At 38.5% G+C, this 288358-nt stretch overlaps 6 protein-coding genes and 1 pseudogene across 25 annotated transcripts; 4 read left to right on the forward strand and 3 right to left on the reverse strand.

The window, feature by feature from the left end:
- Positions 1–1050: 1050 nt before the first annotated feature.
- Positions 1051–40942, reverse strand: MAP3K7CL (MAP3K7 C-terminal like). Its single transcript, XM_027101604.1, has 5 exons — positions 40545–40942; positions 38433–38541; positions 25004–25065; positions 14272–14387; positions 1051–2207 (listed from the first exon to the last, which is right to left on the reverse strand). The coding sequence occupies exons 2-5, from the start codon at positions 38500–38502 to the stop codon at positions 2027–2029; spliced, it is 429 nt and encodes a 142-aa protein (XP_026957405.1). The 5' UTR covers positions 38503–38541; positions 40545–40942; the 3' UTR covers positions 1051–2026.
- A 98-nt stretch (positions 40943–41040) lies between these two features.
- Positions 41041–44029, forward strand: LOC113623938 (60S ribosomal protein L12 pseudogene; annotated as a pseudogene).
- A 51410-nt stretch (positions 44030–95439) lies between these two features.
- CCT8 (chaperonin containing TCP1 subunit 8) lies at positions 95440–109832 on the forward strand. The gene is made up of 15 exons (XM_027101689.1): positions 95440–95704; positions 98096–98186; positions 98918–98997; positions 100447–100596; positions 101064–101244; positions 101357–101418; positions 102317–102454; positions 103613–103791; positions 104511–104577; positions 104655–104742; positions 104832–104947; positions 105725–105796; positions 105877–106041; positions 106358–106477; positions 109601–109832. Exons 1-15 carry the CDS (start codon positions 95645–95647, stop codon positions 109676–109678), a joined length of 1647 nt encoding a protein of 548 aa, XP_026957490.1. The 5' UTR covers positions 95440–95644; the 3' UTR covers positions 109679–109832.
- A 1144-nt stretch (positions 109833–110976) lies between these two features.
- Positions 110977–141172, reverse strand: USP16 (ubiquitin specific peptidase 16). Of its 9 annotated transcripts, none has more exons than XM_027101654.1 (18): positions 141045–141172; positions 137907–138021; positions 132398–132576; positions 129159–129262; positions 128291–128394; positions 127211–127395; positions 126550–126645; positions 125835–125965; positions 125437–125524; positions 124310–124388; positions 122867–122958; positions 122458–122514; positions 121362–121538; positions 118516–119176; positions 116784–116878; positions 115523–115609; positions 111525–111681; positions 110977–111408 (listed from the first exon to the last, which is right to left on the reverse strand). In XM_027101654.1, the coding sequence occupies exons 2-18, from the start codon at positions 137923–137925 to the stop codon at positions 111284–111286; spliced, it is 2436 nt and encodes an 811-aa protein (XP_026957455.1). In that variant the 5' UTR covers positions 137926–138021; positions 141045–141172; the 3' UTR covers positions 110977–111283. The 9 variants fall into 9 exon arrangements, with proteins under 9 accessions (XP_026957455.1, XP_026957445.1, XP_026957427.1 ...); XM_027101644.1 differs by having other exon boundaries at positions 127211–127398; XM_027101626.1 differs by lacking the exon at positions 137907–138021 and adding an exon at positions 134231–134332 and having other exon boundaries at positions 127211–127398; positions 141045–141163.
- Positions 141173–141342: 170 nt separating this feature from the next.
- On the forward strand, positions 141343–152632 carry RWDD2B (RWD domain containing 2B). 8 transcript variants are annotated; one of them, XM_027101717.1, is made up of 7 exons: positions 141343–141473; positions 145836–146010; positions 147516–148253; positions 150746–150972; positions 151087–151154; positions 151280–151642; positions 152214–152632. In XM_027101717.1, the coding sequence occupies exons 4-7, from the start codon at positions 150766–150768 to the stop codon at positions 152458–152460; spliced, it is 885 nt and encodes a 294-aa protein (XP_026957518.1). In that variant the 5' UTR covers positions 141343–141473; positions 145836–146010; positions 147516–148253; positions 150746–150765; the 3' UTR covers positions 152461–152632. The 8 variants fall into 8 exon arrangements, with proteins under 8 accessions (XP_026957518.1, XP_026957554.1, XP_026957545.1 ...); XM_027101753.1 differs by having other exon boundaries at positions 148072–148253; XM_027101744.1 differs by lacking the exon at positions 147516–148253 and adding an exon at positions 149431–149515.
- Positions 152633–160707: 8075 nt separating this feature from the next.
- LTN1 (listerin E3 ubiquitin protein ligase 1) lies at positions 160708–226529 on the forward strand. 5 transcript variants are annotated; one of them, XM_027101784.1, is made up of 30 exons: positions 160708–160754; positions 166963–167166; positions 167688–167786; positions 168293–168523; positions 170907–170959; positions 171664–171844; positions 186956–187129; positions 188129–188319; positions 189052–189187; positions 190033–190842; positions 191361–191402; positions 193944–194133; positions 194660–194899; positions 195720–195873; positions 196883–197027; positions 197490–197676; positions 199530–199689; positions 200626–200730; positions 205613–205755; positions 209571–209706; positions 209907–210051; positions 210967–211180; positions 211660–211897; positions 212231–212305; positions 215278–215464; positions 218934–219105; positions 219962–220182; positions 221891–222085; positions 223358–223525; positions 224123–226529. In XM_027101784.1, the coding sequence occupies exons 2-30, from the start codon at positions 167119–167121 to the stop codon at positions 224183–224185; spliced, it is 5103 nt and encodes a 1700-aa protein (XP_026957585.1). In that variant the 5' UTR covers positions 160708–160754; positions 166963–167118; the 3' UTR covers positions 224186–226529. The 5 variants fall into 5 exon arrangements, with proteins under 5 accessions (XP_026957585.1, XP_026957578.1, XP_026957594.1 ...); XM_027101777.1 differs by lacking the exon at positions 160708–160754 and adding an exon at positions 161799–161905; XM_027101793.1 differs by lacking the exons at positions 160708–160754; positions 168293–168523 and adding an exon at positions 161799–161905.
- Positions 226530–255269: 28740 nt separating this feature from the next.
- Positions 255270–269550, reverse strand: HEMK2 (HemK methyltransferase 2, ETF1 glutamine and histone H4 lysine). Its single transcript, XM_027101817.1, has 6 exons — positions 269405–269550; positions 267112–267198; positions 265051–265141; positions 261273–261356; positions 256667–256808; positions 255270–255600 (listed from the first exon to the last, which is right to left on the reverse strand). The coding sequence occupies exons 1-6, from the start codon at positions 269536–269538 to the stop codon at positions 255494–255496; spliced, it is 645 nt and encodes a 214-aa protein (XP_026957618.1). The 5' UTR covers positions 269539–269550; the 3' UTR covers positions 255270–255493.
- Positions 269551–288358: the final 18808 nt, after the last annotated feature.

Below are 288358 nucleotides of genomic sequence, written 5' to 3' on the forward strand. Positions count from 1 at the left end.
CAGTGTCTCCTTGACATAATAACAGAGTGTTCAAATATTTTGACCTTGTAAAATTATTTTCATTCTAGTAGAGCAGAGAGATTTTGCAACTATATTTCCATGCCCTCCCCTCCCATTTTCTATAAGGTGCCATGACTGCTTGAATTCTGTAAATACATGTAACCCTCTTCAGATGGGCAGTGATCAACAACTAATCGTTGTATTTAAAGCTAGGTAACTTACCCTTCATCCTTCCATTCCATTGGCCTTAGATTTATATAAATTTAGTCAACAAGTCCTTCTTTATATTAGTATATATAAGCCTTGGGGTTCTTTTAAAAAGAAGGCGCTACCAGGATAATAGGGACTTTCACCTTTAGTTAAATGTTAAAGCAGCTGAAAGGTGAATAGGCTCACATAACATTCAAACGTTGAGAGCTATTGAAAAGCTTCATTTTACAAATGAGGAGACTGAGGTTAAGGATGCTAAGGACCTTATGGACACACACCACATGACAAGAAACCCATGGCCCTGCATCATGTTTCCGCTTGGCATTTGCCCAGCTGCCCAGTGATTAGTCTAACCCAAGGTGCATCAACCTCTGTGCCATTGGCATATTGGGCCAAACAATTCTTCTCTGTTGTGATGCTGTCCTGCGTATTGCAGGATGTCTAGCAGCATCCCCAGCCTCTACTCTCCAGATGCCAGTAGCACCCACCCCCTCATCCTTGTCGTGACAACAAAAATATCTCTAGACTTTGCCAAATGTCCCTTGAGGGTAAAATCACCCCCAGTTGATAACAACCAGTCTATCCCAGGCCATCTTATTGCTTTAATCAGCTATTCTCTTTTATGTTTTCTGGGCAAATACTTTAAGACACTAATGACCATATTCAGTATAGAGCTCTGAGTTATTTATATGAGAAACCACAGTCTTACAAGAAAAGGGACTTCACCGCTTTTTTGGCACTTCCAAATACAACTAAGAACAAATTCTGACTAGGGTTAACCCATCCCAACTTTTAGCATAAATTGAGGTTAAGAAAGAGACAAAATACAGACTGAGGGTTTTGATCTATGTTTAATGAAAAAGAAGTTACAGGAATAGAAATGGACATAAAACAAAGAGATCAATTTGGAAAACTATGGTGATAGATAGAACAAGGGAAAAAATCATTTTAATCTTAAATTTACTCATATATTCTTATTAATCATTGATCCAAAACATCTCCTTAAATCCAAAACAGAGTAATAGTTAGAATTTTACTGTTCAAATTACTGGGCTGTTTTCATGGGAACTCACCAAGGTAATGTCCAAACAATACTTTTCCATTTCTCCCAGAACACACACAAGCAAAGGCAGAGATGTTTACCACGAGGTAACGTAGCATGGAGAAAATACAGCCTTATCAGCTTTTTATTACAACAGCAAGTTAGCACTGGCAAATGTGCTTCTGGCACAAACATGCTTTCCGCTAATATTTTCATGAGAAAGCTTTTATGATGTGCAACCATTTATTCTTAGTACAATCAATCATTGAGGGATTAAACCTAACTCTGGTGAACATAAATATATTTGGAGAAGTTTCTGACAGTTCAGATTAGAGCACCGTAGAAATATTGAAGATGTGAAATTTTAAAATACACAGATAAGAAACTGCAGTGAGCATCTTACTAGTTTGTTTCATGGCTGAATTCTGTTCATGATTCTTAGTAGAATCAGTCAATGTTCTATTTCTATCATTTTCTACCCAGATCTACAGTATGATCGTATCTTGCTAAATAAGAAAAAAAAATATCTTTGGAAACGAATTATGATCTCTGAAAACATCTGGTAATAGGTTTGTTTCAATTACCTTCTTTAAAATAAAATAACCCTTCTCTCAAACTATATCAGGCAAGCATTAAACTTGTTAGTATAGACGTTGGCCATGTGGGTAATAAGGAGAAGCAATAGATTTTACTCACTATCCCTTTAAAATAAAAATCTTTTGGCCAGTGCATAGCAGCCACCAACCTCTTATGCTCACATTGAATAATTTCAAGTTAGGACGAGCCCTGTCTCTTCTGATACTGTATTCTAAGTTTCTCCAGTTGTTCTATACATTGGGACTGGGCCAGCTTCAATGTCCGATTCTCCTCCGTCAGTGCCTCAAATTCCCGAGCCAGCTGAGCGGCATCCAGCTTCTCCTTTTCTGCCTGATCCAGCTTGGCAATGAGCTCCTTTCTGAAGATTCAGGGGGGCAGGTGAGGAAGAAGCATAAAACATAATGCAAACAGATTGAATTATACAGCAACAGCATAACGGAAGTCGAATATGTCATTCTACTCTTCCAAATTTTACCCATCTCTGCTTGCCTCCTTACTTTTATTTTTCCAACTTCACAAATGTTAGATGCCTTTATTTTATTCCAGCACCTTGTCTAGATATATCCAAAATATTAAACATATACCAGCACAGATACAGAGAACAAATGTATGGATACCAAGGGGGAAGTGGGGAATCAGATGAATAGGGAGATGGGGATTGACATATATCCACTATTGATACTATGTAGAAAATAGATAACTAATGAGAACCTACTGTACAGCACAGGGAACTCTACTCAATGCTCTGTGGTGACCTAAATGGGAAGGAAATCTAAAAAAGAGGGGATATAAATACACATAAAGCTGATTCACTTTGCTGTACAGTGGAAATTAACAAAGCATTGTAAAGCAAATATACTCCAATTAAAAATAAATAAATAAATAGAAATAAAATAAAATAAACATATACCAGCAAAAGCTCAATAAGTCCTTTGACAGTCAAAAGGGGTGATCTTTTAAAGAGTACAACAAATTATAAAAAATTATGACTATTTTGTAGGAAAAAAGCAGAAAAATTTGTTTATAATTTAAGATGCTATTGTCTTACAGGTAGGTGAATCATAGTTTGTCCCTTACCTAAGTTTTGTCCTTCAAATTCAGTTATTATCTTCTTTTGTTTTCTATTTCTGAGTTTAACAAATCTTTACTAGGCAAAGTAACAAATCTTTATGAAGAAATTCCAGTTGCCTCCTGCAGATATTATTTTCCATGTCTTTCCCTAGCCCTTATATATATCTTGTCGCCCTAACTAACAAAGCAATATCTCTATGTTTGGTGCTGTCCTGACTCCTGAATTTAGGAAGCAAGCTAAGGTTATTGGAGGGAACTTGTAGTGATAACGCCTAAAACAATAAATATTTGTAAATAATTCATTGATGTAAATACACATAATAAGGAACTAAAGATTTGCAGTCTATATTTAGATTTAATAAACATGACAACCCAAAACAGGTCCATTCCCCTTATATGTGTCAGTTAATCCTAAACTAGACTTAACTGAATTTTCCTTTGCCTCAACATAAGGGTATGTCATATTTCTTTCTCCTCTGTATGCAAAAGTGCAGAGACCTGGAAGACCACTTGAACCAAGTGATTAAACTTGACATCATTAGTAATGAGACCAATAGATGCCCCATGCATCACAAAAGACACAACATCTTTTCTGTGGTATTCCTGGCAAAAAATGCACACATCAGACAACCTCAAATTGAGGGAAATGTTACAAAAGCATTTGAAGCCTGTATGCTTCAAAATGTTAAAACTGCTTCATATTTAGAAAAACTAAAGAGAAATGGCAATGAAATGCAATGTGCAATTCTGGATTGGAAAGAAAAAAGCTGTGAAGGACATTATTGGGAAAGTGATGCAATTTAAATATGGCCTGTGAATTAGATAATACTACTGAATCAATGCTAAATTTCTTAATTTTAATTATTGTATTGATGTCAAGTGAGAGAATGTCCTTGTTCTTAGAAAATACTCCCTGAAGTATTTAGGGCAATGGAGCATGATATATATATATATATATATATATATATATATACACACACACACATATATATAATTGTATATGTGCATGTGATACAGATAGATGGATAGACACCCCATCTCTCTAAGAGAGAAAGAGAGAGAGAGCCCCAGTAGTATGTAGCTTTGGGAGAGGGAGAATAAAGCACAACTGGGGAAATTCTTCATAATTAATGAATGCAGTAAAGGAAGTATGAGGGTTCTTTTTACCATTTTTGTAACTTTTCTGTAAATTTGAAACTATCACACAGTTGCCCCAGGAAAAGGATAAAAAGCAAATCAGAATAGAAGTTCTAGTATTTTCTTCCTGCATTCAACAGACTGCTTTGTGTACCCAATTTGGTGACCACTGAGCAAAACCAGGCACCGGAAAGAAAGTGCCCAACAGGGACAAAGGGAAGATAATCTGGAACATTCATATGCATATACACAAGGTTCCTTTGGGCTCTTATTGATCTTTGAATCTTCCATAGTATTTGGAATACAAAAGCTCCCAGAGATAAATTAGAAGTTTGGGATTAACATATACACACTACTATATATAAAATAGTTAAACAACAAGGACCTACTGTATGGCACAGGGAACTATACTCAATATCTTGTAATAACCTATAATGGAAAAGAATCTGTAAAAGAATTTATATATATATATATATATATATATATATATATATATATATATATATATTTGTATAAAACTGGATCACTTTGCCATACACCTGAAACTAACACAACCTTGTAAATTAACTATACTTCAATTTTTTTAAATGGTTTAAAGAAAGAATATAGGGAATTCCCTGGTGGTCCAGTGGTTAGGCCTCCGCTCTTCCACTGCAGGGGGCATGGGTCTGATCCCTGGTCAGGTTCAGTGCGGCCAAAGGGGGAAAAAAAAAGAATATAAAGTCTCCCAATAAATACTTATTGAATAAATATAATTGAAGAGTAAGGTACCTCAGAGACAACATATATTTTAAAGATGAGGAAACAGAAACTCAAAGTGCTTAATATAATTGGAAAAAGTCACACACCTAATAAGAAGCAGCCATGAATCGAACCTGTCCTTCTGATTAAATGCTTAAGGTTCTTTGCCTCTAAACATAGTTTAAGCAATAAATGTCAATAATTAAATATTAGTAAAGTTTCTTACGTAACTATCTTAAAGAAATTGATTAGTAAAATTTATGTAAGTAAAAAGAGACATGCCTCTAAATCCCTCACCCATCAGATCATCTACCCCTGTTCTTTTCTTCCTTTCAAATTAACTGTGTCACACAAATAATGGCTACTGTCCAGGCTCCATATCTGACCTCATTTAAAATTCCTGAGGATATCTGTTATTAGTTTTGACTAACAGGGAAAATAAATCACAGATTTTACAACTGAAAGGAATGGTCATGATTGTCTAATCCAATTTTCTTGCATTGGAGAAAGTCAATAATAATTTCTTCCTTACTGGAATCAAGAAGACTCAACTGATAGGTTTCTAAATTAATTTCATGTATTTGATAAGCAGTTACACATCTATTTAATGAATACTGTCAAAACGTCTGTTGCCTCCTGTCCAAGACCTATTTATATAGAAAAATTGGTGCTCATTCATTAGCAATTCATAATTAAACCCCAGCACATCAACCTACAAAGATAATCTTATAAATAGATGATCTGGGGAGCAAGTCAATATGTACAATTGGCTAGAATGTGGTCCTGCCTTTGATTTCTTGTTTATCATTTCCCTTCAGTGTAATGTGATAAAGGTGTAGAAGATCATCATTACAGGAATCTTATTTATACCATAGTTTTCCAGATGATGTACCTCAACAGTGAAAAGGTCATAACCTTGGGTCCACCATAGATCATCTGCTGGCCCCATCCTAAGCCACATGCCTGGATAAGTTTTTATTTGCTAAAACAAGTGGGGGAAGGGGAAATCCAAGTGAGTCGGTAAAGAGAACTAAAACTTTCTGCAAACTAATTTCAAAATTAAGGAGATTCTTTATGTTGTAGGAGGTTGGGAAATGGATTCATCATTAGTACAAGTATTTCTCTGTTTCTGGAAAGATCAGAACTCTTGGAACTTTCTAAGTTAACTAAAGACTTTTATTTGGAAAAGACAAAATCCTAGGCAGTTTAGTCCCCAGGAGCTAAAGCGTTTTGAATAATAATGTAACAAAGGGTCTTCCCTGGTGGCACAGTGGTTAAAAATGCACCTGCCAATGCAGGGGACATGAGTTCAAGCCCTGGTCCAGGAAGATCCCACATGCCGCAGAGCAACCAAGCCTGTGCGCCACAACTACTGAGCCCGTGCTCTAGAGCCGCGAGCCACTACTACTGAAACCCACGCACCTACAGCCCGTGCTCCTCAACAAGAGAAGCCACCGCAATGAGAAGCCCGCGCACCACAATGAAGAGTAGCCCCTGCTCGCCACAACTAGAGAACACCTGCGTGCAGCAATGAAGACCCAATGCAGCCAAAAATAAATAAAATTAAATTAATTAATTTAAAAAAATAATAGTGTAATAAAATACTATCTTCATCATAGGAGAATTTTAGCTTAAATTGTGATTTAGACTGTACTGTTAGTGGTTCTTGAAAGATGTGTGTTCTAGCACCAACATTTATACACAGGAGAGGAGTAGATGCTTCAAGATGACATAAAGGATGTGAAAGTTCACCTTCATCTTATGCAGGTGAAGGAACAATAAATGGTATTGAAATGGAATTTCCAAAACACAGTCTAGACTTTGGTATTGAAGCCCTACAAATGAATGATGCAGGAAGAATAAATTTACCCTATCTTCTGGGAGCCAAAGGGCAACACCTTACCTTTGCAGGAAGAAGTAAGATTTGCTCTAGAGTTTCTCAGCCTTGGCACAATTGATCTTTTGGGCCAACTCTTTGTTGTTGGTGGCTGTCCCAGACATTGGCATTATAGAAGGTTTAGCAGTATCCTTGGCCTCTACTCCCCAGAAGTCAGTAGCACCTCCCCTCACCCCACATCATCACAACCAAAAATGTCTCTAGACATCGCCAATGTCCTAGGGGTAGGAGGCTGAGGAATCAGTCTAGTTAAAAACCCCTACTCTATAGGAAATGGAGATTTCCACTATCAATCACCCGAAAAAGAGTTAAATTCTGGGTTAGGAATAACGGGAAAGGCAAAATGTTTTCCTCGTTCTGTTTTTTGTTTGTTTCCTTATTTTAATTAACTAAGTAATTTTATTAAAGTATAGCTGCTGTACAATATTATATAAGTTACAGGTGTACAATACAGTGATTCACAAATTTTAAAGGTTATACTCCATTTATAGTTATTATAAAATATTGGCTATATTCCCTGTGTTGTACAATATATCTTTGTAGCTTATTTTATACCTAATAGTTTGTAGCTCTTACGTGCCTACCTCTATACTGCCCCTCCCCTTTCCCACTCCTCACTAGTAACCACTAGTTTATTCTCTATATATGCTAGTCTGCTTCTTTTTTGTTATATTCTCTAGTTTGTTGTATTTTTTTAAATTTCACATATAAGTGATATCATCAGTATTTGTCTTTCTCTTAGACATAGACTTAAAATAACTATGATTAATATATTCAAGAAATAGAAGAACAGATGATATATTTCAATAGAAGACTGGAGTCTACCAAAAATATCAACAGAATACATTAATTGAAAAATTAGATGAATTCCAAGTAAAATCTAGAGTTTGTTAATAGTAATATATCAATGTCAGTTTCTTAGTTTCGACAAATGTACCATGGTAATGTAACATGCTAACGACTGGGGAAACTGGCTGAGGGAAAAATGTTTCCTCATTCTGCTCCCCTAAAGATTGAAGTTTCTTTCCTTAGCAAGAGAGACAAAATTAAAGGCACTCTCACTGAAGAGAGGTAAATATTCTGTCCCTTTTAATGTGGTTCCAGGCAGAGAGGATTAGGTGGAGAGATACCTGGGAATGAGATTCCAGTTAAAAGACTGGACTGCCTATAATTAGGTATAAAAGGCCCAAATCATTATGACTGGGGCATAAATGGAAAGTGTAATCTCACAGTCTAATGAAATCTGGTATATTGGGATTTCATATAAAACTAAATCCTCAAACAAAAGGATCCCCTTGTCCACACGGGGAGGGGGAAGGGTAAGCTGGGATGAAGTGAGAGAGTGGCATGGACATATATACACTACCAAATAAAATAGATAGCTAGTGGGAAGCAGCCGCATAGCACAGAGAGATCAGCTCGGTGCTTTGTGACCACCTAGAGGGGTGGGATAGGGAGGGTGGGAGGGAGACACAGAGGGAAGAGATATGGAGATATATGTATATGTATAGCTGATTCACTTTGTTATAAAGCAGAAACTAATACACCATTGTAAAGCAATTATACTCCAATAAAGATGTTAAAAAATAAAAAGAATCCCCTTGTCCACACCTCTGCCTCTGAGTGAAGAGCCAAGACAGTTCTTTGGTCCTTCTACTCATTCACTTGACAAGTATTTGTTGAAATCCTATTGCAAACCAAACCAATTCTCAATAGACTGTTAGTCTCGGGGAGTGTATCTCCACTGTTGGAAAATGAACTCAAAACCTATAAATTATACAGAAGGCATCTTATCCATATTAGACATCTTAGGAATGAGGATAGAACTTTCCACACATTACTACATATCCTGCAAACACTTGTGGAGAAATACCTCAATTTATTGTTTCTTTATGACAGTAGAAACCTGCTTTCTGAGGGCTGTGTAAAGATTTAAGAAAAATGTGCCTGGAATAAAAAAGTGAGGTTTGGTTTTCAATGTTTTCTAACTGCGGTATCGTTTTGCAAAGAAAATTGTACCCTGAAGTGAAGCAAATAAAACACATAAAATTGAACTTCCCCTGTTTGGCCCTTGTACAGTACCCTGCCCTCCCATCACCCTCACCATCCCCAATCTCTGAGAGGTTTCCTAGAACCCATTTTAAAAGCCTCTGCCTTCAGGAATGCCCATAAAGAAATAAATGTTTCTGATTAATAATAAAAACCTCTTGTTGGAAATTTCAGGATAAAGTAAATACCATGACTAAAAACAAATCAGAATGAGGCTATTTCTAGACTATGCCTTTACAAATTACTTATGCTCCCTTTTCCCCCATCCTGATATGTTCCCCTCGATGAGATGTTGCTCCCTCAATCATCATTTTGTGTATCTTAAAAAAGGCATGAAAATACAGGTCTTATACTGATTGTGGTACTCTCATATGAAAACAGTTTTCTAATGTTTTGCAACTAAAATTATATACAACATTTTTAACTCAATAATAAAAAGACAAATAACTCAACTTAAAAATGGACAAAGGACCTGAATGGACATTTCTCTAAGAAGTCATAGAAATGCCAAAAAGCACATGAAAAGGTGCTCAACATTTTTAGCTATCAGGGAAGTGTAAATGAAAACCAGAAAGAAACATCATTTTACACCCACTAGTGTAGCTATAATCAAAAAGACATAATAGGTGTTGGCAAAATGTGGAGAAATTGGAAACTTCATACATTTCTGTTGGGAATATAAAACGGTGCAGCCACTTTAGGAACAGTCTGGCAGCTCCTCAGAAGGTTACACATTGGGTTATCATATGACTCAGTAATTCTACTCTTAGGTACACACCCAAGTGAATTGAAAAGATACATCCACACAAACACTTATACATAAATGTTTGTAGCAGCATTATTCATAATAGCCAAAAGTACAGACAACCCAACTGTCCATCAACTGACAAATGGCTAACTAAAATGTGATATAACCATATAACAGAACATTATTTGACAATAAAAAGGAATGAAGTACAGTCATACCTCATTTTATTGCACTTTGTTTTATTGTGCTGCACAGATATTGTGTTTTTTTACAAATTGAAGGTTTTTGGCAACCCTGCAATGAGCAAGTCTTTGGCACCATTTTTCCAACAGCATTTGCTCATTTCATGTGTCTGTGTCACATTTTAGTAATTCTTGCAATATTTCAAACTTCTTCATTATTATTATATTTGTAATGGTGATCTGTGATCAGTGATCTTTGATTTTATTATTGGAAAAAGACCATGATTCGTTGAAGGCTCAAATGATGATTAGCATTTTTTAGCAATAAAGTGTTTTTTAATTAAAGTTTGTATGGTTTTTTTTAGACATAATGCTATCGCACACTTAATAGATTACAGTATAGTGTAAACATAACTTTTGTATTCACTGGGAAACCAAAAAATGTGTGTGACTCTCTGTTGTAATACTCGCTCTATTGTAGTGGTCTGGAACCAAACCTGCAGTACCTCTGAGGTCTGCCTGCACTGATGCATGCCACAGCAAGGATGAACCCGGAAAATATTATGCTAAGTGAAAGAAGCCAGTCACAAAAGACCACATACTGCATGATTCCATTTATCTCAAATATCCAGAATAGGCAAATACATAGAGACAGAAAGTAGACTAGTGGTTGCCAGTGGCCGGCGGGAGGGAATGGGGAGTGACCACTCAGGGGTACAAGGTTTGTTTCTGGGGCGATGAAAATGTTCTAAAATCGTGATGGTGGTTTCACAGCTCTGTGAGTCTACTGAAAACCACTGAATTATTTTTTAAGCCCCTGAATTATTTCTTTTAAGTTATATAACATTTTTCAACCTGACTTTTCTAAGATTTTATCTTTTTCTGACAGTCTAAGTCAATCTTTTAAACACCGGAACACCTCGCACAATTTTTCATATATAAGGCAGAGAGTGGTCTCTCCTCTGAACAAGTTAAAACACAAAGCAAGTTTTACTAATGGTAAATCTATTTGTAGAACTAATTATAGTTTAACCATATATTTTTTAAACTGCCAGACAATTCAGTGATAAATATCAAATGCCATAAAATATCTGTACCTCACTTCCATGAGTTTCCATCACATACACAAAACCTATATGTGTTCTATAAAAATGCTTAGAATATTTATTGAAAAAAGTATGTATACATTTTATGTTACTATATAAGCAATTATATAAAAAATACCTATTCACATCCAAAAGGCCTAGAAAAAATAGACAAAAATGATAGTAGGAGTTCTGTAAAGATGTCAGAATTCTTGGTAAATTTTTAAAGCTTTCAATAAAATTGTCTTTTTTTTTCAGTTAAGAAGAGAGAAATTTCCAGTGAAAGTAAGAACAAGCTTTTTGCATATCACTGGTCAATAAGCCAGAAGCTATTCTTTAAATTAAATTCATCCCATGCTGAATTTGTAATCCCAGAAAATGTTTGACTGTCATTATCCACCCAACAGACATGATTTAAAACAATAGTTATAATCAACTCTTCTCCCCTCCCCTCTGCGAAGTCTCCCAAACTAGGTCCAGGGAGACCCCCTCTGGAGATGAGAGAGAAGTTCAGCTTAACCTGTGCCCACATGGCTCCAATATTCAAAAACTCTCTTTTAAAATACCTGATTTAGTGACTCTCTGTGTGTCCAGCGTATGCTAGCCAATCACTGGAAGCAACATAATCAGCCACACTTTATTAAATGATGGGGAAGAAATTCTCATCCAAATCATCAAAAAAATGGAGAGTGAATTTACTTGGGTCAAATCCATTTGGCCCAATTTATCTTGTTTGAACACAAAGACTGTTCAGGAAAATACCTGTTGTAAGATGAATTTCTGCTTCAGTAAAGTGTTGATGAAAACACGGATCACCCATAACCCTTGGAGGACCAAGTTCATTTATTTATAGATATAAAATATCACCCTACTTTGAATTTTAACAATTTATCTTAGCAATTCTTTATTGCTGATATTGACTCTATATTTTAAATACAGACAATACAAATTACAAATTTAAAAAATGCATACATGGAGGATATAACAGTTTCCTATCATCAGCTACTGTAAATCACCCCTATTCGTATTTTACCCTACGTGCAGCTCCCTATTCAGTGATTACGATCCAAAGAGATGTTAAAGGTTATCCAGGTCTGCAGAGAACTATACATAGTCAGAAAGGACAGAAACTTCAGTGGATAGCTATTGATAACACTAGCCCACAAAAAGTGCCCAAAGAATCATTCCAGTGAATTTTCCTTCATCCAGGAAAAGCACTGATCACTGTGGGGTGGTTGGGCTAGGGATACAGGCTAAGCTCTTTTCAAGGATAGCATTTGGACAGGTGAAGAGGAAGGAGGGAGACTATACTGAGAGCCTGGTGTGAGCAAGGGCACCGAGGGGGACAAAGTGAATAGGTCAACATAGCTGAAGACCAAGGATGAGCTAGAACATTCTGCAGAGGTACTAAGGCCCAAGGTAGATCTTTCAATCCAGGCCAAGCACTGGGTGCCCTTCTCTAGCAATAAGAAACCATAGGCAGGGAAAGCAGTTATAATATTACATTGATCAAGATTTGAAGTAACAAGTCCTGATCCCAAATGGCAGAAGTGGGAATGAAGAAAAGGAACTTGAGAGACTTTATAAAAGAGAAAGGAAAAAAAAAATCAAAGAATTTGGTCTTTGTCTCTTATCTAGTCAATTACTAGGAAGAAAAGAAAAAAAAAAGACAACATCATGGTTTCAAGAAAACTCCAAAGTTCAAAGAGGTTTAGGGAGGAAGTAAGATTAGTTTTGCAGCAACAGCAGGAATATGTTTTAATAAAAGAGCAGATGAATCACTCTCATATTGTTATCCTATTGTGTTTTTTAATGCAATATACAAAAATATAAACTTACAAAATATATAATTTAGTGGGTAAGTCTTGCATTGCCCCCACCCAAAAAAGCTACACATGGGGTTAATTTAAATAACACTGTACTTCCAGCCTAAAGCGTTTACAAATAAATACATAATTACCTGGGGCTTTTTTTCCTGTCACAACACCACAGTTCTCACACACACACACACACACACACACACACACACGTACACCCACTGGAAGATACCTTTATAGGCTACTGAATATACAAGTCCTCCTTTAAATTAATCACTGGTCACATTATTAGTAAGCTTCCTCTGTTCCTTTATGAAACTGTTTTTAGGGCTCATATTGTGTGTAAATGGACAATCTAAGCATTCCGACCAATTTATGAAAACTCTTAGACCAAAAAGAAAGTCTCAGACATACAAAGGAAAAGTTGTACTACTGATTTCCTCATAAGCATCCTTCAATGCCCTATAACCAAAAGTCCAGGTAAGACTTTATGTTTGAAGCAAGGAAGTAAGAAAATAACATGCTAACTGTGGTCTTACAGTGAATGTAGAAGTCTGACCCTAAAACCCATGCTGCTCCCTAGCATATTATACTGTGCAACCACTATTCTGGGGAGTCTCCAAAGAGTCCCACGAATTTCATAAATCTCTCAAAACAAAATATATTTCATCTATATTCATTTAAAAAGTAAGTTTTATATAAATACAAAGTATAAATACTGATATAAATATGGAGTGATACCATGTATCACTCCAGTAAGAAGAAGGGAAGAAGCAGAAACTTACAGACTCACAGTATGTTTGGATTATGTGTCACTCATTCAACAAAAATTTATTCAGTATCTACATGCCATGCACTGTGCTAGGCTTCAGAAATATGATGGTGAGAGACACCTGACTATCCTCCCTTTTATGACACTTACCACTTGGCAGGAGATGCAAATATTCATCAAAAGATCTCCCTAATAAATGTGTAAGTACAAACCGACCAGCGCTATGATGCTTTGAAAGTATGAAGGAATGGGGATCACTGGGTAGACATCAGCAGAATTTAGTGCAATCAAAAGGAGAATTCTGAAGCATAAAGTTATGAGTAAGTAAAGTGATAGTGCTTTAATTAATAGAACTGCCTAATTCCCTATAGCAGAACTGTAATGGTAATAGAAGCTATCAAGATAAAAACTTACTGGACTATTGGGCTATAAAATGTAGTTAGGCAACTAATCCTTTTACATTATTCCAAAGAGCCATCACAGTGACTTCTTTGCTTCATGTGGGTACTCCACCATTCAAGCATTAATTAAAATTCACCCCAAGACAAAGTGCTCTGGGGCCTTTGGGCACATTCACATGGAACATAATGTGGCTCTAGGTGGTATTTTGGCATCTTTAATTTCCTGAACTAAAGAATGCTTATTAAAAAATTAAATTTGAGTAGGAAGCACTCCTGTGGTTCCCCTCACTACTCTGTAAAGCCTTTCATCTAGCGCCGTTCCATCTGGATCATTTCTAGAATCAAACATGACATGCGTGTAACCTCTGAACTACAAATGTCAGTTCTCCTCCCTGTATGTCTCCCTCCCTCTTGCTCCCATGCTCAGCCTTTTCCTCCCCTGCCACTCCCAATCCATGACCCCTGGTCCATGACCAGCAGTCAGGATTCAGGGCTGAGGGTGCTCAGGGGGACAGTACTTACTTTCTTTCCTCAAGCAGGGCGATTTCCTTTTTAACTTCACGGTATTCTTCTGCTATCTGGCAGTGCTGTTTGAACACCTGCATGGATTCCATGGAGTCATGACAAGGCGGCAGAGGCTTCACAAACAACAACAAGAAGAAATCAGTCCATTTCCTTGTAGCAGAATAAATTACCAACCATCGTGCTCTACTGATGTTCTTTAGAAGGAGAGTTTTTGCATGAGAATAGCACTGTCAACCCTCATTGGACAGAGTTCAGCTGATTCTACTTGACTGCAAATAGAGAAGTGGTCTGATCCTCCCCACATGTATCTTTCTGTGTCATTCCAGGGCATTCTCAGGCCCAAGCCAGAGCCATAAGACCCATTACAGATCAGTTACCTGCCATGTGCTGGAGGAAAAATAAGTCCCCTAATAATTCTGTACTTTTCCCCAGAAATCTTAGACTCTGCTTTAGAGAATTAGTGATGGGGAAATAGTTCAGTCATCTGTTTCAATCCCCCCTTGTTTTCTGTTCCTGTAGTTCTATCAAATCTTGTAGAGTGGAGGAGCCCTACAAGAAAGGAATCCAATGAACTTATTCATAAAACAAAAATAGTCACAGATATAGAAAACAAACTTATAGTTACAAAGGGAGAATGGGGGGTGGGTAAATTGGGAGATTGGGATTGAGATATACACACTACTATATATAAAATAGATAACTGGGCTTCCCTGGTGGCTCAGTGACTGAGAGTCCACCTGCCGATGCAGGGGACACAGGTTCGTGCCCCGGTCCAGGAAGATCCCACATGGCGCGGAGCGGCTGGGCCCGTGAGCCATGGCCGCTGAGCCTGCGCGTCCGGAGCCTGTGCTCCGCAACAGGAGAGGCCACAGCAGTGAGAGGCCCGCGTACCGCAAAAAAAAAAAAAAAACGATAACTAATAAGGACCTACTGTATAGCACAGGGAGCTCTACTCAATACTCTGTAATGACCTATATGGGAAAAGAATCTAAAAAAGAGTGGATATATTTGTAGTATAACTGATTCACTTTGCTGGACACCTGAAACTAACAAAACATTGTAAATCAACTATACTCCAATAAAAATTATTTTTAAAAAATGAAAGGAATCCAAACTGAAAAAATGATGCTGGCCTGGAAATAATGCTTGCAAGAATTAACAAAGCATATGAAAGACCAAACCCCAAATAAAACGATGCTTATAAAGCGTGTGGCCAAAGAGAACAAGGCTTCCTGTCTTTGCTTCTCTCCCATCCATGAGGGAAACAGAGGCCAGCATTCAAGCCTTTCTAACCGAAATATGTTGAAAATCTTCTTTCCAGAAATTATTTTTAAAGAACTAGCTTTCCCTGAGTTTGTAATCCTTAGTTCTAATTAGTGGCACATTATTTCTTTTTTTAAAACATCTTTATTGGAGTATAATTGCTTTACAATGGTGTGTTAGTTTCTGCTCTATAGTGGCACATTATTAAAAGCATTATTTAGAGAAATATTAGCTAATAGTCTTTTAATGAGTGTTTTAATCACATTTTTCAATTATTTATAGAAAAATGTTATATAATATCTGAGAAATATGACTTAATTGTTAAATAGGCTCTTCTGTCTAATCCTCTCTTCCCAATAGTCTTTATATGTAAACTATGTGTCTGATTAGGTCATAGTCTCACTAATTTTATATTAATTAATTTATACTAATGAATTTCTTACTACTTGCTCCTCTCACTATATATTCTTCCAGGACACAGATTTCTTTGGGTGTCATATTTAGTGACCTCACCCAGGATGCAAAAGAAATTCTAGAAAGTTCTACAAAATTCTATAAAATCTGATTGATAAGTAAGATGACCCTTCCTATTTATCATGAAGCCTCTGAGTAGAGATTTTCTAAAGGAAATAAAATTTGAAATAGACTTGGATGAAATTAACCTTTATGTGGAACATCTGTTGTGTTCTAATCCATGGAAATTCATCTAATAATTATATTATGTAGCATCTTTCCCTACTGCCCCATGAACATATTCACAGCATAAACTGAGCCTGTTGGAGCCATTATCTCTTTCTATAGTGAAATAAATTAAAAAGTAGTGCCCGGGAGTATTACAGTACAACTCACCGCAGGAGATAAAGGCATTGCCAAAGGCATTCAGAACTCCTGAGTCCTCCAATCCTAGAAATCACCACCCCCTCATCAATTTTCACCTGTTACACTGGCAAATGACCAGGTATAATAGTAAGGGGAATGAAAGCAATTTACTCTGGGCACCCTCACCAAGCTGCTATTAAACCACCTGTGCCCTGTTAAAGGACTTGCATACTGATAAGCCCCAAGACTCAACGTATCCTATTTCCTGTCCTCATGAACACTCATAAGCTACACCCAGTTCAGCCCATAACTTGCCACATGGAGGTACCTGAACCACGAATTCAGCATAGTTACCTATGCGACAGCCAGAAGATTTTAGGAGTCTGTGTTTGCATGCCTAAGAGGATACAGATGAGAGCAGCCATGGAAAGGGAGAAATACCCTTTGCTGCTATAATTTAAAAGAAAAACTGAAAATTACAGATAATAATTTTCTTAAAAAGAGAGAGTTCTCTTTTCCCCCTTGGCTTGCCAACCTGCAATGCTTTTTACTAAGGGGGAAATGTTTTTCATGACTTCTTTTTTCATTGGCACTATTTAATTGTGGGAAATTTGAAGATGTTTTTATGTACAGGTAACATGATCATGCTAAGGGGACATTAGGATATAGAGTATTTCAGGATATATTCAGTATCCTCCTATGTTCTCAGCAGGAAGATCATGCTATACGTCACAATATTTTCAAGATTGCCCACAATTAAGAAGTAGTGCCAATTTTTAAAAAAGCCGAAAATAGTGTTCAGTGTTTCAGGGAGTAAAAGGATGCCAGGTGTCACTTCAGTTTCCGGCTCCTAAAAGCTCTGTCTATACCCAGCCTGACATGTAACTCAGCAGCAGTACATACATGTTCTTCCAATTTGTATGAAAGCATTAAAGAACAAAATTAATTATTTTTTAAGCAAGAAGGGAAGTTATATTGCACAACACACCACAACACTGTAAAATTATCTCATTAGTTGCCAGGGGCTGGCGGTGGAGGGGAGGTGAGTAAATGAGGAATTATTATTTAATGGGTATAGAGTTTCAGTTTTGCAAGATGAAAATGTTCTGGAGATTGGTTGCACAAAAATACGAATAAGAAAACAAACAATATGAATATACTTACCACTGCTGAACTGTACACTTAAAATTAAGAAGAGAACATTTGTGTTATGTGTTCTTACCACAATAAAAAAAAAAGTTTAATGCAAAAATAAGTATCATTAGATCCTTCTGCTGCCCCCAGCCCATCTTCTAAGCATTGCTACCAGGATTCCCTATCTGAGACTCACTTCATTCACACCCTACCTTTCTCTCCTTCCCAAATTTCTCCCCAGGAAACTTAAAATTTCTCACCCCTTTATAATTCGGAGCCATGTACCACTAAACCCAAACATTGCTGGACAAATCAAAGTGCCCTCTGGTCAGCAGGACCCACTGTTCTTAGAAAGCCATTTGACATCATTGGATGTTTACTCCAGTTCAGGAAACTCATCAAAGAATTTTTTAAGCACATATTGTTCTCATCCCAACAGGAATTTACCTGATATAAAAAGTAGAACTACAGAGTAATGAAATGTATTGTCCTGCATGACATAGAACACTCTCATTGTTTCATGATATAATGTGGGTTTGTGTGTAGCATCATAAGGTCCTCACTGAGAGTGACTCTCTCTTACCTTCTTATAAGCCCTGAAAACAGGAGAAAATATATGACCAACAGGGTTCACTAAATAAAGTGTTTACCCGAGGAAATAGATTCCTAAAATTCAAGCACAAGAATCAGGTTTCCAATTTAAAAATGGAACTACTAGTAGGCTTACATCATGTGACATTTAAAACACTGGCACCCATGAATTAATCAACTGTACATGGATTTAAGATACTATTTAACATGTGTTCACATTAAAAATAATAATAATAACGTAAAAGAATGCCTGTGATAACCCAGATGAAAACAGCTATTAACATCTTGGAATAAAAATTAACACAGTTTTAAAAAAATTTTTTTAAGTATAGTTGATTTACAATATTTTATTAGTTTCAGATACGTAAAGCAAAGTGGTTTGGTTGGTTGCATATATATATATATATATATATATACACACATATATTCTTTTTTAGATTCTTTTCCATTATAGCTTATTAAAGATATTGAATATATTTCCCTGTGCTATACAGTAAATCCTTGTTTATCTAAAAAACTTTTTATTTCAGTTCTCATTGCTTGATTTTGACTATTTCATCCAAGAGATTTTCATACTTATAATCCTGTGCTGGGAATGGGCAAGCAATAAATAAACTCCATGTTGATAGTGAATTTCTTTTCTCTTCAGGAAGAGAAAGTTTCCTTGTTAGTTTCTCCACAATTACCCTACATCCTCCCATGGTTTGTATGCATTTATCACACGCTCTTGCTTAAAGAATGAATATTGAATTTCAAAGAAAAGGAAGCCAAAGATATTTCATGTGAAAATGAAAAGGTAAAAGTATTCTTCAGGCACTAGGGGACAAACTCTGTAGGGTCACAGAAACAACTTTTCCGGTCCACTCGATGCCATGGTATCTGGTCTACTCACAACCCAGCCAGTTCTAAGAAGGTTAAATTAAGACCTTCCCTTAACAGTGTCTCAAGCCAACTTTGAAACACATTTTCCCAAGACACAGATTGGGGTTTGGATGAGGTCAGAGCCCAGGAGGAGGCACTTCCTCCACACCCCCTTTCCTCTATCCCCCCTTATCCTGCTACTGCCTGAGGATGGAGCTTGCAAGGGCTTTAAATTACATGGCAGTGTGAGAGAGCCGCTACTATCTCTGGTATCCACCCCAGTCATCTGGACCAATTTAACAAGATGAAGTAAGAGAGAAACCACAGGCTCCTGTTCCAAGAATGCAGGCTTGAGCCACACCATCCCATCCACCGGTTTATAGCAAGCTCCTCCCGAAATGGACTCTGTCCTCTGGAAGGAGCCCCGTGGGAAAAGACCCAGCCAAGCATCTCTCCGCAAGAGGCAAAGCCAGCTTAAGCGTTTCCGTTTTCTACTTGGCTTCTTCAAATACTACTGGCCCCATCCACTTCAAAAATGTAAGAATTTAATTTTCCTCTCCCAGCTTCCCACACAGAAGATATATTTAGGAAGCTAAATATTCTACAGTTGCTGAGCAGACTGTATTTGTATTTATTCCTTGATTCTCAGTGTTATCTTTATTTTGGAGGCAGAATGGGGGTGACTGGCTTAAATTCATGTTGCATTTTAATGTCCCCAAATTAACAAGCATAATTTGCTAAAACTAAATGGAAAAACACAGACAGGACTAATTGCAATATTTGAAAACTCTGTTATCAAGAACTGTAAATATTTTTAAAATATTTTAAGAATTGACATTTCTATACTATCTACATTATGGTCAAAGTCAGTACTAGTACTAATTATACTACATACCTTATACATTATATAATATTGGAATGAAGGATATTTAAGTCATTTCTATCGATGTAGGCAATATTAAGGGGAGCAAGAACTCGAGCGCCCCAAACGCTTCTAACAATGCATATTCTAATGAACTGGGCTTCTCAAAAAAAAAAAAAAAATTAAAGGGATCAAATTAAGCTCCAAGATATCTATATATGTTTTCTGTGTGGTCCCAGCAGCCAGAAAAACGACTGTAAGATACTTTTCAACGTGTGCCTCAGAGAGAAAATGGCAGACATTTTTTCAGTGTTTTCTCTGGATGTTCAAGACTAGTGCAGTAGAATCTTAGAATGCTAAGACTCCTCCATTTTCTACCATTTTTGTTTCCCAGATAGCAAGTGATACACTGATGCAAGACCTAAAGGAAGTTTCTGGAGTGACTGCTCGGACAACAAGATACTATAGTACACAACCAAAGCTACGAAATTGTTTATTTGTGGAGGTGACATCAGTTTCTGGACTTACCAAACTCTGTCTGAGAAAAAAGCAAGTTCAATGTGTACCACGGAGACACCTGTTACTGTCTTCTCAGATTAGATGGGAGTACTTTAGGAGGGATTGAAGCTATTGCTCAATTTGGTTTGAAAAAAGAGTCGTATTGTTTTCCAAGTACCTTAGCTTAAAGAAGAGGGCATCAGCATCTCTGTTCCTAACCCAAGAATCCAAAGAGATGTTTCTCTCATTTCATTTTACACATATAAAGATACTAGTGCTTAAATATTTCATTCAATAAACAATTTCACTAGGGAAGGAAATTGACATTAATTGAGCAATTATTTTGCCAAGCACCATGCTCGATCTGTTCATTACCACATTTAATTCACACAACGATGTGAGATATTATGTCCACTCTGCAGGTCAGAAAAGTGAGGTTTACAGAAAGTAAATAACATGCCCAAATCACAAAACTAGTAGGTGCGGAGCTGAGGTCCAAATTCATGCCAGCCTAATGCCAGTGCCTATGCCCCAGTCACTGTCACTCCCATTAGATTTATTACAATCTAGTTATCAGCATGTCCTCCACCTGATTACAAATAAAACATATTCTTTCCGAGGCAACAAAGACCACAAAGCTTAGCTTTGGATCATCTATAGGTCAAACCACAACCTCCCAAACATTACAATGTGGTTAAATTTTAAGACAAATTTGGTTCTGACCCAGACCTTGAGACTATTAAAGGATTGTGCTATCCTTCAGAAAAGGGAGGGAGGTCCATCATTACCTCTTCTTCAAATAGAAGGAAACGGAGGCCTAAAGAAAAGTAGTGATTTTTCATTCATTCTTACAAATGGACATAGAATTGAACCTCCTTTCTTTTGACTGTATGGTCTAAACTAGCTCTACCCAAACATGGCCCCTAATGGACATGAAGGATTTAGAAGCCAAGTTCCAGGAAAGGAATCCGCACAAAATAGAACCAACCTACCACCTGCCCCTGGGCGGAGGCCTATAAGGAGAGGTTCATTTTAACACCTACCTTAGCCCAAGGTCTCTTGCCCAACATTTTGCCTTAATAGAGACATCGAGAAAAATGTTTGTCACTGCTATTCTTGCCCAAGGCTTTTTTTGGCTTCTGTGAAAATAGAAGCCCCACGAATTACATGCTTAAACATGTCCACATTCTTGGCAAAGCAACCGAAAACTCTGGGGGGGTCAAAGTGGTGATAGCGTATCTACCAAACAGATACTTTATAGCTGCATTTTATAAACTATGAAAGAACGTGTAACGGATATCAGGAAGCCAGAATAGATTTTACTAGGTTGTTCTATAACCACATTATGGCAACTTCGCAAGCCAGAAACCAAAAGCCCTCCACCTATCAACATAATTTAAGCAGGCCATAGGTTCCACCAAAGCTGTAAGGAAATGAAGGCTACCTAGATTCAGAATCAGGGATCTAGTCTGAATTAGCAAATTTATGTAGACCAAACTTTGACCTCATATTTCTCATCCCTAAAGTGGAGACATAATAGTTAGCTTACACAATTGTTGCGGGGATCAAATGAGGTCATTTGTGGGGAAACCCCCCTTGCCTAGCGGTACTCAATATGCATGGGTAGGATTTAAATCTGAGGGTATTCAGAGAGGAAGGCCAGCAATAATCAACTGGCATCAATTATTTTTCACTGGGCACATTTCTAAGGCTCTAGCAGAGATAAGTAAGAGTCAGTTCATCCTCAAGCAAATAGTAACAACCACAAGGCACTTCATATGCCTTTGTAACCTAACTTTTATTTTTCTGTAGAGGATTATGATGGTTGGTTAAATCCCAAGAGTCATTATTATGTGATAAAAGCACACTGGATTGACTGTAAAGACAGCCTGCTCCATGGAATGGATTGTTCCTTTCATACATAAAGCATCTTCATTGCTTTCAATAGAGACTTCCTGCTGCAGAATGTCTTAAATTTATATGCTTATGCTAAGCATGGAAACAAGAGTCTGCTTTTAGATGTAGCTTTCTGTGTTATCTTTCCCCTCTCAATCCCCTCCATCTTATATTTTAGTTACTCACACCCTGGAGTGTAGAATAAAGGTAACTGACAACAGCCCTAGACAGAGGCAACCCTAACCAAATGGCTTGGCCACTGGTAAATGTTTATAACAAACTCAATCATATCGTTCAACCAGAAAAACAAGCCCTTACTGAAATGCTGTTAGTTATAGTGCTGGGAAGGTCCTCTCTGTTCATGAAGAGACAAAGCAATACCATATTGTAGGGTGGGGAAGTTGGGGGTATCATAACCCCTGAGTCTGAAATCAGCTTCTCAACTGACTAATTCATTAAGGATCAATGAAGATGAAATAGTCTCATTAGATTAAAATAATTAAGTAGACTTAATTTCTAATATATGTCAAATGGAATTAAAGCTATAAAATTCAAAGGGATCTTGCAATGCTTTAACAGAAAAATTATCTGGATAATTGCCAGAGGTGCCATGAATCCTGGGAAGAATGATCCATGAGCCAGGGAAGACCATTAATGTTCCCAAAGGAAAAAAACTGTCAGCACAAGAAAGTAGAATTAATGATCCATAATAGTGGTGGGGGAATATGAATCTAAACATGCTTTCCCTCTTTTATTTGCAAAACGCATTAACTCCTTATTTTCAGCTGACTCCTAAGATAATAAAATAGCTTTTGGTGACAGTAAAATAAAGGGGAAAAACTGTGACTGGGAAAAAAATATAGTTATTATTTTGCAATCCCAACTACACCATGAGCAGCACACATACAGCCCATCAGTGAGGACAGAACCCAAGCAAGGAAGGTTGTACGTCATGTAAGCACACCAGACGGAAAAGCAGAGGAACAGCTGAGTTGTCCTCCATGGTGAGAAGAAGAGAGGTTGGGGGATATGGTTAGACAGCAGGAACCAGAGAGCCGGGCTGAAGACCCTGCATGGGGGACAGGAGAGGAAGGAGATACAATGGCTGATAGCTGCAGAGGAAATTTTACAGGAGAACAGAGCTGTCTTTTGACAGCTGCAAGGTCATTAGTATAACCTCCTGAACAGTCTTCAGAAATCTCTACATTACTGATATTGCTCTGTTGGCAGGCTTTCTGTCGGAGGGCTGTGACGATGCCCAGGCCTGCACAGAGATGAGACAAGAGCTCCTCCAAGAGGTCTGGTCACAACTGAGTTGTATTGGATAGATCTTCAGGGGGCCACCCCAGCAGTGAAACACCAGCTCTTCAGACCCAACCTAGTTGCTTCCAGGTTTTAATTCAGTGCACTGGGCACAGAGACAAGAACTGGAGCCAAAAAAAAAGGATTCTATCTTAGGTTGCATAAGGGCTCATTCTTGGTTCTTCCCACCTCTGTCAAGGGCTGTTCTGGTCCAGGGGCCCCAAACTCAAATGAATTCAGGACGCCAAGCACACCCACACATGGGAAATGCTACCAAGTGTAAGACAAGAAGAAACATCAGTTGGGAACTGGAGGTGGCACACCCCTCCTAAAGGCTTTCAGAATCAGTATTTAGAGAAAAAAGTGGTGACTAAGCAAACATCTGTGCACAGGATTCAAAACCCCTATTAGACTGGTCTAAATGTGACAGCAAAGTGAAGTACTCAGGTGAACATTTGACCCAAGGCCAGTATCCAGGTATTTTAAGCAGAGCCTCTTCCTAAAGCCATCTTTCTGGGATCACCATATATCACCTAAAGAAAATGAAAGGGTCATAAATTATCTTCTTTCAAATAATTCTGGTGTATTAAAATTAGATATCTTTGATAGGTCATCCATAGACTACACATACAAAATATTTTTCTCATAGGTCAAACCAGACAGGATTCAGAAGGCTTAACTTAAAATAATTACCTTCTACTACAAATTGTCAGAGAACTGGGGAGAGGGTGAGCATGGAGTAGAGAAAGGAAGATTATTCTGAAGTCTCGCCACACATGACAAGTGTCCCTTGTAGTTTATCACTAAATCACTAATCCAAAATGGGCCAAAACTACAATAGCCCAGAAACGTCCATAGCTAAGGAGAGCAGGGACCAGCCCTGTCCCCAGGCTCCAAAACTCCTTAAAAGTAGGAGCTTACACCCTAAGTTCTTTTTTTTTTAATTAATTAATTAAATATTGGCTGCATTGGGTCTTCGTTGCTGCATGAGGCCTTTTCTCTCTAGTTGTGGTGAGCAGGGGCTACTCTTCGTTGCAGTGTGCAGGCTTCTCATTGCGGTGGCTTCTCTTGTTGCGGAGCATGGGCTCTAGGCGTGCAGGCTTCAGTAGTTGTGGCACATGGGCTCAGTAGTTGTGGCTCGTGGGCTCTAGAGTGCATGCTCAGTAGTTGTGACACACAGGCTTGGCTGCTCCGCAGCATGTGGGATCTTCCTAGACCAGGGCTTGAACCCATGTCCCCTGCATTGGCAGGCGGATTCTTAACCACTGTGCCACCAGGGAAGTCCCCTAAGTTCTTGCTATTCTCATGCTATAGCCACATAAACAGACAGGGGCATTACCTGAGGGCTTCATGACCTTGAAACCCTAGAAATGCAAACCTTGATGACGTGAAATGTCCCCCACTCTGTCTCCAGGTCAATCTTTCTCAATTAGACCACTTTTCCACTCACTGTATTTTGTGAAACTAAGGAGGAAAGAGTAAAGACTGCAGAAAAATCCTTACCTGTAGCTGCTGGTCTAATTCTGGAAAGACCAGAGGAATGGCGTCTTCAGGAGTTGTATCATCTAAAACATGAAAATAAAGAGATTCTTCACTATTAGAGGCCTTTCTCTCAGGAGAGTTTTCTTGCTGTTACCATCTTTGGACTTGCACCATCAGTATACATCAGTTAGGGACGGAAAGAATGCAGAGGCAATTTGGCTCATTTTTTGGTACAAACAGAAGCACAGAAGGCGTAGTTGGTTTGACCAAAATTTTGCAAACAAGTATCAGAATCCTCAAATGTTCAGTCTAGTAGTTCTCCAATTAAAAAGTACTGCTTATCTTTCAATACTCCTACGTTAGCCAAAACCAAAAAATATGATATTCAGGAAAGTGCTTTATTTAACCAGGTAATAATGAGGTGACCAGAACAACCTCACTGGGACAGAAGAACGTGTTAGTGAAAAAAAGTGTTAGTTCTGCTCTGAAAGACTCCAAGGGTGGCAAGCTTTGATGGGTTTGCCCTCTGCTCTTACCACAAACCACCACTGACAGGCAGTTGACCAGAGCTTCCTCTGGGTTACAGTGGGTGACAGGCAGTAACCTGATCAGGGCGTTTCTTCCCAATGCACCAGGCAGCAATCCCAACCCGAGGCCTATACACTGTCCTGATGCGGGAGAGCCCGCAACTCTGTCCTCAGCTGCCTTCATCTGGCTGACTGGCAACAGGCAGGTGTTGCTGGATCAAAAGAGGTGGTTCACAGAAGCATCAGAGGAAACCTGAGAGAAGTTTATCCGAATCTCTTCAAGAACATACTTCTGCTATCCTTGCCATAGCCATAAGGCTCACCTCCTTAGACTAAAAAGATGTTGAGAATCGTACCATTCAATTATTTGGCAAGGAGGAGAGTTTTTCTACTGCAGAATTTCTAATGGAATTCATGACAATTGAATTCATATGGTAAGAAAAGGTAAGAAACTAGCTTAAGAAATAAGGTGAGTGGAGACAACTCTATTCCCCTTCTACCTCTTCATGTTCAGAAGTAACCACTATCCTGATTTTAGAGGTTATCATGTATATGTATGTATTTATATTTTTATTATGTATGTATACACCCACAAACTATATAGGTAATATAGTATTACTATGCATGGGTGATTTTAAACTATAAATTGAATCACATTGTAGATATTCTTCTAAAATTTGTTCTTTTTTTTTGATTAACATTATGTGTTTGAGATTGAACTAAATAAACTTAGTTTTAGTTTGTTCATTTAACTGATATACAGTATTCACTCATTCATTTATTATTTGAATGTGTTTGTCCATTTTCCTATTGGTGAATATTGAGTTCCAATTTTTAGTAATAATAAATAATGCTGCAATAAAAAAAAAAGAAAAGGAAGAAAAGCTGTGCATACAGTCAGAATAAAGTGCTTCTCAAGAATAATATGATCTTGAAGTAGAGCATTTTGACCCTCACTAGGAAGTTTAAAGAGTTATGGGATCTAGAGCAGTGAGTAGCTATTGGTGTTTATTCCATTATTTTCTACAGATAAAGATAGAAGTGTAGCAGTTCAGGTTGGAGTTTAACTAAGTAATTTTAGCACTAATAAAGACTGTCCTTGGAAGTTTAAAAAAAAAAAAAGAACATACTGCTGACCTAGCCCTGGTACTAGAGGACAGCCCTCTTGTCAGCAGAACCTCTGTATCTGGCTCTGTGGGTCCACTGGCCATAGATTTCCAATCCTCTCCTTGTTGACAACAACAGGTACCACAGGTATGACTATGAGACTATGATGAAATACAGGCTACATGAATAATTTCAATACCAAATCTATTTTAAATTATAAGAAAGAAAGATCATGCTTTTTATGTTCTCACTACTATAAACAAATTTATTTATAAAAACTGTTGAAGTCCTCTTTGAACGAGAAGAAGTAATACAGGCCATGCACAACGCAGAAGTAAGCATCCTCTCCCTACTCACTGACAGTACTATCCATAATAAAACACAGCACACGAGGAGCTCCTGGCTTCTAAGAGACTACGTTTCTTCGAAGGCACCGAAGATAATCACCAGAAATATCATTCAAACAAGGACAGTATTCACCTCTTCCAAACATCTTAAGGGTCTTTGCTATAATTTAGTCAAGAGTAGTGTAATAATACTCCCACTTGAGTGGCTTCAGACAATGGCAATGGGACACCAACTGTGAATCCATTTGTTCCTGTACCTGCCAGACAATGGATGCCCCCAGGTTCACCGACGTTATGTAGCTGCAGAGAGCAAGTAGCAACAGGGAAATCTTCCCAAGACTCTCGCTGCAGGTTGAAGTGCCATCTCACAAGGAAACAAGGAGAGTCAATCCCTTGGCCCTTGGAATGCTTTCTTCTACTCGGAGGTGACAACTTCTGCCAAATACTGTGGCTTTTTCAATCCACCCCATCATTTGCAAAGAATTGCACCAAAAAAACAGAAAAATTTTTTTAAAAAGACAGAAATAACCATTTGTTTCTACTGACCCTTTGGAGATAGCCTTTATTATAAAACCTATAGTTTGTATATAAAATGGACTTTGGTCTAAGGTGCATTTCAATTTACTTGAATAAAATATCAACAACCCAAACATCATGATTATTTCCACTCATTGAGTTCAAGGCTGGAACAACTTGGTACGGGTAAATGGGAACATATTATACTTTGGCACCCCAACCTTAATAGTCACAGATGAGCAGCCACTTTTTAGAAGGAGAAACCACTTCTACAAAGTACAGAGCAGATAGTACATTCTAGAATTCTAAAGGACAGCCAGGAATGGAACTCAAGTCTTCCTGGGACTTAATCCACCTTGTTCCCCATGAAGTCACGCTCCTTCCTGCTTAATTATAAAAAATTTAAAATAAAAAGGAAAAGAGTTATTCATTTGCATTACTATAGTAAATAGCAAATATCTGGTATGACCCAGAATTAATAAAGCCCATTATAAAAATCTGTCATTATTGATAGTCACACCATGTAAAGGCATACATATGGGACCAAGCTGATAATTTTGCAGATAAGTAAAGGCTTAAGATTAGATTCCTCGAGTTGGAAAAAATAAAAGTCTAATTGATTGACATAGAAATAAACATATAATAAATATTTTAGAAAGACAAAATAAAAGCAAGAGTTTTGTTAAAGTTGATTTAATCCAAGCAGGAAATGGCATTGGAAACAAGAAAACCAAAGACAGATGTAAGGAGATGACTGAGTTTGAAAGCCAGTCCGGTATTTCACTGCTTGATGCCATCTGGTTTAGCTGGCATCCCTGCCAGCCAGAAATTTCAGGGCTTGCAAAGCTGCTTACAAAGCTGCTCCAAGTTGATGTGTGGTGTGTTTACTTTTAAACAGTGGCTGCCTTCTTTGACTGGTTTTAAAAATAGGCAAATATTCTAAAAGCAGAATGATGAATCACAGGATTGGGCCAAAAAGAAAGAAGGAAAATGACTTAGGCAGACTAGTAGCACAGCTGTTCCACAAACATTTGGCCAAATCGTTGTAAAACATTTTGACAGTGATATCAGATCGGAGTTCCTAAGAGCAGTTAAGTTTGTTTTGACAATTCCAGAAGCACAAAGTAAATTGTACAGTAGCTATGCAAGACACCCCCTTGGAAAATTTGGCTTTTTTTAAAAAAGGAGAGCAGTTGCTAGATATGTTTATAATGTGATAAAAAATCAGAATGCAAGTACTTTTTTGTTAAAATTTATTTATCAATCAAATATTTATTAAATGCCTATTACATTCAAGGCAGGGACTGAGGTTCTATGCCAAACCGGCAAATCACTTTACCACACTTTTTAATGCATTAAGAAAATAATTCATAGGCTTCCTTTCCAAAATGACACTGTGGGCTTGATGGACCAAGAAAAATGTATCCTCAGGAATTTGTTAAAGGACGAAAGATAAAGGAAAGAATGAAAGAGGAATTTTTTTTTTTTTTAATAAGCAGATGTTCACTGCTTGTTTTGCAAACACAATGTGACTAAGTCAATGGTACTTAATATAGAACTTTCTGATTGGTATCCCAACCATTATGACATACCATAGTACATTTTATGATGGGCTTGTCTCAGTGTCTATTTAGCAGCTGTTGGGTTGCTTTGGTGGTTATCCTGCTTCAGGTTTCCTTAAATTGTCTGCTTTGTGCTTCTCTATGAATCAGATAAGGGAGGCCCATTGGGTCTGTAATCCAAATCCTCACTGTTATTTAGTAATTATGCAGCCAGAGCTCTACAGCTGGAAGGAACTGCTGGTCATCTGGTCCCAGTCTCTCAGAGCAGAGCTGAGGACAAGGGCCCCGCGAAAGGAAGAGTCTCGTAAGACTAAGGGGTGTCTCCCCGCCCAGGGCTCTTCTCATGCTGCCCTGTGCTTCTTCACCTTCTGCTTCATGGGTTCCCGTGCACTTGTATTTCATGAGCCAGTAAAATTTTCCCCCAAACATTGGGAATCATGCCCTTAGACTGTCCAAATTTTTATTCAGCTAGTGAAGATTCCAAAACAACGACCACGTATCTTTAACATCTCTTTATGACAGAGAACATTTTAACACCAAAATTATAAGACAAATATAATCTGAGAATGCAAGTGTATCCATCATAATGGATAAATTCAGCTTTATAGACAAACACACACACACAACCTCACGGTGCTGTCCTTATTTCTTTTGTTTTACATCAGAGAGGAAAACTTCATCAGAACCAGACCAGGTCTGTGAACCAGTATTTGAGAACAACTGCCCTAGACAACATCTTGACTGGACTTTGGAGTCAACTCTCTCCCCATCCCACCGTGCCCTCCATCCTAAATATTGTACAACTGGGTCTGTGCTGGGAAACTCTAAATCCTTGATAGAATGAGTGTCGGTTTCCACACAGAGAAGAAGACCTCGGGAGAGGGAGAAGTCACGCTCAGAGAACATCCCCAAACCTCACTCCACTCCCCAACCAGGAACTTCGAGAGGCAGCTGGCCCAGAATCCATTCAACCCGTCTACGCTTCCGGCAGTCAAAGCCGGCTTCGTGGGAATGCACCTGCGCAGTCGCAGGAGCTCTTCGCAGGCGGGCCTGCGCTTGGTTTAATGATCCGGGTACACTGTCTTGAAATTTTTAATAATTTTTGAAGAGCCCCAGAATGTTTGCACTGTGCCTTTACACATTATGGTCCTGCCTCCAGGACAACCCCTGAGTGCTGGTCTCCTGGAGACTGTCCAGGGCACCAGGGGCAAACTGACACTTAAGAGGCAAGTGAGTTGGGCAGTGGCTACACTGCAGAGGCTCATGAAAAACCTTTCCTGGTAACTGTTTGCCTGTGAAGGCTCCTAACCACTAAGGACACAGCAGGTTGGTGCCATTTGGTAGGATGGATAAACCTGCCTTTGAATCTCTGGGTTGACCACTATTTTTTTTTTTTTTTTCTTTTTGCGGTACGCGGGCCTCTCACTGTTGTGGCCCCTCCCGTTGTGGAGCACAGGCTCCAGACGCGCAGGCTCAGCAGCCATGGCTCACGGGCCCAGCCGCTCCGCGGCATGTGGGATCCTCCCGGACCGGGGCACGAACCCGTGTCCCCTGCATCGGCAGGCGGACTCTCAACCACTGCGCCACCAGGGAAGCCCTGGGTTGACCACTTTTTAATTGGTGAATGTGGACAATCAACATAATCTCTTTGAGACTCAGTTTTCTCCTCTGCAAAATGGACGTCACATTCTCTGTCTCAGAAACTTATTAGTAAAGGAATGCATATGTCAACCATTTCGCCTAAAGCCTGGCACCTAGGAAATAATCAGTAGTAACAATGAATGCTTAATATAATCGAGTTTAAATTTCTTTTCACCATAAACTCAATCAAGTGGTAATGGGGAGGCAAGACGTGTGTGTGTGTGTGTGTGTGTGTGTGTGTGTGTGTGTGCCCTCATGCGCATATGTATGTGTTTAATGATGGGGGTTAAGGGTATCTTCATCATCCAAATAATCCAAAGAGAACAGCTAGAGTCAAGATCACTGACGCTAATTACTGAGTTTTCCCCAGGCCAAGTTAAAGGAGATTTCCCTGGTGTGGCCATAACCTCAGCTCTCTTCATTTAAGTCTGAATTTTAAAAGTGTTTCTCTTTTACTTCCTTATCAAAGCACTTTCTGTATAAAATATTGTAAAAAAAATTTTTTTAACTTACACATGAAAAGTCTTTGAGTACTTTCCCTTTAAATCTAAATCAAGATTCACATTTTATTATTAGAAATAAAATAAGTGACATAAGTTTGCAAATCACATTACCAATACATCAAAAAAACTATTTTAAACTTTCTGGATACCTTGGTTCTTGTTAGAGCATCATATCATTTTGAAACACATCAAAAGCTTTTTTAACCTTTGCTTTTTGCTTGTTAAACATTAGAGATGCGAATCTAATACACATTGAATTTTCAGGGCCCATAAACTTAAAACTATAGCTATGGATATGGATAAAGGTAGAGCTTTCGTATGATACCTAGCAGATTGTCAATTGTTTATAATTAATAAAAGTCACCATGTTACCTTAACCAGTACCTAAAACGATCAGGCAAACAAGATCATACATCAAATAGACTGAATGATATTTCTCTGCATGGAGAGACCTGATTCAGTTTAAAGACAGATTTTTTGTTTCTTTGAAACACTCATCTAGTCACTATTATTGTAGCTATAATTTTGTGAATCTTATTGATTTATCCTTTTGTAAGAATATTTTGACTTACTCAGCTTAAAAACATACTCCCTCACCCAGAAACATCTGCTTCAAGATGAACTCGTTGGAAGTATATTTATTTGTCAGACACCACTAAATAAAATTTACCTCTCCCTTTCTTCTTTCCTACTCTATGAAAACATATCAGAACTAACTTTCCTCCATCATTTCCCAGGATCATTGGGGAAGCTATTTGCTGACAGGAACAATCATTCTTTTCTCTTATTACTTGGATCCTGCCTCCAAATGGGCAATAAAGTAAAAACAGCCCCAAGAGCCTGGCTTTGAATCCCTTCCCATTATTTATTAACTGCTTGATTAGAGGCAAGTTATTTAACCTCCCTTAGCCAATGTTTCCACATCTGTAAAATGGGTATAATAACATCTTCCTGCAGAGTTATCACCTATACTAAATTGATGAGATAGTACAAGTAAAAGCACCTAGGGACTCCATAAGCATTCATTTCCTTTTTGACCTTTCTTTACAGCCTTAAGCAAACGATTCCAACCAATAAATCCAGTTGTATCTCAAAGAATCTTCACCCGATACCAGAATAACAAACTCAAAGGGGTTATAGATACTGTATTATTGATTTTATAGTATTTGATAATTAAGTTCTACTGTGGTTCTCAACTCTGTAAAGGATGTAACTATAGAAGACCCCCCCCCCCCACTCCCACCCCACTCTTGAGTGGTTTTCAACTTATTGTTATCAGTACATGCTGAGGCAGCCCTCAAGGTAGGGTCAGAGTTGGGACAGAATGCCACCTGGGAGAGTTCAAAGAGGCTCACCCAGCCCATGTCCCCAAATGCCATCCTTACCAAGTTGGCTGGTAGAATTCCAGGGGGAACTTTATCCCTAGACCTCCTACTGATACACAAAAATACACCCTGAGAGAGATAAAAAGGTAAACCTCGACACTTATTGCTTAGCGTGAATGAGGTTTTCCAGAGTCTTTCCCAAAAGCAAGGATTGAGACTGCGAAGAGAAGAGAGTACAGAAACGTTTGGGCCCTGAAGAGGGAGAGAGAAATAACACCAAAAGGTACCACAGGGAGGAAGAAGTTGAAGGAAGGGGACAATGACAAGAGACATTTCACCTGCATCACAATTTTGCTGAGAGCCAGTTTTGCACATGTATGCAAAAAGACATTCACACGATACCCAGTTAAACTAGATTCAAGGATAGCTATTTCAGCTATTCCACATAGTTCCCACTGCCACACAAAACACCAGATGTGTGAGGACAAAATAGTATTACTTAAGCAGAGTGGGTCTTTAGTTTTTTTAAACTAAAGGTCTTATGATTAATTCATGCCCAGATATGAAAAATTCTAATAGCTTGAAAAAAAAATTTTTTAACAAATTGTTTAAAGCTACCAGCTAAGGCTGATACCACTATCCTTGATTCTAAATAACAACCAAAAATTTTTTTTTAAAAATCCAAGGTCTAGATTTACACAAGAATGTGCCAGATTTTGGCTCTGCTGAAGATAAAGAAAATTCTCAAGTAATTAACATCAAATCCTCACGTCTGTCTAACTCTAAATTCTCTCTAATTGGAGAAGGGCCAGTGAGTCTCTAATAACCCAAGAAGTGGGATTCCTATTTCTCTTCTGCACATTTTCTATTGAGAAAAGTAACTTCATGAAGGTCCCAATTTAGAAAGTCAACTCTTTGGAATTCCCAGTTTGGAGGTAATACCAGTCATATCATAGTTTATTAAAGACAAGCATTGCTGGGAATTTCCTGGCGGTCCAGTGGTTAGGGACTCCATGCTTTCACTGCCAAGAACCCGGGTTTGATCCCTCGTTGGGGAACTAAGATCCCAAAATATCGCAAGCCTCTCGGTGCAGCCAAAAAAATTAATTAATTAAATAAAATATATTCTTAAAAAAAAGAAAGACAGGAGTTGCTGCCTCTGGGAGGTATGGCTAGCTAAGTGTTACTTAAGGATGGGTTCTAATGGTAGGCTAGAAATGGTGATTGTATTTTAGAAGGCTTTTTTTCCCTCTAACAACTTGCTTCCTTTATTTAAGCCCCTAGAGGTCCCCAGTCTTTCTGAAAACTTGTGGCTCATTCTGCTACCAATGATCAATGATCAATTCCCCATCTCCCAGGTCAGTCTGTCACCAAGTCCTTTCAACCCTTCCTTCCAAATGTACTCTGAATTCAATCATCCCATTCCATTCTCTAATCCAGGCTTTCATCACTTTGTCTGTGTACCATGATAAAAAGCCCCTTGCATTCTCTCATCTCCCCACATTCTAGACTATCTCAATTGAACACTCATCATTTTCATCATATTACTCCCTTGCTCAAGGACTCTTGAAACTCTATTGCTTCTGATCAAATCCAAACTCTTTCACTGAACTTTTAAGATTGACTTGGTAACTCTAGTCTACTGCTATCTAAAATACACATTCTACCTAAGACTCCAGCACAATGCCCAGCTCAGAGAGGGGCCAAGTAAATGGCAGGAACTCTTCCACAGTTCAGACCTCTGTTCCAGCTGAAGAGAGTTTTAGTATTTCCTGAACAAATCGTGCTCTTCCTGACTTAGGATTTGCTCACACTTTCTCTTTGAAGGGAAAAGGAAGAAGAATTGTTAGAAGATGTGTAGCTTCCTTTTCTTATATGTGGTATCCAGAAATGGCACCTTTCCTACACTACCCACCTTCAAGCCCAGGATGACTATTACATCTTCCAAGAAGCTGTTCCCATCTGCTCTGGGGGACAGATTTTTCCCCACAGGAGAGATCATATTGTACTTCTCTTTGCACATATCACCAGCCTTTGGCAGAATGCTAGAAATATAGAAACTAAGTAAAGCTCAGCTAACTGCTAAGAGCAGAAGGAGAGGTACCCACAATCCAGCAACTGGATAATTACTCCCTAAATAATTACAGCTCAGTTATACCATAAACCCTACCTTGACAAGAAGTAGAAGTGTGAGATGTAGGTGAAACACAAAGCTGCTTCATGCTTTATACTTTCCTTTATTTTCCAGAATCAGTCATCATAAACACAGGGCCTAACTGAGTCCTTAATTTATGTCAAGTGCTATGCTACATGTTTTATCTATATAGTGTCATTTAATTCTCACAAGAACTCTGTGAGTTATTACTATACACATCTTATGAGAAACTGAAGTTCAGCAAAGTTGAGTGACTTACCCAAGATCATACAAACAGTGATGGAAATGGATCTAGAAACCACAGCTCACTGATTTCAAAGCCGTATTCCCTTAACCTCTACACTAAATTGTCTCAGATAAATATGCAAAAAAATAAAAAAAAAAAAAGAAAAGAAACGGTCCTAACATGACCAGAGGAATAAGCACTGTATTAGGCTCATAAGAAATGAACAAGTCAACGTTCACAGGCAAAGACATCTCCTTTTATCATGGACTCTGCTTACTCCTCAAGAATAAATTCAATAATAAGGAATTACTCCCTAAAAGTTTACCTTAGTTTTCCCATTTATTGTAAAAGTCTAGGATTTTTCCTTTCTTTTCCCCCTAAGTGTGTGGTCTATGGACCACATGCACTGGAATTCAAAAGGCATGCATAGTGTGTATGATGGCAAGTGTTGCTTGGTGTGACACTCCACACACTCCTTATTCGAGAATTCAGAGGGAGTGTCCCCAGATATCTGCAAGGCATCTTTCTGTGCACTTGTAAGCTCAGGTGCATGGGAAAATACAGATTGCTGGGCTTCAGTCCGAGCCTACTGCAGGAGGAGTGGGGCCATGGAACATATGTTTTTGATAAGTGCTCTCTGGTGATTATTTTAAGAAAGATGGAGAAACACAGAACCCCAGCTCCTGTCTTGGATTCTCTAGTTAGGTGCCCTTTCGAGAGATATGGGGACACACTGATCATTTTACAAAATTTAGTTTTAGAAGGTTCTTCATAAGGCTTCATGAGCATCTTTCTGTAGAACTGGAAGTCAGGAATTAACTTGAAATAAATGACAACCCTTATTTGAAGCTACTGTATCAAAAACTGTGAATTTCAGAAGTGGGCATTCTTGGGACATTTGAAAGAGACTGGAACAAACCAATCGAAAATGACTGATGAAAAACATGCAGGAATTCCCAGTCAGGGGCCAAGAGGGTTCAAAGGATGGTGGCAAATTAATTACAAGTTGTACATCTTGTACTTCAAGGAAGAGTCTTTCATGTAGCCCAAAGAGAAGATCCACCTCTCCATGGTTCTTTTCTGTACATAAGTTAAATTTTGTTAAAATGAATATGAGGGACCAATGTGTTTATTTGTGTTGCCCAAAATTATGATATAATAATATTGTTTGAAATAAACAAGCTTTATATACTAGATTTTTTCTGTAACACTGTTGATTGCGACAGGACTTGTCCTGCTCATGTGGGACACGAGCACAGGGAAGAAAATTGTACATCTTCTTTCTCCCTTGGGATTTTGTGTTTACATGTGTCTGTCTTGAGAGCTAGCCACTCAAGCACTGATTATTCCTCAAAATCTTGTATTTATGAAATGCGTAAAAACAGAAGGAGCGGGCTTCCCTGGTGGCGCAGTGGTTGGGAGACTGCCTGCCGATGCAGGGAGCACGGGTTTGTGCTCCGGTTCGGGAAGATCCCACATGCCGCGGAGTGGCTGGGCCCGTGGGCCATGGCCGCTGAGCCTGCGCATCTAGAGCCTGTGCTCTGCAACGGGAGAGGCCACAGCAGTGAGAGGCCCACGTACCGCAAAAAAAAAAAAAGAAGGAGCTTTTCTTTTTTGTTTTGTTTTTAATTATTGACTTTATTTTTTAGTGCAGTTTTAGGTTTACAGATAAATTGAGCAGAAAGTACAGAAAGTTCTTACATACTCTCTTTCCCTACAAACATAGCTTCCTTTTCTTCCTAGAGATGCATGATGGGATAATGAAGAGTTCAGACAGTCCAGTCTAGGGACCTGAGTTTAAATCATAACTCAGTTACTCACTAACAGTGGGGTCTCTGGACCTTGATCTCTGTCTCTGCAAATTGGAAATAGTAATGCCTACACTGCATGGTTATTTTAAAGATCAGAAATAATATAAGTGAAGATCTAATGCAAAGACAAATGCAATTAGTGGTAGTTGTCATTTCTTAGTTGAGACAGATTGGTTTGCCTTTTGGGAGGTTTCCCCTTCATCATTGTCTTGCAAGGCAACCTTGATTGGGAATATAATATAACAGCGGCCATGGGAAGAGTGTTGGAAGAACAGATGATGAAGAGTCAAGGCTTCACCTCTTCCTACTCTAGAACGAATTCTCCACTGGGGGCTGCATAGTCCAGGAACCCCAGGGCAGAGGTGTCACCACCATAATCACTTGGTATAGTAAAGTCTAAATGGGTTGTGTAGTGTCAGACTTCACAGAGCCCAGATCCTTACTTTGCATTATTTGGGGGAGGAACCTGTCCCTTTTCAATCATTACTTTTTAAAGCGTTCCTTCCTACAGGAGCATTGTAGGAGGGAAGGAAGGAAGGAAGGAAGGAAGCAAGGGAGGGAGGGAGGGAGAGAGGGAAGGAGGGAAGGAAGGAAGGAGGGAATCAATGCTCAGAAGATGCAAGGTTTAAATGATAATGTTGTTTAAGCGTATGACTATGTGATTTTAACAGATGACATTAGACTGAAAGCAAAAGATGACACCAGTGGAAGAGATCCAAGCCTTCCCTTCCTCACTGCTGTGACCTCACACCACCTGAGGTCCCCTGTCAAAGACGGTGGAACTGAGTATGTGTGTTAAGAGGTCATTGAAGGAAGCCATGACAAAGGGCTCTATGTATGGCAGCCTCACCTCAGACCATACTATTTCAAGAAGGTCTGCCTCACCTGTCTCATTCATCACTCCCGCTGAAGTCTGTTTATTAGCCGGAAGTGTGGGAGCACCAGTGAGAAACCAGCATTTGGAACTTAGGCTTCAGGAAATGCTGCTGGAACCGGGACAGTGATATTTTTATATTACCTAGCCAACTGCCAGCTCTTAATAAACATTTCCTCGTGCAGTTTTAACAATGACATAATTTGTTCTCATTAGAAATTGTTATAGCTCCATGAATTTTATAATAAAAGAAAACTAAAATGGAAAAAGTAAAAAAATAAGAAGAGGGACTTCCCTGGTGGTCCAGTGGGTAAGACTCCGTGCTCCCAACGCAGGGGCCCCAGGTTTGATCCCTGGTGGGGGACCTAGATCCCGCATGCATGCTGCAACTAAGAAGTCCACATGCTGCAACTAAAAATCCTCATGCCACAAGGAAGGTCCCGAGTGCTGCAACTAAGACCCAGCACAGCCTAAATACATATAAATAAATACTTTTTAAAAAAAGAAGAAGAAGAAATGTGCTCAAACGACCAAAGGTTTGGAGATGGAAGCGTCACCAGAGGCATTTCTGGAAGCCACTCTCCAACGATGCATGATGAAGAATCACTCTCCCCATCATTGGCTCATGCCAGGCATGCATTTTTATTTTTTTGGCCACACAGCCTGCAGGATCTTAGTTCCCCGACCAGGGATCGAACCCGTGCCCCCTGCAGTGGAAGCTCGGACTCCTAACCACTGGACCACCAGGCAAGTCCCCAGGCATGCATTTTTAAATGCCCTTTGTGGAACTAGAAAAAATGATGGTAAGAAGGCGGCAGGCTGAGGAGGCAACACTTTCCCTCAAAGCAGAGCATACCTGAGGCATTATCGAGGCTGAAGGCAATGCGTACTGGCTTATCTGCAGGTACCCTGGCTGTGCTGATCATGTGGGCACCTGAGCCTTGGCCTTCCTCCTGGTCTTCCAGCTGTAATGACAAGAAAGAGCCATTGTCACTTTACCCAACATTACCCCTCGAATACTCAGAGGCCTTTGGAACTTAGAGGGGAAAGTTAGTAAGCACTGCTTTCTTATTTTAAAGATATTCCTAGCTCCTAGCTTGCTTTCCCTACACCTGTCCCATTTATAATTCTTTTTCTGGCTTATAAAAACATTTGCTTTGGAAATACATCTAGAACAAAATATAAAAGATGGGGCAAAATCTCCACCCACCTCACTTTTTTAGTATCCCTTACACTGACCAGTCCAACCCTGGCCCTTTGAGGTCTTATATAGTATTTTATTTTTAATTGAGGGGGATAAAGAAGTCTTAATAAGGCAACAGACATCTTTTCACACTCAAAAGCCTAAATTGGATCTGAATTATTGATCTGGGAGTGGTAACAAATACCTATCATGGAATTATTTCAAGAATACCAAAGACTATTTTAAAATATCCCCCAGTTATATTATGAATAGTATGCGCTTTAAATATCTGATTAACTACCTATTAATCTACCAAACATTTCTAAGGTTGTGTGATATGAGCAAAAGACACATCCTAAAAACATCCTATTCATGATCTACATCACCTACTAATTTATCATTTAATAAACTAAGATAGAATGAATGGAAAAGCATGCTACAGATAATATGGGTTGGGGTGGGTGAAAATACATGAAAATTTCTTTGTATAATAATTTAACCAAGATATTTGATAATTTTTGTTCAATGGGTCTGGGAAAAGATATAATTATAAACACAAGATATCTTTGTCATTTAAATCCATATATTTAACTTTTCTATTTTTAGTCATGCTTTCCCCTAAGCCTTCTACTTTCCTTCTCATGGAGACAGTAAACCAAAAACTCTGAATGATGTTTTAAAGAAAATGTCTCTAAAAATGGCAAAATATAAATCATCTCTTTAACCATCCTTAGCGAGATTCTGGGAACTGCTTTAGCAGGACATTTTCTCACAGCAAGGTTTCTGATTCTTTCCCATAACTTTTCTCTATCTAAAAATAGTGTCTAGAACACTGAATTTTGTTTTTACAATTATTTATAGAGCCAAAGCGAATGCATATATACATATAATATATATATTTAGACATACATACATATGGAATCATCTTATCACCAGTATATGAAAAAAGAACATGCTTATATTAAACACCTAGTATAGCTTTGGAGAAAAACCAGCAACTGTTCATCACCCAGTTAGAATCATATTTGACCCATTCATTGAACACTACAAGTAGCAATGAACCATAAAGCACTCCAAGTCATGTCATTCTAAGTTAGAAAAGAAGTATTAATGTGAAACATTCGACTCAAGAAAAGGGTAATATAAAATCACTGTTACTTGACTCAAAATTTGTTTTATCTTAGCTCTGACATACATTTCTGTGTAGTCTCGTCTGCTTAGAATCAACCATCTTGTTAGCCACCTGTTCCTAGGGAATAGAACAGACTGTCTCAAATTTAACAAAACAGACAATAAAAAACCCCTTAAAGTTGTAGCCAAAAGAAAAAAATCTTATTGTTACGCCCTGTACCATCACCAAACCATTTTATCATAACATCTAAGGATGAAAAGCTTCACTCCTCTTTTGGCTAAATCTCCCAATGCTCTCCTGCACCAAGAAATAAACCAGAAGAGGTGGAAGTTTGCCTCCTGGGATTTTGTAAATAGATCTCTGGCAGTGTTTCCAGCCACGATAAATGGAATTGATCAACACAGCTAATTAGAGTCCCTCCCCTCCACACAACAGAGAACATCTGTCCGCCTCCCAAAGGATGGCGGCGGCAAAGTTGGGTGGATTTTGAGTTCCACACGGTGTCAGCCACAAGAGCCCCTGAACCAACTTGCCTTTTCATCACACCGCCTGGGGAAATGGGCCACTGATTCCTCCTCTCGGCGGTAGCAGAGCTTTGGTTAAGTTGCTGGTGCTCTGAGCATTTAGTTGGGTTTTCACACCTGTCGCCTTACCTCACTTAGTTGAGTGTCTGCACTTGTGTAATCGAGGGCCAGCCACTGCCTTGGCCGGTCGTTGCCTTTGTGGAGTACAGACCTAGTGGCAGAGCAGGCTGCACCTGCCGCATAGCAGCCGCTGACAATCTGAGGAGCAGTGACAGCTGGGAGGGCGGCTCGCTGCTACCTGCTGTCCCCCAGACTCCGGCGTCCCACGGGGCCTCCCTGTTGCACTTCCCTCCACGACCCCACTCTCTTTTCCTTGTCTCTCCAACAGCCAGGATGTTGTCATGCTTCTAGAAAAAGCAAGAGCAAAAGAAATCCCTCCTCCTGTCAGAGGCATTGATAAACAGCAAGTCGTGGAGAGTCCAAATGTTTTAATTCATTAGTCCTGGCAAACCTAAAATACAAACAGACTTGCTTCACAAGACAGGAATGTCTTCAGCGTGACCCAATCGGTGTCTGTGTCTATTCCAGCAAACTGGCAAAGATAGCATGACTCCAGTCAGCAAAAATGTCGGCCGCTCCAGTCAGCTCCCCGGGACCCAGCCAACTTGGACAGGCCACAAGCCGACTCTCAGATGATGGCAGCGATGATTCGGCTTAAGAACGTGAGGTCTGAGGTTGAGCTGCTGTTGGGCTTGATGACTTGATCCCATCTACGATGCAACCGACCGCAAACTGAGTCAATGGTAAACAGGAAGGGAAAGTTCAAACTGTTCAAACTTTTTAATAGCTATCAACCTGAAGATGGGTAGAACTTTAAAAGAGTTGGATGTTGATGTTGAGGTTAAATAATTAAAGATAAACAAGTATCCAGAGAATACACAGACTGGGAGAAAATCTTTGCAAACTATATACCAGGTAAAGGATGGCTATCCAAGATATAAACAGAACTCTTAAAACTCAACAGTAGGAAAACAACCCAATTTAAAAATGGGCAGGGCTCCCCTGGTGGTGCAGTGGTTGGGAGTCCGCCTGCCGATGCAGGGGACATGGGTTCGTGCCCCGGTCCGGGAGGATCCCGCGTGCCGTGGAGCGCCTGGGCCCGTGGGCCATGGCCGCTAAGCCTGCATGTCCGGAGCCTGTGCTCCGCAATGGGAGAGGCCACAGCGGTGAGAGGCCCACGTACCGCAAAAAAAAAAAAAATGGGCAAAAGATATGAACAGACACCTCACAAAAGAAGATATAGAGATGGCAAATAATCATATGAAAAAATGCTGAACACCATACGTCATGAGGAAATTGCAAATTAAAACAACATTGATATTCCACTACATCCCTCTTAGAATGGCCAAAATCCAAAACACTAACAACACCAAATACTGGTGAGGGTGAAAAATGGTGTGGCCACTTTGGAAGACAGTTTGGCAGCTTCCTACAAAACTAAATATGTACTTACCATTATGATCCAGCCATCACACTCCTTGGTATTTACCCAAAGGAACTAAAACTTATGTCCACACAAAGACTTACACACAGATGTTTATAGCAGCTTTATTCATGATTGCCAAAACTTGGAGGCAAACAAGAGGTCCTTTCATAGGTGAATGGATAAACAAACTGTAGTACATCCAGACAATGAAATATTATTCAATAATAAAAAGAAATGAGCTATCAAGCCATAAAACACATGGAGGAAACTTACATGTATATTACTAAGTGAAAGAAGCCAATGTGAAAAGGCTACATATTGCATGATTCCAACTATACAACATTCTGGAAAAGGCACCATTATGGAGACAGGAAAAAGATCAGTAGTTGCCAGAGGTTTAAAGAGAGGGAGAGAGAGATGAATAGGGAGCATAGGATTTTTAGGGCAGTGAAACTATTCTGTGTGACACTATAATGGTGAATATATGTCATATGTTTGTCAAAACCCATAAAATGTACAACACCAAGAGTTATAAACTACAGACTTTAGTTAATAAGACTGTGTCTATATTGACTCATCAATTGTAACAAATGTACCACGCTAACGCAAGATGTTAATAATTGGGGAAATAGGGGAGGAGAAGTGGGGGGGAGGGAATAGAAGGGAACTCTGTGCTTTTCACTCATTTTTTTTTTCTGTAAACCTTAAACTGCTCAAACAATGTTAAATAAGTAAAATGATTTAGCAGGTTTCCTTGGTCTAATGAATAAAAGGTTAATTTGTTATGCTATCCACAGTAATAAGGGGCATAGATTCAGATGATTAAAAACATTCACATATAAACCTATTTGCATTTCTAACTGCAAATCTTTCCAGGAATTATTATTACTGTTTGATGGTATTTTATGGATAATAATATCATCTTACGTATTGCATTAAAATTGATTAAAAAGACTCTTGTTTTAATAAATTTATTTATTTTTATTTATTTATTTTTGGCTGTGTTGGGTCTTCATTGCTGAGCACAGGCTTTCTGTAGTTGCGGCGAGCGGGAGCTACTCTTCGTTGGGGTGCCCAGGCTTCTCATTGTGGTGGCTTCTCTTGTTGTGGAGCATGGGCTCTAGGTGCACGGGCTTCAGTAGTTGTGGCTTGTGGGCTCAGTTGCTCCGTGGCATGTGGAATCTTCCTGGACCAGGGCTCAAACCTGTGTCTGCTGCATTGGCAGAAGGATTCTTAACCACTGCACCACCAGGGAAGCCCCAGAAAGAGTCTTATTCAAAAGAGTTTATCTTCATCTTCCCAATAATCCTATGAAATAAACATGGCCAATACTGTCAGCCCTATTTAACAGATGAGGAAACTGAGACTCAAACAATTTAAGTAAAAGGTTCAAGGATAAATGATCATTATGGAATAATGACCCAGATAAGATCCAGGTTTTCCAATTTTTAGTTCATGCTATTTCCACTATACCAGGATGCACTGTGTATGAAATATCAAATTGAGTTGTTTCATTATCGATGTCTGACACTCAACTTTTGGAGTGAAGGAGACAAAGTTATAACTTTCTTCATGATCTGTTAGCATCCAGGTTCATCCGACACCAGCTATCTTTACCGTGACACCTAAATTCAACCTCAAGGAAACCGAAGTTGTGGATCTTGTGTGTGCTGGTGGGGAAGTGGATACCAATTCTGCACTGGCTCCCAAATCAGCCCATGGGTGTGACTTCAGAAAAGCTGGTGGTGACAAGGACATTGCCAAGGAAATCCATAACTGGAAGCATCTGGATTCCAGTGAAACTGACCCTTCAGAATGGAAAGGCCCAGAATGAGGTAGCACCTTCCTCCTCTGCCCTGATCATAAAAGCCCTTGGCGAACCAACCAGAGATAGAACACGACAGTTATATATTAAATACAATGGAAATATCACCTCTTATGATATTGTCAAAAGCACCTGACAGATGCAGCATAGATCTTTATCCAGAGGATTCTCCAGCACCTTTACAGCAATCCTGGGGACCATCCATTGTGTGGGCTGCAATGTCAGTGGCTGCATCCTCATGACATCAACAGTGGTATGGTGATGCCAGTTGGTAAAGAGATACAAAGGAAAAGATGTCATTAAAGGATAATATGACAACAACAACAAGAAAGAAACAAAAAGAATACAACTAAATAGTCTAAATGTGCTCTGTCCAAGCCTGATCACATAAATTCAAGGCTTTAATAATAATATTCACCAGTTCTTCTGTTCCCATGGGAGCAGTGATGTATTTCTTGGCTCTTTATCTAAACACTTCCAAGAGGATAACAAATCTGAAACTCAAGTGAAATCCCTTCCCACAAATGTAACCCAAAATAACTACATGGTATTTTAAGAATTCAATAGAATTATACTAATTCAATCCAGAAAGGACAGTATGTGTACATCAAAATATTAACAGATTAACAGTATGTCTCTGGATAGAAGCAATATGTAAACTTTTTATTTTCTCCTTTTCAACAGTAAATGGATTTTTACTGTTACATGGAAAGTTATTTTTAATGGAATTCAAGGAGCTTTTCAAATGATGAATCCTTGACTTGCTTCTGAATTATGGTCTATAATACACACAGCAGCTCATGGTACAGACTGTTATCACAATTAATGTGATCTCAATTTCTTGGTACAATTCAATAAGCATCTTGGGAAGACTTGGTATGTGCCAGTCTAGCATTTCCCAAATTTGCCTCATTGTGGGTTCATGCCTTTTAAAAATACCTATTCCCAGGCTCTGCCATGGGGGTGACTCAGTAGGGCTGGGGTAGGTCCAGGGTTTTATAAATTTAAACAAGAAGTGCTAATATTTGTGTACAGCATTTAAAGAATGGTTTAGAAGACATTTTCATCAATACTTTAAAGTTAGCTCTCCACTGCTGCGTGATGTAGGTAGCCTATAATCTCCAAAAGAAATGTTTCACCATGGTGAAGTAATGAGTTTTCCCTTATAACCGTCAGTTTTTATAAAAAAAAAAAAAAAACAGTTTTTATAAAAAAAAAACAGCAGTTTTTTTTCTGTAAAGGATCAGATACTAAATGTTTTACACTGAATGAGCTCTTACAATCTCTCTCAGAATTACTCATCTCTGCCATTGTAGCACAAAAGCAGCCACAGACAAGATGTATTTGAATGGAGGTGCTCCAACTTTATTTACAAAAATGGGAAACAAATGGACATGTCTGTGTTCCAATAAAACTTTATTTACAGAAACAGACAGCATCCTGGATTTGGCCCACAGCCATAGTTTACCAGCTCCTATCTCACCTCACCACAGTCTGAAGCTCCAGTGGACATACCTCTCCCAGAGGGGCAGGGCAGAGTCTCCTTGGAGAAAATTAACTTTTCATTTTTGCCGCTCTCAGTTGCCTCTCTTCTATTCATCCCTCCCAACTCCATCCCCACAGAAAAACTCTTACATGTCAGACTTTCCTTCACAACAGCCCCAAAGTTCTTCCTTTCTTTCTTTTAACATCTTTATTGGAGTATAATTGCTTTACAATGGTGTGTTAGTTTCCGCTGTATAACAAAGTGAATCAGCTATACATATACATATATCCCCATATCTCCTCCCTCTTGCATCTTCCTCCCTCCCACCCTCCCTATCCCACCCCTCTAGGTGGTCACAAAGCACCGAGCTGATCTTCCTGTGCTTTGCAGCTGCTTCCCACTAGCTATTTTACATTTGGTAGTGTATATATGTCCATGCCTCTCTCTCACTTCGTCCCAGCTTACCCTTCCCCCACTGTGTCCTCAAGTCCATTCTCTACATCTGTGTCTTTATTCCTGTCCTGCCCCTAGGTTCATGAGAACCATTTTTTTAGATTCCATATATGTGCATTGGCATCTGGTACTTGTTTTTCTCTTTCTGACTTACCTCACTCTGTATGACAGACCCTAAGTCCACCCACCTCATTAGAAATAACTCAATTTCATTGTTTTTATGGCTGGGTAATATTCCATTGTATATATGTGTCACATCTTCTTTATCCATTCATCTGTCGATGGACACTTAGGCTGCTTCCAGGTCCTGGCTATTGTAAATAGAGCTGCAATGAACATTGTGGTACATGTCTCTTTTTGAATTGTGGTTTTCCCAAAGTTCTTTCTTAACCCTGCTGTTCTATAAAGCACAGATACATCTGTTTGAAACAAACACAGGGGAATAAATACTTAAATAAGCAAATAAGTACAAGGATTTAGCATGTTTCCTTGGTCTAATGAGGGGAAGGCAAACTTTTATGAGATGCACCACAATAAAGCTGTAGAGATTCAGTCGATGAGATGCTTCCCTTTGTTCACGGGACTGCAAGTGAAGGGCGGGAAAGCATTGTGAGGACCTGTTGTGTGCTGTGAGATGGTCTCATGCCACTGTTCTTTTGAGTGGTCTCTTCCTCTCCTCCTGACCCCAGTCAGGCCTCAGCTAAGATTTCCCACGGTCCCAAAGAAGTCTCTTTGCAATTCTTACTTCCAGTGGTGTTGCCATTCCTTCCCAAACCTCCTTGTCAGGGTAATACAGTGAAAGATCACAAAGCGAGGACTGAAGCTCCAAAGCAAAAACAAGGTAGCCCTCCTCCAAGAACTTCTGATCATACACTACCACAGCCTTTCATTTTAAAGGTGACTGGGAGCCACTTTCGTAGTCCAAGTTCGCTTCAGCCTTAAGATAGCAGAGTGACCAACTTTCTATCATTTTTGCCCTAAAGCTCAAGAGAGGTGTGAGTAGGATTAGAACCTTTAAACCACTCGAAGAGTTCTATTTCTAAGTAAAGTACTTACAACAATGCCAGAAAGACAATAAGCACTATGTAAGTAGAAATTATGAATTCATGGGGGCAAAAAACATAGGGAAAACCACACCCAACAGTATTAGAAGAGTTAGAAGATCTAGGTTTGAATTATGATTCTGCCTTCAAAAGCTGTGTGAGTTTAGAACAGACACTTTACATCTCTGGGACCTGTTTTTTCATCTATACCAGCGGTCTGCAAACTTTTGCTGTAAAGGGCCAGAGGGTAAATATTTTAGACTTAGGAAGCGGTACAATCTCTGTGGCATTTCCAGTGGACCCTCCATATCTCCGGGTTCCACATACGTGGATTCAGATGCAGAACAAGGAGATATAGAACCCGTGGATACAGATGCTGTACCACACTATTTTATAGAAGGGACTAAAGCATCCATGGATTTGGGTATGGGGGGGCTGGTCCTAGAACCAATCCACTGCTGAGGGATAAGACTATACTCATCTCTGCCATTTCTATTGTGGAAAGCAGCAATAGACAATATATAAATGGATGGATGGATGCCAATAAAACTTCATTTACAAAAATAGTAAATAAATGGGCACATCTGTATTCCAGTAAAATTGTATTTATAGACACTGAAATTAGAATTTCACACAATTCCCAAATGTCACCAAATATTATTCTCTTATTAATATTTGTCAATGGTTTAAAAATTTAAAAAGCATTTTTAGCTCATGGACCACACCAAAAGAGATAGTGGGCCAGATCTGAACCAAGGTCCATAGTTTTCAGACCCTTAACCTATAGAATTAGCCAACAAGCAAGCAAAGGAAAAGTTAAGGTTTCCCAAATTGGAATAATATAGTGTGTGTGTGTGTGTGTGTGTGTGTAGCCATTGTTTTGCCTTTTAACCTTATGTAGAATTTGTATGGTTTTATATTATAAGCATATCATATATAGTTGATTAGATTTGACTCACATGTTCCTATTTCTAAAATAACTTAGACATCAGGCTCTTGGAGAGACAATGAAATTTCCTTTAATATTGTTGACTATGAGAAATCATATTTATCTTATATATCAACATTTGCATCTTTCCCAAGAATACAATCTGGAAGGATTACTAAAACCAAGTTTTATAACTTGTCACTATAGTACAGATAGATTTAGCTTATTGTTTTCATGTTATCCTAAGGAAAACATAAACTTATTATTTGTAAAATTCCCATCGTGCACCCCAACAGGCGAGACCACTCCCGTCTTTAACACAACCAAAAACACTGTCATACCAAACAACAACTACCACAGTCATAACTCTCCCCAACATCATCGAATATCCAAACAACATTCAAACCTCCAGTTTTCTCACAAATGTCTTAAATTATTTTTTTGGGTTACCGTTTTTGTTTTTAGTATTTTTTTTTTGCTTTTAATTAATTTTTATTGGAGTATAGTTGCTTTACAATGTTGTCTTAGTTTCTACTGTACAGCAAAATGAATCAGCTATATGTATACATGTATCCCCTGTTTTTTGGATTTCCTTACCATTTAGGTCAATCAAGGCCCAAACAAGTTTCAAATATATAATTGATTCCTACTATTCTTACATTTTTAAAAATCTATAGGCACCACCTCCAACTAAGTTTTTGGAAATTTATTTGTTTTAAAAACCATAGAGTTTCCCACAATTGCACCCCCATCATGTCATTTAACATGCCTCTCTGTCCTCTAGATTACCTGTAAATTGACAATGAGATCCAGAAACTTGATCAGGTTCAAGCCTGATTTTTTTTTTTTTTTTTATTGTTTTTTTTTTGGCAGGACAACTTCATAGGCAGTGAATAATATTCTTAAAAGAAAACAGGGGACTTCTCTGGTGGCACAGTCGAGAATCCCCTTGCCAATGAAGGGGACACGGGTTCGAGCCCTGGTCCGGGAAGATCCCACAGGCTGCGGAGCAACTAAGCCCGTGCGCCACAACTACTGAGCCTGCGCTCTAGAACCAGTGAGCCACAATTACTGAAGCCCGCACACCTAGAGCCCGTGCTCCACAATAAGAGAAGCCACCGCAATGAGAAAACCGTGCACCACAACGAAGAGTAGCCCCCACTGGCTGCAGCTAGAGAAAGCCCGCGCACAGCGATGAAGACCTTAGGTGATTTTGATAATAATGTTATTTAAGTAAGAACAGCATAAAACTATGTGTAACCTTCTTACAAAACTTTTATAAAACCAAATTTATAAGGCTCTTATAAAACCAAGTTTACAAATTGAATACAAATAAAGCACCAAAGCTAAAATAGAATTTGACCACATTAATGTAACATGACAGAATGCTTTCCTGAAAATAAGCAAGTACACACAGTTTGAACATAGGACTCCTCGAGTGCTGATACATTAGGGCTCCTCCTCTCCACCCTGACATGGGCATGATGACTGGTTCCTTGTGGGACTTTTCTTCTGTGACCTGCTTTGAAACCCATGTTTGAGTGGTACCCATGACATTCTTGGCCTTCATACAACAAGCACACGTTTAAGGAAAGTGCTGAACACCTGGGGTCTGTAAACGTTGGCCTCCTTTATTGTACCACATGTATTTATTGTACCTTTATTGTACCACATGTACCACAACTGCTTCATTTGTACCATATTAACGCATGAACACAAGCCTGTTAAAATCAAAAGGCCTAAAGCGATGTATCCCAAATGCCTTTCTGACATTTCTCAAATGAGCTTCAACTTTAAGGTCACATTTTTACTAAAATTATTAAGGAAACTCATTGAACTATTTCTAAAAATCCCAAATACTGAGCTGCATGATCCATTAAATATGGTGGCTTTCTGCCCCTTTAGTGTAGGTCTTTACTTCAAAAACCTTCTGTGCAAGAGAGGACCAAATGCCAGGCAAACCTCCCGTGTGAATGAGAGGAAAGAAAAAAGTTTTAGATCTGATTTAGGATTCTTTTAGTTGCAAGAGTCAAAAGCCAATTCAACACTGGCTTGAATAACAAAGAGTATTTACAGGCTCACATCACTAGGAAATCCGGAAGGCTTCTTGTTTCAGAAATGGATTTATTCAAAGGCAAAAAGACATCAGGAATCGGTCTTTCTCCACCTCCTGGGTCAGCTTTCTCCTATGTTAACTTCGTTCTCAGATGGAGTGTCCCCATGAGGTAACTACCAGCTGCCTAAACTTACATACCCCCAGCTCAAAAGCCCAACAGAAGGAGAATATCATTTCCCTCAGAACACTTGGTTAGAATAGTCACTGGTCAAGCTTGAGTGCCATGTCCATTGCTGTGGAAAAGGAGTAGAGCACTTGGACAGTGTCATGAGTAGAGAGAGAATAATTCTCCAAATTGATAAATTAATGTTGGGCATATGAAAAAGAGAGAGACAGAGAGAGAGAGAGAGAGAGGGAGGGAGGGAGGGGGGAAGAAAAGAGGGAAAGAAGGAGGGAGGGAAGAAAAGAAAAGGCCACTTAAAAATCCTATGCCCCAGGACATGGAACCAACCTAAATGTCCATCGACAGATGAATGGATAAACAAGATGTGGCACATATATACAATGGAATATTACTCAGCCATAAAAAGAAACAAAATTGAGTTATTTGTAGTGAGGTGAATGGACCTAGAGAGTCTGTCATACAGAGTGAAGTAAGTCAAAAAGAGAAAAATAAATACTGTATGCTAACGCATATATATGGAATCTAAAAAAAAAAATGGTACTGATGAATCGAGTTGTAGGGCAGGAATAAAGAGGTAGACACAGAAAATGGACTTGAGGACATGGGCTGGGAGGGTGAAGCTGGGGCAAAGTGAGAGTAGCATCAACATATATACACTACCGAATGTAAAATAGTTGGCTTGTGGGAAGAAGCAGCATAGCACAGGGAGATGGGACCAGTGCTTTGCGATGACCTAGAGGGGTGGGATAGGGAGGGTGGGAGGGAGGCTCAAGAGGGAGGGGATATGGGGACATGTGTATGCATATGGCTGATTTGCCTTGTTGTGCAACAGAAACTAACACAGTATTGTGAAGCAATTATACTCCAATAAAGATCTATTAAAAAAAATCCTAGGGCTTCCCTGGTGGCGCAGTGGTTGAGAGTCCGCCTGCTGATGCAGGGGACGTGGGTTCGAGCCCCGGCCCGGGAGGATCCCACATGCCGCAGAGCAGCTGGGCCCGTGAGCCATGGCCGCTGAGGCTGTGCGTCCGGAGCCTGTGCTCCGCAACGGGAGAGGCCACAACAGTGAGAGGCCCGAGTACCGCAAGAAAAAAAAAAAAAATCCTATGCTAATATCCTCATAAGTAGGATGTGTCTGTGTCCCATGAAAATATTCTAGCTCCAAGATGATGATTAAAAATGACCTTGATGGGGCCAGACACTCAGCTAAGCTCTTTTCATACATATGATACCATTTAATTCTGAAAACATCCCTTTAAAATAGCTACTGTCATTCCTGTTTTATAGAAGAACAAACTGAGATTCAGAAAGTTTTAGTAATCTCTCCAGAGTTCCAGAGCTAATAAAGCATTGGAGCCAATTTGTTTGCCAAAATAAATCTCTTCATCTACAAACCAAAATCTGTTTAAAGCATACGGCTAAAATTGCTTTTGTAAGAGATACCTTTTCCTATTGCCAGACTGGGAGTCTCAAAAAGCAATGAGGTGCAAAGTCTCAGGAAATACAAAGAGATTTGTTTATTTTAGTAATTTAATACCGGTAGGTACAAATCTGATCATCTCATCCAATGAATAAGACCATGAGTTATTCCTTGTGCAAGGAATTAATATGAAGTCCATATAATTAGCAATCAGAAAAACACAGAATATTAGAATAGAATAGGATCTTAATCTACCTCCTTCTTGAGGAAACAGGCCCAGCAAAACTGTTATGCCTTTGAACTGGAGAACAAAAAGGAAAGAGATTAGTGCTAAAAGTTTATGCCTGTTGCAGCAGCATCATTCTCCGTTTTTTAGCTTAATTTATACAGAAGTACAGTAATACTATCCAAATAATACCTTTGAAAGCAGAATGAGACTCTGAGAAGGCAGGGATTTATAACATTTAGATTTTGAAAGAAAGGTAGAAGTGAGGTAGGAAAAATTCCTAATCTCACCAATCCTTCTCAAACAGGACTTCCTCTCCATCATCTCTGCATGCAGAATTGGCAACCAAATGGGGTGAATTCTTCCTCAAAGATCTTCACAACATCCACGTGATGGCTTCATCACTAAACTACCTTGACTCTCTTCTAGATCATTCTCCCCACAGCCACCACTGTTTACCTTTCTTTAAAAAGAGAGGACTGGGTCAATATCATTCTCTGTGGAAAGCATCTCTTGAGCAGAGGCAGCTTTCAGGGACCCTCACTCACACAGACCACTTCCAAAGCCCTGGGTGGGACCCTTACAATGGGTTCATATGGTCATATGTCTTTGTAAACTTTGCAAAAGTAAGATATTTTCATTGCATGGGTTAAGACTTTTGTCTCTTACCATTCCAACTTCCCCTCTGTCACACTTCCACACCCGCAATGGGTGAAAATGGAGAAGGTGTGAGAATTTGGCTAAATGGAAGTTGAGTTGGGGATACATTAATGTCCATATATTTATGTGGTTCTCTATCTCAATATAGAGTGTGTTGCTGGCCAAGCCAGTGTAGAAATCCCTACCAAAATTACCCCACTGCCCACTGTGCCAACTCACACAGCATGACAGCACAAAGGTTCAGGGCCATCAGTCAGCTCAACAGTATTAATGTGTCCTAGAGGGCATTGGTGATTTCACTATAGTTTGAACCCTTTCCCCACTTTGAGTAACCTCTGTTGTCTCCCCACACCCCCCTTATAGGCTGGTTGTGGGGAGACAACAGAGGTTACCCAAAGGGCACAGTCACTTTTAGGTATGACACGATTCCTGAATAGTGTCACAAAGACCAATAGCGTGGTGAGTTGCAACAATCACCTAAATGAGAAGCTGCTGGTAGGGAAACATTTTATCGTTGAGGCAGTGGTATTTAATTCATCAAATCACTAACTCAAACTTTTCCATTCGATGATCAGTTTAGATGTACTCCATGTTTTCAGAGGTAGGGTCAAAAGCAAAACAACACAGAAGTGCAGTGGGTGGGGAGTGGGATGTGGTTTAGCAATTCATCTATTTGTGGGAAAAGTCACAAAGACAGAAGAAAGAGGAGTCTAGATCCATAAATGGCATCAAACTGGTTTAGTAATCTTTTCATCTTGGTTCTGTCTCTAACTCATTTAGCCCCATCGAGATTGTCACTTCATGTCTCTGGACAACAGTTTCTCATCTGGAAGCAAAAGATTTAAAACTGATGCTCTGAAATTCTTTACAGTTCTAAACGCTTTCATTTTAGGAGGTGGAACAGCCCCTAATTGAAAAAGGAATTATCCTCAGAATTCTTTCCCTAGTTTTGATTTAGTAAAGAGTCAAATGGTTTGTAATAAACCAAAAATACATTTACAGCAATTGTCCAGAAAAGAACAGAATGAAGATAATCCTTCTTCCTTTTCCTGTTGAAGCCGGTTACCAACACCACCCCCAATTTTACTGCTAAACTCCCTTAGTCATCAGATATTTCATACCCGAGCAAAATCCATTTAGTCCCTGATTATACTGTGAACCCCGAGGACTTCCAGAAGAGTGACACGGAAGAGATCATGTTTTGTTCATCAAAACATTTTTCAAATTAAACCATCACATCCTAAAATAGTGGATTAGAATCACCCAGCAGGACTTCTTCCTGAAAGCATGCAAATGCACACTCCTAGTTTAGAAGTGGAGTGTCAATTACTTGTGCAGATACAAAAATGACTAATAGCTAAGGCCTAATAAGACACCTGTCAATTTCCCTTTTTTTAGCTTAGCTACTTTCAATTCATAGGAGTTGCTCAACACAAACATTTTGCTGACAGTTCTGTATGTGCTTGAGCAGTAATAGCATTCAAATTAAAATGGAGTTTCAGTTATTTCCATCCCCTTCTTAAAAATACATTTTAAGAATTACAGTACTAACCACAAATGAATGGCTGGCCAGCCTCTCAAATGAGTTGCAGAAATAGCATTGTTAAGTCCATCAGAGAGGGGCAGTTTCCCATCATTGCTCCAGCTAAAGGAGAATGAAGATTTCCTATAAGAGTCTACAAATAGAAACTGACATTTTCTTGGAACAGAAAAATCCCAGTGAACGACAGGAGATCACCTCCTTATGAGACTTAAGAATACATTAAATATAAGAAATCTATCAATAGTTAGGACAGAGTTCACAAATGCTTTTGCGATAAAATGAGAGCTTGCATTATTAACCAACAAAATGCCTTCCTTAAGGTGAGCATAACCAAGATAAGAATCAAAGTGGTACTTCACAGACTGCCAAATTAATCCAAACAATTCACATTAGACAAGTCTGTACTACAGGGCTCTGTATGGTCTGAGTTCCACACAAATGGCAGAAAAACACTCCTGAACATGAAAAAAGTGTCTTACTTTAAAAAGCCCGCTAGACTAACTATAACCAATTCACACTTTGAATGGTCAAATTATTTATATATTCAAAATCTTAAAGAACTCTCTTCAGAGTCTAATTAGCATGCCTTTAGAATTCTATTTCCAAATTTAGATTCTGAAATTCACAATGAAGAAGATATTCCCTTTTTACCAAGAAAAAGTAAATGAAGATAAATAAGAATATCGACAGAATAGTAATTTTTACTCCGTTTAACTTGTTTTTTTTTTCTTTCTTTTCTTTTTTTTTGCGGTACACGGGCCGCTCACTGTTGTGGCCTCTCCCGTTGCGGAGCACAGGCTCCAGACGCGCAGGCTCAGTGGCCATGGCTCACGGGCCCAGCCGCTCTGCGGCATGTGGGATCTTCCCGGACCAGGGCACGAACCCGTGTCCCCTGCATTGGCAGGCGGACTCTCAAACAATGCGCCACCAGGGAAGCCCTCGTTTAAGTTTTTAAACTAAGATTTTAAGAAAATTTTATCTGCCATTGATCTGTTTATAATAATTTTCTTGAAGGGCACATTAAGAACAAAAAGTAGAGTAATTTCAACTAGGCCTTTCCACTGTGTCTACATGGGCAGTAAGAAAGAAGAATTAGGGCACATGTAAGATTATTACTAATGTTAGAACTAGAAGATTTCTTTTATTTTAAAAAAATTCTTTTAACATCTTTATTGGAGTATAATTGCTTTACAATGGTGTGTTAGTTTCTGCTGTATAACAAAGTGATTCAGCTAAACATAAACATATATCCCCATATCTCCTCCCTCTTGCAACTCCCTCCCACCCTTCCTATTCCATCCCTCTAGATGGTCACAAAGCACTGAGCTGATCTCCCTGTGCTATGTGGCTGTTTCCCACGAGCTATCCATTATATATTTGGTAGTGTATATTTGTCCATGCCACTCTCTCACTTTGTCCCAGCTTACCCTTCCCCCTCCCCATGTCCTCAAGTCCATTTTCTACAACTGCATCTTTATTCCTGTCTTACCTCTAGGATCTTCAGAACCACTTTTTTTTTTTTTTAGATCCCATATATATTTGTTAGCGTACAGTATTAGCTTTTCTCTTTCGGACTTACTTCACTCTGTATGACAGACTCTAGGTCCATCCACCTCACTACAAATAACTCTATTTCATTTCTTTTTATGGCTAAGTAATATTCCATTGTATATATGTGCCACATCTTCTTTATCCATTCATCTCTCAATGGACACTTAAGTTGCTTCCATGTCCTGGCTATTATAAATAGAGCTGCAGTGAACATTGCAGTACATGATTTTATGGTTTTCTCAGGATATATGCCCAGTAGTGGGATTGCTGGGTCATATGGTAGTTCTATTTTTAGTTTTCTAAGGAATTTCCATACTGTTCTCCATAGTGGCTGTATCAATTTACATTCCCACCAACAGTGCAAGGTTCCCTTTTCTCCACATCCTTTCCAGCATTCATTGTTTGTAGATTTTTTGGTGATGGCCATTCTGACTGGTGTGCGGTGATACCTTATTGTAGATTTGATTTGCATTTCTTTAATGATTAGTGATGTTGAGCATTCTTTCATGCGTTTGTGGGAATCTGTATATCTTATTTGGAGAAATGTCTGTTTAGATCTTCTGCCCATTTTTGGATTGGGTTGTTTGTTTTTTTAATATTGAGCTGCTTGAGCTGCCTGTATATTTTGGAGATTAATCCTTTCTCCATTGCTTCATTTGCAAATACTTTCTCCCGTTCTAAGGGTTGTCTTTTCGTCTTGTTTATGGTTTCCTTTACTGTGCAAAAGGTTTTAAGTTTCATTAGGTCATATTTGTTTACTTTTGTGTTTATTTCCATTTCTCTAGGAGATGGGTCAAAAAGGATCTTGCTGTGATTTATGTCATAGAGTGTTCTGCCTGTGTTTTCCTCTAAGAGTTTTATAGTGTCTGGCCTTACATTTAGGTCTTTAATCCATTTTGAGTTTATTTCTGTGTATGGTGTTAGGGAGTGTTCTAATTTCATTCTTTAACATGTAGCTGTCCAGTTTTCTCAGCATCACTTATAGAAGAGGCTGTCCTTTCTCCATTGTATATTCTTGCTTCCTTTATCAAAGATAAGGTGACCATGTGTGTGTGGGTTTATCTCTGTGCTTTCTATCCTGTTCCATTGATCTATATTTGTTTTTTGTCCAAGTACCATACTGTCTTGATTACTGTATCTTTGTAGCATAGTCTGAAGTCTAGGACCCTGATTCCTCCAGCTCTGTTTTTCTTTCTCAAGATTGCTTTGGCTAGTGGGGTTTTTTTGTGTTTCCATACAAATTGTGCAATTTTTTGTTCTAGTTCTGTGAAAAATGCCATTGGTAGTTTGACAGGGATTGTATTGAATCTGTAGATTGCTTTGGGCAGTATAGCCATTTTCACAATGTTGATTCTTCCAATCCAAGACCATGGTATATCTCTCCATCTGTTTGTATCACCTTTAATTTCTTCCATCAGTGTCTTATAGTTTTCTGCATACAGGTCTTTTGACTCCTTAGATAGATTTATTCCTAGGAATTTTATTCTTTTTGTTGCAATGGTAAATGGGAGTGTTTCCTAAATTTCTCTTTCAGATTTTTTGTTGTTAATGCATAAGAATGCAAGAGATTTCTGTGCATTAATTTTATATCCTGCTATTTTACCAAATTCATTGACTAGCTCTAGTAGTTTTCTGGTAGAATCTTTGGGATTCTCTATGTAGAGTATCACATAATCTGCAAACAGTGACAATTTTACTTCTTCTTTTCGGATTTGGATTCCTTTTATTTCTTTTTCTTTTCTGATTGCTGTGGCTAAAACTTCCAAAACTATGTTGAATAAGAGTGGTGAGAGTGAGCAACCTTGTCTTGTTCCTGATCTTAGTGGAAATGGCTTCAGTGTTTCACCATTGAGAATGATGTTGGCTGTGGGTTTGTCATATATGGCCTTTATTATGTTGAGGTAAGTTCCCTCTATGCATACTTTCTGAAGGGTTTTATCATAAATGGGTGTTGAATTTTGTCAAAAGCTTTTTCTGCATCGATTGAGATGATCATATGGTTTTTCTCCTTCAATTTGTTAATATGGTGTATCACATTGACTGATTTGCGTATATTGAAGAATCCTTGCATTCCTAGGATAAACCCCACTTGATCGTGGTGTATGAACTTTTTAATGTGCTGTTGGATTCTGTTTGCTAGTATTTTGTTGAGGAGTTTTGCATCTATGTTCATCAGTGATATTGGTCTGTAGTTTTCTTTTTTTGTGACATCTTTGTCTGGTTTTTGTATCAGGGTGATGGTGGTCTCATAGAACGCATTGGGGAATGTTCCTCCCTCTGCTATATTTTGGAAGAGTTTGAGAAGGATAGGTTTTTTTTTAAGATTTTTTTCCTGTAATTGATATCTAGTCTTATAGCATTGTGGCCGGAAAAGATACTTGATACAATTTCAACTTTCTTAAATTTACCGAGGCTTGATTTGTGATTCAAGATATGATCTATCCTGGAGAATGTTCCATGAACACTTGAGAAGAATGTGTATTTTGTTGTTTTTGGATAGAATGTCCTACAAATATCAATTAAGTCCATCTTGTTTAATGTATCATTTAAAGCTTGTGTTTCCTTATTTATTTTCATTTTAGTCCATTGGTGAAAGTGGGGTGTTAAAGTCCCCTCTTATGACTGTGTTACTGTTGATTTCCCCTTTTATGGCTGTTAGCCTTTGCCTTAAGTATTGAGGTGCCCCTATGTTGGGTGCATAAATATTTACAATGTTTATATCTTCTTCTTGGATTGATCCCTTGAACATTATGTAATGTCATTTTTTGCCTCTTATAATAGTCTTTATTTTAAAGTCTATTTTGTCTGATGTGAGAATTGCTACTCCAGCTTTTTTTGAGTTCCATTTGCATGGAATATCTTTTTCCATCTCTTCACTTTCAGTCTGTATGTGTCCCTAGGTCTGAAGTGGGTCTCTTGTAGATAGCATATATATAGGTCTTGTTTTTGTATCCATTCAGCCAGTCTATGTCTTTTGGTTGGAGCATTTAATCCATTTACATTTAAGGTAATTATCAATATATGTTTTCCTATTACCATTTTCTTAATTGTTTTGGGTTTGTTTTTGTCGGTTTTTTCCTTCTCTTGTGTTTCCTGCCTAGAGAAGTTCCTTTAGGATTTGCTGTAAGGCTGGTTTGGTGGTGCTGAATTCTCTTAACTTCTGCTTGTCTGTAAAGGTTTTAATTTCTCCATCATATCTGAATGAGATCCTCGCTGGGTAGACTAATCTTTGTTGCAGGGTTTTTCTCTTTCATCACTTTAAATATGTCCTGCCTCTCCTTTCTGGCTTGCAGAGTTTCTACTGAAAGATAAGCTGTTAACCTTATGGGGATTCCCTTGTATGTTATTTGTTGCTTTTCCCTTGCTGCCTTTAATATTTTTTCTTTGTATTTAATTTTTGATAGTTTGATTAATATATGCCTTGGCATGTTTCTCCTTGAATTTTCTCTTTGTGCTTCCTGGACTTAATTGACTATTTCCTTTCCCATATTAGGGAAGTTTTCAACTATAATCTCTTCAAATATTTTCTCAGTCCCTTTCTTTGTCTATTCTTCTTCTGGGACCCCTATAATTCGAATGTTGGTGTGTTTAATTTTGTCTCAGAGGTCTCTGAGACTGTCCTCAATTCTTTTCATTCTTTTTTCTTTCTTCTGCTCTGCAGTAGTTATTTCCACTATTTTATCTTCCAGATCACTTATCTGTTCTTATGCCTCAGTTATTCTGCTATTGATTCCTTCTAGAGAATTTTAAATTTCATTTATTGTCTTGTATCATCTTTACTATCATTCCTCTGAATTTTTTTCAGGTAGACCACCTATTTCCTCTTCATTTGTTTGGTCTGGTGGGTTTTTACCTTGCTCTTTCATCTGCTGCATATTTCTCTGTCTTCTCATTTTGCTTAACTTACTGTGTTTGGGGTCTCCTTTTTGCAGGCTGCAGGTTCATAGTTCCCATTGTTTTTGGTGTCTTTCCCCAGTGGGTAAAGTTGGCTCAGTGGGTTGTGTAGGCTTCCTGTTGGAGGGGACCAGTGCCTGTGTTCTTGAGGATGAGGCTGGATCCTGTCCCTCTGTTGAGCAGATCTGCATTTCGTGGTATGTTTCAGATGTGTGTGAACTTATTATGATTTTTTAGGCAGCCTGTCTGCTAATGGGTGGGGTTGTGTTCCTGTCTTGCTAGTTGTTTGGCATAGGGTGTCCAGCACTGTAGCTTGCTGGTCATTGATTGGAGCTGTGTCTTAGCCTTGAGATGGAGATCTCTGTGACAGCTTTTGCCATTTGATATTACGTGGGGCTGAGAGGTCTCTGGTGGACCAATGTCCTAAACTTGGCTCTCCCACCTCAGAGGTTCAGGTCTGACACCCAGCTGGAGCACCAAGACTCTGTCAGCCACGCAGCTAGTCTTCTAAAGCCAGGCCGCCAGCAGCAGCCTGACCAATGGAATATTCAAATTGAAAATGTTGCCTTAGCACTAGGTGCTAGAGGAGATCTCCATCGTTCCATACCAGAAATAAAGAAGGAAGGACAGCTCCCTTATATGTTCTAAAGATTTCTGACCAAGGCAAAAATCAATTCAATGGGAGGAAGGAAAGCCTTTTCAACAAATAGCGGAGAAATAATTGGCTATTCATAAGGAGAATCTTGATCTTTACCTCCAAGCTTGGGTTTTTATGAATCTGAAGTGGCTCCTCCACTGTCTCTTTCCCTTTCTGCCAACTGAAGCAGAAAACTCTGAGGCTTTAGAACAGAGCAGTACTCCTCAACATTGTCGAGGTCATCAAAAATGAGGAAAGTATGAGAAATTGTCACATCCAAGAGGAGCCTATTGAGACATGAAGACTAAATGTAATACTGTATCCTTGGCTTCCCGCGGCCTCCCAGGCCCACGTCCCCGGCAAGAATTGGCTCCCCAGCCCGAGGTTTCCAGGTACCTGGAAGGGGGAGGGGGCAAGGCGGCAACAACTGGGCGGGTAAGGGCGAAACGCGCACCCAGGAGCACCAAGACTCTGAGAGGCGGCGAGCCCGGGCCAGGCCGCCATGCAATTGGAAGATTTCTTTTAGATCGCCTAAATTACCCCCTGGTTTAACCCATGAGAAAACTCATCCATAATTTATATTTATATTTTTAAAATAATTTATACTCACAACTTTTGTTCATATTTTAATGACAAGATCCCAATGTCATTTCCTTGACTCTTCTAAATTCTTATGGCATAATGAGGTAAGAATCTCATGGCTTGTCCAATGACAGAGTTAGAATAGCTTGGGGTCTATTCTAGAGTTCTGCAGCACTGTCAATAAAGAACAAATACCAAATAAATTTAAAAAACTCATGAGCTACATATTGTCACTTTCTACCACTGTGCATGGAACATTAAAAGCATTCAGAAATACTGATTGAAGGACTGAACTTCACTGAAGAAAGCATGGAGTATATGTAAATAAACTAGGCAGGGAGCCATAGCACAGACCCTGCTAAGCCTCACTTTACCACCAACTCACTGTTTCCCTGAGCTGGTAACAAGCTCTTCGGTTCCCAGATCAACCCACTGCCATTTTTTAGATTTAACTAATATTTACATAGATTGCATATGTGCCAGACACTACTCTAAGGACTTTAAACACAATAATTCATTTAATCCTCACAACAGTCCTAAGAGCAGGGCCAGCTCCCTGGGAAGCAACACCAGGCCTCATGCTCCAAAGGACCCCACACTTGGTTTAATGCTCTGTTCCCACCATCCTGAAATTGGATCAATGGGCACAGCATTTTCATAACACTGGAATTTGAACAAGGGGCTCTGCAAGTTATATAACCAGTCCTGTCTAGAGGATTAACACTATTCTCACTCCCATTTTATAGATCCGGAAACTGAGACAAAGAGAGGTTAAGTAACTTGCCAGAGGTCAAAAAGCTAGTCATCACTGGAGCCAGGATTCATACCCTACATGCCTCTGAACTCAGGGGGGAGACATCGGAAGCCATTATGCTCAGTTCCCTGCTAGTTCTACAATTCCAACTAAAGTGATTTACTAAAAGGAATGTTGATTTCACTCTCTCCTCCTTCAGTCAATGCTTTTTATAGATGCAGAATTGCAGTGGATAAAGAAAAAGAGATGCTGCATTCACAAAAAAGCCTAATTTGAAAAAAGAACTGCTTAGCTAAATGAAAGGTGAGAGGGTTTTAAATGGCCATGGCAGGGACTTAGCTATTTAAATGACCAGCTAAACAGGATACCTTTTGGCTATTTCAAGCTCTGATCCCTAAATTAGAGCTTTTAGGAGTGGGATCCAGAGCCCTACATGGGGAAGACCAAGTTAGCTGAGAATGGCGATGCCACAGCAGGGGTGGGTCAGATCAAAGGAAACACTCTGCGCTTCCTTTTATAGAGGTGAAAACAGCCTAACTGCCCTGTGGTCCAATGGACAAACATAAATAAAAGGCTTGCATCAGCTAAGGATCAAATACTAAAGAAAAGAGTCAAGACTGCCTGAGGGCTCCGAGTCAAAGAGTCAAAGGTCAAGTAACCCGTTGAGAGAAGCATTTGCATCCTTCGGCTTTCAGAGTTTCCTGCCTGACCCTTTCCATCTTCATCTTCTATCTAAGGGAACTGTGGGTGTTTTGCTTTGACTAAAATCTATGAGCTCAAGGGAATGGACTGCAGACATTCCTCATGAGTCCAGGGCCTGATCCATATCACGTAAGCTCTGAAAGTTATCATCATCATCATCATCATTTGCTAATGTTTAGCTTTCTATCTGCATTCTGCTTCTGGTTTTTTTAAATCAAAATAAAAATATTTTGTTTTATTAATTGTAAAACTAACTTCCAAATATAGTTCACTAAAAAAAAGCCACCCAAGTTTTTAAGTAAAAAATAATTAATTTAGTGTAAAAAAAAAAAGCCCCCCAAGTCGTAAAAAAAGCCCCCCAGAGTTGGACAAGAATGATATCTCCAAGGAGAACCACTGAAGCTGCTATCCTATGTTCCCTCTCAGGGCTTTTTTTTTTTTTTTTTTTGTGGTACGTGGGCCTCTCACTGTTGTGGCTTCTCCCGTTGCGGAGCACAGACTCTGGACGCGCAGGATCAGTGGCCATGGCTCATGGGCCCAGCCGCTGCTTGGCATGTGGGATTTTCCGAACCGGGGCACGTACCCGTGTCCCCTGCGTCGGCAAGCGGACTCGCAACCACTACGCCACGAGTGATGCCCGGAAGCTGCTATCCTAAACCGAGTATACTCCTCATTGCCAAATGCCCTTGCCCAGTGTGGACTAGAACCGTGTGAGCAACACTGAACAGACCCAGAAATTGATGGTGTAGTCTTATAAGAAACGAATGGTTTTGAAGAACCTTAGCATTCTCTGATAAACCATATTAAATAAATAAATCCAATCATGTTATTTTCTGATTGGATTCGGTAAAGGCAATGGAATCCCATAGTTCTTAGACTAGTTTATGATTTTCTGCTTAATTGATATGAGCCTCTATGACTTTTTTTTTTTAAATAAATTTATTTATTTATTTTTGGCTGTGTTGGGTCTTCGTTGCTGTGCACGGGCTTTCTCTAGTTGTGGCGAGTGGGAGCTACTCTTCGTTGCTGTGTGTGGGCTTCTCACTGCGGTAGCTTCTGTTGTTGCAGAGCATGGGCTCTAGGCGCACGGGCTTCAGTAGTTGTGGCACATGGGCTCAGTGGTTGTGGCTCGTGGCTCTAGGGCACAGAGCCTCTATGACTTTTAATATTTAGTCAATTAACCAACAGCAGTGTCCTTTAGGAGGTCTCCCAGCCCGTCTCCCTGCTTAGAACTACCAGGGACCAGGTAAGGATTCCGGAAGTGTCTTCCCCAACCTCAAATCCATTCTTCATTTGTTTTTTGTGAGACAACCTGTCCCTCCAATCTGGCCTAGAATTCCTTTTAGTGGCATCATTGCTCTGTGTGCAACCAAAATCAGAAACACTGACCCTCAAAGAGCAGAGCTGAAGACACACCTGTGAAGGCTGTGGCTAGTAGCAGACAAGCATGGGAGAATGGTTGTCTGATCTTGACCCCTGAACCCAGGAACCATCTGCAACCACACATCTTACTATCTACATTAACATCACTCTACTATTCCAGGAAACTTGGAAGATGAAGTTGCAAATAACTTGAGCATTTCAGGAGCCTCCTCAAAAAATTCATTTATCCAAGCACTAGACCTTTCACTGGTCCTCTTCAGAGCAAATATCCCCTTCTCAGAGCAACAGTTTCCTTAACCAGGTTTATCAGATGAATGTTTATGCTTCCTGACTGTTTTCACAACTCTCTTTATGTTTCCCAAGTCTCAGTTACTATATTACAAACTTTGCCCAAGCCCAGTCAACCCCTGCCGCATGGAAAGACCCACTTTACCCCAGACCCCCTAAATACCCCACCTTTACCATCTTACCCCCAGGAAGCTTCTTAGACTCTGCTTTGCTTTATCCACATTTTTGGAGGCTCCTTTCAGGGAGTCAGTCATCAATATTCCCTTCCCTTCCACTACCAACTCCAACCCGTTTTTCTCCCCCGCTCACACGATGCCGAGGAATAAGCAACCCAAGGAAAGCCTTGGGCTCTGTGGGGGGTTGCAGAGGAGAGAAGTGGTGCAGGGCTTTCTTCCTGTGGGTTGGAAGAGGACTTGGCAATCAGAGCTGGAGAACCCAGCTTGGCCTGCAGGGATCTATGGACCCCAGGGAGACCGTCTCCCTGGCCCTCGAGAGATGAGCTAAGCACTCACAGATCACAAAGCTGGGAAAGCATGAGACAGAAGGAATCGAGACTGTCCCAGGTGTCTCAGCAATGGGCCAGTGGTCTGCCTGCATTTATTCTGCTTTCCTAGGAGGCTTGGCTGCTGCCATTTGGAGACCTCCACAAGCAGAACTACGCCACAGCGGGTAATGAAGAAAAACTGACACACGTAAGAGGCTTAGTGGTCAGAGAAAGAGAGAGCAATCAATTGGATTGTTCCGATTTAGCACAGGCCAGGAGAAATAGAGGTGGAGGAGAATGCCTAGGGAAAAGAAATGAAAAAAGTCCCAAATCAGGTTCAAAAACAATCTGAAGCTAAAAATGATCATTTCCAGCTGACATTTCATGAGATGAGTTGGAGGAAAAGAAAGCCATGTTGAGATTCAAAATAGTGGTATAAAATATCTAATGGAATAAAAATCTTAAAGCACAAAGCAAAAACATAAATAGGTGGAAATCATGAAAGAAAAATAAAGAATTTGGAGAGAAAATGGCTACAATCCAAGAATTCTATAATCAAATATCCTGCCAGTAAAAACAATAACAGAGGTTCCAAGACACAGAGGGAGATAAAAAGAGGAAAAACAAATGAGTAATAAACTATGAATATATACATACATACATACATAATATAGATAGGTCAATATAAGCACTAAAACATTATATATATGTATCTGTATATATATATATATATATATATACACACACACACACACACGTAGTTACATACGTATATATCTTGATAACATATATGTAAATGAACAATGATTTAATATCTAAGAATGAGTTAAAAGTATTAATAAGTTAACATTGGGCTTCCCTGGTGGCACAGTGGTTAAGAATCCACCTGCCAATGCAGGGAATATGGGTTTGAGTCCATGTCTGGGAAGATCCCACATGCCACAGAGCCACCAAGCCCGTGTGCTGCAACTACTGAAGCCTGTGCTCCTAGAGCCCATGCTCTGCAACAAGAGAAGCCACCGCAATGAGAAGCCTGTGCACCTCAGCAAAGAGTAGCCCCCGCTTGCTGAAACCAGAGAAAAGCCCGTGGGCAGCAACAAAGACCCAGCACAGCCAAAAATAAATAAATAAATAAAATAAATTTATTTTAAAATATAGGTTAACATTTACTTAACTATGAAAGAGGTGCTGTTTTAAGTTCTTGTCACACAGTAACTAAACATTTGCAAAGTCCCTTATGAGGACAGCACTAGTATCACCCCCACTTCACCAAGGAAGAAACTGAGGCACAGAGTGATTAAGTTTACTTAACTTGTGACTTTTACCACAGTCACAAAACAAGGAAGGGGCAGAACCAGGATTCAAACCCAGGCTCCGGATCCCAATGTTTTTAAACACAACAACCCTGCATCATTCTCAAAAAGGGACACTTGAAGAAATATATGTCAAGGAGAAATTCTAACAGGAGTGTAAAATCAAAAGTTCTCAACTATTTCACCCCAAAGTAGTGGAGTTGAGAATTAAAGCTGGGAGGTAGGGAGGATTTACAGTAAAACTTCCAGAGGTCTCATTTGCTGGGAGGGAAGGTGGAAGGAAGAGTAAAATATTCCGGAGGAGTCGGCTAATCAAGATGGGAGGGATGTATGGTAAAGTATAAAGAACAACTTGATAAGAGAAATAAGTGATATCTTGTTTCCAGCAATGGTAAAGAAGTACATATATAATTATGAGGACCACATAGAGAAGATACAATGGAAAAGTATAGTCATTATCAAAGAAAAAGGAATGAATTGCAATATGATCAGGTCTAACAAAGAAACAAAAAAGAAAAAAATAGAAATCTAAAATAAATAAAAAATATAAAATTAGGTGTGGAATAAATAGAATGCCTCGATCATTAAACTACAAAGCAGAGATTGTCAGATTGGGTTAAAAAAGAAATCCTAGCTGTATACTAATTATAAGAAAGACACACAAAGCAAAGTGATTAAGAAAGGTTTGCCTCTATAAGGATAGAGGATTGCATCTAATTTCAATTCTTCCAAAACTACAGCAAAAGGTCTTGTAATGAATGAGCACAGAACCTTAAGGAGATGGAGAATTGGAGAGGCAGCAACACAAAGTTTGGGTTTGGAAGTATCCAGATGTGAGAAAAACAGATGGCTTGGCTCACCGGAAGTGGTAAGCCATCAGCAGAGAAGGTCAGGAACCAACTTGAGGACTTTCCTGTTGGCACAGTGGTTAAGAATCCAGTCGCTGGGGCTTCCCTGGTGGCGCAGTGGTTGAGAGTCTGCCTGCTAATGCAGGGGACACGGGTTCGAGCCCTGGTCTGGGAGGATCCCACATGCCACGGAGCAACTAGGCCCGTGAGCCACAACTGCTGAGCCTGCGCGTCTGGAGCCTGTGCTCCGCAGCAAGAGAGGCCGCGATAAGTGAGAGGCCCGCGCACCGCGATGAAGAGTAGCCCCTGCTTGCCACAACTAGAGAAAGCCCTCGCACAGAAATGAAGACCCAGCACAGCCAAAATAAATAAATTAATTTAAAAAAAGAAAAGAAAAAGAAAGAAACTCATTCAAACAACACCCATTAATGATAAAAAAAAAAAAAAAAAAAAGAATCCAGTTGCCAATGGACGGGGTTGCCAATGGACGGGATATAGGTTCGAGCCCTGGTCCAGGAAGATCCCACGGAGCAACTAAGCCCGTGCGCCACAACTACTGAAGCCCGCATGCCTAGAGCCGGTGCTCTGTAACAATCACAGCAAGAGAAGCCACCCCAGTGAGAAGCCCGTACACCGCAACAAAGAGTAGCCCCCGCTCACCGCAACCAGAGAAAGCCCGCGCGCAGCAACGAAGACCCAACGCAGCCAAAAATAAATAAATTTATTTTTAAAAAAAGAACCAACTTGATACAATGCAGAATCCTCCAAAGGCTCAGGAATTGGTGGCAGCAGGTACCTCTGGAAGTGGGGACAAAGCAAGAAACTAAGATAAGAGGATGTGTTGAAATCTGCTTGAGACACAGGCAGGCCCTGAAGTCCCTTTTCTACTCCACACTCCTATCCCGCCCCCCCCCCCACCACCAGTGGAAGAGTGGGGCTTTGTTCTCTGGAGAAGGGGGAAGAGAGGCTGTGTGGGTGCACGAACTGGAAACGGAGGGATTAAGTCAAAGTACACAGTGTTCCTGCCCTTCTCAACTTCCACAATGCTGATGAGCCCTTGCTCTCCAGACAGGCAGGAGACTGGAAGAGTCTTCTCAGGGGAACCTGACGGGCCCAAGAAGACAGATCTAAAGATACTGATATAGGAGGAGGGAGAGTTCCCAACAAATTCCACAGCTAGATCACCTCCAGCCTGCCAGCCTGAGAGTGCACTCGGAGCTGCCCTCCAGGATTTCAGCTCCCCACTTTTAAACAGGGGCAGACCACGGAGGATTACCAGATACCTGAGGAACATCTCTAATGTGGAAGACAAAGACCAAATATGGATATGTACAACTGATACACTTTGCTGTACAGCAGAAACTAATGCAACATTGTAAATCAACTATACTCTAAAAAAAAAAAAAAAAATCCCACAAAGAAGGCATCTTGGAAGAAACAGAGACTGATGAGTGATGAGAGAGGAAAAAATACTTTAAAATATACATATATATATATACACACACACACACATTCAGGTTATATTTATAGAGAGAGAATATTCTCTCTATATATAAATTCAGATTTAAAAGAAGATAATCCATCCATGAAACAAAATGGATAGCGTAAAAAAAGAAACATTCAGAGAAGGAAAAGAAGTTCTTTGAAATTAAGAACATGAAAGTAGAAATGAAAAAACTATGTAGAAAGGGTAGAATAGAAAGTTTAAGGCCTACCAGCAAATAGAGGAAAAAGACACAGAGAAGAAAAATGAAAAGCAGAGGTGGGGGACATAAGAAAATCTGAGAACTAGTGCCACCAACTTTGAATAAAGGAGTTTCAGAAGGTGAAAAAGTAGAAAATGTACCTCAAAATTAATGACTTTAGTTAAAATTTGTAATTAATATGGGTGATTGAAGTATATAATTGCAGAGAAATATGAATATATGTTCATATAATGAATGTGGTTTTTTATGAAGGAAAAACTAGATTAATTTTGTATTTAAAGTAAAATGTCTCATCCCATAATTTAATGGAAGGTAGCAAAAGAAAAAAAAAACTTGAATGGATACAAGTTGTAGAAGGTTTGAAGTAAAGTAAAAATATGCTCAAATTTACTGAGTCAAGGAAATGCAAATTAAATGCACAATACAATACCACTCTATACATCACTGGACTGATAACCTCTGAAAACAGATAACATCTCTTGTTAGCAGGTTACAAGGAAAACACACAGTTATGCATTGACAGATTAATGTCTTCTTGGAGAGCAGTCTGACAACATCAATTAAAATTTAATTCTCCATACCCTTTGGCCCAGAAACCTCACTCCTGGGAGTCTGAATTATAAAATCGGAAAGCTGCAGTACAGAGGATTTATGTGAAAGATAGCTTATTGGACCACAGCACATGATGGCAAAAATAGAAACAAAGTGAATGCCCATCAGTAACAGAACGGTAGATTCACTCATATTATTTTTATATGAGGGAATGGTCTATAGCCATTTGAAAGAATGGATCCAAGCCATGGAAACTGGCTTGGAGGGACCAGTACCTGGAGCTGTTGAGTGAAAAGCATGTATAGTATGATTGCTTTGTATAAAATACATGCATAGAGATATGTGGGCTTCTGCATGTATATATTTGAGTAGGACCATGTGAGGTTGGAGGAAAATGTGAAAGGACACTTGTTAACATGGATTGGGAGAAGTGGGTAATGTGGGGATACTAGTGAGGGGGAGAGGGGAAACCAAGCAAAAAAGAAAAGAAATTCACTTAAAAACAGAAGCAAACTTTGATCACCTTTATACATTTATGCACAGGTGTATACATTTTTTTAATTTATAGGGGAAAAAACTGCTTTATTTTCAAGAAAGGGAGAGACTGATTCGATAAGATGAATTCACTGTCACTTTGTGAAGCACAGAGAATCTCATGATTTGACATCCTGACTTGGTAAGTTTCGATTGTGAGGGCAAAGGTTGAGGATTTGGTTTAAGTGTCATGTCTCAGATGACATTTTAATATTGGGATCTAGAGGATTCCCTGGGCATTGTGCAGAAGAGGAATTATGAATAACAGAAGAGGTGTAGAAAAGACAAGGAGAAAACTAAAGCTGAAGGAGTTTACCATTTTGCAGAGGGCCAGCTCGAGGCACAACCGTTTATAAAATTGGCTCTTCAACAACAGGAGCTGTTGAGGGTCCACTGTGCAGGTCCACTTATACGCAGGTTTTTCTCAATAGTAAACACTACATTAGTATATATGATCCGTGGTTTGTTGAATTTGCAGATGCAGGACCTCAGATACAGAGAAATCTCAGATACAGAGGGCCAACAGCGAACTTTCAACTGTGCAGAGGGTTGACCACCCTAACTCCGGCATTGTTCAAGGGCCAACTGTATAAATTGCAGTTTATCCGCAAATTCAGGGTACTATCACTTATAAACACACATGATTACTATACTAATTCTGTGTGTCAAGGAAAATTGCGTTATTTAAGTTAGATATGCAATTTGTAAATCAGGAAATGGATTTCAGTAAAGTGAGAGTCTTATGGAATCACCAGTCAAAATCCATTCCTAAATTTATGTCTACACCCATTGACCAAGAGAGAACAATTGGTAAGACCTTTGACCAAGGTCTCACACATATGAAAACCTTTACACCTCCTGGCCAAACATTTTTTTAAATTTGTAAGATTTCTCTAATTTCAAGGGAAAATAGACTTAGCCTACCTTTCTATTACTAATCAAAATTAAATTAATTACTAGAGGAAATAGTAATAATGACATTAATTAAATGGGTGTAAAATAAGCATTACTCAAATGTGCACTGTCATTGTGTGTAACGGGATTTCTTCTTTCTTGGAATTCACAGCACTTAATACTCATCCAGACCCCTTCCTAGGTCCACAGAGCTTTCTCTAGGAAAGGTCTAGAGCAAAAGAGGTTAGAAAAGAGGAGGGAATAAGCATCCTCTCCCAGTCCCAGTGGTGGTTGTAATTTGGAGATGGGATGACAGATGAAGCTTCTCGGATGGGGTCCATGGAGGGTAAGAATGTCAGCCTCGAAGGAAGATACAAACTAGCAGCACAGGAATATAATTCTTCAATGAAGAAAGGGAAGTTCTTGGACTCTTGAGCTACACTTCTGGAATCAGAAAATGGTTTGGGCCAGCCTACATTGAATTCAGATTCATCTTGAACTTTGGGACTTACCTAAGTATCTTTTCATGTTTCATTTTGACTAAATTTCACACAATTTGAGTCAATTAAACACTGCAGTATTATTTCAGACTGTTTTGTTTGACCTCCAAAACATTCTATGGTTTGTTTACTGAGGCAGTAAGATGAATTAATACAACCACTATCACAGGTGTTTTACTTTACAGTTTACAAAATGTCTTCTCATTCTTTCTCTTGTTTACAGTTTACAAAATGTCTTCTCATTCTTTCTCTTGTTGGCACTCTCAATGGGCCTGTGAGATGGCACTAATAAAGCTGGGATAATTATCGTTATGTTAATTTGACAAATGGGAATACTGGGACTTAGAGGGGAAAGTGACTTGCCCAAGCATACCCAGGTGCTGGAAGGTTGACTGCCATTCAAATTCAGGTCTTCTAAGATTACATGCAGTATTGGTATAAGTACAGGGAATGTGTATTTTTGTATGTTACTGATGTGGCTGCCAATTGCTACAATGTTTCTGGAGGACAATTTGGCAATAGGTATCAACATCCTTAAAATGGGTGTCTAGGGAATTCCCTGGTGGTCCAGTGGTTAGGACTCTGAGCTTTCACTGCGGGGGCCTGGGTTCCATCCCTGGTCAGGGAACTAAGATCCTGAAAGTCATGCAGCAAGGCCAAAAAAAAAAAAAATTGGTGTCTTAACTAGAGCTGTCATAACAAAATACCATAGACTGAGGGGCTTAAACAACAGAAATTCAGTGTTGTTGGGAAAAACACATTATATTTCTGAACTTCATATCCAAAAGGAGAGATAATAGCAGTACATACTGCTTAGAGTTGTTATGAATATTATGAAGCTCTAGTACAGTACCTGGCAAGTCATAGTTTCCTTATCAGATATTTTCACTAGCCATTAACAGAACACTCAACAAAAATGGTTTAATCAATGGACATTTATTCTCTCAAATAACAAGAAGTCCAGAAACAGGATTAGTTAGTTTAGCATCTCAGTAAAGTCAAGGCTTTTTATTAGCTTTGCTGCTGTTTTTAATAACTTTATTTCTTCATGGCCTCAAGATGGCTGCTGCAGCTCTATAGCCCACATCCCCACATGACAACTTCCAAAGTTAGGTGGTGAGGGAGGAAAATCCTCCCCAGAAGCCCTCAGCAGATTTCCCCAGAATTGGGTCACACACCTACCCTAAATCCTAGTGCAAAATCCTGCTCAAAGCTGGGGCATCAGACTAGAGGGGAACTAGTGGGAGGGGTGATTCGATTACAAACAAGTCTTACAATTCTGGACTCTCCACCATAGGTCATGCTTCAGAGCTGCCTCTTGTAGTTGTGCAGACTGTGATCAGTACAAGGGCCCTAGACCAAAAGAAGTGGATAGGGACCAAAACCCAGCTCAGCTCTGCTCTCTAAGCCATGACCCCACTGCTGAGCTCCTTCTACCTGAAGAAGGGAGCATCTTCTTCTTCAGAAGGGCCACCTTTTGGTGCTCACAAAGAAAGCTTAGGCTTGCTAAGCCCTGGACCACCCACAGGAAAGTGCTTCTTTCTAATACTAGTGGAGATTCCATATGGGCTACCTGTAGCCCTGTCTGGCTTGATCCTAGAGACTGGGGACTGGCATGTGCCTACCAATGGGAAGACAGAGAGATTCAAGGGACCCCAGTGGTGGGAAGAAAAGGTCAGGAGGCAGGCAAGGACTGTCTAGAGCCTACTTTCAGAGAGCTACCTTCAGCAATATTTTAAGGAAAAAAATTTCTTTCTGTGCTACCATAAAACAGAAACTCCCTCCATGTAGCCTCCTTCCTCCAACAAAGCTAGAGTGCAGGGCCATATGCCTTCCAGCCAAGGGGTAACTCTGGACAGGACACACCCTCAGTCCTAGGCAGCATGGGTAGGTGGTTTAAAGCACTCTTGAACGTCACCACCCCTATTCCTCCGCTGGCCCATCTGCACTGAACTTCCAGAATAAGATCTATGAAAAGAATGTCCCTGTCAGGGAATTTCTTATAGCTTTCCTGAGTGTACCATGTGTTTTTGTGCCCCTGTACCTCTATATGTGATGTTTATCCCCATGGCCTGGAATCTCCCCCTACCCCACTTCTCCAGGTAAACAATTACTTGCTCCTTCCTTAAGGATTCAACTTGAATGTCCTTTAGCTCATTAATCAGATTTCACTGGGATTATGAGTTTACGGGTATGACTCAGCAACCAAGCAGGCCCTCCTCCCCGCCAAAGACCTCATCCTTATCATTTCAACTTTCAGCTCAGAGCACAAGAAGCTCCATGGATTGAGCCAGGATCAGAATGAAGGGCAGCACCTGACCTGTTGAAGGTTAATAAATTAGCATGGTGCGGGGGGAGGGGTGGAAGAGAAGCTACAAACCACCTACAGGAGGATTGAGAAGGATCAGAGAGAAAGGCCTCTTAAACCTAAAATCCTCCAGGGCAAGCTCTACCTCCAGTGTTGGGATCCTAGAGGCAAAGCAGAAGATCAGGATTGGCCCAGAAGTTAATCAGACTCTAATCCCACTGGACCTGGATACCTGGGTGGAAATCAAACGGCTACAGGTTAGCTTCTTCCCTCCCCCTCTGAACACATTTTTCTCAGTGTGACAAATCATACCTGGGGCTCTCTAGGGCCCTGTGCATGGCACTTCAATGGGACCCAGTGTTTGACTAAGGAGAGCTGGTTATTCACAAAAGCTATCGAATAACTATTGAATGTATCTGATCGGGGCAAAGCTAGGCCCATGTGCCCCCAGAGGATGGCCAGTGAGTCTCCAAGGCATGAAAAAAGACTGCAGGAAGGATATGGTTTAGAAGACAATACAGGCAGAAAGAGAATCTCCACCTCAGTTAATGAGGATGAACCGGAGTTCATAGCAGTCGTACTTTGGGGGTGATGCTTCCTGGAGGGCTGTAATTAGAGACGGCCACACACACATTCTGTCATGCAGGCAGGTCAACAAATACACAGCCCTTTCCTGTGTGTGATTCCAAATACTGCCGGCCCGGGACAGTGTCAGGTTTCTACACAGGACTTTTCTAATCCAGACAAGCTTTCCCTTTGAGCAAAGGAGGTTCTCAAATTAGCATATGTGGGTAAGTCTGGTCAGCGCAGAGTGGAAAACAGCAAAGCTCGCCTCCATGTGGAGAATTTGCTTATGGGTCAGTCTGCGGTGCCGTTGGAAACGCAATGACTACTGTGAGCTTCCCAACTCACGCTTCTTATGACGGGGTGGGGAATAGTGAACACATTTAAGGGGGTGCAAAGGGGTTTTTCTACTGGGACAGCAATAGTTTAAATGTAAACCATAGCTCTGGTTGAGAGGAGACGTGGAGAATGTTTCTGAAAGTAGAACAGAAGGAAACTTGACAGGAAAAAAAGTTTTGGTTTTTTTTTAATTGAGATGTAATTGACATATAACATGATATTAGTTTCAGGTAGACAACATGATTCGATATTAGTATATGTTTTGGAATGGTTACCACAGTAAGTCTAATTAACATCCATCACCACACACAGTTACAATTTTGTGTGTATAAGGAGAACCTTTAAGACCCACTCGCTTACCAACTTTCAAATATACAGCACAGTATTATTAACTACAGTCACTATGATGTACATTACATCCCCAGGACTTCTTTCTTTTTTTTTAAATTTATTTATTTTATTTATTATTTTTGGCTGCATTGCGTCTTCGTTGCTGTGGTGGGCTTTCTCTAGTTGCGGTGAACAGGGGCTACTCTTGGTTGTGGTGCATGGGCTTCTCATTGCGGCGGCTTCTCTTGTTGTGGAGCACGGGCTCTAGGCACACGGGCTTCTGTAGTTGTGGCACGTGGGCTCAGTAGTTGTGGCTCACAGGCTTAGTTGCTCCACGGCACGTGGGATCTTCCTGGACCAGAGCTCGAACCCATGTCCCCTGCATTGGCAGGCGGATTCTTAACCACTGTGCCACCAGGGAAGCCCCCCAGGACTTATTTCTTTTGTAACTGGAAGTTTGTACCTTTGACCACCTTCACCCATTTCACCCACCCCTCTCCTTCTGCCTCTGGCAACCACCAATCTGTTCCCTGTATCTATGAACTCAATTGTTTTTTTGTTTTTTGTTTTTCGTTTTAGATTCCACATATAAGTGAGATCATACAGTATTTGTCTTTCTCTGTCTGACTTAGTTCATTTAGCATAATGCCCTTAAGGTCCATCCATGTTGTCACAAATGGCAAGATTTCTTTTTTTTCTATGGCTGAATAATATTCCATTATATGTATCACATTTTCTTTATCCATTCACCCATCAATGAACACCTAGGTTGTTTCTATGTCTTGACTATTGTAAATAATGCTGCAATGAACTTGGAGGTACAGATATCTTTTTGAATGAGTGTTTTCATTTCCTTCTAATAAATACCCAGAGTGGAATTATCTGTTGTTTTTACAGGATCATTTGACTTGATGTTGACACTCACCCTCTGAGTAGCATGGCCTTGGGGGATACAAGGTCTGAGACTGGTTTGCGGGGGGAAATGTGTAACAAGAAGGAAAAAAAAATGTAAACAGCATCATGGCAAGAGTTTGTGCTGATGGGAACGCTCCACATAAATTAGAACCGCTGCATGGCCAGACGGTTGGAAACCTGGGAAGGATGAGGACCTGTGTAATACAGAGGAATTTGGCAAAGGGGCCTAAGAGAGACATACAGAAATATCCTCTGATATTCATGTATCATATGACCCCTGGAACTCAGGGTTTCTTACTGGGAAAACAAGCAAGAGATGTCTTTTGTAAGAGAAAGAGCCACAGAGCTGTTTTGAGTTAAAATCCAACCCAAGACATGAAGTCCAAGACCACTGAGTCTTGGGAATCTCCATTGTTTAAGAAGCTGATGCAGACAGCTTCCCGTACATCCCAACGTTGCCACTCAGAGGATAAAATGAGGGTGAAGTCTGTTTCTTAGGAGAAAACAAAGAGCCTCCTACTCTGACCAACTGCTGTGTTGCAGTCTCTTCACAGCAACAGCAAAGATCCCCCAGCAACAACAAAGATAGTAAAAGTAATAAGACTTACTCTTGCTGTGGCATGCATACTCTGAACACAGTGATGTGACAGATGGAACACGTAGTCCAACGCAGAGAAAGAGGTGGCATAGTGTCAAAGAGGGACGCCATGACTGACAGTGTGATAGTTGTGGTTGTACTTACATATATTGAGATGTTTTACTTTATTATGCTCCATTATCATTTTTACTGGCTTTCTGTGTGTATGTTGTTTTTAATCTCTCAACTTCTTTTTGTATGCTTTCAAAAATTCTAGTATACCTCAAACCCAGAAAAGTGGAGAGCCACTGCTTTAAACCCTAGGATGATGTCAGGGAGAGAACCCTTTCAGTATAAGTCATGTCAAAACTCTGCTGGTCACTTTGGCATATTTGGAAGTTAAAGGAATAGAGACCTTCAGCTCTAATCTGATCAAGAGACTGGTGTTCTCAACTAAAGATGCAAAGTCCAGATAAATAAAGATATACAGTAGATAAAGATACAAAGAGTCCCTCTCTTCCTCAAAAGAAAGAAGCTCAATAACAAATCTCCTTTAGGGTTTAACAACGTTTGGCAAGTCAGTCTCATTGGAAGCTTGTGGACTTTGCTGTCTGATCATTCACTCATTTCTTCAACAGCTCTGCCACTTACCAGCCAGGTAAACACACACAAGTTATTTGCCTTCTCTGAACCTTAACATCCACCTTTGCAAGAAGAAAGAAATATCTCCCTCATGTATTATTGTAAAGATTAAAGAAGATAGTTTACTTAAAAGAACAGCGCACAGTGGTGCAAATAATGGTAATTCAATAAATGTTCAATTTCCTTCTTTTGCATTCCTTTTTTTAAAAAAAAATTACATTTGATCTTTTTTTTTTTTTTTTTTTTTTTTTGCCGTACGCGGGCCTCTCACTGTTGTGGGCTCTCCCGTTGCGGAGCACAGGCTCCGGACGCGTAGGCTCAGTGGCCATGGCTCACAGGCCCAGCCGCTCGGCGGCATGTGGGATCTTCCTGGACCGGGGCATGAACCCGTGTCCCCTGCATCGGCAGGCGGACTCTCAACCACTGCACCACGAGGGAAGCCCAGCCCTGATCTATTTTTAAAAAATCACCCTGCTGGTCTATGGTGACCACATATAAATGGAATGAATGGAAACCAGGTGAGTTCAGGAGGCAACAGCAGTTGTGCAAATGGGAGTTAATAATGATTTGGACTCAGAGGACAGCAGCAGAAGAGGAGAGAAGGGACTTCCCTGGTGGTCCAGTGGTTAAGAATCTGCCTTCCAGTGCAGGGGACATGGGTTCAATCCCTGGTTGGGGAACTACGATCCCACATGCCGCAGGGCAACTAAGCCTGCACGCTGCAACTACTGAGCGCGTGTGATCTGGAGCTCACGTGCCACAATGAAGACCCAGTGCAGCTAAAAGAAAACTTTTTTAATTAAAAAAAAAAGGAGCGAAGAGGTTAGATCTGGGAGTGTGTTTTAAGGTGGAGCTGACAGAACTTACTTTGGGGCACGAAGAGAGAGAAAAATCCCTTTTAAAATTTGTATTTGGCTTATTTCATCCCAAAGAAAGGGAACTTGACCCATTGATGGTGTCGAGATTAGTGTTGTCCAGTAGAACTTTCCATGAAGATAGGAATGTTCTTTACAGGTGTTGTCCAATATGTTAGACAGTAGCCACATATGCCTATTAAGCACTTGAAGTGTGTCTAATGTGACTAAGGAACTGAATTTTTGATATTATTTAATATTACTTAATTTAAATTTATATAGTTACCATATTGGACAGCACAAATCTAGGTAATAGACCCACTAGATTATGTTTTCCTCCATAATCCCTTCAAGTTACACAGACACAATTTACAGAACCTACAATTTGTTTTCGTATACATTTTTATGATCTTATCTAATCTTAACTGCTTGACCAGTTTCTGTTGACTGAGCTAAAACCTGAAAAACACTAACAAGACTCTTCTGCTTATGGGACTTCCTTGGTGGTGCAGTGGTTAAGAATCCGCCTGCCAATGCAGGGTACATGGGTTTGATCCCTGGTCTGGGAGGACCCCACGTGCCATAGAGCAACTAAGCCAGTGCACCACAACTACTGAAGCCCACGCGCCTAGAGCCCGTGCTCCACAACAAGAGAAGTCACCGCAATGAGAAGCCCACGCACCACAATGAAGAGTAGCCCCCGCTCACTGCAACTAGAGAAAGCCCGGGCGCAGGAACGAAGACCCAACACAGCCAAAAATAAATAAATAAAATAAATAAATTTTTAAAAAAAGACAATTCTGCTTCTATTAATCCCAATATTATAACATTAATGGGTAATCCATTTTGACATCATCATATAAATTATATCCTTGCATGTTTTAATTAAGTTGGAATATTGCTCCCCTGCCTAATTCATGTGAACTCAGTTGCTGTGGTAACTACATATCATGTGGTTGACCATATGCCTATAGGAGAAATGATTAATTTCAAAACGATGCAGAAGGAAGGCTATGACCTAAACAAATGGGTAATAAATCTGACTGTTTTCTAGCCTAAGAACTGGAGTTGTCATCAAACCACAGGTACTTAGCGAACATCTCAAGGTCAACGTAAGGGGATTGCAGTGGTGTTATTAAAATTGAAAGCAAATTTTAATTTTGTTCTATCTCATATTTTGTGTGCAATAGTAATATTTTCAATTTATTTGAAAATCTTTTCTTTTTCTTTTCTTCCTTTCTCTTCTTTTCCCATTCTCCTTAGGTGAGCTCCAAATATCTGCTGGCTACAATACAGTTCAACAATGTATTCAAAACTAAACTTTTCATCTAAGCTACCTTTAGGGAAAAGTTCAAGGTCTTATTGTGGTATGTATACTCCCTCCATATTCCTACTAGATATTTCTAGTGAATATCTTTTGATTCCGTCTGCTCAGCCTCCCCTTGTCCTTTTTTTCTAGATAAAAGCAACTCTTTTCTCCCTAAGGTAATATCCCTTCCCCACTACCTGTGCTTTTGGTGGACAGACAATCACAGTAAGCCTTCCATCCCCAGCCACAGTCATTGGTTAGAATGGCATATGTTGCAAATAGAGTTCTTATCTGGGATTTTATACATATTCTGGAAGAAAGAAGACCTCCCTTTCCTTTTTAGTAGCTAAACTGGGATGCTGTAAACCTTGAGCTGCCTCTAATCATGCCCTGCCATTTCCCATCCATATGAAGGACATGCCTCTGAAATGGAGGAGAGTAAGACTAACACACAGAGGAAAGTAAAGTAAGAGAGCAAAGAAACAGACCTGATGGTCTCATTTCACTGCCCTTGAGGCCAGCTCCACTCATGGACTTCAACCAGCCAACAATTTCCCTTTTATACTTCAACTCCTTAAGTTGGGCTTCTACTGCCTGTAACCAAATGAGTCCTGAATATAGTACCTGTCCAGATTCATAAGAATTCACACTTTCCTCCACTCTCCAGGCTCCAGCCATACTCAAACATTCTGTTTGAGTTTCCATACTAAAAATTATAAGCTCCTCAAATGCACCTGGGTTGAGCACCACTGTTCTAAAATCACCTCATTTTTTAATATTAGAAACAGCTGATACCACTGAGTGGCATCACTGTAATTGTTTTGTATGTCTGTGTATTTATGGTAATTCTCTTAATGAAATCATTACTTCCTTGAAACTTTAGTCTTGCCCCTCAAAGTGTGGTCCCTGGACCAGCAGAATTGACATCACTTTGGAGCTTTGCAGAAATGCAGAATCTCAAGCCCCACCTCAGACCTACTGAGTTAGAAACTGCATTTTAATAAGATCCCCAGGTAATATCAATGTACAGCCAAGGTTGAGAATTGCTTCTCTGGAGTAGGCAGTGACACCACATATTTTTACTATAACATTTGTATTGACAGCACATGGGTTGAGGGGAGACTACAGGTAAAGGAAAATACTTAATACTTACCGTTGAACAATCAGGTTTCAAGGGGGTCGATTAGGACGATGAGTCAAACTGAGAGTAACAATCAAGGCTTTATTCACTTACTATGACAGTGCAAGTAAGAGGCAAAAGAGAAAAGCTTCAGCTCCCCTCTGTTCCATTTTCCACCAGGAAACAACACAGGTGAGGCTCATACGACATGCAGGACAGTCAGAGAAATCAACTCACAAGCAAAAGAAGCCCTAAACCAAAGGCTCCTCCCTCTTTATGGACCCCATAAGCTGGAGAAAGGGGGAAGGGGAAAGGCTAGGAATGGAAAGGTGAGTCGAGGGGAGAAGTGTCTTAGCCAAGACCCTCAGTAAAGAGGCAGTAGAATGGAGGCACCTGGGCTAGGAAGGCAGCTATGTCTATGATCATGGAGAGGTGGGGGGACCTGAGTCCTTGCATGCAACTCCCTCCAGAAAACTGTAATGCACCAAGTCTGGAGTGGGGAGGGCAGCTTCCCTCCATGAGGCCTGCCAAGCAAAGCTTTGTAATTGCTTCTAGTCACACAGAGATCACACAGGGATTTGGACCTGAAGCCAGACTCCTCCACTAGCTGGTACAAATTTTGTACCTTTTAACAAGTAAAAACACTAGCTTACTTGGTAGGCTCAGCAAAGCAGCCTCTGAAATCAACCAGTGCATATTGATAGAATCATCTCCAGCAGTGGTTCTCAGGGTGTGGTTCCTGGACCAGAGACATCATCATCACCTGGGAACATCTTAGAAATGCAAATCCTTGGACCCCACCCTGGACCCTCTGAATCAGAAAATGTAGGGATAGAGTCCAGCAATTTGTGTTGTAACGAGCTTCCCAGGTGACACTGATAGATGCTAAAGTTTGAGAAGCAATGCTCTAAAGGAGGGTTTCTCAAACAGATAATTCTTTGTTGTGGGAGCTAACCTGTGCATTGTAGGATACGTTTAGATGAGTCTCAGGCCTCTACCTACTAAACTTCTACACCATCTCCCTAAAGTGACACTCTAAAATATCTCCAGACATTGCTAGATATCCCCTGGGATACAAAATTGCCCCCAGTTGAGAACCACTGCCCTAGAGTGATAACTATGACCTGGACTGGTCCAAGTCTACATCATGACATATAAACAATCATGTCCACAACATATATGTATTCACATGTTCACAGATACATGAAAATGTGACATAAACTAAGGTTTGAATAGTTTGTACTTTACAAAGCACTTTCATATGTGTCATTTGTTCTTCATATTAATCCTATGAGGAAGGTAATTATCATCAGTCTCATATTACTGGTAAGGAAACTGAAACTCATAGAGGTTACTCGGTGTGCCCAAGGTCATTGCCTGCTAAGTGGCAGAGCTGGAACTTAAACCCAGATCATCCTTTTTCATAAAGATAAAGAGAATTATCTAATTAAACAGGTTACGGATGGGATATTTCTAGCCTTGAATAATATCGTCACTCTTGGAACAAATTCAATATTAGCTGAGAAGTAATAGTTGGAGGAATACTTAAATATACTGTTTAATATGAAAAATGTGTTGTATATCCAAGATTAGAGGAAGCCTATTTATACATGTTGGCATGAACTATTACTTGGAAACAAAATCTTTATGAGAGCTATCATGAGCCTTTGGCAAGATGTTGGGGAGATCTGTACTCAAATCAGAGAAGAAAAAAAAATAGCACAATTAACAAATTCAGGAATAGTCTTTCTCCTCTAGACCACAGCCCCTGATGAGAAAGTGAAAGAGAATCAGAATCATTGACTGAATGAGAGAGAAGGAGGATGCCCAGAACACCAGAGAGCCATCCACCTGCCGCGACCCAGGTCCCAGCAGGATGAAGTGCTGATGGCCAGCGTCAGGCTCCCAGGGAGCAGGGTGCGAAAAGCCTGCAATGCCCACAACTTCCAGAGAGTGGACACGATACTCCTGCAGAGGTGAGCTGGGGATTTCCACGGCACAGTTATAGACTTTGGCTTCTGAGGGAGCATCCAATCGTCAGCAGCCAGCTCTCTGACCTTTGGACGGTCCTCCGACATGGCCAAACTTGTCGCAGAGCATAAAACTGAAATGCTAAATAAAGACCAAGGCCAAATCAAAGTCATGATGAAACAAATGACCCCAAACAAATCTTTTGATGTCAGTTCTGTTTTGCCCTGAGAAGAATTTGAAACCTCTTGCCTCATTTTTAGAGAGGACTGTTAATGGTCCTATAAACTGGAGTCCAAATCTGGAAACATTTCTAATCAGAGGAAAGAGCGCTGGGCTTGGAATCAGAAGGCCTGGGTTCTAGACCTGAATATTCAAAGGAGAAACTACTCAGCCTCCCTCAGCCTCAGGTTTGGTTTTGTGTGTGTGTGTGTGTGTGTTTTCTATAAAACAGAAAGGTGTGATTACAGGAACTTTAGGATTACTTCCATTTGCAGAATTCTACTCTTTACTGACATCCTAAACTTGCAGTTAATATACTCACAACTTGGGAAAATACCATGCATAAAGTTAAAGAAGCTGGGATTTAGAGCCCTGCAGACCCAGCATGAAAGCTTTCCTCTGCTGTGTTCTAGCTGAGTCACATTGGACAATTCCCTAGCCCTTCCCCTCCTCAGTTTCCTCATCTTTAAAATAGAAGTGATAATAATAGTAACTAACCCAAAGGGCTATTGTGACAATTAAATGGAATCATCTGGGTAAATAATTAGCACACAGTCCTCGGCATATAGGAAATACACAGTAGATTGTAATTATTATCACGTATTTGAAAACAAAGTCAGAAAAATAAAATTGAAAGTTTTGAGTCAAATCTACACCTCCTATTGTGCTAGAGAGAATTAGAGCCACTTAAAAATTAACATTCTATTAAAAGATCTCAAAACTGGTAGATGACAGTCTCTCAAAGCAATGCAGGTCATTTGTCATGTTTCCTTCATGATCCAAATTAGTAGATAATTAGACCTAAAGAGTCCCTGCACATGCACACATAGCATCATTTTGTAATACCCTGATTTCTGCCAGTTTAGGTAGAGATGGGGAAATGATGAAAGAAAGGGGGGAGGTGTAGAGCTGACTGTCCAGTACTGTAGCCATTGGTCACATGTAATTATTGAGCACTTGAAAGTGACAGGCCAAGTTGAGTTGTGCCGTTAAGTTGTACCATAAAATACACATCGGATTTCAAAGACTCAGTACCAAGAAAACCCCGTAAAATTTCTTATTAATATTTTTATTTTGGCTATACATTAAAATGATGAAAACTAGATACACTGGAGTAAATAAAATATATTTAAAATTAATTTCACCTGTTTCATTTTACTTTTCTAATGTGACTACGATAAACTTAAATTACACGTGCAGATTGCATTATATCTCTATTGGACAACGTTGGTATAGAAAGAAAGGAAGAATACAAACACACACACACAGATTGAGGAAAAAAGGAATCTTCAAGAATGTAGCAAACTGAAAAAAACATCAGTTCATGAAGGAGGATACAGGCTTGATAATCCTAGCTCCACTAAAGAAAGGAAGGCATCAAGATTAGATTTTATTATTAGCAAAAAAAGCTGAAAGAGACTGCATCCCCTATGCCTTTTACATATTCCGTTTTGTAACATTTGGAAGAGGAAAGAAAAGAGAGGTTACAGGTCCTTCAGCTCTTTTCACTGGATAACAGTTTTTGATCTCATAAAAACAGCTTGTTCCCTTTTGGGAAGTGGTTGGAAAGACTTAAATTAAGGAAAGAGCACCCTCTGCTGGCTACTTAGTAACATTTTAAGAGAAAAATAGGCACGGAGGGGTCTCTAAAAATAATACAGAATAAACGAATGAATAAGTTACATTTCACATTGTTGAACTTACAGCTTTCACCATGAATGCCGTGATATGGAAATTAGGGCAAGGAAACAGGTTTAATAATGTGAAAACTATTATTAGGCCATGTCCAACTCTTTCTTTTTTTCTTCCCTCCAACTGTCTTTTTCTTCCTTCCTTCCTTCGGTCTTTCCCTCCCTCCTCCCTTCCATCTTTTTTTTTCTTTCACCCTTTGAATAGCTCAGACCCTTTTTGTAAGTCCCTTTTTGTAAATCCTATGTAAAGACAGAAAGTATGAGGTTTCACCTTAGAAATCTATGCTGCTTATTTCAATACGATTTCTTTATGAGGTTAATACTTTGTTCCTGTGTCTAAGACCAACCTGGCAGACAAGGTCAAGAAATTATAAGACCACTTAGGACTTCCCTGGTGGTCCAGTGGTTAAGACTCCATGCCCCCAATGCAGGGGACCCGGGTTCAATCCCTGGTCAGGGAACTAGATCCTGCATGCCGCAACTAAGACCCGGCGCAACCAAATAAATAGTTTAAAAAAAAAAAGAAATTATAAGACCACAAACATTCACCAGCTACAAACTTAATGGTGTCAAGTGCAGAATGACAAGCAGCCATCAACTTAGGAAAGGGTTATCTTCCCAGAGGCAGTTTATATGCTGGTTGTTTAGAATTAGACATCTTTTTCTCATTTGTTCCTGGGCCAGTTTGCAAATATACAAATACACATTAACCTAGAATGTATTTGAGACAGACTACTAATAACACCATTATTTCTACTCTCTCAAAATAATATACAACAGTATTTTTATGGCAAAATACCCATAAAAGTCCCAACGTGGGATCTAAGGAGCCCATCCTACTTTCCCCAAGCAGTATGAGCAGCCGTCCACAGCTTCTTCATTTAGGGAGGAGAGGTATCTCTGGGAGACATACGCCCAATACTCCAATATCTTGTTAGTTCCCTCTGCACCAGCACCAGTTTCTTGTTGGTACTCTCTGTTGCAAAAAAAGGTAGCTAACTCACTGGGACAGTTGCACCCCAAGATTCCAAGCTGAAGAACAAGGAAACAAAGGAAAGTTCACATCATCATGAGATCAGAGAAAGCAGGACCACAAAAGGTGGACTGTCCCTACCTTCCTCAACACACACACACACACACACACACACACACACACACACACACATACACACATGCTTTCCTCTGTGTCACCAAAACTCATTTCCTAAGTTGATCAACAGTAGGCTAAGATTGCCTGTAATGATAATAATAACTGGGCTTCAGCAGCCTCAAGAAATATAGCGTTAGTGTTATGGAATACATTTCCTATTAGCATTTATATTATTTGCAGCATAATTTATTTTAAAACTAATTTAATTCCTTTTAACCTATCAAATAAAACTAGCATGCTTAAATTAAACTTTGCAGGGTGTGAAATAACTTAAGGAGAGCTTATGACAGGGCACTTACAGGAACCCAGAAATTACATTTATTCCTCACACATAATTCAAAACAAATTATTTTCAATGACACAAATGTAATGCAAGCCTGCAAACTTGTGTGCTTTTTGTCAAAAATGGATTACATATTTTAAAATAAACACTTGCAGAAAAACATAACAAAAAGTGACAGTATTTGTTATTTGCTGTTTATGCTTATGCTTAAACTTCTTAATCATATTTAGAACAGCCTAAATTGTGTGTCTATTTAAGCTTCACTTTTCTTTTTTTTTTTTTTTTTTTTGCGGTACGCGGCCTCTCGCTGCTGTGGCCTCTCCCGTTGCGGAGCACAGGCTCCAGAAGCACAGGCTCAGCGGCCATGGCTCACAGGCCCAGCCGCTCCGCGGCATGTGGGATCTTCACGGACCGGGACACGAACCCGTGTCCCCTGCATTGGCAGACGGACTCTCAACCACTGCGCCACCTGGGAAGCCCCAAGCTTCACTTTTCATAGTTAAACTGCTGAAGAAGGTAAAAGCATCTATGTTGATCAAAAGTATTAGAACAAAATTGAAATATATTTCCAGCTCTGCTCTTTCCTGAGTGCATAGTCTTGAAATTCAGCACTTTTGAGAAATATGGGCACTATTTAATGCATAGTGGTTCAATAAAGTGGTTCAATAAGTTAACTAATTAACTTAGTTAGCAGATTACAACACAACCAGAATCCCTCTCCTGGGCATCTAAGTTTAGTTTTCAGCTATTACCTCTACATGAGTCCAGGTTTGATGTAAAGAGATCTCTTAATCAGTGTCTTAAAGCATGGTGGTTAAGAAAATGAGCTTCGGGATTAAGCCTGAATAAATACTGCATAAGCCTTTAGAAGCTGGGTGGCTTAAAATAGGTAACCTCTCTGTGCTTCAGCTTCCTGATCCAAACATTGGGGTTCATTGATTTATTGATTGAATACCTTCTGTGTGCCAAGCACTGTTCTAAGAGCTGGAAACATAAAAACAAAGAACATGTTTGGTCCAAATTCTCAGGAAGATTACATGCCCGAGAATGTAATTCTTACATTACATTGGTAGAGATAGTTTTAATTAAGCAACATGAAAATTTTCAGGGACCATTAGGTGTTACAATGAAAATAAAACAGAGTGATGTGAAGGAGGTATAGAGGAGATGCTTTAGATTGGAGTTGTCAAGGAAACCCTTTCTGGGAGGTAAGATTTAATCTGGGACCTGAATGACAAGTGGAGTCATCCATGCTTAGGTCTAGGAGAAGAGACGTCCAGGTGGAGGGAACAGCTGGTAGAAAAGCCCTAAGGAGGGAAGGAGTTCGCATGTTCCAAGAACAAAACAGGCCTATGTGTCTGTGGCAGAGTGAGTGAAAAAGAAGCAGGACGGGGCTTCCCTGGTGGCGCAGTGGTTGGGAGTCCGTCTGCCGATGCAGGGGACACAGGTTTGTGCCCTGGTCCGGGAGGATCCCACATGCCGCGGATCAGCTGGACCCGTGAGCCATGGCCGCTGAGCCTGCACATCCGGAGCCTGCGCTCTGCAGCGGGAGAGGCCACAACGGTGAGAGGCCCGCGTACCGCAAAAAAACAAAAAAAGAAGAAGAAGAAGCAGGACAAGCAGTAGATGGGGACCAATCACGCTGGGCCTTAGAAGCCCTGGTGTAAACCGTGGTTTTTATTTTAAGTCCAATGTGAAGTCATTAGAGGCTTTCCATCAGGCTGGCTGTGAAGATTAAACGAGACAAAGACAACAAACATGAAGGGCTCAGTACAAGGAACGCATGGCACAGAGTAAACACGCAACAAGAGGTGACCTCACCATCATCACCCTTAAACCCTGACATATAATATTGGGAGGTCCAAAATATTCATTCTTATAAAATTCAGAGTCAAGATATAGGAAGATTAATGTAGCAAGAACAGGGCTCAAGCAGGGGATAGGACTCAATTGCCAATCACCGTAAAGCCAAATTCTCATCACTGTGGGGCGTGTTTTACTGTACTATCTTTCTTGTCATCATTATCATCAACCAAACTGAAGTCAAATCTTAGGCCAGCACTCTCCACCATTCTTGATTTTTGCCATCTGCCTATGGCAAAAGGAATTTGAAGGAGCAATCCCAAACACAGTGGTCACTATGAAATGGCACAAACATTTCTTAATGTCTCCTACCACCTCATCGGGTAAGTGGAATTTCTATTTCCCAGGCTTGGTGAGAATTCTTCCACCCACTTCCCAAAGCAGGTGGGCAGCAAACACTAGGCTGGGAATTTTCAGAAATCCATCTCAAGTTGGAACTCACATGGGTGCGTCAAGGATTTTTTTCCTGGCCACACTTGATCCTCTGCGCCTTCTGTTTCTGTGAGAACACCATATAAAGCAATCCTTACTCCGTGGATCACTCTGTTTACTAAATCATGGTTTATTTTTTCCTCAGGATATCACATGCTATTCTAGAGTCAGTTTTCAAAAGGTCTTACATGGCTTGGCTCAAAATTGGTTTTGTATTAAGGGAAAGAACCAGTCCCAGAGTTTCAATCAGCACATCAACAAATAGGCGACTGACCTGCCCCAGATTGCCCAGAGGTTGCCAACAGCAGCAGTTGACTCAGAGACTTCCAAGGTTCATTTCCCTCTGCTACTTTTCTACATTTTCCTTACCCTATTTCTGATGAAATACAGTTGTCAGTCTTATAGGAAGAGGTTGGAGAAGGGCATGGGGTAAAATCTGTCACCACATCCCACATAACTACTGAATACAAGTATCTGAAATGTTCAGTTACCTTGCAAGGAAGCGATTTAACTACCTGAGGTGTCTTTCACAGAGAGTGATAAAGAGTTATGATTCTGCATCAAAACCATCACGACATTGCTTCGAACAACACACTAACCATGTCACTAGCACTCAATTAATGTTAAATATAATGGCCTTTCAGTCGTAAATAATATCGGAGGAATGAGTTGTTTTTATAAATGAATTTTCCAGACAACTGAAGCTCCCCCATCAAGAACCAAAAGATGTTCAAATTTTGCCATCATTTTTGATAGAACTTAAATATGTTTCACATATTCAATGACCACTTAAACAAGGTGCAAGCGTCATTATTTATTTTGCTTACTTATAGCCAATGATCACCTTAAATGCAAAACACTGATACACACAGTGGCTTCTCTTAACAACACCGATTACGTTGCTCTAGTTCTTCAAGTCTCCTTTAAGTATTTCAGGCCCTTTTTCTGTCTGGCTATTATCTGTTGGTCTGACTGTTCTTAGGTTGTGCTTTCTCACACCTGTTCCCATTTGCTCTATCTGAGAAATCAGATGATAAAGTTTATGGGAATGAGCTGCATTATTTCGCAATTCTCAGTCCAAAGGCCCCAGGTAAGGGCCTAAGAGTCATTCCATATTTCAAATAAGGAGAAAGTGCATGGGCTTGGAGACAGGTATTTTCCTTGCTAATTTTTTTTCCTTTTTCCTTTATAATTTTTTGCAAAGTTTGAGAGTCATCTTGAGATAAGTGATTGCGTATTTTCACATTTTCTAAATTTTGCTAATGTTTTTTTCCTTTTTCCTTTGTAATTTTTTGCAAAGTTTGAGAGTCATCGTGAGATAAGTGATTGCATATTTTCACATTTTCTAAATTTTGCCTTGTATTTTCTAATACATATTGCCTTGTAGCTCTTCTTTCTAAATAAATTTTCTTATTCATCTCAGGAAGTTAATTTCTAACTGTTGTTCGACTGTTTTCCTAAGTTGTCAAAAGCCCTGTTATGATGATGTATGGGGATAAAAAGATCTCTTGGAAGGGATTTTTGGTAGCCATTCCCCTCTTTCTTCATCAGGATTCCTGATGTGGCTTGACTTTCACCTCAGCAGTGCAGTTTGGAACAGAGTCAGAAAAGTGAATATCTGTTAAGGAACAGAAAACAGCTCAGTCAGATAGCAATGAGAAAACATAATTGCTCTAGCCAACCATTACATAAATAGACACGAAGATCCTTCTTAATTTTATTCCCCTGAGACTAATGACTGACCCTATTGAAAATCCTAGTAGAAATCATTGTAACAAAAATAGCCAAAACATTAAGAATAGGACAAGTGAGAATGACAATGGCTGATAAACATTTGAACCATCAAGCATCCTTGCTAATCCAACCACAAAAATAAGTACTAGCTCATGGGCTAAATAACTAAAAGAAATCGGGGACCATCTTACCTGAATCAGTTAATGTGTGTACCTTAAGGAAAAAATTTCTACAACAATCTTTGATTCCCCTTACTGTTTTTAATGGAATCAATGTATAGTAATATAATAAGGTCTCAGACTTTTTTTTTTTTTTTTTTTTTTGCCGTACGCGGGCCTCTCACTGTTGTGGCCTCTCCCGTTACAGAGCACAGGCTCCGGACGCGCAGGCTCAGCGGCCATGGCTCACAAGCCCAGCCACTTTGCGCACATGGATCCTCCCGGATCGGGGCACGAACCCGTGTCTCCTGCATCGGCAGGCGGACTCCCAACCACTGCGCCACCAGGGAAGCCCTCAGACTTGTTTTATACTTTGGTTTTGTGTTACTTTCAGTGTGATTGTGTTTCTAGCAAAAATGTAAACTCCTCGGTTTAAATTAGTAAGAAAAGAAAGAATGAAAGAGAGAGAAAGAAGGAGAGAAAGGGAGAGAGAGAGAAAGGAAGGAAGGAAGGAAGGAAGGAAGGAAAAGAGAGGGAGGGAGGGAAGGAGGATGGAAGGGAGGGAGGGAGGGGAAAGGTCACTCTACAGAAAAGCTTCTAACCCCTTTAATTATCCCCAAACCATCTGTAAATCCATAAATTAGCACTTAAAAAATATATTTATACCCCATCTCATTCCATAAAGGATTTGATGTGACTTATAAAACAAATAAAATTGATTAAAAAATTTTTTAAGTTGAGATGGTCTGGGCAAAATAAGAAAGAAGAAGCAAGAAAATAAAACAAACTAGTGAGTAGTACACAGAAATGTCACACCATAGTCATATAGGTGGTAGAGCTGGGCTACATATTGGCTCAAAGTTTCTAGTAATTTAAGAGAGAAACAAAGAAGTTGTAAGATTCATAGAGATCACAAAATAAAAACAATGGTTGGATGGTAAGTTTTCCCCACAGGTCATATAAAAAGGATACTGTGTAACAAAATGTTTGACATCCACAAAAACAGGCCTAGAGTAAAGATAAGAGTCCCTTACCTCTGGCCATTCCTTCAATATTCCTTGTTATAAGACAATGGTAAGGTATCAAAGTGCGTTTTTTCAAACTCAGTTCTCCAAAGAACTAGAATGTTAATGCTCTGGCTTGATCCAAGGGCAAAATTTATTATCTAAATGAGAGTGCATGGAATTTAGGGAATTTCCCTCAAATGTTAATTTTTGCAGTTAGGCTTTTGATAAGAACTTGATAAGAGATGGTTAAAAGTTATATTCTCAAACTAGAATCCAGGGTGCAGATATTCTGTAAAGTCGAGAAAGTTGAGGAACTAACTGAGGCAAACACCTAAATATCTTTAGAAAGTACCAATTTGTGCCTTCCCAAAATTTCTTCATTTATTTCAAAATACAAATAAAAGGAAAAGTAAGACACCAAAGCTCTACAATGCAAAGAATGACCACACTGATTTTTAGCCTGAATCTTTTCAATATAGATATTACCAGCCATTCACTGTGGCTCAAGGATTAAAAAAAGAAAATCTCAGTAGCACACCAAAAGAAAATTTTAATTTAAGTAATGTTGCTTTCTAGTGAATCCTACAAGGTAAATTGGTTCTGATATTTTCCTAAGATAACTTTCTGAGTGGAATTGTTGAATACAAAGAAAATCAATATTGGAAAACTTGCAAAAAGGATAGTTGGGGTTGAATAGCTATGGTAGATTGACTGCACTATTGTCCTCAATTTTCATGCTCCTTGTGCCTGCACTCTTTGATACGGCCCTCCTACACTGACTCTGGGCTTGGCCTTATGACCTACTTTGGCCAACGGGATAGTAGCAAATTTGACAAGGTACTTGCACATTTCTGCTTGCTTTCTTGGAACCCTCATTTCCATCAGCACCAGTCGAGGTAGCCTGCTGAAGCATGAGGATTGTCCCAGTTGAGGCCTCCTAACCTACCAATGCTCAGTCCACCTGCCAGCTGACTGCAGATACATAAGCAATCCCCACCTAATACAGCAATATCTGGTCCAGATCAGCCAAAGTGTCCAACCAGTCCTAGGTTTGTGAGGAATAATTAGTGGCTGTTGCTTTAAGCCACTAAGTTGTGGAGTGGTTTGTTTTTGCTAACTGATACAGCAGTTGCTAACAGCTACAGTGCCTGAATTTAAGCTAATCATTTAGGTAATGGAAAAGAGAATCAAGAGCTGGTAAAGTCATTTCTAGAGCTTGATGATATTAGCAGATAATATGTATTACTTTTACTCTCAGGGGGAGTAGGGAGGGATTCAACTGGCTTATCTAAAAGTAATACTGAATCTTAAGAAACAAGTAAAAGGAAAGGGGGTAGTCAAAAATCTCTATTTTACTCATCTTGAAATAATTACTTTTCAGGAGACTGTCCTTCCAAACCCAGATCTTTGCACTGGTGTTAAAGATGTAAATTCTACATAAGAATCAGGACTAAAAGCTCAATATTACACAGTTTAGGCTACACCTGGTTCCTAACCACAGAGTCAAATACTGAGTAAAGAGCAATAAAAGCTATAAACAATCTTATCTTGTTCTTGAAAATTTCTGCATAAAACATACAGAAAGGAAAAAGTAGTTTACTGTGGAATAGCCTTGTCAATATCTTGCTCCTTGCTTAAAATACTAGCTTGAGAAATCCGGTTTGCAATTTGTCATGGGAAACTGGCTAAAATGTAAAAAGAAAAAAAAAAAAAAAAAAAAAAAAGTGATCTGATAAAGCCATAATTCAGATAATAAATAATCTATTTTTTCCAGAAGGGGGGAAGGTGGGGAGTGATATGCTATACTTTGATCCATTAGAACAAAGTTAGAAAGGCTAGTTACTAGCAGACCATAAACAATTTTAATAACAGAAAATCTTCACTGGGTAGCATATTTAATTTAACCTTTTTAATCAGTAAGACTATGAAAAGAAATGTTTTCTGCATGTACTAGAGAGAAGCAATTTATTTCAAATTATAAACGTGAGAAAAAGGGTGGTCTCTCATATCACTTGATATTGGGCCTTCTTCAGTCTTCCTCGATATTGAGCCTTCCTCAATCTTCCTCATCAGGTTCATCTCAAAATCTTTTCTGACTCTCAGTTCTGGGCCAGCCAAAAAGAATTGATTTTTAAAAACCATTTTTTTTTTTTAAATCAAGAGTAAAAATTAGTTTTGGCAAGATCCTGAATGACTTCTGAATTTCATCTCACATGTTAGCTCACAAGCCTGGCCGTGACTGTTTTTAGCTTCCTAACAATCATAAACACAGGAATTGTCTCAATCAGCATCCCGTGTAGGAAACAGAAACCACTCTAGGTTTTAGAAGCAGAAAGGGTTTTCATACAAGGAATCAGATGCTTCAGAAATCTACCATGGGGGCTTCCCTGGTGGTGCAGTGGTTGAGAATCTGCCTGCTAATGCAGGGGACACGGGTTCAAGCCCTGGTCTGGGAGGATCCCACATGCCGCGGAGCAACTAGGCCTGTGAGCCACAACTACTGAGTCTGCGCGTCTGGAGCCTGTGCTCTGCAATAAGAGAGGCCGCGATAATGAGAGGCCCACGCACCGCGATGAAGAGTGGCCCCCGCTTGCCACAACTAGAGAAAGCCCTCACACAGAAATGAAGACCCAACACAGCAAAAATAAATTAATTAATTAATAAACTCCTACCCCCAACATCTTCTAAGAAAAACAAAAAAATCTACCATGGATGGATGGAGAAACAAGTTCTCAGGTGGGCCTCCAAGAATAAACCCCAGATGTCACAGAACTGACCCACCTTGGGAGCCATACTTTCTGTATGATCAGAAAGGTGGGAATGAGGAATCACCACTGGACAGCCTGAGATCAAGAACACACCACCACAGCTGTGATGCAGAGAGCAGGAAGACAGGATAAGAAGTCTTCGCTATCACCACAGCTGCCCCTCCACACAGAGTAACTACTGGAATAGTAATGCCAAAACAGCATCCTCTCATAATTCTGCTTGCTGGAAGAACTACCAGAGCAGCTTGAAAATAGACTTTGTCTCCCTACCACCTTCAAACCCTCACATGAAGGTATCTTACTGGTGGAGACTTATTTCTATCCTGAACCATAACAGCAAGGGAACCTGGGAAATAATTTCAGCTCTCTGGCCTCTGCAATACAGGACTGCACAAGTGTGCCAGTCTAGCACATCCATCAGAGGAACTAAGGCAGTAACTTCTAATTTTACTAAAAGAGGGACTGATAAACACAGTTTTAGTTTATCGACAATCCATTCATAACAGCTGAAGGGAAACTTCTCTCTGAAGTCCTCTACGAGATTTCATCAACCTTCAGAGATCTAAGGCATCACTAATAGAATTTAAATGCACTGTCTCACTCCATTTTACCTTTCTCATCCCCATAACCTAACCAGCTCAATCATGGCCAGGCACCAATAGTCACTGGGACAACTAAGCCAACATTTAAAGTGAGGGGGAAATGATCACTTTCATCCTGTCCAAGATCTCCATTCTCAGAATGGTAATAACCAGGGAGTAATTAACTAACTATACAGTTCATTACTTTTTACTTTGCCCTGATCCAGAAAGCTTTAGGAGAGCTACTAACTACAGCATAGCCTTGGACAGACTGACTAGACTACTGATGAAACTCTGAATGTTGGCCACGTGTACAGCTCATTTTCATACAAAACAGCCACAAAGCATTCCTTACACTAAGGTCACAGATGATCCTGGCCCCCTGGTCAACATTAAGTGCACCAGGAATTCTTGCTTCATGCAAGGCAGCCATAGAGATTTGTAGTATCCTTGATGAGAATTTGACAGGACCTGGGGGCTTTTCGTTAGATGGCAATAAATTGAATGAACCAGATTTTTTTCTTGGTATGTTTAAGTATGAAACACACTGAGGCCAACCTGAAGGGGGTCAGGAAACTAAGAGACACAGAGAAAAGGATGCCAGCCAAAGCTAAGATGTAGAAAGAAGAAAAAGCAGTTGAAAGAGGTAAAGAGAATCAGGTGCCACCTTGGTGGAAGCCATAGAAACAGAGATAAACTAAGGCCAAGAGGGCAAAGATACATGTGCTGAAAGCAGGGACCAGAACTTAGTCCTTGAAGCCACACTGAGGATTTGTGTTTATTTTCTATTCTGGGTGAGGAATATTTGACCTACTATTTGGAGCCAGTGGAAATTTTGCCCTTGATGTTTTGATTCTGTAATTATGAATACACCATCTAACCCAAATAATACAAAATAAATGAATTTTTATCTAAAAAGCAGTCTTCTTAGCAATTAAATCAATTTAATTCTTGATAAATTAACATACAGATTTCCATTTCCTTTTTAATTTACTAAAATTAAGATCCATTTTTTATTATAAATTTTCAATGGAAACTCGATTCATCAATAGTTTTATCCTCAAGTTATCTTCAATGGTCCTTATCAAGACTTGAGACAATCATTTTTATTAAAATTTCATCAAGTGTCATCTTTAATCCCTTTCAGTTTTTGTTGTTATTGTTGTTGGTTATATTTATAAGCAATGCTCTCTTTGAGTTAGATGAATGAGTTTTTATTTATTTCTTAGCTAATCCATGAGAAAATCTTGTATTGTCCCTTTGAGAATCACTGATCTCTTGTAATGTTTCCCAACAGGTGGTTCACATACCACTTGCTTTGAGGTGGCAAAAGTATTTTTTAATAATTATGTATTTTAAGTGCTCATTAGAATGTTATAATACATTTGACACGTGATAATTCCTTAAGACACATTAAATCTGTCCCAAGTTAAGGAAAATAAGTCATTTGCAAGTGTCCAATCAAAGAACAAAAGACAAGTCAAACGTTCTGCTCAAGTTTTCCATATTTTCTACAAGGAGAGTGGATTACTTTCACCGTGTGAAATTATTCTTTAACGTATTCTATTACCATTCAATTCTTTTGAAATCAGTCACGTGCTGATGTGGGATGACATAGAGGTCAGGTTTCAAAGGATTCTGGAAGAGTAAAAGGGAGTTATATTTCCAAGGAAAAGCAGGAAAGAGGAAGGTAGTTGGTTAACAACGTGCATTTTGCAGTCAATCTGATCTGGGTAGGAATCCTAGCTTTAACATTACTAGCGCTGTGATCTTGTACAAATTACCGTTTGTAAATTGCAAATTCCCCTTCTACCAAATGTAAATAATAATTAACTCGTAAGATTGACCATTAGCTAAGATACCGCACATAAAACAAGTAACAGAGCCTGGCACATAGGAGTACTCAGTATACAGTTATCCTTACAGATTTTAATTATCACCTTCAAGTCCCCAGAGCTGCTACAGCACCCAAGTCAGAGCACACGCTCAACGAATAGATTTTGGGGATGAAGGCAGGTGCTCTGCCTTTAAAAAAAAAGGGGGAGGCGGCGCACACCTGCACCGATGTTATGCGAGGGTCTGCAAGATTACAAGTAAGGTAATCTTGGAAGGTGTGGCTTCCAGGTCAGAACCACCGGAATTCAAACGTCCAGGGCACCGAGCCTAGCCAAAGGGAAAAATCGCCAGCGTGCCACAACGGCCCGGCTGGCTGCGCGTGCGTCGGCCGGAAGACAGATGGCGCGCTCCGCGACCCGCCCGATCGATCGACCATATCGAGGATCGTCAAGACAGTTCTGACTGCTCGAAGTGCTCCTTCTCGCGAGGCTTCAGTCCAGGCGGTTGGGGGAAGGGGCGGACCCGGCTGGAGAGAGAGGAGGAGCGTGAAGCCGCCGCACGCTGCGTTCCCAGGAGGCTGTGCGCGCTCCTTACTTCCTCCGGGATAGTCTGAGCGGGCGCGTGAACTGCTTCCTGCGTAGTGGTCATGGCTCTCCACGTCCCCAAGGCCCCGGGCTTTGCCCAGATGCTCAAGGAGGGAGCGAAGGTAAGGAAAGGAGGAAGGAGGAGTGAGGTGGGAGAGTCGGCGTAGGGCAGCGGCGGCCGCGGCGAAGGAGAAGGGTGTACTAACGGGCCGGGCGTGCTCCCCCGACACTGCGGTCGGAGGGAGAGAAGATTCCAGAAAGGGAGGTGTTCTCGGGAGGGCTCTGCCGCGGAGGCCCGCGGGCATTTTGGTTCTTTACGGACGCGGGAAGGGTCGAGCGGGCAGAGACGGCGAGTGGGGGACGAGGCCGCAGACACCGTGTTCTGTACTTGGTTGTCGGACAGATGTAAGGCCGCTCCTGCATTTTATCTCCATCCGTAAAACGGGGGTGATGAGTCTCTCTTTTAGAAGGCGGCACAGGTGAAACAACGTAGGTGAAATTGCTTTGGGAACTGCGAAGCTGATTGCCACAGTTCGGGGAGTGGGTGGTGCGGTTAAGAGAGGGACAAAGGCCTGTCTTGGCAACTTTTTTCTAAATGAGAAATAGCAGGCTCCCCATTTAGTTCGCAGAAGCAGTGCGTTATAGTAGGATAAACAGTGGTTACAATGCGAATGGATTCTGGTCGCAACTTAGGTTAGCTAGCTTGATGTAAAACTTAATCCTCTGGGTCTTGCTTTTCTCATTATTAAATTGAGCAGATTGGACAAAAAGGGTTGTAACGATCACAGTTGTAACCCACAAGGTAAGTGACACCCTGGCCTAAATAAAACTGCTTTGTTTTATGGCGAGATCTTGGACGTAATTTCAGAAGCTTAGTTTTTTAAAAATATCTTAAAGCACTACTGATAAATGTGTCTCTTGTGTTCAAATGGTAGTGTTCCTTTATTTGTCCCCCATATTTTCTGTGCTTAGTTAAAGGTATGTAGATAGTGTGGTTCCATTTATGGTAACAGGTTTAGGGAACTAGGTTCTTGTTGGCATGATGCACTTTTGGGATGTTGTGAATATAGTAAATATCAAGGTTTAATGTAAATATTGGTGAAAGAGCTTCGCTGAAAATGACATTGCTCACTTTTTTAAAAGGCTGAAGAACGTCCATGGTTTTTATTTTTCTGAGGCAGAAATAATAAATGGCCAAATGAACAAAAGGATAATTTCAAATAATGATAAAGGAAATAAAATCTGCCTCTAAAAAAAAAATTAAAAAGGAAGGGTTGGGGTAAATAGAACAATTAAGATGTTCAGGAAAGAACTCTCAGCTCTGTGCTTAGTGGCGAAGATTAAAGGCAGAAGTGTTCCAGGCTGAGGGACCAGTGAGTACAAAGGCCCTGAGGATGGAATGAGTGTCACCTGCTAAAAGAAAGCAAGAAAGGTAATAGGGCTGAAGCTTACCAACGGAACGGTAAGAGATGAATTGAGAAGAGTTGTAGGCAAGGGTTAGAATGTGCCTACACATTTATCCCTGACAGGGGCTTTACATTTTTTCCTAAGTGATGGGAAGTCATTAAAGGGTTTGACAGGATCTAATTTATGATCAGAGATGACTGTTCCTCAGAGAATGGGGATGGGGGAAAAACAATGTAAGGCAGGAGATCTTTAGAACAGTATTGTCTGTCTGCTGTGATGGAAGTGTTCTATATCAGGACTGTCCAGTATGGTACCCACTAGTCACAAGTAGCTACTGGGCACTTGAGTTGTGCCTAGTGCAATTGAGGGACTGAATTTTTAATTAATTACTTAAAATTTAAATAGCCACTTGCGGAAAGTGGCTACTCTCTTGGGCAAAGCAGCTCTAGAAAAATGTTCACATGAACAGTAGGCTCTTGAAATTTATCTGAGACCACAGGTAAATTCTAAGTCTAAAAGAAGTCCAGTGTAAAACTTGAGAATTTTAGTACTGTGCCCAATTCAGTAGTTTTCAATGTGTGCATGTTGGAATTATATTGCAGTTCAAATGAGCATTCAAAATCTGTATGCTTTGGTTCCTAAAAATTTATGAGGCAGATATGTTAATTCCCAGTGAACATAGAACTGCTGGATTTACAATGCTCAGGTTTTAACACAATAAATATTCATGACCACATTTCAACTTTTAGAAAGTACTGATAAACTCTGAAAAGGTATTTTTATCTGCAAGAGCTCATTTGCTTTCTCTAATCAATCTTAGCACTCTTCCCTGCACTTTTCACTACATTTTTAAAAAATTACAGGTTTTATGTTTTGATGTGTAAGTAGGTGCCTGTGGTCCCTAAAAATGTCTTGCTTTATTCATTCAACTCGTGGACAAATCTATGGATCATTTGTGAATACCAGGCATCATACTTTACATATATAAATCTTGCTTGATAGTTTTAACAATCCTCTGAAACAGGTACTATTATATTACCCCATTTTACAGATGAAGAAATTATTGAGATTCACTGTCCTGCCTAATCAGAAGTTTTTTTTGACAGCATTTTTCAGGGTTGGAAGAGGCTGTGTACAGGAACATACAGGCTTGCAAGGAGCTTGCCCAGACAACTCGTACAGCATATGGACCAAATGGTAATTTCTAAATTCATGTTTTAAAAGATACAGTACTGTAATAGAATTTTGTGCACTAGCTTTTTCAAACTTGTTCTGAGGATATTATATGTAAATTGAGAGTTTTCGCCATAATATAGTATGGCATTGAAATTTATTTCATAGCTCAGTGACACCAGTACAGTGTTTCTAATCTTTAGTCAGCAATTCATATCTTTTTAGAAAAGTTGGAATCCAAATGTTACGTTTTGTCCTATTGAGAGGATAGAAAAGTTATAGTGCTTTCACCATTGAGGCAGTACCTAGTGTTCACGGTTGTAGATGTGGAACAGATCTTTTACATAGAGCGACATTATAATTTAAGGGAGAAAAATTCTCTCTTGTCTCCTACCATCGACTGAATTAATTGATACAGATTTATGGAATAAGCAAAAAAATAAGTGTACTTTTAAATAGATTATTTTAGTCTTTGTACATGTTAATATGCTGTGTTGATTGAATAAAAATATGACAAAATTGGCATCCTCGCTAATAAACATTATCAGAGATTAAAAAGGAAAGAGTACAGGTGTGCAGTCAGGCAAAGCCATAGGGCTATGAGATAACCTTAAAGAATAGATAATATGTTTTGAGTTCTTACAAAGTTATTTTTAGGAATGGATATAAATTTATATTTCTTGACTAGATTTTCCCAGTATTTGGAGAAGGGTTTGAGTAATAATGGATTTCTTTTTCTAATTGTTATTTTTGAGGAATGAACAAAATGATTATCAACCACCTGGAGAAGTTGTTTGTGACAAATGATGCAGCAACTGTTTTAAGAGAGCTAGAAGTAAGTTATTTCTTTAAAAAAGCCAAGAAATGTTTTGGTGACATCAAAAATTCAGTATATTTTAATGTAAAAGAACCTTTATTTCAAATTGAATAATAAGGGATTTTTTTATTCCCAACTGGAAAATTCATTATACAGATTTTCCTAATTATAAAGAGTCCTCTTTATGTTTAACATCTTAGCAACTCAAATTTTAAATCTCCTAAATTATTAATTTATGGAATGATTGGTTGTGATAAAAAATATATTTGCTCATAATCATATCAAATTGAATATGTTGTCTTGTTCTGTAGAGTGTAACACTGAAGTGAATTATTCCATAATGTAGAAACATCTGATACTTGAAAATAGTGGTGTGTTTTTTTTTTAATTGTCTTTGTGAAGATAAAACAATCAGTTTGTGGAATTTTGCTTTGTTCACCTGCAGTTTTGATGTTATAGAATCTGTAGAATAGATACTGCCAGCCGAGGTATGAGGACAGCCTGGCACCTGAACACATAGAGCACCATTCCTCAGCCAGCTGCTAATTGAAGCATATGTTCAATCTCAGGGAATTTTCTTGAACTTAGCTCTTAAAGCACCAGAGCTTAATGCTTTTAGACAGAACTCCATAGATAAGTTAACATTTCTTCAACTTCTTAAATAACAGTATAGTCTTGAAGTAATAATATTGAACAAAACAAATTTAATTCCACAAGATATTTATAGAGGGGCTTATTGTGAATGTGAATGTTGTACTCTGTGATGTTCTCAGGAGTTCAAGTGTGACGGGGATACTGTCCTCATAATAAACTATAATGTCAGCTTTTTAGTTTTCTCAGTGCTATCAGCTGTTACTCTGATTATTTCTTAGAAAGCATGTAAATCCTAAGAAACGATCACTTAAAATTTTGATATGCTGTTTTTAAGAAATGTTTTATATTCCCCTCCTTTTAAACCATAATTGATAACCCCTTACAAAAAGAATACATAAAAATTGAGACTTGTGATGAAGTTAAATGACATCTATTTTAGCACTTCTGAAGCCTTTTTTAAAAGTGCCTTAGGTTTAGTGGTTGGAATTACTTTGTTTTTTAATTTAGTGAATATATAATAAAGTTATGAACCTTATGTATGCAGGTGTACATACTGGGTGACTGACCATTAAAAGAAAGTGCCTGTGAAGTTATTGTCATTTATGGTGATGCATTCGTGTTCATAGGCCTAGGTGGACTTGGATTGTCTTCTTGTGACTACACTATAAGTAGTGTGTAGCAGTGTGATCACATGAGTTACCTGTCTGACAGGTAACTGTTACTTGTCAGACAGTTACCTGTCTGTCTGACAGGTATCACCCATAGGGAGATTGGAGTCTATTAATTTAAGAAGAAATGGAAATGAACAATTTTATTTTGCTTTAAGGATCAAATGTTTTAGCTTGATATTCAAATTCAAACCCCTTCTGTCAGGTACAGCATCCTGCTGCAAAAATGATTGTAATGGCCTCTCACATGCAAGAGCAAGAGGTTGGAGATGGCACAAACTTTGTTCTGGTTTTTGCTGGAGCTCTTCTAGAATTAGCTGAAGAGCTTCTGAGACTCGGCCTGTCAGTTTCAGAGGTGAGTGTTCATTTTATAATCTACCCCTGTTTCATATTTGCTTATGTATATATACCTACTAAATAAAAGTCATTAGTAATAGCTGATTTTGAGCAGTTTTCTCTGTGCCAGGCATTGTAGTACATATGCTTCACATGCAGTATCTCATTCTATCCTTACAAGAACCCTATGAGTGGGGCCTATTAGAAGTAATCCTGTTTTGTTTCAGATAAGGAAAGTGAGCCTTAAGTTAGAAAAACCTTGCGCAAGTAGCTAGTGATGGCAGTTAGGATTCAAATTTGGGCTCTCACCAAAGCCTGCACCCTTAAATAGTAGGCTGTGCCGTGAATGTTATTCTGGAAGTGTGCTTTGTTTTTTTCTATTGAAAATAAAGATTGGTATTCATTGGGTTACCAAAATAAGCTACCTTATTAAGTCATGTCAAAATTACATCTTTTGAAGAAACATTTTTGCTTTTTACATTTAAGGTCATAGAAGGTTATGAAATAGCCTGCAAAAAAGCCCATGAGATTCTTCCTGACTTGGTGTGTTGTTCTGCAAAAAATCTTCGGGATGTTGATGAAGTGTCATCTCTACTTCATACCTCCATAATGAGTAAACAATATGGTAATGAAGCATTTCTGGCCAAACTTATTGCTCAGGCATGTGGTGAGTAAATATCAGTAAATGAAAAGATCCAAAATTAAAATGTCTTAATGTGATTAAGATATTTTCTCTGTTGTCCCAACATATCTTTTGATATGTCTCGTTTTCTTAACAGTATCTATTTTTCCTGACTCTGGCCACTTCAATGTTGATAATATCAGAGTTTGTAAGATTCTGGTAAGTTTAGAAAATGCATTAATGTTATCTAGATAGATCAGATTTTTTTTTGCAAAAAAAAAATTTCTGTTAATCTAAATTTTATCTTGTGGGTTTTAGGCACTTAGGACTTCCTGCCTTTGTTGTAGCATTTGGATATTGCTAGATTGTAATACACCACTTGTTAAATTTAAAAGGATATCAACATATTATCTTCTTAAGTCATTTTTCCATGATAGCTGGAAGGTTGAGAATAGTGCATAAACAAAATATTATTTGCAATCTTGATATATGCTGACTTATAAAAATGAGCTTAGAAGGCAATTTTGAATGAGGTTCAAGTTTTTCTGTTGCTCTATAATAATAAAATTCATACTTTTAATATTTAAAGAGTATGTATTTGATAAAAATATGGTGCTTGATGCAGTAAAACCTATAACTGTAGTGATTTTACACATGTGATTGTTAATGTAGCTGAGTTTAGCTTACATTAGTACATGTGTTAGCTGTAAATGTGTGTGTATTAATATACGTGCTGGGTGTTTTCTGACTTTATCCATGCACTGCCTTCCCCTTCGCCATTACATGGTAAGCTTGTGAAATCAGAAACTTGGCTTTGATCCCTATTCTGCCTGGTACATTGGTACAGAGTGAGTGAATGGCTTAGAGCAGTTGTTCTTTGATTCTTCCCAGTACACTGAAGGACCCCCGTCCATAACAGTGGCTCGTTGCCACAGTGATTCCTGCATTGAGCAGACTGGTATGCTTTATGTCCACCACCCTACTCATCCCCAGGAGTCACTGCCTTTGTATATTATATTATTTAGAAATGAATATTTTTGGTGCATGCAGAATCAACAAATTAGCCCTGATGTTATTTTCATGAAATCACTGGTGATTTTGATATCCAACTCCTTAGGGCTCTGGTATCCATTCCTCTTCAGTATTGCATGGCATGGTTTTTAAGAAGGAAACTGAAGGTGATGTAACATCTGTCAAAGATGCAAAAATAGCAGTGTACTCTTGTCCTTTTGATGGAATGATAACAGAAACTAAGGTATGTAGATTTCAGAACCTTAAAGGTAAAAATTTGCGGTTATCCTTTCAGATAGTTTTAATGATTCTAAAATTTTGAGGTAGAGTTTCCTCTTAATCCAGTGAATACTGCATAATTATTGAAAATTGCCGGGTCATGTTTATTTTTTAATCAGACTTATATTTGAATATCTAATTCAAATACTAAGTACAAAACTTGGAACATTAGATGATGACAGTATTGTTTATATTCTAATAAACAGCTCTTGACTTCTAGTAGAACTTACACAATTCAGCAGGTTAAATGTTCAGTGAAGAAAATGAGTGTGTGCTGTTCATTAAAATTTTTTTAATAACAAATTTATTTTTATTTTTGGCTGTGTTGGGTCTTCATTGCCGCGTGCGGCCTTTCTCTACTTGCGGCGAGCGGGGGCTACTCTTCATTGTGGTGCACAGGCCTCTCATTGCGGTGGCTTCCCTCGTTGCGGAGCATGGGCTCTAGGTGCGTGGGCTCAGTAGTTGCGGCTCCCGGGCTCTAGAGCGCAGGCTCAGTAGTTGTGGTTCACGGGCTTAGTTGCTCCTTGGCATGTGGGATCTTCCCGGACCAGGGCTTGAACCCATGTCCCCTGCATTGGCAGGCGGATTCTTAACCCTTGCGCCACCAGGGAAGTCCCTGAAGTTTGTTTTTAAAAACACATGTTAAGAAGTTTGAAGCATATGTTTATAGGTCACTGTTGATTGCATCCCTAGAATTCTTGAAATCTGAGTTGTGGACGGTTTTTGAAGTTTTGCAGGGGTGGGGTGGGGTGGGGCTGGTCACTTAGTCCACGTTTTAGAAAAAGTTTGAGAACGACAACATTCTTTTGGTTGACATTCATCAGAAGACAGATGTCAGGATACCTGTCTAACGTCTAAAAAAGTACAGTGTATTTCTCCAGTTTTTCCATCAAAGTGCCTGTCAAAGAGCAAATGCATCAGTGTTGGGGGCAGGGGCATTGGTCTAGGAACAAGCTGAATTTGTTAATTTCATACAAATTTTGTATTCTGCTTCATGTTTATGTTTATCTTCATATTTTTCTCCCAAATCTTTAAATTATTTCTTCAATAAAGTGTTATTCTGTGACTTTGAACAGCAACGTGGTGAAATGGTTTTAAAGAAAATCCTTACTTATTTTGCTAGGGAACGGTATTGATAAAGACTGCTGAAGAATTGATGAATTTTAGTAAGGGAGAAGAAAACCTCATGGATACGCAAGTCAGAGCTATTGCTGGTAGTGGTGCAAATGTCGTCGTAACAGGTGGCAAAGTGGCAGACATGGCTCTTCATTATGCAAACAAATACAATATCATGTTGGTGAGGTAAGAGGGGACTGCATTCTATTAACCTGGATTGTAAGTGGCTTTGAGTGGTGAAACACCAAGCAGATAAATTCAACACAACATGAAGACTTAAAAGGGGGAAAGTATGAGGTATTAGATTGCATGGCAAGAGGACTTAACTTGATCTAGGGGAACAGGAAGCAGATCTGAGAAAACTTACCTTTAGGCCGAGAGCTGAAGGACCAGTTAGCAGATGTTAATTGAAGAGGGAGAGGGAGGAGCTTAAGAGACCAGACACAGACCTGGTACACACTGCCAGCTGGAGCGTGGGGTCAGGAACATAGCTTTAAATTTATGAACACGTTTGTGGCTTACACTAGACAGTTCACCCACCCGTTCGCACCTCTCCGAGCACATAATATAACGTGCAGAGTAAATCACTCTTCTCCTCACGGAACGTGCAGTTGCCCAAAGTAAAGCAAAAGTTTTCTGTGTACCAGGGCTTCCTTAGTATTTCAGAACTATGAACCCTTGACATCCTAAGGAGACTGGAACTCTCCCAGTTCTAGAATAATGCCCTAAACACCTGTGACTGGATTGCACAGTGCAGTCCAGACCCATTCTGAGCTTGAACCTTCAGGGTCAAAAGAAGGTGACCTGAGGCCCAATGTACAGTTTCCTGTTTAATCTCTTGTGTTTTACTTTGGTATCTCATGGAATTAAAACTTCTGTTAAGGTCTTTGTTTTGTTTTTTAAAGGCTGAACTCAAAATGGGATCTCAGAAGATTATGTAAAACAGTTGGTGCTACAGCTCTTCCTAGATTGGTATGTATTTTGGACAATATTAAAAGAGAGTTGAACCTATTTGAATTATTCTTATTACAAGAGTCATTTTTTCGCAGACTCCTCCTGTCCTTGAAGAAATGGGACATTGTGACAGTGTTTACCTCTCAGAGGTTGGAGATACGCAGGTGGTGGTTTTTAAGCATGGTAAGTAGTAGTGGTAAACTATATGTATGTGAAGTGTGGGGAGTTCATTTGCTTTTACTAATCCCCAAATATATTTAATTTATTGACAGAAAAGGAAGATGGTGCCATTTCTACCATAGTGCTTCGAGGCTCTACAGACAATCTGATGGATGATATAGAGAGGGCAGTAGATGATGGTGTTAATACTTTCAAAGTTCTCACAAGGGTCAGTATCAGCATTCATCTTAATTTAGTATTTGTAAATCCTCAAAAACACAGTTGGCAGACATTCTGAGAACTTGAAAATGAATGGCTTGTGTAAAGCAAAGCACCTTCCTCCTTAAGGCTCCACTTAAGTATTTGTTGCTGATGAATTTTCTAAAATGAAATGAAAAGGAGTAAATAGCAAATCAAGGCTTCTTTTTTTTTTTTTTTCCTGCGGTACACGGGCCTTTCACTGTTGTGGCCTCTCCTGCCGCGGAGCACAGGCTTCAGACGCGCAGGCCCAGCGGCCACGGCCCACAGGCCCAGCTGCTCCGCGGCATGCAGGATCCTCCCGGACTGGGGCGTGAACCCGCGTCCCCTGCATCGGCAGGGGGACTCAACCACTGTGCCACCAGGGAAGCCCAAGACTTTTTTTTTTTATATATAACTGTTTTAAAGAGATTGGTTTATGGTGGTTTTCAATTATAATATACCTTCAGTTGCTTCAGCACTATTCTTAGTGCTATATCTGGAAATACAGATAACCACATAGTGATGTTCCCATTCTTAACTTTGGTCCTTTTTCGTATACCAGACACTATGGTGCAGTAAGGTAGTTGGTTCAAATCACGCCATTTTTATGACATTCATAATTGGAATTTGAATTTTATAAAACTTTTAATTGAATCTGATTAAAACCTCTAGTCTGGTAGAGTACTGGAATCTGAAAAGATTTAAAAAACTGGAAATTGCTTCTTGGTGACTTCTGTTGTTTTTTTGTTTAAACTACGTATTATAGGATAAACGTCTTGTACCTGGAGGTGGAGCAACAGAAATTGAGTTAGCCAAACAGATCACATCGTATGGAGAGGTATATGGCTTTCTATGTACAAACTGACTTTGTTGTCATTGTTCGAATAAAGTTGAGTAATAAGCACATTTTTGTTTTAGACATGTCCTGGACTTGAACAGTATGCCATTAAGAAGTTTGCTGAGGCATTTGAAGCTATTCCCCGGGCACTGGCGGAAAACTCTGGAGTTAAGGGCAATGAAGTAATCTCTAAACTTTATGCAGTACATCAAGAAGGAAATAAGAATGTTGGATTAGATATTGAGGTATTTGAAAAAAACACTATGAACTTGTTTTATTTTATGAATGCACAACCTAAAAATAGACATATTAAGTTTAAAAGGAAAATCAGAAAATGTTCTGATTTGTGAACAAATGATTTTCATAACAGTTAGCTTTTTCATAGTTTATCTGATAGAGAATTTAGTATTTTATTAAAATTTGTTTTATAGTGTAGATGAGGTAGTACTTTTTCCTAGCTACTTATTCTAGTTTTATTTAAGTAGCCATGTTTCTATTGAGTACAGTTATTTTCACATAAACATTTAAAGTGAAAGAATAAAAATAGTTTTGTGTTGACAGGCTGAAGTTCCTGCTGTAAAGGACATGTTGGAAGCTGGTGTTCTAGATACTTACCTGGGAAAATACTGGGCTATCAAACTGGCTACTAATGCTGCTGTCACTGTACTTAGAGTGGATCAGGTGAGTGAGAAGTGAAATTTTGATCTTTAAAAATACTAATTTTTATGTAGTTGGAAGTATATTTTCATGGAACTAGAATATAGCACAGTTCTCATTCTATTCAAAGTACCCCCCCAAAAAAAATTGTTTTAATTCTATTACAGTTTTAAATTGTTTTGAATGTATTTCAGCTAATTTAAAATGAAGATTTTGCCAGTGAAAGAATCCTTTGCCATTTGGGAACTGGAGTGGGTAAAATCTGATACAGATTCATAGTTTTCAAGACTTTTTAGACTAAGAACGCCTTTGTACACATAATCTAGAGAGGAAATTTAAGATGGAATATGGAAGGGCCATAAAGATCTGAGGCGGATATTGCAGACTACAGTATTCCCTCCCTTATATGCAGTTTTACTTTCTGTGGTTTCAGTTTACCCACAAGTCACCTGCAATCCTAGAATATAAGAAAGAAAATCCTAGAAATAAGTAATTCATAAATTTTAAATTGTGTGCCATTATAAGTATACTATGTGATGAAATCTCACACTGTCCTGGTCCAGGACATGAATCATCTCTTCGTCCAGCATATCCACACTGTGTGCACTGTCTGTTAGCCATTTCGATTATCAGGTCAACATATTTTACTTACTGGTCCCAAAGTGCAAGAGTAGTGATGCTACCAATCAGATATTCTCTTATTGTGCCTAATTTATATATTTTATCATAGGTATGTATGTATGGGAAAAAGCACAGATATAGGGTTCATTACTATGCTCAGTTTCAGGCATCCACTGGGATTCTTGGAAGGCATCTAAGGGGGAACTACTGTATCACCTTCAAGGAAGTGTGGAGATGATAGGACCTGGCATTTAAATTTTTTTCTTCTGTGACAGATTATGTCTTGGGGTACTAAGATCTTAAGGTATAAAAAATCATAGTATTTCTGCCAATATTTTTGAGGAATTACGGCAGAGAAGAAAAGTGGTGAAGACTACTTTGGATTCACAGATAAACCAGAATTCATAGTTTTTCAAAAAGGTGTTTTCTAAACTTAATGAAATGTATTTTCCTACAAAATTCTAGAAGTGATTATTAACCAATAAATAATTTTTAAATACTGAGTAGAAAATTTTAATTGCTAGGGGCACAGTATAAGTCCATTAAATGAAAATCATGCCAAATTAATAGAAGCAAGTTTTAGGTAGAAATGGAAAGGAAATTAGACTTATTCTCAGATCGGTTGGTTGTAATTATAGCAAAACAAATTTCACTTCGGTAAAGGAAGAACTTTTTCTTAGGTAAGATGACCAAAAATGGAACCTGGAGATCCAGTTTCAACACACTGAAAATAATCAGACTGGATATCTATGTACTGGATTTATTAATAGTGTATTTTTATATCAGTGCCTCATAGTTTTTAGTGGAAGAATATGTTTTTGGAGTTTTTAAACAAGGATAATGTTTAAATGCCTTAAGGAAATGTTTGTTCTATAAGTTAACATGTGGCTAAGAATAAAAAGGAGGACCAAAAGTATAAGGGGACAGGAGAAGCTAAGTAGACTGAAGCATGAGGTAAGCAGAAATTCTAATAGTAGAAGTTCCTAAGGAACTTTTTGAATGTCAGTGTCCAAGCAAGACAGTAATGTTAATAACACAAGTAAGTGCCTTGCTCACACAGGTACTTCTGAATTTCGGTTTTAAACTGGGAAGGCTGTGTTTTGTTTTACCCTAGGGGAGGATGTTCATTGTTATGTGCCCTTAGCACTCTGTACATGAAATATGTATCTGAAGAACCCATCCAACTGTCTAATGAACACTCTTCAATATAGTTGTACCTATTTTGCATAGTACATATTCTGGAAAAGGACTTGTAAATCAAGTTTTAAGCATTGGAAAATGTAGTAGGGCTGGATTAATCTTGTTCAAGTGTTTATTTCACTAGTTCTCAAATTGCCTCCTAGTCAATAGCATCAACATCACTGAAGAACTTAATAAAAATACAAATTCCCAGACCCACTGAGTGAAACTCTGGAAAGAATCAGTCTGTTTTAAATAAGCCCTTCAGGTGATTGTGATGCCCACTAAAGTTTGAGAACTGTTTTTAGGTACTTTTTTCTTAAACTATACTTGGGTTCTAAAATTATACTTACTGCCTTTAATTCAATCTGAATTTATCCTCATTTGGTAAAATGTTCCTCCAAGAATTTCAGGTTAGGTTGTTTTATGAAAGCAGCTTCTGAAAAGGGGTGGGAAATCTATTGAAGGTGAAGATATTTTACGGTTTGTGTTGCATGAGACTCAAGCCAAACCCCTTGATGTTATACAGAAAGATCTCTTAATTATAAATTTGGGAAGCAGTGAATACTGTATCCAATTTTGAGATTTAGAATGTATATCAGAGTTTTACAGTTCTACTGTGGGAAAAGCCAACTGACTTTAACTTCTCCCAAATTTATTTGAGCCCAAAGCTACCACGCACCCCCAACACCTTTTTTTTTTTTTGCCCAAACATAAATCCTTTAAACATGCTATATGATTATACTTGGAAAATGCTGGATTAGTGCATTCTAGATAAATGAGGCTTCTAGCATGTTTCCAGGCAACTAGGTGCTTGGATTTTTTCGTTTATGAACACACATTTCCTGTATTTGAATGGCTCTCATTTATAGGTACTAGAAAATGTCATTGTTGAATTTTATATATATTTTACGTATTGACCACTTTAGATTATAATGGCAAAACTGGCAGGTGGACCTAAAGCTTCTAAACCACAAGGAAATTGGGATAAAGATGGTTGGCAAGACGAATCTCATATATAAATAGCAAATCAGGTGCCAAACTGACTGATTTATGCCAGTGATGCATGCAGATATTTTTCACATTCCGAGCATTGGGTTGTTGAAGTGCATGTCTTAGAATGCCCCTCGCTAATGTGTGTGAATTTTGTTGCTATTAATGTCCACAAAAGCGGAAAACTCACCTGCTGGACAATAACAATATGCTAGTGTTTCATATGCAGTGTAATAACAGATTGCTCATTGGTGATGATTGCCTAATAATGAAGCAGGGTAATAGAGAAATATTCTTTCTCTTCACTCTGGAGCTTGAGTTTATAAGTATACTCGTGTGGATTTTGTTTTGCAGATCATCATGGCAAAACCAGCCGGTGGGCCCAAGCCTCCAAGTGGGAAGAAAGACTGGGATGATGACCAAAATGACTGAATGGCTAGATTTTTACTGTAGGTGAAGGCTGTGTTTGTAGTAGTACTCTAGGAATTGCCTGATGTTTTCATATTCTCCTAAATTAAGAAGTGTTTTGTGTTATCTTGTATTCTCGGCTGGATGATACAATAAACATGTTGTTACTATCAAAGCCTCTTTGTCTGAGGACCACTGTTCTTGGATCTGGATGACCTGTTTTGTCTCAACCTTGTTAATGAAATGAACTGTGGCACTTGAGGCAAGTCACCTAAGTTATGTGGGGCCTGTTGGCAATATAAATCTGGCCTGCTGCCTGTTTTTATACATAAGTTTTATTGGAACACAGCCATGATCAGGTATATTTATATATTGCCTATGGCTGCTTTTTACAAGGGAATGGCAGAGTTGCATAGCTGTGACAGAGACCAAGTGGCCTTCAAGGCCTAACACATTTAGGCCTTGACATTTACTTAGGCCTAAGACATTTTCTACCTATAGGAAGTCTGTCAGTCCCTGGACTAGATGTATTTTTTCACAGCTCTGAAAATCCCTAAGACTGAGGTGACTTGTTTCAGTAACATTAAATGATGTGTTAAATAGCTGACTTAAAATACATATATTCTGGTAGCAAAGAACAAAGATACTTGTGATGCAGCTGAAAACATGCCTCCTGACATATAAATGAAGCAAGTCAGTTTTTATACAGTGGAGTTTTGAAAAAAGCAAAGACCATAGTAAAAAGTTAATTTAACTTATTTTACAGAACATGTGCTACTGTATGTTTTGGTTATATAAGGTCTTTGAGTAACATTTTGAAATTTTATACTGTTTTTGGTATTTCAAAGGAATTTGGATGCAGTATGGCTGACTAGGTCTTAGGTAAACTCATCAAGGAATTCCTAATAGAGAACCTTACAGGAAGTTTAGACAGGTTTGGTATTCTTAAGGCTCTTAAGGTTGTTTGCAACTTGGAAACAGTGGCTGGCTTGGGTAAAAAAAAAAGGAATTTATTAGGACAGTTCACAGACTTTCTGGCCAGAGGCTGGCATTAAGGGGATTTCAATGAATGTCTTCCTTGGGTCGATTAACAATTGCACAGAACAAGTGCAGAGTTCAGCTTACACCCCAGCTTATGCACACTGCATGGCATCAGAAGCATTATATATGTTACCACCAAGGTCAAATACCTATGCTTATAAAATTAACACTTTTTTGCTTTAACGAACACACTTGAAGTTTCAGTCTGAAACTTCTTCTTCTAAATGTTTTCTAGTAGTGTATGTCAGTACAACTTAAAATCTTCTAAGTAATAAAACAAGTTTTGGGGGTAATTCATTTTATTGATGTGTTGCAAACCACCACCCAGACGTATTAATAAGCACAGAGGACTTAAGTAATTCAGAATCCTTTCCAGAAACTGGAAGCAGGAATAAAAACCACTGTGACAATACAAAACCACTGTAAATTTTTAGGTATTTTCCCTTCAGTATTTCAATAAACATGATTTCTTCTGGCATGTATTTAATTTTAAGTTAACATGACTTACAGTTAGTCTTTACTTTTTTATTACTACAGCCATTATAAAAGCCATAAACATGTTTCCAGAGAAAGCACTTTTTGAAATTGTTACAGTATTCTCTCATAAAATAGGAGGTAAGCCTGTGAATTTAGTACTTTAGTTGTAGGCACAGCTTGCACATGTGTGTCGCTGATGTGAAACCACTGTCCTTTGGTTGAGTCCATTTCAAAATCTGTCAGGAGGAAATGTAAAATTAAATATATAAATGGAAAGATTCAAGTTCATCCTTTTTTGGTTTTGCCATAAATATCTGCTGAATACCAGAATTCTGTAAGACCTCTTTCTTACCCTGTAGAATATCACCGTGGAGAACAAGATTACAGAGATGACTGTTTGCAGATCTTGCCTTGGCATAGGCAGTGTAATGCCCCGACCTCATGGTACCACTGTGTTCAACGACTCCATATAAGGAATATAGTACCGTTGTATTTTCTTCAGCAACATTCTTTAAAAATGAACAGGAATCAAAAGTTAGTTCTAGTCCCATTTATACAGATGCCATCAACAAGACAATTTTCAACTATGCAGAGGGTCTCTAACCTTCGAGAATGCAGAAGTCCTGAGTCTGAAATGAACTATTATTTTCTCCCTACCTTTTCTCAGCCTACTGAGTGGTAGCACGCTTATGTTTTTAGTAGAAAGTTGCCATTGCTCTTGCCCTGCTGGAAGAACCATAAACCAGGGTCTACCTGCTATAATCACAGTTTCCTGGCCCAGATACTTAAATAACTGAACTTGCCAAAGCTTCTTTAGGAGTCTGGGATCAGATAATACCTCAACAACTCATCATCCTATTTCCAGCCCAAAATGTACGCCTTTAACAGCAAGAGGATAGCATTTAGGTCACACCCAAGACCACCCCTTAACATTTTCAAATACCCCCTGCAGATTTGGTGAGAAGGACATGTGACCTCTCAGAAGCTCACATTCCCCATCTAACATGGAGGCTGCTTATTTTAAGATCACATGTGCTGTAGGGCTGGTCAGCAACAGGGGACAGGTGTTCCAGCTGGGGGCCACTCGCAGACAACTACCCCACTTGCGTTCTCTTGTAAAAAGTCTTCCTGAACAAGCATCACTGCCCTTCAACAGTACTGGCACTACACTCTCTAATCTTTGCCTCCCTATTTGCTAAAGAACTCTTATTACATCACCCCAAATCCTGTCAGCTTCCTCAGGGATTTCAGTGGCCAATGAACCTCACAGAATTTTCCCTGCCATTCCATTTTAACCAACCACAGCCAGGACTACATTCTGGAGTTGGTCATCACTCAGAACCCTTTAACTTCAAAAATCTTACTAATTTTCTAGTCTCAGTCTACAATTACATTCTTCCAACTCTCACCTCACCTATACTAGTCAACCTAACAGGATCCTCCAACCCTCGTTTTCTCCTGGCCTATGAGGCCTCTTTTGGCCTCATTCCCAAAAAAAGCCTCTTCACTTCTCAAAATGTAATGGAACAGCAACATCACATTACCTGAGAGCTTACTGGAAGGCAGAGTCTCAGACCCCGCCTCACACCTACTGATTTCCATGTGATTCACATGCACATGTCATTCTTACAGACAACCTCTCAACACCCACCACATCCAGCTCATCACATAACCCAGCTCTGAATTCCACGACGCACCTTCCCCGACCCCATACACAGACAGCTGCCATTGCTAGGAAACAATTCTGTAACCATGCAGCCTCGAAAATTCATGATTTTCTACCTCACCAGGTCCTCGATGTGGCTGTATAATTTATGTGTCCTCAGCTGCCTCTTCCATGGATGTCCTTCACAGCAACTAGACCAAACTTCCACCGCTCGCCTGTAGCCTCTCCTTAAGAGGTGACCTCACCTCCCACTTCAGGAAAACTGAGACACCACCCACCCAGCTGCATGTTGCCCGCTCTCAGGAATGTGAAGTCTCCTCTCCCTTTGGTTCAGAGATTCTCCAACTTCGTGTCCTTATCCCAGCCTTTCTGGTCTTCTCCAGGATCTTTGCTCAGTTATCTCTCTTTTCTGTATCTTTTACTTCTAGATTTTCCTCTTTGCCTACAAACCTAATTAAGTCTCCTAGTATTAAAAAAAAAAATCTTCATTGATGCACCACGTTTCCTTTTCAGCAAAAGCTCTAATGTATCTATATGCTCTATCTCCAATATTCTCATTCATTTCTCAACCTACTGAAGTTACCAACACTTCTTAAAAAATTTACCATGACCTCTATACTGTCTAACAGGTTCTAGTTTTTTTCTCTGATATTCTGACACTGAGGCCACTTAATCCTTTCCTTGAAACCTGAACACAGGACAATGGCATTTTAGGCAAAAGATGGATTCCTGATGACCCTGTATTCAAAACTAATCCAACCAGAGCTATTTCTATTTACAGGCATATCTCATTTTATTGTACTTTGCTTTATTGTGCTTCACAAAGACTGCGTTTTTTTATAAATTGAAGGTCTGCGGCAATCCTGCACTGAGCAAGTCTATCGGTGCCAATTTTTTTAATAGCATTTGCTCACCTGGTGTCTCGGTGTCACAGATAATTCTCAAAATATTTCAAACCCTCCATCAGCAAAAAGCTTACAACTCACTGAAGGCTGAGATGATGGTTAGCATTTTTTAGCAATATTTTTTAACTAAGATATGCACACTGTTTTTTTAGACACAATGCTATTACACAGTTAACAGGTTGCAGTACAGTGTAAGCATAGCTTTTATATGCACTAAACCAAGAAATTCGTGTGACTTGCTTTATTGCAATATTTGCTTTATTGTGGTCTGGAACGGAAGCCAAAATATCTGAAGTATGCATATACCAGCAAAAGTGGCCCTGGCCTATGGTAGTAACATAAAAAGAATGACAATTCACTTAAGTATTTAAAATCTGGATAAAGAACAACAGTATAGCTTCTTTTATTCTCCAAATTCTTCAACATGGAGATTCGCTGATATCCTCGGTGGTGTCTTCTTCCACCTACACCTCTTACACTCCGATGCTCGCCAGAGTTTTGTCATTAAGCATCTCTTCTTTCTCCTTGTTTACACAAGAGATCCTATCCTCTCATAGTTTTAACCACCACCTATTTATTGATTTCCGAATCCTTATCTCCAGCCCTAACCCCTCTATTCTGGCCCTCAGACGTGTACATCCAAATGTTTTCTAAACATAGCCACATGAATATCTCAAAACTATCTGAAACTCAATGTTTCCAAAACTGAACTTATTATTATTCCTTTCTCCGCCTCCCAACCTGCTCTTCTTCCTGTGTTTCTTACCTCAATTTATGGCACTCCCAACTGCACAGACACTCAAATCAGGCCCTGGGAATCATACTCAACTCCTTCTGTAGCACCCTCAGCATCCATTTAAAGGCCTCTGCCTCATCTTCCAGAGGAAAGAGATCAAAAGTCTTAATTTTACCTCCTGAAATATTCCTTCAATCTCCCCATCTCCAGCCCTAGTTTAGGCTGTCATCATCTACTGACAATTAACTCAACAGCCTCCTAACTTCCCTGCCTCTACTCTTGTCCTCCTAAAATCCAGCCTCCATTGCTTCAGCAAGTAACCTATGTAATATACAGACCTGGCTGTGTCACCCTGTTGCTTTAAGTTCTTCAGTGGCTCCCCACCGCATACCTAATAAAGCCCAAGTTTCTCATCACGATAATCTTCCAAAACCTCATTCCTCTCTCACTTCTCTGGCTTCATCTCCTAACATTCCCAGACCTTGTACTGTAAGCTCTAGACCTGCTTATACAGACAGTCCCCGGCACCCACCGTGCCACTTTACATGCCCTGCCTTTGCTCCTGCTGTCCCCTCTGCCTGGAAAACGTGCTTCCTCTTGATTCATTATACTAAGTCTTACTCCTTGAAGTAGCAGTTGAGGCAGAGCCTCTGAGGCAGAGCCTCCAGAGCCTTCCCTGAACCACCAACATGCTGGGTTAAGTGCATATCACCCCTGCTCTGTGTATACCAATCCTATCACTCAACCATATTAAACTGAGATTATCCATTAATATATCTGCTCATCTTTAGTTATATGCCCTCAGCTCCCAAGACGTCTGCCACAATAATGGGGGTTCAAAAAAATGTTGAACCGAAATAACCACCTAATGTTCAACATGATTCATCACAGATCTTGACATTAGAAAGGTACAAAGATCAAAGACCCAGTCTACTCAGTAGTTCCTATCAACTTCATATATATGTGAGTTGCTGTTGGATTATTTGGTAATAAGCTATGATTTCCCTTTAAAGGATTTTCCCAAAAAGGCAAGTTCCACCTACCTTACATTTAAGGGTACAAAAAGGAGCCAAATCTAAGATTTCTGGAAATTTTATGTGTCTGTTAACTTTGCGTAGGTTAAAACCAGCCTATAAAAGAAGGATAATACATTAAGTTCTCTTCCTGGAAAAGCTGTACATGTTATGTAAAAACTATAGTCCCACCCCAATGCCCAGAAGAACACTAACATCTAGCCCTAGTTCAATCTGCTTAGAAGACTCTATCCCCCTGACTACTAATTGATTTCCAGTTGATTTGTTTTTGCTAAGTGCAACAGACACACACACACACACACACACACACACACACACACAGAGTCCAACACGTTGAGATACCTGCTCCTATAAGAAAACTCTCAATGTTTCTGCTTTAAGCATCTGGAAAAGCCAGATTAGACAACAGGTTTTGAGTGCTTAAAACTCAGCAATAGCAGGAACTTCCCTGGTGGTCCAGTGGTTAAGAATCTGCCTTCTAATGCAGGAGACGCAGGTTCCACTCCTGGTCGGGGAACTAAGATCCCATAAGCCATGGGGCAACTAAGTCCGCATGCCACAACTACAGGGCCCATGTGCCACAACTAAGACCCGAATCAGTCAAAAATAAAACAAATAAAAAATAAACATTAAAAAAAACCCAACTCGGCAACAGCAGAATACTCTTCTGTGAAGCATACACTTTCAGCCTCACTTTCTAACCAAGCTTGGTGAACTGTTCATAGAGACCCACCCAATTAGTCAAACTCATACAGAAGAGAAAACACTACAAAGGTACTTTGGGACTCGAACTGAATTTACAACTTGTACTGCTCATAGGAAAAAGTCTTCCAGAAAAGATGGAGTCACCAAAATGATGAAAAGCCAAGGTACCAATCAATGCCTTTTTATCAAGGGTCAGTAAAAATAAGATACCACACAGATCACTAAATTTCCCAAGTGTGAGATATAACTAGTAAACTGGTCTTCTTTCTCTAACCTGAAAATAAGATTAAAGTAAAATGCTAATATATCTAAAAAGAGCAACATGAGTTCTAGTAAAACTGAGGCGTGATTGTGCCTAAATTTCTCTTCCACCTTGACATGCATCTTCATCAAACCCCTTTTGTGTGGTAACATAAACATATGTATTATTTTACTTTCCTACTTCTTTGAAGTTAGAATTAAGAAATAACAGAAAGCCAAAAAATATAGTAATATGTTGAGACAATAACAAATAAAGCAGGTGTCACATATTTAAAACAAATTTTAGGTAACGAACAAGGGGTACCTGCTGAAATCTCTTTAAGTGAAGAGTGAGAACAGGAGGAGCAAGGGAAATTAGCATCTGCTTCTTAGCATTGGTGTAAACGTGTTTCTTCTCACCTACAGAAAGAAAGCAATTTTAGCAGTGTGAGGATCATTTTAGACCTCTATATAGCATTCACATCTGCTATAAATCATTCCAGGGGCTTCCCTGGTGGCGCAGTGGTTGAGAGTCTGCCTGCCGATGCAGGGGACACAGGTTCGTGCCCCGGTCTGGGAGGATCCCACATGCCACGGAGCGGCTGGGCCCGTGAGCCACGGCTGCTGAGCCTGCACGTCCGGAGCCTGTGCTCCGCAACAGGAGAGGCCACAGCAGTGAGAGGCCCGCGTACAGCAAAAAAAAAAAAAAAAAATCATTCCAAACATCTAAAGCAAGGATCAGTACGCTTTCTGGAAAGAACCAAATAATAAATATTTTAGGCTTTTTGGACCAAGAGGCAAAATCAAGGATATTTTGTACGCATTAATACACAAATTTTATAGAATTCAAACTATAATAAAATAATTGAGTATGATTGCAATCTACTGAAAAGAAGAATGGAATCATTTTTGGAGAGGTAACAATTAGGGTTCAAAGTTCATGTTTTCTACTATAAAATCATTTTCAAATGTTCATCTGTAAAAAATATTTTTAGCTCGGAGATCACACAAAAACAAGAAGCAGGCCAAATTTAGCCTGCAAACCACAGTTCACTTACACCGGCTCTAAAGCAAACAGAAATGCTATAAAATCAACATGATTTACTTTTTGTATCAACAAGTAAATAAATAAAAAGCTAGACTTTCTAAATGTTTCAGCAATTCTAGTAAGAATCCTTAGGAATCTATGATGCCTCCCTATCCCACTTACCCAAGATCAAAAAAAAAAACAAGGTGGGGGCAAGGGTAGGAGGGGGATTATTAATATCTTTCTGTTCTGTATTTGAAGAAGATGGTAAGAAAGCACTGTCCTCCCAGTACCTTGCACTGGGCACGTCACTTCAGCACGCTGAAGAATTAAAGTGTGGTTTTCTGGATGCAAGAGAGATGAGGCTCATCACAAATGACAGGAAACTGAGGATACAAAGAAACAGCCCCTATCTGTTAAGGAGCCTGCTGTGATAACATCTCACTGGGATGATTTCCCTACAGGGAGTGGTATCAGAGATCAAACTGCCCCACTTTAACTGCTGCTGGGATGCCACAGAGTACTAGCCACATCAACAAAGTTCTGCTTATCCATCCTTCTATTAAAATATTTACACAGGGGGCTTCCCTGGTGGCGCAGTGGTTGGGAATCTGCCTGCTAATGCAGGGGACACGGGTTCGAGCCCTGTTCTGGGAGGATCCCACATGCCACGGAGCAACTAGGCCCGTGAGCCATAACTACTGAGCCTGTGCATCTGGAGCCTGTGCTCCGCAACGAGAGGCCGTGATAGTGAGAGGCAGGCGCACTGTGATGAAGAGTGGCCCCCGCTTGCCACAACTAGAGAAAGCCCTCGCACAGAAACGAAGACCCAACACAGCAAAAATAAATTAATAAACTCCTACCCCCAACATCTTCTAAAAAAAAAAAAAATTTACACAGTATTTTGGGAAAAGGGAACTTATTGACACCATCCAAACCCTGATACAATTAAAACAGTAGTACTCTACTGATACAGTGCAAAATGTACCCCTAAACATTAATTTTACTTTCTGTGAAAAAATCTGAATACCTTTTATATTTGCCTTTGGTCCACTATATTGTCTCCGTGTGCACACTTCACAAAGCAGTTTATTAGCATCTCGAAGTTTCTCATTTCGGGTGAACTGATATAAACAATGTTGGATTGAACATTCATCAGTACTGAAAGCTTCCCTGTTTGCAAGAGTACAGAAAGCAGTTTCTGGATCTTCGTTTACAACCTCATATACTTTCGTCCCGGGAGTATGATCGTCATTCAGAATCTCTAAATTTATTTCGTCAGGTTGAAGAGCAGCATTCAAGTTAAGGTTCTTAAATCCACTGGAAATGTCCACTTCTCCATTGCTCCCTTCCTTCATGTAGGCACCATTTAAATTCCTAGTACATTCAGCAGGAGATGCCAAAACCTTCAGATCATTATCCATGTTGACATTTTTCATATCTACTTCCTCTGTGGATTTTTGATTGTCAGTTACACTTTCTATCATTTTTTCATGGCCATTCAAATCTTTCTGATTAACACAATATTCTTTATGTATAACTTCCTCTTGTGAAATATGGTTGGATTTAATATCCACTTCTCGCTGAAGTGACATTTCAACTTCACATTCATTACCTTCAGGATGGTCAATGGCATAGACATCATTTAAATGAAGAACCTTTCCTTGAATTTTTTGTTGCCTTCGTTGGTTCTGTGTAAAAAGTACAAAACATTAAAAAAAAAACAACGAGAGAGAGGAAGAGAAAAAGCGTACACGTATCACATCAGGTTTTCCTGTTTATCAATCAAAAATAAATAAGTTAATAAGGAAGAGTTCACTCCCAGAATTCCAACCCTAAAAGTTCCTTTACTATCAGGGGTCAAATAAATTATAGAGAAAAGTTCTTTGGGGCTTCCCTGGTGGTGCAACGGTTAAGAATCTACTTGCCAATGCAGGGGACACAGGTTCGAGCCCTGGTCCGGGAAGATCGCACATGCCGCGGAGCAACTAAGCCCGCGTACCACAACTACTGAGCCTGTGCTCTAGAGCCCGCAAGCCACAATTACTGAGCCCACATGCCACAACTACTGAAGCCTACATGCCTAGAGCCTGCGCTCTGCAACGAGAAGTCACCACCACAATGAAAAGCCCGTGCACCGCAATGAAGAGTAGCCTAGCCCCCGCTCGTTGCAACTAGAGAAAGCCCATGTACAGCAAGGAAGACCCAATGTAGCCAAAAATAAATAAATTTAATAAATAAATTTAAAAGAAAAGTTCTTTGATTGAAAGCAGGGATAAAACATCACCAATCATCAAAAAATTGTCACATGGGGGCAAATAAAAATGTGCAAGACATGGTCTCTGATCTAGACAGAGCAGTAAGGCTGTTGAACCCAAGTAGCCATGTATTAAAGCAGGGGGCGAGTGTCTACACACACACCAGGAAGGGATATATCCATGTGAGTTATAATAAAAATAATAAAATAAAAATAAACTGAAAACACAAGGATGTATAAAAACAAACCAAAAATTCAAGGATGGGCAGAGGGATGGAGGAAAACATTCCAGGAAACAAATGGCCCAAAACTAGAGAAGCAAGGAAGCCACATATACAGAGGACAATAAAATACTCTACCCACTTAAAACACGTTCTTTGCCATTTGCTGCCTATGTCCAAGTGCGGGGCAGGGGAGTTGCATTTTATCCAGATTTCTGTTACTGGAATGCCTAAAGACTCAAGGGGTTAGCATTTTGAGTTGTCACTAAAAGGATAGTCCCTGTGAGGCTAATTCGTAATACCAGAAAGCTGAAGGACAGCACATAGGGCTCTGGACAAAAAAATTTTCTGATATGCTTCAGTTAAAAATAGTACACATGAAAGAAAAATGGGGTAAGGATATAAGCAAATACTTCAAAGGAAAGGAAATACAAACAGCCCTTAAACATAAAAACATGCTTAACTTCACTTACATTAAAATAAATAGAAAATAAAACTGCACTGAGATACTATTTTCCATCTATCAGACTGGCAGAAATCTAAAAGTTTAATATTCTGCTGTCAAGGATAAGGAGAAACAGCAAGTCTCATATGTTGCTGGTGAGACTATAAATTGGTACAACTTTTGTGGAGGGCAATTAATTTATCAAACCACAAATACAATCCCTCTTCTCAAAATATGCCCAATCAATGACATATGTATAGGGTGATTCACAGCAGCACTGGCCATCATAGCAAAAGACTATAGGTGTTCGTATACCTAAATCAAAAGAGAAATGGTTACATGAACTATAGTACATCTATTATACTATATTTAGTAGTATGTTTACTACTAAAATAGAATACCATACAGCTGTTAAAAAAGGAATCTTTGTGTCCTGAAATGTAAAGATCTCCAACAATCTAAGCAGAAACAAACAAAAAGCAAGGTCCAGAACACTGTGCATAATTTTTAAAAGGAGTGAAAAACAAGACTACATATTTGTATTGTACTTGATCATATTTTCCAAAAAAACCTAGAGGACACGTAAGAAACTAATGAAAGTAGTATCTATGTCACACAAGGAGGGAGATTTTTTATTGTACACATTTGTATTATATATTTAAAATTTTTTGAATGTCAATGTATTAGCAACTCAAAAAATTATTGAAAATGAACTAAAGTTTTTTTAAAGTTGTCACAAGTAATGCAGAATTTTTTTTAAAAAGCACATCTTCTTCACATATACTCAGAGAAACTTCACTGCAGAGAATACTAAATGAGCTAATTCTGTAATTGCCCAATGAAAGTGCTGTATATAAAATAACAGACATGTCTACCAATGTCACTCAGACTTTAAACTCAATAGTTCAAAAAATTAAAATGAGAAAAGTATGGTTTTCCTCCTAATTACCCACCTTGGCTTGCTTTTTGGCTTGCTTCTTTGCTTTTTTCTGTAAGTGCTTACTTGTTCCTGAAAGAATATCATTTCTCTCCTTTATGTAACTGTCATTATCTTTTTCTTCCTCACTTTCTTTATCTTCATCATCCATGGTCTTTTTCAGATTTTTATCATTTATACTTTTCTTACCACTCTTAAAATATGGAGAGAATATGGGCCAAAAATAAAACTTTACTATTGTTGGTGAAGAGATTTCATGTTACCTAAATAGTTTTCTACTCCTATTTTACACCAGATTTATTTTTCACAATGTTTGGAAACATGTCCAGGACAAAATTCATTCATCTCAAACACCAGAAAGCAATCTTCACATACTGAGAAAACAAGCAAACAAACAAGTAAAACAGTAAAAAAGGCAACTTAACATATGAGTGTAATAGAAAGGAATTTAATGAGTTGTATTAGACACATGCTGTATCATGCTGTAATTACGTCTATTTCTAAATGCACTCTCTGTTGGTAAGTGATTTACATGTCCCACTACAGGTATTCCTTTTCATTCTTTTCTTTCTTTGAATGCAAATGACAGTTTTAAAGAAAGAAAAAACAGAGCAAGTTTAGTAAGACTTTAATCACTAAGTAACAGTGATTTAAAGGGACCCCCAATTCATATTAAGTTGAATAACGATTTATCCAATACTCATAATATGTTCTCTTTTTCCTATGACTACTTGATAGGAACTAAATTAATATGGCTTAAAACTGAGATACTCTCTTAACATTTATAAACTTAAGTCTATAAGGGATATGTGGCTAATCTTAAATAATGAAAATAAATAGTAATTTATATGAAGTAAATATTTCCTGATATGTAAACTAATCAAGTTAATTATCTATAAATAATTCCAGACACACTCTTTAAATATATATATATATATTTATCCCATTCTCTTTTCAAATCTTTAAAATTCTTCTGTCTCATATACACTAAGAAAAATTTCTCCATGCTTGGCCTAGTAATGTACAGCTTGGAAAAGGTAGCAAGCCCTCCCCCATAAATCTAGCTCAGGAAAGAAAAAAATCTACTTAAATAAAATAAATGTAAGTCTTACCTGATCGTCTAAAACCGGTAGAGACAAATCAAGGAACGATTCATGAACCAAGGAGACCTTAACCAACCAAAAAAGAAAACGTAAAAAGGAGGAAAAGATTCATTTTAAACATTATATAGTAAAATCATGGGGGGGTGCTAAATTTTAAAATAAAGGCTTAGGAAAATGAAATGAAAAATTACACAGTGTTGAGGACTCTGGATTAGGGGAAATCAATTAAAATATTAAATAACTTCTTCCTGATATAAGGAGTGCTCATAGTTCCAGGAAAAAACTATGCATACTTGGACAGTTCAAAAAGAATATCTTATAAAACTAACTAGACATTTCTGTTTTTGAAAGAAACAATTGATAAACTGTACATTATTAATATCAATGCATAAATCCAGTCTGCACTACATCTACTTACAGTTCTGCATTCATCACACATGATTGTACTAGTTAGTTCACCACCAAATACTCGGTCCACAAAACTTGGTACTGATTTTTTCTTTTCATAATCTATAAGGGGAAAAAGTCTATCAATTATCCTAATATAATTAATGAAATAAATCAAAACTACTTACCAATCTAACTCTAAAATTTAATTTTAATTTCCTATCCTATTGACTTTTCTCTATTCATAATTACCACAATTTTATTTTTATGCTACAGTCAGCAGCGTATACTCCACTTCTAAGCATAACACATTTTAACATAATCACATCTTGTGAAAAAGAAAAAAAAAGTTCTTATCCAAGATCTAGTCAGTGGAAAATAAATTTTGCGAGTCAATGAGACTTTCTGTATATCAGTATCTTACCTAATAAAACAAGCAGATCGAGCTACACACAGAATGCTATTTTAGCTCGCTTCTAGCTCTAACATTCTAACACCGGCAGCAAGTTTGGGAGTAACTTGCTTTGTGAACTCCACTTAAAACAAAAACAAAAAGCCCTCAGGAGAGTATTTCAGACAAAATCCTCCTTTTATTTTTCTATGTTCCCAGAAATAACCTTGATAAGTTTAGCATAAGGTGACATAATTTAACTACCTAGTAGTTCAACTTTCTAATCACATGAAATGTGTAGGCCTTATTCAAATGACAGGTGTCATTTATACAGAAACACATTTTATGACAGACAGTGCAAACAGGCTTGATTCCCTCTCTGTTGCTGGCCAGGCCAGCACCAAGGGCACCAAGGAGGTAAACAGTTGCTATGTGTTGATTCTGAACTGTGCTTTACAATACAGTAGTTGCTAGTCATTGGGGCCACCTACATTTAAATTAGTTAGAATTAAATGAAAATAAAATTTAGCTCCTCAGTTGCACCAGTCACATTTCAAGGGTCACATAATAAGAAAAAAGTTATCTCCATGATTAATAAACGAGCTGACAACTCTCAAAGACAATCACTGCTAATTAAAGTCTAAGCTTTTGAGGGAATTCCCTGGTGGTCCAGTGGTTAGGATGAGGCGCTTTCACTGCCAGGGCCCGGGTTCAATCCCTAGTCAGAGAACTAGCTGTTCCGACTAAGATCCCACAAGCCATACGGTGCAGCCAAATAAATAAAGTCTAACTTTTTGAAAAATAAAATTGTGATGTCATCTTAGCTCTATGTTTATAAATATTACCATAATATTGCATAAAAAGAATACACCAGAAGTTAAATTTTTCTAAAGTATTTACCTTTGGAGTATTGAATAATTGTTTTAAGTCAACGAAGATAAAGAGAAATTATAATAACTGTGGATAATATAAATAATATAAATTATTAATAACTGTGGATTTGAAATACATGTGTTAGCAATCTTGTCCTAAAGTACAGAGGAATTCAACTATAGTGCTTTAGTTCAAAAATTCAGACATTACCTTTAACTTTATTTTTTAGCTCTTCATCCAATTTTTCAGTAGAATTACCAAATGCTTTAAGAATTCCTTTACTCACTCTCTAAAAGTAATAAAATAGATATATATACCATTAAATTTTATAGTTATTTTCCTTAAAAAGTATGTAATCAAGTCAAGAAAGTGATCAAGAATTAATTAGCTCTCCAAACTTACTGAATAAAACTTAATATTTCTAAAATCACATTTTCAAAATTAATTCCAGGAGCTAAAAAGAATTATACTTAAAAAAACAATCAGTAACCCCTGAGCAAAGGCACCATCTTATCATTTCAAGATTTTAACCTACTCAAACCAAAGCTTTTCAGAACATGCCCACCTCCTTTGAAAAGACCACTGAAATACCATGTCCTAGAAGCAGAGTGGATAATGAGAGCTACAGGGACAAACTCCAGTGCTCAAAGTCTAGCTCCATCACTACTGGATGACCCTGAACCAGGCACTGAACTTCTCTATACTCTAGTTTCATAATCTATGAAGTGAGAAAATGACTCACAGAATGGTTGTGAGGACTGAGTAAGGTAATGCTTACAAAATACTGAGAACAGTGCTTGACAAAAAATAAGAGCAACATAAATATTAGTTGTTATCACTGTGTTATTACTATTATTAATTATATCCACATCCCCCCAAATTACTTTATATCCTGGTAATTAACAAAAAAATTAAAATACAAATGTTCCCTGATTCTTACAAAATAAAAATACTTCTTAGATTCAAAAAGCAGTGTTAAATCACACTCAGAATGAAGAGTAAGGGTGCGCTGCAACTGGGAATCGTTTGGGGGACACACATTTTCCAGTACCTTATAGCTCTCCTGGTATAGGCTAGTACAATAGAACCCTTAAAGAACAATAACGCTGTAAACATCAAGCAAAGTAGAGCATTATGAAAAGGAGACTCATTTCTAATTCCCTTCATTCATTCTAATAATTAAAATATACTGGTTGAAAAGGCTGGTGAAGAAAAAAAAAATTTTTAATATAATGGCCTCAACTAGTTTTCACTGCTCTAATAACTCTTAAGACATCAAATGACAAAGAAGTTAATGAAGATCAGATTATAAAATACACTGGTCAAAATATGCTAACTTGATGTTCTTCTGCTCTCATTCCATCCAATAAATAGCGAAGCAGCTCCTGGCTGTCTTGCTGCTGATAGCCTTTAAATCGCACTGCTCTACAGAAAAAAGAAAAAGAAAGAAAAAAGAAAAACAATGGTGAGTCTACTAAAAGGAAACTATTTTTTTATAAAATCTCAGGATCATATCCCAAATCTTGGAGTGTTCACTAGTTTCTCAAAAGTTTGTTTAGTCCAACAACATCCTTAGTAGATTTAATTTTCATACAAAGTACGTATTTTTTAATCCAAATGAAATAAACCATGCTTTAATATATCTACTGAATTAACTCTAAAGCTAATAATTTTTTCATATTATTTCCCAGCATCCTACTGATGCACTGAAAGCACAATCAAAACAGATACTCACTTTTTACAGACCTGAGAAAAGAGTTCTCTAGGTGTCACGATTCCCTTTTTGGTCTCTTGCATCTCATTAAGAAACTGGCTCATGGCTAAAGTAAGAGGGCCTGGAGGCTCAAGGTTTATTTCTAAGGGTTCCTGAATATGGGAATAAAAATTACTTTTTTCAGTCAAATTTTGGAATCATTTATTTTATCAAAATGTAACTAGTCAACCTTTATTCCTATGTTCCTGACAGAGCTGTCCCAATTAAATTCTCAAAATGTACATCAAAAGATGGAGAAGGCTTCTGGTCATAGACTTTGATAAAGAATTCAGTTCTACTGTTTTAGATTATCAGGAACTTACTACCTAGGAACTGAAAGAGCCAAAGCAAAATGTAAATAATAAAAATGGATAAGGTAAAATTCATTTGGCTCTATAGCATTTAAGTCACCTGAAAAGATGTCAAAAATAAGAATGCATGCCTAGGGCTTCACAAACATCAACAGCATTCCCAAGAAAGAAGCCAAACACTCAGCACAGCAGTACATGGCATACATAGAGCAAATAAATGTAAAGGCCCCTTATAAATTTCCAATAGCCTGAAAATCCTTAACTTGGTAGCTTAAAACCAAATAAACAAAAGAGGTGAAAATGAGCATCAATTCTTAAAAATAATTTAAAATGCTGCTATTCAGAGAGGAAAAGTACTGAATAAAAGAAAATTTTAAAGTACGTACTGTTAATGCCAAATCAGGTGGTTCAATTTTTACAATTGTTCCAGACATTTTTACTTCTTTTAGTAGTTCTCTAAGCACAGGTGTTTGTGACAAATTCTGGAATGTAGTATGGAAAAGAAAGGGAAAATTATTTAAAGGCAAACCAATTCATTCAAATGTTTTTTAAGTGCCTATTCTACCAAAACAGAAAATCATTATCAACACTGCAATTTTTATTGCGACTGTCAAACAAAAAGTAACTTCATGCTCTTCCCCCCCACTCTAATTGGTTCATAAATACTTCAGTTCTGAGCTGCTTCATCACCTCAGAAGGTCATTCTCCCAACCACCCAATATGAAGTAGCTACCCTACCACCACCACTACTTACCACTACGTGCAACTAGGCGTTTGTTTCTGTACTTGGTTCTCCTGTTTCCCCCACCCAAGTGAAAGTTCTTTGAGGGCAAGGGCCATGTTTGTTTTGAGCCCTATTGCACCCCAGTGCTTAGCACAGTGTTTTACTGTCATGCAAAGTAAACATTCCCTTGAGTTTTTTTTTGAAAACATAGAAATAAACTACTTACAAGGGAAAAGCTCAAGCCTACAAGTAGCAAATAAGCAAAAACACCCTATGAGGAAAACACTAGATTTCCTTAAAGGGGGAAAAATTAATATTGGCACCTGCATAACTGCATTGAAGAAACATGTATTTCCCAAATTACTGAGTCCTTTCACAGTTATTTGGGAAGTAGAATTCATGGAAGGATTTTCTTTAGCCACGTTTTCCTTTTTTTCTCTCTCTTGTTCATTTTTACTCTCCTTTTCTAGTTTTTTATTTTCAAGTTCAATATTACCACTATCTTTTGCTGCTTTAAAAAAAAAAGAAGAAGAAAAGACTTATTAGCAAAATGTATAACACAGCCATACCAAATGCAAAGTTATACTGGGGACCAGAATTTGTGAATTTTACCTAATAACATGATTTGCCACCTGTTTGATTTTAAATGTTTTCTTACAAATATAAGTAAATTACCATCAAGAGAAAAAAACCAATAAACAAAAAATATTCAGAACTGATGTAAGCATTACTTTGACAAATGAAACCAAACAGTATATGCTTCAATATAAATCCCTTTTTAATGCACAAATGTTTTCTACAAATGAGCATATATTACCCTGTGAAATCAGAGTATAAAGCAATCAAATAAAGAATGTGGACATGAAATAAATTTTTAAATGAAGTCTGAGGGTCAAAAACCAATCCTGAAGTTAGGAACAAACAATTCTGGCTCCACAAAAGATACCACTGTGACAGTAAAAATGTAAACAAGCTTTTAAAGCAAATGATGAAAGCCAACCCAATTAATTTAATTATGTATGAAAAAAACCTGAGAAGTATCTGGCCTTTTGAAGGAGTTACAGGCACTTTACTTTCACATCATCCAAACAAATGTAACAAAATAAATTCATTATAAGGCAGGTCTCCCTTAAGCCCCTGTGCCAGGGTATGGGAATAGGGTGTTACTGCCCATTACTTAGTCCAGACTCTACATCACATTTGACTATTGTTTCTCAGATTCCCTTCTAACTCCTTATAATTATCTATATTCTCACTGTTTTACATTCTTAACCAAAAATAGTTTGAAATCAATCATAATTAATGTTATTCAGCTATATGTAATGCTATGGTATGTTAAACTAAATATCAGCAGATTATATAAATCAACATTACAGTATATATTAAGAAACAAATGATTTTACCTGATTTTGGAGCTGTAATACCGGCTTGTTTTCTAACATAATCAACCACCTGACCCAATCGGTTTGAATTACAATACTGGACCTCATCATCACATAGGTAACACCTGTGTCCCAAAAGATCCCAGAGAAGAAAAGTAACAAACTGACAACCACAGAAGGGCACTAATTTTAATTCATGGAACCCAAAGTGTGTAACCCTCAAATTATTCTACTAAAGAAACTGAAAATTCTGTTTTGAAGGAGACTATACATATTAACTCTGGTTTACTGTTAAATAAGGTTAGCCTGAATTATAGCTACATATAAATACTGTGAAAATACTCCAAATATTTTACTGAAATGGCTATTTATAACATTAAAGTGAAAGTTTTTTCTAATATTTCAAATCACAGACCTACATCATCAAAATTAACAAATTTTACAACTGACAAATGTTCAGTGAACACTGCTATGTAAATGGTTTTTAAAGATGTAAAATTTTATTTTAATGAGGTTAAAAGAAATACCAGCCTGACATTTTCATGCAAATTCATTGCCAAAATTTACTATATTCTCAGTTTATCTGGAATTTGTTCTTAGTGTCCCAATTTTTAAACTAAAAACAATCTACCATACACTTTGTAATATCACAAGAAAGAAAAACAAGTGTGAAAATTCCTATGTCTTTTCCATGCTATAATTTTTGTGTTTGTACAATACTAAGCAAAAGCTTCTCATAACATCACATTCTCTAGCCTTCTGAAAGTGATGGTATTTAAACAAATACTACAAAAATTTTAACCTTCTTGCTCTTTAAACATTTCAAACACCTCCATTCTCCAACATTTCAAATGATTTCCAGCAAATGGGCACAGGAGTTGAAACTCACCATACACTCCAGTTGTCCAAACTAAGAACCAGACAATGAGGTTCAGATCTCGGAGTCATATAGTGCTTCAAGGCATGCTGCTCCTGAGAATTTCTGCCGCAGCCCTAGAGAATCATAATCATAAACCTCAAAGCCACAAAAATTCACCAGGAGAGAATTCATAATCTACAATGAATAAGGAAGTGGGTCAAGAAATTCTGCCATTCTTATAATATTGAAAATAAAACTTTAGACTCTAGAGAGTCCAGATTTTGTTAAAACTTAAATATGAATAGGCAGCTGAGGACATTTAAGGAAGAAGGTATTTATAAACCCAAGCACTAGAAGGACTCTTCCACTCCAACTTGTCATTTCCAGTCCCAACTAAACCATGCTAATGTAGTCATTCACTAGTTCTAGTTTAGACTCCTTAACATCTTCCTAAGTATTTTCCTAACTTCAACCTTTCTTCATATACATATTTTTTTAGTTTAATATTCCTAAAACAAAGCTCTGTTCATATACTCAATTCAAAAGTGATGAATTGCTCTTAAACTCCTACTCACCAAACCTGATACCCTCTGATCCCAATCCACCTTTTCAGGATTATCCCCCATAATCTCCTATTTGAATATCATCTACCAGCTAAAACCACAGCCCTTCCACAATACAATTTTGTTCACATTATTCCATTTGCCTTGAAATTCTTTACTGTTACTGCCACTGATCAAATCCCACCCAGTCTTCAGGATCTTGCTCAAAGGTCACTTCCTCTCAGAAGCCTGTGCTTATCCTTCAAGATAAGAAAACACTATATTCTTCCTCTAAACACACTCCTACAAAACATGGTATAAATTCCTGGTGGCATTCCTTATTTTCTACCTTATATTAAAGTTGTTAATGTTGATATCCTTCCTCCCCTGGAGTGTAAATCCTGAAGGCATGAAAAACAGAATTAACCTATTACCAAGAACCTAGCAAAGTGAAGGAGGTCAATAAGCATTAATTGAACAAGTAAATGGGAGATTTTCACCTACATCTGCATAGGCATATTCATAAAAGAACACGACCATATTGTGTGTCTCCAGGTGATTAAATCACAGCTAAGAAATACATCTTCACTGTGTATCTATCTGAACCAGGCTTCCAACTCTCTTGGATAGCACTACAATAAGTGGTCCTGTTTCTATTGTAGCTACTAAAAATATCCTTCAGAGGGGAAATATTTATCAATGGCTTCTAATCCTTCAACTATGATATCAAACCTACTGACTCAATTTATCCTGCTCAACATTTAAATCTAAAATAAACTAACATTTGATATTAATTTTGAAAATTTTAACACCATTTGAGATTATCTGAAACTTAAACATGACATGAGTTATCATAAGACAACAGGTGAGAATCCCTTGCTAACAGTGCAAAAGATAACTCTACTGGGATAAAAGTTAACAGTTAATACTGACATTGTCTTACCCTTAGGAATTAAAAAGATAGCAAAATAGATAAAATTTATAATAAGAAATGTATTGTGGAAAATTTGAAGTAGTAAAATATATTCACCCTCATCATATGTATCTAACAGGTTAAATGAAAACTTTTCAAATATAAATAAACAATAAATATGTTCTTTACTAGCATATAAAATTTTTTTAACTGTCTGACCACAATAAGGTACCACCTATCAGAATGTTTAAAATAAAAAACTGTGACAATACTAAATGCTGACAAGGATGTGGAGAAAGTGGATCACACATGCTACTGGTAGGGATATAAAATGGTACAGCCATTCTGGAAAAGTCTGGGAGTTTCTTAAAAACTAAACATTTAAGGGGATTTCCCTGGTGGTCCAGTGGTTGGGACTCTGCACTTCCACTGCGGGGGGTATGGGTTCAGTCCCTGGTCCGGGAACTAGGATCACATGCTACGTGGGGCAGCCAAAAAAAACCAAAAAACTAAACATTTAATTATCATATCACCCAGCAATTGCACTCTTGGACATTGTCCCCAGAGAAATGCAATCTTAAGTTCACGCAAAAACATGTACACAAATGTTCATAGCAGCTTTATTCATAATCACCAGAAAAGTGAGATAAGCCCCAATGTCCTTCAACAGGTGAACAGTTAAGGTGTGGTACGCCCATACCATGTAATACCACTCAGCAATAAAAAAGAACTATTGATACACACAACTTGGGTAAACCCTCAGGTGATTAGGCTAAGTGAAAAAAGCCAATCCTAAAATGTTGTATATTACATGATTCCATTTATATAACATTTTTAAAATGACAAAATTTTAGAAACAGAGAACAGACTAGTGGTTGCGAGGGACTGGGGGGAGGGATGGCAGTAGAGAAGTGAGTATGATTTTAGAAACGCAACACGAGGTCCATGTAATGTTGGAACTATTCAATACCTTGACTGTGGTGGTGGATACACGAAACTACATAGGTGACAAACTGTACAGAACTTAATACACACATACTCACATGCACAACACACATATACCCACACAAACGAAGAGAAGTAAAACTGGGGAGACCTGATTAAGACTGATGGATTGCATCAATGTTAGTATCCTGGTTGTGATATTATACTATAGTTTTATAAAATGTTACCACTGCCCAGTAGTCCAGTTTCCTAACATATAAACTTACCACCACTAAGGCTGACTAAGAGGCTCTCCTGACCTCTAGTACCAAGGTAATACCTGTGAGCTGTTCTGCAACCCAGATACCACCCAACCCCAAGGTATTCATTCCCCCAGCAGCCAGAAATGTGGCCTGGTGACAGCTCACAGCTCAGTCCGTCGACCCCCAAGAATTATCCTCAGTGGAAGGAAGCCACCTTGCCCAAGGTTAGTTCCCCTCCCCAAGGTCAGCCCATATCCAATGGCTGGTCTATGTACAAGTATAAAGGCCTGGCCTCTTGCCTCAATTCAGGACCTCTCTGAAGCCAGAGTTCACTGTGGGATCAGCTGAGACCCCGTAGCACTCCCTCTTTGCTCTCCCTCTGCCTAAACTTGCTTCCCTCACTGTTTTCCTTGGGTGGTACCTGAGAACACCCCCCAATAAACCACCTACACACAAATCTCACTCTCAGAATCTGTTCCCCAGGGAACATGACCTATGCCAGCTAGCATTCTGGTCACCCATACTGTACTTTTAGGTAATATCTTCTAAAAGAAGTTCATACTTATATAAATTTGTAAGTTCATACTTAAATAATAAAATTCCATATCAATCAAAATCTAAGCATACCTGATGGCCACATTTAAGACACAGCCAAACTGAAGAATTTTCTTCCGTTTCTTCTTCAGATTTATCTTTTACTTTATTGTCTGTCTTACAATCTTGGCAAATGTTCCATTCCACATTCACTAAAGCCTTTTTCAAATTACCTTGTTCCAATCCTTTTCTAATGTGTCTGCACATAGGTTCTATTAAAACAAATAATAAAGGAGTACGTGAGGTAAATATGTCTTTCTTCAGTTAATCTCAAAACTTACACTTGATTTGAACTTCAAAAATGAATTTATAAACAAATTTTTAGATAACCTGAAAAGTTAAATTTTTGTTTGATATTTGATTATAAGACGATTACGTAAGAAAGGGATGTTATACAAATTTTGAAGTCCTTGGTATAACTACCGCCACCCCAAATCACTTCAATTTATTTATCACATCTATTATTCTCTTTATTTTAAAAGGTTTGTAGAGAAAGTGCCTCATTCAGTCAACAATACAACTACTGCACACCTGGCACTGTGACAGATGCCACGGAACCTAAAAAGTGACCAACTCACAGCTCTTTCTTTAAGCAGCACACATTCTGGCAGGAGAAGCAAATAAATAAATAAATGTACAAGAATCTCTGAAACATGCTATAGCAGCACAAGAAGGTTGATGTCAACGAAAGTTTCACAGGGGAGGTAATGTCTGTATAATCTTGGAAGATATTTACAGTAACAAAAACTCATATTAATTAAGCACTTAACTATGAGTGTGACACTGTGCTACATTATCTCATTTAATCCACACAACCACCCCAGAAGGAAGACTCTACTATCCCCAATGACTGATAAGAAACCTCAAAGTTAGTGCCCAAGGTCACATAACTACTTAACAGCTATGCCAGAATTTGGATTCAAGTCTTTCTTATTTCACGCTCATACTTTAAACTATGACCTCATGGAGTAAAGAACAATCTGAAAAGGCCACATCTCATGAACAAAGGGATGGCGGTGTAAAATGTAAAAGTGCATGCTGTCTCCTGAGAATGGCAGTCACGCATGTTTAAAAACGAGCAGCTGGACCTGAAACTGAAAACCCCCGCTGGGGCTAGATCACTAACAGGCTTCACAAGCCACTCTAAAGGGCTTCAGTTCTTTGAGGGCCCCTGGAGGTTTAGAAACTCATCAAGTGACACAATTAGCTTTATGTCCAATGAATGTGCACCAAGAGAATGTAAATGCAAGTGAGATCATATGAAAAACTACTAAATCCCAGTAAGTCATCAAAAAAACACAGACTGGAAAAAGAAAATACTCTTTTTCAACTAGCAAATCAGGAAAAGATTTTTACAAATGATACTAACCTGTGTCAATAAAGGTTCAGAGAAATGGGCACTGTGTTATGCTGCAAGGGGGCCTGTAAATTAGTAAAACATTTCTGAAGGGCAATTTGGCAATAGATCCAAAAGAGCCTTGAACACGTTTACACCACTTAATTCAGCAATTCTAATTCTAGGATCTGTACCAAGAAGAAGATAACCAGATGTGCACAGTTTTAGCTACAAAAATGTTTACTATGACTCTATTCATAACACTGAAAAGTTAAAGATTTATCTACATTTGTAACAGTAGGGGATTACCTAAATAAATTATGAAATGTGCAACCATGGTCTTTTACATCAATGGAATAAACATCACGCCATTAAAAATGTTGTGCTATTAAATGACATGTCTATACAAAGATTAAGTTAAAATGCAAATTACAGAATAATGTACACTTTGATCCCATTTTTGCATATTAAAATAGATGTCCATTTAGGGATACAAACAGTACTTTAAAGATTTAGTTTGTGAAATATACCTAAAGATTCAGAAGAATCATCAATTGGAACAGTTTTTCCCTTTGTCCGTTTCTTTCCCATGTTGGCACTTTATGGATTACTTACTGACACAAAATAACAATCTAGAAAACAAGATAAAGTTAGCTTGACAAAAAAAAGTATGTTTTACAGTTCTCTTGGAGACAGTAACATAACTAAACCACATAATTTTGTGTGTCTATTAAGTTACAAAAACCATTCACATGTATCATCCAGTTTTCAGTAAGAACCCTGAAGTAGGGTATTACCTCTGTTTTTCATAGCCTAGGAATCTGATTCTTAGTAAGGTTAAAAGGTTTTCAATAAATGTAAAGGTCAGGAGAGAACCTACACCTTCTTACACAGATCTTGAAAAGTCTCAGTCCCTTATATTATTAGGAATTCAACTTCTCACTAGATAAATGTGGAATGGTGGTGGCACTTTGAAACAAGATAATTTCTCGTCCTTCAAAGCCATCTTTCTTAGCTCCTGCAGGGAATGCAATTTGATTGATATTTCTCAAAGAAAATTAAAAATAATTCTGAAAACAATCTCCTAGAGGGAGTTAGAAAATTCACAAAATAATTCAAAGCCAAATATAAAAAGTGACACACGGTTCTGCATTTTTCCACACCAGGATTTCCTACGGATGTTAGCTGAAAATCGATTACATCTGCATTCTCAACCATTTACATTATATTCTTGACAAAATCAGTTTGGACTATTATGATAAATCTAGTTCATATCAAATCACCTCCTTAGTCAACAATTAAAAATTAGAAAACATGAAAAATACTGAAAGTACATACATGTCTACCTAATAGCGGTTTTGAAAAGTATATTTTACATACATTAGAATAACTTAGTGTCAAAATCACTTAACTGACTAAAATAATTATTTTACCTGGGATGCTTATTAAAATTCTGATTGCATAAATGGAAAGTAGGACCTGGGACATACGTTTTTAAAACACTTGCCAATTAATTGATACTTAGCTGTCATCGTGCTCTGGCTTAGAGTATTAGAAGTATTCCTCCTTTAGCTCTTAATGGGTTAGGGTAACTAAAGGTAATTCCAAAAGGTTTGTATGAAGAATGAGTGGCAAATTAAATAACTGTTAACCTTTTCAAAGATAATATAAAACATAACAAAGTTTCATGTTTACAAAATAAATTAACTACTAACAAAAGAACACAACTATATGGGTATATATAAAATGAGCGTATATTTTATGTAATTTTCTCACCCCAAGATAATATTTAACATAATTTCTCTTATCTAGAATTGCAGATTTTAGGGGAAAAAAACAGCATCCAAGTTCTTGCCTCCAATCCAACTCCCTCTAATCTGTGCTGCATGCCAGTACCAGACATATCTTCCAATAATGCCATTTTCCTCATATCACCCTCTTTTTTTTTTTTTTTTTTTTGCGGGGTACGCGGGCCTCTCACTGTTGTGGCCTCTCCCCTTGCGGAGCACAGGCTCCGGACGCGCAGGCTCAGTGGCCATGGCTCACGGGCCTAACCTCTCCGCGGCATGTGGGATCTTCCCAGACCGGGGCACGAACCTGTGTCCCTGTGTCCCATGCATCGGCAGGTGGACTCTCAACCACTTTGCCACCAGGGAAGCCCCATCATATCACCCTGTTGATTCAAAGTATTTAACAGTTTTTCAACCCACCCTCCTATGCTGTGCACTCATGGTCCCTTATAAATTGTTCCCACCGCTGTGGTAATCCTTACTCTCATTACTTCTCAACAAAGAACCACTAATGTTTGATCATATAGTGCTTCTGATCTTCAAAACCTTTTCATAAGTATTATCTCATTTGATTTTCACAAAACCCTTTAAATGGAGCATTTCGCTAAAGAAGGAAACTCAAGCAAAACGATGAAAGATCACAGGGTGGCAGAGATGGAACTAAAACGCCGATATTTTGGTTCCAACACAGAATCAAGCCAGTCTCTTCAGTATCCTTCACTCCAAAACACCCTGCCCCTACCTCTAAGCCTTTGATCTCCAGATAGTTCTCTCCATCTATCCAAATCTTCCCAATTTCTCCAAGATTTCCACTTCAATGGAGACTTAGGCAACCATTCTACTCTAAATGAACCACTCAACTCTACTTCCCCAGCTAGTGTGCACTATTCATCTTGTACCCTAATCAGATACATAAATGGGCTGCTTCTTAAATCTTTAACCTGGACATGTGTTATTTCCCTATCTGGAATCTAAAGTTCTAGAAGCAAGAAATGGTTTTCAGTGTTACTTCTGAATCGCCTATAGCATTTAGCATAGTGTTAGTACATAGTAGGTCAAGAAATACTTCTTGCATTGAAATAGAAAAAGATAATAGTACCTGAGGAATTAAGGATGATTATAAGGTGCAAAGGTAGGTACATAAGAATGAAGCACACAAGTTCCAGTGAAAAAGAGAAAGGTAAAGAATGAAGAAATCTGCAGTAATGAAGACAGCACTAGCAAATCTGGTTTGAGGACTGCAGTAGCCCAGACTCCAAAGTAAAACTTGAAAGACGAACTGTAATTGCTGCAGGCAGAGGACAGTAAGGGGGTTGCTTCAATGATGTGGAAAAGCTCCAATAAATTATTTTTAATTTATTTTATTTATTTTTATTTTTTGGCTGTGTTGGGTATTCATTGCTGTGTGCGGGCTTTCTCTAGTTGTGGCGAGCGGGGACTACTTTCCGTGTGGTGCGTGGGCTTCTCATTGCAGTGGCTTCTCTTGTTGCGGAGCACGGGCTCTAGGCGCGCGGGCTTCAGTAGTTATGGCACGTGGGCTCAGTAGTTGTGGCTCGCGGGCTCTAGAGCGCGGGCTCTAGAGCGCAGGCTCAGTAGCTGTGGTGCACCGGCTTAGTTGCTCCGCGGCATGTGGGATCTTCCCGGACCAGGGCTCGAACCCACGTCCCCTGCATTGGCAGGCGGATTCTTAACCACTGCGCCACCAGGGAAGCCCCTCCAATAAATTTTTGACAACTATAAAGGGCATCTAATGAGTCGTGAGAAGAGAGTACTGTGAGTACCATCAGCTATAATACATCAATAAATCTATACAATTTTTCAGACGAGTCTTCAGATAAGCGTTACTTTTTGCAGGACTCCACACAAAATTTAAATCAGAGCTGGTTTTGCCGGCTCTCATATTATCCAGTTCCCTTCCCTCTCCGCCCTCCCAGTCTTCCCTCGGTTCCATTAAAAATGCAAACGTCTGGAAAACTTTGCAAGACTAGAACACGGCTTTCAAGTTTTGCGTACATTTATCCTACCCTGGGAGCACTGAATTGGTTAGGTGACAGATGCTGCCTATCCTACTAACCACCACACGGACGCGGCAGCCAACTCAGCCCCAACCCATAAGGTGCCCCTAGCCGCGCGGCGCTCGCCACACCTCCCTTTCCCTTCCAACTGCTCCGCACCCACTGGGGAACCTCGGGGTCCACCGGGTCGAGGAGGGCGCCAGCACCAACAACTCATTGGTCAGCTCCTGGAACGGACAGGACATGAGGCCAATGAGAACGCGGTACCGGGCCGAGGCCAGGGAACGTGCTTAAGGACGAGGGCCTTCAAGAGGAGAACGAAGTCGGGCAGGAAATTCGGACTCCCGGCGCGCAGGAAGTCGTGCGAGCGGTGACTGCGAGGCAGTGGGAGCAGAACTCACCCACGGCGACAGCGCCCATAACTGCATCCCTTAATGGGCCCTCGGGCTGGGCAGCCTGCTCCGTCTTCCTCCGGGTGACGAATTGAGAGCGACAGAGCGGAAGCCAGCGTGACCCCTAGAAAGCAACAACTTCCGTTACGCAGCATTATGGGAAGTGGCTTTGGCCCCAGGGTCCGGCGGCACTGACGACAGTTAATCAGCGCCTGCGCGGGGCTCACACCGGAAGTCTGAACGCGGCAGCCCCTGGAAGCTTGGCTGTCAATGAGTATTTCCCGCTCGCGTGTGACTCTGGGGTTATTGAAATACTTCTAAAGTATGGGTACCAGGTGGTGGTGGTCAGCCCTTTGGAGTCTCCTGGATAGATACCTTACTCAAACACATCGCATCTGAAGGCTGGCTAAGAGGGGACATTTAAAGTTCACGCTTTTTTCCCTAATTCTGTCCAGTCGACTTCTAAAGTTGAATATGTAAATAGTCTTGAACTAACCTTGCCGACACAGGGTAAAATTTACAAATATTTACTGTTTACTCGTTAGAAATAGGTAAGTGCCAAGCCCTCTGTAAAGTGAAATAAACATAGGCCTCATCGCCCTGGACTATAGTCTTATGCAGAAGACACAATAATTGCTAGGAAAAAAAGATGCAGGTGGCAATAGAAAAGCAGGCAAGGGATATAAACAGGTAATTCACAATAAAAGAGCATGATATGAAGAAATATTCATCCTTATTAGTAATCTGATAAAACTAGGTTAAAGTGGCATCCTAGGTACTTCCCTGGTGGCGCAGTGGCTAAGTATACGCCTGCCAATACAGGGGACACGGGTTCGATCCCTGGTCTGGGAGGATCCCACATGCCGCGGAGCAACTAAGCCCATGAGCCACAACTACTAAGCCTGCGCTCTAGAACCTGTGAACCACAACTACTGAAGCCCGCGTACCTAGAGCCCGGGCTCCACAACAAGAGAAGCCACCGCAATGAGAAGCCCAAGCACTGAAACGAAAAGTAGCCCCTGCTCGTTGCAACTAGAGAAAGCCTGTGCGCAGCAAGAAGACCCAACACAGCCAAAATAAATAAGTAAATAAATAAATAAAAAGAAAGTGGCATCCTAATCTGTCCAATCGGCCAGAGTAACGGTGGTTAAATTTGGGGGGAAACTGGCTCTCCTGCTCTTTACTGCTATAAGTTTTCTTCATTCAGCACATAGGCTTTTTTTTTTTTTTCTATCCTAAAACAGGCTTAGGGCCATTGTACCACCTGCTTCCTCTTCCTAGAATGCTGTTCCGTTTTGATCTTATTCTAATTTTGTTCACACTTTAAAAGTCACTTCCTCACAAAGAAATTGGCTGCACAATCTAGGAAACATAGCTACCCGATCACTCACATCACCTTATTTTACTTCTCTACCCAGCAATTATCACTATCTGGTATTTTTCTTTCATAGTTACCTACATTACCTCCTCCCCCAGCCTATCCCCTTGCCTCCATAGATACACAGAAACAAGGAGATATAAGCTCTTTGAGAAATGGGACATCTTTGTCTTGTTCATAGCTGTATCTCTAATACCTGGAAGTGTTTGGAACACAGTGCTTAATAAATACTGAAGAAATATAGTCATGAGAAATGCTTGTACAAGAATGTTCATAGCAGCCTTATTCATAATAGTTTAAAAACTGCAAACAGCCCACATTTCCATCAAAAGAGGAATGGAAGAACTGGTATAGTCACAGTGGACTACAGCAGTCACTGTGGTATAGTCACAGTGGAATACAACTAAGCAAAAAAAAGAAATTACTGATACACACAAAAACATGGATGAATCTTTATACTGAAAGAAGCCTTACACAAATGTACCTACTGTATAATTCCATCCATATGAAGTTTTGGAACAGACAAAACTAATTGTGGTGGGAGAAAAAATCAGAGTAGTGGTTGCCTCTTGGGTTGGGTGGGGACTGACTGGGAAGGAGCATTTAGGAACTTTCTGGGGTGCTGGTAATGTTCTATATCTCAATAGGATTTGAGTTACAAAGGTGTTTGCGTTTGTCAAAACTCAGCAAATATACATTTAAGATGTTCATTTCATTTTTACTTCAAAAGAAAAAACTGATAGGGATAGAGTAGGATAATCAAATAGCTCAGAAATCCCATTAGGGGATTGCAGATAAAGAGGGAACTTTAGGGGGCTTTGGGAGACCACAGTAAGTTAATGATCACTCAAGAATGCAGGTTTGCCTAACCACAAAACCATACAACAGAAGTATGAGGCATGCCTCAAAACAATAAAACAATGGTAGCATGAGACTCACATCCTGCCCAGTGAGCTCAGTAAGTTAATGACTCCTAGGACATGCTCTCTGCACACATAAAAAACAATAATTTATGGAAAGGTGACACTTCAAAGTGAAAGACCCTCATTGTACTGAGACCTAAAATAATTTTCCATAGTGCCATAACAGTCCCGGCTTGACCATGTAGGGACAAGAAAACCTCCCCTGCCCAACCTGGAGGAGGAGCTGATGATGGAAACATGACATCTACTCAAGAATGAGGAAGAAGGTGGTCTTTTTCCCCTCCCCATTTTTCCTTTGATTATAAAAATGTAACCCACGAAGTACTCGGGGCAGCACAACGCTCGCCTGCCCGCCTGTAAGCCTCACAAGCGTCCTATTCTAATAAGTCACTTCTTATCCATCACTTTGCCTCTGGCTGAATTCTTTCTGCCCTGAAACATAAAGGAGCAGAGCTCCTGGGAGCGCCCCCCCCCCAAAAAAAAAGAAAACGCCACCTAGCAGTTTCAGTAGTACCTGACATCAATGGATATCAGTTTACAAACCTCATTTATAAGATTTCTACAATGAATATGTAACATAAAGGAAAAAGTGCATTGTGTATATTTAGTTCGTGAAGAAAAACATTTTTAATTACTCTCGTGTTGGAGTCGCGTTCAAACTGTCCTTTTATTAGCCGGGACAAGTTTCTGTGCATGCACAGGGTCCTTCCTAAGGTCGCCAAGGCCAGCATCCACGCTCAACTGTTCCTATTGCCTTGCTACTCAGCGTCCTTCAGGGACCAAGAGGATCGTTACTGCTCGGGAAGACCTTAGGAATGCAGAAAGTGGGACCCCACCACTACCTACCGAATCCCGAGCTGCATTATATACCAAGATCCCCGAAAGATTCCGCTGCAAGTTCAAATTTGAAGAGCGTTATTTTAAAGGACCATTTCCTGACTCAGGAAACTTGCCGGCTATGCTTCTCACTGACAGTGGCAGCAGCTGGGAAACGCCAATCCGGGAGAACAAAAACTCCGCGACCGAGAAGAAGGAGGCTGGGCCCAGGAATCCCACCGGTCTCTGCTCGGGCTTCCGGGAAGAGCGGGCCTACAAGTGCGCATGCGCCAGCCCCGGAGGAGTCGGTCTCGCTCTCCCAGGCTGCCGGGCCAGAGCGGTTCGTAGACTTCCGGTTGCCTAGCCCTAGAATTTTGAGGCTCCCTCCGCATGCGAATTGAGCTGTCCGTACAGCCAGGACACTCGGGGTTACAGCACCGAGGGGGTCCATGGCTCGAGGTGAGTCCCTGTCCACTGGTGCTCAGCGGGATTGGAGGGGTCCCTCGCCGCAGCGGCCCCTTCCACGTCCCGGGAAGTTGGCTACCTGGTGGCACCCCCTTCCCACGACCTTCTCACCGCTCATTGGTTAGAGCTAGCTTCGGGGTTTCATGGCCCCGCCCACCCTCCCCGCACCACCCCGCTACCCTCGCCCTTCCCCTCACCCCCGACCCCGGCCTGGTCAGTCGTTAGGGGCGAGGATGCCTGCGTATCTGGCTTCGGTAGTGGCCCTGGCAACTTTCTGAGACGGTTAGGACTCGGGCAGCGAGACGCGCTCCTCCCTTAAAAAAAAAAAAAACTTGGTGGGGGGGTGAAAAGGATTCCGCTCAGGAAACTCAAGGTTCATTCTGCGTTCTTACAACATTCATTAAAATCTCGAGTCAGAAACTTCTCATAAGGGTGTTTCTGGGACTGAAATCTCATCTACGAAAATAATTTGACAAATCACTTATTGTGACATCACTCGCGTAGTTGTCCACCCGTAGGTCTATTAGTCCCAAACTTTACTGGTTCCATTTCATCTTCCAGACCTCTAAACTCAATGAGGCCTCCTCCCAAATTCACTCACTCCCTGACTGAGTAAACAAACGTGCCTTTAAATAAATGTCGATTACTCCCCAAATTATATCTTCAGCCAGATCTCATAAGTGTACATCTAACTGCCTGCTGGACATCTCTGCTTATAGGTGTCCTGATCGGCACTTCATTACCTAGTATGTCTAAAACCAAACTTCAGATTTCCATCATCTTCCGCATCTAAGTAAATGGCAGATCCATTCTTCCAGTTTCTTAAAGCCTTCGAGTTATTCTTACATATCACATATAATTCTAAGTAAATGGCAGATCCATTCTTCCAGTTTCTTAAAGCCTTCGAGTTATTCTTACATATCACATATAATTCATCAATAATCCTATTGGTTCTATACGAAATCTATGTCCAGAACATGAACAGTTGCTTACCACCTCCATCGCCATACCTTAATCCAAGCCACTATCCCCTCTCCTCCTATCATTGTAGTGCCTACCTGGTCACCCTGCTTCCATCATTGTTCCCCTACCCTCTTCCCAGCAGTGAGTGCGGGCCTCTTCATAAGTAAGTCAGACCCCTCCAGTGGCCTTCCATATCAGTCAGGATAAAATCCCAAATCCTAGCCATCCCTATGAGTTCCAACATGAACTGCCCCATATTTCCTTTCTAACCTTGTGTCCTTATAAAACCCTGCCCCTGGCTCATTCGGCCCCAGCCGCCTGGTGTAGCACCATCCTCTTTCATGGACTTTGGACATGCTGTTCCTTTTGCCTGGAAAACTTTTTGCCCAGTTAAACACATGGCTTTCTTCTTCAGTGCCTTCAGGTCTCTTCCCTGTAGTCACCTTAGCAGAGAGGCTGTCCCTGACCACCCCGTGTAAAATTCAACCACCCACCCTGCAACTTGAGCCTTATCTTCTTTATCTTCTTCATAACCGTTATTCACTGGACATACATATATGTGTGGGTTTTGTTGTCATGGTCTTCTCCCACTAGATTAAATCTCTGAGAGCGGAGTTTTTTTTGTTACGTTTATCCATTGTTATAGTCTTAGTGCTTGACACACAATAGGTGCTCAGGAAACATTTGTTGGGCTTCCTGGTGGCGCAGTGGTTGAGAATCTGCCTGCTAATGCAGGGGACACGGGTTCGAGCCCTGGTCTGGGAGGATCCCACATGCCGCGGAGCAACTGGGCCCGTGAGCCATGGCCACTGAGCCTGCGCGTCTGGAGCCTGTGCTCCGCAACGGGAGAGGCCACAACAGTGAGAGGCCCGTGTACCACACACACACACACACACACACACACACACACACACACACACACAAATATATATATACAAAGTCTCTAGAGAGTAAAGCAAACATTATATTTAATGGAGGGAGGCATGTGCAGTTCTAACTGTGTAGAGAAGAGCAAATATCATTAGGTCTGGAAAAAATGTTTGGGGGTCAGATAGGTTGGGATACTATGCATACTAAACCCTCTTGTTAGAAATTCATGGTGCATATTGGCATCTAACAATAAAGACTCTGAGAAATCACACACAAAAAGTGTGCCATATAATTTATTGTCCTAGACTTCTCTGGTGATCCAGTGGTTAACACTCCATGCTTCCAATGCAGGAGGCACGGATTCAGTCCCTGGCTGGGGAAGTTCCACATGCAGTGAGGTGTGGCCAAAAAAAAAAAGAGTTTATTGTACAAATGGGGTCACTTTTGTCTAGGATAAATACTAAACCAGTCAGGACAAGAAGATGACCCATGGTCACCCTAGAGAAACCTATTGAGCTTTGTGTCATTTAGCATTTCAAGAACTTATTTAAGAACACAATGCTTTATGTATTTTTTTTCCCCAGCATGGCATTGACACCCTGGTAAGGCATTTTAAGGACATGAGTTGAAAACCACTGGGATTGGGAATGATTAGGTGGTGTTGGCATTGGTTTATACTCTGATCTGTGGAGACTGCCTATAGTATACAAGGCATTATTTTCATATTTTCCTGATTCGTGTCCAGTTAATCCTAATGAAGTCAACACCCCACCACATTAATCATTCCCATAATCTTTGGTGTTTTTGACAGGACCCACTGCAGCTACTGACCTGACACCTCTGAGTAGTTTGCATTTCTTTTTAAGTGGAAGAACTTTTTTTGCTCTTTAAAAGTACCATAGAGTGAACTAGCTAAATTGTTGGCCAAATACCATTTTCTGATGTTAAAGAAATGACCCAACTATATTGGATGAAATAAAGAAGACTTGAATAAATAGACGTGTTCTTAGAGGGCTTATAATGGATCATGCAAGACACCCTTTGGGAAGTGGATCCGCTCTCAATACGCTGGCATTTTGTGATACTGTGTCTTTGAAACTAACAGCCAGATGGTGAACTGGGATAAATTCACTCTGTTACTGACCAGGGTTCTTGGCTTCCTTAATCAATAGAAATTGATAAGAGGCCAGACAAGAAATTCAGGCAGGGCTTTATTGGAACCCCTGCTGCAGCAGGAGGGAGTGAAAACAAGTAACAAGTTCCCTTGCTCACTCCGGGGGCAGGGGGAGCTGTTTCCTTATATGGGGTGAGGATAGGGGTGGGTCCAGGGGTCGGGTGGTCTGCCTATCCCCTTGGTGGTGCTGTGTGGCTTTTTGGTCTTTTTGTATGTTGTTCATAATTTGCCCCAGTTGCGCCTGCATGTAGTCAAATTTTTAGTCCCTTATAGTTTCTTTGTATTTTTTTGCTCGAGGAGACATTTGTCCGCCTGCAGGCACTGCAGCAAAAGGTCCCAGGTCCCAGCCTGTCTCAACTCTATTGGGTAGCTGTCAGGGTTGTTAGCCAGTATGCCTTTCCCCCCATCCGCCGGGAACCTAACACACCTCCACCCCATTCTCCCAGACCACAACACTGTTGCCCAATCACCGATTATGTGACCTTTTCCCTAATAGATAGTTGGCGCCCTCTTGCTTGTTTCAGTATACTTCTATCAGACACTGCATACAATCAGTATAATGACAATGTGGAGTGTGAATTGATGGTTGATGGAGAGATTAGAGGCGGAGGCCAGGTAAGAAGAGTCATGGTTCTGGAAGGAAATAGATGCACACTCAACTTTGAAACTGAATAGGCTGTTTCATAAAGGGGCTATTTACAGAGGTGTGGCCACGTTTAAAGGAACCATGACTATCCCTTGGCTGAAAGTTCTGCTGGAGCTAAAGAAGAAGGGCTGCCTGCAGAAGCTTGGTCATAGAGGGTCACAGCCATTGTCAGAATACCACCAAAGCAAGGAAGGAGTAGTGAGGAAATACCCTAGCCTCTTTCTCCTCCCATCCTCCCACTTCCTGTCGGAGCATTGGCTGAACCCAACCACAAGGAAGGCAGAAGACTTGGGTGCTATAGGCTATAGAGGTCAGCTATCCAGAGTCCAGGGCAGGGAAAAGAAGGGCCAAGAATGGATTTAGAGGATAATCAGAAAGTAATCAGCCCAAGAAGAAATATTCCAAACGATGTGTCCCTGAATTAGACCTTGGTAGTTGAGCTTGTGAAGAAGGGACAGGTTCCGGCCTATGCTGTTTTTCTTGTGCTTTCCTGCCTTGCACACCTGTTCTCTCTCCCCACTGTGCCTCCTCCTCCCTTGTCTTACCCTTCCTTCAAGGCTCAACCCATATCTTGCTGCCTTCCTCAAATCTTTCCTGATGACCTATTTCATTGATTATGCTCTTATCTTAATCCTCGTGATAATACCTATACTGGTCATTAAGCACTTGGCCTTTTTACCTTCATTGTTCTATATTTTATTAGATATAAGTCCTGATCTTTGAACTAAATAGAAAGTTCCAAGAAGGAGTGAAGGATGAAGCTCTACATATAGTAGCTGCTTGATAAACCTTTACCAAAGATTAAAAGGAATTCCATGAAGACACCAGTAGCTGAAATAATGGTGTTTGATTTCACGGAGTAAATTCTCATTGAGAAGGTAAGCCATGTTTTCCTGTGCAACAGTGGGATTGAGCTCTTCTTTTCCATTCGGAAGAGTAACCTTATTTTTTTTCTGGTGAATTTAGAAGTACTACGTGCTAATCATAAAACGTCAAACAATATAGAAGCACACAAATTAAAAAGTGAAAATCCTTCTCTTCTTCCCTCTACCCACATTTAGCCAACTGTTAATAGTTTGGTGAATTCTCTTTGTGATTTTTTTTCAAGTATGTGTGATGGTATAAGAATGAATAGTAATATCATTATTTATTGATTAAGATTATTTATATTGCTCTACAATCTACTATTTTAGGTAACCATATAAAATGAACATCAGTGTTAATATCCATTTTTAATATTATCTCATAATATTCTACTGTTTGAATATACAGGCATACCTCATTTTATTGCACTTTGCAGATACTGTGATTTTTACAAATTGAAGGTTTGTGGCAACCGTTGAGCACATCTATTGGTGCCATTTTTCCAACAGCATTTGCTCACTTTGTGTCTCTCTGTCATCTTTAGATTGGTATCCAGAAATCCAAGGGTACCAACCAGAAAAAAAAAAAAGAAAAATTTAAGCCCTAACAAAAACCTGCTGTATCTAATAAGGTATCAAGAAAAGTACAGTCTAGCAAGACAGAAAACATTTAAATAATAAATACTGTATACCAGGCAAATCCCACAAAAACACTGTGGCCTCTCCCCTACTAACACCAGCAAAGGGAGCCTAGATTCCATCTTCACTGAGCTGTAATAAGCACCTAATGCCCACCCCTTGTCAGAAAGGTGCCAAAAATGTCTGAGTTGGGACCCAGGACTTTCCTCCCTGCTAGGCAGTAACAAGGACTGCACTACAGTGTCAGTGTCAGCCCCATGTCAGGTCCATGTCAGACCACATGAAGAGTTTGTATGTCTGCGTGATGCAGCAATAACAAGGGACCCTCTTTTATCCCCTTCTGGGGTGTTGTCAGAGAGGTCTAGTGGAAAGTCAGAGCTCTCAACACCACCTACCATTAACAAAGCCACCCCTAACCCTGGTGTTAGTGGAGGCCACCTGGGGAGCAATAATGAGGCACTCCTATCACTCCCAACCAGGGAGGTATCCTTAGAGGTCTACAGTGGCACTAGAACTCCCATCCTCACCCAGCAGTAATGAAGAACTCTCTCCACTCCCTGCTTACCTTAGATGTCAATAAAAGCTGAGTAGGGAACCTGGATTTCTATCACACTTGGTAGTAATGAAGCAGCACCCACCTCTTCCCCTCCTGAAGCAGTATCAGATAAAGCATGCTAAATTGGAAGATTTAAATAATATCCAGAGTCTCTTAATACCCCATATGTCCAAGTTTCAATCAAAATCGCTCATCATACCAAGGACAATGACAATCTCAAACTAAATGAAAAAAGAAAATCAATAGATGCCAATACTAGAATGACAGAGATGGGAGAATTATCTGACAAAGATTTTAAAACCCCTATCATAAAAATTTTCAACAGGCAATTACAAACACACTTGAAGCAAATGAAAAAAATAGAGTCTCAGTAGAGAAACAGAAGACAGAAAGAAGAACTAAAAAGAAATGTTAGAAATGAAAAATATAACAACCAAAATTAAAAACACGGTAGATAGAATCAACACCAGAAGGAAAGGAGCAAAGGAAAGAATCAGCAAACTGGAAGTTACAACAAAAATTACCCAATCTGAATAACAGAGAGAAAATAGACCAAAAATAAATAGAGTTTTAGGGACATGTGAGACTATAACAAAAGATCTGACATTCATGTCATCCGAGAAGGAGAGGAGAAAGAGGACAGAACTGAAAATGTACTTGAAGAAATAATGGCTGAAAATTCCCCAAATTTGTCAAAAGGTATAAACAGATTCAAGAGACCAGATTAATGTCAAGCAAGATGAACCCAAAGAAATCCACATTAAGACACATCATAGTCAAAGTTCCGAAAACTAAAAGAAAGATATCTTGAAAGCAGCAAGAGCAAAATGAACCTTAGCTATAAGGGTAAACAATTCAAATAACAGAGGATTTTTCATCAGAAACTATGGAGACCAGAAGGAAGAGGCATAATACTGTTCAAATGCTGAAAGTAAAGAACTATCATCCCAGAATACTTATATCCAGTGAAAATATGCTTCAGGAATGAAGGAGAAATCAAGACATTCTATGATAAAGGAAAACTAAGAGAATTTGTAAGACTTACCCTAAAAGAATGGCTAAAGTAAGTTTTCTAAACAGAAAAGAAACAATAAAGGAATTATGGAGGAAATATCATGACTGAGCAAAAATATAAATGAATAAAATGGATTTTCCTTGAGTTTTCTACATCATATTTGATGGCTGAATCAAAAATTATTACACTGTTGTTCTAAATATATGTAGAAGAAAAATTTAAGATCACTATATTATTATTTTTTTAACATCTTTATTGGGGTATAATTGCTTTACAATGGTGTGTTAGTTTCTGCTTTATAACAAAGTGAATCAGTCATACATATACATATGTTCCCATATCTCCCTCTTGCGTCTCCCTCCCTCCCTAAGATCACTATATTATTAACGGAGGAAGGTAAAAATAAAAGTGACATAAGTTTTCTGTATGTTACTGACACTGGTAAAATATGATACCAGTAGACTGTTATAATTTGTATATACATATGTGTGTAATTATATATATATATAATATTATATATATATAATTTAGAGTAACCACTAAAAAAGCTATAAAAAGAAATACATGCAAAAACATTATAGATTAACCAAAATGGAATTGCAAAATATTTTCAAAAAGGCAGGAAAAAACCCCCAAAGAAATAGAAAACAAAATGGTTGACTTAAGACATAACATATTAATATTGCATTAAATGTAAATGTCTAAATACTATAATTAAAAGATAGAGATTGCCACACACATACACACAGAGTTATCTCATCCAAAATGTCAATAGTGCCAATATTAAGAGATGCTGAACTGAGTCTAATTAAAGTCTAGACCCTAGATTTTCAACAAATTCATGTTTTCTACTGCATACACACTGCTGCTTTCCAAGGTAGCTGGTGTTGACAGTACTGAGCCTTTCTGAAGTTCTGCAGCTCCCTTCCCCACCTGACCAAGTTAACAGAGGGAAGAAAGCTGAAATCTGTCAGTTATAATTCATTCACCCCTTTCCATCTTCCAGAATTTTGTTGACAGCTTTTATCTATTATTTCCTCTCCCTTTGTCTTTAAGAATCTGTTCCTTTACTCTAGTTTAAATGGGGGAAAAATAGAGAAAGAGAAATAAATACCTGTGCTCAGCCTTCGTGTTTTATTAGAAAGCCCCACAATTTTTCTTGCAAATGAAATTAAAATCAATTTATGAAATTCTAAAAAATTTTTTTAAATCATATTTTAATTAGCAGATTGGTAACCTTTATAACCTTGGAGTGGGGAAGACTTTTCTAACAAAGATTCAAAGTCCAGAATCTGTAAAAGAAAAGGCTGGTGAGTTTGCATCCTTAAAAATAAAAACTCATGAATGGCACACACAGACACAAAACACCATAAAAAGACTATGTATTAAGAATTTTTTTAAAGGAGGGGACTGTGTAAAAATTTTAAACTTCCATGTAGCAACTTTCTGGAAGGCAACTTGGCAATATCTACCAAAATTTTTAAATGCTGTATCAACCAGCCACCTGTACAAACTGATTCTTGAATATACAGTATTCACAGTTCAACATGCAATATATATAAACTACCATTATAGAAGTATTCATAATAGAAAAAATCTGGAAGCAACCCAAGTGCCCATCAGTAGATAACAAACGCAATAAATTATGACATATCTACATGATTCAGTATGACAGTCAACCACTAGAAAGAATGAGATAAAACAATATGTGCTGACAGTGAATAGATCTGCAAAATATATTTGGGGGGAAGAGGGATAGGAAGTAAGGAAAAAAGATGTGCATATATGATCCCCGTAGATACATTTTAATTATATATTTAATTTATTTACACATACCAACATGTGTTTTCCATATATGTATAATGCCTAAAATGTTTTCTGTTTCTGAAACACCTAAAACTCTGCCTTGGATCGGGGACTTGGACAGATAGGGGAAGCAGTCACCAGCAGCAAACTGTATCTTCATTTCATAACCTTTCTCTGCCATTTGAATTTTATAATCTTGTACTTTTTTTTTAATGTTAACATGGGTTACTTGAGCTGTGGGATAATTAGCCTTTATTCTCCCTTTTTCACATTCTTCTACTTTTTAAAAAACTAACTAATATTAAGAAGGAAAAATTAACCGTCCACATAACTAACTCTCTTCCTTATTCTTTTCATTCTAATTTTCCAAGGTAACCAGTCAGAGCCTCTGTCCTTGTTATATCATTGATATGGTGTTTGACTACATAATTAGTTTACTTCAATGTAATTGCTCATTGTGGCAGCTCAAGATGCCACATCAACTATCTAGAAACAGAGGAATTTGGTGCCTGCTTATTATTAGAGTTTTATGGCTCTCATTGGATTGTCCTGTTCTTTGGGTCCTTAGTATATTACATCTGAAAGTAGAATAGCCAGAAGGTATTCTGATTAACTTTCATATTTTATGAAGAAATCAAATTTTCAATAAGTTTCCATATTCAGTAAGTACCCATATTGAGTTCTCCCAAGATTGTATAATACTTGTAAATGTCTCTATTATCCTATCTTCCTAGAACCCTACAGATATCCAAAAATGATTGAGATTGAACAGGCAGAGGCCCAGCTCTCTGAGTTAGACCTGCTAGCCAGTATGTTCCCCGGTGTGAATGAGCTCATAGTGAATGACCAGCTGGCTTTAGCAGAACTAAAAGATTGTATTGAAAAGAGGACAATGGAAGGACGATCTTCAAAAGTTTACTTTACTATCACTATGAACCTGGACATATCTGAGGAAGCAGTGGTAATTCAGTTTTACTTTTGGAAGCATGTTTCATGTTTACTTTTGAAACATGTCTCAACTTAAAACAGCCCTTACGGCATTTTTTTTTCTCTCTCTTTTTTTGTTTTTTATCAGGTGATGTTTTCTCTGGCCTGTGTTCTTCCCTTTAAATACCCTGCAGTTCTGCCTGAAATTACTGTCAGGTATGTTACAGAAACTGGCCAATTCTAGAGGTCAAAACTAATCTGAGAATAAAAGCAATTCTCAAGTTTGTTTTCTGTTCCAAGAAAATTGATTTAATTTTTTAATCCCATATCTTTTCCATTAGATCAGTATTATTAAGTAGATCCCAGCAGGCACAGCTGAATACAGATCTGACCACATACCTACAAAAGAATTGTCTTGGAGATGTCTGTATATTGAATGCCACAGAGTGGGTTAGAGAACACGCTTCTGACTATGTCAGCAAAGACAACACACCTTCCCCTGTTCCAGGAAGTACAGTCCAGCCAGTTGACCTCATTCTCACAAGACTCTGGATCTACAGCCATCACATCTACAACAAATGCAAAAGAAAGAACATTCTAGAGTGGGCAAAGGAGCTTTCCCTATCTGGGTTTAGCATGCCTGGGAAACCTGGTATTGTTTGTGTGGAAGGCCCACAAAGTGCCTGTGAAGAATTCTGGTCAAGGTTGGCTTTCACAACTTTTGTATGCCTTGTCAATAATTTTAGTACTAAGCACGATACTAGAGATGTGGAAATCAGTATGTATGGGGACTCAGTCTAAAACAGCACTCACATATGATCAGCATCACTCCCTTCACCTGATACAGGGCGCAAAGAAGATGCTCTGTAGATAGATGTTAAATCGAGCCCCTGCCCAAGATGGTGTCTACTGTTCTCTCCATGTCTATGGATCTGATTCTCCCCTCATCTTAGTGATGCTGTAAATTGTGAACCCTGTGAAACAAGGGGGTTTCTAATCTTCTCATTTCTGAGAAGTCCCTTTGGGAGGTCGAGATTCAGCAATTTCCACATTTCTAAAATGCTAATACAAGGCAGTGATAATGGCAATAAGTGAGTTTGGGGGTGGGATTATAACCAGAATCATATTTGATTAAAATAAAATCCATGTGAGATAAAAGTAGATTTCTTTACTTCTAGGAAAAGGCACTGAGAAATCTGTTTCATAACTTCTATTTTCAGTGCCTTAGAATACACAACACATTTTCAAAATTTCTACTCTGAAAATTTCTTTCAGACTCAGAAAATTAAACTGGAAGAGAATTTTAATTCGCCATCGAGAAGACATTGCTTTTGATGGTACAAATGAGGAAATGGAAAGACAAAGAAAATTTTCAGTTTTTGAAGAAAAAGTATTCAGTGTTAATGGAGCCAGAGGAAACCACATGGACTTTGGTCAACTGTATCAGTTTTTAAATGCCAAAGGATGTGGGGATGTTTTCCAGATGCTCTTTGGTGTGGAAGGACAAGGAGCAGAAGAGTAGTTGAAAGTGTTTTGCTACTGTTGGTCTTTTGACTTTCTCCCCGACTCTTTCTTGAAAGATTAAGTAATTTCCCTTTAGTCCCATTCTAAAATGTTAAGGGGGAGAAAAAGAGGAAAAGTAGTATAGCTGAAATGCATCTGTTAAAAATATTCATGATTGAATGCGGAACTGAGTTTGGTTTTTTTGGTTTGTTTGTTTGTTTTGTGGTACGCGGGCTTCTCACTGTTGTGGCCTCTCCTGTTGCGGAGCACAGGCTCCGGACGCGCAGGCTCAGCGGCCATGGCTCACGGGCCCAGCTGCTCCACGGCATGTGGGATCTTCCTGGACCAGGGCACGAACCCGTGTCCCCTGCATTGGCAGGCGGACTCTCAACCACTGCACCACCAGGGAAGCCCAGAACTGAGTTTTAAATTATAATCTTAAAATTGTTTATAGACATGTCTTGACATATAAACTACCTATTTTGAAAGAGAAGTTAATTATATTTGAGGACGATAGAGTTGGTGTTAACTTGCCACTTATTCCCAATCCCCTTCCCCTTTATCTGCCTCCACTAAGAACCTGGGAAAGCTTAATGCTCACTCTCTCCAGGCTCTCTTGCAGCTGGTGGGGGGGCCAGGGAACCTTTGGGAAAACTTTTGCTTCCCTGATTAAAATGATAGATGCAGCTAGGGCACCTCTTCCCTCTCCTTCTGTCCGAAATACCAGAGTGATGGCTGGAGCTGCAGTAGTCCTTTCAACCACGAGGGAAGGAAGGGCCAAAAGAGCCACAGAGATGCCAGTCCTCAAGCTGTTAAACTACTGATCGGACACTAGCCGCTGCCTATCTCTAGACAGCTTATTATGAAATAAAACCAGTTTATTTATATTTCTGTGTCTGTTACTAGCAGTTAAAAGCGAGTTTGCCAAATAGATTTTTTTCAAAGCATTAGTTTTGCATCTGCCCCAGGCACTTGATACAAAGATTAGTGAAATTTTTCTTAAACGGAGTTTTCAGTTCATCTCTATTTTTGTATACTCATGCTCTGCCTCTGCTCCTTGGCTCACCTCACAGAAGGCTTTGAAGCACGAGCAGAGCTCAGACTTTTTAATAGGCCTCAACTATTCATCAAACTGGTAATTTAAAGCATTCGTTTTTGGAAAATTGGATTTTGACAAATTTTTCTCTCTGGAAGTGGCTTTCTGTAAATTTATTTTCAGCAAATTGACTTAGAGTCAAATAAACACACTATCTGGATTTTTTTTTTTTTTTTTTTTTGGCGGTACACGGGCCTCTCACTGCTGTGGCCCCTCCCGTTGCAGAGCACAGGCTCCGGACGCGCAGGCTCAGCGGCCATGGCTCACAGGCCCAGCCGCTCCGCGGCATGTGGGATCTTCCCGGACCGGGGCACGAACCCGTGTCCCCTGCATCGGCAGGCGGACTCTCAACCACTGCGCCACCAGGGAAGCCCCACTATCTGGATTTTGAGGCCCTCCATAAATCAGTTTCCAAAGTGTTTATTAAATATTTACTAATTGCTAGCACTCAGCTTGGTACTGTGTGTTGGGTATTCCTTGAAAAGTCAGACTTGGATAGAGGAGTGGGCGTGGGGGACATAATGCATTGTTTATCTTAGTAAAAAGTTGGAGGCAATGTACCGTGCCCATCACTAAGTGAATTAGTAAATACATTATGCTACATACTATCCAAGTAAAAATCAAAAGTAATAAAGCGGAACTAACAAGGCAATGTGGATAGATCTTAAATATAAACACAAATAAGAATCCGAGTGGTATTCATAGCACAGTGCCTATATTGGCTGCATATCTCACGGTGCCTCCTCAGATTCCCTCCATGCTGCCCACCTCCCCAGTGCCCTGTCAGTTGGCCTGGAAATACTAGTCCTTCCTCTGCTGCCACCACACAGCCAGCTGGACCAGCTGGACGTTTAGTTTCTGACTCCCTCCAGCCACTTCCAGATTTGGGTGAAATACCCCACAGCGCGTGAGACTGCCATCCCTAGAGGCCACCAAAGGGGCCAAATGATGCACATGTTACTTTCAGTAGGACTAAATTGCTATAATTTTTTTAGTCTTTATACATTATTTTAATTAAAAACACAATGTTATGTGTAAATATATAGATCTCAAGTATAATATAAAAACATAGACTACAATAATGTAGCATTATAAGTTTTCTTCCCAGACAGACCTGTCAAATTTAGACATTGGACTATCAACACAGTGACCAAGAAAAGTACAGATTTCCCAACCTCATGATTAATAAATTTTTTTGGAGAGTGGATGGAAGTATTAGAAAACAGCAAATTAGATGGTCCTGCCTACATTATATAATGTAAGAGACACAATAAAAGCTGTAAGAAACTATAGTTAAATGTTAGAGGCAACATGGCTTTCTTAGACTTTTACCAATGATTATGTACTTCATATACAGACATCCTTAAATGTAAAATTGTTCAGTATGTATCTTTATTCCACAGTGACAGTTTGTCATGTATTAATCTGAAAAATATCTTGAACTGGAATCATCTATAAAGAAATAATGACAAACCTTTAAAAGAAACTTAGTCCCAAATCAAATCATGTTTAAAAATTAAAAGATCTATAGAAAGCAAGAGTGGAGGCAGGAAACATTGGCTACATGTCCATTTTTTATTTGTAAAAGTAATTCCTGTACAAACAATAGTATTATTGAGTCGAGTAAAACAAAACAAAATTTAAACATTCTAAAATTAATCCCACAAGCCCAAGTGTTCAGTTTGGAGTAACAAAGTCAAAGCCAGTCCTACCATCTGCACATTAATTTGATAAACTGCATTAAAACAACAAAAATACCACATCTGCTGTGGTGCACAACGGATGATTACTTTCGGCACTTGTATAAAAATAACTGTGACACCGTTTTGTTTTTGGTTTTGGTTTTAGCTGTGTATCAGGGAAACCCAACATAACGTATCATTCGTGAAATTCCATTAAAGCTACAAGGCAGCCAAGAGTTAAAGGCATATAAGGGCAGGTGCACATACATAACTTGCCAGTCCGCTGCCCCCCAAAACAATTATTACAACTACATAGTACAAACTGGGCCCACAAAAATTCTGCAAAAGGGGGTACAAGGAGCATGTGCTTCCACTTAAGCACAATCTGGCAATCTGATCCCACCGCGTCGAGGAAGGATGGAGGCCTTAATGACCTTTGCGGACCACTTCGAAGAACAGGGCCTGGCGAGGCAAGATTCCGGCTCATAATGAAAGGCAGGTGCCTGGCTACCTACGGAAACCGGGGTCCTGAGCGGCTCCCAAGAGCGCTGGGCCTTAACGGACACCACGGCCTTCTCCTACAACCCCGCACCTCCCCCGTGCAGGACCGCCGCACATGCAGCTACAGAACGCAGCTGGGAGGGGCCCTAGGACTCTTCACGCATGCGCCCCGCCTTCGTCGGCGCGCCCCAGAAGCACTAGCCCGTGAGGGTGGGAGACGTGGTGAGCGCAGGTAGCGTAACCGCAGCTGGGACAGCTGGATTCGGGTCTGGTGAAAGGATTCTGACCCTGGCTTGAGTCCTGCGCTTGTCTTTCGGACGGGGTTCCTGCAACCGTGCCAGTTGCAGCCCTGGCACTGAGATACGGTTTTTGTTGGGTGGTTGTTGTTGTTGTTGTTTTTTAATACTTATCTTTTACTCTCTTGGGATTTCCCGGATGTTGCTAACAGCTGGGATGATTGGAGGAATGATGCTCTCTGGGACCTGAGTGGCACCTTCGAGGTTCAGGGTGTCCCCCGATTTTAACCAGAGAATTACTGAAATGAAGGATTAATTTTTTTAATATTAAAAATATATATATTTGGTTTTAAACTGATATATTTTTTTGAAAGAAATTTAAGTAGTTTCAGAGAAGTTTAAATGACATGTGTTCTCAACACTATTGTCTTCCTGAGATAGTTTGAGGTTCTAATTTATGATTCTTTAAATAACACTAAGTTTAACCCAAAATGCAAATGATAGGAAAAAGTGATTTTTTTCATAAAGAAAATTCTTAAGTTCATTGGCCTAAAGTTCTTATTTTACCTGAGTTCTTTTTTAAAAATTTATTTTTTGAAGTATAGTTGATTTACAATGTTGTGTTAACTTCTACTTTACAGCAAAGTGATTCAGTTATACATATACATACATTCTTGGAAAAAGTAATTTTTGATACACCATCACTTTTGTTCTTAAAATATTTTCAAATTATCTATTTTCAAATAGTTCCTAAATAATAATTTGCTTTGGATGATTGAATATAGGCATTTTGCTCATACCGTATGGAGGCTTAATTCCGCCCCCCTCCCCAGGGTGTTTGGCATTTTGGATTTTGTAAACTTGTTCTCTTGCTTTTCCCCACCCCCCAAAATATATGTAAATAAGTGTAAGCAATATATTTTTACTAGAAAAGATGACCATTGTAGAAAATGTACAAATAACTGGATGTAAAACTCACCCATAATCTCCTGCCTAAGAAGACAAATTTTCGTTTTATGTTTTATTTTTTAGTATATTACTTTTGCATATATGTGTATGTCATCTTCCTTTTTTAAACAAGTCATACTGTACATGCTGCTTTGTATCTACCTTTAATTAAACAATAGGTTGTAAACATTTCCATTATATTAAATATTTTCAAGACTGTCTTGTATTCGGTTGTCTGAGTGTACCGTAATTGATTTCAGCAGTTCACTGTTTTGGTCGTGAGATCGTAACATTTTTGGTTTGGTTTGGTTTGGTTTAGTTTAGTTTCAAAAACAAAGCTGCTCTGACCGTCCATTATTATCCCTTCAAGCTAGATTTCTAGAAGTGGAAATTCACTCTTAAACTCTGGATTTGTCTTGCCGATTGCACTTGTGAAAGGTTGAGAAATGAACATTGCAAGACCTCTAAAATTTACTTTGCCCTAGATTTTTACCAACACTGATTATTATTTTGCCAGTTTAATAGATTGAAAAATCTACATTGGTTTATGTTATTTCAGTTGACTTTTAGAATGGGCTAATACTTTTTACACGTGTACTGGTCAATTATATTTCCTCCGTGGTGAATTGCCTGTTTATGCCTTATTTATACCTAAATGAGAAGCCTTAAAATATTTATTTGTAAGAACTTTTTTTTAACAGTAAGCATATTAACACCTAGTTAATGTTGCAGATGTTTCCCATGTTTGTCTATTTGTTTTTTCTGACATAGAAAAAAAAACCTTTCAAATTAATGTTACTGAAATGTATCAATCATTTTCTTTATGGTTTTCTGTCTTTGGAGCATTGACTGGGAATGCTTTCCCTACTCCAGGATAATTTTAAAATATGTCTATATAACCTTATAACATTTTTTGTTTTAAAAAATCTTATTGTGAAGTAGATATGTAACATTCATACTATTTATCTTACTATGAATATTTACCTTATACAAAAAGGTAAAAAGAAGTAAAAAGTGAATAGTCATAATCTTACCAACTAGTTTAAGAAAACTTTACCGACAAGTAAAACTTTACCACTCTACTACACAAGTGTGGTTGAAATCCTCTTGTGTACTTCTGCTGATTACAGTTCTGTTCCTTAGCAGTATTAACCCCACCCTAAAGTATTTATCATTCCCATATATTTCTTTTTTTAAATTAATTAATTAATTTAATTTTTGGCTGCGTTGGGTCTTCATTGCAGTGCATGGGCTTCCCATTGTGGTGGCTTCTTTTGTTGCAGAGCACAGGCTCTAGGCACGTGGGCTTCAGTAGTTGTGACACACAGGCTCAGTAGTTGTGGCTCACGGGCTCTAGATCGCAGTCTCAGTAGTTGTGGCGCAGGGGCTTAGGTGCTCCGCGGCATATGGGATCTTCCTGGACCAGGGCTCGAACCCGTGTCCTCTGCATTGGCAGGCGGATTCTTAACGACTACGCCACCAGGGAAGTCCCCCCATATATTTCTTTGTACTTTAATGACGTGTGTGTGTATCCCTGTACCACATCTTATGGCTTCATTTTTAACATTCAGTCATCAGCAATTCATTTTAGAGTGCTGCATGAAGTAGGTACTAAAGTTATTTTCTCAGAAGGTAAGCAGTTGTTCCAATGATATTTGCTGGATAATCCATATTCTTCAGACATTTGAGATGCCACTTTTATCAGAGCCTGAATGTGGGTTCTGGATTTGCCATTCTATTTCAGCTTATTCCTAACAACACTGTTAGGATTGTTATGGCAATATCTTGAGTTTTGAAGTTTAGAAGGACAAATCATTGCTATGCCTGCTTTTCAAAATATCTTTAGCTATTCTTTCATGTTATTCTTTCATGTGAACTTTTGAGATAGTTTTGTGATATCTGAAAACAAAATCTTACTGAGAATTCTTTTGGGAGTACATAAGTTACAAACTTAACTTTCAAGATTTGACATCTCAGCTATTGTAATTTCCCATCCTCTCTCTAGTTATAACTCTTTAAATTTTTGTAGCTTTTTCCCTCTACGTACTGCACATATATATTGTTTAATTTTTATGTATTTTGGATTTTATAATTATCTTTAATTAGGTCTTTTATTTTAGAACTTGTTTATTATTTTATAACATCAAAATTGATGTTACAATCAGATAGGACAGACTTCTCTCTTCATTGTTTACCAAAAATATCCTTTTGATTCTCCTTTTATTCTTCCAGATAAACTTTTAAATCATGTGTCCAAAGTTCATTAAGACTTTGGTTTACATTAGAGTTATGGATATTTTGATTAGAATTGACATAACATTACCACTTTGGTAGGCACTGTTTAGAGTACTCTGGTTTACGAGGGTCTCATCTTCAAAAGAGACAACCACTGGGAACTGTTACGTAACGGAGACTATTTTCGAATGCCCAAACCAATTATAAAATGGTGTTCTAAGGGGCTTCCCTGGTGGCGCAGTGGTTGAGACTCCGCCTGCCGATGCAGGGGACACGGGTTCGTGCCCCGGTCTAGGAAGATCCCACATGCCGTGGAGCAGCTGGGCCCGTGAGCCATGGCCGCTGAGTCTGCGCGTCCGGAGCCTGTGCTCCGCAACGGGAGAGGCCACAACAGTGAGAGGCCCGCGTACCGCAAAAAAAAAAAAAAAAAAAAAATTACATAATAAATACATGAATATATTCTCCTTGTATAAAATAAAATCTTACAGGGAAGGCTTAATTTCCTTTGACTATAATTCTTAACCCTAATCTCTTTTCTTGCCACCTCTTTCCCCTAAGGATTAACTTCAATTATCAGATTGGTATGATCCTTGCAGCCTTTTTTTCTGTGTATTTACATAATATATATGTATCCATATAATACTGTTTTATAAATTTTTTAGACACAAATGGTATTATGCTGTACATATTACTCTATTTGCTTTCAATTTAAGAATGTCTTAGAATTCTTCCCATGTACGTACAGATAAACCTCTTAACTGCTGCCTAATAGTCCATAGAATAGATATAATTTACTTAGCCATTCCCCCAATGGATAGACACTAGGTTGTTTTCAATTATCTTGCTATTATAGTGTTTTAGGGAACATCCTGCAGCATGTCTCTGTATGTTTTTTTTAATCAGGGTCCAGTCAGGAAAACAGAAACTTCACCACTTATTTAAAGAGAAAAAAATTTAATATGGGAGATTGGTTAAAAACGAGTATAAAAGCAAAAGGAGAATCCTGAGGTAACAGAGGTGATTACTGCACAGCAGTTACTATCACTAGGGCTAGTAAAGGAAAGAAGGAAAGAAGAGGTTGGGGTAATTCGAATTTAGAAGTTTGGAGGAGGGCCTGGAAAAGCTGGGGCTCAGTTCAAGCCTCTGAAGAGAGGGTGGTGCCTGGCTGTAGTTGCTCTCCGGAGCTCAAAGAAGGTACTCCGTGATGCTGGGCCTCTGACTTCTGAGAAGGGGGCACCACTGGCCGTCTTAAGAGCTCAAAGGAGAGGGCCCATGGAGCTAGGACTCATACTTCGGAGGGGAAAGGTCCTGCCTGGCTGCTGCTGGTACCCCTGAGGTGTGCAATTAGGTTGACTCTGGTGGTCGAAAAAAAAGATGGAGACGGAAAACAACTGCTGCCTATACCAATTGCTGCTACCAGGGCAAAGAGCTGCTGCTGAGATGATGCTAGCAGTATGGAGAAAGTCGCTTCTTCCTCTTCTCTTTCCGTCTCCTTCTAGTCCATTGTCCCCCGCCCCCCCCCCCCCCCCACGTTGAAGGAACCTAACAGGAAGACGGCTGACTAAAGGAGAAATAGTCTGCAGAGCCTCCGTGTCATGGAGTCGATTATAATAGGGTGAGTGTGTGCGCATGAGATAATAACCAGCAACATGTGCTTATGTTTCTGTGCTGTGATTCTGAGGAGCAAAATCACTAACTACAAAACCTGTAAACTTCAAATTTTAAGAGAGACTACCACACTACCCTCTTTTCGAAAAGCTGCACTAACACTTTTGATATGGGGGGAAAAAACGCGGGGGGGGGCGGATTTAGAGAATATTGCCTAGAGCACTACTTTGCAAATTTTAACAAAACCTGGGAACATTGTTAAAAATGCAAAATCTGATTTAATAGTCCCAAAGTGGGCCTGACAGTCTGCATTTCTAAGAAACACCCAGGTGATACCGATAATTGCTTTTTTGGGGGGCGGGGGCTGCGTTAGGTTTTAGTTGCGGCACGCGGGATCTTCCTTGAGACGTGCGGGATCTTTTCGTTGCGGCACGCGGGGTCATCTCCAGTTGTGGCCTGCGGGTTTTCTCTCTAGTTGTGGCTCGCCAGCTCCAGGGCGCGTGGGCTCTGTGCTTTGTGGCACGCTGCCTCTCTCGAGCTCAGCGAGCTCAGTAGTGTGGCACGAGGGCTTGGCTGCCCTCTGGCATGTGGGAATCTTAGTTCCCCGATTACGGATGGAATCCTCGCCCTGTGCACTGGAAGGCGGATTCTTTACCACTGGACCACCAGGGAAGTCCCGATAATTGCATTTTAAAAAGTCTAACATTGTCCCATCTTCCTTCAGCCACTACTGTGTCATTCTATTGCTACCCTTGTATGAAAACACCTCCCTTATGGCCCATGCCGATTTCCTACCCGCTAAGCAGGGAACAAATCTTTGCTGCAGGAAAGGGAAGAAGCAGGATTTAGCGCTATGCTTGGCTTCCTATTGGGCAGGGGTCACGTCAACTCAGATGGGCGTGGCTCCAAGTGCGACATATCCCGCCACGGATGGCCAGGGACGCGGCAGAAGGCGGGAGCGGAAGTGGGGCGGCATGTGGGCGGGTGGGTGACGGAAGGGGAGGGCCAGGGGAAGGCGTTCCTATGGGCCCTTTTCCGGTGCAAGGGGCCGGAAGTTGTGGCCCGGCCGTGTCAACTGGGGGGCTGAGGTTCGAGAGTGCCGCTGAGACCGCGACCATGGGCGGGAAGAACAAGCAGAGGACCAAGGGGAACCTGAGGGTGAGTGCGGGGTGGCCCAGCCAACCTAGGAGTCCTCGCCTCGCAGTGGCTGGCTCCGCCCGGCGCAGGGCCGGAGGATGTGTGCAGCGCGGCAGTGGGGAGGCGTGTGTTTGCGTGTCGAGTGTGACCTCTCTGTTGTGTGTGCGTCCCCGCGGGCGGGGTGGATTATCTCTGAGCAGATTGGGGAGTCGTAAGAGAAAAGATGTTCCGTGCCAGAGCTGTCCCCACCCGAGCACATCCCCCCCGCCCAACATTTTCATTAAGAATTGGTTCCGTATCGGCTTCAAGAGGAAGGTTATCTGCCCAGGGTGGCAGGGGTGAACAAGGGAATTGGGTGGGAAGCAGTTAAGGTGAGCCTGGTGTGCAGGGTGTCTCGGATCGTGTCGCTCCTTCGCTCATAAACCTGCTGTGGCTGCCCACATTCCTCGGGGTAAAGGCTAAAGCCGTTACGACGATACATACACGGTGCATGGTCTGCTGCGGCCCCTTTCCACCTCCGACCCCATCTTCAACTCCCTCCGCCTCGCTCACTCCATCTGGCCACGCTTATCTCTTCACCGAAACTTGACCTTGCCTGGCAGGCTCCCCGACGCTCTTTTGTTAGGTGCCTCCAAATTTTGCCCGAGATATCTCAGTGAGGTCTCCGGTGATCACCCTATTTTAAGTTGTAGCCCTCCACCCCGCTCCCTTTTCTCCTTTCCTGCTTTATTTTCTTCCGTTGCATTTATGACTTCTAACATATTAGTTGACTGTCCCGCTTCATTTACTGTCTTGCTTCACTAGGATATTAGTATAGGATATAAGTATCATGAAGGCAGGCGTTTTTATCTGCTGCTGTTATCCTCGGAGCCTGGAACAAGGATTAGCATATAGTAGAAGTTCACTAAATACTTGTTTAAACCCCAGAGTGGACTAAACCTACAAGATTGGGGATGCCGTAATGATATTTTTTATAGTACTAGGTTTATTATGGCACAGTCTAATTTTATGAGGATGCTTTTTTCCTGTTTGTGAAACAATTCTTGTGATTCCAGTACCACATTTTCTTAGATCTGTCACTTAATTTGTTTTGGAGGTTAATAATAGTAACAGTGATAATAGTAACTTACCTTAGTACTCTCCTAAATGCTTTACTTGCATCCTCATTTAACTTTAAAAAATGTTCTCAATGTTTACTTTTGAAATATTCCAAATATTAGCAACAACTCATAATTCTTTACCTAGAATTACCAATTGTTAATCTTTGGTCACTTTTGCTTTTTCTTTCTAAATATATGTATTTTGCTGAACCGTATGAGAAGTAGTTGCAGAAATCATGACCCTTAACTTCTAAATACTTCAGCATGTATATTCTAAAAACAGCGCCATTCTTCTACATAACCGTGAGCAATTATAACATGCAGAAAATTCAACTTCAGTATAATACTATTATCTAATAGTATACATTATTGTATTCAGATTTCTGTAGTCATCTCAATATTGTTCTCTATAAGTTTTATTTAGATATAGCATTTTAAAATTTTTTTAAATTTATTTTTGGCTCTTGGTACACGTGGGCTTTCTCTAGTTGCAGTGAGCAGGGGCTACACTTCGTTGCGGTGCACGGGCTTCTCATTGCAGTGGCTTCTGTTGCAGAGCACAGGCTCTAGGCACGCAGGCTTCAGGAGTTGAGGCACGTGGGCTCAGTAGTTGTGGCTTGTGGGTTCTAGAGCACGGGCTCAGTAGTTGTGGTGCACGGGCTTAGTTGCTCTGCGGTATGTGGGATCTTCCCGGACCAGGGACCGAACCCATGTGCCTGCCCTGCATTGGCAGGCGGATTCTTAACCTCTGAACCACCAGGGAAGTCCCTAGATATAGCATTTTAAAAAACATCCAAGATCCATGAAAGGATCACTCATTCCATTTAGCTATCATTTAGATCTAGGCAGTTTTCCTAGTGCCTTTTTTTGGAGGAAGATTCTTTTATGACATGGACAATTTGGAAGAGTCTAGGCAATTGATTTCCTTAACTTAGATTTGTCTAATTGTTCCTTATAATTACATTCAGGTTAAACAGTATTTGACAGAAATGCTTCATAGATGATGTGTAATTTCTCAGTGCCTCTCACACCACGGGGACACATAATGTCTGTTTATTAATGAGACACATAATCCCATTATTGGTGGTATATGTGTAATCACTTGATTAAGGTGATGTCCATTGTATAAGTGTCTCTTTTTATTGGCTATTAACAAATAATATGTGGAGTAGTAATTTCAGAATAACCTGTTCTCTCATAAACTTTCACTTAATGGTTTTTAGCATCCTTTGATAATTCTTGCTGGAATCAATTATTATTATGGTGGTTTGAAAACTTATGTTTAATCTTGACTACACCTAAGTAATGATTTAGTGACTGTTGTCTCATTTTAAAGATGATGATTCTGAGGCTTTGAGAATTAACTTGCCTAAATTCATGTAGTCAGGAAGTTGTGGAGTTGGGATTTGAACTTCAGAGTGGCAGTCATTCATTCAACAGAAGAGTTTGAATACTGAATGCCGTGTTTTCAAAGATGACAGAGAAATTTTCTGTTCTTGAACTATTAGTTTGATGATAGATAAGTAAGCAAATAATTATAATATATTAAAGAATTATGATACAGGTATCAGAAGCAAAGTGGAAGAACAGAAAAGAATGGTGATTGACCGGAGAGGCAAATGTTGAAAACATGAATGTGTTTTCAGGGATAAGTGGGAGTTTGTCAGGGAGAGAAAAGATTACACAAAGACCAAATTGTGGATAACTAATAAGAACATGCTGTGTAGCACAAGGAACTCTACTCACATACTCTGTAATGGCCTGTATGGGAAAAGAATCTTAAAAAAAAAAAAAGTGGATATATGTATATGTATAATTGATTCACTTCGCTGTACACCTGAAACTAACACAACATTGTAAATCAACTATACTCCAATAAAATTTTTAAAAAAAAAAATGTGTTTGCTGTTTGAAAAAAATGAATAAAAAGACCAGGTTGTGAAAAGGCATGACATATTTGGGGAACTTTGTATTGAGTTTGGAACTAGAACATAAATGGTGGGAACAAAAGGGAGCAGGGAGGAGGAAGTGGGACAAGGGAAGAAAAAAGTGTTAGAAAGATGACTGGAGAGGTCGAGGCCAGATGGTGAAAGATCCCGAAAGCTTCCTGAATTTGGTCTTTAAACTGTAGACTCAGGATTGCCACCTCAAATGTTATACCTCTAGAAGCCAGGCACAAAAGAATGAAGTAGGTGTAGTATAAGAAAATTAACTAAGGGCTTCCCTCGTGGCGCAGTGGTTGACAGTCCGCCTGCCGATGCACGGGACGCGGGTTCGTGCCCGGTCCGGGAGGATCCCACATGCCGCGGAGCGGCTGGGCTCGTGAGCCATGGCCGCTGAGCCTGCGCGTCCGGAGCCTGTGCTCCCGCAGCGGGAGAGGCCACAACAGTGAGAGGCTCGCGTACCGCAAAAAAAAAAAAAAAAAAAAAGAGACAATTAACTGCCAGAAATAGTATCGAGGTTCTTAATTTTTGAACTGTGGGTATGAGCATCTAACGTACAGTGGAGAAGGTAACAAGAAACAGTAACTACATTTTAAGTTCAAAGTAGACATTGAAAAAAAGATACAATTAGTTGAAAATAATTTGTTTCTGTGAAACTGGACATCTGATATCTTTTCTGTACTTAGTTATCACTGTCAGTTCTGGTCTTCAGGTCAGTTCAGAATTCAGCCTTGACTCCTTTAGCTTTTAGCTTTTTATACTATTGCATTATTCTGTTTCATAATAAAACTGTTTACACATGAGATTATAGGTAAAACTCCAATGTCTTAATGTCATCATAGTTTTCAGAATTATAATTCAGTAACTTCCTTTGTAGCTCTTTATTCATGTATCAATATTGAGAAAGGTAAACTGAATAATGTTAGTTCATTTTAATAAAGTTTTAAAATAGAGAACCTTTTTTGAAATTAGGCCAAGTGCCACTGTTTTGAAAAAATATCTAGTCCATCATTTTCATTTCTGGTCACTCATTTCAGTTTAGAAAGTAGTACAGATTATTATTCCTTGATAAATGATTTTCCCAAACACAGTTTTGCTAGGTATGAACAAACTGAATCACACATTTGGATTTTCAGACATTCTTACGGAGGAATAAGAAATAGGTGAGTTTAGATGGGTTGTGATGTCATCCTGGACATTGAACTGAGACATTTTCCTATTAGATGACAATGAATACATTAATTTCTTTCAACAGTTCAAGTACTTTCTTTCTTTGTCACAAAGAATCCTTTAATGTTTAGTACTGGAAGCTACTATATTGTGTATCAATCAAACAAGCCACTGACTGTTTCAAAACAAAGGAGTGTATCTTATATCCTGATTATTGTATTGATTTTTATGTACATACTAATGTAATTTGTAACCATTTTAGCCCAAAGAGACTTGGTTAGGCTTTGGGTATGTGGAAATGAGTGTGTCTGCCCACAAGGAACTCCTGGTCTAGAAGTTGGCTATCATTAGAGTTGTCCTAGGGTAGTTGCTTAATAAATATTTGTTGAATGAGTGGATGAATAAAGAGATATCCATTTATGAGTTAATTTTGCATCACTACACAGTATACATATATGTGTATACATACTATTTATACAAAAGTTGGAAATAAAAAATTTCATAAAACAGTACTTATTCTTACCATATGTGATGCATTCTGATTTTTAAAATTTTGTTCTATTTCTTTAAAATGTTGTCATGGCCCATGAGCCTCTAATGGCTTGTAATCGCAACTTTAAAAACATGGTTCTGATGTTTAGGAAACTAGGAAATAGCTCCTAGGATCATTATTGTTAAATTCTTGGTGACAAAAATATTTATCTTTGGCAGACATTGCAATAGATGCATAGGCTAGGGGGAAAAAGCCCTCAAATAGAAGTTTGCTTCATTGTGGGAATTGTCAAGTAATTACTCCAAAGAACTCAAAGTTAAATTTTGAACTCTTCCTTGACTCTAACTTTTTTTCTCCCTACTTTCTTACCAGCCTTCAAACAGTGGCCGAGCTGCAGAACTCCTTGCCAAGGAACAGGGAACAGTGCCTGGATTTATTGGTTTTGGAACATTTCACAGTGACCTAGGCTATGTTCCTGCTATTCAAGGAGCTGAAGAAATAGACAGTCTTGTGGATTCTGATTTCCGAATGGTGCTGCGAAAACTTTCAAAGAAAGATGTCACGACAAAACTAAAAGCAAGTTTTATTGTTTTCATTAAAATGATCAAGAAAATCTTTTTGTTAAAATGTCATTGGCATATTTTATGTAAAGAAGAATGAAGAATCATCACTAATAAGTACTTTTAAATGAAGAATCATCACTAATAAGTACTTTTACAATTGTACTTTTTGCTGATACAGACTTTAGGTTATACTTATCTTCTGGGTTATAAGTTAGTTTGTTGTTCTGCACTTTTTAGAATCACTTTGGAATTCTGGCTTTACATTTTTTCCTATTAAGTAATGTAATTTTGACTCTATAATTTTAAATGGGGTTTTTTTTGTTTGTGTACGTTTTATATATTTTTTAAAACAACTGAAAAGTTTCTACCATAGTAACCTATAAAGAACTCTTCGGATTAGTCCCATGTGACACAAACAGGGATGGTGTATTCTCACGTTACATAAAATAGACTAAGCTTCTAGAACAGCATAAATATAATCAACAGCCAATATTATGGCTGTTGATCCTTAATGATTTTAATAATTTATTTTAGGCTATGCAGGAATTTGGAACCATGTGTACAGAGAGAGACACGGAAATTGTAAAAGGAGTTCTTCCATATTGGCCAAGAATTTTCTGCAAAATTTCACTAGTAAGTATTAAGACTTGACTAGTTTATTTCTGTTGTGGTTTTTTTGTTTTGTTTTTTGTTTTTGTTTTTGGTTGAAGTTGTGGGGACTGTCAAATTTATATGATTCATTTTTGGTGAGGGTTATGGAATGTTATGTCAATATTATTATGCAGATTGGATCATGTTGGGTTGTAAAAAGGAGTCTGTTAGGTCCTTACAATAGAATTACCTAGATACTTTTAAGCCATAGTAAATTTTGACAATGTAATTTCTTTGTATACTTGCTGCAGAAGAATGAGAATGAATTGCTTATTTATTCCAGGTTTAGCCCTGACTCTTTGAATACAGTCATTTTTATCTCATTGGGAAAAGGAAAAATTAATCAGTTTTTTAATATAATTATTGATTTTAGTTTAGCTTTGTGCATAGGTGAATTCTTATTAATGGGTCTTCATCGCATACCCAGAAATGTCAGTATTTATTTTTATGGGTTAGAGCTGTTTTAAACCATATTATATTTTCAATAGGATCATGACCGCCGGGTTCGAGAAGCCACACAGCAAGCTTTTGAAAAACTTATCCTTAAAGTTAAGAAACACTTGGCTCCTTACTTAAAAAGTTTAATGGGCTATTGGCTAATGGCTCAGTGTGATACTTACACACCAGCTGCATCTGCAGCAAAAGATGCCTTTGAAGCAGCTTTCCCTCCAAGCAAGCAGCCTGAAGCCATAGCATTTTGTAAGGATGAAATTACAAGTGTAAGTCCTTGGAACCTTTCTGTATCTATTTTTAAAGTATTTAAGGGATATAAAGCGTATTACAAAGGCAGCTCTTTTACCTAGCATTGTGAGGGTATGAGAAGTGAAATATTTTCAGTGGAAGATTGCGTTTTTTAAATGGTGTTTATCAAAGTTGACCATTTTGGCTTTTTAAAACATAATTAACTTTTTGGATTGGATCTTTCTAAATGATTTAAGTTTTCCCTGTTTATTTTAATGTTTTAATTTACTGTATCTAAAAATATTTAGATATGTGCTTTGTAATATATAATCTAAAAAAAGAATACATCTATAAATCAAATCTAAACTTTTTTTCCCCATATTTTCAAATCAATACATGTATACAGATCTGTTTCATCCTGGTATTCCTTTGTATATATAGATATACAACAGTTTATTTAACTTCTTTCATTTTAATACACATTTGGGATTTTTCCCCAGTTTTTTTTTAAGAATAGGTTTATTTATTTATTATTTTTTAAAATATTTATTTACCCGGTTTTTTATGATACTCCCATTAACAGATATACCTTTCTCCAACACTTGGCCAGCAGTTTTGCCAGACCGATATCAGCCATAACTTTTGTGGCTTTTAGTTTGTACACAATACTGTCCTTCCTCATTTTTTCTCTCCTTCTTTTCTTCCTTATATATGGACTGGAAAAAACTAGACGCCAATTTGTTAGTATTATACCAAGAAATAAAAATAGATGGGCTGTGAGTCCATTGAGGAGAAGTAAAAATTTTTTTAAAAAAGATAATGCTTGCATTTATTTCTCTATTTAGTACTCTTATATTTCCATAGCACCCTATGTATAATCCTACTTAAACACCTTCCCTCCTCCTCCCTTGTTTTCTCCCTGCTTCCCTCCTTTCAGTTAGTCGACCTTTCTGTGGCTTCCCATTATACTTACAAGTCTAGATTTCTTATCTTGGCCTACAAGCCTCTGCATGATATGGTCCCTTCTTACCTATCTGATCTCTTCACCCAACATCTCTCTACACACACATGCATTCTAGTTCCCCCTTTAAGTTCTTGGTTCTTACATTCTTTATTTTTCTGTTGTACCAGAGTTGTTTTTCTAGGGTGATGGTTTGTAGTTGTGTGGGTTTTTTTGGCCACACTGCGCGGCTTGTAGGATCTTAGTTCCCGCACCAGGGATTGAACCAGGGCCCCAGCCTTGAAAGCGCTGAGTCCGAGCCACTGGACTGCGAGGGAATTCCCTAGGGTTTGTAGGTTTAATCATACTCTCAAAGGGAGTTCTCTATCCCAACTATAAATTAAATATCATTGGTTTCTTTAAAATATCAAGTGATGAATGTTATGAGTGAAGTATCATGAGTTTGGACACTTAAGAGTTTTAGAAAATGGATTTTGAGATAATTAATTTGGCTATTCATAGTTTTGTTTATTTGGTTGTTTTTTTGTTCTTGGTTTTATTATGGATGGGTAACTGATCATTGGATATGTGGATTATTTCCTCCATTATTTTACCTTTAGTTGGCTGTGTCACAGATATACAGATATTGGGTTTGAACTTTCCTAAGTTCAAAACAAATTTATTAGAGAGGAGTTAGGCAAATGAGATCAAAATGTCATAGTGTCTGTAAGAGAACATGGGCTCTGGGTCATACCACTGGGTTCTAGTCCACTCTGCCATTAGTTGGGGTGTTTGACCATGGGCAAGTTTCTGTGCTTCCATTTCCTCATCTGTTAAAGTAGGAATTAACTTGTACTTCATCGAGTTGTTTTGAGGATTTCATTAATGCATGGAATGTGCTCAAAGCAATACATGGTAAATGGAAAAACTCAGTAAATATTGGTTATTATTATTGCTGATAAAATTGATACTGGAACAGTGGACTTGCTAGTACTGTACCCCAGAAGTAAGCAGACTTACTCAGCATTTCAAATGGAGCCTTAAACCTTCCTCCATGATGGAGCAGAGCACAATGTGTGTACTCTGTGAGCAGGGAGGTGCTCAAAAAACAGGGGCGAGGAAAGCAGAGCCTAATTCACTCCCAAACTTACTAATCGGACATCCCATTCACTTCACTGCTGTGTGCAAGAGGAATGGAGAAGCAAGAGGCCAGGAGTATTTAAGGGAAAATTCCTCTCAGTGGAAACTGGAGGTGTTTGGAAGAAGTACCTTATCCTTCTTTACCCCAGCAGGTGCCAACCTTGGGGATTGATAGGGGAAAAAAATTGGTAAAATTCAAACCTTTTAGTTTTGCTACTTAATTTTGCTACTTTTGTGAGAAAGGGGATAAAAACTTTTAGTTAAGATGAAGTTTATGTTCTGTCTCTTCACCACTGACAATTCAATAAAATCTCAAGTCTATGGCATTTTTCCCCCCATAGGTGCTGCAGGATCATCTTATAAAAGAAACACCTGATACACTCAGTGACCCACAGTAAGTTGTATTGTTTCTGTGTAACTCAGGTTAAGTGCAACTATGTTTCTCTCATAGGTAATAAGATGATAATTTCAATGTGACATTTTTTAAAAAAGGGATGCTAAATGTAGAGGTGAAAATACTTAATATAGTGTTATTTTCCAGGTGCTGTTTTAAGTGCTTTTACCTGCAAGTTGTCCCGCTATTTAACTTGAATTATCTGGGAGCACATGTGTTTGGTTCTTTTACAAAGAGATGTTTTTAGGTTTTTTCCACATTTGCCTTTTGACAGTCATAGCAGGAACCATTTTAAGGTCTGGATGAAAATAGTTGAAGAACTATGAATAGTTCTATTGTAAGAATAGTAAGATGTTCCATTTACTTTTTACTCTTGTGTTCTAATCAAACTATTAAGAATCTGTAAGGGAAAGTACTCTTAGGTGCAGTGTTATTTATTCTCTAATCATCCAATTAACTGCTACTGAGAGCAGTGTACATGCACATTATTTCAAGCCACAACTCTTGATTTACTTTCACCTTTTATTATTCGAATAATATGTGATTAAAATTCTATGTATATTGGCATTTTGTGGGGGTTTGGCACAGAGAGAATGAATATAGAGATAAAGCAACTTTGGTAGATATTCAACGATAAAACGTTTAAAATAGAAGTTTGTCTTATTCTCAATCCTTATATGTATTTATTTTCTTTTTACATCAAGAACTATTCCAGAGGAAGAAAGAGAAGCTAAATTCTATCGGGTTGTAACTTGTTCCTTATTGGCATTGAAAAAATTGCTTTGCCTCCTACCCGATAATGAGTTTGATTCTCTGGAGGAGAAATTTAAGTCTCTTTTATCACAGAATAAGTTTTGGAAGTATGGAAAACACAGTATACCTCAGGTATCGTAATCTTTTTTTTTTTAAGACATTCCTCTGATTCCTTTTTCTCCCCTGATCTTGTTATTTTTTATTTAGGCTTCATGTTTATTGTTTATGTTTAAAATTCTGCAGACACATTTTTGTGGTGGGACTGAATTACCTCTCTTACTAGAATGTTCTTGTATTTTCATTTTTTTACTTAGTAGTTTGGACCTCAGATTCAGAGTTGAATCATGATCTTCCTCTGTTCATGGCACCTTAAAACTGCTGGGTGTGTGCAAGTCTCTTCCTTTTAATGTATTTATTTTTTCCCTTTTGTCTGTCTGTCTCCATTTTCCACCTCCACCAGCTGCCCATTCTAAGTGTGATTAATGTATGTGCTTTCATCTGTGCAGTCGATTCTCATTACTTACTGTGATTATATTCTGTGAAGTCCATGAACACTGAATTAGTGAACACCGAAGCATTGCTCTTAGGGGAAATGCAGGCTTAGGCTCCTGTTAGTCTCTTGTCACGACATTTTTGACGGTTAGTACATAACCTTGTTTTATGTGTATCTGTTTAAAGACACCTTATTTAATGTATATTGTTGATTCACTAACTTTGAATTCCCACACAACAGCACTAGACATCATGCCTGAATGAAGTTTATCTAATTTTCTCTGTTAGATATGTCACAGCCTTTTTGCATGTGTTTTTAATTCACATAAATGATACTAATGATACTGTGTTATATCTCATCCCATTTATTGCTTTTTACTTAGTAGTTTTTTTAATTTTTTTTTTTTTTTGTGGTACACGGGCCTCTCACTGTTGTGGCCTCTCCCGCTGCGGAGCACAGGCTCCGGATGCGCAGGCTCAGCGGCCATGGCTCACGGGCCCAGCCGCTCCGCGGCATGTGGGATCTTCCCGGACCGGGGCACGAACCCGTGTCCCCTGCATCGGCAGGCAGACTGTCAACCGCTGCGCCACCAGGGAAGCCCTTTAATTTTTATACATGTACTTTTTGTTTGTTTGTTTAAAGAAATATTTATTTATTTATTTAGGCTGCGCCAGGTCTTAGTTGTGGCATGCGGGATCTTTTTTTAAATTAATTAATTAATTAATTATTTTTTTGGCCGTGTTGGGTTTTCTTTGCTGCGCATGGGCTTCCTCTAGTTGCGGCGAGTGGGGGCTACTCTTCCTTGCACTGTAGGTGCGAGGGCTTCAGTAGTTGCGGCACGCGGGCTCTAGAGCGCAGGCTCAGTAGTTGTAGCGCACGGGCTTAGTTGCTCTGCAGCATGTGGGATCTTCCTGGGCGAGGGCTCGAACCTGTGTCGCCTGCATTGGGAGGCAGATTCTTAACCACTGCGCCACCAGGGAAGTCCCAAGCTCACAGGGTCTTTTAGTTGCAGCATGTGAGCTCTTAGTTGTGACATGCATGCAGGATCTAGTTCCCCGACCGGGGATCAAACCCAGGCCCCCTGCATTGGGAGCACGGGGTCTTACCCACTGGACCACCAGGGAAGTCCCAGTAGTTTTTTAAAAAGTACTAAGATATTTAAATCCATTACATTCCTGTATGTATATCTGGCCCATGGCTTCTAACTGATGTGTAGTACTCAGAAGTTTGCATACATTCCATTTTACCTGTTCATTCCCCCAGTGGTAGACACCCTGATTGCCTTCAACTCCCTGCTCTCACAAATAAGGCAGCAGTGAGCATCTTCATTCATGTATCCCCAGATCTGTGAGAATTTCTTTTTCTGAAATTCTCTTAATTTCTGAATTGCTGAGTCAAAGAGTATAGGCGTACTTAATTTTCTGAAGTAGTGCCAGATTGCTTACCTGATTGGCTGCATTAGTCTAGGCTCAACTATCAATACATGATGATTACTATATATCCTTATACTGTAGCCAGGGCTGGGCATCATTCAACTTCCTATTTTTCAATAGTCTAATTAGGAGTTCAAATGATACCTTTCTTTAATTTTAATTACTCTGCTAACTAGTGACTTTTAACATCTCTTCATAAGCTTTTTAGATTTTTATGTTTCCTCTGTAAACTATTTATTCATATCTTTCACCCCTTTTTTTCTGTTGGAGTACTCTTTTTCTTATTTTACTGGAGTTCCTTGTATATTTTAAATATTAGTCCTTTTGTCATTGTTAGGCATTGTAAATAATCTCCCATTCTGTCACCTTTCATGTGTCCTCTTTTATAAAGAAATCTTAATTTTGATGTAATCAAAACCACTGATTTTGCCTTATGAAGGCCTTTCTCACTTTTAAACCATAAAAATATTGTTATATTTAATAGTTATATCTTTTTAAACAGCTATATCCTTTTTTAATAGTTATATCTTTCTTAACAGTTATATCTTTTAATCGCTTTAGTTTTATCTTTCATATGAAGTTTTTAATCCATCAGTAACCCACCTTTTTATGTGGTGTTAAGTGGAGATCTATTTACATTTCTTTTCATGTACAGTGAGCCACTTTTCCTAACATCACCTAGTTAAACTGTTCATTCTCTCCCTATTGATTTATGGTCCTGCCATTACGGTATATTAAGTTCCCATATGTTCATGAGTTTTTCTCAAAACTCTATCTTCTGATCTATTAGTCTTTGTTTCTTCTTACACCAGTACCACTGTTAAAATGACGTTATGATATGTCCTAATAATTGCTCAGGGGAGGCACTCTTTTCTTCATCTTCAAGACTAAGTTGTTTTAGAACTTTATTCTTCTGTATAAATTTAAGTAAATTTATTGAATTCCTCAAAAAGAACATCTAACTGGAATTTTGATTGGGGTTCCACTGAATGATTTGGGGAGACTTGCTGTTTTTAGGTTATTGAACCTGATGTTAAAATTATCTCACAATTTATTCAGGTATTTAAAAAATATCCTAGAATATCTTTTTAAACAACTTTTATTAAGGTATGATTTACATACAATAAAATGCAGTCATTTTAAGCTTACAGTTTAAGATTTGACAGATGTATATACTCATCTTCATGTACATACCCACATAACCACTAAAATCAAGAAGTAAAACATCTTTATCACTCAAAAATTGGTTCCTTGTGTCCCTGCAAGTCATCCTCTCCCTTAACCTAGGCAACTATTTATCTACTTTTCTGTCACTTAGAGATTCGATTTGTCTTTTTTAGGTTTTCATATAAATGGAGCCATATATTACTCTGTATCTGGCTTCTTTTCTTTTCTTCTCTTTTCTTTTTTCTTTTCTTTTCTTGCCGTGCTGCACAGCTTGTGGGATTTTAGTTTCCCAACCAGGGATTGAACCTGGGCCCTCGCCAGTGAGAGTGCAGAGTCCTAACCACTGGACCACCAGGGAATTCCCTGTATCTGGCTTTCTTTTGCTCAGTGTAATGTTTTTAAGATTCTTTGTTGTTGCTTGTATCAGTATTTCAAAGTGGTTATACTATTTTACACTCTTAATCAGCAGTGTATGAAATTTTTAGTTCCATATCTTTACTTCAATATTGTCCGTTGTTTTAAGTCATTCTCTTGGGTGTGGCATCGGGGATCGGCAAATTACAGCTCATGGGTCAAAATCTGGCACACCTGACCTGTTTTTTGTTGTTGTTGTTGTGTGTTTTTTTTGTGGTACACGGGCCTCTCACTGTTGTGGCCTCTCCCGTTGCGGAGCACAGGCTCTGGACGCACAGCCTCAGCGGCCATGGCTCACGGGCCCAGCCGCTCCGTGGCATGTGGGATCTTCCCAGACCGGGGCACGAACCCGTGTCCCCTGCATCGGCAGGCGGACTCTCAACCACTGCACCACCAGGGAAGCCCCGTGACCTGTTTTTGTAAATTGTTTTTGTATTGTATGTGGCTGCTTTGTGCTAACATAGCAGAACAAAGTAGTTGCAACACAGTCTGTATGGCTTGCAAAGCTTAAAATATTTGTTTTCTGGCTCTTTAAAGAAAATGTTTGCTGACCTCTGGGGTAGAGACTTTACATTGTGGTTTTAATTTGCATTTCCCTGATGGCTAATGGTATTGAACATCTTTTAATGTGTTTATTGGCCATTTGTATTTCTTCTTCTTTTTTTTTTTTATTTTTATTTGGGCGCACCACTTGGCTTGTGGGACCATAGTTCCCCAACCAGGGATTGAACCAGGGTACCAGCAGTGAAAGTGCTGAGTCCTAATCTCTGGACTGTCAAGGAATTCCCTATCTTCTGTTTTTTTGAGGTGTCTGTTTAACCCTTTTGCTCATTTTTAATTTAATATGTTGTAGTTTTTATATCTAAAATTTCAACTTGGTTTTTGTATTTTCTATTTCTTTGATGAAATTTTCTACTTTTTTAAGACTTCTTTTAAGAGCAGTTTTAGGTTCACAGCGAAATTGAGGAAAAAGTACCAAGATTTCCCATATATCTCCTGCCCCTCACATACATAGCTTCCCCCATTATCAACATCCTCTCACCAGAGTGGTACCTGTGTTTTTTTTTTAAACAATTGACGAACCTATGTTGATACATCATTATCGTCCAGAATCCATAATTTACATTAGGGTTCACTGTTGATGTTGTATATTCTGTAGGTTTGGACAAATGTATAATGACATTTATCTGTTTCCTGTTTTTTCATTCATTGTTAGCATATTTTTCTTTACCTGAGTATAGTTATAATAGCTGCTGTAAAGTACATGTCTGATAATAACATCTGAGATCACATTTTCTTGGCTTTCATATGTTGAGGGATTTTAGATTGTATCCTACACATAAATATTTAGATTGCATCCTAGACGTATATATTTAGATTGTATCTTGGAATGTTATGTTTTGGAGACAGGGTTATTTTATATTGCTCCAAAGGGCGTTGATGTCTTTGTGTTAGTGGGCAATCAACTTGGTTAGACTCAACAAACTCTCATGCCTGCAGCGGGCATGGTTCAAGTGTCAGCTGTAGATTTAGACTGTTTAAACACAGAACGTGGGGGTTCTTTTCTTTGGTTCTCTTCTTTCTGGAGTTCCCTACTACTCTCTTGCCATCTTGGTTACCCTGGGCTCCTTTTCCTGGTTCTTTCAGTTCCTCCAACCAGAGGGATGTCAGGCTTTCTGTTGCAGTTGTAGCTGCCCCAGTGCCTCTGTGGTGGTGACTGCATCCACCTTCAGGGCAAAACTGCACAAAATGGGAACTCAGTATGTGTGATTGCTTACTCCAAGTTATGATACCGGCTCCAAAATGTGTATTTCAGTCTTCAGAGCCCTTGGATAGTTTTTTTGTGTCGGGTTCATAGAGTCTATAGTTGTTCTTTGCAGGAAGATCAATGTATCAGTCTGTCACTACTTGATATTCTTTTGCCTATTTTTAAGTTGGGTTTTTGGTTTTTGTGAGTTATGAATATGCTTTAGTTATTCTGGATACAAGTATTTTGTCAGGTAAAGTATCATGAATGTTTTATTATAGTTTGTGGCTTGCCTTTTCACTTTTTTCCCATGGTTTTTGGAGAGTAGGTATTTTAAAGTCCCAGTTATCAATTTTTTTTTTTTACACTTCATACTTTTCATTTCTTATATAAGGAGTCTTTGCCTACTTGAAGGTTGCAAAGATGTTTTTATATTTTATTCTGGAAGTTTTATATTTTAGGTTTATTTAGAGTTAATTTTTGTGTATGGCATAAAGGTGAGAGTCAGATTTTTTTCACATAGGTATCCATTTCTTGAAAGACTATCAGCTCCTCCTCACCCCACCACCCTGGCACCTTTGGCAAAATTAAGTTGAACATACGAGATTTTAATTTTGGACTCTTACTCCCTTACATTTTATGTCTATCTTTACACCATTACCACACTTTCTTGATTGTTACTGTTTTACGGTAAGTCCTGAAACCCTCCAACTTGGTTCTTCTTTCTCAAAATTATTTAGCCTATATTAGGCCCTTGCCATCCTGGAATAGTATTTTATAATATACTGCATACTGAACATGACTTCATGGTTTCTGTTACTATTGCAAAATGGGGTTCCTTTTTTGATCCCATTTTCTATTTTGTTTCTACTGTGGTATAGGAATGCTATGCTTTTGTGCATTAATTTTGTATCCAGCAACTCTTCTGAGCTCCTGTTATTTCTTTTTTTTTTAATCCTTTTATTATTTACAACAATCTTTTGATAATTTCTGCCAAATTTGTTCTGATATATTCTTATTTTTTTTACATCTTTATTGGAGTATAATTGCTTTACAATGTTGTGTTAGTTTCTGCTTTGTAACAAAGTGAATCAGCTATATGTATACATATATCCCCATATCTCCTCCCTCTTACATCTCCCTCCCTCCCACCCTCCCTCTCCCACCCCTCTACATGGTCACAAAGCACCAAGCTGATCTCCCTATGCTATGCGGCTGCTTCCCACTAGCTAGCTATTTTACGTTTCGTAGTGTATATATGTCCATGCCACTGTCTCACTTTGTCCCAGCTTACCCTTCCCCCTCCCCATATCCTCAAGTCCATTCTCTAGTAGGTCTGTGTCTTTATTCCCATCTTGCCCCTAGGTTCTTCAGAACTTTTTTTTTTTTTTAATATTCCGTATATGTGTGTTAGCATACAGTATTTGTTTTTCTCTTTCTGACTTACTTCACTCTGTATGACACATTCTAGGTCCATCCACCTCACTACAAATAACTCAATTTCGTTTCTTTTTATGGCTGACTAATATCCCATTGTATATATGTGCCACATCTTCTTTATCCATTCATCTGTTGATGGACACTTAGGGTGCTTCCATGTCCTGGCTATTGTAAATAGACCTGCAGTGAACATTGTGGTACATGACTCTTTTTGAATGATGGTTTTCCCAGGGTATATGCCCAGTAGTGACATTGTTGGGTCATATGGTAGTTCTGTTTTTAGTTCTTTAAGGAACTTCCATACTGTTCTCCATAGTGGCTGTATCAATTTACATTCCCACCAACAGTGCAAGAGGGTTCCCTTTTCTCCACACCCTTTCCAGCATTTATTGTTTGTAGACTTTTTGATGATGGCCATTCTGACCGGTGTCAGATGATATCTCATAGTTTGGATTTGCGTTTCTCTAATGATTAATGATGTTGAGCGTTCTTTCATATGTTTCTTGGCAATCTGTATATCTTCTTTGGAGAAATGTCTATTTAGGTCTTCTGCCCATTTTTGGATTGGGTTGTTTGTTTTTTTGATATTGAGCTGCATGAGCTGCTTGTAAATTTTGGAGATTAATCCTTTGTCAGTTGCTTCATTTGCAAATATTTTCTCCGATTCTGAGGGTTGTCTTTTCGTCTTGTTTATGGTTTCCTTTGCTGTGCAAAAGCTTTTAAGTTTCATTTGGTCCCATCTGTTTCTTTTTGTTTTTATTTCCATTTCTCTAGGAGATGGGTCAAAAAGGATCTTGCTGTGATTTATGTCATAGAGTGTTCTGCCTATGTTTTCCTCTAAGAGTTTGATAGTGTCTGGCCTTACATTTAGGTCTTTAATCCATTTTGAGTTTATTTTTGTATATGGTGTTAGGGAGTGTTCTAATTTCATTCTTTAACATGTAGCTGTCCAGTTTTCCCAGCACCACTTATTGAAAAGGCTGTCTTTTCTCCATTGTATATTCTTGCCTCCTTTATCAAAGATGAGGTGACCATATGTGCGTGGGTTTATCTCTGTGCTTTCTATCCTGTTCCATTGATCTATATTTCTGTTTTTGTGCCAGTACCATACTGTCTTGGTTACTGTAGCTTTGTAGTATAGTCTGAAGTCAGGGAGCCTGATTCCTCCAGCTCTGTTTTTCTTTCTCAAGATTGCTTCGCCTACTCAGGGTCTTTTGTGATTCCATACAAAGTGTGAAATTTTTTGTTCTAGTTCTGTGAAAAATGCCAGTGGTAGTTTGATAGGGATTTCATTGAATCTGTAGATTGCTTTGGGTAGTAGAGTCATTTTCACAATGTTGATTCTTCCAATCCAAGAACATGGTACATCTCTCCATCTATTTGTATCATCTTTAATTTCTTTCATCAGTGTCTTATAATTTTCTCCATACAGGTCTTTTGTCTCCCTAGGTAGGTTTATTCCTAGATTTTATTCTTTTTGTTGCAGTGGTAAATGGGAGTGTTTTCTTAATTTCACTTTCAGATTTTTCATCGTTAGTGTATAGAAATGCAAGAGATTTCTTTACATTAATTTTGTACCCTGCTACTTTACGAAATTCATTGATTAGCTCTAGTAGTTTTCTGGTAGCATCCTTAGGATTCTCTATGTACAGTATCAGGTCATCTGCAAATAGTGACAGCTTTGCTTCTTCTTTTCTGATTTGGATTCCTTTTATTTCTTTTTCTTCTCTGATTGCTGTGGCTAAAACTTCCAAAACTATGTTGAATAATAGTGATGAGACTGGGCAACCTTGTCTTGTTCCTGATCTTAGTGGAAATGCTTTCAGTTTTTCACTGTTGAGGACGATGTTAGCTGCGGGTTTGTCATATATGGCCTTTATTATGTTGAGGTTAGCCCCCTCTATGCCTACTTTCTGAAGGGTTTTTATCATAAATGGGTGTTGAATTTTGTTGAAAACTTTCTCTGCATCTATTGAGATGATCATATGGTTTTTCTCCTTCAATTTGTTAATATGGTGTATCACATTGATTGATTTGCGTATATTGAATCCTTGCATTCCTAGGATAAACCCCATTTGATCATGGTGTATGATCCTTTCAATGTGCTGTTGGATTCTGTTTGTTAGTATTTTGTTGAGGATTTTTGCATCTATGTTCATCAGTGACATTGGCCTGTAGTTTTCTTTCTTCATGACAGCTTTGTCTGGTTTTGGTATCAGGGTGATGGTGGCCTTGTAGAACGAATTTGGGAGTGTTCCTCCCTCTGCTGTAATTTGGAAGAGTTTGAGAAGGTTAGGTGTTAGCTCTTCTCTAAATGTTTGATAGAATTTGCCTGTGAAGCCATCTGGTCCTGGACTTTTGTTTGTTGGAAGATTTTTTTTTTTTTTTTTAATTTTTGGCTGTTTTGGGTCTTCATTTCTGTGCAAGGGCTTTCTCCAGTTGTGGCGAGCGGGGGCCACTCTTCATCGCAGTCCGCGGGCCTCTCACTGTCGCAGCCTCTCCTGTTGCGGAGCACAGGCTCCAGACGCGCAGGCTCAGTAGTTGTGGCTCACGGGCCTAGTTGCTCCATGGCATGTGGGATCTTCCCAGACCAGGGCTCAAACCCGTGTCCAAGGCATTGGCAGGCAGATTCTTAACCATTGCACCACTGTTGGAAGATTTTTAATCACTGTTTCAATTTCAGTGCTGGTGATTGGTCTGTTCATATTTTCTATTTCTTCCTGCTTCCGTCTTGGAAGGTTGTGCATTTCTAAGAATTTGTCCATTTCTTCCAGGTTGTCCATTTTATTGGCATAGAGTTGCTTGTAGTAATCTCTCAACCTTTGTGTTTCTGCTGTGTCAGTTACTTCTCCTTTTTCATTTCTAATTCTGTTGATTTGAGTCTTCTCCCTTTTTTTCTTGATGTCTGGCTAATGGTTTATCATTTTCATTTATCTGCTCAAAAAACCAGCTTTTAGTTTTATTGATCTTTGCTATCATTTCCTTCATTTCTTTTTCATTTATATCTGACCTGATCTTTATGATTTCTTTCCTTCTGCTAACTTTTGGGTTTTTTTGTTGTTCTTTCTCTAATTGCTTTAGGTGTAAGGTTAGTTTGTTTATTTGAGATGTTTCTTTTTTTTTAAACTTTATTTATTTATTTATTTATAGCTGTGTTGGGTCTTTGTTGCTATGCACGGGCTTTCTCTAGCTGCGGTGAGTGGGGGCTTCTCTTGAGCGGGGGCTACTCTTCATTGCGGTGCGCGGGCTTCTCACTGTCCTGGCTTCTCTTGTTGCAGAGCACCAGCTCTAGGTGTGCAGGCTCAGTAGTTGTCGCACTTGAGCTTAGTTGCTCTGCAGCATGTGGGATCTTCCCGGACCAGGGCTTGAGCCCGTGTCTCGTCATTGGCAGGCGGATTCTTAACCACTGCACCACCAGGGAAGCCCCTGTTTCTTGTTTCTTAGGTAGGATTGTATTGCTATAAACTTCCTTCTTAGAACTGCTTTTGCTGCATTCCATAGGTTTTGGGTCATCGTGTTTTCATTGTCATTTGTTTCTAGGTATTTTTTGATTTCCTCTTTGATTTCTTCAATGGTCTCTTGGTTATTAAGTAGTGTATTATTTAGCCTCCACGTGTTTGTATTTTTTACAGATTTTTTCCTGTAATTGATATCTAGTCTCATAGCGTTGTTGTCGGAAAAGATACTTGATACAATTTCAATTTTCTTAAATTTACTAAAGCTTGATTTGTGACCCAAGATATGATCTATCCTGGAGAATGTTCCATGAGCACTTGAGAATAATGTGTATTCTGTTGTTTTTGGATGGAATGTCCTATAAATATCAATCAAGTCTATCTTGTTTAATGTATCATTTAAAGCTTGTGTTTCCTTATTTATTTTCATTTTGGATGATCTGTCCATTGGTGAAAGTGGGGTGTTAAAGTCCCCTACTATGATTGTGTTACTGTCCATTTCCCCTTTTATGGCTGTTAGTATTTGCCTTATGTATTGAGGTGCTCCTGTGTTGGGTGCATAAATATTTACAATTGTTATATTTTCCTCTTAGATTGATCCCTTGATCATTATGTAATGTCCCTCTTTGTCTCTTGTAATAGTCTTTGTTTTAAAGTCTATTTTGTCTGATGTGAGAATTGCTACTCCAGCTTTCTTTTGATTTCCATTTGCATGGAATATCTTTTTCCATCCCCTCACTTCCAGTCTGTATGTGTCCCTAGGTCTGAAGTGGGTGAGACCTAGGTCAGATAGCATATATACGGGTCTTGTTTTTGTATCCATTCAGCCAGTCTGTGTCTTTTGGTTGGAGCATTTAATCCACTTACTTTTAAGGTAATTATCGATATGTATGTTCCTATTCCCATTATCTAAATTGTTTTGGGTTTGTTATTGTAGGTCTTTTCCTTCTCTTGTGTTTCTTGCGTAGAGAAGTTCCTTTAGCATTTGTTGTAAAGTTGGTTTGATGGTGCTGAATTCTCTTAGCTTTTGCTTGTCTGTAAAGGTTTTAATTTCTCTGTCAAATCTGAATGAGATCCTTGCTGGGTAGAGTAATCTTGGTTGTAGGTTTTTCTCCTTCATCACTTTAAATATGTCCTGCCGTTCTCTTCTGGCTTGCAGAGTTTCTGCTGAAAGATCAGCTGTTAACCTGATCCCTTGTTTGTTATTTTTCCCTTGCTGCTTTTAATATTTTTTCTTTGTATTTAATTTTTGATAGTTTGATTAATATGTGTCTTGGCATGTTTCTCCTTGGATTTATCCTATATGGGACTCTCTGTGCTTCCTGGACTTGATTAACTATTTCCTTTCCCATATTAGGGAAGTTTTCGACTATAATCTCCTCAAATATTTTCTCAGTCCCTTTCTTTTTCTCTTCTTCTTCTGGGACCCCTATAATTCGAATGTTGGTGTGTTTAATGTTGTCCCAGGGGTCTCTGATACTGTCCTCAATTCTTTTCATTCTTTTTCTTTATTCTGCTCTGCAGTAGTTATTTCCACTGTTTTGTCTTCCAGGTCACTTATCTGTTCTTTTGCCTCAGTTATTCTGCTATTGATCCCTTCTAGAGAATTTTTAATTTCATTTATTGTGTTGTTCATCACTGTTTGTTTGCTCTTTAGTTCTTCTAGATCCTTGTTAAATGTTTCTTGTATTTTCTCCATTGTATTTCCAAGAGTTTTGATCATCTTTACTATCATTATTCTGAATTCTTTTTCTGGTAGACTGCCTATTTCCTCTTCATTTTTTAGGTCTGGTGGGTTTTTGCCTTGTTCCTTCATCTGCTGTGTGTTTCTCTGTCTTCTCACTTTGCTTAACTTACTGTTTTTGGGTTCTCCTTTTTGCAGCCTGCAGGTTTGTAGTTCCCGTTGTTTTTGGTGTCTGTCCCCAGTGGCTAAGGTTGGTTCAGTGGGTTGTGCAGGCTTCCTGGTGGAGGGGACTAGTGCCTGTGTTCTGGTGGATGAGGCTGGATCTTGTCTTTCTGGTGGGCAGCTCCACGTCTGGTGGTGTGTTTTGGGGTGTCAGCGGCCTTATTATGATTTTAGGCAGCCTCTGTGCTAATGGGTGGGGTTATGTTTCTGTCTTGGTAGTTGTTTGGCATAGGGTGTCCAGCACTGCAGCTTTCTGGTCGTTGAGTGGAGCTGGGTCTTGGTGTTGAGATGGAGATCTCTGGGAGATTTTCGCCGTTTGATATTATGTGGAGCTGGGAGGTCTCTTGTGGACCAGTGTCCTGAACTTTGCTCTCCCACCTCAGAGGCACAGGCCTGACGTCTGGCTGGAGCATCAAGAGCCTTTCATCCACACGGCTCAGAATAAAAGGGAGAAGATAAAAGAAAGAAAAAAAGAAGATAAAATAAAGTAAAATAAAATAATTAAAATAAAAAATAATTATTAAAAGAAAATTTAAAGTAATTAAAAAAAAAGGAAAGAAAGAGAGCAACCAAACCAAAAAAAATTCACCAATGATAACAAGCACTAAAAACTATACTTAAAAAAAAAACAAAAACGGACAAACAGAACCCTAGGACAAATGGTAAAGGCAAAACTATACAGACAAAATCACACACAGAAGCATACACATACACACGAAAAGAGAAAAAGGGAAAAAAAAAAAAATATCGTTCCTCCCAAAGTCCACCTCCTCAATTTGGGATGATTCGTTGTCTATTCAGGTATTCCACAGATGCAGGGTACATCAAGTTGATAGTGGAGCTTTAATCCGCTGCTTCTGAGGCTGCTGGGAGAGGTTTCCCTTTCTCTTCTTTGTTTGCACAGCTCCCGGGGCTCAGCTTTGGATTTGGACCCACCTCTGTGTGTAGGTTGCCGGAGGGCGTCTGCTCTTCGCCTCGACAGGACAGGGTTAAAGGAACAGCTGATTCGAGGGCACTGGCTCACTCATGCCGGGGCGGGGGTGGGGGGCGGGAGGGAGGGGCACGAATGCGGGACGAGCCTGCTGCGGCAGAGGCTGGCGTGACATTGCACCAGCCTGAGGCGCTGTGCGTTCTCCCGGGTAAGTTGTCCCTGGATCACGGGACCCTGGTAGTGGTGGGCTGCACAGGCTCCTGCGGTGTGGGGAGTGACCTGTGCTCGCACAGAGGCTTCTTGGTGTCAGCAGCAGCAGCCTTAGCGTCTCATGCCCGTCTCTGGGGTCCGTGCTGATAGCCGCGGCTCGCGCCCGTCTCTGGAGCTCGTTTAAGCAGCGCTCTTAATTGCTTCTCCTCGCGCACCAGGAAACAAAGAGGCAAGAAAAAGTCTCTTGCCTCTTCGGCAGGTCCAGACTTTTTCCCGGACTCCCTCCTGGCTAGCTGTGGTGCACTAACCCCTTCAGGCTGTGTTCATGCCGCCAACCCCAGTCCTCTCCCTGCGGATCTAAGCTCCGAAGCCCGAGCCTCAGCTCCCAGCCCCGCCCACCCCGGCGGGTGAGCAGACAAGCCTCTCCGGCTGGTGCGTGCCGGTCGGTACCGATCCTCCGTGCGGGAATCTCCCCGCTTTGCCCTCTGCACCCCTGTGGCTGCGCTCTCTTCCGTGGCTCCGAAGCTTCCCCCTCCGCCACCCACAGTCTCTGCCTGCGAAGGGGCTTCCTAGTGTGTGGAAACCTTTCCTCCTTCACGGCTCCCTCCCACTGGTGCAGGTCCCGTCCCTATTCTTTTGTCTTTGCTTTTTCTTTTTTCTTTTGCCCTACCCAGGTACGTGGGGAGTTTCTTGCCTTTTGGGAGGTCTGAGGTCTTCTGCCAGCGTTCAGTAGGTGTTCTGTAGGAGTTGTTCCACATGCAGATGTATTTCTGATGTATCTGTGGGGAGGAAGGTGATCTCCATGTCTTACTCCTCCGCCATCTTGAAGCTCCTCTTCCTCCTGTTCTTATTATTTGTCTTTAGCTTTCCTTTTCCTAAATTTTAAAAAAAAATACTAATTAATTTATATTTTGGCTGCTTTTGGTCTTCATTGCTGGGCGTGGGCTTTCTCTAGTTGCTGCGAGCGGGGGCTATTCTTCATTGAAGTGCGCGGGCTTCTCATTCCAGTGGCTTCTCTTGTTGCGGAACATGGGCTCTAGGCACGCAGGCTTCACTAGTTGTGGTGTGCAGGCTCAGTAGTCATGGCTCACAGGCTCTAGAGCGCAGGCTCAGTAGTTGTGGTGCACGGGCTTGGTTGCTCCATGGCATGTGGGATCTTCCCAGACCAGGGCTCGAACCCATGTCCCCTGCATTGGCAGGCAGATTCTTAACCACTGTGCCACCAGGGAAGTCCTGTCTTTAGATTTTTTGGAATATTTTTTATAGCCTTTTATTTTGCTATGATTATAAACAGTAATTTGGGTTACTTTCTAGTTTCTTTTTTTCCCCTTTTCTCTGTATTAATTAGGTTCTCAGTACCACGTTGAATAGAAGTGGTGGTAGCGGGCTTCCTTTTCTTGTTTCTTACTTTAATGGAAATAGTTGTAAACTCTTAATGTTGAGTATGACGCTGTTAAACTATGAATTGTGCTCTTATTTATTTGTGTATTTATTTTTAGTTTAGGAATTGTGCTTGGTTCTTTTTCAGACCTGCTGTGATCGTTTTCTAAGATCGTTTTCTGTTCAAATTTCTTTAAACTTTTGTTTCTTTAAATATAATAAACATTGTTGATATGGAACTTGTAACTGATAGATAATTATAAGATTTAAAGCCTCAGGTCTCTGTGTTATCTTTTGTTTCTGCATAGTGGCTCATGGTGTCTTATTTTTTGTTTGGCTGTATTTAACTTTGTGCTGACTAGTATATTCATAGGGGTAATTTGAGCCCCCAGATGAAGGCTTCTTACACTAGAGAGGATTTGTATTTGCTTGAGCCAAAGAAATAGAAAGTTGAATTCTTTCTGCCTTCACTTTTGGCTTGGTAATTCCTAATGTCTTTTAAGCTCTGTGGTGTTCTTCAGATTTTTAAAAAGTATTTTTTCTAGCCCCTTTAGTTTTATTAATGGAAGGGTTAGTATGAATAGCCTACCTGCCATTACCATAAATAAAATTTTATCATACCTTGACTAGGCTTTAGTTTAATTCAGCTTTCCATTTTTTCTTTCAGATCCGCTCAGCCTATTTTGAGTTAGTTTCTGCTTTGTGCCAGCGTACTCCACAGTTGATGAAAGATGAAGCATCCAAAGTGAGCCCATCTGTCCTTCTTAGCATTGATGACAGTGACCCCATTGTATGCCCTGCTCTCTGGGAAGCTGTGCTTTACACACTTACAACTATTGAGGTAGGTTAAAGAGGTACATTTAGTACAGCTGGGAATATTTGTCTTCTTAGTTGTATTTTAGAAGCCTTAGATACCATGTGAGAGAGCCTATCAGATTGTAATATTTAAAACTTGCTAGAAAAATGCTTTCCTGGGAATAAAATATTTAATCCAAAGCTTTGTATAAATCTTAAACTGACTATAAAATGGTATAGCATTTTTATTTTACTTTCAGTTTAGTCAATATCAATATCCTTTAAAACTTATATGGCCCAATGAAATCAACATATCTGAATATTATATTTAAGATTAAATATTGCTGTCCCTTTTAGAAAGCAGGTTTTTTTTGTTTGTTTGTTTAGAAAGCAGCTTTTATAGAAGTCTTTTCAGTTAAATATTACTTCTTTTTTGGCTGCCTCAGACCTTAGTTGCAGCACGTGGGATCTTCATTGAGTCATGCAGGATCTTTCATTGCTATGTGCGGGCTTCTCTCTAGTTATGTCGTGCGGGTTGTTTTCTCTTCTCTAGTTGCGGTGCGCAGGCTTCAGGGCACGTGGGCTCTGTAGTTGTGGCACACGGATTCCAGTGTGTGCAAGCTCTGTAGTTTGCTGCACACAGGCTCTCTAGTTGAGGTGTGCGAGCTCAGTAGTTGTGGCGTGCGGACTTAGTTGCCCCGCAGTATGTGTGATCTTAGTTCCCTGACCAGGGATCACACCCACGTCCCCTGCATTGTAAGGTGGATTCTTTACCACTGGACCACCAGGGAAGTCCCTAAATAGTTATTTCTGATCAATATTGTCCTGGAAGTATGTTGTATACACAATTACTAAATGTAATAAATTTCTTATAATTTCAGACTTTTAGTTTTTAATGGTGGTGAGAGATTTTGACCCTCTTTAGTTAGAATACTTGATTTTTATTTTTGAGAGTCTATATGTCTTCTCTCTTAATTGGGAAATGTATGTTTATGATCTCTAATTATTATTATAATCTTTTTTTTTTTTTTTTTTTTTTGGGAAGGACTGTTGGCTTCATGTAAATGCAAAAAAAAGTGTGTTTCCCAAGCTGTCAGCTATGGTTCGTGAAGGAGGTCGGGGTCTGGCTGCTGTCATATATCCTTATCTTCTGCCATTTATCAGCAAACTCCCTCAGTCTATTACAGATCCAAAGTTGGATTTCTTCAAAAATTTTCTCACCTCCCTAGTTGCAGGGTAAGGAATTTAAATTCTTGACCTTTAAAGCAAAATAGATTTTTTCTTATTTTCATAAATGGGCAGAACGACATACTTGTTATTATCATATGTAAATTTCCCCAAATTGTTTTGCTGTTCATTAAACACTTTTAAAGTTTTCAGAGAATTACAATTGGAATTCTTTTTTTGGGTACTTTCAACACTTCAGTGGTAGTATGCAGCAGAAAGTGAGATAAATTATGGCAAGGCCCTTAGGTGGAAATAGGCTCTTTTTCAATGACCCATTTTTTGGTATGTTGATAAATACAAATGCCCAAGTGCAGAAAATGAACCAGTGAACTTTTCCATTAACTTAAATATAATAGCTGTTTAAAGTCACACTTAAAACGTCATTTCAGCGTATTTGTTGAACTTAGTAAAAGATACCCAGTTTTATTAATGATTAAAATTTTTTTTTCCACTACAGTATTATCTTTATTTGGTTAAGTCCTCTCTTTGAAATTTGCACATGAATTGGTCCATGAATAGAAAATAAATATGTTATCTTTTGTTGATACATTTTTGAAGATATGCTATTTTTCATAGTTCTTCAAGTTTATATTCTAATCGGGCTGTATTTTGGTTGTTCTTAGTTTTTCATTGAAGAAATTATTTTTAGAAATTCTTTTTCATGCCTTTATTTTGGTATTTTTGTATTGCTTATTTTCTTTTTCATGAAGGAATAAGCCACAGGTATTTATTATTTCTTAGGCTATCAACAGAAAGAACCAAAACCAGCTTTTCAGAGTGCTCAGCAGTAATATCTGCTTTTTTTGAATGCTTACGTTTTATAATGCAGCAAAACTTAGGTGAGGAAGAGATAGAAGAGATGCTCGTCAATGATCAGGTATTTATAATGTAAAAATCATCAGTGCCTTTGCACACTAACTATAAAGAATCAAGCTCATTGTGTCTTGTTGCCATTTTTATTAATTAGCCTTCCTTGTAAAGATTTCATTTTTATGATTTACAAATTAGGTAATGTGTATTGCTGACCAATAAGCGAAAATTTCTGTATTGTTAGTTGTTATCATGATACCATAATGCCTAAGTACTTGTCACTCTCTGGTTCTACAAACTCTGTTTTAGAGAGTCGCAATGCAAAACAATTTAGAAGATGCAATTTTCAACATTTTGTATTTTAGTTTATATTATAATCATTTTGTTCCTTCTAAAATATGTAGTACATTTATCCTTTTGTGAGCAATTGTGCTTGGCTTTTAGAACTAGTGATGAGAGCGGGTCCTGGAATATGGTTCCTTATGGTAGGAAATTAATATGATTACATAAGCCTAGATCCTAGTTGATGTCTCAGATAGTTAATTTCTCTTATCTTTGTAATTTAAGAGAAAGCATTCTGAATTCTGTGGGTCCTATATGTCTTTCATATTGGTTTAGAAAAAAGCAAAACACTTTGAATAAGTTCAGAAGATCCAAAGAGTTGATGACCAATGATCTTCGTCAATTATATCATAAAAAAGAAGTAATTCGGGGAGATACAGTGAAATCGTTAGGCTCTCTGAATGATATGGAGATGATTTTCAGGTTCAAATTAACTCTTTTCATAGTTCTGGGAAAAAATTCATGTTTTTCAGTTATTAAATATGAAAATTTATAATGTTTTACAAATACCTTGTTTAAATTTCATTTTCCCTGACAACTGAACTTTAATATGTCTACCTTCTCTTTTAGTTGATTCCTTTTATTGATGCAGTTCTCAAAGACCCAAGATTGCAAGATGAGCAGCTATTTAACCATTTGGCAGAAACTTTAAGTTCATGGGAAGCCAAAGCAGATTTGGATAAAGATGATAAAACAGCTTACAGTTTGGAGAAAGTGCTACTGAATTTCTGGGAAAGACTGTCAGAGATCTGTGTTGAGAAAATCAATGAGCCTGAAACCGATGTTAAGTCAGTTTTGGGTGTTTCTAACCTATTACAGGTCCTTCAGAAGCCAAAGAGCTCCTTGAAATTAAATAAAAAAAACGTTGGTAAGGTTAGATTTGCTGATGAGATGCCTGAAAGTAATAAAGAGAATGAGAAATATGTCTCCTCAGAAGGAGAGAATAGTGGAGGCTCTGAATTAATGGCTGAACCTTCTCTCACTCACAGTTGCTCAGACCTTATATCACCCCTAAGGAAAAAACCTTTGGAAGACTTAGTCTGTAAACTAGCAGAAATGAGTGTTAATTATGTCAATGAACAAAAGTCAGAGCAACATCTACGGTTTCTTTCCACTCTGCTCAACTCCTTCTCTTCAAGCCAAGTATTTAAAGTGCTGTTAGGTGATGAAAAACAGAGTATTGTCAAAGCCAAACCTCTTGAAATAGCCAAACTGGCACAAAAAAATCCCGCGATACAGTTTTTATACCAGAAAGTAATAGGTTGGCTAAATGAAGATCAAAGGAAGGATGCTAGTTTCTTGGTGGACATTTTGTACAGTGCCCTTTGTTGCTGTGATAGTCATATGGAAAGAAAAGCTGTCTTGGATGATCTAATTGAGGTATTACTGTTCTGTATCTTTTTATTTTCATTTATTCATTCATTCATGCATGCCTGCATGCAGGGTCTTTCTTCCCCGACCAGGGATCAAACCCGTGCCCCCTACAGTGGAAGCATGGAGCCCTAACCACTGGATCACCAGGGAGTTCCCTGTATCTTTTTAAACTATAATGGTTTACACTGGCACACTGATTATGGATGAGTAGAACGAGACCTGTATGGGAGTTATTTGGGGACTGTTTCTTAACTATGAATGTCAGTTTAAAGACAATATATTCTTGATTGGGATTGGGAAGTATGTGAGACTTCTGGGTAGCTGTTCAGTAAGAGTAAATATGTTAAGATGACAAAAGCTTGGTAATAAAAGGGTAAGTTCTTTCAGTCCATACTTTTTAAAGCTGGACTTGCTAAAAAAATGTTTTAGTTTTGTAGTGGTTCCATGGTCACTTCATTTACTTATAAAAAATTTTACCAGTTACTGTTTTTTCTAGCAGATTGTTTCTCTTTTTCTTCTTTTAGGTGGATCTGAAATGGAATTCTATTCTTCAGGTCATTGAAAAGGTATCTTAGAGATTTTTCTCTTTTTTTTTTTGTATTTATAGGTATACAAAAATTAAACCACAGCTATATTCACATAATGGTATGTGATTAGGTGTCTCTGTTAGAGAACTTCCTTATTATTGTAACTTTCTTCTCATAATTTGAGAAGCCATGGTGTTCACCTTTCTATAGTATTATTTTTCTGGTTAGGAGTATCAGGGAAGAATGAACAGGTTCTGGAAGATCCAGCGTCTCTTCCCTAGTGGGTAACAGAGGAAGAGTTACGCATTTATCTTAGTTTATCTTTTAAAATAAGGTTTCTGCTGTTATCCTAGTTATTTTTTCTTCTGTAGAAATGGATTGAATGGTTCTAGCTTTGAGTAGAACGCATCAGGAAATTAAGTTTGTTTTACCCTGGAATACTATACAGGCAAACTAAAGTCTTCCCACCTTTATTTAATTGCCATTTGACTAAGTACGAAAATTAGTGATGAAAATAATACAAAGAAATCAAGAAACATAATTCAGAAAAATTTTTAAATGGCTTAAGTATTCTTTCCTAATGAAGATGTAAATGATATAATGTAACACTTTTCCAACCATAGAAATGTTATGGCTAGCTGCCTAAAAGTCTTCCTTTTCTTAAATTTTTTTCATTATTTTAAAATTTTACTTACCTAACTCTAATTTACAAGTTTCTTTTTTTCTGTCTTTTTAAATTATGTTGAAAAAAACAATAATTTGCCAGAGTAACCATTTCTAAGCGTATAGTAGTGTTGTTTATTCACATTATTGGTCAACCAATCTCCAGAACTTTTTCACCTTGTAAAATAGAAACTATACCCATTAAACAATAACTCCCTATTTCCCCCAATAGTTTATTTTTACAAAATAAATACAGAGTATTAATTTACTCTTTTTCAATGGGAAATATAACTTATTGGCACACCATTTTGAATTACTTTATTCAGTACCTCCTCTCCCTATAGGCAGGCTACGTGAAAAGCCAGATTATGAGAAAGCTGCTTGATAAGTCTAGAATCAGAGCAAAAGTATATAGTTAATAATTTGATAAGATAAAGATGGATATATCCATTTCCAACTTAGGAATGTACCTGCCAGGTTCAGGTACATCTGTAGTTCAGGTACATCTGTTTGGAAGACTCTTCCTGGGCAGTGTTTGGAAGTTCATAGCCAGTGTTTGCTTCCTGTACTTCTGTGACTAACTAGTCTCCCTAACCCCTGTTAGATTCTTTCTGTGGATATGTTAAAACATTGAGAAGTTGGACTTCATGTCTTATTAACCTGAGAGACATTTTATTCAGAAGTTTGCTTTTTGGATTCTGTAGGATTCTATAAAATAGATTGGTTTTATTTGGTAAGCTATCGTAGGAAAGCCAATATTATAGCCATCTAAGTTCTAGTTTTTCTTGTTTTTATGCAACATCATACTTTATGAGCAGAGTCCTAAAGTCAGCTTCCTTAAAAACAAACCTGACTTTTGTAACCAGAAAGAACCTTAGAGATTTTCTAAGTTAACCTTCATTTTTCAAATTAGGAAATAGGCCCAGGTTGGTTAAGAGCTTTGGTTAAGAGCTTTGTCTAAGGTCATAAAGCCAGAATAGTGGTAAAGCTTGGACTAAAATAGAAGCTCTCATTACCTACAATTTTTTAAATAAGGAGATAAAACAGTTTTGGGGGCACTACCCAATCTGCACTTGGATTTTTTTTTTTTTTTTCCAGATTGCTTTGAAATGAGCCAAGTTGCAAATTCCTTTCTTCTCAGCCCTTAAACCAAAAGAAGCTCTGGGAACATGGATCACCATGCTTTTGGGGGTGGATTTACAGTTTTTTCCTTGCTTCCCCACCCCACGAAAATAAACCAGTTGCTGTCAGCTATCTACCCCAGTAACTATTTCAGAAAATTTGGGCAAATGATAAGTCCCATTGTTCATATTGAAGTAATTTACCACTATTATATGTTAATTGTTCTTTAGCAAAATTAATGAACAAAAATTTAATATTTGTAGAGCATTTTAAAATCTGTCTTTAAAGTTCATTCATTATTCATTGAATATATCTGCAGTGTTGATAGCAGGTATCAAAGAAGTTTAAGACAGTCTCTGCTCTCAAGGAACTTACAGTTTCATTGGAAATAACACATACACAGATGAAACATTATAAATAATAATACAACCTAGTGAGTGCTCTAGAGATTCAGAGAAAAGCAGTGATGAGTATGGGCTGGCATGGATGGGGGAGACTTCACAAAGCAGGTGGGATTTATACTAAATCTCAAATAATGGATGTGATTTTCATAAATAAAGAAGAAGGGGAATATTTATGGTTGGGAAGATAGAATGAACAAAGCATGGAAGCATACATAAGCAAGGCTTAGTGGGGAATAGGGAAGATACCAGCCTTCTTAGAACTTGAGGAGGAGGCATGGGGGACGATGTTGAGGCCATGATGATGAAAGGAGGTAATATGGTACAAGTAATATTTTGGCAAGTCTACTTTTTGATCTTGCTTCTAATCTTTGCTTTAATTTTATGGTTTTAGGCATGTTCTAGTTCAGATAAACATGCTTTAGTAACTCCTTGGCTAAAAGGAGATATCCTTGGCGAGAAATTGGTAACCTTGGCAGATCATCTTTGTAATAAGGACTTGGAATCCACAGTATCTTCTGAATCTTACTTCTCAGAAAGATGGTCTCTTTTAAGCTTGGTATTATCCCAACATGTTAAAAATGGTAGGTAAAAATATGGCTTTTGTTTTTTAGTAGGGAGGGAGTAGTTTTTTCACCTTTTGGGAGGATTCCATGCTGCTCAGTTTGCATAATATTAGTTGAGAATAACAAGATTTAGTTCACTCAAATATCTGAATTTTGTAAGCACCCTAAATGTTTATAAATCTCTGTAACATGACTTGGAAGATATTTAATACTTTTAGTTTTATATTTTAAAGGGTTTTGAATTTAGCCATTCACTCTAATTTTGTCTAGCATTGCTTTTTTACTTAATTTAAAATAGCTTTTTTTAATGTGAGGGCTTTTATGTGTGGGGAACAGATTGATTTGTTGATGTGATTTTCTTTTATATAAAACATAAACAACTTTTTAAAAAAAAAAAACAACACATGGCGAGACCAAGATGGAATGTTAACCCCAAGTAAAGTATTAAAATACATTGGTTAAAAAATTAAAAACTAAGATTAAAAAAAGGAAAACACACTGTTAATATTTCTTGTATTTTGTCTGTTTGAATTTTTTTCTGTAGATTACTTGATTGGAGAAGTATATGTTGAAAGAATTATTGTTAAACTTCATGAAACTTTATCCAAAGCAAAGAAATTGTCAGAAGCTGAAAATAATGACTCATCAGTGTCTTTTATCTGTGATGTGGCCTATAACTATTTCAGCTCAGCAAAAGGATGCTTGCTAATGCCATCATCTGAAGATTTATTGTTAACTCTCTTTCAGTTGTGTGCTGAGAGCAAAGAAAAAACACATTTGCCAGGTAATAGCCTACTGCTCAAATGTTTTGTTGGGAATCTCCGGCTCTGATCTTCATAGTGTAAGTGCCCAGGCTTTATTAATTGAATCATAATGTGTTTGAACTTTGAAAGCATTTTGAGTAAAGGACTACAAATCTTAAACACTTTCAGCTTTAGAAACCAAGTTAAAGGTGTATGTAGACATTATGTCTAAAGGAAGCGGTTTTGAAAGGGGCCATGATAGGTGAGTTAGCATCTTAGCTCCTTCACTCAGTAGCTCTCACAAGTTGCTTAATTTCTTGTTGCCTCAGTTTCCATATTTATAAAGGGGGACATTAATACCTTCTTCTCTTATAGTTAAAGACATTCAGTCTTGGTGTATAGTAAAATGAAATTGAGATTCCCTTTTTAAGGACTATATTCCTGTCTTATATGTTAATTCAGACTTACTTGTGAAAGGAATGTAAAAAATACTCTTAAAAAAAAAAGGTTTTAATGGAAAAGCCTCCTCCCCAACCCTTTCTTTAATACTAACTTTTCTATTTGAAAATGGTATAATATTTTTTATATCTCCAAAAGGTCAACTCTCTTATAAATAAGTTCAGAGCAGAAAAAAGCTGACTTTAAAAATCTTAGCATTTTTACATTTATATGGCATGAGTTAGCTTACATTATTGTGTATTTATGACATAGTTATTTTGTTTTAGCCGTTGAATAGTAATTTTATGTTTTCTTAATGGTACCTTACAAATCTCAGATCTGCAATGAGTTCTTTCAGACATTTTGTACTGATTATAGTTACTTCATAGGGATTATGAATCACTGTTGACATCTTGATTTTAGACTTTCTTATCAGTAAACTGAAAAATACTTGGCTCTCTGGTGTGAATTTATTGGTCCATCAAACTGGCGACACATATAAACAGAGTACCTTCCTACGTTTATCTGCTCTGTGGCTGAAAAACCAAGTTCAGTCTTCATCATTGGATATCACAAGGTAACCTTTTTTTGTGCTCAGTTGCAGAGTGTCTCTTTAGTAATTGATCATTGTCCTTAATAAGGTTCCATGATTAGTGTGAATGCCTATGAAAAATGACTTGTTGGGCTTACCTGGTGGCACAGTGGTTGAGAGTCCACCTGCCGATGCAGGGGACGCGGGTTCGTGCCCCGGTCCGGGAAGATCCCACATGCCGCGGAGCATCTGGGCCCGTGAACCATGGCCGCTGAGCCTGCGTGTCTGGAGCCTGTGCTCCGCAACGGGAGAGGCCACAACAGTGAGATGCCCGCGTACCGCAAAAAAAAAAAAAAAAAAAAAAAAAAGACTTGTTATGTAAGAAATCTACAGGGTTCTAAGGGAAGATCCAAACAGATTTTTTCAAAAGGATTTTGTTTTAATGATCATGCATTTAAGCTCAATTAATTGGAGAGTGATTTGTTTTGACCATAATAATTTATGGTTAGTGATGTGATAGGGGTGCTGTCCTGTGTCTTAGGCTGGTATGGATTGTAACCGTAAACTCTTATGGCCACCATGGACAATGATTGTCCTTCATTGTTTATTTTTTGGGGGAGTCTGGTAGCCACTGTTGTAAGGCGTTGAATTGCAGATGTATTTCACATTTCATGCCTAAATCCATATATAAAAATGAAAACTAAGAGAATGCATCCAGAGCTACTGGGGTTGGGTTAAATCTTTTTCTGATTATCATACTCTTTTAATGGAATAAAGTAGCTATATTTCAGAAATATCTGATCTGAAATAGGTCATTCACCTTCTTTCTGAACTAGAAGCAGCACTTGATTTCAATTATAAAATGTTGGATAAAATCCCCTGTTTGATTGTGTGTAAGTCACGAGGGGAGGGTGGAGAGAGAGACGATTTACTTTTATTTTGAATTGTCTTTTTTGTTCATTAAATACCCTATCTTCCGTAGGGTATTTAATGTATACCAGGGTATTCAAATTGGTTATAACATAACTGTAGTGGTTATTTGCATTATTTTCAGTCTTCAGGTCCTCTTGTCTGCTGTTGATGATTTGCTAAATGCGCTTCTAGAGAGTGAAGATACTTATCTTCTGGGAGTTTATATAGGAAGTGTAATGCCAGACAACAGCGAATGGGAAAAGATGAGACAGTCTCTTCCTATGCAGGTATGTTTGAGATTGGAGAGTACTTATTTTATTCTGAAGTTTGGATTTCATGCAAGCTTAAATATTTTAATTTTATTCTGGGGAAGAAAAAAAGTAAATGAAATGAGTATCTTACTTTGCGTTTCTGCCTTTGAATGCTCCTGTGTTGGGTGTTTGCTGTTTGCAAGTTACCAGTTGACACTTGGCAGTTGCCATGGTACAAGGTAAATAAGACCTTGTTCTGTCCTGAAGGAATCCTAAAGAAACACACACGTTGATAATTTCTGTTCGTAGAAACCAAACTTCTAGGCTTCTGTGGTTTTACTAGTAAACTAGCAATAGCTTCATTTTTGAAGTTATTCTAATAACATTTTGAAGATATTTTAATAACTTTATTTTTGTTCCCTTCTTAATTGCAGAAGTAGTAATTAATTGAACTATTGAATGCTTTTGTGTATAATTTAATGTATTCTTTTTTTATAGTGGTTGCATAGACCTCTTTTAGAAGGAAGACTGAGTTTGAATTATGAGTGTTTCAAAACAGATTTTAAAGAACAAGATACAAAGAAACTTCCCAGCCATTTGTGTACTTCAGCATTATTGAGCAAAATGATATTAGTTGCACTGAAAAAGGAAATAGTCCTAGAAAATAATGAGCTTGAGAAAATAAGTAAGTATATATGAGCATTCAGATAAATACATATAAACCTTGAAGTAATTAAAATGTAATTTTGAAATAATTTTGATTATACTTCAATCTAAATCTTTAAAGAATCAAAAATCCTCAGCTCCTTTTAATTATTTTAGCAATGAGAAACTTGAGGACACTTAAGAGATGAATGTTAAATTGCAAATCAAATGGAATCATACTGAATATCTTGCTGTAGTCTTGTTAGCAATAGAGCAGAATTTGATATAAGATGTTACTCTAGTTGGCATGACATCAATATAAGCGCATCCTATGGCACATAACCCTAAAGAAAATGGTTAAGTGAGTCTTGTGTTTCATCAAGGATTCTGAATTTTCAATTAACTTTGAATCAATCTACCTTTGTATAGGGCAATAATTTTTTTTTCCCAGTAAGTGGAGCTTCAAATGTTGAATTTCAAAAGGATTTAAAAATTCCCCCATTCCAGGAAATGGTGTAGAATTGTAGGTAGCAGTGTGACCTGTACAAAATGGCCTGAAAGGACTTGCATAATTCCTGTATCAGTTTTGATTGTGAGCCCTCAGCTGAGTACAGTTACTAGCAGAGGAGAATATTGTGCTCTGTGGAAGAAAGCTGGAACACCTCTCGTGGTGAGCGAACTCCACGTGCAGTTGAGGTCGAGGAGATTAGCCTGCTCTTTACTTTACTCATAGAGTGAATCTGTCCAAAAACAACAATGGAAATTAGAGTAATAATTTTTGTTGTTTTTCTTATCTGGAACTTGCAAGGGATGGGATTTGATTTTTGAACCAGGTTTCAAGTCTTTTAACTCCAAAATCCATACCTGGCTTTATAAAAGAGAGTGTGACTAATTATGTATTGAAAACCTGTGACATGCCAGGTTTTGTGATACTTGGTCATTTACTTCTCACAGTAGTCCCGTGAGGTAGATTTGTATTATCCTAGCTGATAACGATGTGTGCAGCTCATTTGAATCCAGACTAGTCTGTCACCTAGGCCCATGCCCTGTGTACTAGATCGTGCTCTCTCCCATTTCTTTTTTCTTTTTTTTTTTTTGCGGTACGCGGGCCTCTCACTGTTTTGGCCTGTCCCGTTGCGGAGCACAGGCTCCGGACGCGCAGGCTCAGCGGCCATGGCTCACAGGCCCAGCTGCTCCGCAGCATGTGGGATCTTCCCGGACCGGGGCATGAACCCGCGTCCCCTGCATTGGCAGGCGGACTCTCAACCACTGCGCCACCAGGGAAGACCCTCTCCCATTTCTTAACACATTGACTTGAACTTCTCAGGTCTTGGGTTGCTTAGTTGTTTATCCTGGATGCAACTTCTTATCATTTGTGGCAAAAATAGTAGGAAGATTCTTCCAGTATCTCTCTCTGATAACTTAGGTTACTGTCACATTCTTAACTAATCAGAAAAGGGACCAAGTAATGTTTGGGAGAGGAGTGATATTTTGTATTAGGTATTCTCAGCTTTCATTATAGTTGAACATCAAATAGTTGAAAATCAGTTCATAGATATTGATTGATTGATTGATTGGCTGTGCTATGCGGCATGTGGGATCTTAGTTCCCCGTACTTGAACATCAAATAGTGGAAAATCAGTTCACAGATTATTGATTGCTTGATTGCACTACGTAGCATGTGGGATCTTAGTTCCCCGACCACGGATCAGACCAGTGACCCCTGCATTGGAAGTGCAGAGTCTTAACCACTGGACCACCAGGGAAGTCCCAGTTCATAGATATTTTGAAATTAGTGGGCATAACAATGTTAGGGAATGGGGGGGACAAGTGAAAACAGTTCAAAGGTCTGTTCACAAAGTATACTCAATAATGTGTTGTCCATTCTGTTAGTTGCAGAACTGCTCTATTCATTGCAGTGGTATGAAGAATTAGACAATCCGCCTATTTTTCTAACTGGATTTTGTGAAATGCTTCAAAAAATGAATATTACATACGATAACTTATGTGGACTTGGTAATACTTCTGGCCTTTTACAGCTGTTATTTAACAGGTAAGAATCTCTTTCAATTTCCATTTTTTTATGACTGTTTTGCTAGTTTATGGCTTGTGTCTTTAAAATGTAAGCCCACTTCATGCTAATCTTTGAATCAGAGAGTTTATCTAAATTAATCCCAATTCTTAATGATAAATACTTTGTGGATACTAAGTACTTGATTTACTCTTCTGGTGAGATATTTGGACTTTGCCTGTGTTATTAAATCCATAAATACATTCAAGGGCCAGATGACAATCCTGTAGAAGTTATTTTAATTTGACATATGTAACCCATCCTTCCACTACTCTAAATTTAACCTTTTACCTTGCATGTTGTTGCAGGTGTGTCTTAATATCATAACCACAACACCCTCTCCCCTAGACGAGGAAGTAGGTATGAAAACAGAGTTATTGTAGAGGTTATAGCAGTTTGATGGTTAGCTCATTGAAATTACTGTGTTGAACTGCTCTCTTGAAGAGTTTTTCACTTGCCTGTAGTATTTTTCGTATGCTTTGCAGTATCAGAGGCCCCAGGCTGAACAGGTCTTCCTTTCCAGTCCCACTCTACATACTTGACACTCAGAACTTTCCTCAGTGGATATCAATACCTCCTTGCTTTCTCAACTTCAACAATCCTCGGTGTCCTCTGGGATATGTCCTCTTTCCAGCTGCAACCTCTGGTCCTCAAGCTTAATCTTTAAGGTCATCTCCCCTATTGGAACTTGAGGGGCTTTGGGATTGCCTTGGATGAGAGCTCAATATCAGCTGTAAAGGAGTTTCAGAAGTTAAGTTCCCAATCCTTTTGGTAACAGCAGTTGTTTGGGTGCAGAAGTGCTGTGTGAATTGATACCCTTACAAGGTGATTTATTTAGTTCTGTATAAGGAATCCAGGTAAGCATTGTTTAAAACTCTTAAGTACACTTTAAAAACGGAATTTTTTTTCCTCTTTTAGATCCAGGGAAAATGGCACCCTTTGGTCTCTTATTATTGCTAAGTTGATCCTTTCCCGAAGTGTTTCATCTGATGAAGTAAAACGGCATTATAGGAGAAAAGAAGGGTATTCTTATTGAAAATACTTTTACTTTGAAATTTATTATGAGTGGTCACTTTGGCAACCCCAAACTAACAAACAGTCTCTAATGAGTCAGGAAAACAAGACTTAGGAAATGAGGAAATTAAAGAAAATGAGACTTAACAATTTAAATTGCATTAGGTTGCGATACGTCTTTTTTTTAATAAGCATTTTTAACCTTATAACATTTTGTTGAGGAATTTTATACGTGCTTTAAATAATTAACATTTCATAAACATGTTCTATTTTCCCCAGAAATCTCTCTGGTAAAATCTATCTTTTCCCCTTCCCTATCCTTCTTGCATCATTTTATTTTCTAAATGGAAATGATAAGGAAAGTTACTTACTCTTAACTTTATTCAATATCCTGTGATAAGCCATAATGGAAAAGAATATGAAAAGAATGTATATATATGTATAACTGAGTCATTTTGCTGAACAGCAGTAATAAACACAACATTGTAATTCAACTGTACTTCAATAAAAAATAAATTAAAAGAACTAAATTAAAAAAAAGGTTACTTACTCTTAAATAAGGATCATCCTATTGAAGAATATTCTAAAAACGCAATAAATGTGTTCTTAAGACAAATAGTGAGGTTGGACATACTAGAGATGTACTAGAGTTGATCATACTAGAGAAGCTGAACATTCGGATTAAACACCTAGCTGAAATTTACCAAGAGGCATTTTGAATTTACTGATTTACCAAGAAGAATTCAGAAATTATGTGTGTGTGTGTGTGTGTGTGTGTGTGTGTATTCTGGTGCAGTAGAGTTATAAGCTAAATTTTGATATTTTTAATCTTATTTAAAAATTTAAAACTATATTTTAGAAGAATTTATATATATATAAATTTATTTATTTGGCTGCATTGGGTTTTTGTTGCTGCACGCAGGCTTTCTCTAGTTGGTGATGAGCATGGGCTACCCTTCATTGTGGTGCACAGGCTTCTCATTGTGGTGACTTCTCTTTTTGCAGAAAACAGGTCTAGGTGCACAGGCTTCAGTAGTTGTGGCACGTGGGCTCAGTAGGTGTGGCTCGCCGGCTCTAGAGCGTGGGCTCAGTAGTATGTGGCACATGGGCTTAGTTGCTCCGCGGCATGTGGGATCTTCCCGGACCAGGGCTCGAACCTGTGTCCTCTGCATTGGCAGGTGGATTCTTAACCACTGTGCCACCAGGGAAGTCCTAAATATATTATTTTGAGTTCAGTTATTAATGTGGATTATAGGTTCACATGCAATTATAAAAAATACAAAGAAATTCTGTGTACCTTTCATTCAGTTTCTTCCAGTGGTACCAGTTTGTATAACTTTAGTACAATTTCACAACCAAGAGAATGGCATTGATACAATTCACTGACCAAGTTTACTTGCACTCACGTGTTTGTGTGTGTGTTCTGTGTGGGTTACCACCACCACATTACAAGCTACAGAATAGTTTTATCAGAAGGATCCCCTATGTTACCCTTTCTTGCCTCAGCCACCTCCCCTCTTACCATTCTCCTCACCTCTGGCAAACAATAATCTGTTCTCTATATAATTTTATCATTTGGGAATGTTATATAAACAGAGTCATATAGCATATGATCTTTTGATGTTAGCTTTTTTTTTTTAAGTAATTTAATTTATTTTTGGCTACGTTGGGCCTTCGTTGCTGTGCGTGGGCTTTTTCTAGTTGTGGCGAGCGGGGGCTACTCTGCATTGCGGTGCGTGGGCTTCTTATTGCAGTGGCTTCTCTTTTTGCAGAGCACGGGCTCTAGGTGCGTGGGCTTCAGTAGGTGTGGCTCGCGGGCTCTAGAGCGCAGGCTCAGTAGTTGTGGCACACGGGCTTAGTTGCTCCACGGCATGTGGGATCTTCCTGGACCAGGGGTCAAACCCGTGTGCCCTGCATTGACAGGCAGATTCTTAACCACCGCCACCAGGGAAGTCGTGATGTTAGCTTTTTTTATTCAGCATAATTTTTAATATTTTTCTGATTATAAAAGTCATAGGGAATTAACTAAATAACTATTAAAAGTAATTGCAAATGAGATGGACATATACTTGACATACAGAAGTCAATATCTTTCTTATTCACCAGTAATAATCAGTTAAAAAAGGGCATAGGAAAAAAGAAATTCTGTTCACAATGACAACAAAACTGTAAATACCCAGAAATAAATTTAACAAAAATTTAAAATTGTAAAACTTAAGATCACAAAAGAAGGTGGGAAGATACATTATAAAAATTGTTGTATCTATAATTTCAGTGTAATGTCAATCAAAATTTCAGCACCATTTTTTGAAAAACTTGACAAACTGTTCTAAACATAGTATGCATTTGAAGGAAGAAAATGCTTAAGAATAGCTGGGACATTTATGAAAGAGAAAAGTGAAAAGGACTTGCCCTACCAAAATAATAATTAAGCACTATGAAATTGGTGAACACGCAGATCACTGGATCAAAATAGAGTCCAGAAACCAGTCCATACATATATGAAAATTTAGTTTTTGATACAGGTGGTCTTTCAAATCAGTGAGATGAGTCAATAATAAATGACATTAGGAAAATTGGACATGTGTTTGAAAAAAATTGTGAGACCCACTCCCTTACATTATACATAAAAGTAAAGCCCAGATGAAAACTAAATGTAAAGAACAGACCTATAAAAGTATTAGGGGAAAATGAGACTGTATAATCTTGGCATGGGGAAGATCTTAAGCAAAGCACAAACCCAGAATCCATAAAAGAAACAATAGATACCTGATTTTGTAAAAACAAAAACCTTTGTGCCCATCAGCAGATAAATGGATAAACAAAAATGTGGTATATACATATAATGGATATAGTGGAATATTATTCTGCCTTAAAAAGGAAGGAAATTCTGACATGTTAAAATGTGGATGGGGAGGGTGGGTGGGAGACGCCAGAGGGAGGAGATACGGGGATATTTGTATATGTATGGCTGGTTCACTTTGTTATACAGCAGAAACTAACACCATTGTAGAGCAATTATACTCGAATAAAGATGTTAAAAAAAATGTGGATGAACCTTGAGGACATAAGCTCAGTGAAATAAAACAGTCACAAAAAGACAAATACTGTATGATTCCACTTATATGAGGTACGTAGCATAGTCAAATTCATAGAGACAGAAAGTAGAATGATGGTTGTCAGGGGCTGAAGGGAAGGGAGATGGAGAGTTCTTAATTAATGGATAGAGTTTCAGTTTTGTGAATGAAAATGTTCTGGGGATTGGTTGCACAACCATGTGAATGAACATAACACTGCTGAACTGTACACTTTAATATGGTAAATTTTACATAATGTGTACTTTACCACAATTTAAAAAGAAAACTTCTGTATGATAAAAGTACAGTAAGCAAAGGTTAAAGGGCAGGTCGCAAAATGGAAGAAAACACTTGCAAATTAATAAAGAATTAATATTCATAATATATAAATAGCTTCTATTAATAAAACTATTCAAATTGAAGAATGTGTCTAGGACTTGAACAGGTAATTCATAGGTGAAATAGGCAAAGATAATTCATTTATGAAATGTGAAATACGAAAGAAATACAAATTAAAAGTAGTACATTTTATCTACCATATTGCCAGGAATTAAAAAGAGTCATTAAGTGTGTAGCAAACCAAGCTTGTACATTTTTAGTGAAAATGTAAATTGATTATGCTTTTTTGAAAAGCAACTTGAAATTATCAAAATATAATACACTCAAATCCTTTGATTTTGCAATTCTACTTCCAGGAATCTAGCCTGAAGAGGTATTTGCACATATGCAGAATAGTATCTGCTCGAAGACAGTTATTACAGCATTATTTGTAAGAGCAAAAATTTTGGGGGAAAAACCTAAATGTCCACTAACAGGGAAATAGTTAAATTATGATAGTGTGGAATATTGGGGGGTTTCTTTTTTAATTTATTTTTGGCTGCGTTGGGTCTTCATTGCTGCGCACGGGCTTTCCGTAGTTGCGGTGAGCGGGGGCTACTCTTCCTTGCGGTGCGCAGGCTTCTCATTGCAGTGGCTTCTCTTTTTGCAGAACACGGGCTCTAGGCACTCGGGCTTCAGTAGTTGTGGCACGCGGGCTCTGTAGTTGTGGCTCACGGGCTCTAGAGCGCAGGCTCAGTAGCTGTGTTGCACCGGCTTAGTTGCTCCGTGGCACGTGGGATCTTCCCGGACCCGGGCTCGAACCCGTGTCCCCTGCATTGGCAGGCAGATCTTTAATCACTGCGCCACCAGGGAAGTCCCTGGTTTTGTTTTTAATCTAGTTATATAGCTTTAAAGTGGAAAGAATGGACTTCCCTGGTCCAGGGAGGATGGGAGGGAGGCTCAAGAGGGAGGGGATATGGGGATATATGTATATGTATAGCTGATTCACTTAGTTGTACAACAGAAACTAACACAACGTTGTAAAACAATTATACTCCAATAAAGATATAAAAAACAATCTACAAAGTATATAAGTGGCAAATAATACAAAACTTAGGTAAATAAAACCCAACTATATATGCACATATATGAATATCAGTTCATACAAACAACATGCAACTGGTACTCTTTAAATTGAATCAGTAGACTCTTAAAGAGAGCATAATCATGTATAATTTAAAAAAATTATACATGGTGAAAGTTATTTTAAAAATTAGAAAAGTGAAAAAGAGAAAGAAGCAGCAAAAAATAATTATCCACAGTTCGTCATCCAGACTCAGCAAGTGTCAGTCTCTTTCCTAGTTTCTTTTTTTTCTCTACAATTATTTTATATAGTGGAAATACTAGTCTTTCTGAATAGTCTGAATAAGAAGAATTTTCTGAAATAACTATTTAGGATAAATATAATTCATACCTTTTTTTTGTTCTTTAAACAGTTTTTTTCCACTAACAGAAGGTAATATGCATACCATTCAAAGTCTCTGTCCATTTTTGTCAAAAGAAGACAAGAAAGAATTCATTGCTCAATGTATACCTGCCCTTTTGGCCTGGACCAAGGAAGATGTTTGCAGTATTAATGGTTAGTTGCTTGGTAATAAATATTTCACTAATTATTGCTTGAGATGAAAGAAGTGTTTCTTAATATCTAAATCCAAATCTAGCAGAGATGAATTATAGTTAATTTTTTTCCTAGTTTATACTTTTGCTATATAACAAGTTGACTCAGTAGGACGAGTGTCATTGGAGAGTGGCTGTTACCATTTTGCAGGTCAGAAATGCTGCTGCCTTACGGGAAGATTCATAACCACAGATATCCTCTAATCATTTCTTTTCCATGTATAGCTTATTTTAGCTGTGCGTCATCTCTCCCTAGTCAACCAGTGATTGAACTTACAAAGGCAAAAGAGGGAACAGCTTTTGTTATGTTTTAAACTTTTCGGACATTCTGTACTCTATTAGTTCATTTGCTTATTAATTTAACAAGCACTTACTGACCCTGGCTATGTGGCAGTTCCTTTTGTAGAGAAGGTAGACATAAAGTTGTATGATAACTGACGTAGCAAAAAGATGTCATATGTGTGGAAGTGCAGAAAAGGAGTTTTCCACTTTGCTTTGAGGTGTTCTGGCTATTTCACAAAGAGAAATATTTCAACGGAGTGATGAAAGATAGTTTTCCGTATGGACACGACTGGGAAAGGTATTCCAGGTACACAAAAACATAGGAGAATGTAGATAGTTCATTTTGGTTGGCATTTAAGGTAGAAAGTTGGGGACAGAGCTGTTAGGGTTCACAAGAATATGGATTTTTGAAGAACAGATCATAAAGGCCTAGTTTTGTCAGTTATGGAGTTTGGACTTTAAGTGGTAGGAGGTAAGGAGCTATTGGCCCAAGTTAGATAGGAAGGTAGTAAGACTATCACATTTACGTTAGAAAGATTATTTTGACAACTGTGTGAAGGGTGAATGTGAGAGAAGAGAGATTAGGGGCAGAAGACTAGGTAGAGAGCTATGGGAATAATCATGATGAGAGATAAGAGAGCTTGAATCAAGGCACAGATGGAAATGAAAGATGCAGGAAGTAGAATTGATGGGGTTCTGTGATTATATTTCTGGATTGGGTATATGGAAGTACCTTTAGGCCTTATAGGAAACCCTATAGGAGACTTGAGTATTGGAAGGAGCATGGGGAAGGAGTATACAGGGAGCTAATGTTGAGTTTCAGACACATTAGGTTAAGGGGTCTTTGGAATAAATACTAAAATGGAGATTGTCAGTAAGCAATAGACTATTGGCTGGATGGAAATACTGCTTTCAAAGTTCATGTCATGTAGGTGATAGTATAACCTGTAAATGAGTATGAGCTTGTTTAGGGAGAGTGAAGAGTGAAAAGAACATCAAGGGAACACCAGTACATAGATTTAATAGGTATGTGGATGGAGGCACATTTGAGAATAAGGACTAAAGATAAAAAAAGATAAGCAAAAGCAGAGTTTTAGGTAATATTCATCACCCGTTAAATGCCACAGTTCAGCCATTGGCTTTGGCATTGTTGGAATGAATAGTGGTGAGAAAATGGGAGCAGATAGTCTGTTCTGCGTGTTTGGCAGAAAGGGACGTTGAAAGAGGTGAAAGCTGGAGATGAACACAAGGTCAAAGGGGAAATACATGTTGTGGGGGCGGAGGGGGAATAGAAAATAGAGACGGAATAACTGATGATAGCTCCCACTGAGAAGGTGAGAGGGGAGGGCATGTAGGGCTGGATCTAGAGCAGTTAGAAGATACCAACCACGTATAGGTGGAGACAAGATAAGGAGAGGTGTAGGATGGACGCACATGTAGGTATAGAGGGGGTTGGGAACTTCATGGCTTCATGTCTCTTTAGGTCATTTAATAAGTAAAAACTGGATTGTAGATTTTAAGAAGGGTAGGGAAAGTTTGAAATAGTGGAAGAAGAATATGTCCATCAAAGAACATAATGAAACAGAATTGCCTTGATAGGGCCAGCCGGTGTCAAAAATAAACTTTTGTGGCATTAAGCTTTACCGTTGAGCTCCCTTATGTAGTTAAACTGTGGGATTAGGTTGGGATTTGCAGTTCTGGAACAGGGATACAGTTGAACTTATTGTGCATGGAAGAGAGGATTACCTGATGGAGGTGTAGGTTATTTCTCCAGCACGGGTTATAACTGAAGGATGGCAGAGAGGGGGAAGGGGCAGGAGACAGGACCGCGGTGCCACACAATTATGTGCTGTTCGCACAGACCAGAGGTGCCCAGCTGTGCAGAGGCCAACAGGAAGGGGAATGTTTTTAAGATTTGACAGTCAATTTTGCTCTTCCAGCCAAAGTGACAAAACAGAATTAGCTAAGAAATGCTTTTCAGTTATTAGAAAATCAGTTGTTTCTGATTGAACTTGAGCCTCTTCTATTTTGTCAGGAAGATTTTTTAAAAAAATTCTTCCTCAGCCTTTAAAGGAAGATTACGTTGTTATTAATTAATTAATTTTTGCTTTTTTCCTTGGTTCCCATTTACCTGCAGGATAAAAACCTAAGTCCTTAGTTTGGCCTATAAGACATTTTACAATCTTACTGCAACTGATTTCTCCGGTTTTACCTCTTTTGCTTCCATCCTGGACCCTGACCACGCTAAATTCTCATGAATTTTGAACACTATACTTTCTTACAACTTTGTGCCTTAGCATTCCTTGGAGTGTCCCTTTTCTAGGCTTGCAGACTTTGATCTTTTGATAAATCCCAGTTCACACACCAACTTTAGGAAGCCTCTTCTGACTCAAATCTGATTTCCTGTTCTGGGCTCTCAGTTTGTGTCCATATTATATTCTAATTTGTTTTTAAGTCTGCCAATACTGCTAGATGAGTCCCTTCAGAGACTGGATTTTGTTCAGCTTTCTCTCCCCAGCATCTAACAGTGTACCTTGTATTCACTCATTTATTTGTTCTTCTTCATTTAGTCAGTCAAAATAAATGTCTCTGGATCTCAAGCATCATGCTAGGGGGACATAGGCTAGTGGTAAGTAAAACAGACAAGGTTCCTGCTTTCATGGAGCTTACTTTCTAATTAAGATAATAAATAAGTAAACATGTACAGCTAGGGAATAAGGTCAATAATATTTTAACAACCTTGTATGGTGATGGATGGTAACTGGTCTTACTGCAGTGGTGATCATTTTATAATGTATAAAAATATCAGAAAAGCTATGTTGTATACCTGAAACGAATATAACATTATTAATTTTAATAATAAAAAAGTAGAGCTCCTCCCCCCAAAATAAATAAATAAACAAACAAGTAAACATTAGTGCTATAAAGGCAACAAATAAGGATATTAGAGAAATGAGGAGGTGCATACTTTGTATACTTGGGAATTTCAGTGTGGAGGCAGTATTTAAGCTGAGAGTTGAAGGATAAGGAGCAACCAGGGATACTAAAGAGTAGGGAACCCTTAAGAACTTTCCAGACATAGCAGATGCTTACTGAGTGAATGTATGAATTATGAAATAGGATGTTCTATCTTCCAACTTTATTTAACTTAGCACTCTATCTAGGGTTTGTTTGTTTTTTGAGAGGTAGGTATGCTGAATAAGTACTATACTTAAGAAAACAAAGAAGTAGCATAGGTTAGTTTAATGCACAGTATCATTTACTTGCTTCCCAGCTTCCCCTCCACACTTTCTTTTCTGCACTGGGTGTGGAGACAGGGTCCCTGCCCTGTGGAGTTTATAAGCTCATTTGTTGACTCTTTCATGTAAGCCCTAATTTTCAGGGTTCTTAACCTGGACACTTCTGAAGAAAGTTTTTAACCTATCTCAAAGTAGACTTTCTTTTTTATAGTAGCAATACAATTTAAAACATTTTTAATTTTTTATTTTGCTTTAGGAGGTTTTGGACATCTCGCCATTTTCAATTCTTGTCTGCAAACCAAAAGCATAGATGATGGAGAGCTATTACATGGTATATTAAAAATTCTGATAACCTGGAAGAAAGATCATGAAGATATTTTTCTTTTCAGTTGGTAGGTAATACTTTATACAGTTTTTTTCCCTCTATTTATGATGTGGACTGAGATTATGTATCTTATAGTCACAGTTTTGTAGAGCAATAAGATGGTAGACATTTCAGTCAGTCTATTGTAAATATATGAGATTTAAATGTTTCCAATTGAATGTCTATATAATTCTTCAGTGTTTTGTTTTGTTTTTGTCTTTATCACAGTAATCTGTCAGAAGTAAGTCCAGAGATACTCGGTGTAAATATAGAAATAATCCGGTTCCTTTCCCTATTTCTGAAATACTGCTCATCTCCTTTGGCAGAGAGTGAATGGGACTTCATCATGTGCTCCATGTTGGCTTGGTTGGAGGTAAATTAACCTGCTGGGTCATCACAGCTACTGGGTCTTCGTGCATATCTGTGTACCAGAACTATTCGCTAATCTTCTTCAAGTAATGATTGTAGTTAGCTCCTTTGCAAATGTTTAAACACTTTATAGATATGTTCCACACCAGCTACTACTTGACAGATCAGTAAAATGATTGAGGTTTAATGTCTGTCAAAATCATTCAGTAACAAATCTGCTAATTGCTTTTAAAATGTTCTCTCCGTTAGCTCATCCTGGTATAATATTTGCAGTACAGCCCATTAAGGTTTTATCTTTTCATGACAAGTTTTTAGGTCTTTTGGTTCTAATTAAATTATTCTTAAAATGTACTGTTTCAGTATTGCCAGAGTAATGCATTAAAGATTAAGCAAATTCAGAGGGAATTAGTGTTCTTTTTATGACCCAAAGCAACCAGATGTGTAATACTTATGGGCTGTCACATAGCAAGTCAGTCAGAGTTGAATTTGTCTGAATCTCTGCTTTGCCCGCTGTCAGCTGTGTGGCTTAGAGTATTAAAGTTTACCTAGTTGAGCCTCAGTTTCCTTATTTTAGAATAGTTTAACAATACCCAATTACTAGGGCTCCTATAGGGATCCTGAGAAGATTATAAATGTGCTTTTAATGTACTCAACTTGGTAAATGGTAATTGATAATATTTTCTTTCATAGTTTTAGAAATAAAAAACATTTTAGAATAAATGGATTGATTCTACCGATAATTCCTAATATTTAGTTTTGAAACGAAGTTATTTTGATGTAAAATATATAAATGTCTTCTGAGAGTATGCATTTCACCTGCTTCTTTTCAAATTTAGAGAAATGAAAGGGACTTTTCTTTATTGCCTTGATTTGTAGTATTCTAGAAGTCTGCTTACTTATTTAATTTTTGTTTCTTCAGACAACAAATGAGAATCAGACATTGTATTCTGTTCCACTTGTACAACTGTTTGCCTGTGTCAGCTGTGATTTGACCTGTGAACTCAGTGCTTTTTTTGATTCCACAACTCTGGATACCACTGGCAGTCTTCCTGTAAATCTAATCAGTGAATGGAAAGAATTTTTTTCTCCAGGCATCCACAGTTTGCTTTTACCTCTTTTGGTGACTGTTACAGGCAAGTGAAAAAGGGAATAATAGTGAGATTCATTGAAAATGACTTGTTGAAAAGTTAAAAAAAAAAAAAAAACAACTCTGGATGTTTAAGTCACACAGTACAAAATAGTAAAAGAGCCAGAGAGAAAGCTTGGCATCTCAGAAGCATCGTATATGCTTCTGCTTTACAGACAAGAATTGAAAAATGGCAAGACATCCGAAGACCATTGAAAAGTAAAATAATACTAATTCAGATAACAAGAATAGATTTTTTTAACTCACATGTCTTTTTTTTTTTTAAGGATGAGATAATAGAAGTCATTAAATAGTTGAGATTATCTGAAATATATATTCAGTTCATGTTTCTAGTTAGGACTGCTTTAATGTTTGTCAAGTTTTTATTTCATTTTCTTAAGTAACATTTGGTTGTCTGTGAATGGGTCAAGCTGTATTACTCACTTTGTTTTGGGGTATGAATATTTCTTTCCTTTTTGTCATCAGGAGAAAGCAAAGATACATCTGAAACATCATTTCAGAATGCAATGCTGAAGCCCATGTGTGAAACATTAACTTATATCCCAAAGGATCAGCTATTGAGTCAAAAACTCCCTGCAAGATTGGTTGCTGGCCAAAAAACAAACTTGCCAGAGTATCTCCAGACTTTGTTAAATACATTAGCCCCATTACTCCTTTACAGAGCTCGGCCTGTGCAAATTGCTGTTTATCACATGCTATACAAGTAAGAATTCTTTCAATTGAATCAGTGTCGTGGTGTTCTAAAAAAATGGAATATATATTTAGCTTTAACTTTTAGTCATTAAAAAAAGTCACAGTTAAAACAACAACAGAGTAAGCTTGACTATGCATTTCAATAACAGGGATGCCAAGTTTTTGATCTTTTAGGTCACTGTTCTCCATGCACAGTTTACATTTAGATAGTCCTGGCCATAATGGGTTATTTCAGAAAAAACTCAGTAAAAATACTCATTACAGAATAAGTATTGGTCTTTTTGCTTTTAAGCATGATTTAACAATGAACCATTTAATATAATTTAAATATTCTAACTTCCAGATTGATGCCTGAATTCCCACAATATGATCAGGATAATCTAAAGTCATATGGAGATGAAGAAGAAGAACCAGCCTTGTAAGTTTTTTTTAATACAAAGCTTCTTTGACTTACGGGGTTATATCCCAGTAAAGTCATTGTAAGTTGAAAATTGTGTTGAGTCAAAAATGCATTTGAGGGCTTCCCTGGTGGTGCAGTGGTTAAGGATCTGCCAGCCAATGCAGGGGACACGGGTTCCAGCCCTGGTCCGGGAAGATCCCACATGCCGTGGAGCAACTAAGCCCGTGCACCACAATTACTGAGCCTGCGCTCTAGAGCCCGTGAGTCACAACTACTGAGCCCGTGTGCCTGGAGCCCGTGCTCCCCAACAAGAGAAGCCACCGCAATGAGAAGCCCACGCACCGCAGCAAAGAGTAGCCCCCACTTGCCGCAACTAGAGGAAGCCCATGCGCAGCAACGAAGACCCAGCACAGCCGAAAATAAATTAATTGATTAATTAATCTTAAAAAATTCATTTGACACCCCTAACCTACCGAACATCAGCTTAGCCTCACCTACTCAGCCTCAGAACACTTTACATGAGCCCACAGTTGGGCACAATCATCTAACACGGGGACTTCCCTGGTGACGCAGTGGTTAAGAACCCACCTGCCAATGCAGGGGACACGGATTCAAGCCCTCGTCCTGGAAGATCCCACATGCCGCGGAGCAACTAAGCCCGTGCGCCACAACTGCTGAAGCCCGCGCGCCTAGAGCCCGTGCTCCACGAGAGAAGCCACTGCAGTGAGAAACCTGCGCACCGCATCGAAGAGTGTCCCCCGCTCACTGCAACTAGAGAAAGCCCGCACGCAGCAACGAAGACCCAAGGCAGCCAAAAAAAAAAAAAAAATCATCTAACACAGAGCCATCTTATAAAGTGTTAAATATCTCATGTAATTTATTGGATACAGAAAGGGAAAAGCGGGTAAGAATGGTTGTGAGCGTATTGGTTGTTAACCCGTGTGATCGCGTGGCTGACTGGGAGCTGCAGTTCGCCACCACTGCCCAGCATCATAAGAGAGTAGTGTACTGCATATCGCCAGCCTGGGAAATGACCAAAATTCTTAGTATGGTTTCTATTGATTGCTTATTGCTTTCACACTATTGCAAAGTTGAAAAATTGTAAGTCAAACCATCGTAAGTTGGGGACCATCTGTAGTTTGCTTTATTAAATTCTCATAATCCATCATAATGACTTTAGAAGACTGAGGCAATACAAAAGCTCTAAATTTAGAGTATATGTTCCTTCAGATCTTGTAAGTTTATCTGTGAGATACAAATGAAATTTAGAGTTCACCCAAAGAGATAGTTACTCTCTCTTCTTAATTGTTCCTAAATCATTTTCAGTTTGCTACTGTTTAGTAAAACTGTCTTTGGCCACATGGGAGCTGTGGAAAGAGTATATCAATTCAAAAATCCATTGTGCACCCCTTTGTGCAAAGTATTAATTAAACATTGAGGGGAGAATACAGTGTTAGGTAAACAGTATTTTTCTTAAAGAGTTTATAATCTAATTTAGATGATATTACCCTATAATAGAAGACAGTGTATGACAAGTGCTAAGAAAAAGGATGATGTTAGAGGGACACAACTGCTGTGCCAGGAAGAGAAGACATTCTCGTGAGGAAGAGACATTTATGCTGGACATTTCAGATTAGGGAGCACTTTAGTAGGGCAGGGAAAAGTTGTGTGAACACCATGTGCAAAGGCATTGAGGCATGAGTGTTCAGGAAATGCTTGGGGAATATTGAGTAGTTGCCATTTAACGTATTTTTTAATTGTCTAGATCTTCTTCCACTGGAATATAAGCTCTGTGCAGGCAGACATTTTTGTCTCTTGTTCCTGACTGTATTCACAGACCCAGGTTTTTTGGCCTAAAACAGTCATAAATAGTGCTCATTTGTTGAATAAAAGTATAAATGAATATGTGTGGAGTAGGCAAGGAGGGTAGAGTGGAAGATGAAGCTGGAAGGTAATGAAGGGCCTTCAAAATGACATTTTCTAGGAGTCGGGGCATTGTTTGGTAGAAGATGGGATACTACCAGCTGATTCTGGCAACAGTATAAAGCCTAAACTGTACGAAGAAGCAAGCAGAGGGGGACGCCATGCCAGAAGTCGTAGCAGTGCATGGAGGTTAGTGTAGAAAGTGGAGAGCTGTTGTTTGTAAAATCTAGTGACGGTTGGTATGGAATGGAAAAGGGTTGGTACATGAGATGGTGGTATTGAAGGTAAAAACTTAAGGGTAGAAGCTTAAAGAAGACTTGTTTATGGACTGGTAGTAGGAAGCCACAAGGGAAGAAAGATCACAGAGGTGAAAGGAGAGAACCAAGCTAGAATGTCAGAGAGAAGAGAGTTTGACAGGAGATGCACGCAAGTATTTCACTTTTTGAGAATCTTATAAGCTCATCTGTAAGTGTTAATGAGTGCAGTACTTCCGTAAAGAAGAAAATTACTTCACATTGTCATGAATTAATGTGAATGTTAAAATTTACTTCATTGAAGAAACATAGAGTCTTATGATCTTTTTACCCTTTATAGGATGATAAAGGACCTGATAGAATTTGTTAGCCCTAATCATTCCCCTGACTAGCCAAGGGACTTCAGACTAATAATTTAGCTTCTCTGGGTATCTGATTTTTTTTTTCATCTATAAAACAGAAGGTTGAAATATATGTTTTCTAAAAGGGTCTTTCCTTTAAGTGCTAACTTCTAGAGTTCATATTTTATAGCATATTTTATATATTTATAAATATAAAAATTATATTTTTATTTTTTTATATTTATAAATATGGAAATGTAGGTATATATTTATATAATACTTTATGTCTTTCAAATTCTGTAACTGCCTCTATGTGAATTAGGGGTCAAAACTGAATCTATAAAGGGGGACTTTTAAAATGTTTTTTGGAAAATAAAGATTTTTTTTTAAATGCTTGAAATTTGTATGTGCTGTCAATTTGTTAAGGGACAAGTTATGAAGAAAATTGTGGTGCTTAATCATTGATTCTTAGGTCACCACCAGCAGCACTGATGTCTCTTCTTAGCACTCAAGAAGACTTACTAGAAAATGTTTTGGGATGTATTCCTGTTGGACAGATAGTTACTATTAAGCCACTGAGTGAAGACTTCTGCTATGTTCTGGGATACCTCCTCACTTGGAAATTAATACTTACTTTCTTCAAAGCTGCTGCATCTCAGGTAAATAAAATGAGACGACTTTTGGCAGTTCTGTCCTATATGTATTTCTCTGTTACTGTCCTAAACCCTTTTCTTCCCCTCCTTTTGGAAAAAAGGGGGAAATGCCTCACATTTTAATCTAATCTTATCTGGCTAATTTCAGACATTCTGCTAAATTTATTTCTCTCTCTGCTTCCTCATCCTCCTACAGGTTTTTACACACACACACGCACACACACACACACACACACACACAGTTTTTTTGCAAAAGTAATTAATCTCTGGAATGTGCTTAGATTAATTTTTTTTTTCTAACTGAATGTAGCCACCAAGTCCTTTTATTGCAGGAAACCAGATTTCTATAATTTAATTTTGTGCTACCACAGTAAAGAGTTTCAAAAGAATCGGATCTTGCTATTCTTTTTCCTTTGGTCAACTTCTGACTCTTGTGGAGATGTCAATTACTACATCATTGGAAATTGCCTTACTTGAAAATCAGTGTTCAGAGAAAGATCTGTGAAATACTACCTTATATAATTCAGACTATTATTGCTAAATATAGAAAATATCCTATTGTAATTATTTTGACCAAATTATTTTAGCAGGCACTAGGTGTCTCTGTTGTCTCATGTTTAAGAAGGAAGTTGGAGAAATCTACTCCATTTTTAAAAATTCTTTTGACAGATTCCCACTTTTAAAAAGATTAACACATTGATTGAATCAGTTTAATAAAGTAGGTGGCTTCTTTGACAGGTTAATACAAAAAGACTTAATTATTACATATTTAAAGTGTGACTAAACATCTTGGCATTCATTTCCAATGTAATTTTTTAGAATCCTTAAGTTATAATTTATGTTGCTAATAACCCATACCTTGGTATAAATATAGAAACATAAGCACTTTTGCATTTTTTTAAGGGAAAAATCAAATCACAGAGGCAGCACTGATCTAGATGTTCAAATTATTTTATTTCTTTTCAGTCCTACCACTTATGTTTGTGATTTGAGCTAATTTTAATTCGCTGTATGATGTATTTCAAGAGCTCCTTGTTAAGCTTTTAAATTTGTTTCTTAAAATATTATTGGTCTCTAAAAAACTACAGCAAATTGAAGTTTTAATGTGTAAGAATTTCGTTCTCGTTATCGTATATTCAGAAATTAGGAATCTGGCCACGCCTCATCTTTCCCATTAGGCCAGAGTGGGGGAGGGGGAGGGGGCACAAAGCATTACAGCAGCATTTACTGAGCCTAGAAATTGAACTGAGCTGTCAACAGATAAACCAGCATAACCCAGTAAATAACACTAATTAGAGGAATCCTTAAAACAAACCGAAAAATTTTAAAAAACTTTGGTCCTTAATCTGAGTTGTTTTTAACGTTCTTCTTAAAACTAGTGAATCAGATTGCATTAGAAGCAAAGGTGTGTGTGTGTGCACGCACGTGCATGTGCACGCACCTGTATGTATGTTTTTTATAGTTTTGTTGAGATATATTTCACATATCATCAAATTTATTTAAAGTGTACAGCTTGGTGTTTCTAGTGTATTCACAGAATTGTGCACCTATCACCACTATCTAAATTTAGAATAGTTTCAACATCCTTCCACCCCCCAAAAAAATCCCTTACCTATCTGCAGTCACTTCCCATTTCCTTTCAAACTCCCCAGCCACTGGCAACCACTAATCTATTTTCTGTCTCTATGGATTTGCCTACTGTGGACCTTTCACATATGTGGCCTTTTGTGTCTGGCTTATTTCATATGGCATATTGTTTTCAAGATTCATTCGTAGTATAGCATGTATCGGTATGGCATTACTTTTTATGCTTAAATAATATTGCGTTGTATGACTATACCACATTTTGTTTATCCAGTCATCCAGTGGGCATTTAGGTTGTTTCCACTTTTTGCCTATTGTGAATAAAGCTGCTGTGAGCATTTGTGCATAAATTTTTTTGGTGTACATATATTTCTCATTTCTCTTGCGTTGTATACCTAAGAGTGTGATTGCTGGGTAATAGACATGTGTTTTTAAAAGCCCAATGCTATATGTATTAAGTTTTTTAAGAAATTCTACTTTGCTTCCAACTTTTTATTTTGAAAAATATTCGGATTTACAGAGAAGGTGGACAGCAGACATCATGATGCTTTACCAAAAGTATTTAAACATATGTCTCCTAAGAACAAGACATGTTTCAACATAAATGTAATATAAATATTACACTCAAATTTGATTTCAATGCAGTAATATTATCTAATTTGTATTTAAATTTTCCCAGTTGTCAGATGTCCTTTATAGTTTTATTTCCTTCTATATTGAGGTTTCAATCAAGGGTCATGTTTGCATTTGTCTGTCATATTTCTTTAGCTTATAATTCCTCTACTTTTCTTTGGTGTCAGTCACCGGATCAGTTATTTTGTAGACTGTCTTCCAGTTTGGATTTGTCTGGCAGTTTCCTCAACATTAGATTCTGGTTGCTTTTCATCAAGAGTATTTACTGCACAGTGGTGATGTATTCTCAGTGCCTCACCTCAGGAGCACAGAATGTCATCTGTCCTTTTATTGGTGATGTTAAGTTTGGTTACTTGGTAAAGGTAGTGTCCTCCAGATTTCTTCATTGTAAAGGTTCTTTGATCATTTTTTTAAGAATCAGTTCCAAATACTATGGCTTGATCTTTGTATTTGACCATTCATAGTGTTCAGAAAATGGTATATTTGTACTATGAAGAAACATAGTGTAAGAAATAATTTTAAAACGGGTACAAATACCAAAGAGCTACAAGGTAAATGTTAATGAATGAAAACTACATTACTGAGGAACAAGTCTAAAGCACATGTCTCACATAGATACCTATAGTACACCCAACGGTGCCAAATTTTCCTGTTTTTTTAAAAAGAAACCAGAAAAAGAATCCATATTTTTTGTGAAATGTCCTGATTTATAAAACAACTAATGAGAAGACCCCAAGACATTTTGAAATACTAGTTTGTGCTGTCATAAAGGGATGCTGAAATGTTTGATATAGCATGAGGTCAGCCATAAAAATGGGATTCGTTTTAAGCAGAATTTTGAAAGATTAGGGATTATGTTGCGGAAGGAACTTGTGGAAGATTTGGGAGGAGAGTGAGCAAATCGTCTCTGGGGAATGGTGAATAGATTTTTCTCAGCTCAGAGACTCCAAGTGGATGTGAACTTATCAACAGGGAGACAGTTTGAGAAAGATGTTAGAGGCATATGTCTGATAATGAGGGGATAGTGAAAACTTCTGCTAGTTTATGAGAAGCAGGAGCAGTGCCTTCAAATGACACAACTGGAAAGTAAAACTGTGGCATATATTTTATAGGACTCTTCCATGTCATTCTCAGTGTTCAAATGAATTCATTTTTGTATTGTGTTCTTGTACAGTCTGTTACACGTTAGTTTGTTCATATCTACTGATTTTCTTCGTTTAATTGGGTTTCCTAACAAAAATTGTTTACTCTCCACCAGCTTCGAGCTCTGTATTCAATGTACCTTCGAAAAACAAAAAGCTTGAATAAATTGCTCTATCACCTGTTCAGGCTTATGCCAGAAAATCCGACCTTTGCAGAGACAGCTGTTGAGCTCTCCAATAAGGACCCTAAAACATTCTTTACAGAAGAACTCCAGTTGGGTATTAGAGGTCAGTATGATGTGTGTTTGTGTTCTTTCTTAGAGACTAGGTTCAGATCAGGTTATCCTGAGGGCATGGAGAATAATCCCAGATGTGTGTCCTGGCTATGAGAGTGTTGAAGTGCCAGATTTTCCGTATTTCTCTAAATAGGACATATAATTAGATTTTGTGCATAAGGTTGTTAAGAATTTAATTAATTTTTGAAGTTTACTTTGTTGAGACTATTATCTTTTACTAAGTAAACAAGTATTTGTTACGCAGTATGTTTTGTAGGCCTGTAAATAAATAGTCTTCAGTTGGGGAAACAAAGATAAGTAAAATTTATTTTTCACTCCGGGAGCTCACATTTTAGCTGAAGGAATAGACATGCATGCATCTAGCTGGGCCGCAGTGTTCTAAGTGATTTCCTGAGAATAGGAATTTTTTAAATGCCTTGGAGATCTGAGGATGGGACTTTGTCTTGTGAGTACTGAGGTGGGATTCTAGAACTTTTGCATAACACATCAGTGAGCTCTGGGAAAAGTAAAGGAGGCCAGACTCTTTTTCATAATTTATAAGAAAAAGAATCTTTATAATTCTTCCTCCTCTTTGAAGTGTTTGTGATCTTTCATGTGAAATAAAGAGTGCTATTTCTAAGCAGATTTTTCAGTGTCATTCAGGATTTTCATTATTTTTACAATTCTGATTGTTCATTTTGAATGTGTGAGAAAAAGCTAATACTCGAGTTCTGGTTTCTTTGGTATGTTTGTTTTATGAGCACTAGTGTTAAGGAATTGAAAATGATTTTCTAAGAAAATACTAATATTAGTCTCTTATTCTATGTAAGAAATATATGTTACTAACTAAGAATTTGTTTTTTCCTCAGATACCTCAACTCTTCCATACCATATTCCACATTTGGCTTGTTCAGTCTATCACATGACATTAAAAGACTTGCCCGCCATGGTTAGGCTGTGGTGGAATAGTAGTGAGAAGCGTGTTTTCAATATTGTAGATAGATTTACAAGCAAGTATGTTAGCAGTGTTCTTTCTTTTCAAGAAATATCTTCTGTGCAAACAAGTACACAGCTATTTAATGGCATGACGGTTAGTATTGTCTTGGATTTTTTCTAGAAAAGTTGTTTCAGTATTGGTTATGTCTATCAGTTGTAGTGAGTATCATCACAATTGTAACTCTTGGTTCAGAATTTACAGAAATTGTCCACTTTATTTTCGGATTATTGGATATCAGATCTCAAATTAATGCATAGGTTAAAATGATGTTATAATTTTATTTACCCCCACCAAATAGTTTTTGGACATTCATTAGTTAATTCAAAATATATATTGGAATGCTTACATATGCCAGGCACTGTGTGCCAGTCACCTGCAAAATGAACAGTTTAGAAGGGTCAGATTCCTGTCCTGTAATAACATACAGTCTAATAAAGGGAAAAGAGCGATACTGATAATGGTTTTTTTGCATTGGAAACTGGAAAGTGGCACATTAAGAGGAATAATGCTCTGCGGTCAGAGTGGGAAAAGTTCATCTGGCTGAGGGGATTAGGTGAGACTTTATGGAGGAATTTTATTTTGAGATAGGCAGGATTTTCTTATGAGGAAAAGCATTTAATATAGAGAAAACAGTATGGTAAAAGCAAAAAGCTTGAAGATGGGAATGTAATTTCTGTGATGGCCTAAGAAATGATGAATAGCCCAGTATTCATATGGAGTAGGATTCATGAAGGTAAATAGAGAACAAACTGCTTCTATGATAAATTGGGGACATACTGGGAAAGGCCTCAAGTAACAGTCTAAAATATTTGGGCCTATGTAGCCACTGAAATTTTTCTTTTCTTTTTTTTTTTTTTTTCCTTTGGCTGTGTCGCGTGACTTATGGACCTTAGTTCCCTAACCAGGGATTGAACCCGTGCCCTCAACAGTGAAAGTGTGGAGCCCTAACCACTGGACCACCAGGGAATTCTCTGAAATTTTTCTTTTGGGGCAGTGACACTGTCAGAGTTATAATCTGTGAAATTTCTGTGACTGAAGTCTTATAACATGGGCTGTTGGCATGGAGCTTGGGTTCAGGTGAATAGTTAGGGAGACTTGTAATGTGTAGACATTATGAGGAGGGCCCGGGGAAGGCAGTATCAGTGAGAATAGTCCTTAAAGGGGGAGGGATGTGAGAAATTTTGTGGTGATTTATCCAAACTTGCGACTAGTTAATATCTGGAATGTGGTAGAAGGAGAATTTTAAGAAGATGCTACGGTTTTTAGCGTGGAAATAGGAAAGCCAGAGGAATAAATCTTTAAAGGATGATAATTTGTGTTTTATGTTGAGTTTGCAATGCTAGTAAGAAAATCAAGATCAGGTATAAATATTCTGGCAGTTGCTGGTTGGCTCTAAAGCTCAGGAGAATTCTGTGGTAGAGAAAGACTTGAAAAACATCTAAATAGAAGTGATATTTGATACGTTAGCTTTGGAAAAGAAAGAATAATTAATAATAACCCATTCTGTTATTGGTCTATGCAAAAACTATTGATGTGACAAGCCTAATATACTAAAACATACTTTTTAATGAGTAGTGCATTTCTTTTTGAAACATCTTTGAATGTCATAACATCACTATAAAACATTTCAGGTATTTGAACCTATTTATTAAACATCTCATGTCAGATAAGTGAACACTGTTTACCTGTGTTTTGTTTGAATGAGGACTGGCTGCTAGCAGTCAACCTGTCAAGATGGTTTTTGAATGAAAGGGAAGAAAAGAAATTTGGCAAAAAAAATATTACCTTCCATGTGTTGCAGGTTAAAGCTCGAGCTACTACTCGAGAAGTCATGGCCACTTATACTATTGAAGATATAGTTATTGAACTTATAATACAGCTGCCTTCAAATTATCCATTGGGTTCAATAACAGTAGAAAGTGGGAAAAGAGTTGGAGTAGCTGTTCAGCAGTGGCGAAACTGGATGCTGCAGCTAAGCACTTACCTTACCCATCAAGTAAGTGTCTGTGTACACATTTGGCTTTCTAAACTAGAGAAAGATTGCTGATTTACTATTTGAAAGGGCAATAAAACAAGAATATATCTCTTCTGCTTAAGTAGAAATAGATACTGTATTTTGTTAGATAAACAGGTACATGCCTAAATGATTTGAATCTGCCAAGCTGGTGGGGGTTTTTTTGTTTTTTTCCCGCTGCTTTGGGTCTTCCTTGCTGCGCACGAGCTTTCTCTAGTTGCAGTGAGTGGGCGCTATTCTTTGTTGTGGTGCGCGGGCTTCTCATTGTGGTGGCTTCTCTTGTTTCGGAGCACGGGCTCTAGGTGCGTGGGCTTCAGTAGTTGCAGCACGTGGGCCCTAGAGCATGCAGGCTTCCATAGTTTGTGGCACATGGGCTCAGTATTTGTGGCACATGGGCTCAGTAGTTGTGGCACACGGGCTTAGCTGCTCTGCGGCATGTGGGATCTTCCCAGACCAGGGATCAAACCCATGTCCCCTGCATTGGCAGGTGGATTCTTAACCACTGTGCCACCAGGGAGGTCCCCTGCCAAGCTGTTTTAATTTTTCAGGCTCTACAGCTTTTTCTCTTCTGGTGTTTGAGAAGAATTGACTTCACTTCATTGACATTGTAGATGATACAGAACAATACATGGTATTAAAGTTTGAGAGGGAATCATTTTGTGAGACATGGGACAGATGAATGTCTTCTGAGCTACTTTACTTTAACATTTCAACTTTCCTTCTGTGGTTAGAGAAATCCCAGTACTTTCAAAGACCTTTGCCTTTTAAACAAATTGTAAGTGTCTAGTTTTGTTTGCACATTGTCATGTATCTCAGACATTCTACAGTAAAGAAAAATTATTTTAAAACAAGTATATTCACCAATATTGTAGAGCTGGAACAAATCAGCATTTGAGTAGGTGAGATAGTTAATTTCATCATTTTTAGTTAAAAGTTAGGAGAGCTGATCCAAATGATTTAATTATTTAAAAAGTTTCATCAAACAATAAGCTAAGACTATAAAACTTGAAAATTGGGGCAGGAGCCTTTCTTTCAAGTCTGCCTTTAATGTAGAAAAATTACATCTGGTTCCTAAAACCTGGGAGGTCATTTTAAAAATGAGTATTCTTAAAACTTAGAATCGTGAATATAGCCAAGCAGATTCTCTTCTCTCCAAATTATAATACAACTTTAAAATTTGTGAAACTGAATAAAAATAATACTGGTGGTCTTCAGTGTGTATTGACTTTATTTATCTATTTTTCTTGTTAACAGAATGGCAGTATTATGGAAGGCTTAGCATTATGGAAAAATAATGTAGACAAACGTTTTGAGGGTGTTGAAGATTGTATGATTTGTTTCTCAGTCATTCATGGTTTCAACTATTCTCTTCCCAAAAAAGCCTGTAGAACATGCAAGAAAAAGTTCCATTCAGCCTGCTTGGTAAGCTAAAGAGAAATTAACTTATTTATATCTTATATATAATATATATATATGATATCTAACCTTGGAAAACAGTAGATGTTAAACTCTTAATTGTGGTTAATGGGAGACATATTAAAAATGATTTTTCAAAATTTGTGAAAGATAGTTAGTAATTTACTGAGACTGGTGGCATCAAAGCCCTTTAATAAGTGGATGTTTCTAAAATAGCTCTCAGCACTCAAAAAATAGATGGTCTTGTAAGATCTACACCGTAAAGGAGACTGAAAATATTGGAACTGAGAGCCATCTGGCATCAGAGCTTTTTGCTCTTTTTAAACAGCGTATTGGAAAGAAAGCCACCCTATGTTCAGTTCCTTCACAGGAGGTCTTCCTCACACATCTTCGTGGTTGTGTGCATGAGCCTAGGTGGAAAGCGTCACAGTGTGGCCTTTGGAAGGAATACTGAGTTGTGTTGATTTTGGGGATGAGCGGAGGGGAGCAAACATTTCAGTATTCTCCCTTGTCTGTCTTTATCATTTGAAGGTAACTTTAGATGTGTATGTAAAATGGCAATTTTAAAAGTTTTTAACATTTAAATACACTTTTCTTTTTCAGTACAAATGGTTTACGTCTAGCAACAAATCCACTTGTCCTCTCTGTCGTGAGACCTTTTTCTGAGATTTTTTTCTTTTCCCCATTGGAATTGATCCCTGAAGTAAATCAAGCAAAGGCAGTGGATTTGGATTCATCTTGAAGTGTTGATGTGAGAAGGCCAGTGAGCATTCTTTCAAATAGGACCTTCTCTGGAAAATTATTTTGGTTAATGTAATGATCCTAAAATCAGGTTTACTTACCTTTAGATTGCTTTGTAAATGTTCGGAAACCTTTTCTTTTACATAAGAATATTACATACTGGAGAGAAAATATTTATATTAATAGTTTAATCTCTTTGTACATTTAAAAATAAACAGGGAAAACCCCTAAATTACAGAACTGGAATTTGTGAAAGCGTTCTACAACTGTATTATACTGATAAACCCATTCAGTTTGTTGATCTATGTTCTAGAACAGTCTGAGTGAGGTAAATGAATTGAGAGGGTTGATTTACATTTACAGATATTTTAAGACTTATTTATTAGTTATGACAACAAAATTAATTAGTATTCTGATATTTATAGATTATTTTAATGATAAAATGACATTAAGCTATTAATATAGCTTATCTTAAGCTATTTAAAGCATGCTCTGAAATCCTATATAAAAGAGTATAAACTGAACTTTAAGGTGCCTCCATTTGTAAAGGGTTATGAAATTCAGAAAATTAAATTCACAACACGGACCTTTTACTGTAGAAGAAGAATTTCCTTGTACTAGTGAAATTTGAATTGCAGACTTGTCAGTGAATTTATTACTCAGTTGGAATGAGTCTCCAGAGGGTGAGAATTTGAGAGAAACAGGAGTTAGATTATTTTATTCGTGAAGCAGAGTGGTAGTTATTCCTCTATCAAGAGCAAAGAAATAAATGAGTTATTTCTGAAACTTAAGTGGTGGAAAAAACAAAAAATATAAAAATGTAGTAGGAGCCTTTCAATTTTGTAAGCAAATTTTGCTATTCTTACGGGTCAAAGTTACACTAAATTAGAGAGTTGCGGGGAGGTGATTTTTTCTAGCCTTCCGAAGTACAAGTTAAGAATTTTAATACCAAGTAAAATTCAGTTTAACAGGCTGAAATGGGGTAGGTGAAAACCTGCCTTTTGCCACAGCACTATTGCCCTTAAAAATCGTGCCCAAAATATAAAAGTGTGGAAGTTTGGAACTTGGAATAATTTTATTGCAGTCTTCCATCATATGGGAAATATTAGCATCTTTACTAGCAAGGTTACTTGAAGAATCAGCTAATCATCTCTGTTGCAAATGTTTAATTGGCAAAAAGCAACTCATGTTAAATAAAATTACTGCTTACCATCAACTGGGTAAAATGGTTATTATTGAAATAGTATGAATGTGGTCAGAGTATCGTAGTGGAGAGTGAAGTATTACGTGTGAGTTAAAGATCTCGAGTTGTATTTGTAGATGCAGTGTCCGGCCCAGTTTTGTCTGTCTCCTAAATTTTTCTCTGTAGTATTTATTATCTTATAGTCTTGAGGCTCAAGGAGTCAGTAAGTGAAGTACAGATAGCAAAATGCTACTACCTCTTCTTAACCCCTTTCTTAAAATATTCTCTCTTTTTCTGTGTCTCTCTCTGACATGGTAAACCCAAAGGATTGTGTTACTCCTCTGTGAAAATTACACACTTTTCCTTTAAAAATTGTTTTATAGTAAGACTTTGTTTATAACTTTTCCAGGATTGGTGCATCTTGATTTCTGACCCAAACCCCAAGTAGAAAAGAAAAGGGAATAATGGAGCATTGTTTTTCCACATTATTATTTAGGGCATCAGGTTCTTGGTGAAACAGTATAATTAAGTGGGATACCTACTCTTCATACTTAGGACTCTTAGTACATTTCTTTGAGACTTGTAAATATAAATGTAAAGCTTGTTATTGTTTATATGCTAAAGAAAAAGCTTTCCAAAATAAGACTGAAATTCAGAATATCACATTAATTAAAGTTTATTTATATATCTTTAACTCGAGAGCATCCCTTAAAATTCTAGCATAAGGACATTTTAAAATTGCATGAGATTCAAAGCTCATTAGGAAAATTATTAATTTAAAACCCTAATGTAAATTGCAAATTTTAGAATTTATTTTTAACTCATATTTATCACATGCTGTAATGTATGTACATAAGTTCTGTGGCTTAAAATAATTAATATTATTACTTGACAAGTTTTTGTGGTGTGAATACTTAATGTTATTATTTGACTGTTATACCATATGTGCCCATTAAAATTCTTTTTAATTGCAAAATACTTCAAATATACATAATAATAATAATATAAATGCCCTTGTACTCTTCATAAACTATTTTGCCATATATGCTTCTGATTTTTAAAGAAATAAAATGTTACTCTTTTGTACTCTTCCCTGAGGCCATCTCCTCCTTCCCTCCATAGAGCTAACCCACTATTCTGAAGTTGGTGTGACTCCTTTCTACTTAAGATTTTATACTTTACAATGTGTTTACATCCATAAATAATATATAGCAGCTTTTTAAAAGTTTATGATAGCCTATCACAAGTGCTCTTTTGTAATTTGCTTTCTCATTCAACATAACTGCTGTTTAGTATCATTATATCAGTTTGCTTACCATTTCCCTCACTAATGGTCATGTCAATTGTTACTGTTTGCCATTTTGAACCGTGCTGCAAGTGTACATTCTTGATAATATTTTCTCATGCAAATGAAATGTGCTAGATATTCTGGACATATGCACCCACATGGAATTTAAGGTGGTAGATACTCTATGATTTTAGATGTATGCTCTGTGACTTTAGATGTTGTCAAGTTGCTCTCCAAAGTGGTGTGCAAGTTTGCACTCCCAGTGGTAGTGTAAGAGAATTCTGGTTTTCCTAAGTCATCACTAAAACACTTAGTCTCACCACTTTTTTTTTTTTTTTTTTTTGTGGTATGCGGGCCTCTCACTGTTGCGGCCTCTCCCGCCGCGGAGCACAGGCTCCGGACGCGCAGGCCCATCGGTCATGGCTCACGGGCCCAGCCGGGCCCAGCCAGGGCCAGCCGCTCCGCGGCACGTGGGATCCTCCCGGACCGGGGCACGAACCCGCGTCCCCTGCATTGGCAGGCGGACTCCCAACCACTGCGCCACCAGGGAAGCCCTCACCACTTTTGAAGTTTTCCAGTCAGAGATGTGAGATAGTAGCTGTTTGTTTTAGTTTATATTTCCCTGGCTACCATGAATCTTAGCTTTATTCCATATATTTATTGGTCATTATTTTGTGAATATATTATCTATGTGCCTATTTTTCTCATGGATTTTATATATTATTATTTTGATCCTAATGCTGTATCTCTTACAGGGATTCTTCAAGTAGGTGCCTTGACTTTAACATGGTCTGTAGCTGTCTTTAATTATACAGAATTTTTCAGTTAAATTGATCATTCTTTTCCTTTACGCTTGAGCTTTTTCTGTGTTAGGTTTAAAAAATTGGTTCCTTCCCTGAGGCTTAAAAAAATTCTTTTATACATATTTTGTTCTAAAAGTTATGAATTTCGAAATATACCGAATTCACCTGAAACTAAATTTTGTGACTGTTGTAAGGTAGAAGTCCTGCCCCATATTGATAGCCAGTTTTCATAATATTATTTGTTAAATAGTCCACCCATTGCCCATTGACTCTGTAGTGCCTCCTCTCTTATATTACCGAATCTTGTATGTGTATTGGTTTCTGGCCTCTGTATTCTATTCCATTGGTCTATTTATCTGTGTTAATTCTACACAAATTTTTTTTAATTTAAAAAACTGCTTTATAATTAATCTTGAAGAGTAGGCGAGTAGTCTTTTACTCTTCCTCTCCTTTAAGACTTTTCTTGGATAGTCATATCCTCTGCATCCAAGAACTCCCTTTCCTTCTGCTTGTTTCCTATCATGGCCAATTTGTCCTTACTACAATGAGTTGTCTTATGGAAGATTTTGGCAGGTGTCCATCCTAGGTTTTATCTGGTGGAACTTAGGAGGCTCTTTGGGCTTCACCAGATTTTATACTTTAGGTTTTAAAGTCCAGTTATTCTGTTTGCTTGTTTGGTTTTCAAAAGTAGAGGCCAAAATTTTGTGTATTTATGGTGGAATCCTTGAACCTCTCCATGAATTTTTCTTTCTGTTTTGTAAAAGTTCCTTGCAAAAAGGACTTTGGACTGAGCAGAGTGTTTGGCATGTGGGTCAGCTATTTCCAATTAAAGTCTTTTTTTTTTTAATCTGTGGTTTTCTTTTTAAGGACAGCAAGTTCTTTGTGTAGCACCAAGGCATCAAATAATTTGTATATTTGTTGTCCAGATTTTATAGGGGTACCTGAGGAGGTTAAGAAACTTCAGTTTCCATGGCATTCCAAATTGATGTGCTATTTCAAAAAAGTAGCTACAGTATATCGATTTACTCTTTTATTTTTAGTAATGTGATGTACCCTATAGAAGACCATAAGTTGGACCACTTGAGCCTATCTGGTTAAGTCCTGGATACTATTATATAGCCAGATAACATTCATTCTTTAAGATAAGACCCATTAACGATCGACATCTGTAGGAACTTAGTAGTGGAGTATTCAAAATTTCTGTTCTGGGCACGGACTTCTTGAACTGCAGAATCATAATCGTGGGAATCTCTTTTATCAGCTAAAGTTAAGAGAGTTTCTGGATTTGAGAAGGCATACAGTTCTGGTGTACAGTTGATAAAATGAGGAGAGGGCTTCCCTGGCGGCGCAGTGGTTGAGAGTCCGCCTGCCGATGCGGGAGACACGAGTTCGTGCCCCCGGTCCGGGAAGATCCCACATGCCGCGGAGCGGCTGGGCCCGTGAGCCATGGCCGCGCTGAGCCAGCGCGTCCAGAGCCTGTGCTCCGCAACGGGAGAGGCCACAACAGTGAGAGGCCAGCGTACCGCAAAAAAAAAAAAAAAGAGAGAGAAAGTGAAAATATACATTATATAGTATCATCAGATTTACTTTTGCATATTGATCTTTTACCCTGCAACCTTGCTGAATTTGTTTACTAGTTCTAATAGTGTGTGTGTATTCCTTAGAATTTTCTATATATAAGATCTTGTCATTGGCCGTAGAGACAGTTTTATTTCTTTTCCATTCTGGATGCCTTATTAGGCATCTGGCTAGAAACTCCAGTGTTGAATAGAAGTAGTGAGAGCAGATATCTTTTTTTTGTTCCTGATCTTAGGGGGTAAGCTTTCAGTCTTTCAGCATTGTGATGTTAGCTGTTATTGATAAAGTCAGATTTAAAGGTGAACTAAGTACAAATTCTGAAGATACTTCAACTAATTACTCTAGGCTGCAGTTTCTCAGTGCAAGAGAAAGTAAGCTATTGTATCAAAGGATAGGCTGTAAGAGGCAACAAATTTTTGATGTATGTGATGCTGTTGAAAAACCATTAAAGCAGAGTTTCTCAACCTCACTACTGTTGGCATTTTGAGCTGCAAAATTCTTTGTTCTGGGGACTGTCCTGTGCATTGTAGGATGTTTAGCAGCATCCCTGGCCTCTGTTTACTAGATGCCAGTGCAGTATCCCAGTTATGAGAACCAAAGATGTCCAAACATTGCTAAATGTCACCTAGGTGATAAAATTGTCCCCAGTTGGCAACACTTACCTTAGAGCATGGACTAATCAGGCACCATTCAATAGAAATATAGTGTGAGCCACATATGGTATTTTAAGTTTTGCTAGTAGCCAAAAATGTAAGAATAGGTGAAATTTTAATAACACAATTTGTTTAACTTGGTATCCAAAATACTATTTCAACATATAATCAACTAAAAAGTTTAGATATTTTACATTCTTTTTTCATATTAAGTTTTTGAAATCCAGTGTACTTTAAATTTATAGCATTTCAATTTAGATAGGAAATTTTCATCAGAAATACTTTATCTGTATTTAGATGTCAGGAAATTTACTGTTAAAAAAGTAAATTCATATACCCAAGTTTTCTCCAAACACACTTAACAGTTTTCCAATAACTGGATCTATTTTGAAATTTTAATTAATAAAAATTAAATAAAAATCTGAAATTTAGTTCCTTAGTCACACTTACCACATTTCAAGTGATCATTAGCCACATGTGGCTAGTGGCTATTGTATTGGACAGTGCAGGCCTAAACTTACATGTACATAAAAAAAGAAAGGTTCTTGATAATCTAAGAAGAATCACTCTGGACTCAAACTCAGCTACAAATACTTTTACTTATGTCTTGAGAGCCTTTTGCCCGTAAAATTCTGGGATCATAGCTTATCCTTTGGTTAATTTTTGAATCACACATAGTGTAGTCATATGTCAAAATCAGCTATACTTTGGTCACATGTAGCATTTTCCAGAATTTTAAAAAATAATTCTGCAGTAAATTTTAACTGGCAGTTCCGTTTATTAAATGGTTGTACCATGAGGAAAGTACTATATTCTGATAATGGTCCTGAAATAATAGTTATAGATTATTGGACATTTCCATTATTTGAGTGGTTTTAGTACTCTGATGGGTCTGATGTATTATGGTAATAGAATTATTAGTAGGTAAAGTTAGTAGTAGGTAAGTTACCCATATCAGTATATTGTTGTCCATCTGTATTTATAGATCTTCCTCCTTAGGGGTCTAGAAGAAGGTCGGGGAATTGTTAAGTGCTAGTAATGTTACTGGAGTAACATTACTAGAGAGGTTTTGGATAGTTGTCCTGTTTCTTAGCCATGACTGTACATTAATTCTTTTCCTAGCCTTTCTGCTTATGGTATTCCTAACCACAGCTGCCCATTTCTCATAGAACAGAGAACGTTTTGGCCTTATTTTTGTTTTGATTATCAGTTGCTTTATCTTGAAGGTCAGAAGTTTGTTTTGATTTCTAGATTTTTGAAATGTTTAACGACAGTGTTGGAGATCATCTAAATTGGCATTTCTGAGCAAACCCATGCCTTCGGCAGTGAAAGCCCTGCGTCCTAACCACTGGACTGCCAGGGAATTTCTTTTTCAGACAGAAAAATTCAAGAAATGACCTTGAAAGGGTAAGCAAACAGGAAATGCACTACTAAGGCCATTTCAGATGCCTTTCCCTTAGGAAAAGTCTTAACAACTCAACGGCAACAACAAAAATTCAAAACTATGAACAAATAGACTTGTCCTTTTTTTTTTTTTTTTTTTGAAAATGAAAAAAAAGAAAAAAAAAGGACAAGCCTGTCTGTCTTTACATTAGCTTTTTAGGATACTCCAGAATATTGTTTGAAATTTTTTCTGGGTTTGTTTTGGAGTCTGCTACTTATTCATCTTTTTTGTTTGTTCATAGTTTTGAAATTTTGTTGTTGCTGTTGAGTTGTTAAGACTTTTCCTAAGGGAAAGGCATCTGAAATGGCCTTGGTAGTGCATTTCCTGTTTGCTTACCCTTTCAAGGTCATTTCTTGAATTATGAAGAGCTGAGTTATTTAAACCATCACCTAATTTTTTGTGTTTTTTTGTTGTCATTGTTTTTGCTGCTTTTAAGCTTTTTACCCTCATCTGAGGGGCTGACAATTAAGTGAACTGGTTGGTACAAACCTGGTAGTCCAGGACAATAAATATCAAACAAAATTCTGGGGCTTCCCTGGTGGCGCAGTGGTTGAGAATCTGCCTGCCAATGCAGGGGACACGGGTTTGAGCCCTGGTCTGGGAAGATCCCACATGCCGCGGAGCAACTAGGCCCGTGAGCCACAACTACTGAGCCTGCGTGTCTGGAGCCTGTGCTCCGCAAGAAGAGAGGCCGCGATAGTGAGAGGCCCGCGCACCGCAATGAAGAGTGGCCCCTGCTTGCCGCAACTAGAGAAAGCCCTCGCACAGAAACGAAGACCCAACACAGCCAAAAATAAATTAATTAAAAAAAAAATACGGGAGTCCATGTATTTAAAAAAAAAATTCTGAATTCTGCATAAATTTGTCTTCCTAAGGGTAAGAAAATTCTTGATTAAAGCTGTCAACTTGACTCTAGATCAAGGTTCAAATATCAGTTTGTTTAGATCTGCATTCTGGTCTAATAGTTTTGAAGGAATATATATAATGTAAATGATCTGTGTTAAGAAAACCTTTGAGGAAAGGATTACTTGTTTGGGAGGTAAAAGAAGGTGCAGAAGGATAGAAGGGGTTTTAGTGGATGGTAAAGCTACAGCTGGGTAGAGAGAAAGGTGCAAGCAGGATGGGTTTAGAAGGTTTGAATGGGAACAAACTGGTATTTCTTTCACAGAGGCTTTCTAAGAGTCATTGTTTCATTTTGAGGCCACAGCATACCAATCAAAAGTTGACTGTTGAATGCTTTAGGCTTTTTTCCCCCTAATTTCTCTAGAGCTCCTTTGAAATGTATTAATTTTGATATATCAGAAGTTCCCTATAATGGCTATTGTAATTCTAAGACATTTTTAGCAAAAAAATTTGCTTTTATCAAGTTAAGCACAAGAGTTAGGATTATAGTGAAAATTGTGCCAGGAGGAGGTTGTGTCTTTGACACAGACAAATCAGTGACAAACAAGAAAAAGGAACTATGTTCGTCGAGTGTGTTTGTTAATGATAGATGAGGTTCTTCAAGGAAGCAGAGGATAGGAAGGAGCCAAGTGATCAGTGACCCCAACAACTGATCCTGAAATATGGACTAAACAAAGTGAACTTCTTTCACAAATTGCCAGGTCTTGGGAGAACTCTTAAGAGGATCTCACAGGGGACCCAAAGCAAAGTTTGACCCATCATTTTAACAGCCAGTTTTCATCAGTCTAATGAATCATTAGTCTTTAGGGCCAACTTGTGTTGATTTGGAGACTTAGTTTATGCCTCCATCTGTTCCCTATGAAGTCCTTCCTTATATGTTCAACAGACACAAGACAGTAAGGGACAAAATAAGAAAACATACGACAAGAATTTGTATAAATAGATGAACAGGAAAGTGAAAGCAAACCAAGTAGTGGGTTTGATTATCATAAAGACGGAACTAAGTGTACTAAGTAACTTTATATGAAGATCTATTTGTTTAGAATTCTTAGATAAAATAAATTCAGCAATTAGAGCTCAGTGAACCCTAGTCAAAGTTCAGATTGTTTTTGAGAAACTCACCTGGCAACAGATGTGAGGACTATTGGAGTTTGGGACTCAAGAGGCCGCTGATCTTTCCTGTTGGTCCAGGGGTCCACTGGGATACTGCCAAGTGAGGTATTATAAATAATCTTGATGTGAGAATTGTCCAAGGAAGAGATCAAGATTACTACTTGATATCTGAAACAAAGCCTATATTAAGAAAGGGAGAGTTATGCTGGTTTGGCCCGTCATTTTGAGTAAATCCAATTGCTAATTTTACATAAGGTTTTTGACTCGGGTATTGTTCTGGTGTTGTGTTGGTTACAGAGGTGGAGTGGGTTGACGTCACTCTTACAGTCATGGTTATTCTGGCCAGCTGGCTTTCAGAAGATTTAGTGATAAGTTTATTGTTGACTGGTTGACCTTCAAAAGTGTGAGACTGTCACTGAATGATTGGCTTGCAGAGGCAAGGTTGCTGAATCGAGTTATTGTTGATTACATAGATTTTGAATTGGTTCTAATTTACTTGTTACTGGCTGTAGAACAGTCTGTTATCAAGACTGGAGAGAGAGGCTTTTTTATTCTTAACAGGTTTGTTGGTTGTATAGTTACTTTTTAAATTAAGTGAAATCCACATAACATAAAATTAACCACTTTATTTTAGTGTTTTAAAGTTTAGTTTTCATTTTTGGCTGCGCCATGCGGCTTGTGGGATCTTAGCGTCCCAACCAGGGTTTGAACCCAGCCCCTCAGCAGTGAGAGCGTGGAGTTCTAACTACTGGACTGCCAGGGAATTCCCAAAATTAACCATTTTTAAGTGGACAGTGGGAATTCCCTGGCAGTCCAGTGGTTCGGATGCAGCGCTTTCAGTGCTGTGGGCCTGGGTTTGATCCCTGGTCAGGGAACTAAGATCCTGCAGGCCTTGGGGCATAGCCAAAAAATAAAAAAATAAAATAAAGTGGACAGTTCAGCAGCACTTAGTACATTAAACAGTTACTTCCCAACCTCCCACCCTATCCCTAGTAACCACCAACCTGCTTTCTGTCTCTATGGATTTACCTTTTCTGGACATTTCATACAAATGGAATTGTATAACATGTGACCTGTTATGCCTGTCTTCTTTCACTTAGCATGTTTTTGAGGTTCCTCCACATTGTAGCATGTATCAGTACTTCATTCCTTTTTTATGGCTGAAAAACATTCCATAGCATGTATATACCACAATTGGCTTGTTATTCTTTTGTTGATAGACGTTTGGGTTGTTTTCACTTTTTCACTATTGTGAATAGTACTTCTTTGGACGTTCGTGTACAATTATTTTTATGAGTACTTGTCTTCAATTATTTTGGGTGTATACATAGAAGTAGAATTGCCGGTGATTCTGTGTTTAACTTTCTAAGGAAACACCAAACTTTTCCACAGCAGCTGCCACGTTTTACATTCCCACTCAGCCAGGTATGAGGGTTCCAGTTTCTTTACAGTCTCTCCCACACTTGTTATTTTGCATTTTTAAAAATTATATATAGCCATCCTAGTGGATATGTAATATTATTTCATTGTATTTTTTTTTTTGCAGTATGCGGGACTCTCACTGTTGTGGCCTCTCCCGTTGCGGAGCACAGGCTCCGGACGCGGAGGCTCAGTGGCCATGGCTCATGGGCCCAGCCATTCCGCGGCATGTGGGATCTTCCCGGCCCGGGGCATGAACCCGTGTCCCCTGCATTGGCAGGCGGACTCTCAACCACTGTGCCACCAGGGAATCCCTCATTGTGGTTTTGATTTGAATTTCCCTAATGACTAATGATGTTGAGCATCTGTCTATTCATATACTTGTTGATTGTATATCTTCTTTGGAGAAATATCTATTCAAATCCTTTCCTCATTTTTAAATCAGGGTAAAGTTTTGTTTTTGTTGGTACTGAGTTGTTAAGACTTTTTAATATATTCTGGATACGAGACCAAGATCTAGCTTAGAAGGATGTTAATATTCTTTAATTTTGGGAGAAGTCCTTGAGAATTCAGTATTGATCAGGTTTGGCTCTGAGTGACAAAAAATTCAAAGTAAATATGGTTTACACAAGAAAGAAATTGATCTCTTTTGTAAATGCAGTCTAGACATAAGCAGTTCGGGGACCTAGGTTTCTTATGTATGTATATGGACCTTGGCTTCTTATGTCTATATATGGACCTAGGTTTCTTATGTATGAATATAGACCTAGGATTCTTATGTTGTTGCTCCACTATTCTCAATATGTGACTCCACTTCATGGTCCAAGGTGACTGCTCAAGCACCAGCCATTTTGGGTACTTTACACTCAGCACAAAGGAAGAAAGATGAAGAGGAGCATGCTCCCTTGCCTTAGGGACTGTCCTCATAAGTCGCACACAACACTTCTATTTATTTCTCATTGGAAAGAATTTGTTCTTATGTTCACCACTAGCTGCAAGAGAAGCTGGAAAATATAATCTTTATTCCAAGCAGCCACATATCCAGCTAAAAATCAAGAGTTCTATTGTTGAGGAAGATGGGGAGAACAGATATGGGAGGACAACTAACAGTGTCTCTTGCAGCTCCTCTGGTATTTGTGTAAGCACTGTTGTTGCATATGCCATTAAAATGTACAATCTTGGGCTTCCCTGGTGACACAGTGGTTGAGAGTCTGCCTGCCGATGCAGGGGACACGGGTTCATGACCTGGTCCGCGAAGGTCCCACATGCCGCGGAGCGGCTGGGCCTGTGAGCCGTGGCCGCTGAGCCTGCGCGTCCGGAGCCTGTGCTCCGCAACGGGTGAGGCCACAATGGTGAGGGGCCCGTGTACCACACACACACAAAAAAAAAGTACAATCTTTTCTATCCAATTTAAGTCTTTGTTTTTTAATTGTAATATTTAGCTCATTTACATAATACAGTTGTGGATATATTTTATAATTAGTTTTCTGGTTGTCTCGTCTCTTGTTCCTTTGTCTCTCTTTTTCTGCCTTTTGGTTTAATGAATACTTATTTTCATTGCCTCCTATTGTCCTATTTTACATTATAAATAAAATCCATATTAGCTTATTATTTAAGGTCATCCTAGAGATTATAATGTTCATACTTGACTTAACAACATCTCATATATTAATACCTTTACCGCTTCCTGGACAATTCAAGGACCTTTATATAACTTCAGTACTATTGTTTTCTGTACTGCTATTTTCAAGTATTTTATTTTTCTTTATGTATTAAAACTAATAACGAGAATTCCCTGGTGGTCCAGTGGTTAGGACTTGGCGCTTTCACTGCCATGGCCCAGGTTTGATCCCTGGTTGGGAAACTAAGATCCTGCAAACTGCATGGCACAGCCAAAAAACAAAACATAAGATGTTATTGTTTTTTAAGTCTGTATATTAATTTATATGTGTCATCATTACTATTTGTATTGCTTTTCACTCTTTTCTGCATCTTTGGCAGTTCTTTTCTTTCATCACCTTGACAGTATCATTCATTTGTCTTTTGGAGTTCCATTGTTCTGTTGCAAAAAATCTGTAAGTGCTATTATTCGTTTTAAAGAAATGTCACCCTTGCCCCACCCTACCCCCAGCTGCTTTTAAGATTTTTCTCTTTGTTTTGTTTATGGTGTCAGATCTTTTCTGCTAGGAGTTGCAAATGTACTTGAATCTGCAATTTGATTTTTTTAGTCATTTTGGGACAATTCTTAGGCATGAATTCTTCAAATATCATGTTTGCTCTATTCTTCTTTCCACTCCTACTTAATTAGGACTTTCACAATGAACCATATGTGTCTTAGATTCTCTTCTGTTTTGTTGTTGTTTTATTCTTTTTCTTTTCATGTTCAGCCTGGATTTTTTTCTATTGACCTATCTTCTAATTCACCAGTCTTCTCTTCAGCTGTGTCTAATCTGCTGTTTAACTCATCTACTGAGTTCTTAATTTCAGTTGCATTATTTTTCAATTTTATAATATCTATTTAATTCTTTTATTGATTTGAACACTGCTAAAATTCTTCATCCTGTGTCTTTTCTTGAACATATTACAGTTACTTAGAAGTTATTTGGAAGCCCATGTTTGATAATTCTTAATGCCAGTTTCTCTTTTTCTCTTGATTTTCAATCATTTGTTGTTGCCTCCTGGTATGGTAGGTAATTCTTGCCTGAATGCCTGACATTGTACATGAAAAATTATTGAGATGGTGATATTAACTCTTGATGATGTTATCTTCTTTCACAAAGGATTTACTTTTTTGCTTCTAGCAGGCAGTTCGTATAAGAACAGATCAGTGTAAGAATTAGCTGGTTCAAAGCTGATCTTTGGCCCCCCTTTTTTTTTTAATTTTATTTTTTCTTTGGCTGCATTGGGTCTTCATTGCTGCATGTGGGCTTTCTCTAGTTGCGGCGAGTGGGGCTACTCTTCCTTGCAGTGCGCGGGCTTCTCATTGCGGTAGCTTCTCGTTGCAGAGCATGGGCTCTAGGCACGTGGGCTTCAGTAGTTGCAGCATGCAGGCTCAGTAGTTGCGGTGCATGGGCTTCAGTAGTTGTGTGAGGGCTCAGTAGTTGTGGCTCGTGGGCTCTAGAGTACAGGCTTAGTAGTTGTGATGCATGGGCTTAGTTGCTCTGTGGCATGTGGGATCTTCCTGGGCCAGGGATCGAACCTGTGTCCCCTGTATTGGCAGGTGGATTCTCAACCACTGTGCCACCAGGGAAGTCCGATCTTCAGTCCTTTTGAGGGTTGGTATATTTACATTTCATCTAGCGCTCTTTTACCTTGGCTGATCCTGAACTCCAATTTTTATATCCCCACACCTCTAAGAATGCCTTAAACTCTACTTACCTTTTCAACCTCTGGGCTGCCACTTTCTGCTCAGCTTTTCCCACCTTTAGCTTTTCAGCCTTGGGCCCCTGCTTATGAATAGGCCGTTGCCTTAAGGGGAAAACAAATGCTAAATATCAGTCTCACTTCCATGCTTCCCTTCTGCACATGATCTGGATTCTTCAGGTCCTTACTGCCTTGGTGGCCCTGGTCTTTTTAAGCAGACCACAGAGATCTCCATCTTTATATCTGTATCTATAATTATATCTAATTTTTGTCTAGGGTAGTTGGCCTGATAAAAGTTAGTCTACTGTAGCCAAAAGCAGAAGTCCCCATAATCTGTTCCATGACAAAAACTCCTACTAGAGGAAAGCAGGTACCTAGATTATTCCTAGAATATCAATTCCATTCATTTTCTCCTCTCTCTTCTTTTAAAAACTTTATCGCCTTCATAGCAATACTCTATACATATGCAATATTTGGGTATCTCTGCTTGAGCACGCTCTGGAACCCTTTACCCCTCTATGTCATGTCTCAGTCTATGTAGAGCTTTTATATACTTTCACCAACTCATGCTTGGATGGAGAGAGGCTGTGATGCAGAAGCACTGGCAAAGCCAGCTGCAGATTACACTTTCCGTTTTCATTTGATCTCAAACTAGAATCCGATCTGTCTTGGTTCAGGAACTTTCACTGTGTGTTTTACTTTGCATTTAGCTTAGTCTTTTCGCCTGGTGTAGACTCTATATCGATTTTAGTTCACAAAAGTGACTCACCCTGAGAGGCTGTATATATTCAGTTTGTTGCCGGGAAGAACATAGATATGCCAAGTCAATCCTTGAGTTAAACCTTTTTTTTTCTTTTTTTCCTCCCAAATGCTCACCAGTGTGAAAAGGCTTCCTGAATGATGGGTGCCTTTCACTGTCCACCTCCTCCATCTCTCCTTCAGATAAATTTATCAGTATAACTTGGGACAATATGCAGAAGTGGCTGCATTTTAATTCATAAGCAGAGACCCTCATTGATACTACATTTACTCCTAAATCCGAGATGCAGCAATTACCCTAATTTTACCTAAAACAGAATTTAACAAATAGAACACACCAAGACTTTTCAAGAGGTACTTGTACATGGAGAATTTTAAATGAATCTATTTTCATTTTCTCAACTCCCATGTACTCTCCAAAAATCGATCTTCCTGTTAATATACCTGTCTCAGACTGATTCTCTTTCCTGCCATCTCTTGGCATATTTGTCCTTCTGTTTACAGAATTAAGAAATAATTCTCACCCATCTATCTCTAATTTTACAGTGGCCAAGGTAGGGAAAACAGAAAACCCCCGGGAGCCTAGAGAGGTAATTTTAAATATGTTGAGAAAGATGTTTGTAAGGGCTAACAAATCCTTTCTTGCAACTCAGTGGTTTTCAGTTGCTTACTTTTGATAAAATAAAAGCCTAATAGAGGGACTTCCCTGGCGGTCCAGTGGTTAGGACTCCGCACTTCCACAGCTGGGAGCATGGGTTTGACCCCTGGTCGGGGAACTAAGATCCTGCGTGCCGCCTAATAGAGCTGTCAGTCAATACATCATTAGAAATTATTTCATGTTTAGCATATTACTCAGAAAAATTTAATGAATGCAATGACATTGAGTAACAAAGACTGAGTTACTATAAAACTCCATTTTCATCTACTTATTGACATGAAGAGTTTTCTCAGTGATTTTATTTATAAATAGGAAAAATAGGGATAGAATTTATGTCAACTGCTATCTTAGTTATATATTTATAAGTAATTATAGTAATATATAGTTATAAGTAATATATATATATATATATATATATATATATCTGTGGAACTATGAACTAAAAAATATAAAACTACAAACCAGTCTCAACTCTCTAATAAGAGATGAATTTCCAGTAAGATTTAAAATATTTTATGCTTAATTACCTATAAAATTTTTAATGTTTATGTTTTTATTATTTGTGTTCTAATAGTTATTTAATAACAATCTAGAAAAATATTTTTAATACCTATAGCTTAGTCACAGGAAATCAATATTTAAATTTTTAAATTTATATTCATATTTTTACTATACAGCAGTATTATAGGGGGATAAAGAAAATATTTTAAGCATTCCAAATATACTATAATTCTATAAGGGAAATGGAGTAAAAATACAGATCCAGTGAATGATGTTAAATGTCTGTTGAAGAGTTTTCTTGTATTATTTTATTGATGATGGGAATCAAATTGCTATAGCATTTAGATTCTATTAGGTATATTTAAGAGAATGATATAACGGTTTCTATTTTTAAAAATGCAAGTGTTTATAGTATGCCCCTGGAAATTATCTTATTTATACCTATTTAAACTTACGATGATAAACTTTAGTTATCAATTTTAAAATATGTGAAGTGGTACATACTTTCCCAAAATTTGTTTGGGAAATTCTGTTCTGGCAGATGGAAACAGAAAGGTTGGCAGCAGGTTCCCATACAAGTTAAACAGACCTACACAGACAGCTCTTTATTGATAGTTTTAGAGACATTTTAAAATGTTTCTTAATTTTAGATTTGGTGCTAGAGAGTTTGTCAGGAATAGCATGTCACACTATCTTCCAGGTGAGCCAGTCAAGTCATGGTGCTAGAAATGTTGAAGAAACTTCTGTACTGCTTGGGTCAGATCTTTCAAAGGCTACATTGCTAAGATTCTAGCCGTTGCCTGAAAAAAGAGAGAAATCAAACAGAACTCTATGTAGTCAAAGCCTAATTCTTCCATAATAACAGAACAGACAGCTCTTACAAAGTGAAAAGTTTACATTTTCTTTTTTTAAAAAAATACATATTTATTAATTTATGTTAAATAACAATAGCAAATCCATCACCTGTTAATATAGAACTGGCATGTTTTTATGACAAATAATTATATTTTCCGAAATAAAATGTTTAGTGAGAGAGCAACATAGTTTTACAATTTTTGCAAATTTCTTTAATGTCTGACTTGTTAGAAGGCAGCTGGATTCTCATGTCTGCTTCTGCTTTCAATTGGCTGCCATCTGTTGTTTTGGTTGAAGTATATTTTAAAAAAAACAAAACAAAACTAGCCCCACACAGGTATGTAAAGGTTACATTTTCTACAAGCAAAAGAGTATACATTTTGACATGTCTTACTAGAAGTGAGTTTTTAGTTGTCACAAGATTACAATTAAGTAGTTACATTTTTTGGAAAGCACTTTCCTTAATTTAATACCCTTTCATGCCTGTGTAACTCAAGGTTTGTCATAATCTGCTTGACAGTAGTTCTGAGAACAGTCCTATAGAATTTCACATCTTGTTTCCTCATCTTAAGTCCTGAATGGATGGTGAGTTTAAGCAAATACTTTTCTACATCTAATTAAATGACAAGGTTTTCTTTTTTCATTCTCTTTATCCTTGTGGTGATTACCTAAATAGATTTTCTAATCTTGAACCATCCTTGCATTCTTAGTATAAACTCTACTTGGTCATGATCAATACTATTATTACTAATAATATATTTGTGGATTTTAAAGATATTTTTTCAAAGTCTGCTTCTTTGTTCACAAACCACCCTAAGATAATCTTTATTGTACTGTATTTATATTCATAAGTGAGATTAACCTATAATTTTCTTTCTTATATTGTTTCTGTTTGGTTTTGGTATCAATGATATACTAGTATATCAATGATATAATAGCTCATATTAAAAAAATGAGTTAGGGTTCTTGAGTGTTTGATAAAACTCACTTGTAAAGTCACCTGGGCCTGGTGCTTTTGTTTTGTGGAGTGGAGTGGGCAGATACTCAACTAACTTTCTTTAATGGTCATAGACTCTTTAAAATGTTCTATTTTTTCACAAGTTAGTAAGTTTTATTTTCTTAGGAAATTATTCATCTGTTTTTAAATGGATTGGTATAAAGTTATTCATGGTATTTTCTTATGATTTTTAGTATTTATACACTATTTGTATGATTTTTCATCCCTAATATTATTGATTTGTGCCTTATTTCTCTTTTTTCTTTTTTTTTTTTGTGGTATGCGGGCCTCTCACTGTTGTGGCCTCTCCCGTTGCAGAGCACAGGCTCCGGACGCGCAGGCTCCGGACACGCAGGCTCAGCGGCCATGGCTCACGGGCCCAAGCTGCTCCGTGGCATGTGGGAGCCTCCCAGACCAGGGCACGAACCCGCGTCCCCTGCATTGGCAGGTGGACTCTCAACCACTGCGCCACCAGGGAAGCCCTCTCTTTTTTCTTGATCAACCTAACTAAAGATATATCTAGGTAATCTTTTCAGAGAACAGGTCTTTGTTTTGTTTAACCACTCAGATTCTTTTATGTTTCATTAATTTTTTTCTGTTATTTTGTTATACTTGTAATAGTTTATTCTTTTTGTAACTTCTTGAGTTATTCATTGATCTTCTATAGTTTTTGTTTTCTAATAGATGTATTTGAGAGATATATTTCTCTCTTTATATTACTTGAACCCTTTTCCACAAGTATTGATATGTGGTACTTTTTCATTTCATAATTTTCAATATGACTGTTAATTTGACTCAGTTATCTAAAAGTGAGAGTTTAAATTTTTGTTGTTGTTGTTTAAAAAATATACAAAGCATTTTGGCCTTCATTTTTATTTTCACTTTTTGAAATAAATTTCTTTGTATACTTCATTGTGTTTATTATTTCTACTTTGTTGTGGTTACTGTTTTTCCCTTTGCATACTCTAATCCTTAGAAGTGAATCACTAAGACCAGCTCACACTCGAGGGGTTAAAAAGTAGACTCCACGTTTTGAAAGGAGGAGTGTCAAAGAATTTGTGGACATACTTTAAAATCCCCACAGTGGAGATAATGCACATACAGATTTTGGTGGAGCACAATGTTGTGCTAAAAACAGTGTTCTTTCTAATTTATCAAAGCTATGAAGCAGAAGTGAATTTGAAATTGGTTGCAGTGACTGTATTATTTATTATAACAACTAAAGTGTGATATACTGCCAAATAGCCCTGTAGTTAATTTACACACACATACACTTTACACTAACTGAACTATTAAACATTTAAGCTAATATTAAAACAAAAAATAAAAATTAATTTTAAAAATATGATATTTACAATACACTGTGGGAGCCATCCACCTACTTCAAAAATGTATAATTATTTTAAAGTGACTGCTCATAGACAATTGTTTTATTACATGCTACTGCAAAAAGTGCATTTATAAATCACTCAGTCTGTGAAGCATGACTTTCCATTTAAATTAAGTGATTATTCTCAAGTAATTTCATTATTTTCTGTTCTCATTTTTATTTCACACATGAAAAGCAAAGCTATCATTGTTGATGTGTTGCAGTTAAATAATGTCAATATCATCAGCTATGTCAAAAGAAATCAGTTAAGTCAATGCCAAAATTGGTCCAAAAATTTTAAAATTCAATTCAAGGAACTGAATAAACCTCTTGGATATTCATTCCGTTGAAGATACAACCAACATCTGACAACATTGTGCATGTTACAAATTAAGTTAAAAAGCTCCACATTGAATAGAAAGCTGTTTGACGGTTTTATTAGTTATTACTGTGTAACAAATCACCCCAAACCTTAATTTAAAACAAACATTTATTTTCTAACACAATTTCTATGGGTCAGGAATTTGAGGCTGGCATAACTGGGTGGCTCTATTTTGGGGTCTGTCATGAAGCTGAGGTCAAGATGTTGGCTGTGGCTGCAGTTATCATCTGAAGGCTTGATCGGGGTCTGAGGATACTCTTCCAAATGATTCACTCACATGGCTGTGGGCAGGAGACTGTGGCCTCTCACCACTTAGGTGTCTTCAAGGGGTTGAGTTTTCTTACAAACATGGCATCTGAATTCCTCCAGAGAGAGTGACCCAAGACAGTAAGACAGAAGCTGTAATACCTTTTATGGCCAAGTCTGAAAAGTCTACCTCATCACTTTTGGGCTCTCTAATACTTACACTCCTAGCTGTGGCATGTTTAGCCCCACTCTGCACTAGTGCCATGTTACACATGCCAGTCACTGTATCTTGTGCCCTCCATTTGAGCATACTTCACTAATGATTACTTGTACCTTAGATAGAATAGGTCTACCAGGTCATCAAGGACTGACTTAGCCCATCAACGTAGGTTATGCCTTCCTTCTGAAAGCAGAGGTTGGCACCATCAGCCAGTTCTCTGACTCTTGTGTAAACTGCTCTAGTGAGATGCTCAGCTAGCACTGAAGCAAGGGATGTAATGGCCACTGGTTCATGTTCTCTTCTTAGGTCCAGTGTCTGTATTCCTAGGGCCAGTTCAGGGTAAGCCCAGCCCTTGCCAGTGTAGGGGCCCCCTTTTCCTCTGCTGAGACAGGGGAGTTGCTCAGACTTCTACAACCATTACTGCACCTATGAAGGGGGATGGGCATCCCTTACCAAAGCCTCTATTCCTGTGGTTATCAATCCTGGCTCCATATTAGAGTCATATGGGGAGTTTTAAAAATATACTGATATCCAGCTCTCATCCCTCAAGATTCTGATTTGATGGTGTATGGTGGGGCTCCTGGCATCATTATATTTTGAACTACATTCAGGCAATTATAGTCTGCAGTGAGGGTTAAGAAGCATTGCTCGATTTTCTCCCTGGTTAACTCGAACAGGGGTTGTCAAACTTTCTGTAAAGGGCCAAGTAGTAAATATTTTAGGCTTTATGGGCAACTATTTAACTCTGCCAGTGTATCGCAAAAGCGAATGAATGAAAAGCTGTGGTCCAATAAAACTTTATTTACAAAAGCAGGTAGTGGGCTAGATTTCACCTGTGGGCTGTAGTTTGCCAGCCCTTGAACTAGATCAACACAACATGAATAGCACCCCAAAGCTGTTAACAGAAGCCTCTGTCAGTGCCACCAAACTTCAGGAGACTCACTAATGTATTCTGAATTCTGGCAATGGTGAATGGTTAAATTTCACTGGTTGTCACCTGTTTGAAACCAGCTGGTTATCATAGCCCTAGCTGTAGTGTCTTGAATAGGATTGGACCCGTAGGACCTAACCTTTAACCAAAATCTCAACTATCACCCTATTGTGGCAGTTATGCTCAGGGGCTCTGAGCCAGAAGACCCAGTCTGTGGGACTCTTTTGTCACACGAGCTATGATATTCACTGCAGTGTCTCAGCAGAAGGCCCTGTGGACATGCAATCACTGTTCTTAGTCCCTGGTATCTCTCCCACTTGGCTGAAGATGCATGTTGGAAGATAAATCTTCATGGATCTCTTGTGTTTCTTCATGTCTTGAAATTAAGGCACTAACTTCCCTTTGTTCTGGATTATCTCTTCAAGAATATTTGTATAGGGCTTCCCTGGTGGCGCAGTGGTTAAGGATCTGCCTGCCAATGCAGGGGACATGGGTTCGAGCCCTGGTCCAGGAAGATCCCATATGCCATGGAACAATTAAGCCCGTGTGCCACAACTACTGAGCCTGCGCTCTAGAGCCCACAGCCACAACTACTGAGCCTGCGTGCCACAACTACTGAAGCCCATATGCCTGGAGTCCATGTTCTGCAACAAGAGAAGCCACTGCAATGAGAAGCCCATGCACTGCAATGAAGAGTAGCCCCTGCTCACCGCAACTAGAGAAAGCCCGCGCGCAGCAACGAAGACCCAACGGAGCCAAAAATAAATAAATAAAATAAATAATTTTTTAAAATACATTTGTAGAGCGACAATCCTTTAGAAAATAGTGATAGTGTCTCTCTCCAAAGCAGAGAGAAGACATTTCTCAAAGAGCAGTTACTCTTACCGTCCAGTCTAATAAACACAGTGTCTTCACAGCAAAGGGAAGGCATGCTTAATGCCCACACGGAAAAATTGGGGTTCCCTTAAGTTCAGGGTTTCTCTTCTATAATGCAACCCACTGTGTATACTAGTTATCCTTCTGGGTCCATCCATGTTACTCCCATAGGACTCCAGGGCAAGGAGAAGCTGATGAAAATATGCTGATGCTCATATTAATTGATAAGCTGAGTAGTAAAGTTCTCTGTCTCTGATCGAGAAGCATTCTTTCTTCTGCCAACAGTGAGAGTGTGTCAGGTTAACCTGTTAGCTTACAAGTAGGGTAAAATCTCAGATCCTTTACATTTCTTGACAGTGCCATGTCCTGCAGTGTTTTCTGTGGAACCGCCATTAGTGCTGGCTTACTGGAGCCAATGGGCCTTCATACGGTAATCCACTCCCCAAAATGTTGTTATGGCACGTTTGCAAAATTACTGTCATAGGACCCACAGCCAAGGGCTATAGGTTGGAAACAAGTCTCCCTGGTGACCTGTACTTCACACTCCTTTCCCACTCTTCACTTAAATCATGAGGTTTTTCTTACCAATTCTACTGCCTATGCCAATGAGCTAAGCCAATCTAGTTGGAGTTTATAGATCTGTGAGAATGACAGTGAAACTCAGCCTAAGTTGTTTTCACTTTGCCATTTGGAGCAAAAATCAAATTCATGGCCTAAAGATGAAATTAAAGGTATGACTATAAAATCCTTCACTAAGGCCTCGGAAAGATCAAAGGTGGTGTCTTAGAGCATTTTCAGTCAGAATAAAGGCTCTTTAAATATTTTAAGGATGAGCCTCACAGATTCTCTTAAATAATAGGGCCTCTAGGAAGCTTAAGGGCATTAACCCTAAGATATCTCAACAGAAGCCCAAGGTAGAGCAGAGCTTATCTTGAAAAGATTTATGTGTGTGGCATATATCTAATCGAGTTAACCCCAAAATGATTTTCAGGAGAACTTAAAGTTTTAAAGAGAACTACGTCAGTGGAAATACAACTTGGACTGAGACCATCCAAAATGAAAAGAGATTTTGGACCTCTAAACATCTATAAGCAGGGACCAGCCTGAGAAAACGACTCAGATGCAAACATGTGCTACCTTTATCTTGTGGTTTAACAACCCATGCAGGATATTGTAGTGAATACTGAAGCTTGAGAAAGTTCTAGGAAGTGGTCCATTTCATCTCTATGTAAAAATTAGTGGCATCCAAGTGTTCATATTTTTCATTTGTGACTTCTCTTTTTCATTATCAATATAATCAGAATTTCTCATTTTTCAGATATTTGTCCTTTGATATATTATTGTATCTTTCTTTTAAAATCAATTTTTGGGAATTCCCTGGCAGTCCAGTTGTTAGGACTCAGCGCTTTCACTGCCGAGGGCCTGGGTTCAATCCCTGGTCAGGGAACTAAGATCCCACAGGCTGCACAGTGCGGCCAAAATAAATTAATAAATAAAAATGAAGTCAATTTTTGCTCTCATCTATATCATATTGCCAATTTTCCTACTTTTTTAGAGAATTTATTCTAGCTTCTCAAATTGGATACCTAGTATATTAATTCTAAGCCTTTCTTCTTTTCTTTTATAAGCATTTAAGGCTGTAAATTTCCTTCTAAGTTTTACTTCCACTGAATTCCCTAAGTTCTGATGTTGAAATTTTCATATAATTCAGTCATTTAAAAAATGCCCATTATCACTTAATTTTGACCTATAAATTATTTAGAAGCATGTTTTAAATTTTGCAAATGTATGAAGAGTTTTAAAATTTATCTTTTTCTTAGTGATTTATAACCTAATTACTTTATAATCAGAGAATATGAGCTATATGATACTGATTCTTTGATTATTACAGGGACTTGCTTTTGGCCTAATAGGTAATTATGTTTGTAAACATCCCATGTATGCTTATGTATTCTCTAATTGTTGGCTCCAGAGCTCTATTGTACGTTAGTCTATAAATCAAACATTTCTATTGTTCAAATCTACCTTTATGTTTTTTGTAAATCTTGATGTTGTGGTAATTGAGAGGGGATTTGAAATCTTCCTGTATGACTGATTAGTCAGCTTAAACTTGCATTTCTCTTTTTATTTTATATAGTATGAGGCTCTTTTACAGTTACATTCAAGTTTATAACTGTGAATATCTGCCTGTACACCTTTTATCATTCTTTAGTGTTCATTTCTATCCCTAGTAACGCTTGTAACTTATTGTCAGTGTATTAGCTTCCCAAAGCTGCTGTAACAAAATACCACACAGCTGGGTGGCTTAAAACGATAGAAATTTATTCTCTCAGAGTTCTGGAGGCTAGAAGTCTGAAGTCAAGGTGTCAGCAGGACCATGCTCCCCATGAGGGCTTTGGGGAAGAATCCTTTCTTGCCTCTTCCAGCTTCTGGTAGTTGGTGGCAATCCTTGACACTCCTTGGCTTGTAGACTCATCACTCCAATCTCTGCCTCATCTTCATGTGGTATTTTCCCTGTGCCTGTGTCTCTACATCCAAATATCCTTCTTCTTACAAAGACAACCATCACATTGGATTTAGGGCCCACCCTAGTCCAGTATGATGTCACCTTAATTACATCTGCAAAGACCCTATTTCCCAATAAGGTCACATTCACAGGTTCTGGATGGACGTGAATTTTGGGGGGAACACTATTCAACCCAGTATAGTCAACTATTAATGTAGCTATCTCAGCTTGTTGATTTGTCTAATATATCTTTTCCCATCCTTTTATTTCCAATCTTAAAATGTACTATACTTCAGGTAAGTCTCTTAGAATCACTGTATAATTGAAATTAAAAAATTATAACATTTTCTTTTAGCTAGTGAGTTTAATTCAATTACTTGGATAACTGAGATATTCTAAATTATATCTCATTACCTTGATTTACCCCCTTTTTTTATTTGTCTTTTTTTTAGCTTAAAAAAATTTTTTTTAAAATTAATTTATTTTATTTTTGGCTGTGTTGGGTCTTCGTTTCTGTGCGAGGGCTTTCTCTAGTTGCAGTGAGCGGGGGCCACTCTTCATCGCAGTGCACGGGCCTCTCACTGTCGCGGCCTCTCTTGTTGCGGAGCACAAGCTCCAGATGCGCAGGCTCAGTAGTTGTGGCTCACGGGCTTAGTTGTTCCGCGGCATGTGGGATCCTCCCAGACCAGGGCCCGAACCCGTGTCCCTGCATTGGCAGGCAGATTCTCAACCACTGCACCACCAGGGAAGCCCTATTTGTCTTTTTTTTTTAATTGAGTCTTTTTGTTTTATAATTTTCTGTTTTTGTCTCCTGTTTCTAGTATTTTGGTGGTTACCCTTGAACTTTGACCATACTGTATTAGCTTCCTATGGCTGCTGGAACAAATTACCGTAACCTTAGTGGCTTAGAACAACAGGAACTTATTCTCTTGCAGTTCTGGTGGCCAGAAGTCTGAAATGGGGTTCTCTGGGCCAAAATCAAGGTGTCAGCAGGGTCTCACTCCCTTGGAAGGCTTTAGGAGAGAATCATTTCCTTGCCTTTTCTAGCTTCCAGGGCTGATTCCTTGCGATCCTTTAGTTCGTGGTCCCCTGTTCCACCTTCAAAGCCAGCAGCATCGTCATAATAAACTTCTCCTCTTTTGTATTAAAATATCCCTCTGCCTCTCTCTTTTGTTTTTCTTGTGGTACGCGGGCCTCTCACTGTTGTGGCCTCTCCCATTGTGGAGCACAGTCTCCGGACGCGCAGGCTCAGCGGCCATGGCTCAAGGGCCTAGCCGCTCTGCAGCATATAGGATGTTCCCAGACTGGGGCACGAACCCGTGTCCCCTGCATCAGCAGGCGGACTCTCAACCACTGTGCCACCAGGGAAGCCCCTGCCTCTCTCTTATAATACACTTGTGATTACACTTAGGGCCTACCTAGATAATGCGGGATAATCTTCCCATCTCAAAATCCTTAATCACTTCTGCCAAGTTCCTTTTGTTGTATAAAGTAACATTCAAAGGGTTCTAGGGGTTAGAATATAGATATCTTTGGGGACCATTATTCAGCCTACCACACATACATATTAAGTACTACTTTTACCTCCTGAACATTGCAAAGAATTTAGAACACTTTCACCCTAATCAAAATGCCCTACCTAATTTAACACAGCTGTTCAATATTTATTATTTCTATTTTCAAACCAATTAAATCACACTGTAATTACTAGTAGTATTTTATATAATGTTTGTTTGCATTTATGTACATCTTTCACATTTTATTTGCTATCAGTTATTTTTTCCATTTGAGACCCCTGGGATGTTTTTCCTTTTTTTCTGAAATACGTTTTTAGAAGTTCCTTTACTGTAGATCTCTTATTGGTAAACGCCTTCATTTTTACCTGTAAATGTTACTTTTTAAAACCTCACTTGTAAGAGTTTTGCTGGAAACACAATAGGTGGACCACTACTCTCAACATTTTGAAGATCTTACTCCACTGGCTTCTGGCTTCCACTGTAGCTGTTTAAGAATTCTGTTGTTGTTTCAATTATAGTTCTTTTATAGCAGGGGTTGGCAAACATATTAAAGGAACAAAGAGTAAATATTTTGTGGTTTGTGGGCCATATGGTTTCAATGGTAACTGTTGCAGTTACTCAATTCTGCCACTGAAGTCCAAAGCAGCCACAGGCAATGCAGAAATGAACCGGAGTGGCTGTGTCCTAACATTTTATTTACAAACACAGTTTGTCAACATCTGCTTTATAGTGATGTGTACCTTCCTTCTCTTTGATTGCTTTCTAAAATCTCTTTGCCTTTGGTGTTTTGCAATATCACTACTATATGTCTAGGTGTGGATTCTCCTTTATCCATTTTTTGCTTCCAGGATTCATCTTCTTTTTAATTAATTAATTAATTTATTCTTGGCTGTGTTGGGTCTTTGTTGCTGCGCACGGGCTTTCTCTAGTTTCGGCAAGCAGGGGCTACTCTTCGTTGCAATGCGTGGGCTTCTCATTGCGGTGGCTTCTCTTGTTGCGGAGCACGGGCTCTAGAATGCGGGCTTCAGTAGTTGTGCCGCATGGGCTGAGTAGTTGAGGCTCACAGGCTCTAGAGTGCAGGCTCAGTTGTTGTGGCACATGGGCTTAGTTGCTTCACAGCATGTGGGATCTTCCCGGACCAGGTCCTGAATCTGGGCCCAAACCCATGTTCCCTGTATTGGCAGGGGGATTCTTAACCACTGTGCCACCAGGTAAGACCTATAATTTCTATCATTTTGAAAAATTTTGGCTATCAGCTCTTTAAACACTTTTTTTTCAGTTCTCCTACTCTTTCTCTTCTCTTTCTGGGAATTTGACTGCATATATACTGTCCTGCTTTATATTGTCCCACAGATCACTGAGGTTTTGTTCCTATATTTTCAGTGTTTTTTGTTTGGTTTTAAATCTCCCTTTTTGTATTTGGATCGTGCTGTCACTGTTTTCTCATTCACTGATCTTTTCCTCTGCTAATCCCTTGTAGTGATAATTTTACTTCAGATATCATATTTTTGATCTTTAGAAGTTCCGCTTAGTTCTTTTAAAATGTTTACTTCTCATTATATTCAAGTTTTTCTTTATATCTTTGTACTTATTCATAATATTTATAATAACTATCTTAAAGTCCTTGTTTAGTAGTTTATAATCTATCATTGTTGGGTCTGTTTCTACTGATTGATTTTCCCCTGGTTATGGTCTATATTTTCCTGATTTCTTCACATTGTTGCAGGAAAGAATCCAAGAGTGAGCCATAGTAAAGTGAAAGGTTTATTCAGGGAGATACACACTCCAAAGACAGAGTGTGGTCCATCTCAGAAGGTGAGAGAGGCCTCATCTTCTTTTTAAAACATCAGTTCAGGAAAAACATTAGCCATTACCTTTCCAAACAGTCTCTTTCTTACATTCTTTTTGGGATTCTTGTTTTGCTAGACCTTTGCATTCTATCCTCCATAATCATTATTTTTCTTCATGTTTTCTCTTTTTGTCTCTCAGAGCTACATTCTGTGAGTTTCTTTCAGTTCATTAACTCTCTTGTTAGCTATCTTTTTTACCCTCTCCATAGTGGCTTTTTTTAAAAAATAAATTTATTTATTTATTTTTGGCTGTATTGTGTCTTTGTTGCTGTGTGCAGGCTTTCTCTAGTTGCAGCGAGCAGGGGTTAAACTTCATTGCAGTGTATGGGCTTCTCATTGCGGTGGCTTCTCTTGTTGCGGAGTACAGGCTCTAGGCGCGCAGGCTTCAGTAGTTGCAGCACGTGGGCTTAGTTGCTCCATGGCATGTGGGATCTTCCCAGACCAGGGCTTGAACCCATGTCCCCTGCATTGGCAGGCAGATTCTTAACCATTGCACCACCAGGGAAGTCCCCATACTGGCTTTTGATTTCAGGAATTCTATTTCTCATTTCTAAAAGTTGCCTTGAATTTCTTCTTTCCAAACAGTATCTTCTTGTGTGTCTCCTTCGTGACTATGTTAGCTCTAAATATTTCAAATATTCTATATAACAATTCCAGTATCTGCATTCCTTGGGTGACCAATTCTGAGTTAATTTTTTTCCCTCCGCTCTAATTGACTGTTTGCAGAATATGGGTATTTCCCTGGCTTTGGCTATTAGCTTGCTAGGGTTGCCATGACAAAATAACACAGGATGAATGGCTTAAACAGCAGACATTTATTTCCTCACTGTTCTGGAGTCTAGGAGTCCAAGATCAAGGTAGAAGCAGGTTGTTTTCTCCTCAGACCTCTTTCCTTGGCCTGAAGGTGGCCACCTTCTGTGTCCTCACATGGTCTTTCCTCTGTGTGCAAGCATTCCTGATGTTTTTTAATCTCCTTTCCTTAAAAGGACACCAGTCACACATGCATCCCAATGTTCACTGCAGCACTATTTACAATAGCCAGGTCATGGAAGCAAATGTCCTTCATCGACAGACGAATGGATGTCCATCGACAGACGAATGGATAAAGACGATGTGGTGCACACATACAATGGAATATTACTCAGCCATAAAAAGGAGCAAAATTGGGTCATTTGTAGAGACGTGGATGGACCTAGAGACTGTCATATGAGTGAAGTAAGTCAGAAAAAGAAAAACAAATATCATATATTAACACATATATGTGGAATCTAGAAAAATGGTACAGATGAACCAGTTTGCAAGGCAGAAATAGAGACACAGATGTAGAGAACAAATGCATGGACACCAAAGGGGAAAGGGGGGGTGGGATGAATTGGGAAATTTGGATTGACATACATACACTAATATGTATAAAACAGATAACTAATGAGAACCTGCTGTATAGCACAGGGAACTCCACTTCACTGTACAGTAGAAACTAACAACATTGTAAAATAACTATACCCCAGTAAGAAAAAAAAGAACACCAGATTGGATTAAGGCCCACCCTAATGGCCTTTTTATTTAACTACCTCTCTTAAGGCCCTATCTCTAAATACAGTCATATTCTGAGGTAAGAGGGGATTAGGGCTTCAACACATGCATTTGGTGGTGGTGACAGGGGTGGGGTAGCGGGGGAGACACAATTCAGTCTGCAACAGCTATGTATGTGAAGTCCTTGGTGTTTTATATAGCATTTCTATGTTTAGTTTCCTATGTTGATAGAAGTCCTCTATACTCATTTAAAAGTATTTCAAACATTATTTGAAAAAGTATTCAGGACCTCATTCCCCAAAACTATGACTAAGAGCCCACAATAAAATTCTAAGGTTAATTTTTTTTTCTCCTGGGATACAAGAGGTTATTTACTATAAGACTTCATTCAGACGGCACTGTTTCTGGGAATGGAAATTTATTTATAGATATCAGATTTAAGATAATACTAATTTTGACATTTTTGCTGCTGAAAGCAGCATAAGCAAAGAAAAAGACAGCTTTTGGAGTCAGATCTGTGTTTGAAATGTTGCCATACTGTTTTCACTCTTTACTACTGTGCTTCTTTGAACAAATTATTTAACCTTTCTGAACATCAAAGGTGGATAATTCTATTCTTTCTGTGGATTATCCAAAGGATTAAATGAGCATGCCATCTAAAGCAATAGTTCTAAAATTTGACAGGGTGACTAAAGAATGTTGAGAAGTACATTTTAAAAAATACAGTTTTTAGGTCTGGTCAGCAGAATATTCCATGGGTTTATGGTGGGGCTTAGGAATGCATAATCTTTAACTTCCTCAGGTGATTCTGAATGTAGCCAAATTAAAAAATTATAGATTGCTCTCACTCTGGTCCTACACAGTCCTGCTAATTGATTTTGATAAATACAGCTGACCCTTGAACAACACCGGGGTTAGGGCACTGACCCCCCCTCACAGTCAAAAATCCACATATAACTCTACAGTCAGCCCTCCGTGGCATCCATGGCTTTAACCAACCACTGATAGTGAAATACTGCAGTGTGTCTTTATTGAAAAAGATCTGTGTATAAGTGGACCCGTACAGTTCAAACCCATGTTGTTCAAGGGTCAACTGTATATTTTAAATGGTGGGGAAGTTACAGAAGAGGTTCCTAAATTTAGTAAAGGTAATTTGACATTTCTTGAAAGATACATGTGGGCTCTTAAAAATGTGATTAATTTGAGTGCTGGGTTTATTTACATACAACTCTCCGGGACCTAAGAAAAAAATGAAAGCAGTCTGCAATATATATGCAAGAAGAAAACAGAAATATATGATAGAGGATAAAAAGTAGGAAAAACGTGACCAAGGAGAAGAATGGAGGAAGAAGCCATTCTAAATAATAGAAAGAGAATGGAGACAATAAGTAAAGGTAAACTTAAAACATTTTAAATAAACGATTGTGTTTAATTACAGAATACACTATGATTGTACAAATGCCAACACAAAAGAATGAAAGTTCCTCTATTCCCACCTGTTATTTACCTTTTGAGAATTTCTTATACACACATACACACAAACTTTCTTTGTTAGTTTTTCAAAAATATACATATAGGTTAGTACTATTTTGCAACTTGATTTTTTTCATTACTCAGTAGTACATCATGAACCTCTTCTGGTTCAGTATATACAGAACTTACTTGTGTTTAATGGCTGGATATGTCACTCATGTTCAGTAACATGAACATACTGTAATTTATTTTACCAATCCCTTTGCTGATGGACATTTAGGTTAACTTCATTGTTTTGCCATTACAGGTAATGCTGAAATGAACATCCTCTTCATATACAAATATACATATATATATATATATTTTTTGCGATACGCGGGCCTCTCACTGTTGTAGCCTCGTCCGTTGCGGAGCACAGGCTCCGGACGCGCAGGCTCAGAGGCCATGGCTCATGGGCCTAGCCGCTCCGCCAGCATGTGGGATCTTCCCGGACCGGGGCACGAACCCGTGTCCCGTGCATTGGCAGGCGGACTCTCAACCACTGCACCACCAGGGAAGCCCTACAAATATAATTTATTATATATTCTCCACATATATGTAATATATAAAATTCAAATTATATATACATATTATATATATTTACTTGCATTTGTGCAAATATTTCTGTAGGCCTGATTCCTGGGCAAAAGGAAATGCCTTACTCTTCTGCCTTTTTCTATATGACAAATTTCTGACTTTATTTGTTAACTAAGAAATGACTTCTGTTTCAAAATATGCCAAATGCATGCAGCTTTCAGTAGCACACACTGTAGATTAGGACTTGGTGAACTTGAGGACTGAAAGGATTTCTTGGCCTGCTTGCCTGGAAAGTGCAGTGGTCCCTTGTAAACCTTTTGTCTTCATTATTTTCAAAATTTCTTCTAAAACGAAAATTAAAACAAAAGGTAAAATCCAATTAAATCATATGGTGAAGTACATATTATCACTAAACAGTTTAATAAGATGATAAACACAGACTATTTACAAATTCTATTTATCTAAGAAAATAGCGTATACCATGTAATTTCCATTGAAGTGAACTTGGACTTCAGACAGATGAGAGCACCTTGGATTTTCAGGGTGTTGCTGAGAATTCTAATCAGACTGAATAACTGCTTTGCAGTGGTAGCCTACTCTGGACTCAACAGAAACGTTAGTTATACTTGCTATTACAGTAAATGATTCATTTTTTAGTTGCTTGGCTCTAATCTCTGCCCTATATCCTCCCTTTTGGATGAAAAATGCCAACGAGGGTGTGTGCAAATCATATACTGACACTGAAAAGTGGTAGTAAATGAAGTAGCTTATTTCTTTAAAGAGTACTGAAAAAAGCAAGACCTTCTCTTTCCAAATAACTAACACTAAAAAGATGAAACCAAGAAACTGGGGTCACAAAAAAAAAACAAATCCTCAAAACCAAACAAACCGAAAACCCTAGTTAATTATGATGTGATTTGAGGGGCTGAGAATGTAACATATAAGATAATAATCAAACCTGAGATGTACAGAAAAGAGAAGAGAGATTATGGTCGATTTAGTTAACCAAGTAATCTGAAAACCAAGATATAAAAATCCTATCAGGAGATACCTTTCATGATAAAACTTCAGATGAACTAAAGAGTATGCAGCAGAACTGCCAAGACATGAAGACTAGAATATAGAGAGAAAATTCACAGGGTGAACTGAGGGTGAGGTGTTTTAAGAAGATTATAGATTCTGTATTTGAATATTAGTTGATAAATTAGGGAAAAAAATCTCCCTCACTCCAAAAAAGACAATACTTTTTAAAATCAGAAAAATCTACCTCTAAAAAATCTCTCTCCTCTTTCAACATGAATGTTATGTCTGTATTATCTGTTGTCAGTGATTACATTCATTAAGTCTTTGACATAATTAGCCTTGATTTCAGCAAAGTAAATGGTTAAAAGATAAACTGGTCTGTATTACCTGGATTGTTTTCTTTAATGGTGACTAAATAGAACAATCCTCTTGGTGAAAGGAGCTCTGGAGCCAGTGGAAACAATCTGTCCATGACTTCACGACCATTTCTGCCACCAGCCCAAGCTGCCTCTATCCCGTGACTCCTTACCTGTGACCAATTAGAAAGATTGTTCTGTTTTGACTTAAGTTACATTAAAAAAAACTGAATCTTTTTGACAAGTAACGTTCACCAAACAGTTATGTACTTTTTATTTTACTGCTGATGAGGAGGCAGCAGTAAAGCTGAATCTGAGCCCCATCATTTCCTAGCATGTGTGACCTTGCATAAGCCTGTAATCTTTTTTTTTTTTTTGCCCTTGCGATAAATCTTTGTGTGATTAGCAACATAAAGCTAAAGGTCCTAAATATCTGTCACCATTTCACATTTAATTATGGCAGCTGGCACTACAGGAGAAAACTCCCTCACAGAACCCTTCATGTCTCCAAATCTTATACAGATAAGTCTGCAATCTTGATGAATTAGTTTCCTCTCTTACCCGTAAAATTAGAAAAACAACAGTTTTATCTGTAAAATTAGGAAAATGATAAAAAATTATTTTTGTCCTTTAGGAATAAATGAGGAAGTATATTTAAAGTTTGAGAACAGTGCTCTGTGCATAATAATGTGATTTAATAATAGTTGATACTATTAATACAATGTTTAAATTCTTATACTTAATATAGAACAATTAGGAAGAAACTGAAAGGGAGAACTTGTATTATAAGAGATCTACTTTGCAGAAACAAAGTTTCAAAATGTCCCACTGTATCTGGCTGTCTTCTAGATTACTGAGAGTACTACAGCCCTTTTTCAGGAACCCATTTATTACATAAAAGTACATTGAAGCATTTTTTCCTACAATGATCTAATTACAGTATAGAAACAAAACCCATGAGTTTATATAGTATTAAAAATCTTTAGATGCTTAACATTGTATATTGTTTCTAAAACTTAAGAATACATTGAGAGATGAATGGATAAAGAAGATGTGGCACATATATACAATGGAATATTACTCAGCCATAAAAAGAAATGAAATTGAGTTATTTGTAGTGAGGTGGATGGACCTAGAGTCTGTCATACAGAGTGAAGTAAGTCAGAAAGAGAAAAATAAATACCGTATACTAACACATATATATGGAATCTAAAAAAAAAAAAAGTGGTCATGAAGAACCTAGGGTCAGGACAGGAATAAAGATGCAGACCTACTTGAGAATGGACTTGAGGACACGGGGAGGGGGACAAAGTGAGAGAGTGGTAGTGTATATATGGACATATATACACTACCAAATGTAAAACAGATAGCTAGTGGGAAGCAGTCACACAGCACAGGGAGATCAGCTAGGTGGTTTGTGACCACCTAGAGGGGTGGGATAGGGAGGGTGGGAGGGAGGGCGACGCAAGAGGGAAGAGATATGGGGATATATGTATATGTATAACTGATTCACTTTGTTATAAAGCAGAAACTAACACACCATTGTAAAGCAATTATACTCCAATAAAAATGTTTAAAAAAAAGAATATCTTGATGAAATCACTCAAAAACTACTTAAACCCTAATACAATTATTTTCTTCCTAATCCCTTTAATGGTTTTTGTCCACATTTTAGTTTAAATTATTTACATACAATTATACATTCTGCTTTTATTCATTTATCATGGCATATATTTCCCCATTAAAAATAATTTCTTGGGAATTGCCTGGTGGTCCAGTGGTTAGGGCTCCACACTTCCGCTGCAGGGGGCATAGGTTTGATCCCTGGTTGGGGAACTAAGATCCCGCAAGCCCGTAAAAAAGAATTTCTTTATACCTATAACCATATACATGTAAAATTAAGAGAAATATGTTTGTATACCTCCTTTAAAAAAAAAAAACTGTACTTTTCCCTTTTCCTGTTTTGCTTGTCTGCTACCCTCCCATCTTACATACACACACACACGTTTTTCTTTTTTGTCCGTGTTTTACAAAAAAAGGATTATATCTACATTCTTGCCTGTATCTTGCTTTTCTCAACAGTACCATATGGAAATCTCTTCATGTGATCAGGTATAGTTCAATTTCCTTTTTAATGGCTGCATAATATTTTATTGTGTTAGAGTATCTTTTCTTATTTAGCTATTGATGGGCATTCAGCATGTCCATTTGCATAATTTTTTTGTATCTAATTTAAATTATTCTCATATTTATCATAAGCTCCTCAATATAATTTCCCACATAGTTAATAATACTAGGGAATTTATCAGTTCCTCTGCTTTTTTTGTCACACCTTTCATCCTGGAGACTTCCCTTTTCTAACATTCCAAGAATTCCCTTTTTCTGGGGCCCATATCTTCCCGTTTCTTGGCTTACTCCCTTATTTTGGTGGAGCCCATTCTCTGGATGTTTCACAGGGTAAAGTTACCCGTGGAAAGAGTGCATGGTGATGACAGCTTTTGCCAAGCCTGTCCCTTGTCACTTCTGTTTCAGTGTGGACTAGGAGCCCTCTGTGCTGGACCCTGTTTACACGCCCCCCAGGGATGCTCAGCCAGGTTTGTCTGCTTGCACTAGAGACCACCCGCCAGGAGGATCTCCTGGCGACAAGCACATTCTCACAGGCCATGGAGGGGAAGTTTTCATCTCTGGAAGGAGTCACGTTCGGTGGTCTGCTGACTGCCTGCTACCTGGGCTTTGCTGTGCCTTCCCCTGATCCTTTATAAGTCACAGGTACAAACCAACAGTACCTAACCTCATGTTGAGTGATGTAATAGTAAGTATAGCCACAACTTTTTATATGTACAAACTCCTATTATTTGTATGTCTCCTGGATCTAACCTCTAAGTCTCTTAACTTTTACCTTCATTGTTTCCTTTTTTTTACCTTCATGCTCAATGCACTGAAATATTTTCATTTAGTTTCCATACCACTGATTCAGGTCTTGACAGAGACTACATTATCTTTAAATTCATTTCCTAATGTTTTACATAGTAAAACATATTTTCAGGCTCCAGAAAATCTGTGTTGTGCTGTATTTAACCCTGCTCTCCAGCTAATTGCTCAGCTAATGGAAATTATGACACTAGCTCTCTCTGTTGCAACTGTGACAAAGCCCAAGTCACTGCCCACACTCAATTACGTACATAATTACACACACAGCTTAGGAGTAGGAATGTGGGAGAAAGGAAGCCCATTCATCCCATCATGTTCCCAGAATCTCCTCCTCATTCACTAGTCTTCCCAGTAGTCTGTAGACCTGATAAACCATGATTTACTTAACTGTCTCTCTTCTGTTACATATATAGGTTCATATTACTTGTTATCATAAATAAAGGTGTACTAAACATATTTTTGTAAATTACAATTTATATTCTATTGTTAATCATTTTCCTAAATTAGATCTCAAAGACTGAGGTTACTGGACTAAAACATTTTTGTCACGCTTGATATTTATTTCCATAGTGCTTTTCTAAAGAGTTTTATTAAGCTGCAGGGACTTCCCTGGTGGTGCAGTGATTAAGAATCCTCCTGCCAGTGCAGGGGAGACGGGTTCAATCCCTGGTCCGGGAAGTTCCCACATGCAGAGGAGCAATAAGCCCGTGCGCCTCAACTACTGAGCCTGCGCTCTACAGCCTGCAAGCCACAACTACTGAGCCCACATGCCACAACTACCGAAGCCCACGTGCCTTGAGCCCTTGCTCTGCAACGAGAAGCCACCACAATGAGAAGCCCGCGCACCACGACAAAGAGTAGCCCCCGCTCGCCGCAACTAGAGAAAGCCCGCGTGCAGCAACGAAGACCCAACGCAGCCAAAAATAAATAAATTTATATATTAAAAAAAGTTTTATTAAGCTGCATTTCCCTCAACTGCTGTTCACCTTATGACAATGACTTTCCTTCTCACATGAGTTCATATGTCAGGGGAGCAACAACTTCTCAGTAGTAACAGCAGCAATATAGACCCTTCCCATCCTGGTAAAGGTGAATGTAATATTTATCAGCCTTGCCAGAGAGTGATCATCAAAGAATAAAATAGGTACAATAATTCAGAGGAAAGCTAGCTAGTCCATCACTAAACTTTTGTCTGCTTTGACCATTCTTTCTTTAAACTGGGAAATGGTTACTGCGGTTTTCCTCTTCATCACTGGAAATGCTACAGCAATGCATGTCAGGGTTATAGCTTTTTCCTACCTGAGATGAGGACTGCTTTCCCCCACCCCCACTTCCTGACACCTGTGAAAGGAAGAAAGCTAAGGCTTTCAGAAATAATTCCTATGTGAATTTAAGGTGATTAAAAATATTTTTTTTTGCAAATTTGTTATTCATGATAAAGGTACACACAGATACATGAATTTAAACACCATGGCTTGATTTGGATGGGATTTTAAAGAATAGATATGGACCACAGTTTGTATTTCCATTAGTTTTAGGTTCCTTTCCTATGTCTACCAATAGTATCCAATAATTGACAATTACGAGTAAAATGAGAGCAGTCTGTGTTATTAGCGGCTGACTGATGTCATATGATGAAGTATGTTTGACTTTTAGATAGAAAAAAGCTGAAAATATTAGTAATTAAATTTTGTTGTATGTCTTACCTCTTCAGGTGGAGTCACTACATAGGGAGGATTAAACACCAGAAGATCAACTTTTTCCTTCAATCTTGGTAGCAAGCCTTTGACCTAAAAAATGTTCAAAATAGTCAGAATTTTAAGCTGGACCCAGAAATAATAAATAAGTAGATGGATAGATAGGTATCCATCTAATCAATCTTTAAATATACTCCCTCATGTTTTTAGAAAAAATGTGTTAGAGAGCCAAATTTAAGACAGAAATGGAGATAAATATCTTTACACTTTCATTCAGATAAAGATTATATGCATTTACCTAAAAATAGGGAAAATAAACTATTTATCAGAATGAACACTCTGCTCTTTAACAGCTCACATGTTTACATTCTGGGCTCACTTTTAGAAGATGGAGGCAAGCTCTCACATATTCTGCATAGATTTGTGCACAACTTTAAAGTTATAGCTGCTAACTTAAACATTTATTTTCTATAACCAAGGGAAATATTTTACAAGATGACAGAAAACATACATGAATGACAAAAATATCAGAAGACAGAATTTTGTTTTTCTTTCTACGTCTTTAATTACTTGTATATGTATTGGCTAAAACAATTAGATATCAAAGAAACAAAGGACTAAAAATAGTGGGAAGAGACCTGAAAACATCAGTTGTTTGGCATTTTATAAATATTTGAACTGATACAACTTTCTATAGAATAAGAAAAATGTCTTTTTAAAGAAAGTATATTTAGGGCAAAATGTCATTTAAAGCATCCCTCTGATTGAATTAAATAACTAAGTATTTAAAAAATTATGTCTGATGATGTCATCCTATACCTTCGCAGGCACAGTAAAGTAAAAATGCTGTATCCGGATGAGTTCTCACCCCTAAAGCCATTTCCTTCAAATATTACTTCACACTGACTCTCACTCACGAATTCCAACCCTGTTATTCTTCAAAGGTAATTTCTTTCTCTACTCATTTAAAAAGAGAACAGATAACTATTTTATGGAACATAATTCAGGTGTATCTTCTACAAGTTGAAAGGCGACTAGTTAATCTGCTGTTCTTTCTAGTAATAACATTGGTGAGGAAGTACATTTGAAATAACCAAAAGCTTTATTTTCAATTCCATAAAGAAATTAAGTTTCCCAATTGTAAAAAGAGTTCAAAAATGTAATTTTCAGGAAATGCTGAGTAAGGAAATTAGAAAAGAGTTTGCTGTGTAATTACTTATGATGGCCCTGAGGTACTATATACTAATAATCATTTCAGTACTGGACTTCAAATAAAGGAACAAATTGATACTAAAAAAATAGAAAATTACGGAGTTAAAAAGAAAATGGATTTAAATGAGAAGTCACTGTGGACTGGATATAAAATCTAATTACAGTCAACCCTCACTCATCCATATCTACCTTTTGAATAGTCTCACAGCACTAGAATAAACCCAAGAATTAAGAAGTAAGCAAAAAAGGCCTCTGACAGCAAGTTTTAAATCCATACAGCAAAAGGTACTCTGTGTGAGAAGCACTTATTCAGAATCCCTTAACTCTTAGTTTAAATACAAGTCTAACTAAATTAATTGTTTGGTATTCTAGCACAAAGCACATGAAAAGAGCCAGGAAAGTGCTATCAATGGGTAGCAGTGAAACATGACAACATAAAGCAAGTGAAAAGACAGACAAAGAGGAGAGAAAATAAAAACTCAAAATCACTGCAGGCTATAGCTACTTAATGTAAAGGCAGAAACACCTGAATAAACCTTAGTCATTATCACGTATAGTACAGAATAATAACTGATATTCATATTAATGACCCTGAATCACTAAAAGGTAAAATTATGTTCATTTTGTTTTAAGAATGTAAGGAAATGCATAAGACATATTTGAAAAAGGTTTTTTTCTAAAACTACAAAAGAAATACAATGAAAGTACTACTTTGTGAACAAACTCAGTTAACCAAAACAATGATTTTCTTTTATATGATAGCTGTGACACCCTATGTCCAGTGTTCTGAATACAAGCAAATGTAAAGAGTTTTGTAATCTGATCACAATACCCATGCTCATACCTATCTCTTCCTACCTTCTTTGCCACAAGTCAACACTCCGCATCATGGTCAGCTTTCGTTACTGAAAGAATGGATTCTGACAGCTTTAGAACTGACTACCACCAGTCATGTTATAAAACAGCTGTGAGACCTCTCAACTTTGATTCAGAAGATGTGGGCTTAAATTCTGGATTTATCACTTTATTAGTTATGTGACTTTCAAAAGTGTCCCTTACCTCTGTTAACAAAAATAGATATTCTGAATTTCTTGTATCTCTAAAGTTTTATTGTTCTATCAAAAAAAATATAATACTAATTATGGACACATTAAAGAAACAACTTTAAAAATTTAGGGACTTCCCTGGTGGCACAGTGGTTAAGAATCCGCCTGCCAATGCAGGGGAAATGGGTTTGATCCCTGGGTCCAGGAGGATCCCACATGCTGCGGAGCAACTAAGCTCGCAAGCCACAACTACTGAAACCCGCGTGCTCTAGGGCCCATGTGCTGCAACTACTGAAGCCCGCATGCCTAGAGCCCATGTACTGCAACAAGGGAAGCCACTGCAATGAGAAGCCTGTGCACCGCAACGAAGAGTAGCCCCCGCTCGCTGCAACTAGAGAAAGCCCGCGCACAGCAACAAAGACCCAACGCAGCCAAAAATTAGTAAATTAATTAAAAAATAAATAAAATAAAAATTTAAAGAGTAAAATCACCACACTGATTGAGTATCTTTCTTGATAGTCTAATTTTTAATGGCAGTAACAACTTCTAGTGGTATGTATAGAACTTCTTAGATCTTTGGCTTAATTCCTTCTAAGTTGCAAAATCATTTGTGAGTTTAAAAAAGAGAAAAGCTCAATACCCTTACCAGTACAAGAATAATACATGTCAAGAAGCATGGAAAGCATTTTATATTTCTTATGCCCACCTGTACATACTATTATGATTTTTGCTTATAAAAAGGCATTCACATTTATAACTGAAAAAAAGTTCAGAATCATCCAAATCTTACTAATATAATGTAAAATGTTTTAAAAACTGGAACTGAAAAACGTACGATGTGTAACTTAAAATGATGGTAGTCGTCATTTGTTGTTTTTACCTGCCCAGGACCCATTCTGCCTTTCATCTGATTACATGTCCTTGACTTTCATTGGGGAAACTCTACCTCCTCTCATTCTCAATCCAAGTGGCTTGGATTATCCCAACCGAGCTGCTGGAGTGGGACTATGACTCAGGCTCAAGCCAATCATGTGCATATTCCAATCCCCCTTGAGAGATAGGTGTATGACTAAAGCTGATATAAATGGCACTCATTCTGGGGCTTCTGCTAGAGTAACTGAATAGAAAGTGTTTCTTTCCCTGTGAAGTTGCTGAGAAACAAGATACATACATGCAAGCATCTTGTTACCATGAAGGGAACGACTGCTGAGGAATACAGCCACTAGAGAGAAGTTTACAGTTAAGAAAAAGATGCCTGTAACATCATTTGAGTTCCTGAAACTGTTCACTCTTTTTATTAAAGCCAGTTTGAGCATTCTTCTGACTGAAAGATACCTGATCTATACAGGCCAAGAGAAAGTTCCCTTGAATTGTGGAAAAGATGGATTATCTCAGTCAAGAATTTACTTTGTTCAGCGGGTTAAAAGTTAATTAATGACTCAAGTTTCTTTGACCTAAATCACCTTGACCTTAACTTACTTGAAAAGAAAATTAATTATTACAGTACTGGACAAGGACTAACAGCTTACCAAATCGGTAATTATTGGTTGAATGTGGACTTTGTTACAGCGTGCTGTCTCCAGGGTACATGCTGCTGCCTCAGGGTTGACATCAGTGCACCTATAAACAGAAAAAAACCAACTACATCCTGTGTCTACGGACAAAAATTCAAGGAATGCTCTACTCCTTTTACATAAAGTAGATCTATAAAAAAAATTGGAATGCTTTAATAATGGTGAATTAAAAAAAAGAACTCAGGGGCTTCCCTGGTGGCGCAGTGGTTGGGAGTCCGCCTGCTGATGCAGGGGACATGGGTTTGTGCCCCGGTCCGGGAAGATCCCACATGCCGCGGAGCGGCTGGGCCCGTGAACCATGGCCACTGAGCCTGTGCGTCCAGAGCCTGTGCTCCGCAACGGGAGAGGCCACAACAGTGAGAGGCTCACGTACCACAAAAAAAAAAATTGTTATATTGATATAATGTCCAAGAGTAGAAGAATACACTTACATGCACACATATCTGAAGGAATTTATTAAATTATGAATCCAGCAGGAGAATACTATGTAGCTACCAAAACTGAAATTTAAAAGGAAAATGCTCATCATACAATATTAAATGAAAAACATGGGAAATGAAAAAACAATAGAGGAAACACAGTTGGACCATGTGTGGTAAAATTTATAGGTGATTAAAAAAAATTATTTGGTTGCACCTGGTCTTAGTTGTGGCACGTGGGCTCCTTAGTTGCGGCAGGTGGGTTCCTTAGGTGTGGCATGCAAACTCTTAGTTGCAGCATGCAGGTGGGATCTAGTTCCCTGACCAGGGATCGAACACAGGTTCCCTGCATTGGGAGTGTGGAGTTTTAAACACTGAACCACCAAGGTGATTTTTATTTTCTTCTTTATATTTTCTATATTCTCAAATATTCTAAAGAGAAATTTTATTAACTTCCAATTTTTTCTGATAATCAACTTATTTATCTGAAATAAGATTCATTTTTTTATTCCAATAATTTAATAGAAAATTAAAATAATATATAATATGAAAAAAATTGAGAAGATGCTGAGCTGGTGCAGGCCCAGGCCGGCCTAGTACAAAGTTAAGGAGGTAGGGAGGAAGGTGGGGAAGCAGGAGGGAGGCAAACTGCCCTGCACAATGGTGAGGAGGCAGCTCAGAATGTGGTGGGTGTTATCAACGGCTGGCTTGACACTTTGGTGCGTACAATGTACTAAAAAAAACCAAAGGGAATTCTAAATCCTTCTAAACCAGCTGGTGAGGGAAGAGGGCAGGACAAGGATGGGGATGAGGGAACCAGTGTAGGCCTTCTGAAGGCCTCTGAGGGGAGGGGCTGGAATGTACTGTGTGGTTAGCAATGAGGTGGGAATGGATGGAAAAGGGCCAAAGTGAACTGTAACATGCAATGAAGGGATGGAAGAAAGACCCACGACTTGGCCAGCAAAGCTGGGGCAAAGGTCTCGGAAGGGGAGGAAGAGAGCGAGGGACTGGGTCCCAGTAGCTTGGGTGCAGTGGTTAAGAATCCACCTGCCAATGCAGGGGACACGGGTTTGACCCCTGGCCCAGGAAGATCCCACATGCCGTGTAGCAACTAAGCCCATGCACCACAACTACTGAGCCTGCTCTCTAGAGCCTGCAAGCCACAACTACTGAGGCTGCATGCCACAAATACTGAAGCCCACACTCCTAGAGCCTGTGCTCTGCAACGAGAAGCCACTGCAATGAGAAGCCCGCGTACCGCAAGAGTAGCCCCCACTCGCCACAACTAGAGAAAGCCCATGCGCAGCAACGAAGACCCAATGCAGCCAAAAATAAATAAATAAATTTTTAAAAAAAGATTCAAATTTAGAGATGACCTAAAATTATTATGCTTCTTATATAATTATGCAGTATGATGGAATGGTTTTGAACACGCAATTATAACTTTTAGGGAAGCATAACTTGCATCTGAATACTTACTACGCTTAAATAGACACTATCAGATACATATTATTTACTTACAAAAATGATTTAATTCAAGCAGTTATATCCATAGTGAATCTCTTAGACCAAGATGTGGATGAATTTGTATACTTACATGTACAATGCTTGAGGACCTATCATAGAGGCTAGGAATGCAGATACCACTCCAGACCCTGACCCTACTTCAAGGCATATTTCCACTCTAAAAAAACAAAATAAAACAAGTATTAGTAGTGGTATTAAAATACACATCTCGGGGGGCTTCCCTGGTGGTGCAGTGGTTGAGAGTCCACCTGCCAATGCAGGGGACACGGGTTCGTGCCCCAGTCCGGGAAGATCCCACATGCCGCGGAGCGGCTAGGCCCATGAGCCATAGCCGCTGAGCCTGTGCGTCTGGAGCCTGTGCTGTGCAACGGGAGAGGCCACGACAGTGAGAGGCCCGCGTACCGGGAAAAAAAAAAAAAAAATACACATCTCGGAAAATAACTCATGCTACTTTTATGTCTGTTTCTCCAGCATCATCCCTCACCTACAAATATATGGAAATATAAAAGAAATTTATAAATAAGCTAATTTCCGACAACCACTTTGTGCTTAATACTGCATAGTTCAAAACTGTTTGGGGGTATGTAATTTATTTTAAGTCTGTAAGATAGTAATATAACAGGTAGCTTTCAATTAATTTCTATAAAACATTACATAAACCATGGAATGTTAATTTAGGGTTGGAAATATTAATATGGAAGACATCAGCCCTTCCCACAAGGAGCTTCTAGTTTGGTATTTCCTAAAATGATAGGATATTATTACAATATTTATTTATGAAAAACATTTTCTCTGTCACTTTGAAGTAATTCATAAGTCCATCAGCATATCCCAGGGAAAGAAAAGTTCCCCCATTCTACTGATAATAGATTTAGAGCAGCAAAGAAATTCCGTATTTGTACAGCTTTACACTGAATTGGGAAAATATCTGAGTATCTGATCTTAGAATATTAATAATACTCCTAAGAATGCTATTGAATATAATAAATTCTTGATTCTACTGTATTTGTCCTTCCCTATAATCATATATATACATCAAAGGCACGAATTATCCCCATTACAGAAATAGGTTTGATGGGATATAGGGGCCTCTCTAGCACCTAACTTTCCAAACAACTATTCAAAAACAACAAACTCCAGGGGTTTCTCACTTTTGGAACCATTTCTACACATCTGACAAGCCTTTACTGTGCTGTAGGAAGGTCTGTTGAATCTTACCAGGCGGCTTCTACTTGAAAATAACTATTGTGGCCTCATAAATAATTAAAACTCCAAGACCAGAAATACCGAAGACTTTAAAACAAAATCAGTTCCTTTTACAGCACACTTTGCAAGGCACTTTGTGCTTGTAAATCTTTCTGTGATATCTTGATAGTAAAAGACAAGTTATAAAACAGTACTGTTCCATTCTATATTCCAGTAAATCCAAAAGTTCCATCGTTCACAATGAAAAACTAGTTTAATAATAGTTGGGGCATTTTACACGTGGAAAAATCTGACCAAGAGGGATAAATAAACACAATATGGATCTTTGAAGCCTGACAACTCTTTGTTTCATCCTGAGAAAACCCATTTCAACTCTTGATCTTTACATAAATCTAATTATCCAAATTTCCTTCATTTAAAAAATGACAATGTAAAGTATTTACTCTTTTTATATTATTAATTTAAAACTTATATGAGCACGTCAACAAATCAATTTTAATACTTATTAGGAGCTAGGGTATATTCTATAGGCAGCTAGCTGCATGTAACTTTAAATTTTTTACAGTTAAATGAAAAAATCAGTACTAGTCACATCTCAAGTGCTCAGTAGTCACATGGGGCTAATGGCTGTTGCTAGATAGCTGAGTATGCTATTCAGTGGGTTTAAATACACTCCCCTACTCCAATATTTTACAACCTCATTTCCTTTTTGTGCCCTTCCATTGCTAGAGGATGCTTTTATGCACTGAGTAAATTAATGCCATGCGACACTGTTATCTACTAAAAGTTGTAATATTAAGACGCAGCGTTTTCAGAATGTTTTGCTTTTGAACGTGTTATAATATCGCTACTCTCAGGGGCTTAGGGTCCTCAGTTAACAGCTGATAGGAAAAGATACATCCCGGCGTGGTGAGGAAGCATGGAGCCCCTGAAACCAAAACACCACCTTGGCAACTGCGGACAGATCCCCGCTAAACTGACTACGTGTATCCACGGAAAAAATCCTCAGTTACGGTGTTCTGGTGTCAACTGTCGCCAAGTGGACCGACACCGCCTCCTCTCGGGGACGGCGGCGACAGTCCTTGCCTTGATCGCCCGCGGCCGCCTCTCCAGGACTCCCGAGCCCTCTCCCGCGGGGACCCTCGCCCTCCTCGCACCCCGTGAGTTCGGCTGCCGCCGCCTCGAGCGCGTCCAGCAGCAGAAATGTGTCCTCCGCGGGCTCGTACACGTCGCTGAAGGAGCCACGGCCCACATGCCTGTACAATGGCGTAGGGAAACAAGGCGCCGCCATCTTTCGCTCCTCCGGCCCACGCTTATGCGCAATGCGCATGCGTACGTGCAAGGGCGCAGGCCCAGCAGTGGGGGCGGGGCACCGGGGGGCGGAGGGTCACCTCGCTTACAGGTTGTCAGCAGATGCACCTGGAATGTCTAATTAGACGGTTATATAATCTGCAGCTACTAACATTTACTTTCTTCTTTAGAGTATTAAAATTTGTTTTATTTTGTGGACTAGCACCGGATAGAGGCAGCGTCTATTGTTTTTGATTAAGGGGAATGTTTTCTCTCTCTATTCTACACTTAGAAGTTTCCTTCTATTCCTAGTTGGCAAAGATTTGAAAAAATACATAATGTAATGGTTACTAAATTTAACCTTTTTTTTTCTTTTACATCCATTGAACTTTCAACGTTGAGCCTTAAGATTAAGATTTGTTTTCCTTATTTCATTTTTTAGTAGTGCAATATAGTACAGAAATTGCCTTTCTTATGTTGAATCATGAATGCTCTCTTTTTATAAACCTCACTCGAGCAAAACGATGCATTTTTCTTTTATTTAATACACTGTTAAATTTGAAATGCTAATGATGTAGCTCTGTTTTGTATCAGGGTTATGCTTCCTTAGGACATCGTTTCTGGAGCATTTGATAGAACTACCCATAAAACTGATTGGGCTTGGTGCTTTTAGTGGGTGGTTCTCTGGTGTTTGGGGGAATCTTCTATAGGTTATTAGACTATTCAGGTATTTGCATTCTTTTCGAGTCAGTTTTTGAAATTTCTTTCTCACTAAAATATTTAAATTTGAGAAATAAAAATACAAAGTACTTGGATAACATTTTTTAAAAACCTTGAATATCCAACACCCAGAATTGACAATTGGTAGTATTTTCTCATGTTTCCTTAAAATAGTTCTAAAATATAAGAACTAAAATATTACAAGTGACGTGGGTGTTCTTTCTGTACTCACCTTCAGTTCCATTTTGTAATCCTCAATCCAAAATAACTTATTTCATGGATTTAGGATCCGTCTAACCCATGTTTTCATGCTTTTATTCATACATTCATAGACAACATCTGGTTTATGTGTTTTCATATTTGTGTAACTGGTGATAGGTTGGATGTATTGTTCTTCAAATTTCCTTTTCACTCAACATTATCTGAGATTTGTGTTTTGGTATGTAAAGTTAGTTTACTGCTCTTAATTGCCACATAGTTTTTTGGAAATTATAAAACAATTGCTACCTGGCATGGATAAATATCAATTGGTAAACATTTAGTTTTTTCCAGGTTTTCACTGTTATGAATGACACTGTAATCAACTTTCTTAAACATGGCTTTTTCTGGTCTTTTACAGAAATTTCCTGGGATTCAACCCAGAGTGGATCAGCAGGGTTGTAATGTGTACACATTTTAAAATTTACTTGACATTTTCAAATTTCAAAATTTCTCCCCAAGCTAATTGTACTTATTTATATTTCTGCCACCTCTTTGTGGCAGATTTTAATATTGTTAGATTTATTTTTTGTTTATTTTAAATTAAATTGTTCTAATTGGTAACTGAGGTTAGGCATGTGTTCATATTTTCATCATTTGAGTTTCTTCTTTTGTGAATTGTCTGTTCATTTTTGCATATTTTTCCTTTTTGGTTTTGTTTTTATTTTTACCGAGGTTGATAACATACATAGGCCAAATAATTCTACATGATTTATTATGAAAAAACAATCCACTCTAGCACCCCAGCACCCAACTTCTCATGTCTCATTTCCCAGGGGAGGCCATTTTCAACTTTTAGCTGTTTCTTTGGCCATCTATTCCCATCTTTCTATATACCAAGCTTATAATGATATTACTTGATTTCTCAACTTTAGCATTATCTGTTGAGTTCCCATAGTAGGAGGTAAAGTTCTCATGATAGAAGGCAAGAATTTAATTCTTCTGCCTCAAATAAACAAATGTAATTGCCACTCCCTCTCTCCCCATGTTCTCAATATGATTATATCGTAATTTTTTTACATTATTTTTTTATATAAATGCTACTCAAAACAGATGTGTAATATACTAGTTACATTTGCTTTCTTGTACAACTTTTTGCTTTTCCTTAAAGTTAATAATTATCCAGTGTATTAGTTTCTTAGGCCTGTCATAACAAATTACTACAAACTAAGGGGTTTAAAAGAACAGAAATTTATTCTCCCGTAGTTCTGGAAGTGAGAAACTCAAAATCAAGTTGTTCGACAGGCCATGCTCTCCATGAAGCCTCTAGGTAAGAATCCTTCCTTGCCTCTCCTAACTTCTGGGGGTTACCAGCAATCCTTGACCTTCCTTGACTTGTGGCAGTGTAGCGCCCATCTCTCCCTTAGTCTTCACATGACCTTCTTTCCTGTATGTCTTTGTATCTCCCAATCTTTCCTTGTTAGGACACCAGTCATTAGATTTAGGGCCCTACCTATTCTAGTATGACCTCATTTTAACTTGATTATATTTGGAAAGATTCTATTTGCAAATAAGGGCATATACACAGAGGTGGGGGTGAGTGGATGGCTTAGGACCTCAGCATGTCTTTTGAGGGAATATGATTCAACCCACAACACCTAGTGATAAGTACTTTTTCACTTGCATAGTTTTCTGCATATCAAAGTTCAGCCTCAAAGTCTCTTCTAATTGTTTATCCTCTGCCTGCCCACCACCCCGCCCCACATATATTTAAAGACATTGAGAATACTGATTATTTCTATCTAATCTGTTTAGGGACCAGTATATGGCTCTGGGGTTCATTCCTTAGTTTTGCCTCTTCAGCTTCATTCTCAGGCTAATCCTCCTTTTGGTACCAGGATGGCTGCATCTTTACAGCTTCATGCCACCAAATTCAGTGGAAGAGTCTTTTTTTCCAGTTGCTTGCACAGAAGTCCTTGTCATTCGCTCTTTCTTACTGGCTCCGAATAGGTCATGTGCTAATGATTGACTTGATCCTGTGACCAGGTAGATGACATGAGCTCCCCCGCCTCTCTTGGGACGCAGAGGCGGGGGGGCCCAACACAACCAGAGAGCCAGAATGATCCACCAAGCAAAATTGTGGTACTGATATAGATGCTGGGCAAAAAACATGACCTGTCTACTACATGAAAGTTTTTCATATGTTTGGTAATTATTTGCCTTCAGTTTGTTATTGCATTTTGATTTTCAGTATTTTTTGCTATGCAGATATTTTAAAATATTTATTGAATCTACTTTTAAAGTTTCTGATTCTTGCATTGTGCTTAGTAATGTCTTTCCCACTCTCTGCACTTTGTTTTCTGGTTTTAAAGTATAGACTTCACTATATTAATTGGATCTACCTTATTAGTTAGGTCGTTAGATCTTCTAGAATCTTATTTTATATGTACTTGATTTTCTATGGCCTGAATGAAGTGATTTAATTGTTTATAATTGACGCAATCAAAAGTCTTTCATTATTAGCATGCTTCTGTCTACTTATATATTTTTTGGTAGTTTTTCATGATATACCAGTTGGGTCATTGATATTTATGATCAATATATCTTATCTGAGGATTATGTTTACTATAAAATGTCTTTGTCTTGCTTACTGCTTTTTGTTGTGAATTCAACCTTGCTTAAGATTAAGAACACAGCACTGCTTTGTTTTTGTTTCCATTTGCTTACTATGCCTTTGTCCTTTTTTCACTGTAATTTTTTCACCCTTAAACTTTGAAACACACACATGCGCACAAAGGCATTATGTTCTCACGGTGTTCCCACTGATCAGCATCATATCCTCTCTTAATAAAGATAAAAAGTTTAGCATGTTTTCACTGGTTTCTCCTAATGTCTCCCAACCCCACTTCCCATGTTAGGATCACCTGAGAATTTAGATGATACTTTTGTTTTTTTAAAAACAGCTGACAGTGATTTTAATTTAATGACTCTACTGGCTCTCTGACCCACATATTTATAGTATCCCATGTTTTTTCCTAGGACTCATATTTAGCTGGAATACATCCTTTATTAATGATTACTGATGGTAATATCCCAAATATCTTTATTTTACTCTTCAACCTAAGAAGTAGTTTGTGTGTATAAGGAATTCTAGGTTGAGAATCACTTTCCCTTAGGATTTTGAAAATATTTCTCCGGTGTCTTCCTAACATCCAGTGCTGCTGATGAGATGTAGTGCCAATCTGAGTCTTATTCCTTTATGGAAAATTTAATTTTGGCCCTGGAAATGTATATTTTTGGTTTTCTGAAAGACTCAAGGTAGGAGATGCATATCCGTAAGTATATCTATCTGTGTGATGGTTAATTTTATGTGTCAGCTTGGTTGAGACATGGTGCCCAGAAACTTGGTCAAACTTTATTCTGGATGTTTCTGTGAGGGTGTTTTCAGATGAGATTAATATTTAAATCAGTTCACTTGTATTAAAGCAGATTGCTCTCCCCAATGTGGGTGGGCTGACACCCAATCAGTTGAAGGTCTGAATAGAGTAAAAGACTGACCTCCCCAGAGCAAAAGGGAATTCTGCACCAGATAACCTTTGAATGTACACTACCACATCAGCTCTTCTGGGGTCTCCAGCTTGCTGGACCACCTTGCATATCTTGGGACTTGTCAGCCTCTGTAATTCTGCAAGACAATGCCTTGAAATAGAACTCTTCCTATATATACACATCCTGGTTCTGTTTCTCTGGAGAACACCAACTAATACTATATGTGTATATATACTTTTCATTTTGTTAAATACTTGGTGGACTCTTTCAATGTTATCAGTCTTTCTTCCATCAGTTTTGGGAAGTGTATTTCTATGTTTTCTTTGATTTTCCCTCTCCTTCATTCTCTGTTCTTGTCTCCTGGAAATCCAGTCATATAGATAGAGATACACCTAGGTGTCTTCAGGTCTTTTTATTTTTCTTCTTTCAATCTGTCTTAGATTGGGCTACCTGAAATGGACTCTGTGGTGTGTGTACAGGAAGTTTACTGCCAAAGTTCTCTAAGAAACAATATCTGTGAGGGGGAGAGAGGCAAGGTAGGGAAAAGGGAGAAGTTGAGCCATGATGCAGTTGCAACCAAGGCCTCAGCTGACCTTACATGGAGCTCTGGAGCTGGGATGACCCTTCAGATTGTCCCAAATTCTAGCAAGGGGACTTGTGTGCCTTTGGGGAAAGGACATATAACCTTGGGCAGGCAGTTCTCTTTCCTAAGGACAATTCCTGCAGAGAGACTTGGCTGTGAGCTGTCAGCAGCCAAAGGTGGTGGAGTGCCTTGGTCCCTAAGGGGGAATCTGGGTGACATACTACAGCACTCTCTACACCATCTCTGTCATTTTGAGGGAAATTTAGCTTCCAGCTAATGTGTCCTCTCTTTAGTTGAACGTATTTTGCTTTTTGCCTTCTCTAGTGAGATTTTTATTTGGTAAGCCTTTTTCTTCCTAGTATAGGGTTTTAAAAAATTATAATCTTTTGTTTCATGGAGACAATATCTATTCTCATCCCTTTGAGATTTACTTTTTTTTGAAGTTTCCATTTGTTTGCTGTATAAATTCGAATTTGGTGAAGTTTCCTCTTTTCATTATGTTGTATGTTTCTCTTTCATGGTGTTTGTTTACCTCAGTTGTTTAATTTTCAGTTGCATGCTCATCTTTGTAGTTGACGTTCTGTTAGCCCACGTATGAAAGCAGTATGCATACCACAGTTAGCCTCCAGGGATTTTGAGAAGATGAGGTGTTGTGCTGCCAGGCAGGGCATACCAGTAACTTCTCTTAAGGAAGTGGAGCTCCCTGTTTCTCTTAAGCATGGCCTCTGGCCCAACACTCATACCCAATACTCCAGTCTGTGTCTGTTATCTACTCAACAGAGGGAGTTAGAGGGGAGTTAGAAATCGCCTGCCTACTGCTCTGATATTGATGGAATCAGCCACCCTGGTGGTTGCTCCAGGATTCCCTCCAACTCCTAGTGTCCACAACCTGTACACTTGGCATTCTCTAGTCACTCCTGACTTTCCTCTGACAGTCACATCCTTTCTGCTCCCTTTTTAGGATGAGTGGGACACTGTGTCACCTCACTCCCTGTATCCTTTCCATCTTCCGTATAGTAAGTCTTCCTGGATTACTGAGGCTGCAACCCTCAAAAACTACATTTTTTAGATTCCCCTGAAGCTCCAGTTTTAGATGTGATTTAAATCCCACCAATCATTTACAACCACGTAAGTTTTGGAAGGAAGAGTGGAACACTCTGATGTAGAGGCTGACTTCTTGCCTGTGTTATTTCTGCTGGCAAGCTGAGTTGTAGAGGAGTTTGATTTTTTTGCAACAACTGTGACAGGATTCTCAGTGTTAGGCCTCTAGCTTCATGGGTATCGAGAGGCAGAGCACAGTTCCTTCATTTGGCAGCTGTAGATGGGGGTATATGTGAGTTGAGTCTGCAGTTAGCAGCTGCAGCAGCTGATTCCTGATTCCATGGTTTCCTGACTGTGGCAGGGCCAGTAGCTCAGTTCTGTAATGTGCCTTTAGGAGGTGTTCCTGGAAGTTCAGCTCAGAGCTGATCTTTAAGCCTTTCAATGATTATAATACCCATTGGATATCATATTAAAAAAAATTCCTTTTAGCTTGAACTAACTGGAGTGGATCCTATGGTATGCAACAAAACCCTCACTGATACATGGGGATTCCCTGCATTTTCTGGTATGTTGTGATAATACCTTCTTATTTCAGAGATGTTTTACATTTGTTATTTTAAGGATATTTGGTCCCATCATTACTGGTGGTTTTGGTGGTATGGTAGTAAAATCAAATGCTTAGGCATTTTGATTTCATCTTCTTAGTGAGAATTCTTTTTTCTCAGTGGCAATGGAGTCTAATAGCATATTGCAACAAGGTATATTTCTACTCTTAAAAAGGCTTTGGTATAAGCCTCTTACATAAGAGAGAATATCTCCTCGTTTTTTCTGGCAAGATATATTTAGCTGGTTCTTGTCTCATCTTAGCCTGGCTTGCATTTTAATAGAAACCACAAGTTGCAGCTGGCTCTCTTCATGATATCCAAGAGTGGAACCAACCTTGATTAGTTTACAAGTCTCCTCTTGGTGTAAGGGGGTTATGTAGATTATTTAAGTTAATTCCACTATAGTTTAGTAGTTAGTGAAATGACACACGAGTCGAAAATAGAACATTTTTAGTGCATCTTCAAGAATGACTCTAAATCTTTCCAACAAAAGATTTCTTTTCAAAAATTTTTGTTTGTTTGTTTTCATAAAGCATCAACATTTCAGGGTTGTTCACTACACTTAAAACACTATGACACAGACTGGGAGAAAATATTTGCAAAAGACACGTAAAGTACTGTTATCCAAGATATACAAAGAACTCTCAAAACTCAACGATAAGAAAACAAACAACTTAATTAAAAGCTGAGCAAAAATCTGAACAGACACCTCACCAAAGAAGACATACAGATTGTAAGTAAGTATAGTTAGGAAATCTCAAATTAAAATGATGAGGTATGAGTATACACCTATTAGAATGGCCAAAATCCAAAACACTGATAACACCAAATGCTGGTAAAGATGTGGAGCAATAAGAACCTTCATATGTTGCTGGTGGGAACGCAAAATGGTACAGCTACTTTGGAAGACAGTTTTGTGGTTTCTTACAAAACTAAACATACTCTTACCATATGATCCAGCAATCATTGATATTTATCCAAAGGAATGGAGAACTTATATCCAAACAAAAGCAGCTTTATTCATAATCGCCCACATTTGGAAGCAACCAAGATGTCCTTCAGTAGGTGAGTGGATATATAAACTGTGATACGTTGCAGACAATGGAATATTATTCAGCTCTCGAAAGAAATGAACTATCAAGCCATGAAAAGACATGGAGGAAAATTAAATGTATATTTTGAAGGGAAAGAAGCCAAACTGAAAAGGTGATATATGGCATGATTCTAACTATATGACATTCTGGAAAAGGCAAAACTATAGAAACAGTAAAATATCAGTGGTTGCCAGGGTTTAGTGGGGAAGGAGGGTGAACAGACAGAGGCTAGAGGATTTTTAGGGCAGTGAAACTATTCTGTATGATACAAAATGGTGGATACATGGCATTATACATTCATCAAAGCCCATAGCATGTGCAACACTAAGACTGAAGCCGAATTGTAAACTATGGACTTTGGGTGATAATGTGTCAGTGAAGGTTCATCGATTGTAGCAAATATCTCGCTTTGGTGGGGGATGTTGATTGTGGGCAAGCAGTATGTGTGTAGGGGAAGGGGGTATATTTAAACTCTGTACTTTCCACTCAATTTTGCTGTGAATCTAAAACAGTTTTAAAAACATACTATGACACACTAAAATACATATATATATATATATTTGTTATTGGTTAGATTTAGAAGTATAATTTTAAATATTTTAATGAAAATTACAGTTAAATGTGGAGTCAAAGATAAGCATGTTTTAATTAATGAAATGTCTTCTATTATTATTACTATTATCATAATTATTATTGACTTAAAAATCCTCAGTAGACCTTATAAATTTAGTGATCAATGATGTTCATATTGAAAAATACATATATATATACTTGACAGAATTGGTTTTTGTTCTTCTGACATTGCTGTTGTTAATATTCTTATGCTATAAAAATCTCAGTTAAAAATGTTAAAAAGAATCTCTCCAATACTGCACAGCCAGCACAGTAAGCGGTATGGTTACCTGCCAATACAGCTCTTTTTGCATCAGCCAGTTGAACTGTTAAGATGGTTACTCATCCACTGGATAATTTCACAACCCTCTTCTTAAATTTGGTTGCTTTGGACACATTCTACCCTGGAAACAAAATCTAGGCTCCATAATACATTCAGAAATAGTAGACTCACGTCTCTTTTCCAGCTGGTCAGTACCAGGGCTGACACATTTACTTCTGCACCATAGGAACGGCTGCTAGAAAAGCTCAAGTATGCATTCAATTCCATTACTTTGGCACAATGCAAAGTCACGTAGAAGAGGGAGACTCTCTCAGCCTCTCTATGTTGGAAAATTAATTCTTTTAACTGCTTTAAAAAATCTCTACATGTGCTCAGATCTTATGAACTTAGGATCAGCAATGACCTCATCACCTTCAGCTGGTCTAAAAATTATCTTTGGCTGCTGTGTACTTTATGAAATCTTGTTAATTATGACTGTTTTTCCTAGTTATAAGTCCTTCTGGGTAAATTTTTATAAAACATTCATTTTTATCACTTACATAACCACATAAAATATTTTCATTGGTGTCAAAATGTCATGTTATTGCCAAACAGATTCCATTTCAATTTCTAGAAATTATTGGAAAGTTAATATTCACATTTTAATGGCACCCTTGCTGTAGTCTTAAGTCATGTTTTATTGAAGTTCCCAACAGAAGTCATAATTACATTGTGTTTATACAGGATAAAGCACAGAAATAGACAACATTTCCAGTTAATCTCTGTGGTTAATGATTACCCTTTCCTTTTTTTGTAAAAAAAGACAAATCATGAATAAAATTCAGGGTCTTTTTGAAACTAAGTTTTCATGAAAATGATCATCATGGATACTCATCATTCACTTCTCTTTTCTGCACAGTGATATTTTAGTTTAGGAATCATAAACTGAATCTTTCCCCTGGCTTATGAAACTTTACCCCATCCATTTCTATTTAAAGTGAGGTTAGGTAAGAAAGTCATATTCCTACCTAGGCTTTTGGTTTCTCCGTAGAGATGTCAATTCAAGAAAACTCAATCTCGACATTGTTACTGAGTCCCAAGCTCATACAGTTCACTGCATGACAAGCCAATAAATCTAGAGAAGAGTTCAGGAATAGCAGCTTTATTCAGAAAGCCATCAGTCTGAGAAGATGGTGGACTAGTGTCCCAAAGAACCATCTTACTTGAGTTAGAATTCAGGCTTCTTTTATAGTAAAAGGGAGGGGGTGTGACTGATTGTTGCAAACTTCTTGGTGCTGTAATTCTTTGTTCTTGCGGCTGTCCATGGTAGGTCTGGTCACAATGTTCCTAAATCAAGACAAATTATTCTTTGTTCTGCAACATTTTTTCTCTATATGAATGAAAAAGTGTTATACATTGTCCCCTACATATGAACCTTCAAGTTGTGAACTTTCAAAGATGCGAACCTGTGCTCCCATGTCCAATCACGTAAATTAGTTCACGTGTCTGGTGTACATTGTCACGTGTGTGCATCCTCTCCAAGTGGTTGTGCTTTTGTGTTCTTTACAGTACTGTGTAGAGTACAGTATCTTTATTTCAAGCCCAGGATGTGAGTGAGTGAAATTGCAGCTTGCCTTCCATCTCCTATTGCTGACAATCCTTCAGCTCTACCATCTCCCACCTCCTCTCCCTCCTCCAGTCAGTAACTCTTCTTGCCTGTTCACTCGATGCCAGCCCCTATATGCCAGCTGTTGTACTGTACTGCTGTACTTTTCAAGGTACTGTACTGTAAGATTAAAAATGTTTTCTTTATTTTTTTTGTTTGTTTTTTATGTATTATTTGTGTGTGAAGTATTATAAACCTATTACAGTACAGTACTATATAGCCGATTGTGTCAGTTGGGTACCTAGGCTAACTTTGTTGGACTTACAAACAAATTGGTCTTAATGAATGTGCTATCAGAATGGAACTCGTTCATATGTAGGGGACTTACTGTACCTTTAAAGATTAGAGCCTTGAGAATGAGCTATCCTGTATGTTTCAGGCTATAGGCAACTTTCTTTTACAAAAGGTGCAGAGACAGCATGACTAAGCACAGGCAACAGAGCACAAAGATTAGAGCTAAAGGAATACATCCAATATGGAGTCAGGTTTGTTCTTCTCTGTTACAACCTCATTTCAAGAATGTAATTGTTTAACTGCAAAGCTACACATTTTTTTCCTTTTTTTTGCAGTACGCGCGGCCTCTCACTGTTGTGGCCTCTCCCGTTGCGGAGCACAGGCTCTGGACGCGCAGGCTCAATGGCCATGGCTCACGGGCCTAGACGCTCTGCGGCATGTGGGATCTTCCCAGACCGGGGCACGAACCCGTGTCCTTTGCATCGGCAGGCGGACTCTCAACCACTGCGCTACCAGGGAAGCCCAAAGCTCCACTTTTGGGTAGAAAACACCCTTTGGAGGTTGTACATTGAAGCCATGTTTAGAGATCTGGAGAAATGAGTTTTTAGCAGTAATCACATTTACTTTGTCCCCAGTCTGGAAGAAGTCCCCACGAGAGCTGGAGGATGACTAAAGGGCTGACTTTGATCATGGTTGCCAGAACATGTACCATCACTCGAGACTTTTCTCTGCCTGGATCTTGCACATCCCCTCCTATGGACCAAATTGTGGTGCCCCCTCCCCACAATTCTTAGGTAGAAGCCATAACCCCCAATGTGATGGTATTTGGAGGTGAGGCCTTTGGGAGATAATTGGGCTTAAATGAGGTCAGGAGAGGGCAGGCCTTCATGATGGGCTTAATGTCCTTGTAAGGAGAGACATCGGAGAGTTTGCTGTCTCTCTCTCTCCCTGCCATGTGAGTACCTCGTGAGAAGTCAGCCATCACAAGCCAGGAAAACGGCTCTCACCAGAACTCAACCATGCTGGCACCCTGATCTCAGACATTCAGCCTCCAAAACTGTGAGAAATATGTTGTTTAAGACTCTCGGTCAGTGATATTTTGTTATGGTAGCCCTAGCTTACTAATATGTCCTCCAAGGATAAGATACTTGGAGCCAGAGCACACACAAAGGGTCTGGTGGGGAATTCAGGTGGTGTTCCAGGCAGTTCAGGAACACATGTTTTACAATTTCAATTACTGCCTCTTTTAGTGTATAAATAGAACCTCAGAAGATGGTTAAGCTGAAGAGAGAGCCTTAAGAGGACAGCATTCCAGCAGGATCAATTAACAGTTTGTAAGTAAAATTATCATCTTTGCCTATACTGATTGCTAATGAAATTCTTAAAGTAGTTGTTATTCTTAAGAAAGTTGAATTGATAGTTTAAGTTATGGAATGTTCTGAGCTGGGCCCTATGCCTTCCTCATATTATTCTCATTAAATATTTGTTGATTTTATTAAACATGTTTTCTACTTCATGGCATAAATTTAGCAAAGAATAGGAGGCCTATTCAGAAACTTTATTACATTCTTGTGAGAGAGTATACCTTTATGGCTCACTTATACTAGAAGTGGCACCAATTACTTGGGAATGTGAGTGAAAATTTTCCCTGGCAAATTTGGAAAAGCAGGTTAAAATAGCTCATATAGGGACTTCCCTGGTGGTGCTGTGGTTAAGAATCTGCCTGCCAATGCAGGGGACATGGGTTCGAGCCCTAGTCCGGGAAGATCCCACATGACACAGAGCAACTAAGCCTGTGCGCCACAACTACTGTGCCTGCATGCCACAACTATTGAAGGTCACGCGCCTAGAGCCCATGCTCCACAACAAGGGACACCACCGCGGTGAGAAGCCTGCACACTGCACTGAAGAGTAACCCCCGCTCACTGCAACTGGAGAAAGCCTGCGCATAGCAACGAAGACCCAGTGCAGCCAAAAAAAAGAAAAAAAAAAAAAGCTCATATACACATGGAGAGTTTTTCTCTCCAGTCTTGACTCAGGCACTTATTATCTTGACTTTCTGTAAGTCATCAGAGCATAAATGTAAATTACTTCTGTTTTCCCCCAGTTTTACTGAGATGTAATTGCCATATAACATTGTATAATTTTAATGTGTACAACATCATAATCTGATATATGTGTATATTGGGAAATGATCACCACAATAAATGTAGTTAACATCCATCACCTCACATAGTCACACATTTTTTTTCTTGTGCTGAGAACTTTTAAAATCGACTCTCTTGGCAACTTCCAAATATACACTACAGCATTATTATCTATAGTCATCATGTTGTACATTACATCCCAGAACTTAAATGCCTGGCATTTGTCTTTAATAAGTAGGATTTGGCAGTTTTTAGAAGTAATTTAAGGTGGAAGTTTGCAGCATTTGACCTTTTGTACCTTTTAAATTGGGTGAAGGTGATCAAAAAGTACAAGCTTCCAGCTTAAGTTACTTCTAGAAATTGCCAAATCCTACTAATTAAAAACAAATGTCGAGCACATGTCTAATATTTATTGTACTACATATTTATGCTTTTGAAATATTGCTTGAAACAGCTATCTAGGACATAGCTAGTTTTTGTCACATGTAGATCTATGTCACAACTAAATGTGTTGTGACAGAATTTTCCCTGTAGGCCTGAGTTGCCTACATTCAATTGTGGTGGACAGAATAATGGTCCCCCAAAGATGTCAACATCCTAATCCCCAGAGCCTGTGACAATTTTAACTTACCTGGCAAAAGGGGACTTTACATATGTGATTAAATTAATGATCTTGCAATAGGGAGATTATCCAAGTGGACTTAATGTAATCATAAAGCTCCTTCTAAGAGGGAGGGAGCAGAGTCAGAGTACAGGTAGGAAATGTGGTGATGGATGTAGCAGTCAGATTGAGAGAGATTTGAAGATGCTGGTTTTGAAGATGGAAGAAGAGAACAAGCCAAGGAACATATGTGGCCTCTAGAAGCTGGGAATGGCCAAGAGATGGATTCTCCCCCGGAGCCTCCAGAAGGAAGGCTGCCAACCCACTTTAGACTTCTGATCTCCTGAATTATAAGATAATAGATTTGTGTTGTTTTAAGCCACTAAGTTTGTGGTAATTTGTTATAGCCGCAATAGGGAAATAATACATCAATTACCATTGATTTTATTTTCTTAGTGTGGTACAACTAATAATTAAAAGCAGTTTAAACTTTAGACCCTATTTCGAACCTCTAAAGACACAAGCATGGCGGATGTAAAAGACAGGCTAATTTAAAGTTCTAACATATACTGGCCCCCAGTTGAAAGCTGGGGGAGATGGTAGTGGGTATAGTGTGCAGCCCTTTAATATCCAGCACCCTTAGACCTGCACCGTCTACCCACCTGGGGCTACTGAGCCCTGAAAATTCAGCCAGTGTGAAATGAAACGTGCTGCAAGTGTAAAATACACCATGAATTTTAAAGAAGACTGTAACATATTTCATTAATAATTTAAAAATATTATCACATGTTGAAACATTACTGTTTTGAATATATTGGGTAAAATATAGTATTAAATTAAACTTCAATTTCTTTTTACTTCTTGATTGGGAAATGAAAACATTTTCATTACAAATATATGGGTGAGTCATATTTTTTTTTTTTTTTTTTGGCGGTACGCGGGCCTCTCACTGTCGTGGCCTCTCCCGTTGCGGAGCACAGGCTCCGGATGCGCAGGCTCAGCGGCCATGGCTCACGGGCCCAGCCGCTCCGCAGCATGTGGGATCTTCCCGGACCGGGGCACGAACCTGCGTCCCCTGCATCGGCAGGCGGACTGTCAACCACTGCGCCACCAGGGAAGCCCGAGTCATATGTTTTTATTGGATAGTGCTGCTCTAAACAGATAATGCTATTAATGATGTAATTAACAAGATATAGATTATTTACATGCCAATTAATGTATTATTGAGTAATGAATATGCAAATGCAGTCGAGAGTTAATAGGTTTATTTATATACATTTAATGCATTTTACAATTAATATCTCCATTTTTTATAGTCACATCCTCCTAGAGTCTGATCTCCATAATCAGATTCGACATTTGGGATACATGCGCCTTTTTACCTGCAGGCAGTAAGGATAGTTTTGAATCGCTTAGATTTTTTTTTGTCTTCTCCCAAAGACCCCATGGACATCGCATCTTTCTTTTTCTGAAGAAATAGAATTTCTTTTGAAATCCAGTCAATGTTTCATAAAGGCATCTAGCCAGTGTAATTTCCTGGACCAGATTAATGTTTGTAGGATCAAGAAATCTTAGGAAACTAAACAGAATCTGTAAGCAATTATATTTTGGGTGATGATTACCTTAGAGTTCAGTGAAGAAAAAACTATATATGTGTGTGTTAAGAATATATATGTAATGTATATAAATACATATATTATGTATATATACATAATTATGCATAAAGAATACATGTGTTATGTGTTATGTATATGTGTTATGTATATATATATATCAGTATATGTGTTATGTGTTATGTAACACATGTGTTATATGTGTTATGTATATATATATCAGTACCTATATATTATGTAATATACATATATTATGTGTATATATACATTATATATACACACACATATTCCTAATACACATACATATATAGTTATATAAATGCAAAACCAAAGTGATGAATATTTGATAAAAGGCAAAGACTTTGCCTTCTGGGCACTCCATGACATTTTGGGGTGCCAAATATCACCTAGGACAAGATGTTCATGGTTTGACCCTCAACCTGAGCAAATCTATGTATTAAGGAAATTTATACAAACATTACAATTTCAATAAGTGAGTAAATGTTGTAAATGATTCTTAGTGGGTTGATTTATCCTTAAATTACTTGGATCATCCTTCCCTACCTCCAGTTCTCCCCTGTATTTTGTAGGGGCTACCACACCCAGTATCTCCTGCTTGGTGTGAGTATTGACCATCTAAAGCGGTCTGTAATGAAATGGTAACCTTTGAAGGGGTTTCCCCACTTTCTGATAATATTCCTGTGTACGCTTATCATTGTGGTATATGTTCAGGAAGTAGGGAAAGCTTTTCAAGGAATACTTGTATTGGATGGAAGTCAACTACCAGAAGCTAACATCCAACTGAAATTCTATTGGCAAAAGGTCTTGTTTCTTTCCCAGTGAAAAGTGGAATGTATATTTCTTGGCTCGCCAAGAGTACAAAAACATCTCATTCATTAAAAGAACTTAGCTTTCATGTTTTAAATAAATAATTCTCCTGATTTCTTAGATAACACACCAATTAAATATAAATGCACTTATGAAGAACCTGGTGCAAGGAGTTATCCCAAATAGCACTTCAAGTCTAAGTGCCCTTGGTTAACGTTGTCAAGGCATGAGGCTGAGTGAGGACACGGCAAGTTTACCTGCCTTGGGGCATTACTGAGACCAGCTGGCTCTCCTAGAGCCATAAAACTTTTTACTATTTTTTCTGCATATATTATGCCACGGAACTGTGTGACCTTCTGGGACTTCTGCTCCTTGTAAAAAGGCCGAACATTTTTGTTGGCTGAAGTGCAGGGTGAGAATTGCTCATCATCCTTGCAGAGCAACTGGAGACCTCTTTCGGGGTTCATTGGTTAACCTGCACTGGAGGGCAGTTAATGAGCCAATGAGGGAAATGTTAACATTAAATTAAAATATGTGAAGAAGGTTCCTATGAGCATCAGAAGAGCTAGATGCATTAGGGGCATTGAGAGTCAGAATTCAGGGAAAGAACAAAGTGTTTTGTTCTTTTCTAAGTCATGCAGAGCTCATTATTCTTGATGGAAATGAAATTTACAGGGCTGAGTGCCTTGAATAAGTCAGAGGCTGGAAACCCTTTGACTCAACTTTATTGGCCAAAAAATTTCTCTAAAGAGAAGCTTGCTTGACCTACTGTGAGAATATTTATTACTTTCATAAATAATCAATACACATATTTCTACATATAGTTTCATCACATTTGAAAAAACTTCTTATTGGTATAGAAGGTATAGATGAATTAAAACCAAATGCCCAAAATTTGCTCCCAGAGATTATGGAATTGGCCTTAGAAGAATGTGATCTTTGGGCTGATAGATAAAGCATGGTTTTAGATGTCTCTTCCTGGTATATCCTACTGAATTCTTAAGAATCTCAATGGTTATCATTGAGCCAGTCCGATCAGCCCAAAGAATGACAAGGCAGTATAATGCAGCAAATTAATTAGGCCTTGAAATCAGCAAACCGGTTACCAAATCCCTGTTAATTTCTGTCTTATTTGACATAGCAGAATTTAGTAGTATAGAGTATAACAAAATAGTTTACTATTCTACCCAATAGACTTTATTCTACTAAATAGAATTCTATTCTACTAAATAGAATTTAGTAGTATATAGTATACTAAAATAATTGTGCAGAGTTTTATTCAGCTCTTTTGGTTGTAAAGACTAGAGAGTCATCTATTCCAATAATATAAAAAGTTTTAATGTAGCAGTATACATATATTGTTTAGAAAAATAGCCTCTCAGAAACCCAAGCACAGGGTTCACAGTAGAAGAATCTCTATAGAAAATGGAAGAGGAACTGGGAAATGATTTGGAACCTAACACAAGTCTGGGATTCTCAGAACAGATCCTGGGTCTGTTCATTTCGATCTGGGTGCCTAAGTTTTTTTTTGTCTCTGGCTCCCTCTGCCCAGATGGAGCACCCATGACTTTCATTTGCATTGTGAACGCATCTCCTTTCACAGGCTATGGAACTGGTGTGGTAATCTGCTGGGGGCTGCAATTCTGGTGTGGGTAAGTGGGGGCTGGGACCACAGTTGGTACCAGTGACCCAGGATGCACAGGACAGTTATGTGGGTATTGCCATGGCCATCGTCTGCCAAGGCCCAGGAACTGTCTAGGGAGCACAGCCATGGGGAAGAGGCTGTGGACCTTCAGCAGGCCCCACCTGCTTGGCCAGAACCGGCACCCCAGCTCCTGATGTATTTTGTTGGGTGTCCAACTTTAATATGAAGGCACCATGTGTCCATATGAAGACACTCTATATCCAGTACCTTCTCTATGGCTACCAAATGACCTACTTTTTCTGTATTTCACTACTCAGATTCCTAGAACAGGCATTCTGTTCTGGATAAGCATTTACTGGCCAGGCCATATTGTAGTCCAATGACAAGACTATGGATTGGCCAGCCATAGGACAGGTCTTTGCCCCAAACTTGGGTGGTAATTAAGGGACTATCCCTTTAGCAGGGAGAATGGGTGGATATCTTACTTTTGCTGGGGTTGTTGGTATAACTGGCACAATGACTGATATGTCTGATGGTTCCTGGGAGATTGTTATGGTTGGATTTGATCTACATGCCATCCTGTTTTCTGATTACATTTCTCCACCATCACTGGGGCACAGGTGGAAATAAGGCAAAGGCCTTTATTTGAGAACACATCTTCTGAATGTCCATTCAGTGAAACTCAGAGACCGTCTCTAGGTAAGACTCAACTTTTTAAACTATTCACTTCACAAATGTAAAGCATAGAGGTTTTCCTACAGGGAAGTGACAGAGCAGAGCTAATCCTGGGCAAAAGGGTCAAGTGGGCAATGAAGTTTTGTTATCAGGAACCTTCTTTCTTCTCCAACCCAGAGCCATTTTATACCCCATTACATTAAAGGCAGCTGTAGTTTGGTAAGAAGAGGATGTGACTTAGAATCAGAAGATATGCTTAAATCGCACCTTTGACCCATATCCTGTGCCTTGGGTAAATAAACGAGCTTCTCTGAGCCTTAAATTCCTCATTGTAAAATGCAACTCTCATACAAGGTTGTTTTTTCTACCGTGTGAAAGTGATGGGCATACGGTACATGATTGTTTAATAAATACTTTAAAAAATCAGAGGTCGAAGGGGCACCTAAGGGCTCTTATTTTATAGATGTGGGAACTGGGGTCCAGAGATGTTATTTCACTTGTTTAAGTTCAACCAGCTACTTAATTGCAATCAAAACTAGACCCCAGGTCTCCTGATTTCCCAGGCCAATGTGTTTGCAAATCCCCTCTAAGTTTCTCCACAATTCTCAAAACTTGCTCTTTAGAAAGACTGTGTAGGTGTGCAAAGTTATATCTTCTAGTTTCTTAAATGAACAAAACATATTTTTATAATTAGAGTAAAAATTCCCAAGGTTATTTTTTTTTAAAAAAAAGAAAATATCTGATTCTT

Source organism: Aethalodelphis obliquidens, unplaced genomic scaffold (assembly GCF_003676395.1).
Source record: "Aethalodelphis obliquidens isolate GAN/ISIS:26980383/991018 unplaced genomic scaffold, ASM367639v1 scaffold1, whole genome shotgun sequence".
Taxonomy (NCBI): domain Eukaryota; kingdom Metazoa; phylum Chordata; class Mammalia; order Artiodactyla; family Delphinidae; genus Aethalodelphis; species Aethalodelphis obliquidens.

Coding starts and splice junctions, on each gene's coding strand:
- MAP3K7CL (XM_027101604.1), bottom strand. CDS start 38,502: ATGATCAGCACAGCCAGGGTACCTGCAGATAAGCCAGTACGCATTGCC. Junction 25,066..38,432: donor CAGCCTCGATAATGCCTCAG/GTATGCTCTGCT, acceptor TTCATGTTTTAG/ATGATACAACTCCTGAAGAC. Junction 2,208..14,271: donor GCCCTGCTTGAGGAAAGAAA/GTAAGTACTGTC, acceptor CTGAATCTTCAG/AAAGGAGCTCATTGCCAAGC.
- CCT8 (XM_027101689.1), top strand. CDS start 95,645: ATGGCTCTCCACGTCCCCAAGGCCCCGGGCTTTGCCCAGATGCTCAAG. Junction 95,705..98,095: donor TGCTCAAGGAGGGAGCGAAG/GTAAGGAAAGGA, acceptor TTTTTTTGACAG/CATTTTTCAGGGTTGGAAGA. Junction 105,797..105,876: donor AGATCACATCGTATGGAGAG/GTATATGGCTTT, acceptor TTTTTGTTTTAG/ACATGTCCTGGACTTGAACA.
- USP16 (XM_027101626.1), bottom strand. CDS start 134,291: ATGGGAAAGAAACGGACAAAGGGAAAAACTGTTCCAATTGATGATTCT. Junction 124,389..125,436: donor TGAGAGCAGAAGAACATCAA/GTTAGCATATTT, acceptor TATTACTTTTAG/AGAGTGAGTAAAGGAATTCT. Junction 122,515..122,866: donor TGTGTGATGAATGCAGAACT/GTAAGTAGATGT, acceptor TGGTTGGTTAAG/GTCTCCTTGGTTCATGAATC.
- RWDD2B (XM_027101700.1), top strand. Junction 150,973..151,086: donor ACATATCTGAGGAAGCAGTG/GTAATTCAGTTT, acceptor GTTTTTTATCAG/GTGATGTTTTCTCTGGCCTG. Junction 151,155..151,279: donor CTGCCTGAAATTACTGTCAG/GTATGTTACAGA, acceptor CTTTTCCATTAG/ATCAGTATTATTAAGTAGAT.
- LTN1 (XM_027101777.1), top strand. CDS start 161,864: ATGGGCGGGAAGAACAAGCAGAGGACCAAGGGGAACCTGAGG. Junction 194,900..195,719: donor AGAAAAAACACATTTGCCAG/GTAATAGCCTAC, acceptor TCTTGATTTTAG/ACTTTCTTATCAGTAAACTG. Junction 215,465..218,933: donor TCAAAGCTGCTGCATCTCAG/GTAAATAAAATG, acceptor ACTCTCCACCAG/CTTCGAGCTCTGTATTCAAT.
- HEMK2 (XM_027101817.1), bottom strand. CDS start 269,538: ATGGCGGCGCCTTGTTTCCCTACGCCATTGTACAGGCATGTGGGCCGT. Junction 265,142..267,111: donor GGTCCTCAAGCATTGTACAT/GTAAGTATACAA, acceptor TTCTGTTTATAG/GTGCACTGATGTCAACCCTG. Junction 261,357..265,050: donor AACCAATAATTACCGATTTG/GTAAGCTGTTAG, acceptor AACATTTTTTAG/GTCAAAGGCTTGCTACCAAG.